The sequence below is a fragment of the Hippocampus guttulatus genome, chromosome 23, assembly GCF_054856545.1.
Source record: "Hippocampus guttulatus isolate MCC_2025c chromosome 23, RoL_Hgut_1.0, whole genome shotgun sequence".
NCBI lineage: Eukaryota > Metazoa > Chordata > Actinopteri > Syngnathiformes > Syngnathidae > Hippocampus > Hippocampus guttulatus.
Window position 1 is genome coordinate 3,888,008 of NC_141283.1, and position 254,759 is coordinate 4,142,766.

General features: G+C 43.2%; 11 protein-coding genes and 3 long non-coding RNA genes across 33 annotated transcripts; 7 read left to right on the forward strand and 7 right to left on the reverse strand.

Moving 5' to 3' along the window:
• Positions 1–225: 225 nt before the first annotated feature.
• LOC147185781 (uncharacterized) lies at positions 226–3,491 on the forward strand. The gene is made up of 3 exons (XR_015099466.1): positions 226–387; positions 1,159–1,340; positions 2,255–3,491. It is a non-coding gene; the product is annotated as an uncharacterized LOC147185781 (long non-coding RNA).
• Positions 2,407–40,397, reverse strand: LOC147185782 (protein 4.1-like). 12 transcript variants are annotated; one of them, XM_086104506.1, is made up of 24 exons: positions 33,831–34,096; positions 30,255–30,477; positions 29,994–30,170; positions 28,315–28,551; positions 26,151–26,255; positions 25,893–25,935; positions 25,143–25,218; positions 24,028–24,124; positions 23,120–23,244; positions 22,958–23,045; positions 21,414–21,566; positions 20,976–21,073; positions 20,716–20,888; positions 18,952–19,031; positions 14,536–14,586; positions 13,820–13,879; positions 10,875–11,042; positions 9,499–9,570; positions 8,738–9,214; positions 6,173–6,301; positions 5,887–5,985; positions 5,583–5,663; positions 4,510–4,624; positions 2,407–4,346 (listed from the first exon to the last, which is right to left on the reverse strand). In XM_086104506.1, the coding sequence occupies exons 2-23, from the start codon at positions 30,459–30,461 to the stop codon at positions 4,520–4,522; spliced, it is 2,901 nt and encodes a 966-aa protein (XP_085960632.1). In that variant the 5' UTR covers positions 30,462–30,477; positions 33,831–34,096; the 3' UTR covers positions 2,407–4,346; positions 4,510–4,519. The 12 variants fall into 12 exon arrangements, 11 of the variants coding, with proteins under 11 accessions (XP_085960632.1, XP_085960621.1, XP_085960623.1 ...); XR_015099465.1 differs by lacking the exons at positions 14,536–14,586; positions 33,831–34,096 and adding an exon at positions 40,221–40,392 and having other exon boundaries at positions 4,510–5,522; XM_086104495.1 differs by lacking the exons at positions 14,536–14,586; positions 33,831–34,096 and adding an exon at positions 40,221–40,390.
• A 6,702-nt stretch (positions 40,398–47,099) lies between these two features.
• On the forward strand, positions 47,100–66,924 carry LOC147185783 (inositol-trisphosphate 3-kinase A-like). The gene is made up of 12 exons (XM_086104419.1): positions 47,100–47,450; positions 50,600–50,755; positions 51,233–51,383; positions 51,465–51,722; positions 52,986–53,855; positions 61,303–61,402; positions 61,966–62,003; positions 62,075–62,250; positions 63,340–63,544; positions 64,807–64,908; positions 65,064–65,135; positions 65,206–66,924. Exons 2-12 carry the CDS (start codon positions 50,709–50,711, stop codon positions 65,413–65,415), a joined length of 2,229 nt encoding a protein of 742 aa, XP_085960545.1. The 5' UTR covers positions 47,100–47,450; positions 50,600–50,708; the 3' UTR covers positions 65,416–66,924.
• Positions 66,925–67,775: 851 nt separating this feature from the next.
• Positions 67,776–81,121, forward strand: LOC147185784 (atypical kinase COQ8A, mitochondrial-like). Its single transcript, XM_086104473.1, has 16 exons — positions 67,776–68,036; positions 71,294–71,397; positions 72,475–72,560; positions 72,634–73,020; positions 73,418–73,484; positions 75,024–75,098; positions 75,678–75,806; positions 77,762–77,847; positions 77,946–78,086; positions 78,298–78,379; positions 78,474–78,567; positions 78,780–78,921; positions 79,023–79,130; positions 79,213–79,278; positions 79,347–79,433; positions 80,239–81,121. The coding sequence occupies exons 2-16, from the start codon at positions 71,304–71,306 to the stop codon at positions 80,524–80,526; spliced, it is 1,932 nt and encodes a 643-aa protein (XP_085960599.1). The 5' UTR covers positions 67,776–68,036; positions 71,294–71,303; the 3' UTR covers positions 80,527–81,121.
• Positions 81,122–81,986: 865 nt separating this feature from the next.
• On the reverse strand, positions 81,987–88,660 carry LOC147185785 (protein stum homolog). Of its 2 annotated transcripts, XM_086104266.1 has the most exons (3): positions 88,247–88,660; positions 84,310–84,492; positions 81,987–82,952 (listed from the first exon to the last, which is right to left on the reverse strand). In XM_086104266.1, the coding sequence occupies exons 1-3, from the start codon at positions 88,446–88,448 to the stop codon at positions 82,918–82,920; spliced, it is 420 nt and encodes a 139-aa protein (XP_085960392.1). In that variant the 5' UTR covers positions 88,449–88,660; the 3' UTR covers positions 81,987–82,917. The 2 variants fall into 2 exon arrangements, with proteins under 2 accessions (XP_085960392.1, XP_085960391.1); XM_086104265.1 differs by lacking the exon at positions 81,987–82,952 and having other exon boundaries at positions 83,226–84,492.
• A 3,232-nt stretch (positions 88,661–91,892) lies between these two features.
• On the reverse strand, positions 91,893–101,767 carry LOC147185786 (EH domain-containing protein 3-like). Its single transcript, XM_086104264.1, has 8 exons — positions 101,541–101,767; positions 98,599–98,775; positions 97,419–97,516; positions 96,097–96,238; positions 95,925–96,024; positions 95,685–95,855; positions 94,628–94,792; positions 91,893–94,046 (listed from the first exon to the last, which is right to left on the reverse strand). Exons 1-8 carry the CDS (start codon positions 101,765–101,767, stop codon positions 93,513–93,515), a joined length of 1,614 nt encoding a protein of 537 aa, XP_085960390.1. The 3' UTR covers positions 91,893–93,512.
• Positions 94,737–101,692, forward strand: LOC147185787 (uncharacterized). The gene is made up of 3 exons (XR_015099451.1): positions 94,737–94,862; positions 97,450–97,491; positions 101,550–101,692. It is a non-coding gene; the product is annotated as an uncharacterized LOC147185787 (long non-coding RNA).
• Positions 101,768–104,055: 2,288 nt separating the features above from the next.
• Positions 104,056–108,943, reverse strand: LOC147185788 (uncharacterized). The gene is made up of 7 exons (XM_086104549.1): positions 108,792–108,943; positions 107,942–108,065; positions 107,665–107,864; positions 106,733–106,908; positions 106,158–106,302; positions 105,918–106,054; positions 104,056–105,303 (listed from the first exon to the last, which is right to left on the reverse strand). The coding sequence occupies exons 1-7, from the start codon at positions 108,850–108,852 to the stop codon at positions 104,545–104,547; spliced, it is 1,602 nt and encodes a 533-aa protein (XP_085960675.1). The 5' UTR covers positions 108,853–108,943; the 3' UTR covers positions 104,056–104,544.
• Positions 108,944–109,313: 370 nt separating this feature from the next.
• Positions 109,314–121,121, forward strand: LOC147185789 (mediator of RNA polymerase II transcription subunit 23-like). Of its 4 annotated transcripts, none has more exons than XM_086104333.1 (31): positions 109,314–109,566; positions 110,028–110,059; positions 110,324–110,411; positions 110,491–110,615; positions 110,769–110,889; positions 111,229–111,327; positions 111,431–111,532; positions 111,606–111,675; positions 111,796–111,908; positions 111,995–112,090; positions 113,175–113,192; positions 113,347–113,553; positions 113,637–113,780; positions 113,858–114,000; positions 114,134–114,379; positions 114,462–114,604; positions 114,767–114,941; positions 115,241–115,404; positions 115,481–115,605; positions 115,697–115,902; positions 116,750–116,930; positions 117,019–117,189; positions 117,935–118,151; positions 118,239–118,348; positions 118,509–118,635; positions 118,725–118,890; positions 119,140–119,212; positions 119,300–119,514; positions 119,607–119,727; positions 119,836–119,967; positions 120,687–121,121. In XM_086104333.1, exons 1-31 carry the CDS (start codon positions 109,516–109,518, stop codon positions 120,927–120,929), a joined length of 4,224 nt encoding a protein of 1,407 aa, XP_085960459.1. In that variant the 5' UTR covers positions 109,314–109,515; the 3' UTR covers positions 120,930–121,121. The 4 variants fall into 4 exon arrangements, with proteins under 4 accessions (XP_085960459.1, XP_085960460.1, XP_085960461.1 ...); XM_086104334.1 differs by having other exon boundaries at positions 110,769–110,880; XM_086104335.1 differs by lacking the exon at positions 113,175–113,192.
• Positions 121,122–134,637: 13,516 nt separating this feature from the next.
• Positions 134,638–160,539, reverse strand: LOC147185790 (A-kinase anchor protein 7-like). Of its 2 annotated transcripts, XM_086104376.1 has the most exons (10): positions 158,115–160,539; positions 157,520–157,733; positions 157,217–157,359; positions 156,480–156,616; positions 154,937–155,097; positions 152,892–153,004; positions 152,600–152,646; positions 152,074–152,174; positions 138,191–138,226; positions 134,638–137,010 (listed from the first exon to the last, which is right to left on the reverse strand). In XM_086104376.1, exons 1-10 carry the CDS (start codon positions 158,220–158,222, stop codon positions 136,796–136,798), a joined length of 1,275 nt encoding a protein of 424 aa, XP_085960502.1. In that variant the 5' UTR covers positions 158,223–160,539; the 3' UTR covers positions 134,638–136,795. The 2 variants fall into 2 exon arrangements, with proteins under 2 accessions (XP_085960502.1, XP_085960503.1); XM_086104377.1 differs by lacking the exon at positions 138,191–138,226 and having other exon boundaries at positions 158,115–160,538.
• A 3,745-nt stretch (positions 160,540–164,284) lies between these two features.
• On the reverse strand, positions 164,285–176,171 carry LOC147185791 (triadin-like). The gene is made up of 7 exons (XM_086104378.1): positions 175,865–176,171; positions 175,661–175,727; positions 171,633–171,834; positions 169,213–169,254; positions 167,602–167,652; positions 166,793–166,963; positions 164,285–165,798 (listed from the first exon to the last, which is right to left on the reverse strand). Exons 2-7 carry the CDS (start codon positions 175,697–175,699, stop codon positions 165,776–165,778), a joined length of 528 nt encoding a protein of 175 aa, XP_085960504.1. The 5' UTR covers positions 175,700–175,727; positions 175,865–176,171; the 3' UTR covers positions 164,285–165,775.
• Positions 176,172–187,562: 11,391 nt separating this feature from the next.
• LOC147185792 (uncharacterized) lies at positions 187,563–190,126 on the reverse strand. Its single transcript, XR_015099445.1, has 3 exons — positions 190,005–190,126; positions 189,776–189,921; positions 187,563–187,607 (listed from the first exon to the last, which is right to left on the reverse strand). It is a non-coding gene; the product is annotated as an uncharacterized LOC147185792 (long non-coding RNA).
• Positions 190,127–190,569: 443 nt separating this feature from the next.
• LOC147185793 (sodium/potassium-transporting ATPase subunit beta-1-interacting protein 2-like) lies at positions 190,570–243,885 on the forward strand. Of its 2 annotated transcripts, XM_086104186.1 has the most exons (7): positions 190,570–190,795; positions 215,130–215,267; positions 215,692–215,772; positions 225,951–226,151; positions 235,165–235,225; positions 239,686–239,767; positions 241,164–243,885. In XM_086104186.1, the coding sequence occupies exons 1-7, from the start codon at positions 190,742–190,744 to the stop codon at positions 241,171–241,173; spliced, it is 627 nt and encodes a 208-aa protein (XP_085960312.1). In that variant the 5' UTR covers positions 190,570–190,741; the 3' UTR covers positions 241,174–243,885. The 2 variants fall into 2 exon arrangements, with proteins under 2 accessions (XP_085960312.1, XP_085960313.1); XM_086104187.1 differs by lacking the exon at positions 241,164–243,885 and having other exon boundaries at positions 239,686–239,771.
• A 1,000-nt stretch (positions 243,886–244,885) lies between these two features.
• Positions 244,886–254,057, forward strand: LOC147185794 (E3 ubiquitin-protein ligase RNF217-like). 3 transcript variants are annotated; one of them, XM_086104184.1, is made up of 8 exons: positions 244,886–245,672; positions 245,739–245,900; positions 247,357–247,578; positions 248,569–248,733; positions 249,772–249,869; positions 250,638–250,741; positions 250,902–250,973; positions 251,678–254,057. In XM_086104184.1, the coding sequence occupies exons 1-8, from the start codon at positions 244,977–244,979 to the stop codon at positions 251,752–251,754; spliced, it is 1,596 nt and encodes a 531-aa protein (XP_085960310.1). In that variant the 5' UTR covers positions 244,886–244,976; the 3' UTR covers positions 251,755–254,057. The 3 variants fall into 3 exon arrangements, 2 of the variants coding, with proteins under 2 accessions (XP_085960310.1, XP_085960309.1); XR_015099444.1 differs by having other exon boundaries at positions 244,886–245,900; positions 250,633–250,741; positions 251,678–251,753; XM_086104183.1 differs by having other exon boundaries at positions 244,886–245,900.
• The last annotated feature ends 702 nt before the right edge of the window (positions 254,058–254,759 follow it).

The window sequence follows — 254,759 nt, forward strand, 5'->3', positions numbered from 1 at the left end:
TAGATTTACATGACTTATTTCTACTTTATAGAAAGTCAATCTGGGCAAAAGTGTGTTTGTCCTATGGGTTCAATGATTAAAGTACGGGGGGGGGGGGAGTTTTGTTTTTCACATTGTGACGATAAATGACCTTTGGATGGTTGGTTCAACAACACGCACGCACGCACACGAGCACGGGCCTGTGCAGCTAATCTGCTTAGCAATCACAAGGGTGCAAAAGAACAAAGTTCACATCATCATCATCAGTGGCGACAGAGAGGGAGAGAGAAAGAGTGTGAGCACTGTGAACTGGATTAAAAAGCACAAGCAAAAAGTGCCGCTCAAATGACACCTTGTCGAGTTTGTAAGACCGTCATCGGAACATTGTGACAGCGGCCGGTACTTTACGTGAGTATTTGAGGCTTCTTGCTAACTTTTTATACTTCAATGAAAATTCAGCTCTTAGTTCGAAGTGCCTGTGGTGAAAGACCGTCCTTCTTACTAACCGGTCGTTCACTGGCTCGTTAGTGGCCGCTCTTGCTGTGGAAGGAGACAATTTGTGTGTGTCTGCCGCGGGGGGGCTGGGGGGGGGCAAAGAGGTCAAGGCATTGATAAAGGCAGATGATAGGTGATCCTGCAAACCTTGGAATGTGTTGAGATCGATGGATTCGACATCTTTCAAACCAGCCGTCCTCCCCGTGCAGTATTGTTGTCCTCAAAGCAAGGCACCTTCTTTTTGAGATGCAAATGAACTGCTGACTGTGGACCCGGACAAACTGCTCTCTGATGTTGTGCCATGTGTGTGTGGAGGGGTTGCTTGACCTCGACAATGTCGAGGTCATCGCTCTCCTCTACACAGCACTGAATTGACAATGCTGAGTTTGCTCATTTATAAGTGAAGAAACCTCGTGGATTAAAGGTGGAAAGTCTTCGAATCGATTTTTGCGGAACACGAGTCACTTTTGCTTTGTTCTTGTCATGTTTTTTTTTAAAACATTTTCAGTGCTGTCCTAACACTCCTTTGTAAGAATCAAAGCATCATAAGTTATCAAATATATTTCTTCCAGCTCTGAAACTCGCCATGTTTCAAGGATGGTAACCAATGATGACAAATATCCAATTATAAATGCCATAAAAAGTGATTTACCATATCAGTCCATGTGTCTTGGTGTCTTTCAGGAGTGGGATGGAGGTCCTGAGCGGGCCCTGGGCCGATCTGGCTCTGTTCCTGAGACAGACAGTCACACGGACAGACAGGGAGACGGACAGCTTCCTACAGCTGTGCCTGTTCTGCCTCTTCGTGTCTGTTTGCATACTCTTGTTGCAAGTCGTGGTCTATCTCCATTGGAAGCTCAGCCAGGGTAAGCGCAGAATAATGTCCCAATATTTTAGTCCATAATGTGCTGCCTTACTTTCGCTGACATTAATAAGACAAAATGAAATTTGGCGGACAATGATGTAACAACCAACTCATTATTTATATTGTAAATGATTATCAATTAATTGTGAGGTGTGTAAATATATACTTTTAAGAAGTTCAGAACGGGCCCCATGACCTCGAGCTTGAGAGTTTAAAGTTCAACCAATTAGGTTCATCACAATTCCGCATCGAAAGCGTTTATATTTGGTTCCAAGTCATCAATAAGGTCCTTTATACCCACGTATCGACACTCTTAGGTGGATTTATTAACTGTGCGAGCCAACGCAGGCAAACGTAAATGTAAATTACGTTAGAACTTAATCGCGACGCATAAGTGTACAATTCAGTACTTCGGTAAACTGACTTTGTGGTCAGAAATTCTATTTTTGAGGGCATATTGACCATGTTGGACAACTGGAAACCACAAAGCAATGTTTTTAAAAATGTACTTGCGTAGTTTGTTGACGAATTGACGGAGATGGAAATGAGTTAATGTCCCCAGTCGATGACGTAGGCAATTGAAACGGACGCCATCGTTACCATTTGAAAATGTTTGCAAATAAAAATCCACAAACTCGTGCGACAAAAAGTATTTTAATATACTATGTATTAGGGTCATGATTATAATGTAACTTCAAATAAATCAATTCAATTATAAGAAAGCAAATTGTTTGTATTTTAATTGCACTTCCGTTGTAGAACCGGTGAAACGTGCCGAGACCAACTTGCTATTCGGCGTTACCTTCAAATGACCTAAAAAGTCATACAAATGACCTAAAAAGTGAGATAAGAATAAATGTACGACATACGTACGCAATACTGTAATACCATTTTATATTGTTGCTCCGTCCGCAGTGGAGGCTGATCTGACGGGGTTTTCACAAGACAGGAGCGCCATCTTCAGGCTGGTCCAACCCAATGCACAGCAGGAGAAGAAGCATCGGCGCGCATGCGTACACCAGACAACCTTGGACTAAATACGGAGCAAGAAAGGAACACACCTAAAAGAGTATTACAATCCTTTATTTTAACTGTTATACAAGGACTTGATTTGTGTGTGTTTGCCGGGGTGATACAGGCCAATTAAGTTGCTGGATAGAAAGAATCTGGCTACTCAGGAGCAATGGGGCTGCCTGTTAACTTCACAAATCCTTTTTTTTTCTGTGTGTGAATTATTATTATTTTTTTTGGGGGGGGGGGCTGAGGGGCACAAAATAATGCTGCAGCTGGTCCGAATAAATGATGGCAAACCGAATACACCCCCACACACGTAACATACACACACACACATGTGTATTAAGGCAGCATCAAGTGACTTTGGGACACTGCATTGGTTTCAGGAATCTTGGTAGCTCAAATACAAAATTCCCAGGAATTGGATTTGCAGCCCCACTGCTCCATTTATACTGCAACCTGCAACTCAGAGTGAAACAACATGTCAATTGTTGTGGGGTTTAATCCCCAAAAAGAAAAAGAAAAATCCGCTCGGCAACATTACAAAAATGAAAAAAAAAAAAAGGACCACATAGTCAGAGAAAATCAAACGTGGGCAGAGTAAAGCTACAGATAGAGTTGTGACATCATATGCATCAAAAAAGACAGAAGTGAGAAATCAATATTTTCCGGCTTCTTCCTCCGGTGGAATGTCATGACAGTACATCGCAGTTAAGACCAGTGTTTTTTAAGAAAACTCCATTGTTTAAAAAATAAACATTGGATTAAAATATTTAACCATTTAGAAGATTTGGTGTGGAAAAGTGTATCAATTTGAACAAATCCAATTTTTAAAAAGTTTCCAGTCTAGACAGGTGGAATGTTGTTGTTTTTTTAAACATTTATCCGACACAATGCCGCTGCTGTTGAAAATGTCACATGGGGCATCTCAAATCATCCTATACTCTCAATCTCTGTTGCCTCCAAAAATCAGCGTGTTCCGAAGAACTGCACAACCTGTCCGTAGCCATCATTAATAATGAGCCTAACCTAAATAAACTCTACGTGGATGTCATCTCGATGCTTACAAACTCACGCTGCGATACCTTCATGTCCACAAGATGTGCTTTCACATTAAACCAACTTAAAGATCTCCCAATCAAGCCTGCACCCCCTTCACGGGTACAGGAAAAATTGTGTCTGCTATCACCTTATCTGTAGATCAGTCAGTTGTAGCCTAAACCCGTTCACATTAAGTATAAAAACAATAGATTGAAAGCTTTGTATCAAGTGTATGTTCTTTTTACGGCTTTTTTTTTTCTTCGAAAGTGAGGACTGAAAACCGGAAGAAACTTTGAGGAATGAAAACGAGTGGTTGGTATATGTCACCACTTGTTTGTACCATTAGTATGTGAGTGTTTTGGTTTGGGTTATGATTATGTTTCTTGATGTGAGGGAAGGCGCCGCACTATTCACATTAGAGCAGGGGTGGGAAGATATTGTGTTATGAACATTAAAAAAAAAGTGATAATAATATTTAAAAAAAAAAAGTGAGGGTTTTTTAAAAAAAAATATTATTTTAGATTATGTAGCTTTTTCCCCCCACCACTACAGGGGACAGGCTGATACCAAACTTTTCCCAAAATGTGAAACTTTAGTGTCTAGTTTAATAAATGATAATGATAATAATTTTTCATGACTTATAAAAGCACCCCGTCTTTGTATTATTGTCTCATTTATGTCCAAAAAAAATAAAAATAAAAATTATAATAATAAAATAAAAGCACTATGGAAAAACATCAAAAAAGAAGTAAAAACATGCTACGAATGTTAAGCTAACAATGTGGTTCTTTTGCTCCCTTGGAGTGTGTTATTATTTTCTTGATTGTTATTTTTTGGGGCGGGGGTTGAGTATTGGTTGTCTTCTTCTTGCGCCTCTTCTGTCACTCAAGGTCCAAGACAGTGGTTGCGGGAGGCGGAGAGGTTCTTGACATCTCCGACGGGCCTTTCAGCTCTGCATGAAAGGGGGGGGGGGGTCATGGGGGGTGTGATATTTTCTTGCTGTAGATTACTGCTTTCTGACTGTTTTGACCTATTTTACAACTGGTGCTAATTCACGACCCACTGGACACTGTTTATTATCCTCGAACAAAAAAAACTATTATAACAACTAATACCTGAGTTGCATCAATCGTCCTCTTCAGCCAGTTCGGTCTCTTTATGAACAACCACTCGGGTGACAGACATGTCAGGATGTTGCTCTTTGGCCTCCTTAATGGCCTGCGCCAGAGCCTGCAGTAGCGTATCACGGCCACAAAGAGGCGGCGGCGAGCACGAAGCAGCCGATGTAACAAACCGAGGGAAGGTGAAACAAAATGGGAGAAAGAAAAAAAAAAGACAACACAAAAACAAAAGAAAATGACAACGGAAGCCAAATGTGCCATCGCTATTACGTGCGCCATTTCACGTTTGAAAATGGCCAGCGTGGACATCGGCTGGGAACATTTCAAAATAAAGCACATTCCAAATAAAAAAAATGAAATAAAAAAATGCTGAATATGTTATATGTAGAAATGTAAGATGCCTGAATGCGCTTACATTTGCTCAAGGAATAACAAAGCAATGGCGGGGCAGATGCATGCAGATCTCAGCATACCGTATTCAATCAAATGGTGGCAATTATTTGTTCAACTCCAGACTTTGCAGGGCATAATTAGCATTTTTGGAATACAATAATATAGGGAACATACATTGTACAGCAGAATGACCTACAATAGGCAAAAAGTGACCTTATGAAAACGTTTTTTTTAAAATAAAAATTGTGATGATTCTCAATATTTTATAAATCATCGAGTTCAAATGGGCTGAGTGGTTGCAAACGATAGCGTCTCGTCAAATGAGGTGACTAAACATTTGTTACTGATGGGAGCATGGCAGCCTAGTGGTGAGCATGCCTGCCTCACAGTTACGAGGTTCCGGGTTTGAATGGAGGAATAGCCACTTTCAGAGCAAATACGGTATTTTCTTTCGTGCGCAGCCCACATGAATATGAAGTAGGCTTCAAAGGTAACGGGCAATCAATGTGAATCTTTGTTCAGCAAGAGCAACATGCTCCACATGTCGCCGGCGGCGTTTCGTCCATGAACCGCTCAGACGACAAACCTTTTTTCCGTAGTTTTGTTTCAGAGGACTTTGAACGCAGAACGGTATTAAATAAGGTCATTCGAGAAAAAAAACACTGCACACTGACCTCGTCGTGGTCGATGTCGCAGTCGCCGGTGATGACGATGCGCTTCTCGATCCTCGTCTCCGACAGGCCGCCCTTTAACGTCTGCAATGGCACGTTGCAGTTACATTAAACCCTTTTCACGCACCCTTGATAACGTGGCAAACTGTCCACTGGAGTAACCGCTGTGTACCTGAAAGGGGTTAATATCCAGTTTTCGAATTCACGGTCACTTAAAATGTGTGTTAGAGAAGCGATTTATGCCACCACAGTGCAAAAGTACAATCGCGTGTATGTGCTGTATGTGCGTGTGTGTGTGTTTTCACACCTTGGTGATGTGCGTGGTGGTGGTGGTGCATAAAGATTCCGAGGTGATTGTCTGAGCCGTCATCAGAACTCCGGGCTCTCCGTCGCCACTTCCGTCCAGCTGGAAAAGAATATATCAGTGTGAGGAAAAAAAAAAAAAAAAACCAAAAACATGATTTCTATTCTTCCTTAACAAACTCTTTTCCTGCGGGGGAGAAAAAGGAATGAATCTGTCATTTGCATTGTCCAGGGATGAATCAAGCCTTCAAACATGCACACGGGATGACAATCTGCCTTCGGACATGCACCTGTGCGGCCTCGTATGTGATGGTCTTGGTTTCCGTGTGCACGATGGGCACTTCCTTGGTCGCGATCTCGGTCTTCTGCGCCGCAAACGTGTCCGATATTGTCACCATTTCTGTCTTAACCACGGGGGGCTGGTTAGGGGGAACGACAGAGAGATGGAAGGAGGGTTAAGACATTAAAAGAAAAATTAGCTTGTTAGGAAGGACAAACATTGTTTGGGAGTGGGCGCATGGGGGGGGGGGTACTTCCTATTCAATGTATTAAACACGGCCTACTTAACAAAAGCGCTGACCTACATTTACAGCTAAAAATTGGTTCCATTAAATTCTATACATTCACGGAAAATTATTACTATTTTTTTTTTTATCCAATTAGATTTCAGCCCCTTTGTGTTGCCGAGTTAACTTAATCTGCCCAAAGCCTTCAGAATCATTGGAAGTGCTGGCCGAAGGGACAGTGGCTACTACCATGGACGGTTGATCATGTTATCAGGTTATTCATTATTGGTGCATGAAAAGGGTTAAACTTTATTAGCAATGGGTCTTCTTTTAGTACAGTGGTACCTCTTCTCACGAAAGTCTCTTTATATGAAATTTTCAAGTTACGAAACGTCTCAACAGGAATGAAAACGAAAAACGAAAACGAAACTCTTGTTACGAAAGAAATTTCAAGATACGAAAGGTAAAAATACAGTATGGGCTGCTACTCGCAGCTCCGAGTATCTTGAACGCAACATACTCTGCCATTAGCTATTACCTAGCATCTTCATTAGACATTTATGTCTGAGTTTTTGGGGGGTCTTGGAACGAATTAGGTTATTTACATGGAAAACGCGTCTCGACTTACAGAATTTTCTAGTTAAGAAATTTCTTCCAGAACCAATTAATTGCGTAAGGAGAGGTACCACTGTATTACTTATTTAAATTGTGTTACTTTCTGAGAGCGCCATTGATCCTATTGAATGGGAAGCTTTCCCTCACAACAAACCACCATACAAACATTCACACACGTCACAATTGTGACAAAGCAGAGCCGACCCAAGCCAACCTCGCATAAGCTTAAAATCTATTTTCAAATTCAACAATGCATGATCAATAACGTGGCAGAAATAGAGGTCCTTAAAAAAAATTTTTTTTTGAGGGGGCAGACTCTGCTGATAGACAACATCATGAAACACAACAACGCAGGATTGAGAGCAACAAAAAGAAGCAGCAAAATCTTTGGTGTCGACATGCAGGGAGGCAAAAAAACCCCCCGCACCAACCAAGTGTACACACAACATGCAAAGATGACATTCAGCCGAGTGGGCGACAGTTGGCTGGTTGTCGCCGATGCGTTGCTATAGCGACAAGCCAGTTGACCACCGGGCGCCACTGGCCTAATGTGGGAAGAACATGCGACACATGCACAGGTACGCCACCACATGATCAAACGCCGCACAAAGACTGGCCTAGAAACAAGCGTCACACACTCAAAATACCCCGTATGACGTCACGACACACACGTGCACGGCGGCAAGCGATGCGGTGAACGCAGCGGATACATAAGCCCCTTTTACACCCTCCACAAAAGCCAGGGGAGGACGGCGGAAAGTATCAGCGCCGTGACTGACGCGGGTGACCTGTTGGTATGCGTTCAAGCAGCAGTTGTTTGAAAGTTGAAATTCAAGTCAAATCTATGCTAAGTTGCATTAGCCAGTCGATCGTGTTTCACATTATGTTAGCATGAAGCAAGCAGACTTTCGTTCGATGAAATTATACTAATAATTCATCGAGCTAATAATTCTAATTAATAATTCTGTTTGCATAGAAAATGTTCAATTAATTTTGTTGAAAGTGTGAATTTTACAGGAAACTAAAACCACTGATTTTGAATAGGTTTGGATGTTTAAATATGTTGTGAGGGGTTAAAACAAAATTATTTTCAAAAACGTTTTTTTAATCTGTTCTATTTCGGGGATTTGTACAGGTATATGTTGCTGACGTGTGTGTGTGTGTGATAAAGTAGAGGTTGTTTGAAGGCCTCTAATTACCATAACATCAATGCTAATCTCCATTTTGAGTCCATGTTAGCATTAAGCTAACTGCCTTATATGGTTTATGTAAACATTTTGGTGCTCGCCTTTGTTTTATATGTCAGTTTTAAAATAAACCACAATTGGAAGTGACAAACAGCTTGAAGCAAGCACGCAGGGCTCTATGTGCGAGTGAGAAGTCTCGTTCGAGTCGTCATCGAATCCTTCAAAAAGTGTGCTTTAATAAGTTTCTGTGTGTTTTAATGAGTTTAAATGCCGGGGCCATCTGTTAAGTCTCTGACAAGGCAATTTTGCTGGAACCGTGTGTTATAAGGGTTATTGTCACAATAACATAACTAACTGAAAGGACACTTCCTTTTTTTCTTCTTTTTCCTCAAGATTTGAAAGAATGCACACGGTGCCTGAATGTTGACGCCAAAGCAGGAAGGAGAGCGACACGGTTGGGAAGCGGGAAGGAAAAAGCGTGTTTCGGCGGGGTGTGGGGGTTTTGATGAGCCCGGAAGCTCCGCAGGTGGTAGCCCCCTGACTTTACCTGAGAGCAACAAATAACCTGTGGACGCGCGTCCACCACCGTGGCCTCGCCGTTCACTTTGGGCACTTCCTCTTCGTGTACGGGAGCCACTGGCCGGGCGTCGGCCTCCGCGTGCTGGGTTGGACCATTGGGAGCTTCGCCGGGTGTCACCGTGGCTTCTTCTACCTCTTCATTCTCTTCCTCTGCTTTTCCAGATTGGACGGTCTGGCTAACCTCCGTCAACTTCTCCTGCTCCTCTTCTTCCTCCTCCTCCTCTCTCTCCTCTGGAATTTGAGTGTGGGAGATGGACACGGACACGTTGGGGTGATATTCCGCCTCGTCCTCGCTTTCGCTCTCCGACGAAACGCTCTCGCGCTGCTGCTTCATCTTCTTCTTCTGCGCGGCCTCTTCCGCTCCCTGCGCGTGCTCGTCCGGGACGATGGGCTTGGTGGAAATCTCTCGCACCACAACAGTTTCTTCAATTTCAACTTCCGTCGTCTAAAGACACACGCACGCATGTGCAGGCGCGTGTACACGTCATGCACACACACAAAATGAGGTGCGCGCACACACACACACACGCACGCACACACACAGCATGGGAGACAAAAACAAAAACAAAATATGATCATTGGACATAAAAGTGGAGGTGGGGGGAGGAGATGCAGAAAAGATGTTATGAAAACAAACAAAAAAAAAAACAGGACATATCGCTGGACGTCGTGCGGATGGGAAGCTGCACTGGATGGAAAAAGAAACGGAGTGAAGGTTAGATAGAGCACCTTGATGGGTTCTTTGGTGTCGCTGTTATCCGCTGCAAAAGCTGCGGTTGATGCTGCATCTGTTACAGGCACCTGCGTCTCTCACACACACACACACACGCACGCACACACACACACACGCACAGGCAGCCGGCGCACACGTCAATCACACGGCCAACTTTCACACGGCATAACGCGGTCGCGCTGGCATGTTGTGTAACGCGTCATCGCAAAAAAACGCTGCTCGAAATCTTTTCAAAACATACCCCAGACACTCGGAAAATGTACTGTGGATGAATTTAGAAAGCACATATGTGGCCTTGGCTCGATAAATTGCTACGTGTGTCCTATATAGCATGTTGTAATAATTCATTCATTCAGTTTCTGAACCGCTTTATCCTCACAAGGGTCGCGGGGGGTGCTGGAGCCTATCCCAGCTGTCTTCGGGCGGTGGGTGGGGGACACCCTGAACCGGTTGCCAGCCAATCGCAGGGCACACAGAGACGAACAACCATCCGCGCTCAAACTCGCACCGAGGGACAATTTGGTAGTGTTCAATCAGCCTGCCAGGCATGTTTTTGGAATGTCGGAGGAAACCGGACCACAGGTAGACAACCCACACAGGCCCAGGAAGAACATGCAAACTCCACACAAAATTATAAGCGCTCATGAAAATGTCATTGTTACACTTTGAATTAAATTCCACACCGAGAAGCAGAAAATGTCTTCTGGTCCGACTAAAGAAGGAAGGAATAAAAATGTCCACTAAATACCGTATTGGCCCGAATATAAGACGGCCCTGATTATAAGACGACCTCCTGTTTTTCAAGACTCAAGTTTGAAAAAAGACTTTTTGAACACCAAATTAATTTTTATACAGAAAATAATTTCAGTACATCTGAAACAAACTATTATAACAATATATTTGAGAGAAAAAGCATCTTGAAGTTTACACCATAACTTCTCCTCAGCTGGCGGTTAACCTGGCCGATCTTCGACCCACTTTTCTCCAGATTGTCGCTACGTTTCTCCATTTTCTGTTATCTCTTCTATGATTTTCTTCTCTTTTCTTTCTTACCGCTATTTTTTATTTTTCTTCTTCGTGCTACCGCTATTTTTATTTTTATTCTTCATGACAGGGGTTCACTTTGGCCTGGGGAGTCAAGTTTAGCATTCGCTTCAATGATATCTGGCGCCATCTAGCGTCGTGAATGGGTATAATGCCTAGACCCCGAATATAAGACGACCCCCACTTTTACAGTCTTATTTCAATGCAAAAAACACTATCTTATATTTGGGCCAATACGGTACTAAACGTGGAAAGTGGTGCATTTCAGAGCAGATTTCGACATTATGTTGTATACGAAACCGGAAGGGCCGGTCCGGACGGGACATACCGTTGCGGGCTGCTGAACGCGCGGGGTGGTGGCAGGAGAGGAGGTGATGCGCTTCTCCCACAAGTTGTGCTGCGGAGGGGAGGGAGGCGGCGCCTCCATAAAAGAGCGCTTGAGCTCGCTAACGCTAGCCTGGTGTTTCAGTACTTCCTCTTGGGTCTTATTGTGGTCCTGATGTGAGGGGAAGGAGGGGAAGGAAGAGGGTGGATGGGGGTTATGTATGTAGGGATGTGGGTAGCGAGGGGGGAGAGCAATAAGATGGGAACAAGGAAGGAAGAAAGAGGGATGATGGGATATTTGGTCACAGGAACGTTAGGCTGTCAAGACAGACGCCAGATTTCACTGTGGCCTTGCAGTGACTTTTCAAATGAACGTGATGCTTGGCTTGCCACAGTGGTAGCGGTGATCATGTGCGCTGGCCAGAGTGGAAACAGGGCGTCGGCCATTTTCTTACATGGAATTTTCTTTCTTTGCATTGGAGGTGATCCTATGAAGGATTGCCCAAAACATCTGGATTGGTTGAGCTCCATTTCTGATGCTGTTACTTTATTACGATTTTTTTTTAAATCATCAAATTTAAGTGTTTATTTTGTCATCTTTAAAAAAAAATTCTAATTTAATGTTTCATAAAAATTCCTGTTATAAACACTCGGACACACGCAGAGTATTATTTGTGTATAAATAAATGTTGTGACTCACATTTCCTTGCCTTACATGTTTTTTTTATTCCATTTTTTGCATAACATTTTCAGTATTTTGTATAAAATTGATATAATAACCAACTGAAGTACTCTTCTTTTACATTTTCAAGCTAATATGTTTATATGATCTTATGCATTACAAAAATAAGGAACTTGGTACTCCCCCCCAAAAAATGATTATTTTTTGGGGGGGAGTACTTGGTGTTATATATATATATATATATATATGTGTTATATATATATATATATAACACCAAGTTCCTTATTTTTGTAATCTAGCTAACATTTTGATGTACTTTTTTTATTTAAAAAAAAATCTTTGCACGACAAATGATTGACACCTCATTTGTCTCGGCTTCGGTCTCCGACTTTTTGGTCAGATGGGATTGACACACAAATTGGGGCTGGAGATGGCTGACTTTTGAACAGGTTATATTTTTCAAGTTTGAACAAATATGAAAAAAAAAATGTTTATTTATTCCTAAATATGTCCCAAATACAGGGATCAACAGCAGCAAAATTGTGTTTTTCTAAACGTAGCCACATTATTATTTGATTATGCAACAACTACTGAACCAATTTCCATCATACTTTGAGGCTAATCCTAATTTTTTTTTTTTTCTCATCGGAAAAGATGGTTGGTATTTATGTCGGTCCAGTATATGAACCAATTCAGGATTGCAATCAAGCACTTCTACTTTTCTATAATGTGTTGGCCTTCACGATCACCTCCATGTTGCAATTCTGGTTGCATTAGTTTGGTTAGCAAACCGCATATCACTTGATAATCATCAGACAACAAGAGGAGGGAGGTTTCCCCCTGCGGGCGGGTTACTGAGGCAGGGTTAGTCGGGGTAGGCAGGCAGCAGTCATCAAAATCTTCAACTCAAAAAAAAAAACATTGCAGTCCACGGGGTCGGAACAGCATTCCTCATGCGCGGTTCGTGCGCAACGGTCCGTTCACAGTGCAGCCATTGCGAGGACTTAGCCTGCTTGGTGTGATGTATACATTCAAAGCAGAGGTGGCAAAAAAAAATTTTAAATAATAAAAAGTAGAAGTAGCTTTTTTTCCAGGACTTCTACCATGAGCAATCTTAACTCATTCAGTACCAGCCAATTCTAGACCAAGTCTGAAAAGACTTTTAAAAACGTCTTTGGGAGTGAATGAGTTGGGGGGGGGGAGAATATATCAGTACCTCTACGTGTGTACAAATTGCGAGTACCGTATTTTCCGCACTATAAGGGGCACCTAAAAGCATTCAATTTTTACAATGCGCCCTATAATCCGATGCACCTTATATATAGTCTCACAGTCTCTTTATATTCCCCATTGAGTTGTTTCCCTGTTAGTGTTCCCGTGCCACCTCGTGGTGATTATTAGCAGGAACCAATTGTAGCCTAAAAGCGTTCTGCATGACACTAATTGACATGTGCATTCGCCAACACAGAGACTCAAATTATTTTGTGAGCTGTGCGCAGCCATTATGAAACAAAGATCATACCAAAATCATCGTGAACTACTGACTAAACGGAGGAAGAAGGAGACAACCAAGACTTCTAAGTGGTTGTAAGCCCACAAGCTTTGTATGCCTTTTTTGTTAAATCAATTGTCTTCACAACTTTTGTCTTTCATTTATTGTTTTGGAATATCATTTGTATTTCTGTTTCATGTCCCTTTTTTGTGACCACTTCTCATGGTTACAGCTGCAGCGGTTGTGACGGCTGTATATAAATAAGGCTGTATTGTATTGTATTCCCTTTAGTGTAGAACCGTCTAGTGGATTCATAGCGCAACCGCAGCCACTATTGCAGCTTATGCACCTTATAATGCAGTGCGCCCTACAAATGAAAAAAAAAAATTAAATAGGCCATTCATTGAAGGAGAGCCTCATAATCCGAAGCGCCTTATAGTGCAGAAAATACGGTACTTTTGTCACCTCTGATTCTAAGCCGTAAACCACTTTGCCATTTGCACATCTCCAAGTGAAGCTGTCCAAAATGGCCACCTCGTGAATTGCAGACCATTGCACCCTGCGACGTGCTCGCAACGCTGACGTGTTTGACAACGGTCGCGGAGAGGGACGGCGAGCATGCAAACGAGAGCCTGCCGGTGCGGCTGAGAGAAAGGGAAAGCGGTGCGAGTCCGCTGCAATCGAGCGCCAGGCAAAGCCGCCGGTGGCAAGCACACAACAAAACACCGCACGCTCTGATTGTTGGCTCTCAATCGCATGACGCGGAAGTACCAACCTCTAACATCAAATTACTGTGCCTCACATAAATATTATCCACACGCACTCTCATTGGACTCTGGAAGGTGGACATACAGCACAAATAGAAACCAAACGTGATTAAACAAATGAATAGCAAGAAAAGGATTAAAAACCCCAATTGAGAGGAAGACATTTTTTGAAATAAATGTGGAAAAACAACCATCAATAAATAAGTGGGGAGGGGGGAAAATGTACATTTGAAGTAAATAAACATTTCATGTGAACAAAAGTAAAAACAAGCAAAAAAAAAAAAGCAACACCACCTCACGCTGCGGTTGAATGAACTTGAATGGAGCACTCGCGCTAAAACACGTCAATGGCAACAGACCACACAAAAAAAAAAAAACAGAATTTCACCCGCTCCAAGCACACGTGAAGGCGCAGCATGCAACCCAAACGGAAGGTCAAAGTGCCCACTTGCGACAATTTTGCCCATCGGGACCCATTTTGCAATTTTAACGAGTCACACATACACATTAAAAAAAGAAAAAGCCACAGATTTTAATCAAACATTAAACTTTTGCTTTCTAGATTGCAGGAGTGGGTCCGGAATGCAAAAAATGATGTCATCATGCCCCCCAAAACAACCTCAAATTCAAGCGTCAACACAAAGCGAGCAATCACACTTGAACGAACTCTCAAAACACACTCCGCAAAGCATGCTGGGATGAGAGAGCCCCTCCCACTACAGACCTGGGCGGGCGGGGCTTCCACACGGCCGAGGCTCAAATCCGCCTCCTCAACCTTGGGCATCGTTGCCATAGCGATAAGAGAATGGAGATTGGAGGGGCGCGGAGAAAGTCAAAAAATAAAATGAAATGGATGATGGGAAAATATGTTTTGAGTTCATGAAGTGCACGAGCTCGCTCGGCCGCGAAGGCGTAAATAAGGCGTCGCTAGCGCTTCACTACAGCACAAAAAGCAACATAAGTACATGACTCTACTTTGCTCATACCTTTACAGTGCAATTCCAATTTGTACTGGGAACAACGACATGACAAGTGCAATTAATCTCATTTGGGCTTTGATTTGTCGCGATGCACAGCAAAACACTCGGCGCTGGGCTCGGTCACCCAAAGGTCGTGAGGCAAAAAGGTTGTTACAATACAATAATTTCCTGTGTGTTGCCTTGTTAAAATACTTAAGTATACTAAATCTGTCACTATTAACTATTTGATTCTTTTTATACATGAATGTTTTAACATTAAAAGATAAATTTCCACGCGTTTAAAATGTGGCTTTTTTGGGAGTAATCGTATAAAAATGGCAAAATACTTGATTTAATATGAACATTTCCAAATTCTTCACTTATTTTGAATTCAATGAATGAATGCTTGCAATATTATAATAATATTTACCTATTTTTCAAAAATATTTTCCTACAAAATTAAAAATGATAATTCAAACAAGACCATATAATACGTTCGAGAATACAGTTAATGTTACATATTTAGAATATTACTCGAGAATAGGGGTGTCAAACTCATTTTTGTTGCGGGCCACATTCTAGTTACGGTTTCCCTGAGAGGGCCATTATGACTGTGAATTTTGTAAAACCGTATAAATGTTTAATCACCTCCACATATTACTTATTCAGTGCACAACAAATTGGTGGATAACTAGTTTTGAAATTAGAAGTCAACAATAATGGTTAGTCCAGCCATTGTTTACGTGAATTTAATAAGTACATAATGAGATAATACTTGCAATATCTCTATGTTATGATGGATTAACATATGACAATTTTACATTTTGGTTGAGACTTGAGCAAGCATCATGGAAAAGTTGACAAGCTTGATTTGCTCTCGCGGGCCACAAAAAATGATATGGCGGGCCAGATCTGGCCTCCGGACCTCAGGTTTGACACCTGTGCTCTAGAATGTATGACAGCCTCTGGGATGTATTGAAGCGTTAGTTTTTCATGGATATTTTGCTTGACATAATATGTCAGCTTTACAGATGCCGCCTTCGCCCTGCAGGAGGTGTCGCCGCGATTGGCCAATCATTTATTACATTTTTTTTGTTTAAATACATCAGTGATCCAAGTAATTTTTTTTTTTTTTTGAATAATTGGATGCGCTGCTTCCGAATCTGGCTTGCCATTGTTTTGTTTTGTTTTTTCTCTCGTACAGCAGGTTTTCATTTTTCCACTACTACTATTATTAATAATATAACATTAATATAATATGAAATATAGTCATATATTTTGTAAATATTTATGAATGAAGGGTTAGGTTCAGCGACGGGTGGATTTTCTTTCTGAAACGTCATCGTTGCGAATTACCACGGGTGGTCAAATCCGCATTGGGCAAAGTTGGGCAAAGGTCCAACTTAAGAACAAAAAAAAAAAAGAAAACTCGCATGGACCTGATGTGCTAGAAAAATGTCAAAACATTTTTTTTAAATCAACGTTGAGGCGACACATAAATCCACCCCAATCCAAATTTCGTATTTGTGCACGACTAACTAATGAGCGCCGCAAAGTTACAATCCTTTGCTTCGGCATCTACTGTTACTCTCCTTTAACTATTCTAGCCTACTGTAATCATCACCCTTATTATTTAAATCCCCTACATTTTCTATGGAGCATTATCAACTTCAAAGTGAGCTTGACGGTAAGAGAAAAAAAAGGGAAAAGCAGGAAAAAAATGATAGCTCAGCAGGTGCAAAAGAATAGAACGAAACAAAATGGGTATGCCAATGGGTATGCGAGCGTCTACGCGGCGGGATCGCACATCTCCTGCGTCCTCGTGTGGCGCCTGACGCACGGGGGGGTGTCCGAGGGGAAGAGGGCGCCCCGCTTGTGGGGACGCTCCTGGCCCGGGACCCTCTGGTGGCTGGAGACCAGCCTCTCCAGGTAGCACAGCGTCAGGCCGAGAGGAGCGGCCAAAATCAAGGCCAGGACGAGGGAGCGGCTGGCCGTGAACATAACGGCCAGAAGGAAGGCCACCAAGAGGCAAGGCAGCAAGAGCGGGGAGGGTTTGGAGAGGCAACTGCGGAGCGATCGGCCGACGGGGCGGGAGGCGAGCGCTGCGGGTGGAGGTGGAAGGTTGCTACAGGTCGTGAGCGAAGGGGGTGGAAGGTGAGGGAAGGAAACGAGAGGCAAACAAGGCTGCATGCTGGAAAATCTCGCCTGTAGCTGAATCAACTTGGAGGTTATCGTGTGTTTAAATTGACGAAGTCTTGACACAGCGGCCACACTTCGGGCCCTTGTGATGATAAAAATCTTCACTCTGTGAGCCGACTTGCAAACTAACGCAACCAGCCTCCCCGTGGCAGCCCAAACGGCAAACGGCTTCCTCTTGGCGCTCTTTTCCAACACGGAACGGAAGCTAAGCACGAGAAAAACGTATCGCGCTACGTCTCTCAGCGAGCGCCACCTGCCGCGTCCCTCAGCGCCGCCGCTTTCGCCCTCCGAGTCCGCAATGTCCGAGGCCCGCGCCTGAGGGCGTGTCGCGGTTGGCGACGAGGGAGGCGTCTGTTTGTACGCGAGCGCTTCCGCGTCGGGGGCGGCGCTTAAGGCGGCCGCCTCGTGGTGCCCGTCGTCGGCGAGGTCGCCGTCCTCGGAGATGTCGGACAGGCCGCGCTCCAGCTCGGAGATGGAGTCGAGAGACGGCGGGATGGAGGAGAGGGAAGATAACGAAGAGAAAGAAAGAGGGAACATGAAGATGGACTGATGGAGGAGAGGCGCATGTGACGCGTGGGAGTAAAAAGTCAAGATGTGTCCAAAATAAGCATGCAAGAGTGACGAAAGAGTGAGTGGAGGGGAAAAGAAACCAGACAGGGGGGGGGGGGAAGAGACAACATTAGTGAACAACAACAGCACAAAAAGAAGGTTAAACATGAGCACAGCAGGGTAGATCAGTGCACAGTGCAGCAGTGGCCGGGCTTCCTTCCCAATATGCAAATGAGGGAGCACCCACCACATGAATATGCAAGCGGGCATAGTATGGTGCGACTTTGAAATTGCTTCGATACAAACAGTTGCGTCTCTAGAGTGCCTGCCCGCTCGTCTTGTGTGAAATTCCACAATCAATTCGACATTTTGACAGCTGCCCGTTTCTGAAAATGTGTCTGTGAATTTCATGATTTGCCAAAGTGGCAATTTTTGGGAGCAGAGCCAGAGTCTGCTATAAAATTAATTCATCGAATATAATTTCTTTATTGGTCTACTTTTCAATGCCAGTGTTTAATATTCTTGAGAGGATACTCAATTTAAGATTAACTCATTCACTCCTAAAGACGTTTTTAAACGTCTTTTCAGACTTGGTCCAGAATTGGCTGGTACTGAATGAGGTAATATCAGCCGCATAAAAATAACAATTTTTTACTTTATGATGACGGGATTTTAGTTTCACATCTACTGGTGAACATTGCTTAAAAAGACGGGGTGCAATTTTGTTTTTAAAAAAGAAATAAATAAATAAAGGAAATACTGAACCTATAAAACTGCGCCGTTGCAGTGAAAAATTTGGGTGGACCTAATTTTGTGCTGGTGCACCAAAAAAAAAAACCCCAACAAAAAAACAAAACAAAACAGTTGGGTGCACCAGAGGAACTGGTGCAAAACGTTAGTCTCCCCTTCTTTAAACGCTTACGAGGCTTACTTTGTGGGCAACTGGAGCTAAAAGTTTGGAATCAAAAGGTGCATCTCAGTCCATGGATGGAAACCCGACCTCTGTCAAAAGGAGGCAACCACTGAAGGAAACCTGAAGTTAGACGTCAACTGCTGGAAAGAGTGCTGAGTGTGAGGGTTTGGAGGGGGGAGGGAACCGTAAAAGTGAAAAGGGGGGAAGTGGGTGGTTAAATAGGAGACATGCACAACCAATATGGACCACGGATTTACTGTGAACTACAAATGCCCCCCCCCCAAAAAAAACCCGTCCATTACTAATACGGACAATGTATGGCAACCATTGGGTTATTAGGCCTTATTTGTCTCACTCAAAAGCTCACATACACACAGTCCACCTAATAGAGAATACAACCAAGCAGCAAAATAAAAGAATCGAACTGTGTGGCAAAGTAGACGCCGGCGACAACAATAACGCACATCCCATTGCGTTTCTTCCCAATGAACCTGCTGCGAAAAAAGAAGGGCAAACACACCTTGGAGTCAGAGTGGAGCTCCAGGTGGGGTTCGTGTCCGTTCTCAGTGGTGGAGGCCTCTGTGATGCTGATCATTGGGGCTGAGGAGAGTCATACAAATGGGGGCGCGTAAGCATCTTTGCGGGCGGGAACCGCGGAGACATACAACACAGTCAGCTTTCTTAACCGTCTGGATTGATCGTAAGTAAAACGGGTGTTCGTAGGCACTTTGTTATGTTCTCTGACTGTACAGTAGGTGGCCGCCTTGCTATAAAAATACTGTGCAGATGATAAAGAATACACTCCAATACCACATATTTAACCCAGTTAGGAACGGACGAAAACCCATTTCTATCATTTTAAAAAATAAAATAAAATAAAATCTCGTCCTCCATCATTCGTCCCAAAAATGGCCAGCCGGATCGTTCCGTCCCAGGGACAGAATGCCCATCTCTCTGCTATTTGCCCCCATGTTTTTTGTTAATATTAGACATTATTAACCAATTTCAAGTGTTGAAAATAGCTTGAGAAGAAAGCTCTCTTTGACACTTGAGCCGTCCGAGAAATGTTGTTAAACTCCGCCGCTATGCCACCATTATATAGCCTAAAAATTGAAAGTCCGGATGTTTTTTTTCGACAGTACCAAGTGAAAGCAGTGAGGTTTGATACATTTGCACAAGCATGTTTTGCTCCAAATATATGACTGTCATGCTTCGGTGCAGAAGGAAGTGTGTAACCCACAAAAGGTAGGTGCATTCATTTACATTCCCGGACACAATAACAAAAGGACCAACCCGGTGGCCCAGTGGTTCGCGCGTCAAACACACAGTGCAGAGGTCGTGGGTTCAATTCCAGCTCTGGCCTCCCTGTGTGGAGTTTGCATGTTCTTCCCGGGCCTGCGTGGGTTTTCTCTGGGTACTCTGGTTTCCTCCCACATGGCAGACTAATTGAACACTCTAAATTGTCCCTAGGTGTGAGTGTGAGCGTGGATGGTTGTTCGTCTCTGTGTGCCCTGTGATTCGCTGGCAACCGGTTCAGGGTGTCCCCCGCCAACTGCCGGCTGGGATGGGCTCCAGCACCCCCCGCGACCATTGTGAGGATAAAGCGGATCGGAAAATGAATGAATGTATGAATAACACTCCGCTAGCCCTTTGGCTAACTATTGTGAAAATAACCATACAAGTAACCTACTGAGATGCACTAGTAACACTAACAGGCCTATCCAATAGCCATGTGTCAATGTCCTACCTATCTACATTAATGGCCATACACCATTGGGGAGAAAAGGTGTGACTGAACAGCATACTAGTACAAAGTCCATGTACTTGGAAGTTGGCACTCAAATGCACAATTTGCTTTCCACGCAGTTGTCATGACCCTCAGTTGTTGATGTGAGTGTAGTGGATAAGCTCGTCCAGCTGAGGGCGATGTCACATGTGGCTTGGAAGAGCGACAAGTGTGCCCAAACTGTCAAGCCACACATTAGAAAAAAAAAAAAACAGGTGTGTGATACTTTCCTAAGATAACTGTAACATTGTGGTGAGGTTTTTCCGACCAAATAATGCCTTGGCTGTGCAACCTTTGAATCAAAGAGGAATTTGGTATGGTACACTCGACGCTACATTCATTTCCCCGTCGGGGCCCTCAGAACATTCTGCCTTTTCATCTCCGTCTCTGCATGGCAGGAAGCAGCTGCAGCTATTTCCCGTATCTGGTCAGACGGTGAAAAATGTACTCCTGAACACAACCCAGCCTGGATGTCTGCTGTCGGTGTGGGAGTGTTACCTCCATCTAAACTGCGGCTGATGCGTTTCGACGAGGTGCGCTCGAAAGCGGGAGCGGGCCGATCTATGAGGGTGCTGGCCAGGCGGGTTTGGGTCTGCGTGCGTCCGCTGTAACGGAACTTGGAGCCCAGAGTCAAGAAGCGCGGAGTGGAGGGCGGCTCTGGGGCGTTCAGCCTGGAAAATAAAAGGGAGGATCATGGAATTGTCGCTCTTGACATTTGCAGATAGGGTTTTATTGTTGGTTTTTTTTTCCCTCCCTACCTGAAGAAGCTGTGGTTCTCGACACAGACTTTCCACAGCCGTTTGGCGGAGCGATGATTTTGGAGTTTGAATCCCACGGTGCTCTCAAATTGCTCCGTCTTTCGGAAATAACAAAACACGTGAAAAATGGGGTCAACAAGTGCACAGCGTAATTGCGTTACTCTATTAGAGTGAACGCGGGTGCCGTAGCATCGCTTTTGTTTTGAGCTCAGCACAGCTTCTGAGTGGATGATAAAGATTAGGGGCTGAATCTTGGCTTGTCACATCGATGATGAGAGAGAGAAATGCCAACTCGTCAGAAGTTGCACCTCACGTATAAATGGAGTACTTATATGTGTTGAATAAACACATATGTGTCGCAAGACCGCGAAAAGCAGTTCAGGGACTTTAAACTCGACCCATGCGGTGAATCAGCGCTGCTCGCAGCACCTCACGTACCTCTCCAGGTCTGATCTTGATGTAGAAGTTGTTCCTCTTGTAGGAAATCTTGAGGATCTTGGGCCAAGCAAAGCGATTTATCCGCAGCCGGTCCTTGAAGACCAAGAGTCCGTTGGCACACACTCCCAGCATGATGTCCACGCCCTCAGAATCCTGCAATGGGACACATTCAAATCACTGTAGACATAATGACACCCCGAGTGCATGCACTTGCGGCGAACAACAAGGTGCTCGTGTCACAATTGCACCATATACCGTATTGGCCCGAATATAAGACAGTGTTTTTTGCATTGAAATAAGACTGAAAAAGTGGGGGTCGTTTTATATTCGGGGTCTAGACATTATACCCATTCGCGACGCTAGATGGCGCCAGATATCATTGAAGTGAATGCTGAATTGACTCCGCAGGCCAAAGCGAACCCCTGTCACGAAGAAGAAAAATAAAAAATAGCGGTAAGAAAGAAAAGAGAAGAAAATAATTGAAGAGATAACAGAATATGGAGAAACGTAGCGACAATCTGGAGAAAAGTGGGTCGAAGATCGGCCAGGTTAACTGCCAGCTGAGGAGAAGTTATGGTGTAAACTTCAAGATGCTTTTTCTCTCAAATATATTGTTTCAATCATTTGTTTCAGATGTACTGTAATTATTTTCTGTATAAAAAATAATTTGGTGTTCAAAAGGTATTTTTTCAAACTTGAGTTTTGAAAAAGAGGGGGTCGTCTTAGAATCAGGGCGGACATATATTCAGGCCAATACGGTAATTGCTAATATGAACAAATGTGCTCAAGTTCTGACATTTAAAAAAAATTAAACAAAAGTCAATGTACAGGTCCCGGTGTATGTACGCTAAACGTAATTTTATTTGCAGCTGTCTCAACACAAACTTAATTAGTCAATGGCAACGTGGTTGGCTGGCAGGCGAACTCGGTGCAAAGCTTTTAAGTCCGAGTCCATCTGGCAATGGTCAGTGGGGTATTGACTTAACACGGGGGGGGGGGGGGGGGGGTAACCTGTTGCTAATGGGGGTTGCAATAAGTAGATAATGGACACACACACGGGTCACACAAACTTGCCAAAGCTCATCGATCCCTCGCTTTGACTCCAGAGTCATTTTTCTATCTGTGACCATAGCAACACAATGTCTGCTGCTTTCAAATATTGACAGTGCAATGCCGCAAAAAAATGAAAAATGAAATGCCCCAATCCATGCTGCTCATGGGAGCATGCCCTTTTTATTCAAAGAACCACCGCCTCTTTCGCTTGTTCAAGGGTTCATCCGAGCGACTTGCCCTCCATCTCACATCCTCTCCTTTTCTATGTTTAAGCCTGCCATCTCCCTCTCTCACGAATACTTTCCTCCTCGGTTTTCCGGCACGGACAAATATCATCGCGACACACATGGGAATGTGCCGTCTGATGCCCCCGCTAGCTCAGCGAGGGAGGTGGGCTTTTCCCATGGCCTTCTCGTAAGTGTTTGCACAGCTGAGACACGCACATCAATGAAGAAAACTGCAGGGGTGTGTGTGTGGGAGGGTCTTTTTACCTTAGCATGGTGCAAGTCCACCCCGTACATGGACAACTTCTTGGCGTTTTCTAGAAACTGTGTGTCGGCCTGTGCTGGTGTCATTCCCCTGAAGGTCAGAGAAATTTAGCAGTCCGTAACCGCGCCTGTGTATCAAACTTGCTTTTCATCAATGGCTCTTACTTGTGGGACTTGTGTAACTCCAAAATCTTCTCTTCCATCTCTTTGCTCTGATTGGGGGCAAAACTCAGCTGGCTGATGTAATCCAGAGGCCGAGGCTGCTCGGGTTCGTAGTCGCCAAATTCCGCCTGTGGAATCAAACACAAAGACCGCAGACCGGTTGACCAGCTGGTTGCTCACACCAACAACAACACTTAAGGCTGCATTTACACTGCAGGAGCGATTGCCCAATTTTCATTTCATGCTAATATTCTTTTTTTTTTGTCTCCAATGAACTGATTCTATATCATAGTTCATCGTTTTAATGGCTTTGACTGTAGTTATATTTTATCTATATCCATCCATTTTCTGATCTGCTTCATCCTCACAAGGGTCACGGGGCGTGGTGGAGCCTATGCCAGCTGTCTTCGGGCAGTTGGTGGGGGGCACCCTGAACTGGTTGCCAGCCAATCACAGGGCACACAGAGATCAACAACCACCCGCGCTCACGACTAGGGACAATTTAGAGTGCTCCAGAAACCTGCTACGCGTGTTTTTGGAATGTGGGAGGAAACTGGAGTACCCGGAAAAAACCTACGCAGGCACAGGGAGAACACGCAAACTCCACACAGGAAGGCCGGAACAAGACCCTGCACCGTGAAGCCGACATGGTAAGCACTTGACCACCAGGCCGCTTATTATATATATGTGTGTACTCATTCAGTACCAGCCAATTCTGGAAGAGACGTTTATAAACGTCTTTGGGAGTGAATGAGTTAATATCTATTTACAGTGAAGGTTTTTTTTTTAAATATATGTATTTATTAGTAAAATTTATGCTGCTCTGATGCAGGTCCCACTTGCGCCATTTGAGAAAAAAAACATTGGAAATGTGTCACTCCATCCGCACCATACGTCTACTTCGACTTTACCTGCAGTGTGTATGAGCCCAGGAGAGCGTGAGTGACAAACGAGCAAGGCAGGCGACCGGATGCCACGTCTTCGCGGAGCTGCAGACATAACAGGTACCTTGACAAGAGAAACACAGTGAGTTAGTGGAGGGGGTGAGGGGGCCCGTGTCCGCCGGAAGGAGGATTAAATGCCGGTTTGCTTTGTTTGCCGTATGATTTTCGGAGTATGACAATTGGTCGGGGTAACCTCGCTGCTAATCCTCCACGCGGCAGTGGCGAAAAGTCAGTTGCGTAACGTTCGCTAAACTTGCGGACAGTGAATTGTTGTTGTGGATGCTGGCTAGCCTTAAGCGGAGGAATTCATTATCCAAATGGAGGTTTGCGAGTGAGTGACAGAATTCAAACACCACAGGAGGAGTCATCGGCGGGAAGCCGGTCCTGGATCCTGGTTACGAGGGGAAAGTCTTTCAAAAAAGGCAATAAAGCGGCATGGCTGACATGGACGCTTAAGTGGCAGTCATCCACTCGCTCGAGTTCTCTTCAGTGGGCAAACACAGCGCTGGCTTTAAACTGCTTTAAGGCCTGGAAAAATGCAGTGTAAAGTTCCTGTTAAGTGAATTCAGAGATTTGTTTCGAAATGCATCAGACGTGTTTGAAGATCATTGCTATAAACGGAATGATTTGCAAACTATGAAGAACTCAGCTGTGGAGATATCGTGTAAAGCTGTTGTTCACGATTTATGTTTTCCAGAATTTTGAGGCGTGGCTAAAACAGGCTAGGGACACACCTCAGCCCTCCCTCACGATAAAACAATTTGAGCAAACTTAGCTATGCCCACACCCCGAAAACACTTTTCAGATAGTCCAATGGCATAGCCTCATTAGAACGCCTCATTGTTGCCTGTGAGTGTGCGCACATCACAGAGAGAGAAACGTGACCAAGCGAAAATTGGGCGGGGCGGGGCGGGGCGTGACGGGTGGTGTCCACCCTGACAGCCAGCTTGTGGACTTGAGCTTTAGAGCGCCTCAACGTGGGCTGTGAGTGTGCACTGGTCAGTGTAAACCCCGGACTGTTTTGTTTACAGGAATGCGGACGTCCGATCCATTTTCACGCAGCGTTCATGTTGAGTCTTCACCTTGTGATGTCTTCGGTGAGCAGCGAGGGATCAGGTGGGTAGAACTTGACGTTGAATGCAAACTGCCAGTTGTTACCTAAAGGACAGATGTGAAAGAGTTGAACAGAGGAAAAAAAACAGGGGGACTATTTGTGGAAATGTGAGATTTCGATGTGATCGGGGTCATCTGCGGCTCCATCCATCTCGCCTCCTACCATCTGTGTGGGTGTGTGACTCGGACACGGGAGAGCGAGGCGAGTTTCGAGCGAGGGGCAAAGAGCAGCTTTTAGATGGGGCTAAGCCGCCGGCATCTCTCACGCAAGCATCAACACAAACAGAGAACGCTCTGCTGGCTTCATCCAATACCAACGTGTAATCGTCAACAAAGGCACAATTGCTGAAAAACATTTGCTTTCATTCTGTGTTTATGAACTATTTTCCCAATACGGACGAAGTTTCAGGTCAATAAAGCCCGTTTTGACATTTACTCGGTCACTATGCAAATTTTTCGATGCGCTTGGAAAAAAAACCCCTGCAGTTTCCAAAATAATTCAAGGACATTTAAAACCTCCGGATTTCGACGGCAGAGTATTAACTGACTGTAATTAAGCGCGCGACTGTGTCAAACCTTCCATTTTTGCACCGCTGAGTTTTACACACGGACGCACATGGCAACATCTGAAACTGCACTCGGTGAACCAAAATGGCATGTTTTCTTTTTATTTTAAGTCTGTAAAGTATATTCTCTTCAAATAAAAAGTGAGAACTTACTGCGGATTTGTCTCTTGATTTCCTTGGTGGGGTCCAACCAGCACTGCGGGCAGAGACAAAAATGTGTGAGACACTTGGAAGTTACACACTGGGCCTAATTGACAAAAATGTGCGCCAAAACGGACGCAAAGTTGCTTGCTCGCGCAAACTGCTGCGACGGTTTTCGTTACTTCTACACGAATTGAGATTTTAATCAATCGGGCCCACCGCGTGGACACTTTTGCGCGTATTTGTGTGTGCAGGCAAGAGGGAAAGCACCTTCTGTTCGTGGTGGTCCATGTACGTCAGACCAAAGTAGTCCTTCTCCAGCAGATTTAGGTGCTCGCACACCCTAAAGAACAGGAATAGACCCTTGGCTCGTTTCTGTAGTAAGAGAGAAGGCAAAAGATAGAGTAAAGACTGAAAAAAAAAACACCTATTCACAAATTTAAAAAATAGTGGGTGACTATGGACTAATTTAATCGCACCCCAAAAGAAGAAATCAAAACCAAATGCACGTCCACACAAGTCACACTACCGTAGACCCTTTCAGTTGATATTTTGTGTATTTCTTTTTTTGTGAATACAGTCATACCGCATTTTTCGACCATAATCCGTTCCAGAAGGCTGTTTGAAAACCGATTTGTTCGAAAACCGAAACCACGCTCTTTTAAAAAAAAAATCTTGATTGAACACGTCTGTTCACCATGGAACGCTAAACGAGGAAGCGTCACTTCCCCGTCTACCCGAGGAAGCGTCACTTCCTCGTGTAAGGAAGGCGAGAGGAGTCAAGTGACGCATTCAAGTGCGCTCAGTTTGTTCGAGAATCGAAATTCGGTCGTCATCCGAGGCATAAAAAACTTGAAATTTTTGGTCGAAAACCGTTTTGGTCAAGAACAGAGACGTTCGAAAACCGAGGTTTGACTGTATCTGGAAATCTGTTCTACCCCCCCCCCAAAAAAAAAATCAATATAAGGAAAAAAATGACGATAGATTTACCCTCATTATATCGACAACATTTAAGACAGGGGTGTTACACTCATTTTTGTCGCGGGCCACATGATAATTACCGTTTCCCTTGGAGGGCCGTGATGACTGAAACTCTATAAAGAAGTAAAGAATAACGTTTTATTCAATTATTGTTAAATAACTGTAATGATGGATTTAGTGAGAAGAAAATGCTTCCAATATGTCGCTGATTTATTACATCTGAAAATGTGAAATTTTGGTCCAGATTTTAGCAACCTCATGGAAGTTGTCATCTTTGATTTGCTTTCGTAGGGCCACTTTAAATGATGTGGCGGGCCACATCTGGCCCCCTGGGCCTTGAGTTTGACACATTTTAGAAGATGGGACACGTTTTGGTATGTGGCGCTTCACTTCCTGTCCGAGCGTCTGCATCAATGCAGCTCTGTCTCCTCAATATGCGCTCCGGGTCGCATTCCATCCAGTGGATCATAAAATCCTCCACACTGAGTAATGACAATGACATTTAGTCACACATCCACAAAAAATTCACTCACACACACACGCATGCGCACACGCAATGGGCTACAGTGACCTTTACACAGGCAGAAGGTCAGACAGAAAGCAAGCGGGTGGAAAAACATTCAAGACGGGCAGCGCGGCGTGCGGAAAGTGGAAGCAATCAGGAATTAAAGTTGCCATTTCTCTTTTGCTTCCAACAAGAAAACATATTCGGTACGTTCTTCCATTCGGTGGAGCAAACGCATCGTATCTTCAGGTAGGACGACTGACGGCTTCCCAAACAACGATGTGAGGCCGCTGCTGTACAACATTTGTCGTTTCCTCTCTGGAATGCATCTTTCTGCCTCTGCCAGCCTGGCCATGCCATTGGGTATGTGCGTGCGTGTGTGTGTGTGTGTTTAGGACAATAGCAGTTGTTGCAGTCTCAGCGTTATCTGTTGCAGGACAAACCCCCTTGTGTTCAAACGACAGTGGCGCACTGGAAAGCATTTTTTTGGATATTATTCAAATCTTTGTCTGTCTTATTTCATTGGGGCTATTTGGCTCCTGTTTGTGATTAGCATTACAAAGCGCATGTCCACCCTGACGTCATAAGAATGTACCGTCTGTGCTTCGTAGTAAGCCGCAGATGTAGGTAACTAATCTAGCGGGGGGGGGGGTCCCCCCTTGCGTCCCCTCACATAATCTGCTAAATGTGTGTGTTTGTGTCTGCGTGCATGAGTGTGTAAGCGGGTGCTTCGCACAGCCCACGCGGCAGCATCAAACTCCAGCTTTAGTCTGGATTTATCTCGCCGACCCCACCCAAACAACGAGAGTGGCTCAAAGAAGCGAGGCAGAAGATTTTCGAGCCCCTTCACATGCACTTGTGCACCCACACACGCACCGGATCCTATTCACGATTGCATCATTGGCGGAGAAACACTCACGTATGACCGACAGAAGAAAACAATCTCACCTCCACCTCGCAGGTGAAGTCCGAGCCGTCCAGGAGGGTGACGTGACACACCACCAGCTTCATCCTGCTCTTCCTCACCAAGCGAAGCGGCGACTGGAAAATGGAAGTCTGGCCTTCGGTTCCCTCCGCTCGCTCCTTCACCTCCGCCTCCTCCAGCTGCTCCTCTTGGGCTCCGCCCTCACCTGCGACTTTGACTCCCTCGACGCTTTTCTCCTTGACTTTCGTTTCCAAGGCAGGCTGGAAAACAGAAAGATGGTTGAAAGACCCTCTCCGGCTCTTTCTTCCTGAGTGCGCTTCTGGAAAAGTGCAGGGCGGGCGGCTCTTTTTGGCTCGCCGACTGAGGAGCTGATGTCACAGGGTGGGCCTGGGTGGCTCATTGTGACGACTGGACGGAACACTGAGCAAGAGGGTGGGCTGAGCGGCAAATATGCGCGGAGGAGTTCCAAGACTGATTTGACATCTGTGACAAAAAAAAAAAAAAAGGTTCCCCATGCCTGGTTTGTGGTCAAAAAACCTCTGCAAAACAAAATTGCTGGCTGACTGTTATGACACCTTCCCCTCTTGTTTGCTCGCCAGCGGTTTAGCTTGTGGTTTTTTACAGCGTGGGATGCTGCAAACTGCAGGCCTCGCGCGGCAATAATTACCAGCACTTAAACCAACAGACATGCTTTTTTTTCTTTTTTTTTTTACATTCTAAAGATCATCGGCATTAATCGCCAACCCGTTAAATCGACTTTAAACCTTTCAACATGGCCCATCAGTCAAACTGAACCGCCAACAAACGTTCTCCAATGGGCAGACATTGCATGAAACGGTTTATCACCTTTTCACTTTTCCTGACTATGTTGGAGGAACGCCATTTTAGGCAAGAGAGCGGAAGCGGAACAGACTTGCATCCAAACCACGCACTCTGTAAACAAACCCGATCGTGGCACAGCCCCTGCGTCGCGGCCATCGAGACTCGTGACAGGCTTCAGGCAGTACGTCTCCACCCCAAAAGAGTATTTAAATGATTTATTTGACCTCTAGAAGTAGACATACAAGATATCATTATTGCAAAAAGCCCATTTAATATGTCAGAAAAGCGACTTTACTTGCATTTTAGGGACTATAAATCGCACTTATTTTGATAATTTGGTTGGTCAGGCACCTTATACAAAAATCTCTACCTCATCGTTTTGACTTTCTTTTGGTAGTTGGCAGCTTTTGGTTTATTACCAGCGGTGGCCAGAAGGTGGTGGTATTTGTCAAATGGCAAAAAGAAGAAATATGAGGAGAAGAAGAAAAAAAAGTAGCGGTAGTGGACTTTCGATCTTCAGGCGGCATAACGCAGCATGGTTCCCACAGAGTTAGAAAACGGTTGTTCGCACACAGACGAACAACCATCCACGCTCACACTCACACCTAGGGACAATTTTGAGTGTTCAGTGAGCCTGCCACACATGTTTTTGGAATGTGGGAGGAAACCGGATTACCCGGAGAAAACCCACGCAGGCCCCGGGAGAACATGCAAACTCCACACAGGAAGGCCGGAGCCGGGATCGAATCCACGACCTCTGCACTGTGAGGTCGACGCGCTAACCACTGGACTACCGGGCCGCCCAGCAACAGTATTGATTTTGAAAAAATATGAACGTGTCCATATTTGGACATAAGCGCCATGCATGCCATCAAGTTACCTCTGTGTCTGCGCTGGCGTTGGAATGGGACTCTGCTTCCTTTTCTTCTACTTGCTCCTGGACCGGACTACTTAGCGCCTCGTTCTCTTCCACTTCCTCTGGGTGCCCATTCACTTCTGGTACCTCCTCCTGGTTGCTTGCCTCCTCTGGTGACGGCACCTCCTTGGTCGGGGAGGTCTGGACAAACCATGGTGTTTATTTGGAAGCTCCAAACAGCAGGGCTGGGTAATCGTATGACGGGAGCAATCCGTGTGGATGTACCTGGCTTTGAGATTTCTGCTTCTTAAACCATGTGGGAAGGTAGCGCGATATCCCCTTGCCCTCTTTCTCCTTCTGCCTCTCCGCCTCTCCCTCGGTGGCGGCCACTTCCTGACTCTCGCTGGTGTCCTTCTCCGATTGGCTGAGCCGGGCGGCTGATTTCTCCGCCTTCTCCTTCACCTCTGTCTCCGAGCCTGCCTCTGTTGTCATGGCGACACGTCACGACCTGCCCGGCGCACAAACGGGTGATGAGGATAGATGATGTAATAATGTTGAACATAAAGTCATCATGCTGATAATTAAATAGATCTAATGAATTTGTAGACGCAGCATATATGTGGTATGTGTATCCCTTTTATTGACAGTACGCTTTCGCGACTAGACGATAAATATATTCGTCAATACAATACAGCTGTATTGAAATTTGAAAATGAAATTTTTGAATGAAATTCAAAAAAATATACTTATAAGTATGCAGTTCATTCCACCATATTGTCAAGAAGAAAAAAAACCCCATCTCAGTAATGTAGTTAGTAGTCCACAGCACTGAGAGTAGTTTTAAGGTATCAGCATGCATTTTTTACCGCGCCCCATCTCAGATTTGAATTAGCAGAAAATCATCTTTTATAAATGAGGCCGTTGCAGCCGAATGCTTTTAGGCCCGTTTGTCTCTTTTCACTGAGTCACGAAGGCAGTCAAGTAACATGGGGAGAAAATACAGTCAGAAACATTTGGCTTTGGAAAGAACTCAACCTTTGGCTCACGTCACAACCACTTCCACGTTAAATGGGAATTGTTGCGTAAGCATAACACAGCAAATTCCTGAAAATGCAACTTGCCGTTTTTTTTTCTTCCCCTTAACCACGCTGCTGTGGCTCACACACCCACACTTATCAACCGAAATATCTCTGGCGGCGCTGTCGACAATCGACACATTTGGACAGTCCGTCCAACAAGCTCGCTGTTCTTAAAAGCTGTGTAAGAGGGCACAGAAGGGCTAAATGTGAAGATAAGCAGACAGCGGCCGGCAGTGAATGAGTGCGCCTGGAGAGTAGGTAACACTATTAATGATGGCCACAGATTGAACCAGGAGCAGATTATTTCTATTTCCATTATTTCTCATCGCGAGGCGGGGGCAGGGAGGAAGGGGAGGGGGGTCATCGAACGTCACGGAACGGATTGTGTTTGACTTGCATTGCATGATTATGCGTGTGCGTGACCATGTGTACAAACAAACGGCTTCGGGCCGAGGATTAAAACGTGATTCATTTCCGATTAAGGCATTGTCATCGCCCAGTGTCCTTTCAAAGTGTTCGAAATCTTCAGTACTCTCCTTTGTCACCTTCCTGCCATCTTGACCATCTTTTTTTTCCCCCTGTCAGTACAGCGTCAATGTGAAGCAGTGGGGAGGACACGGTAATAAAAATAGAACAGGTCTCCTTACGCACGGTCAGCTCATGAAGGGAGGGGAAGATGGATGGATGGATGGAGGGAGGCACGTGTACAATAAATGCCTGCATGTGCAAGCTTGCTGCAGATAAGGAGGGCAGAAGATAAATAATGTAGATGCGCCCAAGGAGACAGTTAATAGTTTCACTTCAACAAGGCCTGAACCATTTTGAAGCAGAATCGAGATTGCTACCCCCCCCCCCACTCAATATTACGATTGATTTTTTTTCCCCAACATCTGCCCATCTATTATTTTTAACAAACGTGAGCAAGAAATGAATCTGGGTAGCCCGATGGTTGACTGGTGGAATTTGTATCTTCTCCCCATGCCTGTGTGGATTTTCTCCGGGTATTCCAGTTTCCTCCCACATTCCCAAAAACATGCATGGCAGGTTATTGGAACACTCTAAATTGTCCCTAGGTATGAGTGTGAGCGCGGGTGTTTGTTTGTCTATGTGTGCCCTGTGATTGGCTGCCAACCGGTTCAGGGTCTCCCCCGCCTACTGCCCGGAGACGGCAGGGATAGGCTCCAGCACCCTCCGCGACCCTTGTGACGATGAGCAGCTCAGAAAATGAACGGATGGATTAATGATAGAACGATATGTCTTGGTTTTTATTTTCAGGGCCAATGCTATTAACGACATGGACTATTCGGAATCGTGTAGGCCAGGGGTGTCAAACTCATTTTTTGTCGCGGGCCACTTTGGAGTTACGTCTGCCCTCGAAGGGCCAGTGCAAAATCTCAATGTTATTTATTACCCATTCCAATTTAACATTTTGGTACAGATTTCAGCAAGAATCATGATAGTTGACACACATGATTTGCTCCCACGGGCCACATAAAATGATGTGTGTGGGGGGGGGGGGATCTGGCCCCCGGGCCTTGACTTTGATACCCGTGTTGTTGGCCGATAACCAATGTTTGGAGCCGATATGAATTTACGACTCCCGCATACTCGCAGTTCAGCATCGGTGTGCGTCTTTGTTTTTGCAAGATGTCGTCGTTCGCGGCCATTTTACTGCTGGACTAATTTTAAAAGAGCGGGGACCTTGTTCCACCCTCTTGTAACTTTGTTGCTCTCTCTCTCTCTTTCTCTTTGGGTGCCTCTTTCTCTTTTTTTCCCCCAGCTGCACTCACCTCCCTGTGCTCACAATCCCTCTCTTCCGGGCTCTCTTTTCAGTCCCCATCCAATGGGTCCCTCGCATTATCTCGCCCCCCGTTCCGGGTTCACTCATCTTCCCACAGTCTGCATAAACAATGGCGGTGACACTATTACGGCCTCTCGGCATACACGCAACGCATGGACATGCGGAGTGTTTTATGGCGGGAGATTGTGATCTGAGCAGGGCGAGCAGACCGCAAAGTTTGTCCGCGGATGGTGACGGCATCTGTTTGAGTGTTAACGAGCTGGCAATTTCACAGCCAATTCGCACTGTTAATGGAGGTTAAATGTGCAAAGTGAGAAAAAAAAACATGGTGTCGCAAATCTCGTAAGACCTCGCAAGGTGTTGACAAGAGGTCAGCTATCATAAGATCATTTTATAGTTTTTCTTAAGTACGTTTTAAAATATTTATTTTGCTTGATCCTTTCACTGCCAGCCGTTTCCAAGGCAGAGGTCCACATATTCTCAGCCGTTTTTGAGCATTTTCAATGAGCTTTTAAAATTCACGGAATATTGCGTGCTCTGACAAAGTAAGAAATCAAAGAGTAGACTCTATTCTTTCGTCGGCAAACAGAAAAGCTTGTTGCTATCTTTTTTCGTTCTTAAGTGAGAAGCATTAACACCGGTTTCCGACCCAAAAGCGGAAAAAACAAGTTTGTGTTTGTGACTGAGACACCTCAAAACTATAAAACAATAAAACAAAAGTGCCGTCAATGGCTTTTTTTTTTTTACATGAAGATTGTCATTTACATTCTAAAAAATGTGCATGAGCTGAGGCGCGCGTTAAGGTACGCTTCTTCTTACACTTGCATGCCAGTGAAGAATTTCGAAACATTGGACATCATTGAACCCCAAATTAACGATGGTTCCGGATACCACAGCTTCAATGTAGCAGCTTGACTAAATCACCACCGTGTAACGACAAAACATTCTTCAAAAAGAGCTACGGCCCTCACGCATGCTTACCTACTGTTGCTTTTCTTTCCCCTTGCAAGCAAGCTCCTGTCCTCCTTTTAGCCTCTTGCCTTTCCCGCCCCTGCGCCCCACTTCTTTTTTTGTTTTGCTCGCTTTCTAAAAGCGCTTCTTATTCCTCCCTGCAGTCTTCTCTACTTTGGTCTCCCACCTACAAAGCTGTCAGTGCCATTTTCCTCTCCCTCATCCCGTCGGCTCTCCCGCGGAGCTGAGCGCCTGCCTCCCGCGGGACTTGCACCCGTGGAAACGAGGGCAGAAAATGACGAGAGAGAGAGAGAGAGAGAGAGAGGAGGGGAGTCAGAGAGAGGCGAAAAGGGGGGAGGGAGAGAGAGAGCAAGAAAGTGAGCGTGTCTTCTAATAGACTGTCACTTCAGCTCCAATGCGCCTATTCCAGTTTGCAGTTCAGTTAAGGGAGTGTTTTCCCCAATTTAGCTTTTTCACTTGTTTACTAATCAGCATTCGTAGACAGGCACCGGTTTTTGACCAAAAAGCGGAAAATATATTTTTTTTTGTGGAGAAAAAAAATAACAATATGTCAAGCAAAATACAGTAGCGATTAATGCTTTTTTTGTTGCTTTTGTAACATATCAAAGATTAAAGCAACAAAACATGCCTGAGGACGGAAGAACTTTTGATGACACAATAATTGATTTTTATTTACTAAGAAATGCGCCTTCAGCAACGCTGACTCACCTCCTGGCTTGACGAAATGTACAAACACCAACAGTTTGATATTCAAAAGTTCGAACTCAGATCACCTTTAAAGTGCATTTTGGTTGAGCAAGGGATGGATTTTTTTTAGGCTGATGTGGATATTCTAATATTTGGCAGATAAACCTTCAATTAAGTTAAAAAAATATATAGGATAAAATGACTTCCTTTCTGGTCCCTGAAAGATATGAACTACAGGCAGAACAGTTGACAGTTTCACAATACTTTGTCCTTTAGCATTTTTTTTTCATTTTGCAACAGAAAGAAAAATCGACAAAAATTGGCACTTTTTTGCCAATTCCTTTTTGAGGGGAATGTTTGAATGTCACTCTCGTTGTCTTGTGTTGTAGTGCGTTAATGTGTTAAAAATAATAATAATAAGAAGAAGAAGAATGAATCGGCCGTCTAATTTTAGGTGCATCGTGAAATCTCACCCAAATATTCTTAACTTTTTTTGGTTTTGTGGTTTACGTACAAATATTACGTACATTTCCACCACGATACATACGCTTGCAAAAACTGCTGAGTTTTCAAAATGGTATTTCATTTTGTCACCACGCCAGTGGACTCTGTTGCCACCTCCTGCAGCTTCTTGTTCCCTGTGTGGACATTTCCTTGTGGACTCCTCGTGCTTCCCCCTGAGTGACTTTGCGAATACTCTTCAATAAACTACGCCAAGTAGTACGCCAACGATACCTGCCTGTTGTCGTGCTTTTGGGGTCACATCCAAACCCTAACAGAGCCATTCTTACCACTGATGTCTCTCAAACAAGCCCCCCCAAATGTGCTTACAGACCCACCCACTCACGTACTCAGAACTTTTTGGCTGTCTGTCTGGATTTAAGGGGTCGTCGGCATGGCGATGACTGCCTGAACCCTCAGATGTACAATTTTATGGGAAACGTAAACTAGAGCGGGGCCGTGACAAAGACGTCAAGACTGCTTTCATTTGTGCTCCCCCCCGCCCCAGTTATTTGGCTCCGCGTGTGTGACAAAATCCAATAAAGACAGGTATAGAAAAAGCCGGCCTGTCCCTTTGCGTCCATGCATGCGGCAGTGTCGGGGCAAAAAGGGAGCACGGGTCACCACGGCAACAGCATTCATGGACACTAAGCATAAATCCCCATGGAGACAAGAGATTACTGCAGAAAAAATAAAGATTATTGAGCAGGCGTACAAGTGACAAAAGAGATTATGGTCATGCCTAAACCTCCTTTTCAGAGCAGATTTTACAGCCGGCTGATGTTACACGCCGGAACCTACAGGAAGTGCTCCTTCCCTTTCTTTATGCCCTTTTTTTTTTTTTTTTATGATCCAAAACTGAGGTCTGCCAACACTCAAATCCTCAACTGCAGATAAAACAACCTGGAAGGATCATATTCAAAACCATCACTCATTAAATCCATGAACAATTTGTCTTACATTGAATGTATTTACTCTGTAAAAAAGTTGATCAGCTCACACACACGCTGGCCGCTGTGAAAACACGGCTGGTCCTGCCACACTGCGCACTGATTCTCAAATTGAGGATTACACAAGGGGATAATCTGCGAGTGTATGTTTCCGTCTGTTGGCTTCTCCTGTCCGTCAGTCCCTTCGGGCCTGTATCTCTTTCTGTCGCATGCGCTGGTCACTCTGTTCGTCAACAACATTCATTCCGAACAAGATTTCAAAGATCAGATCTTGCCGTGAATTTGCAATCGGGTAATTAGATGTAGCGGCAACTCACTGAGAAATGTGTAAGTGTTGAAACGATGTCAGCCTCCACTCACGTTTGCCCAAATCTCTCTTTGGATGTGTGAGTGAGAAGAATGGCTGGGCTCATATGTGCCATTGTTGCCCGCTAAACTCTCCCATTCAGCGATTAGTGAGGTGAGGCGCGAGCAGCGTCTGTGAGAACGTGCGAGTGAGCCGGGGATGGGCGGAACCCGCGAGGGGGAGATGAAGGGAGTTTCGCTGTGCGCGCCAGAGGAACTGAAGAACAAATATTAGCTGCTAGGCAAAACTCGTGGTGAAACCGCAAACAGTAGACGACACACAAGAGTCTCCAGTCGGTAACTCGAGGGTGTGGCGTCGCTATGGAGACCTACATCCCATAGAAGGTGGTGGCAACAAGTGCCAAATAACGGACTTGGCTGGGGGACAGAGAAGGGAAACAAGATATAGGTGGAGAAGAAGACAATCCTCCATTTCAAGCTGAAACTGAAAGCTTGGAAATGACTACTAAATCTACTACACGACATGAAATATCAGTGGGAGTCAATGCTAGACCTGGGCGGTTAGCGGTTTCAAGTGTGAGGAAAGCGTGCTCGTATTAGCCATCATGCTGAGATAAATTCAAGCTAACGTTGCTAAATTACTTACGGAAATGAACTTTTACAACCGTCTACAAGAGTGTGCGTGTCCAAGATTGGTTACGTAAATATTATGGACCCGCTACCGAGGCTGATGACAAGCTAACGAGCTAACTAGCATGGCTAACGTCAGTCGGCTTCGACTCTGACGTGACTTCACAAAGCAGAGAAGTTAACTACTCATTCTCTTGAATTACGGTTGTGATATATTTTCATTTTGTTATAAATATTGACTTCTTTTCTTTTGGCTTTTACGAATCAATTTTTTTTTTTTAAAGTTGTTGTTACTTACACACACGTTTTCAAAAATACACACACAGGCGCAACACACCCTTGCTCACATTTTCCACACCTAATGCCCACATTAAAACACAACGAATAAAGCGTTAAGACAAATACGCTTATCCATCCGCGCGGTCAGTGTGCGTTCAAACCAGCGCACAATATTACCACTTGTCTAGCGTCCCTCCCCATCAAGTGGCCTTTCAAAGCACGACGAGGGCTGCATCTCGCTGTGACCTCTTGTTCAGTCCCTCTCTGTGAGAATGTGACCCGATGCTGATTAATCTGTTTTTAACCATGTTTGGACCTCTGCCAAAGCCACAGGCCCACTCTCTCTTTTTTTTTCTTTTTCTGGTATTTATTCCATCGTTGCCTCCAGTCAGACACTCGCTGGAGGAAGTCAGTTTGCTCTCTTCTAAAGTGGTCTGTTGTTGGGTTTAATAGAGCTATTCAACGAGCAAACAATTACACCCTACTAATCCTTGTGGTTTAAAAAGAAAAAAACCACTTAAAAGGGTGTAGGCCACAGTCAGTCCCACATATCGGTTTTGTTGACTCTGCTTTTGCCATCAATCTGAACCTCTTCCCTTTGCCACACGTAGGAATTCCTTCCCACGTGTTTTTTATAGCTCCATCGCTTGACGCCCCCTCTACTGTCTCCGCGGAGGTGGAAACGAAATGAACATTGCATTACGGCGTCCTTTCATCCGCACCTCTCTGATCTTGCCTTGTCCGATTTTGATTCCCGCAGTGCCCATCGGCGCGGAAGGCTTTGAAAGGGCCGCCGAGTGGTCACAGCCCACCGCTTAACCTCACAATATGTCCACTTCGCCGGAGATGACAAGAGTTTACTTGCGATTTCGAAGTACAAAAGCAACAAGGTATAAAAACATGCCTTTTAAAGTTTTCGCGTGGGCTAGATATTCACGAGGTAAATTTGCAATTGCTCTGGCTCTTTTGTGACGACCATGGAACCACAACCAGAAAGTCAGCCATTTTGGGCATATTGCAGGACTTTTTTTTTTTTTTTTTTTTTGTATTTTGATGAAATCTCAGGATGGAATTAATCAAAATGAGCCACAATCAGAAAGAGACATCCAAGGGTACGAGGGTCCAATTGTTACCGCTTGCAAATGTAATGCCTGGAATTGCTTACGAAATGCCACGAAACGACAGTCAGGAATGTCACACCAAGCTTTGTGTGACTCAATGTGTTCCCGTTGAACCCATGGGGTCAACACACACACACACACTCGCCAAGGATGTTCCCATAGCCTTTTCCGAATGGTTGAGCAATATCTGTCACTCTCTCCTTCCATATAACAGCTACCATCTCACTTCCTGCCTCCCTGACATCCCTTTGCACTTCCTCGCCTTCGCTATTTTCGTCTTCCTCGTTTCTCCTAAACTCGCCCCCTCCTGATGGTGGAGGCTAGTACTAGACAAACGCAAAACTTAATGAACACCAGGGTACCACTTACCGGTCATTATTACCGATAGTATCCCTGGAATATTGTTAAAAAAAAAAACGCAAACACTTGTTTCAAGCGGAAGCTCCTTTTAATGAGCAGAGGAATCTCTCGGCAGAGCTAGCAATTAAGGACTCTCATTAGCGAGTGGGACAGAGCCGCCACTGTTCCGTGAACATGACAGTTATAGATGAACTATACACACACACACACAGGATGAGGCTGTGAGATGAGTCATCCTGATCGCTTTTTCTGCATGTGACCGACACACACGTAAACAACACAACAGGTGAAACGGTACATTTTTGACATTGTCACCATTTTTTTGTAAATGTGAAAGAATCCACACAACGAAGAAAACAAATCCCCACGAAAGATTGTTTAGAAATGTTTTTAAACAGGAGACTTCTGAATATTCGCAGGTGGCAGAAAAATGCCGCTTGCCTGAACTGAAATGAAAATCTTGCTCTTGCCCTTCAAAAAGGACAGAGCGGCACAGCCACAAATGCTTGACTTGTTTCATGTCTCCTCCTCCTCAATGACAAAGCCACACTGCCGACCTGCAGCCTCCTTCATGTTCAAACCAGTAGGAAAAGGCACCAGGCTACTTTGTGTTGCGTTGCTTAGCAACCAACGCTGTGTCACCATCATCCCTACCTCGCAGGTGGTGCCTCAAAAACCAAGTACAGTGTCTAAGTGACTTTCGTGTGAGGCATTAAACTCAAAATGTGTTTGGTTATGAATGAGAGAAGGGTTAGGATTAGCGATCATGACAAAAGTTAAATAATTTCAAAAAAACTAGAATGTGGGAGTCTTGAAGCAGGGTTTTATAAAATGCTTTATATATTTTTAAACTATTTTTTGTCTTAACACCTGTTTTGTCTTTTTGATGTTTTTACCCGTTCAAGAGGACAACGCACACAAGTTAGGGAATTCAGAACTTCATTTCCCACATGCCCTTGCGATCATACACGTTCAGCACGGCGAGGAACCTTAAAACAGCTTCGGGCCACAAGTCTACAGCTATTCCATAAACAGGAAAGACTCCACACACATGCTTAGAAGTGAAAAAGTATTTTTAAAATTATTAGTTTTAAAATGAAAAATCTCCAAGAACGACAGACTTATCTAGGGCTTGTCCAGAAAGCGGGACGGATGAATGGTCCCTGCAGAGACTGGGGGAGTTACAGAGGCGGATGTTTGACGACACGAGCGAGCGGCCGACAGCCAGCGGTAACGCAACCGACATGTACAAGCGTAACGCAACAGGGGAAACATAGTTGAAAAATAGCCATTTTAACCAATGTTACGGCGACATGGGCACGAAATATTACCGTCGATGCTAGCAAGCACGTTTCAGCGTGGGTAGTTGAGGTGAGCACGATAGAAAGCCCACCCCCCCTAAAAAAAACACTAAATCATAAATAATTCTAAATGACGAGGAACGTTTGAAGTTTGCTAAAGCATGTAGCGTGCTTACAGATGCTGCATAAACAACCAAGACCGTTTCATTGAGTCGACGGTGACTCATCACGTGATTTAAATGGGAGCCCAAAAACAAACAATACCTTTTTTTAAATCCCAGTTGAAATATATGTAGACCGTCCAAATGAGTCCTGGCCTCTCGGCGTGTCTCCCCCCTCAATAATTAATTCCAGTATTGCGAGCCTCCTGCAAACAAAAATCTCCAGCGGACGAGTCCTCACAGAAAAAATCTGGCTCAGGCGCAGAGGCAAGGCGTGTCAATCATTCTCAAGTCCCGCCTCGTTGTGAAAGAAATGGCCCGTTTCTCTTCGCCATTTGTCGACGTGGATTACTGTTTTGGGTTCTACGACGTGATTGGTTAATCACATTGGAGGGAGCGTTGAACGCGGATGTGGAGTTGCGAATGTGGCGCTCTAGCACCCTCCAACGGGAGTGATTAGTCACTACAACGTGTTGACGAATATTGCACAACATAGCCGACTGATCCTCGGTTTACGACGACGACGTGCAGCAAGACGATTTTTGCAAGACGATTTTTTTTAAAGTCAGAAGGCGTCGCTGTCTGTCACAAACGTCCCAGTAATAAATAATTGCACTTTTTAGGAAAAAATACACACACAATTACAACCGAGCAAGGAAGTCAACCATACTGTTACAGATGAATGGTAGTTAATTTTGTGACTTAATCTGTTGCAACCCCACGAAAAAAACATTTGGTTTGAAATGTCTAACATTATATTACGATTGAAACAAATATAATGAAAGAGAACGTTAAGAAATAAACTGGATTTTACATTGTAATGACTGTATAAACACTGTATGTTTCTTTTGTCTGTGGTGTGTCTTTAAGGGGCGTGGTCTAGTAAGCAGTGGCGTCCAAGGTGGGTGCGGGACAGGGCGGCATCCACCTCAGGGGGTGCATCCACAGCCCCACCATCCCGGAAAAAAATTCAAAAGCCAACAAAATGTCTCACTGGGCAACACAAACGCAAGTTGGCAAATCTTGGTAATTGTATCATCAAAAGGCCGAGCATCACTGTTTTTTTTTTGTTTGTTAGTTTGTTTGTGTCTGTCTGTGTGTGTGTGTGTGTGTGTCTGTCCCTTCTTCCTCTCTCACTCACGTACCTCACATGTACCTACATCCAGATTACAGGAGCTCATGTAATTGGCTTATAGTGGAAGGCAAGTTTACATCCACGAAAGATGAGAAAACAAACAAGTAAAAAGACTATGTCACTATTACCAGTATAAGAAAATCCATTTGATCAGCCGCAATGAAGAACTGCAATTATTTTCCACATTTATCGTATTAGACATATAAAATAACAATTTCTATTTTTATTTTCTTGGAGTGAACTCACCATTTTGTCGAGCAGCATGGATCCAATAAGCGTACGCATGCAAGCATAAGGGAGAGAAAGGGACAGAAAATCAGACATCAGTAGGTTGAAATGTAAAAAAAAAAAAAAATTGACTCGGGCCCAATGTTTGGTGTGAAATGTAGGTTTAGCAATTACGTTTTGGGCCAAGAGTTAAGTGTTTAGGAGTTGGTAAGCGATTGGAGTTGCTAGGATCTCTGGTGAAGCACAAAAAGCTTCACTTGTTTACCAATGCTTCACTTGCTGCACATTTGAGTTCTCAAATAGACACACTGTGCTGAGTCCTAAAATATATAGACGTCAGCAAATTATACCCCCGGGGCTTTTTTACTATTTCTCGACAAAACATACCTGCTTGTCAGAGATCCCACATAGCAAAAATAGTTCCCACACAGAGATTAAGACCCAGCACCTTAGAAACTTGACTTGATCTGAGAGCAGACCAACCCACCTCTTGTCCTTTTTGATCGGCCCGTACGACAACACCCAGGGCATTCGGTAAAATGACAAGGTTTCTACTGCAATCGACACCCAAACTTCTCCCTCCGAGCCAGGGAAGCTCCCTCCAGTCATGCATGCATGCACCAGATCAAGACGGCGCATTTTCTCTCGAAGGGGGATTAACGTCGTGTTCTCCTGCGGGGCATTACCCGGACGCTGCCATCTGGACAGCCAAACATCGGCCAGTCTCGTCCGAGTACAGCCATCTCTAGAGGAACGGGCGTTTGCTGCTTGGCCCTCCTCTGAGGAATTTGGTTCTTTTGGAAGGCTTTAAAAGGCCGTAAATGTGACGGCAAACAGAATGGATTGGCTTAAGATGGATGATGCGCTGATGATGCTGAGACATTCTGGTGCCTTGAGCTGCCAGTTTGCACGAAAGAGGTTGTTCGGTGGGGATTTTACTCGACTCACTCCACAATAAGTGACAATTTGGCAGATAGTGAACAATTCTTCAAAAATGAGGGTCAAACTAAACATAAAACAAAGAGAATTACATGTTGTCTTTTAAAAACATCCAAACAGCTTTGACACTGTTAGTTTAACATCTGATAGAAAATGCCATTGTTGGCCTCACCATTGGCATCTATAGTTGTAGTATTATAACCCTTTAAGCAACTTCTGCTTGAACACAAATTGTGGAGCAACACATATAGACAGATAATACTCCGCAACAATCACTCTTTATCCTAGAAAATAGGGGGACAACGTCAACCAAATTGAGCATCGGAAGTCATGACAAGGACACGACAGATATGGATTTTTTTAAAGATGATGCCTAGTTCGTTACGTGGCAGAATTAATTGACCGATTAGTTAAGAAAATGGGGGGAAATTGAGCTACTCGTCTTAAAATGAATGTCATTCTCAAATCACTAATGCCATCGTTTTGTGTAATCCCTTAAATTAAATCTGAAAATCTACACTTCAATCACACATTCATTGTTGAAATTTTTTTCCCCAGATCTCAATGTGATGGATTTAAAAATGCAAAAATCTTAAATCATTGTTTTACCTGCCGACAGGTGCACCAGCGATGACTGTGGAGTACCATGCAATGTGTTTTCTCTGTGTGTGTGTGTGTGTGTGTTGGTGTGTGTGGAACAAGATGCTGCACAAATACAATAACACGGCTGTTTTCCGCAGCGCGCACCTGTTTGCTCAAGGTCAAGTTGAGTACCGTCTCACGCCTTTTTTGTGTGTGCAGGTAACTCTAGACGTGAGTATCGGGTGACGCGTAAGACTGAAGAAGGCAAGAAATGCAAAGAAAAGAAAAACACCCATGGGGATGAGCATTAATGTAAAGACAGACAAATACAGCGTAGTAAAAATCTTGAAAGTCTAGTTTTATATAACTGGTGATTTTTTTTTAAATTAATTCAAATTTGACAGGGTTGTGACGAACACTCTTCTGTGTGGTGTGTCAAATTCAGACATTTATTTTCACTTTACGGGGATTTTAATACAGAAATTATGAAGAAATTCCGAGAAAATCCAAAAAAATGGAAAATGATGAATTAATTTTGATGAGTTAAATTTTTTTAAATGAAATTATTCATTTAATTTTTTCAAGAATTGTGGTTTTCGGCATGTGCGAAAATAATATCGACACTGTTATAGTATTTAGACATTTACAAACTGGCCACTAGATAGCAGCAGTGACTAATTGCAGATCGAGCTCCTCCAGGCGCCCAGGTAGAACTTTAGTCATATCTTGTAGCTTTACTTCTAATATATTAAATTGCCTCCATACAAGCCTTTGGTTTGCATGTTTTTTCCCCCCTTTACCTCCAAGGAATTTGCGATCATTTATAATGTGAGCACTTGGAAGACAACATCGACCCAAATTGGACCTTAAAAATATTTGATTTAGGACATTTTTGAAAATTTTGTCTGGGGAAAAGTCATTTTAAACATTGCACGCTTGTAATATTTCAACACTTGTCACATAATTTGAGACGAAAAGTCTCCATTTGGACATCTGTGTAGGCGCAAAACTAGTTTAAAAAGGAAGGATTTGCTTTTACCACAATGTCAAGAGCGGAGTTGGAGATGACGACATAAAAACTGTTACGTGTTGAGTATTTTAGCAGTTCCCCCTTTTTTTTTTCTTCCCAAGTCTACTTTTCAGATCAGGTTTCAATATCGGAAACAGCGTAACACAGCCACTTCCTCCATTTGGAGTCTTAAAGTAAAAGTAAAATTCAAGTTACGTTACCCACAACAAAAACTGGTTGTCAAAAATATAACTCATAAGATCAACACATAACTGGTTTTCTTATCTTATCTTATCTTAACTTAAATAACTTAAAAATATGAATGACTGACATTTAAGGGAACAATGATAGCGCAACAAAAAAAAGCAAGTTTGCTCCAAAATAAATTGCGTTTCCTTAAACATTGACCTGAACTGCCCGCCATCAAATTTTAATCCAAATTTGTTGCCAACGGGGGTTTTTTCTACAGTCGACAATCACTTAATGACAAAGACCAAAACAATGCTACCTTTCTTAGTTGGTAATTATTTGTTGGTTTGCTAGTTAGTGGTTTTATAACCATACAATTATGTGGTTGCGCGACTGCCATCTGCTCGTTGAAGTTTCGATGTTCATGTTCATAGCGTGGGATCAACCGGTTGCCGCCTCTGGCCAGGCCATGGGGATGCACTCGGCTTCTGCTCTCAAGCCGAGTGCATCCATTCATCCATTTTAATTATCACAAGGAAGTTGGAGCCTGCCTTGAGGCCTAAAAGGTGTGGTACATCCTGGGCTTGACTTGTCTGTCAATCACAGAACTCTTCAAAATGGCAGATAGGATTCACACCCACTTGCACGCACCAACAGGCATGTCTTCAATGAAGCCATGATCCATATTTTTGTAAAAAATCAATATGAATTTAGAGTCTACAATGAAGCTAATGTAGACATTTTTGGTGGATTGTCCATGTCTGTAAATATTGAAGTAGATATTGAACCATGCTGTAACTTTTGTTTCCTCCTTGTACAAAACCAAACAAAAAAATGGAAACATGTATGTTAGGTTTATTAATTCATAACTAAAAAAATCATCTTTGACTCTTACAACAGGTACATATGGTGACTAAAGACTATTTTCTTCTTGTAAATATTGAAGTTACTTTAGACTTGTCAATGGATTCCTGTGACTTGTCGTGAATACAACTCAAAAGTCACTTTTGTCTTCAGTGTGGTTCTTTTGCAAATATCAAAGACAATTTGGAGCCCACAACCAACCTAACTTTGGCGTTGCAATAATCAACCATGACATAAATAGACATCTACGTGTCTGGCAAAAGCATCCTTTTTTTGTTTTACACCATTAATTTTTCAGGACAAAAACATTTTTCGCTGATTCACTCTTTACAGATTTCCCCCATAACCTTTGGGCAACCTGTGCAAATGTGGTGGGAACACCGACAGCTCTTAGTCCCGTTTCAAACTTCCATTACTCTTGATTTCTCACACACTGATAAATCTACTTCGACGCAGTAAAGTCCTGTAAAATTAATCATTTAAGTAGAAAGGATAAAGAATATCTAGGTGTGAGTGTTGCGATATTGTCTGTCTGCATGTGTTGCTCCATCTTTTACGCTCAAATATGAATTGCTTCAAGGATTATTTCAAGGGGCATTTAGCCCACTTTAGGAAAAATAATCAAATTTCGAGGTTGGAAAAAAAGTAATTTAGTATACAGCGGACCCTGCAGATTTGCGGTTCGGCATTCGCAGATTCACCCATTCGTGAATTTGTTTGGGGGAATCCCTTTACATGCAGAAAGAAACTTACAATACAAGAGCAATCAGTGTGTAGTATATGATGACAGTCATATGCGGGTTTTTGCTATTCATGGTCGGGGCGGGTATCAATTGTATTTTTAATGGCGTCAAATCTCAAACCGGGTTGAATGTGACGCCAAGAGAATGAGGGTGAACATACTGTACATTTTTTGTGTGCTTCATGCCAAACGTTCTACCCCTTTGTTCTCCGGGTGATTTGAGTATTTGTTGTTCACAAGGCAATTAAAGTTGATTGTGTAACAATAACTTTACCACATTAACTAATTGTGCCAGTGGGCGTGGCCATCATTTGATCAAACCCTGTCACGTTCTGCTTGATGGTAGTTGTAGGACCCCAAAAAGCAGGGAGGCAGGGAGGAGCAGGGTGGATTGACCAAAATGTATTTAACAAAAAATACACACAGCAGTACAATGGGAAAAAAACCACTAAGTCGAAGTACTCAAAAAAATGCCTGGAAATCACAAGTATAAACCAAACTACAACAGGAAACAAAACATGACAGGAGCACACGTATGCTCACATACACACAGCTCACAATGACCCAACAAAGACTGACAGAAACTCAGGGAACTAAATACAAGCTAAGTGACGAGACAACGAGAAACACCTGGACAACACACAAAGGGTTGAGGGAGCTAATTGGTTCCACACAAGGAACACTGATAACGAAAACAGGTGGCGAAAAAAGGGCACATGAGGAATCAAAACCAAATGTAACCAGATCGAAACATAACAAACCCGTCCCCCGTCAATCTCGCAGTGCAATTCCAGCTCAGGCTTCCCTGTGTGGAGTTTGTATGTTCTTCCCGTGCCTGAGTGGGTTTTCTCCGGGTACTCCGGTTTCCTCACACTTTCCAAAAACATGCATGGCAGGCTGATTGAACACTCCAAATTGTCCCTCGGTGTGAATGTGAGCGCCGATGGTTAGTGGTCTCTATGTGCCCTGCGATTGGCTGGCAACCGGGTCAGGGTGTCCCCCGCCTAATGCCAGAAGACGGCTGGGATAGGCTCCAGCACCCCCCGCGAACCTTGTGAGGATAAATAGGATCTGAAAATGGATGGATGTATGGACGTTCCAATTACTGACGGGAACGTCCGCGCGCAGGAGCTCGAATGATTGTGTGTGGGAGCGTGTGCGTGTGTGTGCGCGTGCAAGCGTCTCTTGCCGGTCTTGCGTGTTGTTTGTGTGTGCGTGCGCGCGCGCACGTGCTTGTGTTGTTTGTGTGCGCGCGCAGGCGTCTCTTTCCCGATCACTTCCGGCTTGGCGGGGCGGATGGAGGTCGTCCACACAGCGGGCGGCTGACTTTCTTGTTGATGGAGTTGGCGAGCCACTCACATGGCTCCGGAAACCTCCCGCGGGCCGGGCGTCACCTCGGCCGGCCTGTAGCGAGAACGAGCGTGGGGGACACCAGGCGAGGAAAAAAAAGGGACGCTTCTTGTAGTTTGCGTGGCAGTTTTTCGCGTTGCGAGCGTGACCAAGTTAGACCGCCTATTCCACGCTCCTTCTTTAATACAGGGTAATAGTCACTGTATTGACATCGATAATAAGTATTTATTCCACGTTGAGTCGAGTTAACTCAATAAATTCCTGCCGGAGGCGTCTGTGAAAGACTACTCGTAAGGTAAGACATTTGAATGTAATAATAACCTCTTGTAAGCCAAAATGTTGCTTTCTTCAAGATGTAACAGCAGCATCCTCCAATGCATAAGTCGTTGTTATTTTCAGTCAAGTGTCATTTAGAATCCTTTCAACTCGTCGTTCTCCAGCTCAAACAATGCTCAGTTCTCCACACCACCATCATGACCCAAGATTAAACTACAGTACAGCCATGTTAAATGTTGATCAAAAAAATTAAGGCAGCGGTTTTATTCTGAAAAAGTGTATCTGTTTATTTTTGTAAGACACTGTACTATTATGCACACTTTGAACATTAAAACTATTGGAAAAGAGAAAAAAACTTCGTTCTGGAATACCGATTGAATATACTGTATGTTTGAAAAATAAACAGTTCTGATAACGATACTGATTGAAAAGTTAAATACCACTGAACCGTACTTTAAAAAAAATGACTGTACTGGATCAGAATACACTTAAGCAGACTTTATCCAGGGCCGCAGGCTACATTTAAAAATGTTTAATAGCTGTTTTAATAGGGTTGTCCCGATTCAATCAAATGATCAGAAAACCAGGGCTCATAACATGATTTTCAGTTGATCGGTATCATCTGGAAAAAAAAAAAGATTCTAAACTGTCTTCATTTTTGAAGGTCACAAAGCGATAAAATGAACCTGGGGTATCAATATAGCCAAAAGGAAAAGGAATATTTATGGTTTATGTTCCAAGATGTCATGTTCTGAGTTCGTACGGTGGCGTTAAAAAAGGCGAGAAGCAGTGTCCCCCCCCCCCCACACACACACACACCTTTTTCCGAATGCAGTTTCTACTTATTGATGAGGAATTGGATCAGGACTCTAGCAGATACTCAGAAGTGGTTTGGGACCCGGACTCAGGTGCAAGAAAATGTGATGGGGATATCTTTAGTTTGCAATGTTGTAAATATGTTGCGATTGACTCATTCATTTTTTTTTTCACCATTTTGTCTTTAACCCTTTCATGCAGCCTGTCACCTGAAAACCTGACAAGCTGCCCACTGTCGTAACCGCTGTCCCTGAAAAGGTTAAATGATGTCTTTCTCCCACTGGCATTATTATTAATGTAACGATGACGTCTTCCAATGCGCAAGTGTATTCTCATTGTACTCTCCAACAAGGACATATTTTCAATCTCGCTAGTTTGACTCGAAAGAATGTCTTTTTTTTTTTTTTGACCTTTCAAAATTCATGATTACACTGTTCGACAAGTTTCCAACAAAACTGAGCGATTTCGATAGTTTTTCCCTCTCACTAGTCTAAAGATGGCAACTGCAAATATAGACATCTAATATTTGGTTTTCATATGATTAAAACTTAAGTCAACGGAAAGCCTTTGGTGAAATTGCAGTCAATATTTGGATATGGAATATTAGTCTGCCTTCAAGGCATCTGAATGGCACTGACAGTAGGGCCTCCCCCAAGGCAGAATATTTATTTCGTGATAAATTGCAAGATACCGTGTTTGGGTCTATTCAGTTTATTGCTTGTAAATGTTCCAGGATCTGGCAAAGTGACAAATTTTATGTTTGAGACTGAAGGCAAGTAAAAAAAACAAACAAAACAAGCAGGACTGTGCGATTCTGAAATGCTCGCAGCCAAGAAGGACTTGTAAACACTCCGCATTCCACATATTTCTCTCTCTCAGTCGCTATCTCCGTTCTCCCGATTCCAGACTCTCCAATTTGAGGTTTTTGAGAATCCTTGCGATGAATCATTGCGATATTTCCTTGAAACTGTCTTACCCCACCCTCCCATTCTTTCCAGGAGGAAAGCCGGGTGTTTATTCCCCCTCTCGAAGCGGAAGAACATCCCGAGGGCGCTTTTTTGGCCGATGATGAGAATACCAGCGGGATTTTGAAAGGCTTCTTCACATATGTGATGGCCGCCCAATGATAAGTTGCTGTGTGTGTGTGGGGTGGGGGGTGGGGGGGGGGGGGGGGGGAGAAAAATGTGTTTCTGACACATTTGGACCTTCAGAGTAGCAAAAGATAAATTCCAGGTGGAACCTTTGATCAGAATTCCTTAACATATTTGACAGACTGCGATATTTCATTTACCACATAACTAACAGTACTTAGTCAATCACCCTGAGGCTCGCCACACATGGGGCCATGCAGTGGCATATGACTGAAGTGAATAAATACCGGTATATTATGTTTTACAAACATCATTAAGTGAAATGTGGAGACTCTCTGTCTCAGAACTGCACCGGAGCTTTTACAACCCAAATTGCGTACGTACTGTAGCAATACAGAATATAACGTAGAGGTAGGACCCACATGACGGAAACGCTTTTTTAAAAATGAAAATTGATAGCTACTTAAGTCTCGCGTTTAAAAAACATACTAAAACTCGCTGTAATTATAGTCAAAATGGTCTTTGTAATCGTACTTTTTAAAAAATCTTGCACTTGACAAACTCCATATATTTAAAACACGAATCCTAAATCTAATTAAAAAATAAACGACAAGGAAGGATTGAAAAAAAAACACGAACAAGCCTCCTCTGAAAATAAAAAGTGAAATGAACCGAATGAAAAAAACAAAACAAAACAAAAAACAAAAGTCAAAATGAAATCGAAACCATCTACAATGAAAAATCCAGGTCTCCATGATTCCGGACATGCCCTTTTGTCTGAGTAAAAGTTTCCATTCAGCTTTAGCCTCCAAAAAGCCTCACGACATTACGATAGGTCGGAAAATGATTGCTAGCTAATTCTGCGCAGGGGGTGGGAGGGTGGGGGGCGGGCTGTCATGTTTCCAAAGAGAGTCCTACGAATCTCATCTTTTTTAAAAACATTGTGAAACCTGTTTCCTCGCCTTCCTTCTCGCCGTCATCCTTGTCTCTTGTTATCCCCCCCCCCCCCCCCCAAGTCAGAACAATGGTATCTTTTATTTTAGGGCTCATGACTCCAGGAATGATCTCCGTCTCTGACGTACTTAGCAATGGACGGAAAAGTCTCAGCCGTCTCTGCTGTTTAGGGAACATTTGAATTTGTTTCCAGTTCCAGTAAACTCATTCAGTACCAGCCAATTGTGAACCAAGTCTGAAAAGACGTTTAAAAACGTCTTTGGGAGTTAAAGAGTTGACTTTTTTTTCTTTTTTTTCTTGTCAACAGGGATGATTTCTACCTCGACTGACCCTCGAAGCCGTTCACCTCCCTCCATTTTAAGGGGAACTAGTCTGATGTTCACTCGGCCTTCAGGGCCCTTGGCCTTGCCGCAGGGATGGCAGCATTTGCCCTAAACCGGAACGCCCTCCCAATCATGAACGGGTAAGTGGACCTCTCCCAGTTGGAATCGAAACTTCAATGAGACATAATAAGCATATTTTTCAGCTTCCAGTTATTTTAACCCTTTGAGGGGCAGCGGTTACTACAGTGGACAGCTGATTATGTTATCAGGTTGTAGGGTGCATGAAAGGGTTAATCGCTTGTCTGGGACAAAATATTCCAAGGTTGAAGAATTGGAACATGTTTTAAAGTACGCACAGAATATTTAATACATGACATAGCATCAACCACAAATATCTCCCCCACCCCTCCTGTCCCCCCATTTTCCATTTATTGAATGTTTATCAGCATTTTAGGGCGAAATCCCTGATCGGTGATGGGCTCCAAGATCCCGATCATGTAAAGCCGAGCTTTACAAAATGTTTTGCACATGGAAGTTCACTTTATAAGCAACGAGAGTAGAAATACTGTTTTAAACATAGTGCCCATCACTCGACAACATGTTCCCTCTTCCAACAGCGGTAATCAGTTTCACGTCCGGCAAGGTACCACTGGTACCAGCTCCCGAGATAGTAGCAGCATGACTGGCAGACCGGTGCCGCAAGTTCCAAATCAGGGCCCCTACTGCCAACTGCTGGGTGGATCGCCCTACAGCCCAGCCAGCGCTCAGGTACCGCTGGTTCGAACACAGACTACTAGGAACAAGAGTGGAGGTGTACTTAATAAAATGGCCCATGTTTCAACTTCCCAGACGAGCCTCACTAGGACGCCGGGTCGCCCTTTTGTCTTCCCGCTTTCCCCCGGCCCCACCTCCCGCGTTCGCTCTCCGTCGCCTCGGTCCCGTGAGCTCCTCGGGGTTAACGTGGGCCAACGGGTTCGAAGACTCAGCTCACCCGGTGCCGACGAGGAAGAGAAGGAGTTGTCGGGAGGCGGCGCAGGAGACAGGCAAGAGGAGCGGAGACGCCAAGCGCAGCTGCTGCAGATTCATAAAGAGCTGCAGAACGTGGAGGTGAGCCTTCCACCCATTTCACTCAGGCTCTACCGATTCATCCAGTTTCGATACCACTTGCCCTTATTCGGGTTGCGGGTGTGCTGAAGCCTATCCCAGCTGACTTTGTACTAGAGTCTGTGAATGCTTGACTAGAGTCAAGCATTCACAATCACTTTTATAAGTGGTACCTCTACTTACGAACGTCTCTTCATACGAAATTTTCAAGTTACGAAACGTCTCAACAGGAAAATATCGCCTCTTGTTCCGAAAGAAATTTCAAGATACGAAAGGTAAAAATACAGTATGGGCTGCTTATCCAAGCTCAGAGTTTCCTGAACGCAACATACTTATAGCTCGTCATTCGCCCAGGAGGTGTTCCGATGGTTTTACGTAAATGTGAATCACCCAGAAAAATATTCACCAGTCGGGCGATCGCTCACTATGCTAATATTTGCCTCGGACATTTTCGAAGGATTGTTAAAAGCCGACAAAAGCAAACGCCCTTGGATCATTTCTTGACAAAACGCCAGACAAAACCCATTTCTGAGAGAGACCATGAACTAAAGAGGGCGAAAAAAATGATGAGTGTGGAGTTAAAAGTTAAATGACCCTAATTTTTATTCTTTATTCTTTGTTTTTTACACTATGCACGCACAACTCTTATTTATTGTGCAATAATCTAATTGTAACATGTATTTGTTACATATTTTTGATGCCTTTTTATGCTTTAGGAAACATTTATGTCTGAATTTTGGGGGGCTTGGAACGGATTAGGGCATTTACATGGAAAACGCGTCTCTACTTACCAAATGTTCTAGTTAAGAAATTTCTTCCAGAACCAATTAATTTCGTAAGTAGAGCTGCCACTGTATAGCTAATCTAGATTCATGCTAATGTGAACACATGATGGAAAAAGAGCATTGCTCCCGATTCCAGTCTACGTGGCCGCGTTTTAAGCAACGGATATTAGAGCGCACAGGTTGCACCAACACCTGTAGATAGACAATACAACAATACTCACAGGCATGTTTTCTTTATCCTCTGCTAAAAACGGCTTCCATGAAAGGAGTTTGCTGAGTCACTTCCAGGATTTGTGAAAGTCTGTTTCGATTGTGTTGTCATGACTGTATGACTGTCATCACCTGCTGGCCAAGTCTCCTGGAATAGATGACTAAACTGTACAGAGCTAATCTGTCGGCCCCGAGTTATGTCTTCCAGTGTGGAAAAAGCGCTCGAATAAAGGTCACTGAACGCCTTCTTTCCTCTGTGTGTGAGTTGCAGGTCAAGGGGAAAGTGGGCATTTTCGAAGCGCACATTTCTGGGATTCGTGCAAAGGTGCTCACCAGCGAGCTCCAGTGCAGCCCTCGGTCTCCGAGACGAGCAGCGGGCCAAGTCCCGCCTCCTCCCAGCCGTGGCAGGGCAGCCCTCGAATGCTCAATGACCCAGGCCCACCAGAGTCAAGTTCCTCCCGCTCTCCAAAATGGGAGAGAGGGCGAGCATGAAGCAGTGCACGGAGAGAGCAAGCGGGAAGAAAGTTGCGTGATTAAAAGAAGCAACGACGCGGCGACGTTGTTTGTTGAAAACGGTTGCCGTTCAAAAACAATAGAAGCTCCCCGGTCAGATGGACCACTCCTTGTCCAGGGTCCCCCGGAGACATTGGAGGCGCCTTCAGCCAAAGATGGAGGGATAAAAGAGGACAGCGGGGTGAAGGAAAACAAACAAACACCGGGAGATGACGGAGATTCAAAGGAGAGAGAGGTGAGCGCCAGACAGCAGTCGGGTCCTGAGGTGCTGCTGCGCACGGAGACCGACATGTTGGGCGCCCAGCCAGACGCATCTGCATCAAAGCCTGAGGGTCCCCCTCGTCTGACCAACACGCCTCCCACCGTCCTTCCCTCCATCCCCGCCGTCATCATCACCGACCACGGCCTAGAGAGCCACCTTCAAACCCCCGTCGGCACCCCGAGTCCCACTTCGAGCCCCGTGCCCCCGTCCAACGCCTCGGTGCGCTCCCTCAGGAAGCTGTCTTCCTCCTCAGCCTCCTCGGCCGGCTTCTCCTCCTCTTGGGAAGAGTCGGAAGAGGATATTTCCGACACAGAGAGAGGGGGGCACCTTCTCACGCCGGCGCAGCTGAGCTCGCGACAGAAAGCAGTAAGTATGACAGAGTACAAATACCACATGTTGTCGTAGCGATGTATAAAATGCTAACAATTACAAATAAGAATCAAAAACTTGCGCATCATTTTGCGACCGTACTGTTGGCGACTCAAATACTAAGTTTGAGAAAAGGACTCGCTTAGAATTGTTAAATCGTAATTTCAAAGTTTTTGCCTCCTTTGTAGTGTGTGCGCATCATGTGAGGTGATCCTGGGGCTTGACTCACAGGAACAAAGCTAGCACTGTGCCTGACCTGCGTGTGTCCGTGTGCGTGTGTGTGTGTGTCTGAGTGCATGTGCGTGCCAGGTTTCTTAAAGGAAAGGGTTCAAGCAAAAAAAATAAAAATAAATAAATAAATTTAAAATACAACTCGACACATCACACACACTCAGGACTTTTCCTGCCCTTTGAAGCACTACAAAGAAGAGGTGCTGGCTTCTTGTTTGTTATTTTAATTGATCGTAAAAGCGCGACCTTGACTTTCAAGTTGAATTTCTTCCATGACCACAGTCTATCCGTCCATCCATTTTCTAATCCGCTTATCCTCGCGAGGGTCGCGGGCGTGCTGGAGCTTATTCCAGCTGTCCTCGGGCAGTAGGCGGGACTACACAACCTGAACTGGTTGCTCGCCAATCGCAGGGCGCACACAGACAACCAACCATTGGGGCTCACAAACACAATCAATCCTTGGGACAATTTTAGAGTGTTAACATTTACCTGTCATGCATGTTTTTGGAATGTGGGAGGAAACCCGAATACCCAGAAAAAAACCCACACAGACGCGGGGAGAACATGCAAACTCCACACAGGAAGGCCAGAGAAGCGGATTCGAACCCTGCATCTTTGCAGTGTGAGCCCGACGTGCTAAACAGTCGACCACCGTGCTGCCCTGACCAAGGTCTAATCTCAAATAAACCTTCGTCCTTGCAAAGCCGGAAAATTATTCCAGCCCCGCCCCTGAAACCGCTTAAAACAGACACTTTAAAGTGGAAGTCAACCCAAAATTTTTTCTTGACAATATTGTGTTCGATGCATCCCCACACGACAGTCTGATTAATAGCACGTTTGTAGAAATGAGTTAAGTGGCAAAATCCACTTGTTTATTTGTTCATCTCAGGGGGCGGCCATTTTGTCACTTGCTGTCGACTGGAAATGACATCACAGCTTCATAAAACAGCTGACTGGTTGTACCCTGAGCAACTGTGATGTCATTTTCAATCGACAGCAAGTGGCAAAATGGCCGCCGTGCAAGACGGATAAAAACGGGTGGATTTTACTGCTTAACTCATATTTTTATTATTGTCGAGAAAATTGTGGTATAATATTCAGTGAAGAAAAGGACCAAATTTGAAGTTACTTTATTCATGATATCTATTTTTAATTAATCGAACGATTAATCGGTTATCTGAGTTTTATTCCGCCAAATATCGGATTTGGCGTCGGCCTCCAAAAATCAAATCACACACATAATGCAAAGCAACAGGCGAAAAAATGTCATGGTCACTCTAAACTACTTCCTTTACACAAGAAGCAGCGACAAACAAACAAAGCATTTAACAATAGTCCCGAGTAGACAGCGCTCCCGGCGTGGCCCAGTTATGACAATTTGCCGGAAAAGGCAGTGTGAGTAATGCTAAAACAAATTGATTAGTAATTCATGCCTGATTATTTCCTTGTCGCTTAGCAGCTGGCAAAACACACGACCCGGTTGTAAGATTTTGACCTGTTGCTTAATTGTGTTCCTCTCTGGTCCTGTCGGCGGCGATAATGTGGATTACAAAGTAGTTGACGCCAAAGCAACAGATAGTTTGTGGTCTCTCGCGTTTCGTTTGATTCGAGTAGACGGAAATCAGGACACCTTGCTAAACATCGACTTAAATCGTTTTTTTGCAACTTTCTCGAGTGTTAATGTGCCGACTGCACGATAGCGTGACACCGAGTTAATGTGGGTGTCGAATAACGTGTCCCTTAAACGGATGTCCCGACGGTCACAGGTGTCTTGGGTTGCAATTTGTTTATTTTGGCTGATGGATTTGAATGAAGGCTTAGGATTTCTCTTTGCATATTTCCACTGCAAAGTGAAAAAAAAAAGACCACGACTTCTGCTGATGGTTCTGCGTAAATCATTTTCAAACTCAATTTTACATTTGGATCCCCCAAAGGCCACCACCGCCGGCACCGAGATTCCGATCGTTGCGTACCCACCTGTAGCTCGTCAGCTTTTGTCTGATGAAACCTTGAAACCGTACCGACATGCACCGACATATTAGGCATGCTTGATTGTGCAAGCGGTATGCGGCGCGAGGCCAAGGAGCCAGAGCGCCCGATGAAGAGACAAGCGTGACGCTCGAAACACGCTGCTTACGTTTATGACTTGACGGAAGAAACAATTGCCCCCCCCCCAAAAAAAACCTCCTACTTTGACGAACGACCCCTCTCGCTTAAAGCGCGCTCAACGTTCCTTTGGCTTTTTCACATGACGGCCCGCTTTCAGGCCTGACTGGTCTAGGCTGAAATGTAGAACAGAGCCTTATTTAGACACAGCCTGGCTCATCTTTTGACTCCTCCGGGCAAGACTCCAAAATGGGAAAGGCACACGTGTGCTGCAAATGTTATTGTAGTTGGAGCACAATTGGCAGCTGACGAAGCAACCTGAACGAGTTCATCATCAGGCGTCAGCATGGGCCCAGATTACATCAGCAGGGATTTTTTTTGTTTTGCTTCAGATGCGCCCGAAGCCATGGCGGTCCAACGGAATGTTTGTACACAGCTGCCTCGTAACAATGAAGGAAGTTTCCATGCACGCAGCATGACGAGTAAAAATCCCAGTTCACACGTGTTTGCTTAAATGAGCGGATAAAAATGTAATTTGCATGCCGGGCCACTAGTTGGCAATGTCATTTCGATCTGATCCGAAACTGTCTTTTGAATACACATTGGCTGGCTAGTCGTGATTTTAGAATTGAAGATACGCAAAACAGAAGTCGTTATTTGTTGTTTGGTTGTCGTTTTTAGCGTTTTGAAACTTTTTCAGTTTGAAGTTGAAAACATTTGACATAGAATACAAACTAAATGGGAAGCCATTCAGGCGATAAAACAGCTATAGCATATATATATTTTTAAATCGTTTAAGTGGTGCTGGGGCAACTTGAACTGTCCTCATTTGTCATAGTTCAACACATTAATAATCCGTAACAATAAATAGTGAAAGAAAATGGGCTATAATTTAGCTTTGGATGGAAATGATCACAACATCGAGATCAGTTTTCAAATTTTCAAAACATACACAACTTTTTCTTGCAAAATGACACTTAGTTAAAAGCAGTGTTCTTTAAACAGCTCAAACTGTTCATTATTTTATTCATTTGAAATACTTTTTAAAATAATCGGCCGATCAATTTGCTGTCAGTTTTATTCTGTCAAATGTGAAGATCGGCATCGGCCCTTGTAACGATGCAACTTTTTTTCATGCCAATTACGTTCGTCATAAAGGCTGCACCCAAAGATTCTACCCTGTAAAACAAACACGCACACACACACACACACACACACACACCCTGACACACCATCTTGCAGACGCTACAACTGTCAAAAAGTGGGACACACACACACACAAAGCAAAACAAAACACATGCTGCACTGTGTGCGCCGCAGTGGAAAATGTTCACTACCACAACGGCCTGTTGCTTGGCAACCCCGTGACGTCAAACTGAGTTTCCCTCTTACAGCTGTGTGCGCGCGCGCCCATGAGTGTGTAACTCTTAACCGTGACTGCGCCGCAGAGGGAGACACCAGTCAAATAACAGTTAACAGATCATAAATAACGCTGCCCGTGTGAGATGTTTCGCAATGTGGGTGTCAAAATGCTCACACGCCCGGCAGGGGAACGACCATTTTCACAATTTGTTTTTTTACTCACTTTTTTTTCTTCTGCAGGCTGGACCACACACACACACACACACACGAACACACACGCGTTCTAATTTTAAGCGCGTGTGTGAGAAGTAGTCGGAGTGTGTGCGTTCCTCCCCACTCTAAAACTTTGCAGACATTGTTTGGTGCCTTGCAAGAAGAGCTGGTGGCGTGCGATAGTGGCGTTGTTGTTTCCTCCCGCGCGAAAGCATCACCGTGCATAAATCGCACTGCCGTTGAGTTTTCAAATTGCATACTCGTTGTGCCGCCATCAAGGGGGTGCTTTTAAAAATATCTGAATCCATATCATGAAAATAATAATGAATTCAGTGATTCAAAGTGTTCGATGGATAAGACTGGGATGACATCTCAGTGGAGCGTAGAATCTAACTGCCTGCGCGTTACACCACCTGCGCCACAACTTAGACCTGCTTTTAACTGGTCTAATGTCGAGTCGACTTTTACACAGCGCCAAATGCGGGAAGCTAACAAAAACTAATCTGCCAGTTTTTACGCACATCATTGACACCGATTGAAATGCATTGGGAATTTTTTTTTTTTTTTTCAAATCTGTGAAAAATGTGAGGAGGAGAAGGGGGACCCCCCCCCCCCCCCCCCCCACACACACACACACCTCCTCTCTCAATTTCAAAAGTGCTCCACTGCAAAGTGGATTTGAATTGGATTAATTGTTCAGCCCGAGTCCTACGTGATTATCACCTCATCTCTACGTGGTAATATTGTGAAAATGCCCGGTCAGCACATTTTTAGATGAAAGGATCTTGATAAATGAATGCCAGGAGACATCATACAAATGATGTACACGGTCCTGCCTTGGCTTTTCTCCCTACTTCACTTTTGCTCTTTGTGTTGTTTACAAAGGGCAAGGCCTCTCTCGCTTCTTTTGTTTGTAGACACCGGCGGATGTGGAAAATACTGTGGCTGAGGCAAAGTGGCATCCCCTCCACTCCCCCCCACCCCCCTTCACTTCCTGTCGGCAAGAAGTTCCTCTGCTTACCATTTCCTCTCTCTCTCTCTCTCTCTCTCTCTCTCTCTCGGTGCAAAGGTTGTTCTCTTTTCTGGTTTGTCACCCAGCCGTTCTGGTGATGCCGATAGGAGCAACCACATGGTCGATTGGCCAGAGGCTTGAGCCCTCACTCGCCCCTGAGTCTTAATTTCTCATCTTAGCGAGACATTTTGGACAATTCTATCCATCCAATTTTAGGAAAGGTCCACAAAAGCATGCTTGGAATTTCGGTGTGGAAGGACGCCATTCATCATCCTCCCGATGAGCTAGAATGCAGATGCTGACCTTGCAAATGGACTAAACATCAATTCCTGTCGGTGGCCACATGTCCGAGTATTTTCAGACTCATTGTCTCTCATTATGGAAGAATGATTATTATGATGAACTCATTCAGGACCAGATGTTGACTATATTACCAGCTGTTTGAGAGCATTTTGGCTGAACTTTCAAGACAAGATACAGCTCAAAGAAACAGTAGAGTCTTCACTCTTCACCCCCCTCAAAAATTGTTTCAAAATTTCTTCATTCTTTAGTATTCAGCAGTAGAACATGAGTCGGTTTCTGACCAAAAAGCGGAGAAAACAAACCTTTTTTTTTTTGAGGGGGGGTGAATGAAACATCTCACAGAGCGGGAGTTTTGCCACTATTATTTTTTGCTTATGTAACTGTAAAACACCAAAAAGAAGATTGCGGAGAGGCTTGGATTGTAAAATAATCATTTATTCACACATCAGAATCAAAATAACTTTATTGTCAACGTACCACTGGGTGAGGTGAAATGTAACAGACACAACATAGACATAGAAAAACAAAGACCAATGGTGGGGGGGGGGTCGCAGAACAAGAGTCCACCGAGTCACCTTTTACAGTGCCCCATTTTCGCAGACACATTTTTTCACCACGTTGGATCAAGGACATGAAGGTGAATGTCCCTTCCCTGGGGTTTCCATCATTGTTGTGACTGACCTGTGTGCAGATTTGCATGTCCAGATTGTCAGTGGTTAGTTTTGCCAATCAAATGACACGCGGTTGTCTATCGGCCCCGCATGCGTTACTAGCCAGTAAGGAGTTTCGGGTGCTGGACGGATGATTAGGGCCGGCAGAGAAGCTTAAAGATGACCGGTCGCCACGATGGGTCACTTGTCGCCGTTCTGTCGCCAGAACGCAAATGAACCATTTGGAAAATAATCCAATTTGCTGATTTTTTTTTTCTTGCCCTCAGTATTGCTCTTCCGATTTGATATGCGATTGTGTTTTTAAAGTCCCAGTTTGTAAACTGCCATGCTGCTCATTGCCATCGTGTGATGTGTTCATCAATCTTTAGTTGTGCAGAGAACCAGTCGTGTGACTCCTTACTGCTTTACACAGTCAATGAGTTTGCGCGCGTGTGTGTGTGTATACAGTCCATAGGTAGTCATGTTTCATCCAATAAATTTCCATCAAGTCCACATGGGCTGACGTCACGCGTTGTCCTTCTTTGGTCCTCGTGTCCTCGACCTAACGTGAAGTCACGGCTTCTCAGTGACTGTAAAATTCAAGAGGCATCACCCGACATACAGTAAATCACAGTGTTTATAAGATGGCTGTGCGCGGGGAAGGGGAGAGCCCTCCGAGAGACGTCAGAAGTGGGGTTTTTTCAATTTTTGGTGGTTGCCAAGAGAAACCTCGGGACCCTCTGGAGGCGGGGGTCACAGTGTTCTGGAAACACAAAGTGGGGGTGTGGGAGACGCGGTGGTCAGGGACACCCAGCTCTGTGTATGTGTGTGTTTGGCCAGTCATTCCATAAAGATTAAAGTCAGAAAAAAGTACTAAAGCCCAAGAGGTTTGTTTCCCTGGAGATCCACTAAAGCTGTGGTTTAACTGGCCGTTGGACTCTTCAGACTGGACGAATAAACATAACACGCCGTTTTATTTTCAGAATGTTCTCTTCAAGTTGGTGAGCAGAAGAAAAAAAATTTGGTAAACAAAATTATACACATTATTATACACATTAAAATGCCCCCACTTCTGGTCTAGTCTTGTGGGTCCTTTACAGGTGATAAAATGCTAGCATTCCTACAGTTGGTTTGCTAACGACACCTTGAGCGGATAAATCAATCAGGCAAATTATTAGTCCTGTACAAAACAAAAACATTGACAAAATTGTTGGTTTAGAGTTGTTGAAAATAACATCTGCAGCCCCTTTGGGTTTATCTGAGACTACAGTCAAAACCTGCGCATACTCGCGTTTTGCTAGCTGTGGATTCGCTTATCCGCAGAGTTCTTGTCTTTTTTTAAAATACTTTTTCATTTATTTTGGTAGGTTTTCCCCAATATTGAATGTTTACCTCCCATCATTTTTAAAAAAATAATCTTTTGGGGTTGTTTATTTATTTATTTATTTTCATGATGCATTTCAGTGGGCATCAAATCGACTCAGATTTTCGCTATTCGCGGGTTACCCCAGTGCTTCTCCCCCTTTGCTTATCAATGGCTTTCTCTAACTGTGCCCTATCTTGACAGCACAAATCATGGAAGAAAATCAAGAACATGGTCCACTGGTCACCATTTGTCATGTCCTTCAAGAAGAAATATCCCTGGATACAACTGGCAGGACATGCTGGTATGTGCACACACACACAAACACACGCACACAAATTCATTTTTATAGGGACGTTTATCTGGATTAGAATCATTTGTGGAATCAACCAACGTCGTTTATTTGTACTAGATACAACCGGTGAAATGATTGAAGCACTTGCAGCCAAATTAACCCTTTTAGGGTCAGTGGTCACCCCAGTGGACAGCTAATCATGTCATCAGCTTATGGGTTGTTATTATTGGTGCATGAAAGGGTTCAAATGGATCTTGAATGGCTATGAATGAGTTAAAATGACTCCATGTGATGTCATGTAGTTCCGTATGGCAGTGGAAACTAGTAAGTGGATACAAATCCCGATTCAAGATGGGCCTTTTATAGCATTCCCCCCAGGAGGCCGTGTTGACGGTGGTTCCTGACGGGTGGCTGTCGTACGCGTCAGGGCCCTAAAAGGAAGTGTGGCCTTGGGGCAAAAAAAAAAAAGCCCAAGCGAGACGGACATCCCCGGCGTCTGTTGGGATCGGCTCGACCTGGCTGGACTGTCCTAAGATTCGTCTTGCGGTCTAACGCTGTGTCTCTGTTAACAGGGAGCTTCAAGGCCGGAGCCAACGGTCACATCTTAAAAGTAAGTCCAACACATTGTCACCGTATCGTAAGAGGCGGCACCAGCGTGTTGATCTCGGGTTCTCCGTTTAGAAACACTGCGAGTGCGAGCAGCGCTGTCTGTCCCTCCTGATGCGGGACGTGCTGTGTCCGTATGTACCCGGTTACCACGGCGACGTAGAGAAGGATGGCCAGAAGTATAATCAGATGGAGGACCTCCTGGCTGAGTTTGACTGCCCGTGTGTGATGGACTGCAAGATGGGCGTGAGGTAAGAGGACGTGGCCTCATCGCTCTCTGAAAATGGTCGCCTCCATCAAGAGGGAAGGTCCAAAGCTGGATGACCTCCATCGTTGTTTACTGCGTGGCCCTTCCGTTTTCCCGTTCCTCTTCCTCTTTGGTATTTCTCCGCTATGATGTCATGCTATTCATGAAGCTAATTCGCTTCTTGCAGTGGAACCTAGCGCTGAGCCATTATGAAAAATTATCGAATTGCTTCTTTTTTTTCCACTCTTAGTATTGCGATTACGATTTATTCTGTGATTCTTTTTTTCTCATTTATTTCCTTTAGGCTTACACTCAAATAAAAGCAAATAAACCAATTAGTTTTAATGAAAGACAGTTTGGTTATCTTCAATTAGTTATTAACTTACTAAACACGTTGAAGTGCACCCACCCCAAAAAAACAACTTTTCTTTTTAAACTTTGCTCAGGAACTTTCATGTGTGTGTGTGTGCATGCTTGTGGGCGTGTGTGTACCCATTTTAATGACGGCAGTGAAAAAGAGACTCATTGATATAGAGACTCATGATGAATTCGAAGAAATGGTTTAACGGTTACGAAGAACGCTTTGCACGCGAGTGTCCTCGGGCTAACATGCTACATTGCCAAGTTTGAAGACAAACACGTTATTATTTAATCACACGCAGCGGTATGTTAGTGTAAATATGCGTTTCACTGAATATTCATGATGGACCTGTCCTGTCTAGTTGTGAAGTATTTATTTTCTGATCATATATTTGAGGATATACGTTAGAAGAAATCACATGGCTTTACGTGTGTATGTGCCCTTTCAAAGGCTACATGAACACTTAATATTGCTGATCTGATCATACCTAGGCTTTTGCTGTATTTTTTTTCATTTTCCGAAACCACAGTTACAGTAAACGAAATAAAACACATGAATTACATTTCCCTCGTGGTTTCCTAATCAACCCTTTCATGCACCCTGCAACCTGATAACATGATAAGCCATACACTGTAGTAACCGCTGTCCCTCACAGGGTTAAACTGCAGTAGTAAAATGCCAATTTCACACATTTTCATTCATCCGTTGCCCTATTTTCCCCTCATCCATCAGGACATATCTGGAGGAGGAGCTGACCAAGGCCCGCAAGAAGCCCACCCCGCGGCCGGACATGTATCAGAAGATGGTGGAGGTAGACCCCGAGGCGCCCTCGGCTGAAGAGAATGAACAGAAGGCGGTCACCAAGCCCCGGTACATGCAGTGGCGGGAGACCATCAGTTCCACCGCCACGCTGGGCTTCCGGATAGAAGGAGTCAAGGTTAGCGTTCACAAAGCCGAGGATGTGTATGTGTTTTTTCGGAGTATGTGTGGGAGGGGGTGGGGGGGGGGGGGTGTATGTCCTTCAGGGCGATGATCTAACTTCCTGTTTTTTTGCACAGAGCCTTCTAGTCGAGTGTAAATCATTATGTCTTTCTTTGTCGTGTGAGGGGTCTGTCGGTGGCAGCTTGGTTGGCCTTTAGCATCTGGCCCTGACACACACACGCACATACACAGGCGGTTTCGGCTATATAAGGACATTCATGGCTTCCCGGTGGTCCGTTGCCATGACTCTGAGGGTTATCCCCAGAAACAGAGGTGTGTGTTTGTGTGTGCGCGTGTGTTCCCAGACCTGAACCTTAAAGGCGGGGGTGATGTTGTCCCTCCAAATAGTACCTTGTTGCTTGGCAGCCACGGAACACAACGAATTCTACGAATCTGTAGCGCTTCTGTGCTGCCGACGTGTATCAGAGCTAGTCACGTGACATCAAATGTCAGATCTTCAAAATAACCTCCACCGCCTTCCTCAACTAATGTCCATTTGTTCTTGGGCTCCTACTCTGTCCTCCCTTTCCTTCCTCTCCAGTGTGAACACGTACACCATCCTCTTCCGCAAAACAAGCCGGGAAATTGTGGCTCCTCGTGTGTCGCAAACAAAGTGGATCGTTTCACAAGTGGCCTCGATAAGTGGTGACAAAGTTCTCAGGAGTCAGACAGAATAGTTGGCAGTCCAGGAGTTCCACAGGGAACCATCCTAGAGCTCTTTCTTTGAATCCTTTCTCAACTGTTTCAGCTAAAGAAAGAATTTTTTTGTAAATTCAAGTTTATTTATATAGCCCTCAATCACAGAAGAGTCTCAAAGGGCTTCACATTTTAGCTACATCCCGCCCAAAAGGACAAAGACAAAAGAACAAAACCTTAAGTAGTTGTGATTGAAATGCGTTCAGCCGCAATACTCACACAACAGTCTGAAGACCGTCTGTCATATCCTCTCTGCAGTGATCCTCATTGAAGAGACATTGACATTGGTAGCCTAAAGTGCTAACATGCCAACAGCTGGTATGCTAACATAGCATAACAGCCTGAGTATTGAAAGAGCAAAGGCAAATTTGTAAGGATTTTACATTGTGTCCTGTGGTCATATACTATTTAGAGCGAGAATCGATAAATATGCTAATTTGCTAACTGTTTGTACATTATCGGCTCTTTGAGACTGGACTCTTTCAAGAGTTGTGATGCAGAGTGTGTCCTGTGGCCCCACAGAAGGAGGACGGGACAGTCAACAGAGATTTTAAGAGGACAAAGACGCGTGAGCAAGTCATGGCGGCCTTCCGCGATTTTGTCAAAGGCGACAAGGACATACTGGTAAGTGGGCTTGGGAACCGAAAACCCCAAAGCGAAAGCAACTCGGCAGAAACTGACTGACCTGTGGCATATGAGGGTGAGGGGCTGGGGGGGGGGGGGGTACGGCAGCTAGCTTTCATGATGTTAATGCATGTACAACACGCATGTGTTTTCAGAATATCTACCTAGCCAGGCTGAAGGAAATCAGAAGCACTCTGGAGACGTCGCCTTTCTTTAAAACTCACGAGGTAAGCCTATTTCCTCAACATGTAAGCTTCTTCAGCTTTCTTGTGAAAAATTGTCCGTGTTGTCGCGCAGGTGATCGGCAGCTCCCTGCTGTTTGTCCACGACAGCAAAGGCAGAGCTAAAGTGTGGATGATCGACTTTGGAAAGACGATGGCCCTCCCCGAGGGCCAGGAGCTCGACCACCGAGCGTCCTGGCAAGAGGGCAACCGGGAGGACGGCTACCTTTTCGGACTGGACTGTCTGGTGGATATCATTTCTGCCTTGTTGGACTCTGAAATATGAGCGCTTTTACTATTATTATTATTATTGTTATTATTATTATTATTATTTAATCCGCAGCGGAAACATTTGGAAACGCACGCACGCTCTCGTCTTCGGATGTCAGTTTTGCAGATGTTCCTTCCCTAAAGGGGAAAAAAAAACACTCAAACCTACTCTTTCATGCATCTTTAAAAGATACACCGACACACCCTTTTATTTCAAGTAACAGCAACAGAATTACAACAGTTGGAGATTTGGATAATCTGTCATGGAGTATTAGGCAAAGGCTGAAAAGAAGACAAAAATGACACTAAATTAATATTCGTTATCTTGCGCAAATAAAGTTGTTTATTTTTGAGAAAAAAAGTTAGAAGACTGAAAATTTGTTGTATTTAAAGCGGCTCCACTGATATTCTTCCTTTTCCCTGTAAAAGTTTTAGTCTGGTTATATGACTTTAATTTTGAAAATAATTGAGTTGTAAAAAAAAAAGGGACTTTATTCTCATAAAATTATGTCTGTTTTTATCATTGCGAAAATATACCACTTTTTATCTAAAAAATACACAACTTTATTTTCGAAAAATAACATTTTTGTTTAAAAAAAATAAAAAAATACACGACTTCTCGCCACAAAATTATACAATTCATGTGATTTAATTTAGGTTAGCACTTACTGTAAATCTCAAAATTATCCAATTTTATTATTATTTTTAATTGTCTTCAATCAAAAATAATGAAAACATACATTTTATTAGAAAAATATATAATTCGTTTTTTAAAGAATTATGCCAAAAACACAGCTTTTCATCTCGAAATTAGAAAACCTTTTAGTTGTTTACCATTTGTAAAAGTAGATCTAAATTCTCGTAAAATTACAACTTCAATTATAATTTCACGGGGAATATAGAACGTTAACGCCCTCCAGTGGAAGTACGAGGAAAGACATGGAATTCAAAAAGAAGAATGCACAAAGTGCCTTAAAAACACACAATGAAGCCTCAAAATGTTTTGGGATTAAGTTAAATTTCCAGTGAGGACGGGAGAGTTTTTGCTGTTATACTTTTACCATATTTGTTACTTAACATGTCGGCACGATAATTTCCACGTTTGAAGATTTTTGTTAAGTGTGTTTGGCTTGGATCTGATGTCTAAAACTTATGGGTTAAATGAGCAAACTTATTAAATGCTCTACTTTCCTATCCTGTTCATTGTGTGGATGACACCATTTTAGCGCCTGCTGAACACTCTTGATGTGCAACCTAATTTCAACTATGGTGCCTTACTGCCTTTACTGTCTCCACCATCTGCCTTCACTCCATGTCTTATTTCCCTCTGTAACTCTTCAACGAGTGCATGTTTATTAGCGTCTTAAATCTTGTTCATCTCTATTTATAATACAGCATATTTCTTTTAGCTGATGGCTTGGCCCTGTGGGATGCTTTTGTTGGACTTTTTTTTTTTGGTCTCATTTGAACCTGCGCTTCAGTATTGCAGCATGTGCTTGAATGAAAATACACTGTCATGATAAAAGTAGAGTGTCTGGGTGATTTTTAAGAGGCGAACTACAATTAAGATCGTCTCTGTGTTAAACAGAAAATAGAAAATTTCCCCCAAAATGCATTTAAAGCTATTTATTAGAACTGGGTTTACTGGCTCTAGTTTTGCTGGTTTCCAAATGTATTATTACTGCCATTATAATTTGGATGATTTATTTAAATAAATTAATAAATCAGGGAGGACTAGTTTCCTTACATTTCCTGTCAATATGTCATGCTATGTTTTAATAATGATAATACATTTAATATTTTAAGGTGCTGCCCTTTTTATTAATAAGAATAATACATAAAGTTATATTGTAATTTAATGCTCTATACTGCAACTTAGATGCATTCTGACACGATTTATTTTTAAAATGCATCTTACACAATGTAATATATTACAAATATTTAATTTTATGACAATTTGTTGTTTAAAATTAAAAATATCTTATTACTTCTGGTTTTATATTCATTATATAATAAAAATAGGTAAATATTTATTATCCAATTTGAAAAAGAAATGCCAATTATGTGCTCTCCTTTTGATTAGTGTAATACAGTGAATACTCTATTTAATGCTATTATTGTAATGTATTCGTAATATTACATATCAAGATGTACAATGCGTCGCATATAATGCCACGATTTTGATAATTAGGTCAGAAAGATTAAAAACCCGTAAACAAAACTACTTCCGCATTTCTTTCCTTGACACGCCAATGAAAAACCTCGTTAGGTCCTCCACCCCCTGACAACTTCCAATGGGAAACGATCAGGGGCGGGGCCACGGTGCCAATGAACGATGAAACTAAAAAAAGAGTTCACGCGGATTTGGATGGGACCTTCCATGTGCACCGGGGGCCAGTGGGGGGCGTTCGTGTCCGCGTATACGTCAAGTGGTTTTGCACTCCTGCTGTCTGCGTGGAGTTTGGTAAATAAGGAGGTTTGACCTCATGGCGCAGAGACGCGCGCCGACTGGATCCGAATGACTACCCAAGCGCTCTCCAATATGAACGTGTATCCTTCATTTTTCTAATATACTGTTTCTTCATCGGTTGGAGTCGCTTTGACCTCGTGGGAGTCGAAAGCGAACCACGCCTGCTGGTGAGTGAGCACAGATTATCACGCATTATCGGACGTGTTTAATCCCTGTGATTTAGCCGCGCTGCAACCCTCATTAATTTGCACAAGTTTGTTTCAAAGTGCACATTTTGCCACACTGGTCTGTGCTAGCTAGTTTACAGCCACAACAACGTGGCGCAGCTTGTTTATAGCGAGCGTCAGTGACCCCTCTGAACACTTAAATTGGACACATTTTGCCGAAATATGCCAGTAGGATTAACGTGCAAAGAGTGAGAGTGTGAAAGTGACGTCAGGTTGTTTGCTAACGAACCTTGTTTTTGAACATGTTGTCAATAAAGTTGCAGTTTGATGTTGGTTTGATTTGCTTTTTTTTTTTTTTTTTTGACATGGCAGAACCCGAAAATGAAAGATAAATAGATCCAGTTAACACATTTATTTGCTACCCGTGGCGTAATAAATTCAAATTTTTATGCACTCAAAGTGCCAGGATTTTTGAAAGGGTAACTTTGTCGTCAGTGTCTTGATAATAAAGTTGTGGGGTTTATTGTCTTATGTCAGCACACAAGTTTAATTTCATAGACCAATTTAACACTTTGATGTTGCCAAGTGTGTCATAATAAATTCCTAAATATGATTTATATGCACTTGGATTATTCTGAATTTTGTCATCAGCCTAGCAGAGGCAAAAAAACATAAAGCTTCTGGACTGAATTTTAACTGGAAAAAGAAGTACTTCACGTTCTAATACAACTACAAATAGTCAAGTATAACATTTTGAACATTTAACAGAGCTTTAAAGAAAGATTACAGTATTATTGACACATTGTTAGAATGATAACAAAAATGAATGCCACGCAAATACAAAATTAATACAAATAGTAAAATACATGTTCTTATTGTTCACTCAGGTATAATTCTGCCTGCCCTTAATTTAGAATGTGACTGTAACACTTCCCATCCAATATGTTCACACATGTAGACTCTGTCCTATTTTTATTACTGTGACCGAACTGTGTGTGCATGCAAGTTTGTGTGTGTGTCTGTGTGTGACACACACAGACACACACACACGTGTGAGTATATAGGAGTTGCAGTGCAGAAGTGTCCACACCAGCCAACAGCTGAGGCTCACCCGTGTGGTTTTCTATGTTGTTGTTTTGTGTGCAAGCATACACGTGCAGTAGTAGTACAGTTAAGCCAGCTCAGTCAGTGCTTGTTTTGGATCCTCACATTTCATTTCTCCAATTATTGTTCTCTATTTTTTTTGGTGTGTTTTGTTTAGTGGTGGAAGTGACACACGGGAAGATCGTTTACATTTTGCAACAGTAGTTCCTCATTCATGGTGGGGGTTTTTTTGGTGTGTGTGTGTGTGGTGGGTGGGGGGTTGTTTTCATGGTACAACCCAAATTTAGGGAGAACCAGGAAGCAAAAAAAAAAAATAAAAATTACACCAAAAAATCCCAACAATTACTCTGACTGAAGACTATTTTTTACAACCATGAATTAAAAATTAATATTTTGGTTAAACGTTGTTATATGCATGCCAGGCCAGTAGGGGGTGATCACATCATAAACGCGCATAAACACAAATATTTAGGGGTGCACCTGATTGCATACATAATTTGATTTTTAAAATTCAATGATGTTTTATAATTGATTAAAAAAATAGTACTACTATAACTTACTGTTTGCCAAATTCTGACCTAAAACAAATGATCTGCAGTCTTTTATGGCGACTATGTTTTGTTTAAAAAATAATTTAATACGGTGTCAACAAGTTTAAATATATAAAACATTCTATATTGTATAATCATACTTTCAGCCAGAATCGGACCCTGAATTGTCCAAAAAAAAAAAATCTGTATTTACAACTCATGGTATAATATTACTTTATAAGATCAAACTACTTCCTGTTTCGCCTCCTTGACGGCTCAATGGGAAGCCATTTTTCTACCGCCTCCTGACATGTGACAATGGGAGATGAGAAGGGCTACTTTTCCTTAGCCTTGACCCAAACAAACCTCCATGTTACAAATGTAAACAACGAAGCGTTGCGGTCCTCCATTATTGTTTTGCTCATGAGGTGCCAATGCATGACTACGCTCCATTGTGGCACACCGCCGTTGTATTTAGCGCATATGTTTAAATTGAGCCGCCATGTTAACACAAGGTCAAAACAACATCAGTGGGACGAGTTAGCTTGAGAGTTGAGGAATTGTTTTGTTGTTGCCGTTGTGGGTTTGGCTCATTTCGCAATGTTTTTGCTGTTGTGCAATAGCAAGTTCGTCCCGATTCATTTAGTCAGTATTAAAAAAAAAAAAAGTGTCTGTGTACAGTCTAGCAGCGGAATGTAGGTGTTGCTCAGGTGTTGAGGTGTGTCCACGAGAGAGAGAAAAAATCTCCATCAATCCAGCTGAATATTGAACAATTGGATCATAAATATGAAATAATATAAAGCAGGCTGTAACGAATTAATGTAATTTTCATTTATTTCAATTGGAAAATATCATTTGAGATTTGGAGTTAAGAGCATGGCAACGGAACAAATGAAAATCGTGTCTTAAAGCACCACCGTATTTTTTTTAACATGACAAAAAACGTAGACAAAATACGTCATGCTCACCAGGAGGCATACAAACTTCAAATGTATCAATGTGTGTAGATCTCTCCTGACAGGTTTTGCAAGTCAATTTCGTCATGTGACATTTTTGCTCCGAACAACCGATGAGACGATGGAAAAAAAAAGGGTGAGATTTGTGTGGGTCAACGAGATAAATCTGGTTAAAGTGTTATAATTTAATTTACATCAACCAGACCTACTGATTTTGAAGGCCATTGGCAGATTGACATGGCAACATGAAGAAGCTGAAATCTGATTGGACCCCCCAAAAAATCTAACTACCCCATACATACAATTGGCAACAAATGAATACAACTTTAGGGAACCTATATTGTAGGTCAATGCTAATGGTGGTTTTCAGGCCAGCAGAGAAGGCCCTGACCGCTAAGCACTGCTATTTAGTTTTTATAGAACATCAACACAGGGGGGGGACCGTGCTCTAAGTTTAGCGGTCAAGCCTCGATCGGGAAAACAATGCGGCCGTCCGACTTTCAACAGCATTCCTTCCACCTCTTGTCAAATGTGTGGGTGAGGATTCGGTCAGGGTGTATTTTAAGCAGTGCACTGGTCGCCCGGAGAGGCAGAAAGAAGAGCACATTCGTGCCACGGTTTCTTCCTCGTAACATCTCTTTATAACACGCTTTTTCTTGTTTTGTAGTGGGTCTGTCATGGCGGGCGACATGATGATGCTAATGCGAGGCCTGGCTAAACTGAGTCAGGCCGTCGTGGAGACGCAGGGCACTGCCCTGCGTGGAGGGACAGGTGAGTGGAGCCTCTGGACACAAAATGGAGCTCCATGCAGCTGCCAGTGCTGCTAACATGAGCTTTTATTGTTGATGACTACATTTGCCAAGACACGGTGGTTGACTCTTTAGCACGTCTGCCTCATATTGCAGAGGTGCAGGGTTCGATTCCAGCTCCGGCCTTCATGTGTGGAGTTTGCATGTTCTCCCTGTGCCTGTGCGGGTTTTCTCTGGGTACTTCGGTTGGATGGATGGAAATGAATTGAAATATACCTTTAATCATTGGTAATGCACCACAAGCCAAATATCATACAAAATGGAGCTCCATGTAGCTGCTAACTGTGCTGACATTAGCATTTAATTGTTGCCAAGTACAACACATTAACTCAAGTTTATACAGCACAGGGATCAAGTTAACACTTTAGTGACAGGCCTGTTAAATTACGCTTCTTTTTAGATGTTATTTATTTATTTAACCTGTATTTAACCAGGTAATGCGATTGAGAACTGATTCTCTCTTGCAATGCTATCTGGCTGCAGACAGCGGAGTAATATCAAAGTGAAATAAGAGCAAGGACAAATAAATACCTGTATGTCTAATTAGCTAAAAATGCTAAATTAGCCAAAGGCTAAAAGGAGCGTCATTTAACAGCTTTTGTAAAAAGATTGCGAACGATAGCTTGGGTTTAATGGTTTTTGCGAAACAAACTCTACATAGTTGCTAATTGTGCTACCATTTGCATTTAATTGTTGATATGAATGCTATATTAGCCAAAGTTTATACATGTTTTCGACTGGATTGCTAAAAACTGCTTAGCTTCATGCGAAGCTAGCTAAATACTCTGTTCGTCAAAAGTTATACAATGTTGAACAACCGTTCACAATTTTTGTGCCGGGATGCCAACATTAGCGTGGTAACAACAATGATGCTAAAATGACCTTTGTTTCAGAGAATGCTACATTAAACACCCCTGGTGATGGTCACATGTAGTGAACAGGATGGTTTAAATGGTTTAAAAGTCTGTAATAAATATTTACAACATATTTTAGTGTGCAGTAATTTTATAATCAAATACAAAATTTTTGCGCTAAATAGGAAGCCTTCCTGCTGTCGGTGCTGCTGTACAAAGCTTCCAGTCGGCCGCCGAGCAAGGAATCGCCATGGTGGTGACGAAAGCACAGGTAAGCGCTTTGTCAATGTTCCAAAATGAAATCTTGCTGTGATTCTTAGCATGCCCTAATGTTTCAAATTAAGGAGCTGAGTCAACAGCAAGCCTCCTCCTCCTCCTCCGAGTTTCCTCAGGACGACTTCTCCTCGTCTGAGTTCAGCGAGTACGACGAATTCGCGGCCGATCACCCTGCTGGCGCTAACAAGGGAGCATCTGATCCGAGCCCAGCGAGTGGGACGAAGAGCTCGCCGTTCGCTGGCTACAAGGATCCTTCCCGAGAGTTCGGCAACAGGTGGTACCACAGTGATGTACGCCATCAGCACCTGCTGACAAGAAGAGGCGCGTGGCTCCAGGCATGCGGGCGGCGGGGTTACCACCAGGAGCCGTCGTCGTCGGTGAGCGGGCTGACGGCCGAAGACCTGGAGAAGGCTCGGCAGAGCAAGCAGGTCGACGTAAAGCCGCACAAGCAGATGGTGACGTTCGCTTATTAATTTCTCAAAATGTTCTGTATCACGATTATAATTTATTCGTAATTTAGTCATAGTAGTATTTTATTGTGTTCAGTGTTGTTTTTTTACCGAAAGGTCTTTGTTCACACACATCTGTCACTTTATGTATCATAAGTACAATTGGTATCGGTACTTGGTATCGGTAGTGGTAATACACAAGTCGAAGAGTGGTATCGAACATCCGTTATTACATGTAATTATTTGGGGGATTTTGTTTATTTATTTATGGAAACATATCATTTATTAGTTAGTATTTAGTGTCCTTTTTGTTTTGATCATTTATCTATCCTATTTTGTATTTTGCAATTTTTCCCCCCTAATTTTTATTTATCTCTGTTGACATATTTTGTCTTACTTTTAGTTGAGCGAAAGAGCCCGTGAGAGGAAGGTGCCCGTAACCCGCCTGAGCAGGCTCGCCAACTTTGGAGGTAACGCTTCTGTTTCATGACCCCGCACACCTCCACCCCCTCTTTTTTTTATGTCAAATATTCTGTCCTTGCTTAGTCCGTCCTTTATTTAAAAAACAAAACAAAAATTGTTGTCCTTCGTCCCAAAAATGGGCGTCCGTCCGGGACAGACAGATGCCCATTTTCTGTCAGTTTCCAACTCCTCAGATGAAAATCTGTCTCCTTTCCAAGTATAACCACTAATAATGGCCTAGCTTGAATAGTAGCTAGCTAGAGTTTGCAGTTTAGTGCAGTGACTGGCCTTCTTTCGAATCAGGGCTCGGGTTTCTGGATTGATTAATCACATTTATTAACATTTGGAAGCTAACTCGGTAAAAACAAAAACAGCGTGCCTTTGCTAGCATGCTAACGTCACCCCGATTCGAACGTGACGATTTCTGATTGATGTCAGAATTTGATATTGGTTGACGGCGTCGTGGTGAAGTCAACAAGATTGGACAATGTGAACATTATGGCACATAAATTGGGTTTTTGCAGCGACTAAGGCGTCCTTGTGGGTCTTTCATCTTCTTGCTCCTCCTGCTGTTTGTTGCCTTGCGGATTTTTGTGCTGTGATGATGTAACCATGCTGTTATGTAACCCAGAGAGCAACCTTGGATGAGTCGTACAGCCCCTTAGTCCTCTCTTGAATCGAGGTTATCACAGCTCACCACAACAAATATTGCAGGGCTAAAAAAACAAATACAACCCCAGTAGGAACTTTTATTAAAAAGGAAATACTTTTTTTTTTTTGATAAATCACTCTCCCCCATACATTTCAAATCACCTACTTTTGGAATAAGTCATTGTTGTTGAACAAGGTTAAGCTCATGTCCATTTAAAATCTGATTTTGTTTTCTTATTTTTGCCTTTTCTTTTTTCAAAAGAAAAATGTGCTTTTCGGTTAAAATGTTCAGGTGTGTAAGCCCTTATAAAATAAAAAAAAAGGTGTTTTAAATTGTTTTTTATCGTTCACTATTATTCAATAGTAGCACCAACTGAACAAAATTCTCAGTCCCCCGATTGGCTCAACGTGTTATTTATATTGGATTACTTTTGTAGGAAAACGTATTTTATTTATTTTATTTCATAAAATGCTTTCATTCACTCCTTTTAGAAACTTTGAAATATTGATTGTTGTTTACAATTGTTTTGGAAGTTTCTATCATATTTTTGGGGGATTAAAAAAAATCAAACGCTATTTCTTTCATTATTTATATTGAAATAGTTTTTCAAAAATACTATTTAAAATTTTTTGGGATTGTATTTTCTTTGTTTTACATTTTTTGAAAAAAGTAATGAATTATTAACTTATTTTGTATTGTAATTATTTTGGTGTGTCTCATTTAATTTCCTAAATATAATTTTCTTTTATTTTGTCATTTATTTATGTGATTACTTTCATGAAAACGATTTCTTTTATTGAAACGATTGCGGCAATCCTCATGTACTGAACTCACACCTTGTTGCAGGAACCCCACGAATGCGAAAAAAAATTATTATTATTTTTTTTTTCACTAGGTTTAGCTGTGGGTCTGGGAATCGGGGCCTTGGCGGAGGTCGCCAAGAAGACCATGCGACATAACGACGCGGCAGGTAACAAACACGCATGCTTTCTTTTAAAATGTTCATTCCAAGTGCAAAATGTATAATGTGTATTTATTTACGTCTCCTGAATGAGTGAAAGTTATCTTTGTTGATGCAGCAGAAGAAGAAGCATACCGGACATTCTTTCATGGCTGTTATTGTTTGCAGACAGGCAGGCACACGCTGCTAGTACACTCCCCAAATAAACAGCCGCTCACTCTCAGCACAGTGATCCGCTTAATCGCGCACACACACACACAAATACACACGCACACGCACACACACACACACGTCTTTCTTGGAAATCCAGTCAGGCTACTTGCGTTAAAACCCTGTGATGTGACACTACACACCCTGTTGACCCACTGACACGTTCATAAGATAAGATAAGAAAACCTTTATTAGTCTCGCAATGGAGAAATTCCCAATTCACAGCAGCAAAGTTATGAAAGGAAGAAGTAGAACAACACACGTTATTATTATTATTATTATTTTTATTTTAAAATCCTTTTTAGACATGTATTAGATTTATCGGATGCATTTTATTGTATTTATTTATTTTGGGTGTGTCTGCGTGTGTGTTTGCAGGAGAGAATAAAAAGGCCGTGCTGGACTCGAGTCCCTTCTTGTCCGAGGCCAATGCCGAACGCATCGTCAGGACTTTGTGCAAAGTGCGAGGGGCCGCGCTCAAGCTTGGCCAGATGCTCAGTATTCAAGGTGGGCGTGCAAAAATGCAAACGTAGGCGGGGGGCAAATAAAATGACTTGCACATTGCCAAGTTGGTTAGGAAACACTTTGCTCCTGAGCTCCACCTACAGGCATGGGATGTCATTACTTCAAGAGAAGAACTAATGCTTCCAAAATAGGGTTTCAAGCCACTGTTAGGGTTTCAAACAAGAATTAGTCTTTCAAAGTTGGCCTGAAAGACAATGTTATGATTTCAAGGTAGGGTTTTTTACCCAGTGCTTTTTAAAGTTTTCATCGAGCATCTTTCTTATGCCTACGCACGCATAAGAAAATGTGTGAGCCACGAAAATATATCTGCTCAAAGCCTCTGCTGGCTGGAATATATCCCACCACTTGATTGTGGGACTTGCACGATGCTCTAAAGCGTTTTTTTTTTTTTTTTCAATTTTCTCATTTACACACAGTCGGTGCTAACAATGAGGCACTCTAATGAGGCCACACCAGCCCAAAATCCCTGTCCACACAGTCACCGTCAAGTCAAATTAAAATTAAAAAACACCCTTTCTTAGCTTGACATGCGTGCGGGCTCAGGGTGATGAGGCGCTCTAAAATTCGGAAACAAATCTCCGAATCCACTTTACTGGGTCTTGAAAGCTGTCCACATGTCAACCACACGTTGATGTTTTAAATTCCAAACCAATGTTTTGCTATTTGAATTCCCAAATCCGAGCCAAGTCCGAGTGTGTACGTCCTGAGTCATTGCTGTCGAGTTCTGCTGGCGCTGCGACACGTGCGCTGTGTCATGTTACACAACAGGTGGAGGTAGGACGTGCGGGCTGTAAACAAGCCGCCAGAGAGATCCAGTTGCACTTCTCAGAGCGTCGTTCTTTTTTATTTATGTTGCTTGAAAACCGCCGACCGTGAAATCGGCCCCGCCCGCCCGTCCTTCTTTCCGTCTTCCCCGCAAACATAGAAGGTCGTAAAAGTTTATTGGACAAGAGGGAAACGTTCGATCGGGTGTCGGCACAATGCTGGTCATATGTCCCTTTAAAATGACCGCTCGTCATAAATCAATGCAAATACGTTGCAAAGGCCTCGCACAAAGACAACACAAGTCACTTCAATGTCATGGGGGGCAAAAAAAATGCTGAAAGGGCGTGAGTCTATTTCCAAAGTGACAGTATGTGCCGCTTGGCTACTTTTAGGCGCTCTTGATGTTTGCTCTTCAAGGCCACACCTGCCGTCTCATCTTGATAGTGATTTGTGTTAATCTCAGGGTGCAATTAGCACGAAATAGAACAGCTTTTATGATGTAATTTAGAAATAGCACAAAACCCGCAATGACTTAAGTGGGGTTGCTGTTTTCTTCACGAGTGAGTTTTTTTTTCCCCGTATTTACATGAATTCAACTAGCTTTTTAGTCCTGTATTAGAGTTTTGTTCATTTTTATGTTAGATTGTTTATTGTATTGCTTGTAATTATATTTACATAAATATATTTGTTTCCCATTTATATATTTTTAATTAACGTTTCTAAATGTATTTGTACTTTTAACTAACTTCAAAAATAATTTAATAAATGTATTAGTATTTTATATTAGTCTGATATACTGTATATATAATTTTTTTATTGTATTGCTTGTAATTATATTTACATACATTTATTTGTTTACATTTTATGTATTTTTAATCAACATTTCTAAATGTATTTGTATTTTTTAAATAATTAAAAAAATAATTTAATAAATGTATTAGTATTTTATATTACAGTCTGAGATATATATATCAAAGTATTACGGTATTAAGATTTTCTCGGTGAATACACCATTTTATTGGCTTGGTCACGAGCAATTGAATGCCTCATTTCATAATGTCAGTGACCTGCTGCTTGCCAAATAGTGAGCCCGCATTTGACTTCTACCGGCATGTTAGCAAGAAATGCTACTTATGATAAAATGCTCCCCCCCCAAAAAAATCTAATTTCAGATGATGCCTTCATCAACCCGCAGCTCGCCAAGATATTCGAGCGCGTGCGGCAGAGCGCCGACTTCATGCCCATCAAGCAGATGACGGTAACAACCGCACTTTATATGCGTTGCATTGCTTTATTGGAAACCATTGAAAGATGCCAGTTGCGTCCGTAAGCAAGAACGCATCTGCTTGTGTTCAGAAAGCGCTAAACAGCGACCTGGGTCCAAACTGGAGAGATAAGCTGGAGTCCTTCGAGGAGCGTCCGTTTGCCGCCGCCTCCATTGGGCAAGTCCACTTGGCCAGGCTCAAGGACGGCAGAGAGGTGGCCATGAAAATACAGGTGTGTGTGTGCATAAAAATTCTTCTCCCAAACACAAATGTACTTTTTTCAATGCCTTTTTTTTAAGAGATTTTTGTTTCGCCACAAATAAATAATGATACTTATTAGTAGCTAAGGTGACCCTGAGACGGGACACCATTGTTGATAAATTGTCAGCTGCTATAAATAGTGCTCCTTTTTGTGTTATAATTATGATTCCTGTCCTGCTTAGTATCCCGGTGTGGCGCAAAGTATCAACAGTGACGTCAACAATCTGATGACTGTGCTGAGTATGAGCAACGCGCTACCCGACGGTACGCACGCACCACACACACAGACCTACAAAGCATTTGTGCGATGCATTTTTAAGTGCCGTGTGTCTGTGTGTGTTTTGTTACGTTTCCCCAGGTCTGTTTCCAGAGCACATGATCGATGTGATGAGGAGAGAGTTGGCGCTGGAGTGCGACTACTTAAGAGAGGCTCAGTGTGCCAAGAAGTTTAGGTCAGCCTTTGGATTTCTTTGAAAAAAAATAAGACTCAGTGAAAAAACAATTCGGACCTACCTAAGTGTTAGAATTTTGTTTTCTCTTTAATTAATTATTCACGAGACTAATGTTAATAAGCAACATTTTAAAAGTGACACAGCGTGTTAACAGTGTGTTTTAATCGTTGTTGTTGTGCGTGTTTGTGTGTCTGCGTGTGTTCATGGCATAGGGAGCTGCTGAAAGAACACCCGTTCTTCTACGTCCCGGAGGTTATAGAGGAGCTGAGTAGCAGCCACGTGCTCACCACGGAGCTGGTCCCAGGCTTCCCCCTAGACCAGGCCGAAGGTCTCCCACAGGAACTCAAGAACACGGTAGGGAGGAAGGATACGTCGCCCTCTGGTGGGAAAATGAGGAACTGCTTCTTTTCCGTTGCTCACGTAAATCATACCTGGTTGTGTTTTTGTTTTTTCAGATCTGTGAGAACATCCTGAAGCTGTGCCTTAGAGAGTTGTTTGAGTTCCGCTTCATGCAGACCGACCCAAACTGGTCCAACTTCCTGTACGATCCGCAGACACACAAGGTGAGTCCGTCTTGAAAGAAAAAAAAAAATCCCACCACTTTCCTGACTGCGCTGAATAAAAATATCCCGTGTATGTCCACAGGTAGCGCTGCTGGACTTCGGGGCCACCAGGGGATTTGATCAACGTTTCACAGATGTCTACATTGAAGTAAGTCGAGTCTGACGCGTGATGTATAAAAATGACGTCATAGGTGACGTCTTCATTCGTGATGGCAGGTGATCCGCTCCGCCGCTGAGGGGGACCGAGAAGGAGTTCTGAAGAAGTCCATCGAGATGAAGTTCCTCACTGGTTACGAGTCCAAGGTAAGCGCGCACACATGCACACGTTGTTTTTATTTTTTACTTTTTATTTATGTATATATTTAATCTGACATACATAATGGAATAAATGCGTTTTTAATTTGCAACATTTTTACACAAACACTGCAAATTTTACATTTTAAAAATAATAAATAAGTGTATTTTAATTTCCCATAATAAAACAAATTTAACCATAAAGGAAAATTAAATCATGAGAGCATGACAAATTAAATAGGCACTTTATTTGATTTATATTCGTTTTAGTAATCAAATTGTAATTTTTGATATTTTTAATTAACACATTTTTAACTGAATTAAAAATTAAACGCACGCTGTTTTTACCTTTTCAAATTACATTTGTTTTTTAATCTAGTAATTTAATTAATAATTCAGTTAAAATATAATACATTATCTCTTATCTATAATTTAAAAAAAAGAGTTGTATGTTTGACATGCAATGACCACATAATTGCAGCGCAGTTATGTAAAAGCATTTAAAACTCAATTTAGAACCGCATAGTTAAGTGTTGATGTTGGTGGAGCGGTGTAAGTGGCAATAAAACAGGCCAGAATCCAGCTTGTAGTAGTTTCTTAGTAGGTGTGATTGATTTAACCAAATGCTGCAGATTAAAAAAAAACAAAAACATCTATCATATCACGGGACTGAGACCAGCGAATCCGCCTGATTTTCAAATGAAAACATCTTTCAGACTCTGACGACCATTCAAGTATTTAATTTTTTTTGTCAGCCTCTTTGGGTTGCCCGGTAAGGGTCTGCTGGTTTTTGTCCATCTGTCTGCGCATCCAGGCCATGGAGAACGCCCACGTGGATGCGGTGATGATACTGGGCGAGGCCTTCGCGTCCCAGGACACGTTTGACTTTGGCGCGCAGTCGACCACGGAACGCATCCACAACCTGATCCCCGTTATGCTGCGGCACCGCCTGACGCCGCCGCCCGAGGAGACGTATTCGTTGCACCGCAAAATGGGCGGCTCCTTCCTCATTTGCTCGCGCCTCAACGCCAAGCTGCAATGCAACGACATGTTCCAGGAGGGCTATAGGCGCTACTGGGAGGGCCGCAAGCCGCCGGTTTGATGCGCGGGTCCTGGGACCAATCAGAAAAGAACGAACGGGTGAGGTTTGAACGCGCACCGGTGTCGTGTTGGAGGCCAAAGTGGGGGACAAAATGCACTGAAAGCAAATGTAACACGGTTGTTGTTTTCATGAATTTTTTTTTCTGTTTTGTTGGACTTTTACAAGATTATCAGGGTTAAAGGATTATGAGGAGGAGGATGATGTTGTCGTGTAAGGTCAGTCGGTGTGGACCAGGACCGTAAGTGTCTTCTTCAAGGCCCTCCATGTTTCTGCTTCAGTTTGAGACTAGCTTGCAATACAAAAAAAAGAAAGGAAAAGGGAAAAAAAAAAGCGGCTTTAAAGTGATTAAAAACTGGAATAATTCACGTTCTCATGTTTATTCCCTTATGTTTGTCCTTGCTGCTTTTGATTGCAACGTGGTTTAGTCGGGGAGACGTTTCTTTGTTTTTGGCGGTCAGTTTTAATGAAGCTCAGGGTGATTTTACCGCATTACCATAAACAAGAAATCTACCAAAATCTCCTTTTTGTGTCTTGCTTTATTTGTGTCCATGTATGTGGATTCCACTTGATTAAAAGAAAAATGTGTTTGCTGTGAGGCTTGTCCTTTCTTTTTATTCGCAAACAAGTCATCGTAATGATCAGACTAAGTGCGTGTCCTCAGCTGTGGGTGAGCTTAGTCACATACTGCCACCAAAAATTTGCACAGATTGTGCTGTTATAGACGCTATCGACCGGCAGGTAGCCCTGAAGTCTTTCCAAACAGCCTTTGTTGACTACTCATCATGAGTAAATCATTTAAGTTCAATCAATTCACTTCAACACGTGTAAATAAACAATAGGACGTATTACTAAAACATACGCTGTATTACTATTTCAGCAGCTATAGGTCAATTTACCCTATTCTCTGCTATTTATTTACTTGTCATCCAAATATAAGTTCAGAAATTATAAAAAAAAAAAGGGGTCTTGTCATTTGACTGCTTTGGAGGTCATCTCAATCTATTTGTGATGTTTTTTTATTTGCATTTTTTTCATGGGGATCAAGATGGTGGGAAAGGATTTCGAGGCAGTCACAATTAGCTGTGGTAAATGTTTTGGCATCTCAGGGCTCAGCTCTCCTATGTTTAGTTTTGGACTTGCAGCAAATGCAGGACAATGTCCTTATTTGGTCACGAGACGAAAATCGGCAGCGTGGCCAACAAACTTCATCGTGGACAGCGGGACCACCTTTTTGGCCCTCCCTGCTTGGCCTTTGCACCTGAGCTACATTTTGGATAAACAAGTGGACCAGATGCGTTTTCATTTTTCACATTTGCATTTCATTTTCAGTTTGTCTTGTTTTTGTGTTTTTTAAAGTTATTTTTCAAAATGTTTTTTTTAAACTTATTTTATCTTTTGACGTGGAAACTACAAAAATAAAATAAGGGCAAATCCACAAAAGTGTTGAGTGTGTCATTTAATAAGCAGAATGCACCATTTACAGAAATATTGTCATAAGCCACTGTTCCTTTTTTATTTAGATTTTACTAACCCCCAAAAAACAACACAAAAGCAAGAATTGGTAAGAAACCCTTGATGAGCAGTGAGTCCCAACCCAAATAATCAAATTTCACTTCATTCTTTTGCAAATTAGTGATTTACTCCAAACAATCTACCTTTTTTTTCTTCTATCTTTGCCAGCGATGTATAGTGACAGGTGTGACAATTAAATGATCGTCCACTAGATGACAGAAAGTACAATTAATCTGCACGTTTTGGCTCTAGCTACAAAAAAATCACAAAACGTAATTTAGACGCAAATTAAGACGAGATCAACATTATTTACAAGTTTAATACATTCCACGACCATGCTCATTACTGAAAACATTATTTCTCATTATCCTTGATAAGAACGTAAAACAAACCAAAAAAATCACTTAATTAAATTGCCGCTTCTTCTGGTGTGCACCACTTGGCCACCAGAAGACAGTATAATACAATCATGCGAACACAAACGAAGTAGAATATTTTCACAACTCTTTTAAGAAACACATAAAGGTATGTCAAGGCACTACATTTTACTTTTTTGTAACATTTGTGTTTGGTAGTGGTTGGGAATTTTTGATGTAGATTATATGGTTTAAACACGAGAAAAAAACACTGACAGTTATTTCCGGAAGTACACGCGTGTTTGTCACTACTTGTTCCCGCCTAGCCTCGCGGCTAGCCTGTCGCGGTTAGCTCGTAGGCTTGCTAACATTTCGGCAGAGAATTCATGCCCTCTGTTTTACTCCGACTAGTAAACGCCTCCCGATGTCTTCTGCTTTGTGTAAAGGAGGAAAGTTTGCCGGCGTGTTTCGGGGTAGGGGTGTCCAGGTGCCCCCCCACTTGAGTTCACACTGTTGAGTCCTATTAGACGTCCTGAGGAACGCCCTGATCTCTGTAGCCTGGATTGGGACGAAGAAAAGACGGGTTGAAACAGTCATCAGGATGAAACTAAAACGATGAATGTGTGAGTATGTGTTTTTCATTGTACTCGATGTCATTTGTTCAAGTGATTGCGTGAAATTAAATAAACCCGAATCCAGATACTATATGTTAGAAGTAGACTATTATTCTATTTAAAAAAAAATGTATTTGGATCCAGATGCTTTTATTTTGTGCAAGAACTCGAAATAAAATGGAGTAAATTCAACCCCCCCCCCCCCAATGTCGCCTGTTGTGAGTTAAAACACCTGTTGCTTTGGCATACACATAACTGTATTTCTTTCAGAAAGACAATCATGGCGTAACGTTGGCTTCTAGCTTTGATTTGTGTGTTACAAATTCCTATGGGAAGCCTTGTTGAAGAAGGGAAATATAAGAAGGGGGGGGTTAATAACCTACCATCAGAAACTTCGGGAAGAAGATGTGGGAGAGAGAAAAAAAGACAAGTTAGTTCTTGAAATTCACCAACATGTCATCCTGAAACATCACCTGACTGACGCGCACAACCTGCACTCGTCGGATCACGACCGGTGAAAAAGCCTGGATGAAAAAGGGACGTGGGCGGAATTAATGCGAGGGGAAAAGATACGGCAATCAAGATGCGGGAGAGACGGCAGGCGACCGTGTGGGAGGAGGCGAATGGGGCTCATTAGGCGGATGGGTGGAGGGGGAGGAAAAGAAGAATGGATTGATCACATGCAGGAAGATCATTAGGGAGGAAAGGAGGGAGATCTTCTTATTATGGCAGAAAAGTGGGAATTTGTGCATTCTGCGCCTTTTGACGACATGAACCGGCATTGGAACACATTAGCTCCCAGCCTCTCTGCATAAATAATCAAGAGCCAGGAGTTACACGTGCACAAAAACACACGCACACACACTTTACGCACTGCATTGAAGTCAACTCATCAGTTTGTCTGATAGAGAACAAAACACTTCAAAAAGTCTAATGGCACTCCCGTCTTAGATTTCCGATCAAACTTAACATACAACCAGGATAATTACACATTGTGTTTTTAAAATAACTACATAATTGCCTTAAAGTGTAATTTGGAATTAACGAATAAAATGTGTTACTATATGTTGTGGCTTTTTCTGGTGTGATGCTGAACCGATGAATGATGATTAACTGTTTGATTTGTTTTCATTTTATTTGCTAGATGTTTTATTTTATTTTTTTATGAAGCACTATTCTAGTATGATGTTTATTCTAGAGTGATGTTTCTTGTTGGAAAAAAAAAAGACTTTTCATCTTGTGTATGATTTCATGTCCAAATAAAGCTGAGCGGCACGGCGGAGGAGTGCGATGAGACTGACTTGCCAGGATGACCATGTCCATGCCCCAGAAGATGCTCATGATCCAGCCCACCATGATGACGGCCGTCGCAATCTGGATGAGAGCGGCTGCCACGTTGAGCCAAAAGACGCAGCACGCGCCGCGCTCGGCCACCAGCTCGCTGCGAGCGCCGCACAGCACCGTGAAGGCTGAGATGAAGGTACCTGTAATACAAAAGCGGTTGTCATTTATTGCTCACAATATTGCCAAGCTGAAAAGCCAACGTAGGGGTCGGGGGGGGGGGGGGGGAGTATTGAGGGTATCGGCAAATATCATGGCAGCCATTAAGAATTTTGGCCGGGAAAGTCATGGCACACAACACACTGCAAAAAAGAAAAAGTACCGTAGTGAGTTGGAATCTGTTCATAAAGGGTTGTCATATGTAAACATCTTTTGTTGGCAAGTACAACTTTAGTAGTTGAGATGAAAATATTTGGAAAATGGGTCACTTAAGACAAAACCTTTTAAAGAGAACGTTCCATCAGACTAGCAGTGACATCGCAAACAGGCATGGACGTAAACAGCGCGCCTCAGACGGCACTTTATACAGCTTAGCTGCCTCCGTTTTAAGACCCTGCAACGATCAAGAAAGCCATGACTCATATACTGTATGTCACAATAATTTACGAAACCCTTTTTGTACACTTTGTTAAGTGCTTCAATCAAATGGATTAAATGACACTGCTTGCAAGCTTACTCAAAAACTGCTTCGGCTAACTTGACGTGTTGTCTGCCGAGCCAAACAACTACAGACAGTTTCCTACTAATTTTATTGTTTAACAATAAAAAAATAAAATAAAAATAATAATGAAAAGAGTTTCCCCCCCACTCTGTAATATGAAATCCTGTCAGGCTGACAAGCCTCAAGGCTTGGGGGCCTGATCTGGCCCACCATGTCATTTTATGTGGCCTGCGAAAGCAAATCAAACATGTCAACTTCCACGATGCTTGCTAAAATCTCTATCAAAATTTAAAATTCTCCCATGTAATAATCAAGAGACATATTGTAAGCATTTTCTTGGAACCAAACCCCTCATTACAGTAACTTGAACAATAGTTGAATAAACCATTATTATTGTCTTTTTTAAATTTGGTTTCAGTTACAACGGCCCTCCAAGGGAAACGCTAACTAAAATATGGACCACGACAAAAAATGAGTTTGACACCCCTGCAGTGTAAGCAGTAGTGTGGATTTTGGAAGGTGACAAAAAGTAAGAGTGCCAGCGTGAGGAATGCATGGTGGGCGTTTTTCTTGTCACACTGATGGAACCCAACAGTCGGAGCAGGTGGGACGTGCGTGCGTATGCATGTGTGCATAGCCACGCGCAGGAGATACACTCATCTCACGCTTAAATCTCGACAAATTGTTTCCTTGGTTTTACAAACCATTTTTATACAGCAATAATAATAATAACAAAAATAACACAAAATGTTATCGTGGTATAAAGCCAGTGAGGCAGAAATGCTCCTTTCAAGTGCCTTGTTGGTGTCCAAGGAAAAAGCAAACACGCAAGGAAAACTAACAATATATGGACCAGGAATTCGCGTTAGCATGGCCACTTTAGAGCGCCTTGTTGTCTGCTGTGAGTGCATGCATGACACAGAGAGAGAGAAAAAAAAAGGCTGCCGTGATCGCCAGCATGTAGACCGTGACTTGGCCTTTGTGTGGCCAGTTTGGAGCACCTCGTTGTCTGCTGTGAGTGCTCGCATGTAGGCTTTAAATGGATATATTTTGGCTGATCAAATGAGCTTGTAAACATCATTTTTGCTCATGTTCCTCAAGTGAATGAAACACAATGATTAGAAATAACGTGAGCTCAAGAGGGGCTGCCGTAGTGCGTGAAGGAATATGAACATCAGCGTGAGCTGTGCAATTAGAGAGCGTAGCACCCCCCCCAAAAAAAACCCGGAAGCACTCTCAAATTGTAATAATAATCTTCCCTGTGTAAAAGACTGAAGGAGCGTGTGGGAGATCTGGCGCACGTGTGTGCGCGAGCGCGCGTGTGTGTGTGTGTGTGTGTGTGTGTGTGTGTGTGTGTGTGTCCCCGCTTGTCCAGATATTAACCAGACTAATGACTATAATTACACAAAGAAGTCTCCAAAGCGCCCACCGCTCGTGTGGGACGTTAATGACTGAGTGTGAAAAAGACAGAAAGAGACGAGCGGGAGAAGTAAAGCCAGACAATAGAGTGAGAGAGGCTTTGAAAGAGTCGAGTGTGATCACTTTGGGAACGACTACCCACAATGCATTGTGTGCTTTTCCTTTTTGGAAAATGATGGTCTTCTTCCCAAACGTACAATTTGGTGGAACTGTAAAATCGGCTGAACTGAGAAAGCTTTGATTTCAGACCGTTGCGGGTTAGAGATGGCGACACGACATGCATAGACAGACAATAGAACAATACTCTTATGTATATATTCTTTATGCTCTGCGATGACCGTCCAATTTTACTGGGGAGTCAATTGGGACTCTCTATGGACATAAATTTGTATATCTGTATTGTACTGCACCCCCAGGTTGGCCAAGGTGCCCAAATTAGAAGGAGCGGCACAATGGCCATTGACAAAAAAAAAAAAAAAAAATATATATATATATATATATACATTTTTTAACGCACATCCTAAACATTTATTGTGTATTTTTTTTATCGGATGGAAGACAGTAATGACATTTCCAAGGCACCATGTATTGGGCACAATTCGGTATGATGCACAAATGTCCCGTGTATTACGTTTTGTTATTTTAATAACGGTGGCTCCTTTTGTGTGTCCTGACACAACACAACGCATACGCGCACACACTCAAAAAGACAGGAGATGATGCAGGGCTCCAAATGGAATTACACACAATAAAATCGGATTATTTTATTTTGGCCTCCAGGTAGTATTGAGCAAAACATACTCCGTTCGCTCACTCGCGTGCGCGCAAACATAGAGTTGTGTTCATTTTCAAACTGCGTTGTCATAACTAGTCGCGGCCATTCAGTGAAATGTCAAGGCATTCAGGCAAACCCACATGCATTGCACAGTGCGCAGGTGCTGGGGACAATTTAGTCGAGACGACATATCAAGTCAACACGGTTGCCAGAAGGAAGGGAAGTGTCTGTGGGGGGTTTGATCGAAGCGTTGGCGGACGCCTTTCATTGAATTTGGAGCCAGATGTCTGTGGGTGACATTTTCAAGCGGTTGCTCCAGCAAAGGGGAAAAGAAGTTGAACATATTTTGGTTTGCTTTGGTTTTTCACTTATAGGCTGTGATTTCATGACAGTCAGCCGTAATTGAAGTTGATGCAAATAAACTTGACTTGACTCTTCCATTAGACGTCACTTACATATCCACCAATAATGGACATCTGTCATTGACTCGTGGCTATCTCCAAGTGAATTGGAAATATTTGTCATGAGAAATGCATGAATGATTGGAAAAAGCCATGTCGTTTGTCCTCGGTGAAATGACGTCGCACATATCCTTAATTCACTTTTGACTCAGCAAAACCAAGCTACGGTTATCTTCATCTCCCCAGGTCTCTTTTATAAAACGGATATCAAGGAGAGTACCCGGTCACAAAGACGAAATAAATCATCTGCCGTTTTTGTCACGTCCCAATTGCGTTACGGGAACCGCGCCCCACTCAATTGTCAATCAAATACTACCGCACCCGGCATCTTTCTTACCAGCTAGCTCGCAAGCTCATTCTTCTTAGCTGGCGTTGGCTGGCGGGTTCTATATCTATACATCTCTCTCTCTCTCTCTCTCTCTCTCTCTCTCTCTCTCTCTCTCTCTCTCTCTCTCTCTCTCTCTCTCTCTCTCTCTCTCTCTCTCTCTCTCTCTCGGTCACACGAATCTCTAAATTCACTTGACATGGTTTTAAAATATAGGATACAAACAATGTACAGACAAAATGTATGTAAAACTCACCTAGTCCAGGTATGAAGGTGTTGAGGAAGAGGCATATGACCGCCAGAGGGAAAGGCATCGTGGGTATGGCGGCCCTCAGGGGTCCCTTCTTCTCGCGTACCTCCACCACCACGCCGCCCCCGCCGCCCCCCGGCGTGGGGCCCATCGGGACAGCTTTGACCCCCAAACTGTCCCCCACCATACTCCCATCCTTCTGTGCCATCGTATTTGCTTCGAGAGCACTTGAACAATTAGAAGCCGACACGATCCGAAAATACTACAGTCCGAAAAAGTCTCTCATCGGTGGTGTTGCTCATTGGGCTCAGATGCTCATTAAAAAAAATATTAATAGTAGTAATAATAATAATAATAATAGAAATTCCTGGAAGGACGACTGTAGTTTCCGGGGTGTTTCTTTCTTTTGGTCAAATGTGCTCTAAGCATTCACAGACTGAGAGAAAGCGCTCACTATAAATCTCCCCCCCCCCTGGCCCCCAACCCCCACTTTTCGACTCCCGCTCCCTACTCCTTGGTGACTTGATACCATTTAAAGGCACAGCACACTCGTCAAAGCGCTCATCCTCATTTAGGAATGCTGAGAGTCCAAGCCTTCACTTTCATGCCATTGTGGATTACGAATGATTTTTGTTCGTTGTCTGTGCATGAAAAATGCCCAAATACTAAAAGTCACCTTTATTTATATATATATGTATATATATATATATATATATTTTTTTTTTAATAATACCCCCAAAATACATTTTAGTATCAATCCTGAGACAAACATTCTCTCTAATGCTGAAAAAAAAATAATTGTGATGCTCTGTAATAAACGTTGCTATTGTGCAAAACAGTTTGAGAAACAAGTGAGATTCTTTTTCAAAATTCTTGACCGCTACTCATATCCCAAGGCGTGTCCCACTGTTCATTTTGGTTTATAGTTTGAAACGGATCGTGACGAAAAAAGAGCGCAGTTTATATTCCTCGCTAACTATTCCATGATTGTAAATGGTCGTCTCGCCTCTGCCGCTGTCTCCCACCTTGGCCGTCATCTCCTAGCAACCCGAGAAGCTGTGTGTAATTACTCGGGCCTGATATTGACCTCCTGCTTTTTGGCTCTGTCTCCAATTTTAATTTCCTCTTAAGTCCTCTCAAAAAAAGAAAAACAAAACAAGGATTTCAGTGTGATTTTGTCATGCGACTCAAAGCAACGCAAAGGCGGGTTACGTCTCAAGGAGGCATCGTGAACTCATGATAAACTGGTGCCGATTGCCATGGCAACATGAGAGGGACAAGGGAGGTCAATGAGGCGAGTTTAAAGTTAACTTTTTAGTTCAGCGATTCCGGAAACTTTTTTTAAATTTAAATTAGCAGCATTAGCATGAGGATTTGCTGCTAACGATAAGGTAAGGACTCATAATTAGTGTGTGTCTGTGTGTTTGTGTATGGCTGAAAGAAACCTTTCAAAATGTTCATTAAAACGCTGAACCTCCAAAGCCATTTTCACTAAGTAAAATAATCGTGAGTAGACCAATCACAAAGTCTTAAGAACCTATGTCTGAAAACGTACTCCGGAAGCGGATTAGGGCCAATGACACACAGCCATTTTAGTGTAATTTTGCCACTTTTTCTACGTTATAATTCAGTCCCAAAAAGCCAGTTTTTCTTGGCCACATGATATTTGGTTGATACTGTATGTCTATCATGAGTCGAGCCACAAAAAAGTGTCAAGACCCAGTGGCTGAAAAGATATGGGAAGTCTGCATTTTTGGTTCCAAATAACCATTTTAGTGTTTGGGTTTTTTACGTCACAAATTCAGCCCCAAAAAACAGTTTTAGCTAGTTGGTTGATACTGTATGTCTATCATGAGTAGACCCACAAAAATGTCTCTAAAACCAATACCTGAAAAGACGCAGCATGTCAGCCATTTTATTTTGAAAAGATCATGTTAATGTCATTTTTAAAACCTTTTTTTCTGTGTCACAATGTGGACATTTTCACTTCGAAGTGTACTCCTTTTTGTTGCTAGCAGTTCCGATAATGGTTGTATTTTACCGGAATCAGTAAATTTACAATGGAATAAACATTGTATAAGGACAGTGCATAGAGTGTAACGTTGGGCCATTTTTTTCAGTGTTGTACGATGAAAATATATTAATTTGATAAAAATGTGAAGGATATGCTATAATCTATATTTGTGGGTGAGTAAACTAAAAGAATCGGGTTTGGAAACTACAGAGAGTCTGGAATGAAAGAAAGAGCGCCGTCTGCTGGTCATGCAGCAAACATACTGGTAATTATGGATAAATTGTTCAAAGTGAAGCGGCGGTTCAAAATGAGTTCTTTTGTCATTTAGAGCCGTGCTGGGTTGTACATTTTCTTGTCTATACGATGAAATGGACACTATTTCAAATTCAATTACATGAGAAGAGAGAAAATAAAGCCCTCGTGGTTCTCCATCGTCTTATAAAAATACTGAGTCAATTTGTTTTCATGATTAAAAATATGAATCTTGAAGAGTATGTGAGCAGCCTCTAGGTGGCAGCAGAGCCTCATGGCACGAAGTTCTCACTCAACTGTGAAGCAATAAAAATTGAGCATTATCTTTTTTTTTTCTTTCCCTGGTGGCCTATTTCATGTTGTAGTCTGACTCTTGAAGTGACCGTCACAATATGAACAGTTAACAATTAACCCTTCAAGAAGTACCTTTGTCAATTTTTCCATGACGTCGGCCATTAATTAACATCTTTGTGTCGCCGCTCCCTTCTTGTGACTTGTGACTCCACACCCTTGTCCAACCCTGTTTCACTTAACATCATGAAGTTTAGTAGAAATGTCGCCTGGGACACAGGAAGTCAGACGTTTTTGCTTGGAATGGCTATTTTGACCCTGGAACAATTTATTTCAGTTTCCATGATTTCTCATGGGAGGGGGGGAAAATGTGTTGACATGTTTAACAGTGATGTATAGCTTCCTCATACACGCAAACGCACACATTGATCACATGGCTGTGCGTCACTGTCATATTACACCACTGACAAAGCAGTTACTTGTTATATTGTACAGTATATATATATTTTTTCCTCATGGGACAGATAAGATATCATTTTGGGCGACTCTGTCTCACTGTCTCCTTTTTCCGGGAAATACATGCGTCCTCAAAATAACCACACCACACACCCCATTGAGTTACAGTGTGTGTGTGTGGGGGGGGGCGGGGATGTCAGAGTCAAGGTGAGATTGGAAGTGCATGTTAGAGGAGAACTTTCCCTGCAAGAGGACAGTGTTGCATGTTTTGAGGGAGGAGTACAAAAAACAATGGCTGTTCGGAATTTTTCAAAATTCTGATAAGATTTCATGAAGAAGTAAATTAGTGACCAATTCTTAAAATTGATATTGATATTTTGTGTTTTTTTAAATTTTTTTATTAAAATGCCGTAACATTTAGAAATGTAATGGCACAATTTACACACTGAAACATTTTCCACTATTTTTCTATTTGCAATTGTTTTATACTGTATATTTTACATTTCATATATATTGTATGTCTGTATAAATTGTTCCTGGTTAATTTACGCAAAGGGAGTATAAATTGCTTAAGCAGTTGGATTATTTTTTTTTTTTAAACAGACAAATGTGTAAAAACATGACAATTACAGACATGGGTCTTTTTCATGAAGTTTATTGTGCTGATCGGAAGCGAGACATCCAGCATAAACGTGTGCGCTTTGGAATGCAAGCAGTTTTCTTGAAGGACACCACATTCACATGATAAGAGACGGACACGCTCAGACTGTTAATGTGTCGCAAGAAAATTTTGAGTATTTTCGGAGTCGAATCAAGTGGAGTGAAGAATAATAATACTGGCATATTGCGCGACAGTCAGGTAACGTCAGTGGTAATGAGTACAGCTATACCAAAGTGTCAATTCATGTTAATGATCTTCAAAAAAAAAGGTGTGTTGCCACTGAGGAGTTAGAAGAGAGTTAGCTTAATACATAATGGTCTCATACAATAATATAACAAACGCAATAGAAGTACACATATTAAGTCACAGTATAAACATCGGAACATTGGCACACCATCATATCCCCGCGATCCTCGTTTTGAACACTAAGGGTTTTTTGGGAGGTGTGGGGGGATTTGATCTAGTCTACTTTTTTGTTTTTTGTCAACCCTTTGGACTCATTTCCCAAAAATGAGGCAGAACACTCCAAAAACAGTTGTTACCAGGCGAAACTACGTTATTTCTATTATTTTTAGCCAATCCTTCACCCCCCCAAAAGAATTCCTGTGCATCAACATTTCTGTCATTATTCACATTGTTGAGTGACTCCCATTGTGTCCCAGTGTTTCTTAAGATCCTGTAAAGTGAATTCAGAGATTTGACAGTAGCTTGATTGTTCACAATTTTGAAGCTTTGTTTTCTGTACTTGATTTTTTTTTTTTTTTAATGATTGAATTTTTTTTTTTTAATGATGAAATTTGTCAGGTTGTTAACAAAACTCTACTCGGTTTTCACTTTACAGGGACTTTACATTCTTAATCCTTGGTTCAGCTACATCAGTATGTGATTGTTTTAAAAAAAAAAATTGTATATACACTATTTTTTTTCAATTCAATTTCACTAAAATATCTTTGTTATTGGTCTTTTCTCTTTTACGATACACTGAACGTTCGGTTGATCATTTGCGCCATTTGCATAAGTTTTACACCGTTGTTCCCATTAAAATCGATATAATGAATCAAATAACTTTTTTTTGGTTCACTTTACAACAAAGATATGAATTACAGGCAAAACATTTGACTGTTTTACAACACTTTGTTGCCCATCAGTATTTGTACCTCTACAACAAAGAGGAAAATGTAAAAGTTGGCCAATTTTTGGGGGGTGGGCTTATAAAAGAGCTAATTTTGGCCAATTAAATTGGCTGTCCGATGAATTAATTGGTCGGGCCCTAATTTAAATATTGTTTCACAAGTTTAATTGTGTCTGGATGGGGGGGGGGACTATTTATCAACAGTTTATTTTTTATAAAGTCCATAGCGCAGATTTTAACTATCGCGGGTGGGTCTGGAATGGATCTTCTACGATAAACTGAGGTTCACTGTATCATGCATTGATCCGAAGAGTTGTTCCTTAATATCAACTTGCTCCAGTTGACATCAAATTTGCCTCCATTGCTCCAAGATATGATTAATCGATTCAATCAATGACTGGATTATGAAGTCCATTCCTAGTGGAAAAGTGTTTACCGTTTCTGTTTTTTAAATCATTTGTGACATTTACATTGACTCTGGTATTTTCCTCTTCGAAGGAGGCAGCAGATGCGCCGGCAGCTCGGTGGGCAGCTCGTGTCCCTCCAGCTTCACTTTAATGAGGTGGTTGGCCAGTGCAAACTCCTCGTCGTCCAGCATGCCGTCCTTGTCAATGTCGGCCAGCTTCCAGATCTTCCCGAGCACCGTGTTGGGCAGCTTGGATTTAACCATCTCTCGTTTGGCATTAGCGCCCGTCACCTTGCCGTTGACTGGCGACAACGTGTAGAAGATCTCGTCGTAGGCCGGCTTATCGCGCGCCACCACCCACTCGGCCTCATCGATACCCTCGCCGGCACCCTCTCCGTAGCCGTGGCCGAAGGGGCCGTTGAGCGTGCCGTCGAAGGCGCCGCCCTTGACCACGGGGTTGGGTCGCCGTGTCTCCTCCTGGCGTACTAGCACCATCAGGCCGGCAATGTCGTGGGCAAGCATATCATCCACAGCCTCCAGGAGCTTGGACTTGAGGGGCTGGAACTTGGTGAGGTCCTGAGCTTGGAGTTGGTCCTGGAAAGGAGGCACAGATGGCAAAAGTACTAAAACTCTGTCCTTAAAGTCCCTGTAAAGTGAAAGGTTTTCTAAATTTGACACACCGCAGACAAGACCAAATTTAATTTGATTTATTAAAATCACCAAGCACATAAAATTTGTCTTCAAAATAATGAAAATGCCTGGGTGCACATGCTATCTCTCAAATTGGACTTCAAAAAAATTCTACTCATTCATTTTCCTCCCCTTGTTGTGCGTGCACTCATGGCCAACAACGAGGCGCTCTAAAGCAGCCACACCAGCGCAGATCCCAGATCCTCACTTCGCCTTCTTTTCTGTCCTTCTCACATTCTTGGGGGAAAAAAAGTGCTTAGCCTATTTTGACTAAGTAAGGAGTTGAAGGTACTACAAATATCTGTTTTAAAAAGTTGGAAGTAAAAGTAAAACCGTCAGAAAAAAAATACTCAGTTAAAGAGCATATACCTGAAAAATCAACTGAAGCTCATAGAGTATTTTGACTTCACTACTTCCCAAAAAAAAAAAAAAAAAAGCACATCATTGTGAACTATTGGTGAACAGATCATCTTCCTCATCCTTACCTGCATCCTCTTGAGATTTGGAAAATCTCCAGGTGATATCTGATGTTCCCTCTCGATGCGCTTGTAAATGTCTCCCAGGCTGGCGATAAGCTCCTTCTTCTTGTTCTCTCTGCCAAACACTGCCGGCATCTCCTTCTTCAGAGAGCTGATGATGTATGCATGGACCTGCGTGACGGGATTCAAAGATGCATCAGGACAAGGAGGAAAGTGACAACATCAAGCACAGCTGCACACGGTAATCCAAGATCCAATTGAAAACGGAATTATAAACATAGCAAACATGTCCTTTGTTTCCATCTTTTTCAATTAATATGAACTTTGGGGGCGTTTGACAAACAAACAGCCATTTGACAATTGCGGTTTACTTGGTGACCTTTTTATTTTTGTCAATCATCCACCTCATAAATATTCCATATCATCGCTGTCATGTGAAAAAAACACTTGTCCATTCTTGTCATTAAAAAAAATTAAGTTAATAGGATGTCCGAAATGCTGACATGCCATTAATGTTAAAAAATAAAAATTAAAAATGGGCATCTGATGTTCACAGGAGAGCAACGATATTTTTTCAAAGTAAAAATAATAATACTGAAACTCATAACTACACAAGATAACTAGCATCCTCTAAAAGCTATTTCAATCCAACTGAAGGAACAAAAAATGAATTAAAAATGAAATGAAAATCTCAAACTATTAGCCCTGTTTAGGAATTGGGCTAGCCAAATTAGCCCTCAGATTAAGAAGTCAATCAAGGAAATTCGGCATCCTTAGCAACATAAGTCGCCCCCCCCCACCCCCCAAAGTCTGTCTCATGACCTCAAAGCATAACACACATCAGCTGTCAAACAGGAAAAATGCATTGGAGTGTTTCCGACAAGTGGTTGAGTATCTGTCTTCAGGCAGGAAAAGAGGAAATCATTCACATGTGATCCCAATTGTTCTAAACAGCCGGATGACGGCAGGAAACACTTTTCTCCCGAAAACACGCAAAATGTACATATGGGAGAGAGGTCCTTTCATACCATCCTGACACGAGTCTCGGAAGAGCGAGCGTTACCTTCGCTAACCTCGCCCGCTTGATCAGATCGTTGAGCTTCCGCAGCGCGGCATTGCGCGGCAACGACTGGATGTCCTTGAACAAATCCTGTTCCTCGGCCTCGAACAGCTTCCTGTTGTCGGGAATCAGCAGCGGGTGCGACCAAAAGGAGCCGATGTACACGCGAATAACCTGCCGGAGACAAAAGAGGGACGCACAGATCGCTTTGCTTCTCTGGTAGAACTTAAAAAAGATGTTTACCTCAGGTGTGTTGACTATTTTTCCCAGCGACCACATGAGCGCGCCATACACTCGCATCAACTGCTGAGTCTCGATCTGGTCGGCCTTGTTCAACACCACCCTGATGATAAAACCAAGCAAAACAGCAATTGTGATTTCATATGATTCGCAAGGTCCCCCGTCCTCGAAGTACCTTATCTTGTCCTCGTGGTTCTTCAGCGCCTTGATCACGTCGGAAAACTCGTCAGAGATGTCCAGTTTGTGAGCGTCGAAGAGCAGGATGATCCGGTCCACGCGCTCGGCAAACCACTCCAGGACGGCTGCAAAGTCGTACCCTGTAAAAATAATAAGAATAATTAAAAAAAAAAAACACGTCGGTTATGAACCATGACTGTTTTGTCACCATAGAAGCAATGAGATCATTTTGTGACATGGTGACGTGCAAAAATTGGCAAACCATGCAAAGTCACTCTCATTAAAGTGTTGACTGCAACCAAGTGTCAGCTGCGCAGTAGTCGTAGTAGCAGTAACGCTTTAAAAAAAAAAATTGTGTTAAGGTGCGGCTTGCGCAGAACCAACAAGCGACGCCTTGATGGTTTGCTCAAGAACGCGAATTTGGTGGAGCAAATCTGTAAATGGTATTGCAATTGTAGTTTTTTTTTTTTAAATTGTGCGTGTATTTTTTGCAACCCATGTTACAAGATTAAAAAAAAAAAAAAAAGAGCAAGAAAGGAGTCCACAAATTCCTCCAAGCCTTAAAGTAGCACACTGCTAACTGCTCATTTAGTAGCACGTCGACATCTAACAGACAATACCTCCATAAGGACATCTACGGAGGCAGCTATAGCCCGATAGCTCCTCTTCTGGACACACATAAAGAGTGTTCACACACACACAACAACAGGGGTGCGTAGAGACCAAAGAAATAGTCAGACAAGAGAGACAGGAGTGTAAAATCAAATGTGGACATTGTGCCGTTTTGGGTTATCCAGCTTCTTTTGTCCGTGTCGGCCGTTGGTATGGCGATGCCAACCGTGTAGTGTTGGGAATGCAACCGCTCTGTGACACCACAGCAGACCGAAAAGGATTCTCGGACTTGCCTTTTGCCTTTATGTCTCTGCAATGTGGTATGTGTAATGTTTGCTCGTTCATTCAAACTTTTTTTTTTTTTTTTTTACACCAATGCAATTGGAACAAAAGAAGACATCCAGACACAAACCAGGTCTCCTACATGTACAGTATGTCTCATGAGTTAATTGTCTTTAGCTTCGCACTGCATGCCGGAATGCAAGCACGCGACCGATCAAAGCTCATTTTGGACGCTATCAACTCCTCTTTGAAACCAAAGGGACATAATCTCCCCCCTGCCCCCCCCGCTCCGAAATGCTGACATTGTAGGATTCAATGGGACTGGTCGGGTGTTGGGTAGACGAACGGGGGTCTGGTGAATGAACGCGCACGATGCACACACACGCAGGCAGAAACAGCCTTTGTGTCACGATAGTGTTGTTTTACCTCGACTGATTCTTTGTTTCTCTCCTGACAGGATCCCTGGGGTGTCAATCACGCTGATGCTCTCCAACACTGGGTTAGTCAGCTGGGCGCACACAAACCTACACACACGCAGATGACCAAGACTGTGTAAACGTGTCAAAACAAACTCGGCGGCCAGCTGTAGAAATGCACAGTAAATGCGTGACCTGCATGCATCAAATGCATAATACAACGCAAGTCTTTCTCTAGTGATTATTCTGAAACAAATTGAAAAAGGGGGGGATGCACTTTTTGTCCGGTAAGGCGAGCCCAAGTAAATACAAAACATGCTTCAAAGAAAACTAACATCTGTTCTCTGCACACAAAAACGCTGAACTTTCTACCGTAACCATTTAAATCACTGCTTGCTTGTCTTTTTATTCCACTAAACTCTCACAGCCGAACCCGCTCACTCAGTCAAAATGTCGGCAATGTTTAGTGTGTTTCATTAAAGACTCAAAATGAAGCGTCATGAGGCAACTTAGTGCCTGGCCAGTGCCAGGAAGGAGCGCTGATGAATTTCTTCAGGGCAGGATCTTCATCAGCAACAAGTTATGAAGTGTTTTGTGGAATGACCAAAACTCAAACATTTAGCAATTTAGTGCCGCCTTGTCTCGTAAATCAACTTTGGTAGCAAGTCAACAATATCTTTAGTAATGTATGTCTTTGGGTTTTGGGGGACTTTTTTTGGGGGGGGGGGGTTCCCCCCAAATCAAAAGTGGCAGACTTAGTTTATTTTCTAGCGTGACTGAACAAACCTTTTTGCAGGTCTAGTTATGACAGACATGCCTACCAAATTTTAGGTTGCATGACGAAAGGCATGATGAAACAAATGTTTCCAAAACAACCCTAAAATGGCTACAGACCAAAATGGCTGACTTTAGGCATAGGTTCCAAAATACAGTTTTCTTGGTCAGTTTTTATTTCATCTTAGCCTGGATGTGATGAGAATTTTGCAGTTTAGTGTCACTGTGGCATGACCTACATACATAGGCAACACACATGACCGCCAGCGGGTAGAGCAAAAGCCCGATTGGTGAGGGCAAGGAAATTCAATCACAAAGGAATGTAGCGCCCCACTGCGGATTCTCACTTTGGCTCGCTGCTACCTCGCACTTCGCATACTTGGCGCGAGAGCGTCACAACATGGCGAAGCGCAAACCTGTTGAGGAAGGCGTTCCCGAAAGCATTCAGCTTCCTGAAGGGCTTCTTGGGGTCCACCACAAGGGCATTGCCGGGGATCACGCCCTCCGTGTCGCCGTGCATCACCGCGATGAAGGAATCCGTGGTGGGCTCGGGGCCGATGCGCATCCCGGGAAAATCCTGCTCCAACAGGTAACTGTGGGGGCAAGTGAGGCGTTCCGTGATGAGATGCTTTTGATAAGATGAGAGCAGAGTTAAAAAGCACTCTGTGGGACTCCGGTGAAAGTTCTCCAACTTTGATCTCCAGGCAAAATATATGAAAACAAAAGGTTAAAAAAATATATGTGAGGTATGCACGTAGTCAAGTCGGCGAAACATTGCAAGTGTCGTACTTCTATAAGCTATACTGAAGCGAAAGGAGAGAATTTCGGCTATAATGATAGTCAAGGCAGCAGGGATATCAAACTCATTGTAGTCGCGGGCCAATTTGGAGTTACAGTACGTCTTCCCTCAGATTGTTCAAATGAGTGTAAACTGGGTAACAAAGTTATCGCAAAATCTCAACGATATTTATTACACATGACAATTTGACATTTCGGTACAGATTTTAGCAAGTTGCCACACATGATTCGCTTTCGCGGGCCACATAAAATGATCTGGCGGGCTGAGATTGCCCCCCGGGCCTTGAGTTTGACACCTGTGGTCAATGGTGTTGTAAGTCAAGCTTGCTGTATTTACATCAACGGTGTTTGGTTTTTGCGGGAGACAGATGATGCCTCTACTAGTTTTCCAAGTCACGTGAAACCTTTGCAACTTGTTGCTAGGCAGAAATGGTCATCTGTAATTGTTTTTTCTGACTGATAATACAGTTATCGTATTTTCTGACAAGTAACAACTGATAAGAATTCCCCTTTTAATTTAAAATATGGACGCAACGTTATATAGGTCAACCGACCATATTTCTCATACTTTTTTTCCCAATCAACTTGGGGCAGATGGCTCGACACGGCTTTCGTGGCTACATCGGCTTAATTCCCTGCCGATCCTCCCAACGTGAGCTAATGCTCTTTAGGGCGACAATATGGTGATCTTTAAGGAAATCGTTTTCCTTGGTGGTACCTGACAACTCACTTCGGTCCTTTTGGGGGAAAAAAAAATTCTCATCCACCGTCCTCTGTCCCAAAAATGACTGATGGATGGACTGTTCCATCCCAGGGACGGAATGCCCATCTCTGGAATTTAGCCAACTTTCTCATGTACAAAACGTCTCGAGCAGAAATCGGAATCAATTGTCAAGATTTGAAATGACTCTCGAGCCATTTGTTGGCAACACAAATGACTCTTTCAACCCCTGTATTGGTCCAACATTGCAAGACGCTTATCACTAAAACAGATTATTTTTTTCATCAGTAATGGCATTTTCTATGATTTATAGTGAGTATCGCGCTTTTTTTTCTCAAAGTTACCAAAAGTGACTCCTGACCCAACGAGTGCTCCGGTTTTGAATCCCCCATCTTACATGTTACAAGCAGTGCAAACGATCTTACTATGTCGTGTCTTGTAAACGCAGGCCGATTTACGGTGCGACTATTAATTTTCTTGTCAGTGTTTTAAGCGTTAACAGATGTAAGGATGACTCCCACCCCCACTTTTTTTAAAAACATCTTTACAATGAACACACATAGATATATAAACACACACACACACACACACACACACCTTGCCTGAGGAGCAAGCAGCGCCTGGTGGAGCCATCTCCGCCGACAGGTTGTGCAATACACGCGTACGACTGTGTACCAGTGTTTGATAGCACGTCATGCAACATACGTATCATCCTTTTGGGGTTTGCCTTATATTTATATGTTTAAAATAAACATTTTAATCTGTAACTGTAACGGTACGGTAATAAAAAAAAAATATTCTGGTTTAAATATTGAAATGGATCATTCATGAAGTGTGACTGCAGGCGAGCGTGACCAAAGGTTACCAAGCGTTTTGGACATTCCTCGTTGTCGTGTTAAAATGTGGGTGGAGGATGGGGGGGGGGGGGGGTGTGCTGCAAAGTTGGCATCAGTAAACGAATGATGAAGAGACAAAAGTGAGGAAGGAGGAGATGCAGGAAGTTGCTAAAGACCATCCTCGCTGGCTTGAAAGGACTAATTCAATGACATTTAAAAATGGCCGACGGTTCAAACAACGGAGAGCCTTGGCTAATCTAAACATGACGCCACACCGATATGTTTCCCGAGGCTTCCTTGAGCCTCGGGGACCGTCAACTCGGCATGAGCTCAGACATCCGGCTCCCATCGCATCCATGGAGCAGTCGTCTTCCCACTTTGCACTCCGTGAAATAAACAACACATTCCAAGATAGTAATTCTTAAAAGAGAAAGCCACCAAAAGTGGAGTCGTAATTTTGGGCTCAACCAAAGTTTTGGCATGTATTTTAACTTGATGGAAAATTCAGGCCACACTGACAACAAATGTCACAAAAAGGATATAAAGTAAAATAGGACGGGGGGGGGGGTAATCAAATGTGGCTCTTGTTAGTTAATATTTGTTTTTATTAGGCATTGGTTAACTTGTCGTCAAACAACAGAACGTTCCTCAAACACTCTTTGAACAATTTAATCTTCAGTGAAACTAACATGCATGTTTTGGCAATGTAGCAGGAAGTTGGAGTACCCGGAGGGAATCTCTGCAGAAACAACTTAACTCCACAAAGGAAAGCCTGCGCTGAAATTCAAACCACTAACCAGGTCCTAGTTTACATTAATATAATTAAAAACATGCAACTTCATGAGACAACCAAAATGTTATCTCTGGCTCTATTTACTATTTCTATTTATGTGGCATGTTCGATGGCTGCAGCAGAGGGAAAACAGTCAGTTGGGCGTGTCTTCATCGAATGAACTTTTAATATCTCCGTTTGATCCCAATTGTGTCTGTTTTGTGTTCTCACCGTATGAAGCTGGTCTTGCCTGTGGAGTACTGGCCCACCAGAAGGACCATGGGCTTGTTGTCAAAGTCGGCATCCTCCAGCGCCGGCGAGTGGAACTCGTGGAACTTGTAGCTCTCTTCCAGCGGCAACAGCTTGGTCTTGTAAAGCTTCTTCAGACCATCGCTGACCGTCTGGAAGACCTCGGGCTCCTTCTTCCTGCGGTCATCGCCTCCCAGCCAGCTGAACATGATGGCTGCGCTTCTTTTTGCTGCTGCCGCTTCTTCAGCTGATTGATTCTTGTGGTCTGCTGGTTGGTGAGTCCTAGATCTTTAAGGGCGCACAAAGTGGATGGCCTCTTCAAATATGAGCCATCATGAAAATGTCAAAAATAAATTAAGCACAACGGTGCCCAACTGGGGCTACTAAGCACAATATGCCAACCAATGTCTTCTGTTTTACTTTGCAAATATATATACCTGTATATATATATAATAATAATTTCAATAATTCGTGGTATAGAATTAAAAGTAAGGGAATATATGCTCTAAATAAATGTTGCGTGTGGTTCTAAGCAGATAATACGATGCTATTAGAAGAGAGGAAAAAGTCAATACCCAAGCTGTCAAGATGGTTTTGTGTTGTGCCAATTACAGACGACACTCTAATTGCATTCTCTTCATCCGGGTTCTTCCAGCTCCCTCCAAGCCCGTGATATTCCGAATGGGACAAAAACACACCTTTGTATATTCGATTTAATACAATATATTGTAATGTCCAAAAAAATATTAGCGTCCCAATGCCGCTACGGGGCCGTGGGCGAGCACAGGAATCCCATCAATGATGCACTGAGCTGCCGCGACGCTGTCAACCGCCGTTGTCCTTCCTTCCACCACCAACCGTTTGCAGTCAAAACACGCTCATAAAAGTGGATTTGTGTCGTTTGGAATTAAAAATGAAAGTCAACGAGCGACAAAGAGTTGAGCTTTGGTGTTTCGGAGCGTTATGGGGCGGCAGCCGGTCACTCTCTCTCCCCTCCTACGGAGCTCGTATTTAAATACCGACTCGCTGGGAAACCCGAGCCTACCGGAAGTTACACGACAGCGGCCTTTTGGCCCCGCCCAGTGATGCGGCAACCCAAACCGGACCCGTGCGTAGCCGAGAAATGGTGCGCCTCCTACAGGCGAAGAGCGGGATGCAAGGAGAGAATGCTGTTGGAGTCGTCGAGTCGTGAGGCGATAAAGGCATGAATCAGTGTTTGTGGCGGTCATAATTAAGGAAAACCTTTATTAGTCTCGCAATGGAGAAATTCCCGATTCACAGCAGCAAAGTTATGAAAGGAAGAAGTAGAACAACAAAATATAGGAGCTGCTGGAAAGGCAGCCACTCACGCGGCGCCATTTTGAAGTCAAAATAACAAAAATAACACAGGACACAGACAGTCGTGCAATCTTCACCACTTTTCTGCATACACTTTGTTGTCTGAAGCAGTTATAGGGGTTGATCAAAGGAGAACTGGGTGAATGACTGATCGGTTAGTGGAGGAGTGACAGGTTGAGGGTGTAGGACTAGGGAGGGGCCAGCTGGTTGTAGATGGTGTCAGAGAGCTTGATGTTGTCGGAAAAGTGATGGTGCGCTTGAGTTTGGGTTTAGGGGTGGGAATGTTGATATGCAAGATGATGGCTAGGTGGTTGGAGCTGGAGAGGATGTTGATGGTGATTCCAGTAGAGCACACCAGGTCCTGGATTTGTCCATGATTGTGGGTAGGGAAGTTGATGTGTTTTGAGACAACCTTACATAATATAAATGCTACGTGGTTTCGACACTTTGAATCTTCTGGGTGGAGTGAGGTTACTGCCAAAATACCTTAGTGACTTCCTTCTCACAATGTTCTTAATGGTTTTGGATTGTAAAAAAAAAAAAAAGAAAGAAAAAGGAAATAATCTTTGTGAACACAATGAGCCCATCATTCATGACAGCAGATACGAGTTTTTCCTGTCCTTCATGCAATCACATATTGAATTTGATGCAGCGGAAAAGAAAAAAAAAGTCATCTGGGGACTGTAACAAGAATAAGAATAAGAAAACCTTTATTCGTCTCACAATGGAGTAATTCCCAATTTACATCAGCAAAGTTATGCAAGTTATAATTCGTGCTGTGGTGGCACGCCACACGCTCTGTTAGGGAACCGTTAGACCAAATTGACCGCATAGTATAAAGTGCTCCTTTATCTGAGTGAGAATGAGCAGGCTGATGCAACAAAAACAAGCAAGGTTTGATTAAACTGGGTGCAGCTCTTGATAAAGAGGGAATGTCATAAAACCAGAACAGAGGTGTCAAATATAACTTCTGAGACTCAATTATGCCACCATCTTGTGTCCACAACTACTTTATACACCACAAAGAGCTGCAGCAATTATTCAAATTAGGTAACATGCCTTAAATTAGGGGGAAAAAAAGCTTCACAGGAATAATTTTTGTGAGCGAATTTAATATTAGCTGCCATAACGAGTGGTCAAACACAGACACAGCCACCCATCCACTTCCAATCGCTTTATTGAACAAACATTCATTCACCACCACGCAGAGTTTTTTCAATACACAGACTAGCTAATTGATGAGGCAGATCTCAAGCAGCCTACTCTACGAGCTCATTCGCTAACGCCCGTGTCACGCACCAGGCCAGGCCCTGCCTTATCCAGCCATAAAATTCCAGCTAATGTAGTAGAATGCGAAGATGCCGCCAAAAATAAGAAGTGACTTGCGGCTTCATCGATCAAAAACATTGTTATCCACATGATGCGATAATCGGTAGAAAACTCTCTTATAAAAATATTCAGTGGCTGCAACCCTAGCGCCACTCATCTAATTATCTGCTTACCGGAAGCCAATGTGGTGACTTCTTCATTCCTAACTAAAAGGCTTCTGTTACAGCTGTAATGCTCCAGTAATGATTTTTTTTTTAAATCCATCTGAAACAAGCACTTCAAAGAGGAACATGCAATACGTCCTTGTGTGAGGGCAGTGCTACTCATTCATAGAGATGACCAAATCCCATTTTCTGACAATGTCATCCACTTCCCAGCCTGTAGTGGCCCCCTGTGTTGGTGCCGCCTCTTCCTGTGACGCTTGCCTGACAAACACCTTTTCCAAACCCAGATCGCCCATTGCTACCTTCTTGCCGCCTCCTTCTCCCTCCCCCCGGCTCATTGTCATCTCCAGCCCTGGCAGCACCTGCTGCCTCTTTTCACGGTCCCATTCAACGCAGAGCGGTCCTCCCTCCTCGTCTCGCAGCGCTCCTGTCAGCGTGAGGACACTGTAGTTTTCAGCGTCTTCTCCACGCCTCCGATATGGGCTCCCATTCAGTTCCTTCCCCTCCGTCATGGGCATTCTTAGGCCATGTGGAGCTGTATTTGCCAAATACATTGTTGGAAAGTCCGCCTGACTTTGGGTCGCATTTTCCAGGGGACATCTGCTTCCTGCTTGCGGTAAGGAGCACTGAGAGGCGGGATAGGTGGCGTCCTTAACGGGCAACTCTTTAGGGTGGGCGTCGCACTTTCCACCGGCATCCGTCGTGGCCACCCCAACCACGCCGTAGCTCAAAGAGTCAGCGCAGGGTTCTTCGGGCTCTGGTGACGGCTGTGGATGCTGGGCAGCACTGTAAATTACGCAGTCTGATGCGTTGCAGTCCTTGTCGTCATCGTCCGAAGGACAGTGGCTCTTCAACGGGGTGATGGGATCCGGGAGTAAGCTTGCGTTGGGTTGAAGGCGTAAAGAAGCCACGTCCTTCAAGGCAAAAAGACGGAAGGGTGAGAATATAGCACCACGGCTTTTTAAAAGTGTTTTATAGTGGTCAGTGGCAAGGCTTGTATAACTTTGAGACAGTGTCGCGGATAAACAAATGGCCAAGGCTGAAGAATTTACACAAGTTGTCGGTAGCGATGTTGCTTTTATACAAGTACAAAACAATTCCAGGAGGCCCACTCTAATTCTTGGAACCATGAGAACATTGAGAGGAGATTCCTTTCACTCATTCAGTACCAGCCAATTCTGGACCAAGTCTGAAAAGACGTTTAAAAACGTCTTTGGGAGTGAATGAGTTAAGTATGTTCACTAGTGTCACCATTGACAGAACACAGTTCAAAACGACCACTTTTGATACTGTGTCTCCCGTCTAAAATAGTAGACGTTATTCCTCGCTTTTGGGGCCACTGACCCCAAACCAAACAAAGAGAATGAATTTCGTTGACAGCAATAAAAATTTTGACGGTGTTATTATCACCTTCAAAGATACTGTCGTGGTCATAAGAAAAGTGTGTAAAAATACAGTGCGTAGCTGAGTTATGATAACAAAGTACGCCTTTGAGAGCAACTACAGGTAGCCTTGCTATTAGCATTACCAGGGTATTGGGCCTTTTCTGTCCATTCCCCATCAGGTAGTGATAGAGAATGTAGCCGACCACCAGAACAATGCAGATGCACAGCGACGGACACACAATGCCAACAACCGCCATCTGCACTTGGCCGATGACAGGATCTATGGAAATAATGTGCAGATCACGTCGTTAAAAAGTATTCGAGACATGGTTTTCAAATTTAGTATTTGGGTGACCCAAGAAACAAACACAGTGAGGTTGTACCTTTTCCCGTGGTGATGCAGAGCCTCTCGGACTGGTGGCAGTTGAAGCGCAAGGAGAGGAATCTGGCCTGAGCCGAGAAGCAGTATTCCGTCTCAAAATCCATCAGTCCGTATTTGTACGGGCTGGAGGTGACTGGAAAATGGTGCTGTCAAGTTGCAATGTGAGTTCTTGTTGTTGATAAAAGAGGCTTTTCAAAGCAGTGTAAGGTGTGTCAGAAAAATAAAAATCCCAAGACTTGTGTCATAAAAGATATTTCCAATCCAAACGATGAGTCGTCCCGATCAATGTTTTCACCCTGAAGTATGAACTGTAATTGCGATCGCAGTTCTCTGCAGCGATCAAAACTCCCCCCCCCCCCACATGCTTTTATATACAGTATTTATATCCTCCGTGTCTTGTCGTCAAGCAACGAACAGAGAAATGATGGAAGCAATCGATGCTAAGTCTTGAGTCTTCAAGGATTCCGCGGAGACCAAATGTCAGAGAAGAGTCACCGAAATTGAAAGAAATCTTTTTGTGACTCCGGCCCTTGAACTTTTTTGACGCACCTTGTAATCATTTCAACTGTAGCTTACCACTCTCCCTTGGCGGCTGTTGTAAACTGACAGGTTGTAGGTCATCTGCGGATAGAGCCATGTCATGGAAATGGGCGGGGCGTGATCGTCTGGCTGATATCTGATTGGACCCGACAGGTAGATGATGACGTTGTTGTCCTTCACTTCCACCGAGATCTGAGGTTGCCCAAAGGTTGCTGTAGGAGGTTAAGACACAAGCGACTCGACATGTTAATTAGTTATCACACGCCCGCTTGGCGTTCACTGGCTGCAGATGATCACATGACATCGCTTGTCCAATCAGTGCTGCGGGAAATTTAGTTTGCTTAGTAGTCAACGTGTGACTGTCGTGATAGTACGTCGTAAAAAAAAAAGAAGAAAAAAGTATACTTATCTCTTGAAATTTTACTTACTTTTTTCTGTTTTTAATAAATGCGTTTTTTTTAAATATCTTGGATTTGTATAAAAAATAGATATATATTTGTCACTCATGAAGGGTTCGGTGAATGTGCATATTAACTGGTTGGGTTGCGTATCTCTAAAAAGGTTAAGAACCACTGTATTAGATTTGCTGTATTTGTTTAATCAAATTTTTAGGACCGAAACTTATTTTAATTAATTAATTAATGTATTTATTTGTAATTAAAAAACTTTTATTTCGGCGCTCAAAGCGTGCACTGCTTACACTACACTTGGCGCCGAAGACATGGGCTAATTTCCAAACTCCGAAACTAAAATCTAAAATCATGCATGTTCCCAAAGTTTGCAATTTAGTAACAGCGGTACTGCCAGCTATTTATAATACCTGGCACACTGCCTAAGCAAATAAACAAGTTATTCATGATACCCAGCATGTTGCACAATAGAAATGAATAAAATGACCAAATACTGTAATAACAACAACAACAGAAACCTTTGTGTGTTTACATCTCTATTGATGTCGCTCAACTTACTGTCAGCCTTTGGAACGAAGCGCATCTGCGTCACGACCCACTTTGAAAGGCCGGCGCCCACGGCGCGCACCCGCCCGTAGTAGCCCTGCTCCGCATCCCACGTCTCGCGGCTCAGATCGCACCACGTCCTCTCTGTTTCCTTGCACCACGGCACCGGTCTCCAGTTCACCCGCTTGCTTCCCGCCACGCTGTCGCCGTAGCTGCGGAGGAGAGGCCAACTCTGAAGGCAAACTGGTCGGTATAACTACAGAGTAGGGAAAGGCTTAACGCTGCTCACAGGGCGAACTGCACGGTGTAGCGGGTGCCATCCGGAGTTTCCTTTCCTGGGATCCATTCAAGTACGTTCTTCAGGTTCAGCGAGGTGAACGTGACATTAACAGGGCTCGGAGGAACGGATGAGCCTGCGGTGGTGGAAACAATGTTTAAATGGGCATTGGATTAAACTAAGAGCTGTTTTTTTTTCAGTATTTCCCTTACTATTTTGGGGTTTAAAAAAAGAATTGAGATAGGGCTGGCCGATATACCCTTCAAATAAATTGCACTGTTTGCAAAAATCAGATTTGAATCAATTTTACCTGCCTGCCCCCCACCCCCTTTTTTTTAAAGTCTGGGGCCCCCACCACATTGGTCCCACACTCTGTACGCCCCTCCTTCGCTGCCATGCCATCATTGTAACCAGTGCAAAAGCCTGGACGTGTTTTAAACTAGATTTCTTTTACTCCAATCATCAGAATGAAAAAAAGGCCTTACCTGAAAATTCGGATTAATCGATTATGTTATTACTTCATGTTACTAATTACTTCCCATTGCCCTCAGAAACAAGTAATACAAAATGTATTTGGGAAGTCCAGATCAATTTACAGTCAACCGGAAAAATAAACCACCATCACACACCCTGATTTACATTCCAAACATCAATTTGCATAATAACAATACGCCGTAACCATGACACTCAAGTCTAAACCTTAAAAGTTGTCCTCCTCTGAAATCGAATTCAATTCAATTCAATACAGCAGCGTGTTGAGTTGAATAACTGTTATCATTTATTGTAAATCAGCGTGTTACTAAGCGCATTTAAGGTTACATTAAAGTTATCAAGGCGAGACACACTAAGCCCACACAGATACCTGAAGAGAAGTCCACACCCCCGAGGATGAAAAGAAATAAAACAGCCCTCATGACTTTCATGTGGGAAAAAGAGCGCTCCTTTCCATCAAGGGACCCGTCGATGCTTCACCTGCAGCCGAATTCGGCCACATTGGAAAACATGCAGTGAAGTCCCAACAAAAGCGAATGATGACAAGTACAGATGATGACGTTTAAAAAAAAAAAAACGTCCCCTGAAGAATGTGATCTCACTGGTTTGCGCTCATGCGCGAAAGAAAGACGTCTGATTGCGACAGTACTGTACCGTGTTATAAAAAAACAGCCGTATGTTTATTGCCAGTTTATCAGAGAAATTTATTCAATAAATCTAAATTATTGCGTTGGGTAAATATGGTGGCCAAATAGATTCAACATAAAAGAAAAAAACCCCAAAATGACGTTTGGTGCGCAACAAAGCCCGGAAAACTGTAAACAGACTAAAATAATCATTCCTTTGTACTGACAAATAAACACAATAAGTGTTATTATGGACTTAAACAATATACAAATATTAATAGCTTTCTTCAAAGGAGGCCGGAACGTTTTACGTACGCGTACTTTGTTTGTCCCTGGACCGTTTCGACTGTTGCGCTCGCTTGGCTCTTCGGCGTTTTTTGTTAGCATACGAGCTATCCTTATGAGAAGCGACACCTTGCCCATCAATGTGACTTTTTGCAACAAAAGGAGGCGCTTTCTGCTGCACACATGGTGCTAACTATGGAAACGCAGCTCCAGAGCATCTTTGAGGATGTTGTGGTAATAATTCCTCGTTTTGGCATCTTTACGTGTGTTTGTGCTTAGGGACCAGTGATGCTCTCAGGCGCACAGACACACAGGCACACATTCATTCTCATGTTGTTCGACCTGTTTTAACTCTGTTACAATTTCTCACGTAACTGTTCAATTTCAATAGCATCCCTTTTTTTTGAAGGACAATATGCATGTAGTTCACATTAGCATAGCACTACCACTAACAGTTACACCCTTTTATTTTGAAGTCCCTTTCTGTGATTTAGCAGTGTTTTATTGTTGTTGTTACAGCACTGCGTCATACGAGCAGGTGACTCCGATTTGTTGTTAGCCACCAAACATGAGTAAACAAGTTACATTGCCATAATGCCTCAAAAGCTGAGCATTATTACACGCTTTGTGTAATATTTATGAGTTCTGTCTGTCCGTGTTTGACTTTAATGCCATTTTTGGGTCCCTTTTCTCAGAAAACGGAGATGGTGGAGGAGGCCTTTGCTGGGTAATGACGCGCTTTCACGCACACATCGCAAGGATGGGCGACTACAATGATAGAAGGGGACACAATTTTTCATCAGTACTACTGAGTTGCCACATCGGACCATGCATTTCCGAACCAGTTGTATGACAAAAATGCCATTTTAAAGCTAAATACAGAGTGTAGTCGCCAGTTGCACATCCCAAACGTATAGTATGAGTACACTGAGTATCCACTTTTGAGTATCCTCAAAATAAAAAAACCTTTCGTGACACGCTGTGTTTTCAGGATGTGCATGGACAGTCCAGAGGATGAGAGGACAAAGTTGGTCAGTTGTCTTGGAGCCTTCCGGCAATACTGGGGAACTCTGCCTCAGGTTTGCACGCACACACACACGCACACATCCAGAACACATACGTCTTGACAGAATCAATCACCTTCTTGTCTTCCTGCAGGCGTCTCATGAGCAGTGTGTACAGTGGATTGTGCGATTCACACACAGCCAGCACAGTCCCAAAAGAATCTCCTTCCTCTACGACTGTCTGGCCATGGCTGTCGAGACTAATCTCTTGCCACCAAGGTGTATGCACGCGCACACACACAGACAGACAAATTTGTGTGGTAAAAATAACAGGCAAAACAAAAAAAATAATTCTGGCTTTCTGAAAAGTAATGCTCACCTTTGTAATGACACTCTCAGGTGTTCATTCAACTCTTTGCATTTGTGTGTCAGGATGGTTTGCGCTGCTCTGATCAGTTCGGACAACTTGGAGTGGGAAAGGACTCAACTGTGGGCCCTGACCTTTGGACTCATCCGGAAGATCATCGGAGGGGTGGACTACAAGGTTTCGAATGTGCATGCTTGTTTTTATCTTTGGGTGGAATTAAAAAAAAAAAAAATTTAAATGTGTGTTTTTTTTTAAAAATAGTGTATAACCATTGCAGTATGAAACATGATAAATAGTGTCACTCTTTTTACTATTATTGTTATGATAACATTTCCAAGTCTTTCCAAGAGTTTTAAATAAAATAAATAAATACAACTATCCTTCCTTGCTTTTATATTTGGCGGCCTTTCTTCCTTTTACGGAGGTTTTCGTTCCAGCCCACAATGGGGCATCTAGGTGCGATTGCTCAGCATCCCTTCTCTTTTCTTCTTCTTCTAGTTATGATTGTTCTCGTTCGCATTTCAGGGCGTTCGAGACCTGCTGAAGGCCGTGCTGGATAAAATCCAGACCATTCCCATCACTGTCAGCTCGGCCATTGTGCGGCAGCTGCTGACAGCCAGAGAGGTGTGTCCCCCCCACCTATCGTTTTCTTTCAAGTAAGAATGCATTTCCTCGGTTAAAAAATAAAAAATAATAATGAATGGAAATTATGTATGTTGTATTCCAGGTGGTGGAGTACATCTTGGACAGGAACGCCTGCCTCCTGCCTGCCTACTTTGCCATCACAGAGATCCGAAAACTATATCCAGAGGGGCAACTGTCGCACTGGGTAACTGAAGTACCTTTTAGGTTCTGTTCATTTCTGCCAAGTGTCTTTCTAAATGCGCGTCTTGTGCGTGTAGCTCCTCGGCAGCTTGATATCAGACTTTGTGGACAGTTTTCGATCCACTGCCAGAATCAACTCCATCTGCGGTAAGAAAATGATCACTTTAAATCGATAGAAAGAGGGAGATAACGAGGACCGGGCGCATTAGAAAATGGCTTTGTATGATTAGACTGCGCCACTGTCCCTAATGTTGTGGCCCACTACAGGTCGCTGTAGCCTGTTGCCGGTGGTGAACAACAGTGGCGCCATTTGCAACTCCTGGAAGCTGGACCCCACCACGCTCCGCTTCCCACTCAAAGGCATGCTGCCCTTCGATAAGGTACAACCACACGCACACACACACACACACACACACACACACACAGCCGCAGGACTGTACGAATGGACGTTGATATGCATCCACAGGACCTGTTTGAGCCGCAGACAGGTCTGCTGCGCTACGTGCTGGAGCAGCCCTACTCAAGAGAAATGGTGTGCAACATGTTGGGACTCAGCAAGCAGGTAGAGTTGTCGACGGTTAGCCTCGTCGTCCTCTCAGTGTCCCCACTTCGGCTTAATGAACCCCGAATGCAGTAGGATCCTTTTTTTCATCAACGTAGCCTTTTATTGTGATGGGTTTGTTTTTCTTTTTTGGTCTTCTTTCCTTGCTTTTTCTGTTTGCCGCCTCAGTGTTTCTTACAGATGAAAAATGTACTCTCATGTACTACCGCGAAGATGCGCAAACAAACAATTATCCTTGAATGTTGTTATAGGATATTATTGCCAGAATGTAAAGAAAAAAAAAGTCATACTACTAAACAAGAGTGGTAACATTTTAAGAATTGATTTGGAATTCCAAATTAACATAAAAAAAAATTCTCACTCTAATATTCTGACTTTAGTCTTGTAAAATTACTCTTTTCTTTCCCCCTAAAATGATTATTTTGTTGTTGTGACTTTCAGATGCTCTTTAATCTTGTATTACGTTTCCCCCCGCCCCCCAACCTTGAATTTATGAGGTTACCGTCATAAGATATATTTTAATACAGATTTTTTTTTGTCAAATAAGAACACCCCCCCCCATGTATGACTTTACTTTCATAAAATTCCAACTTTTATTTATTACTATAATGTGGGTAAAAACTGACAGTCAGGATGCCACCGTTGCAATTGCTATAATGCTAATTTTAGGTGGTCGCACCCAAAAAAAAAAAAAAGATCCAAAACGTGAGTCTTCATCTGGGGAAACACTGATCTTCACTTGTCTTTGTCTTTTCTTTCCTTCGGCAAGCCTTTTGCAACCCCTCTGCATACGTACTTGCCTAACAAGCCTGTTTTGCCCCCCCCCCTCCCCCCCACCCCCCTATTGCACTAGTGGTTGCTTGACCTGTCAAAACACAAGATGACCAAATGTCTAAATATGAACCGTTAGCCCCCCCCACTCCCCTTTTCCTTCTCCCACCCGCATGCTTTTTTTTTCTTCTAATTGGGGTCCAGTGACCTCCTCGCTCGCGAGTCACCACTCTTCTCTTTCTCTGTGTGTCTTCCTCTTTTCTTTTGTTTCCTCCCTCTTTCTGTTTTTCTCTCCTGCGCTCGTCTCGGTAAGACTCTGAACATTGCTCAGGTATGTCCTCCTTGCGCCTCCTTCCTCCTAATCGCTGGTGAATGCAGCCCGTCGGGCTTTTTTCTTTTCTTTGCGGACACTGGGCTCACGCGGCCTACGTTCTCCTCTCGGTCTCGGTCCTTTTTGATGGCTCTCTCTGTCTCCCGCTCGGCAGCAAAAGCAACGCTGTCCCGTGTTGGAGGAGCAGCTGGTGGACCTGGTGGTGTACGCCATGGAGCGCTCGGAGACCGAGGAGCACTTTGACGCCGACGTGGGCGGCACCAGCCAGCTGCTGTGGCAGCACCTCTCGTCGCAGCTCATCTTCTTCGTCCTGTTCCAGTTCGCCAGCTTCCCGCACATGGTGCTCTCGCTGCACCAGAAGGTGAGCGAGCACTCAAGCTCCTTTTTGCCACCGCTTTCATGCATCGGGGGGCCGGTACCCAAAGCGTTTGCCGTGTCCTCCAGCTCGCAGGAAGGGGTCTGATCAAAGGGAGGGACCACCTGATGTGGGTCCTGCTGCAGTTCATATCGGGCAGCATCCAGAAGAACGCCTTGGGCGACTTCCTTCCTGTCATGAAGCTCTTTGACCTGCTGTATCCCGAAAAAGAGGTGTGTTGCTTTTTTGCGACGGACATGATCCATCGTTTGCCTTATCGTCGTGGAATGTTCTCCTGTGCGTTTCCCAGTGCATTCCTGTTCCAGACATTAACAAGCCACAGTCCACCCACGCCTTCGCCATGACCTGCATCTGGATCCACCTCAACCGCAAGGCTCAAGGCGACTCCAACCTGCAAATTCCGATCCCGCACTCTCTCAAACTGCACCACGAGTAAGCGAAATGTGAATTTTTGGCCTGGCTGGAATCGGTGCAGTGCAAGTCAAACACCACCGAGGTCTCACTGCGACGCAATGTAAATTCCAAGCTTGCCCTCACCAATTTCTGCCACTTTGCGTCCGTCAAGGTTCCTGCAGCAGTCATTGCGCAACAAATCTCTGGGCATGTCCGACTACAAGATCGCCCTGCTGTGCAACGCCTACAGCACCAACTCGGACTGCTTCGGCGTGCCGATGGGCGTCCTGGTCGAGACCATTTACGGCACGCAGTCCATGAGGATCAACCTGCCGGGCACCAACTGCATGGCGCTGGGCTCCTTCACGCCGCTGCCCATGAACCTGCTGGACTCGGTCACAGTGCACGCCAAGATGAGGTGCGTTGCGCCTTTTCAAAAGCAAAAAACAAAAAAACTTTCATCATGCTCAGGTGGTTCCCTCTCGCCGGTCCACGTGCAGTCTCATCCACAGCATCGCCACGCGTGTCATCAAGCTGGCGCACGCCAAATCCAGCCTTGCCTTGGCGCCCGCCTTGGTGGAGACGTACAGCAGACTCTTGGTCTACATGGAGATTGAGTCGTTGGGCATCAAAGGCTTCATCAGTGAGTTTCACAGACCGGTCCCCCCCCCCCCCCCCCCCCCCCCCCCCAAAACATTATTATTACAAATTTGCAATCATGCGTATTTGCATATCAGTCCTGTCAATCATTTCCATCATTTGTCCAGCGGTCTTTGCGTTGAACTCGTACTTTGTGTGCGTTCAGGCCAGCTGCTGCCCAACGTGTTCAAGTCTCACGCGTGGGGAATCCTCCACACTCTGCTGGAGATGTTCAGCTACCGCATGCACCACATCCAGCCACACTACCGCGTCCAGTTGCTCAGCCACCTGCACAGTCTGGCCGCCGTGCCGCAGACCAACCAGAACCAGCTGCATCTCTGGTAACCTAAGATGTACATGGAGAGACCGTGGAACTTCGTAAAAAAAAAAAAAAAATCAATTGAACGGACAGTCAATGTGTTTTACCGGATGACCTCCTCCCCACTACGAGTTGGTTAAATCGAGGTTCCACTTCCTGAATGTCATTAAATTTGTGTTGTGTCGTAATTTTAGTTTTTTCAAACGAGCGAAGAAATTGGCAGATTTTTCCGATTAGCTAAGCTCGGCTAGGGGCGGGGGGTTAATCGGTGGTGCGCCCCTGCTGTCTATATCCCACCTGGTGTTCCTCCTTCCCCCGTAGTGTGGAGAGCACAGCCTTGCGCTTAATCACGGCGCTGGGCAGCTCGGAGGTGCAGCCGCAGTTCACCCGCTTCCTCAACGACCCCAAGACGGTTCTGTCGGTGGAATCGGAGGAGTTGAATCGAGCGCTGATCCTCACCCTGGCCAGAGCCACGCACGTCACCGGTATTGCTCCCAGTCCCACACCCGAACGCCGCGTCCCTCCCTGGCATTTTAAGCAGGCCCGTGTCCGCGTATGCAGATTTTTTCACAGGCTCGGACTCCATCCACGGCACGTGGTGTAAAGACATCCTCCAGACCATCATGAACTTCACCCCTCACAACTGGGCCGCGCACACCCTGTCCTGCTTCCCAGCGCCACTGCAGGTGCGGGCTCGACTCCGGGCTGGATCGCACGCTGCTGGGCTTTCCCGGCCGGCTTTGACACCCACCCCGCTTTGTCCATCTCTGCTGCTAGGCCTTCTTCAAACAGAACAACGTCCCTCAGGAGCCGCGCTTCAACCTGAAGAAGAACGTGGAGGAGGAATACCGCAAATGGAAGTCCATGACCAACGAGGAGGACATCATCACGCACTTCTCCATGCAGGGCTCGCCGCCGTTCTTCCTTTGCCTGTTGTGGAAAATGTTACTGGAGACCGACCACATCAACCAGATCGGCTACAAGTCAGTACAACGGCGCGTCCGGCGGATAGGGAAAGTCTACACACACCTGTTCAAATGCCAGGTTTTTCCATCCATCCATTTTCCGATCCGCTTTATCCTCACAAAAGTCGCGGGGCGTGCTGGAGCCTATGCGATCTTCGGGCATTAGGCGGGGGACACCCTGAACCGGTTGCCAGCCAATCGCAGGGCACATATAGACAAACAACCACCCGTGCTCACACTCACACCCAGGGACAATTTGGAGTGTCCAATCAGCCTGTCATGCATGTTTTTGGAATGTGGGAGGAAGTCGGAGTACCCGGAGAAAACCCACGCAGGCCCGGGGAGAACATGTAAACTCCACACAAGGAGGCCGAAACTGGGAGGTCGACGCGCTAACCACTGGACCACCGGGCCGCCCCTGCCGGGTTTTTGTGATATCAAAAACAAAAATAGAGCTCAAGATCAATCATTTTGAAAGTTTTTCCACCATTAATGTGACCTACCATAATTTCGTGTGAATTTTTTTTACACACACACACAATATATATATATATATAAATCCGTGGAGAGTATTGTATGTGGGTCCAGTGGGAAAAAAAAAGTACATTTAGTTTGGGGGGGCGGAGCCTTTGGCTGGCATGTTTCCACCTTGTCTTTGAGTTTTTGGGGCGCATCTACATAAGCCATTAAAAAAAAAAAAACAAGAGTTGAAGACATTTCAAAGCAAAGAAGTAAAATTATGACATTTCCATCCGTGTCCACTGCGGTGGTCAAAAAGGATTTGAGTTTGCGTACGGTCAGGAAACAAATTGCATTGCATGAGAAACCATCAGTATGATTTCTGATCCAAATGACATTTCCACAGCGTGCTGGAGCGTATCGGGGCTCGCGCGCTGGTGGCCCACATGCGCACGTTCGCCGACTTCTTGGTCTACGAGTTCTCCACGTCGCCCGGTGGCCCGCAGCTCAACAAGTGCATCGAGATCCTCAACGACATGGTGTGGAAATACAACATCGTCACGTTGGATCGAGTCATCCTGTGTCTGGTGAGCGCCCGCCGTTAGAAACCCCGCCCCCGTTGTCTCGGCGCCCGCCTCTCACGCTCCGACCCTTTCCCGGGCGCGGTCCCGCCAGGCGATGCGTAGCCACGAGCGCAACGAGGCCCAGGTGTGCTACTTCATCATCCAACTGCTGCTGCTCAAGTCGGACGACTTCCGCAACAGGGTCAACGACTTTGTCAAGGAGAACGCGCCCGAGCACTGGCTGCAAAGCGACTGGCACAACAAGCACATGAGCTATCACAAGGTAGGGCACACGCGGCACGTCACGCTTGTTGCATTTGGAAAATCTTGCCTGACTTTGAAACCCTACCAAAGCTCTAACTTGAGTTTCAAACACAAACCTGACTTTAAAACCTCTCAATTTGCAACCCTATTCTTACTTGGAAACCCCTTTCCCTGGTATAAAAACCTTCCTTTGAAACCATCACACTCGTTTGAAACCCTAACCTGAGTTTGAAGCCCTAATTTGAAACTCGAACCCAAATTTTACTCTCAATTTGGAACCCTACCGCTAATTTGAAACCGGACTGGGCAACCCTATCCTTTGTATAAACCTTACTTTGAAACCGTAACCCGAATTTGAAGCCCTAATTTGAAACACTACGTACATGGTTACTATACATGTTGTTTTTTTTCCCCAAACAACCATCTATAGTAAGGCTTTTTTGACTGACCATGTACAGTTAGTCGTTTTTTTTTCTCTCTAAAAGACCAGGCATTTTTGAAACCCTAACCCACATTTTCCTCGTAATTTGGAACCCTCTCCCTAAATTGAAACCCTACTTACAAACCCTTATCCTTACTCTAAATCCTTACGTTGAAACCCGAACACTAGTTCGAAGCCCTCATTTCAAACACCAAACCTAAATTAGATACCCTAACTCTCGTTCAAAACCTTACTTTGAAGCCCTTTTCTTTCTGTTCTCACGAGCGTGTGCGATCTGTGGAACGTGAAACGTTTTGCCGCGTTTATTGTGCTGCCGCATCAGAAATACCCGGAGAAGCTTTACTTCGAGGGCGTGGCCGAGCAGCTCAACCCGCCCATGCAGGTGCAGCACCAGTACATGCCCATCTACTTTGGCAACGTGTGCCTGCGCTTCCTGCCCGTCTTCGACATCGTCATCCACCGCTTCCTGGAGCTCATCCCCGTCTCCAAGTCGCTGGAGACCCTGCTGGACCACCTGGGCGGCCTCTACAAGTTCCACGGTCTCTAACATGAACATGTCCATGTTTTTTTTTTTGGGGTTTATTTTTTGCCGTTCTCATGCGGCCGTTGTTTATTTGTATGTGCAGACCGGCCGGTGACTTACCTGTACAACACCTTGCACTACTACGAGCGGCACCTGAGGGACAGAACCAGCCTGAAGAGGAAGCTGGTCCACGCCATCATGTTGTCACTCAAGGTAGGCCGAGGAAGCACCGACAGTCATTCCGGAAACACGACAAGAACTTTGAATTCATTCCCAGATTTCCACCAAGCTCCGTAGCGATTGCTAAGGGCACAGTTTAGAACTTTTCAACCATGTTCTGGCAGAAGTAACTCACCATTTGTTGATGTTCCAGGACAACCGGACTCCTGGCTGGTGCCTGAGTGAGACCTACCTGAAGTTCGGCATGAACCAAAGAGACGATAACATTTGGACGCCCGACGACACCTACTACTGCAAGCTGATTGGACGCCTGGTGGACAATATCCTTCGATGCGCCTCAGTGCCTCCTGAAACGTCTTTTTTAAAAAACTGAGCACCTTGTGTTGCGCGTCCTTAACCCGGAGCCCACCCATGGCGGGAAAGTCGCCCGGTCCGTTCCCCAATTGCGACTGGAGGTTCAACGAGTTCCCCAACCCGGCGGCTCACGCCCTGCACGTCACCTGCGTGGAGCTGATGGCTCTTGCCGTGCCCGGCAAGGATGTGGGCAATGCTCTCCTCAATGTCGTCCTCAAGAGGTCAGAGCGCTAGTTTCACACTCACTCGTTTATTTTTTTTGCAGTGGCGCTCAAACTTTTTATACGATGTACCACCTTAAAAAAAAACACCTGAATGACCAACATTGAAAGACTGTCCTCGGCCAAAGTGTTGATGCATCTTAATTAATAAGTGAAGCCATTTGAGCAAGATGCACCCTTTGTAGATTGAATTCAATGATTTCTTGGCACACCACTAGAGGGAGCCTCAGTGCATTGTCGTGTTTTCAGTCAACCTCTGGTCCCCCGCGAGAACATCACAGCCTGGATGAACGCCATCGGCCTCGTCATCACCGCATTGCCTGTAAGTTCCAGCGCATTCCGCTCACTCCACGACCCACTTCGTCAAACGTCAAGTCGAGTGGAGTTCTGGCCATCCCTCCCCCATTAGGAACCGTACTGGATTGTGCTGCACGATCGCATCGTGACGGTGATGGGCTCGCCGGCGCTGACGTCGGAAACGGCGTGGCCTCGGGACCCCTTCGCGCTGCTCGACTTCACCGCGTGCCACCAGAGCTACAGCGAGATCAGCTGTAGCTACGTGCTGGCGCTGGCGCATGCTGTCTGGCACCACTCGTCCATCGGACAACTTTCGCTCATTCCCAAGTGAGCCAACTGGGACGCCTCTTGGCACCGTACTGGGCCCCCCACGAACTCCTCATTTGTTCTTTTGTGTGTGTGTGTGTGTGTGTGTGTAGGTTCCTCTCAGAGACGTTGAAGCCGGTGGTTCAGACAGAGTTCCAGCTGCTGTATGTTTATCACCTGGTTGGACCTTTCTTGCAACGCTTCCAACAGGAGAGGACAAGATGCATGTTGGAGGTTTGACTTTTGGATGAAGACACATTTGGATGAAATTGCATCCCCCCCCCAAAAAACCTCACTAAGGTTGGTCCAGTTATCCTATTGCCATGTTTGCATGTGTTACAGATCGGCGTGGCCTTCTATGAGATGCTGCAGGTGGTGGACCAACATTGCCAGCATCTCAACTACATGGACCCGATCTGCGACTTCCTCTATCACATCAAGTACATGTACACGGGTGACAGTGTCAAGGAGCAGGCAAGTGCACATACATTCATGAAACCCTTTCAAAAACGACCATGTATAGGAAGGCGTTTTTAGCCCGAAAAAAACGACCAGGTATATGAGCCGTTTTTAGCTGAAAAAATGACCATGGATAGTGTCAGGTTCATTTGTTGACATTAGTAAAATAAAACACCACTCAATGAAGGAAGCAAAGACACCAAGTTCATTTTGCTGAAACTGCTCTCCTGCGCCTCAATGTGTGCGTCCAAAGTCGCCTCCACCCAAACCTCTTCACTGCAAACAGCCTTTAATATGTTCAACAAATGTATCACATCTCACTGAAAACGGCTCCAACAGAAAAATAAGCAAACGTATGCTCGATATATGTCTAAAATGACATTCTGATTCATGTTGCGTTTGTGGAATATGCGTTACGCAGCTTCATCCATCTCAGGGGATCAGCCATTTTGTCACTTGCCGTCCACTCAAAATGACATCACAGTTGCTCAGGTAACGACCAATCACAGCTCAGCTTGTGAATGGTCATTACCTGAGCAGCTGTGATGTCATTTTCCATCGAAAACAAGTGGCAAAATGTCTGTCTTGACCTCTCCTCAAAGTGATCTGTTTCTGTGCACTTACAAAAATGAGCAAAGGCCGTCGAAACTTTTGAACAAATACATGAAACATAGCAAATAAAGCTTGGCAGAGAGGCAATAACTTGCTTCTCACTGATCCGTGTTGATGCGCAGGTGGAGAAAATCATCGTCACCCTTCGGCCGGCCATGAAGCTCCGTCTTCGCTTCATCACTCACAGCAGCAAGGCCGACACGTCGTCTTCGGCCTCGTCCTCATCCTCGTCGGCGGCAGCCGTCCCCGTCGTGCCCGCAGCCATCACCTCCACGCCTCAGCCTTTATCCTCCTCCACCTCCTCGATGGTGTCCACCGGCGCCGCGGCCTCGCCCTCCTCGCAGCACGCACCCCCCCCCATGTAGCCCCTTCACTCATCATGTGCGGACTTGACGGGGGGGGAAAAAAATGGAAAATAGACACACGGTAAAAGACAAATACAGACTCTTCCAATCCATCAAACAAATCAAGTAAGTGCTGTTTATTTTTTTAGCATCACGATAGATCATATTTTGTATTTGCTTTTTATATCGATACAATAAAATGGGTTCCTGCTGTGTCACGATGTTTTGTTTTCAACAGTACTTTGATACCCTAACCCGAGTTTGAAACCGTACTTTGAAAGCCTTGCCCTATTTTAAAAGCAACCAAAAGCAGTGTTTGTTGAACTAGCCTTATAAAGGCCAGTTTACCTGTAGAATGCACCTCGAATGCCAATTCTTCATTGTGGTCTGGTGTCGTCGTCAGTCACAAGTCAACACCTGCGCTCAACCAATCAGAGGGCTGAAGCATATCTCGACCAATGAGAGGGCGGAGAAACTACGTCGTCATCAGAGGAAAGCATTCCAGAAGTGAATCGACTTTCTGGTTAGCTCAGAGACCACTTACGGACCTCTGTCGAACCAAAATTCCCTCACCCGGAATAAATCCTACCCATTAAAATTTTGACTACGATACAGTAGAAATATCGTTGCGGCTTGTTCTAAGGGCGACGTGTGTTTCTTCTGCAGCAGAGGGCGACCGCGTGATCTCACTGTGTCCAATAACGCAACCTTTGTACTTGTGCGTGTCACAAGGGGGGAAATCACATGCTCAAGCAGTAAAGCTGAAACAAAGAAGAGTGACAAGATCAGACAACAAGGGAGGCTACTTAAGGGCAGCGGCAGTTCCATGTTGGACTTTAACGTAAAACATGCTCAATGTTGCAACAAAGTGCACTTCATGGAAAGTAAAACCTCCCCCCCAAAATAATAAATGAACGTAGTGATGTTTCCAATCTAGAACTGCAATATGGCTCAGTTTTTTTTTTCTTTCTAGAAATATAATTGTGGTAGGAAAGCAATGCAAGGACATTTGAGAACATGCAAACTTCACGCGAGAAAGCCAAATTCAAACTTCCAACCTTCAAAACGCAAGCAGACGTGCTAACCACTGTTTCACTGTGCCTCTGTGAGAATATTTTTAAAAATGTATATGAAGCACACCATGTATAGTGAGGCGTTTTTTTGGATCGGCCATGTATAGTAAAGCGTTTTTGAACTACCATGTCTAGTAAGGCTGTTTTTTTTCCCAGAACGACCGTAGTAAGGCGGGTTTTTTTCCATACGACCATGTATAGCAAGGCATTTTTGAATGACCATGTATAGTAAGGCATTTTTTCCCCCAAACGACCATGTACAGTAAGGCGTTTTTGACACCCTAATTTTACGCCCTAACCCAAATTTTACTCTCAATTTGGAACACTATCCCTAATTTGAAACCCTACTTGGAAACCCTAATCCTTAATACAAAACGTTACTTTGAAACCCTAACACTAGTTTGTAACCCTAGCACTGGTTTGAAGCCCTAATTTGAAACACCTAACCGAGATCCAAACCTAAATTTGATACCCTAACTCTCTAAAAATACAAAACACACACAAGCTGGTCTGTAAAAAGTCAAGTGTCCTTTACTCGCATTCAATCACATCCAAATGGGTACAAAGTTGTGGACACATGCACACACACACACACACACACACACACAAACAAAACAACATGGGACATGCTGGCTTCACCCCAAGTGCATTTCATCGTCATGGTAACGACAGATAAGGAAAGCATGTTTTGTGTGACGCACTGTGTCAACCCTTTCCTAACTGGATGACACCCACATGATCTTATTTCTCAAAGCGCCATAAGAGCAGAGGATGGGAAGAGTGCACGAGGCACTGGAAAGAAGGCAGAGGGCAAGAAATGGAGGGATGGAGGAGAGAGAGAAAGAGGGGTGGAGGAAGGACGCAAGACAAAAGAACAGACTGCCGCCAAGGGGCGGAAGAGGAAAGAATGAGGAGATGGATGAGAAGATACGCCGGAAGGGCAGAAAAGATGGAGCGAGGGAGTGAAGAAGGGATCACGGGAGGAAAAGAAGAGATGGAAGGCAAAAAGGGGTAAGAAGAGACGCAGGGGGTAATACAGGGCAGCGCGTAAAAGGGGAGTAGCGGCGGACAAAGGAAGAGATGATGCAAAGAGGAGGATGAGGGGGAATGAAGCGATGGGGCGGTTAAGAATGGGCGTGGGGGGTAAACAAAGGCATATACATGTATAGTCAGGCGTTTTAGCCGAAAAAAATTACCATGTATAGTAAGGCGTTTTTAGCCCCAAAAAACGACCATGGATAGTGATAGGTTGATTAGATTGAGTCACCTGTCTCCTCCTTGTGTTTTATTCCTGAGTGTCAAATTGGACCAACCTGACAGTAAGGCGCTTTGAGCAGAAAAAAACAACCATGTATAGTAAGGCGTTTTTAGCCTCAAAAAAACGACCATGGATAGTAAGGCGCTTTTGCCCCCCCCCCCCCAAAAAAACGACAATGTATAGTGAGGCGTTTTTAGCCCCAAAAAAACGACCATGTATAGTAAGGTGTTTTTAACTAAAAAAAACCCCACCATGTATAGTAAGGTGCGTTGAGCGAAAAAAAAAAAAACGACCATGTATACAAAGGCGTTTTTGGCCGAAAAAAACGACCGTGTAAAGTCATGTATAGTAAGGCGTTTTTAGCCCCCAAAAAACGACCATGTATAGTCAGGCGTTTTCAGCCGAAAAAAACAACCATGTGTAGTAAGGCGCGTTGAGCGAAAAAAAACGACCATGTACAGTAAGGCGTTTTTAGCCGAAAAAAACCAACCGTGTGTAGTAAGGCATTTTCGGCCGAAAAAAGCGACCATCTATAGTAAGGTGTTTTCAGACCCAAAAAAATGACCATGTATAATAAGCCGTTTTTAGACCCCCAAAAAACGACCATGTATAGCAAGGCGTTTTTAGCCCCCAAAAAACGACCATGTATAGTAGGGCGTTTTTAGACCCCCAAAAAACGACCATGTATAGCAAGGCGTTTTTTTGCCCCCAAAACAGTGACCATGTATATAGTTTTCAGACCCAAAAAAATGACCATGTATAGTATGGCGTTTTTAGTCGAAAAAAACGACATAGTATAGTAAGGTGTTTTTAGCAGGAAAAAACGACATAGTATAGTAAGGCGTCTTTAGCCCGAAAAAAACGACATAGTATAGTAAGGCGTTTTTAGCCCGAAAAAAACGACATAGTATAGTAAGGCGTTTGTAGCCCGAAAAAAACGACATAGTATAGTAAGGCGTTTTTAGCCGAATAAAACGACATAGTATAGTAAGGCGTTTTTAGCCGAAAAAAACGACATAGTATAGTAAGGCGTTTTTAGCAGGAAAAAACGACATAGTATAGTAAGGCGTCTTTAGCCCGAAAAAAACGACATGGTATAGTAAGGCGTCTTTAGCCCGAAAAAAACGACATAGTATAGTAAGGCGTTTTTAGCCCGAAAAAAACGACATAGTATAGTAAGGCGTTTGTAGCCCGAAAAAAACGACACAGTATAGTAAGGCGTTTTTAGCCGAAAAAAACGACAGTATAGTAAGGCGTTTGTAGCCCGAAAAAAACGACATAGTATAGTAAGGCGTTTTTAGCCCGAAAAAAACGACATAGTATAGTAAGCCGTTTTTAGCCCGAAAAAAACAACATAGTATAGTAAGGCGTTTATAGCCCGAAAAAAACAACATAGTATAGTAAGGCGTTTTTAGCCGAAAAAAACAACATAGTATAGTAAGGCGTTTTTAGCCGAAAAAAACAACATAGTAGAGTAAGTCGTTTTTAGCCTGAAAAAAACGACATAGTATAGTAAGGCGTTTTTAGCCGAAAAAAACGACATAGTATAGTAAGGCGTTTTTAGCCCGAAAAAAACGACATAGTATATAGTAAGGCGTTTGTAGCCCGAAAAAAACGACATAGTATAGTAAGGCGTTTTTAGCCGAAAAAAATGACATAGTATAGTAAGGCGTTTTTAGCAGGAAAAAAACGACATGGTATAGTAAGGCCTTTTTTGCCGAAAAAAACGACATATTATAGTAAGGCGTTTTTAGCAGGAAAAAACGACATAGTATAGTAAGGCGTTTGTAGCCCGAAAAAAACGACATAGTATAGTAAGGCATTTTTAGGCCGAAAAAAACTACATAGTATAGTAAGGCGTTTTTAGCCCGAAAAAAACTACATAGTATAGTAAGCCGTTTTTAGCCCGAAAAAAACGACAGTATAGTAAGGCGTTTATAGCCCGAAAAAAACGACAGTATAGTAAGGCATTTTTAGCCGAAAAAAACGACATAGTAGCGTAAGGCGTTTTTAGCCCGAAAAAAACGACATAGTATATAGTAAGGCGTTTTTAGCAGGAAAAAACGACATAGTATAGTAAGGCGTTTTTAGCCGAAAAAAACGACAGTATATATCGTAAGGCGTTTTTAGCCGAAAAAAACGACATAGTATAGTAAGGCGTTTTTAGCCGAAAAAAACCGACATAGTATAGTAAGGCGTTTTTAGCCGAAAAAAACCGACATAGTATAGTAAGGCGTTTTTAGCCCGAAAAAAACCGACATAGTATAGTAAGGCGTTTTTAGCCGAAAAAAATGACATAGTATAGTAAGGCGTTTTTGGCCGAAAAAAATGACAGTATAGTAAGGCGTTTTTAGCAGGAAAAAACGACATAGTATAGTAAGGCGTTTTTAGCCCAAAAAAACGACATAGTATATATAGTAAGGCCTTTTTTGCCGAAAAAAACGACATAGTATAGTAAGGCGTTTTTAGCAGGAAAAAACGACATAGTATAGTAAGGCGTTTTTAGCCGAAAAAAAACATAGTATAGTAAGGCGTTTTTAGCCCGAAAAAAACGACATAGTATAGTAAGGCGTTTTTAGCCGGAAAAAAACGACATAGTATAGTAAGGCGTTTTTAGCCCGAAAAAAACGACAGTATAGTAAGGCGTTTTTAGCCGGAAAAAAACGACATCGTATAGTAAGGCGTTTATGGCCCGAAAAAAACGACATAGTATAGTAAGCCGTTTTTAGCCCGAAAAAAACGACATAATATAGTAAGGCGTTTATAGCCCGAAAAAAACAACATAGTATAGTAAGGCGTTTTTAGCCGAAAAAAACAACATAGTATAGTAAGGCCTTTTTTGCCCGAAAAAAACGACAGTACAGTAAGGCGTTTTTAGCAAAAAAACCCCCACATAGTATAGTAAGGTGTTTTTAGCCGAAAAAAACGACATAGTATAGTAAGGCGTTTTTAGCCGAAAAAAACGACATAGAGTAAGGCGTTTTTAGCCCGAAAAAAACGACATAGTATAGTAAGGCGTTTTTAGCCCGAAAAAAACGACATAGTATATAGTAAGGCGTTTGTAGCCCGAAAAAAACGACATAGTATAGTAAGGCGTTTTTAGCCGAAAAAAATGACATAGTATAGTAAGGCGTTTATAGCCCGAAAAAAACGACATATTATAGTAAGGCGCTTTTAGCCGAAAAAAACGACATAGTATAGTAAGGCGTTTTTAGCCGAAAAAAACAACAGTAGAGTAAGGCGTTTTTAGCCCGAAAAAAACGACATAGTATATAGTAAGGCGTTTGTAGCCCGAAAAAAACGACATAGTATAGTAAGGCGTTTTTAGCAGGAAAAAACGACATGGTATAGTAAGGCGTTTTTAGCCCGAAAAAAATGACATAGTATAGTAAGGCGTTTATAGCCCGAAAAAAACGACATAGTATAGTAAGGCGTTTTTAGCCGGAAAAAACGACAGTATATATCGTAAGGCGTTTTTAGCAAAAAAAACCCCACATAGTATAGTAAGGCGTTTTTAGCCGAAAAAAACGACATCGTATAGTAAGGCGTTTATAGCCCGAAAAAAACGACATAGTATAGTAAGCCGTTTTTAGCCCGAAAAAAATGACATAGTATAGTAAGGCGTTTATAGCCCGAAAAAAACGACATAGTATAGTAAGGCCTGTTTTGCCGAAAAAAACGACATAGTATAGTAAGGCGTTTTTAGCCGAAAAAAACGACATAGAGTAAGGCGTTTTTAGCCCGAAAAAAACGACATAGTATATAGTAAGGCGTTTGTAGCCCGAAAAAAATGACATAGTATAGTAAGGCGTTTATAGCCCGAAAAAAACGACATAGTATAGTAAGGCCTGTTTTGCCGAAAAAAACGACATAGTATAGTAAGGCGTTTTTAGCCGAAAAAAACGACATAGAGTAAGGCGTTTTTAGCCCGAAAAAAACGACATAGTATATAGTAAGGCGTTTGTAGCCCGAAAAAAACGACATAGTATAGTAAGGCGTTTTTAGCCGAAAAAAATGACATAGTATAGTAAGGCGTTTTTAGCAGGAAAAAACGACATAGTATAGTAAGGCGTTTATAGCCCGAAAAAAACGACATAGTATAGTAAGGCGTTTTTAGCCGAAAAAAACGACATAGTATAGTAAGGCGTTTTTAGCCGAAAAAAACAACATAGTAGAGTAAGGCGTTTTTAGCCCGAAAAAAACGACATACTATATAGTAAGGCGTTTGTAGCCCGAAAAAAACGACATAGTATAGTAAGGCGTTTTTAGCAGGAAAAAACAACATAGTATAGTAAGGCGTTTTTAGCCGAAAAAAACGACATAGTATAGTAAGGCATTTTTAGGCCGAAAAAAACTACATAGTATAGTAAGGCGTTTTTAGCCGAAAAAAACGACAGTATATATCGTAAGGTGTTTTTAGCCGAAAAAAACGACATAGTATAGTAAGGCGTTTTTAGCCGAAAAAAACCGACATAGTATAGTAAGGCGTTTTTAGCCGAAAAAAACAACATAGTATAGTAAGGCGTTTTTGGCCGAAAAAAACGACATAGTATAGTAAGGCGTTTTTAGCCGAAAAAAACAACATAGTATAGTAAGGCCTTTTTTGCCGAAAAAAACGACATAGTATAGTAAGGCGTTTTTAGCCCGAAAAAAACGACATAGTATAGTAAGGCGTTTTTAGCCCGAAAAAAACGACATAGTATAGTAAGGCGTTTTAAGCCGAAAAAAACGACATAGTATAGTAAGGCCCTTTTTGCCGAAAAAAACGACATAGTATAGTAAGGCGTCTTTAGCCCGAAAAAAACGACATAGTATAGTAAGGCGTTTATAGCCCGAAAAAAACGACATAGTATAGTAAGGCGTTTTTAGCCAAAAAAAAACGACATAGTATAGTAAGGCGTCTTTAGCCCGAAAAAAACGACATAGTATAGTAAGGCGTTTTTAGCCCGAAAAAAACGACATAGTATAGTAAGGCGTTTTTAGCCGAAAAAAACGACATAGTATAGTAAGGCGTTTATAGCCCGAAAAAAACGACATAGTATAGTAAGGCGTTTTTAGCCGAAAAAAACGACATAGTATATAGTAAGGCGTTTTTAGCCGAAAATACGACATAGTATAGTAAGGCCTTTTTTGCCGAAAAAAAACGACATAGGCGTTTTTAGCCCGAAAAAAACGACATAGTATAGTAAGGCGTTTTTTAGTAGGAAAAAAAGATATAGTATAGTAAGGCCTTTGTTGCCGAAAAAAACGACATAGTATAGTAAGGCGTTTTTAGCCCGAAAAAAACGACATAGTATAGTAAGGCGTTTTTAGCCGAAAAAAACGACATAGTATATAGTAAGGCGTTTTTAGCCGAAAATACGACATAGTATAGTAAGGCCTTTTTTGCCGAAAAAAAACGACATAGGCGTTTTTAGCCCGAAAAAAACGACATAGTATAGTAAGGCGTTTTTTAGTAGGAAAAAAAGATATAGTATAGTAAGGCCTTTGTTGCCGAAAAAAACGACATAGTATAGTAAGGCGTTTTTAGCCCGAAAAAAACCCAAGAAAAAGTAACAAAGTGTTGTATTTTCACACATTACTGATGCAGGGTTTGAACTGGGGTTGCCTGGACCAAACGCAGGTATGTATACCTCTACACTACAAGTGAGTGTGACTTGTCCTGCACTGTAGGCGTATTTGGCATTCACTTTAGAGGGTTTCCAGAAAAAAAGTAAGTGTTGTATTTTCACATAAGACTGATGCAGGGTTTGAACTGGAGTTGCCTGGACCAAACGCAGGTATGTATACCGCTACACTACAAGTGACTGTGACTTGTCCTGCACTGTAGGCGTATTTGGCATTCACTTTAGAGGGTTTCCAGAAAAAAGTGTTGTATTTTCACACATGACTGATGCAGGGTTTGAACCAGGGTTGCCTCGACCAAACGTAGGCATGTATACCTCTACACTACAAGTGAGTGTGACTTGTCCTGCACTGTAGGCGTATTTGGCATTCACTTTAGAGGGTTTCCAGAAAAAAGTGTTGTATTTTCACACATGACTGATGCAGGGTTTGAACCAGGGTTGCCTCGACCAAACGTAGGCATGTATACCTCTACACTACAAGTGAGTGTGACTTGTCCTGCACTGTAGGCGTATTTGGCATTCACTTTAGAGGGTTTCCAGAAAAAAGTGTCGTATTTTCACACATGACTGAGGCAGGGTTTGAACCAGGGTTGCCTCGACCAAACGTAGGCATGTATACCTCTACACTACAAGTGAGTGTGACTTGTCCTGCACTGTAGGCGTATTTGGCATTCACTTTAGAGGGTTTCCAGAAAAAAGTAAGTGTTGTATTTTCACATATGACTGATGGAGGGTTTGAACTGGGGTTGCCTGGACCAAACGCAGGTATGTATACCGCTACACTACAAGTGAGTGTGACTTGTCCTGCACTGTAGGCGTATTTGACATTCACTTTCGAGGGTTTTGAGGAAAAAGTAACTCGGTGTTGTATTTTCGCACATACCTGAGCAGGGTTTGAACTGGGGTTGCCTGTACTGGACACAGGGATGTATACCTCTACACTACCAGTGACTATGACTTGTCCTGCACCATAGGCGTATTTGGACAGCACTTTCAAGGTTACTCCTTACTATACATTGACGTTTTTTTCAGTAGGTTTTTCGCCCTAAAAACGCCTTACTATACATGGTAGGGTTTTTTTTGGCTAAAAACGCCTTACTATACTATGCCGTTTTTTTCGGCTAGAAAACGCCTTACTATACTGTCGTTTTTTTCGGGCTAAAAACGCCTTACTATACTATGCCGTTTTTTTCGGGCTAAAAACGCCTTACTATATTATGTCGTTTTTTTAGGCCTAAAAACGCCTTACTATACTATGTCGTTTTTTTCGGCTAAAATCGCCTTACTATACTATGCCGTTTTTTTCGGCTAAAAACGCCTTACTATACTATGTCGTTTTTTTCGGGCTAAAAACGCCTTACTATACTATGTCGTTTTTTTCGGGCTAAAAACGCCTTACAATACTATGCCGTTTTTTTTCGGCTAAAAACGCCTTACTATACTATGTCGTTTTTTTGGGCTAAAAACGCCTTACTATACTATGTCGTTTTTTTCAGCCTAAAAACGCCTTACTATACAATGTCGTTTTTTTTCGGGCTAAAAACGCCTTACTATACTATGTCGTTTTTTTCGGGCTAAAAACGCCTTACTATATATACTATGTCATTTTTTTCGGCTAGAAAACACCTTACTATACTGTCGTTTTTTTCGGGCTAAAAACGCCTTACTATACTATGTCGTTTTTTTCGGCTAAAATCGCCTTACTATACTATGTCATTTTTTTCGGGCTACAAACGCCTTACTATATATACTATGCCGTTTTTTTCGGCTAAAAACGCCTTACTATACTATGTCGTTTTTTTCGGGCTAAAAACGCCTTACTATACAATGTCGTTTTTTTCGGGCTAAAAACGCCTTACTATACTATGTCGTTTTTTTGGGCTAAAATCGCCTTACTATACTATGTCATTTTTTTGGGCTAAAATCGCCTTACTATACTATGCCGTTTTTTTCCGGCTAAAAACGCCTTACTATACTATGTCGTTTTTTTTGGCTAAAAACGCCTTACTATACTGTCGTTTTTTTCGGGCTAAAAACGCCTTACTATACTATGTCGTTTTTTTCGGCCTAAAAACGCCTTACTATACTATGTCATTTTTTTCGGGCTAAAAACGCCTTACTATATATACTATGTCGTTTTTTTCGGCGGAAAACGCCTTACTATATATACTGTCGTTTTTTTTCGGCTAATAACGCCTTACTATACTATGTCGTTTTTTTCGGGCTAAAAACGCCATATTATACTATGTTCTTTTTTTTGGGGCTAAAAACGCCTTACTATACAATGTCGTTTTTTTTTGCTAAAAACGCCTTACTATACTATGTCGTTTTTTTCGGGCTAAAAACGCCTTACTATACTATGCCGTTTTTTTCGGCTAAAATCGCCTTACTATACTATGTCGTTTTTTTCGGGCTACAAACGCCTTACTATACTATGTCGTTTTTTCCGGCCTAAAAACGCCTTACTATATATACTATGTCGTTTTTTTTCGGGCTAAAAACTCCTTCGTATACTATGTCGTTTTTTTTCGGGCTAAAAACGCCTTACTATACTATGTCGTTTTTTTGGGCTAAAATCGCCCTACTATACTATGCCGTTTTTTTTTGCTAAAAACGCCTTACTATACTATGTCGTTTTTTTCGGGCTAAAAACGCCTTACTATACTATGTCGTTTTTTTCGGCTAAAATCGCCTTACTATACTATGTCGTTTTTTCGGGCTACAAACGCCTTACTATACTATGTCGTTTTTTTCGGGCTAAAAACGCCTTACTATACTATGTCGTTTTTTTGGGCTAAAATCGCCTTACTATACTATGTATTTTTTTGGGCTAAAATCGCCTTACTATACTATGCCGTTTTTTTCGGCTAAAAACGCCTTACTATACTGTCGTTTTTTTTCGGACTAAAAACGCCTTACTATACTATGTCGTTTTTTTCGGGCTAAAAACGCCTTACTATATATACTATGTCATTTTTTTCGGCGAAAAACGTCTTACTATATATACTATGTCGTTTTTTTCGGCTAAAAACGCCTTACTATACTATGTCGTTTTTTTTGGGCTGAAATCGCCTTACTATACTATGCCGTTTTTTTCGGCTAAAATCGCCTTACTATACTATGTCGTTTTTTTCGGGCTACAAACGCCTTACTATACTATGTCGTTTTTTTCGGGCTAAAAACACCTTACTATACTATGTCGTTTTTTTGGGCTAAAATCGCCTTACTATACTATGTATTTTTTTGGGCTAAAATCGCCTTACTATACTATGCCGTTTTTTTCGGCTAAAAACGCCTTACTATACTGTCGTTTTTTTTCGGACTAAAAACGCCTTACTATACTATGTCGTTTTTTTCGGGCTAAAAACGCCTTACTATATATACTATGTCATTTTTTTCGGCGAAAAACGTCTTACTATATATACTATGTCGTTTTTTTCGGCTAAAAACGCCTTACTATACTATGTCGTTTTTTTCGGCTAATAACGCCTTACTATACTATGTCGTTTTTTTCACCTAAAAACGCCTTATTATACTATGTTCTTTTTTTTGGGCTAAAAACGCCTTACTATACAATGTCGTTTTTTTTCGGGCTAAAAACGCCTTACTATACTATGTCGTTTTTTTCGGCTAAAATCGCCTTACTATACTATGTCGTTTTTTTCGGGCTAAAAACGCCTTACTATACTATGTCGTTTTTTTGGGCTAAAATCGCCTTACTATACTATGTCGTTTTTTTGGGCTGAAATCGCCTTACTATACTATGCCGTTTTTTTCGGCTAAAAACGCCTTACTATACTATGTCGTTTTTTTTGGCTAAAAACGCCTTACTATACTATGTCGTTTTTTTCGGGCTAAAAACACCTTACTATACTATGTCGTTTTTTTCGGGCTAAAAACACCTTACTATACTATGTCGTTTTTTTCGGGCTAAAAACGCCTTACTATACTATGTCGTTTTTTTCGGCTAAAATCGCCTTACTATACTATGCCGTTTTTTTCGGGCTACAAACTCCTTACTATACTATGTGGTTTTTTTTCGGCTAAAAACGCCTTACTATACTATGTGTTTTTTTTCGGCTAAAAACGCCTTACTATACTGTCGTTTTTTTCGGGCTAAAAGCACCTTACTATACATGGTCGGTTTTTTGAGTGAAAAACGCCTTTCTATACATGGTCGTTTTTTTCGGCTAAAAACGCCTTCCTATACATGATCTTTTTTTTGGGCTAAAAACGCCTTAGTATACATGATCATTTTTTTGAGTTAAAAACGCCTTTCTATAGATGGTCGTTTTTTTCGGCTAAAAACGCCTTCCTATATATGGTCGTTTTTTTTGGGCTAAAAACGCCTTACTATACATGGTCGTTTTTTTGAGTTAAAAACGCCTTACTATACATGGTCGTTTTTTTCGGCTAAAAACGCCTTACTATATATGGTCGTTATTTTCCGCTTAAAACACCTGACTACACATGATCGTTTTTTTCGGCTTTAAACATCTGACTATACATGGTCGTTTTTTTGAGTTAAAAACGCCTTTCTATACATGGTCGTTTTTTTTGGACTTAAAACGCCTTACTATACATGGTCGTTTTTTTCGGCTAAATATGCCTTACTATACATGGTCGTTTTTTTGAGTGAAAAACGCCTTATACCATCAGGGGAGTCAAACTCATTTTTGTCGCGGGCCAATTTGTAGTTACGGTTTACCTTGGAGGGCCGTTATTAATTTTGGGAAACCATATAAACGTTTAATCACCTCCACATATTACATATACAACACACAACAAATTGATGGATAATTAGTTTTAAAATCAGAAGTCAAGAATAATGACTGTTGTTGTGAATTACATATGACAATTTGAAATTTTGGTTCAGACTTTAGTAAGCATCATAGAACTTGACTAGCTTGATTTGCTTTCATGGGGCCACATAAAATGATGTGGTGGGCCAGATCTGGCCCCCGGGTCTTAACTTTGACACCTGTGCTATACATGGTCGTTTTTTTTCGGCTATAACGCCTCACTATATACTGTATACATGGTCGTTTTTTTTTCGGCTAAAAACGTCTGCCTATACATGGTTTTTTTTGGGGGCTAAAAACGCCTTACAATCCAGCATATGTCAAGGGTGTAAAAGGGATGGCGGAGGAAAAGGCTTTCCGCCCTTCCTAATATCCATCCATCCATCCATTTTCCGAACCGCTTGATCCTCACTAGGGTCACGGGGGGTGCTGGAGCCTATCCCAGCCGTCTCCGGGCAGTAGGCGGGGGACACCCTGAATCAGTTGCCAGCCAATCGCAGGGCACACAGAGACGAACAACCATCCACGCCCACACTCACACCTAGGGACAATTTAGAGCGTCCAATCAGCCTGACATGCATGTTTTTGGAATGTGGGAGGAAACCGGAGCACCCGGAGAAAACCCACGCAGGCCCGGGGAGAACATGCAAACTCCACACAGGGAGGCCGGAGCTGGAATTGAACCCGGTACCTCTGCACTGTGAAGCCGACGTGCTAACCACTGGACTACCGGGCCGCCCTCCTTCCTAATATTAAGACTTTAAAAACAATAGCTATCTTTAGTTTTCTTGGACTTTATTTTTTAAACAAGCAACACTCACTTCCAAATGGTGAAACGTACATTGCATCAAATCCTAGTTTTAAGTATTCGAACTTTTCCATTTTTGCCCGGCATACCAAGGTTCTAAACAGAACCGCCTCATTTTGACACATTGCGTGCGCGCCGAAGTCAGCAGTCAGACAAGGATATTGGTTGGAAATTCATATCCTGTTTTATTCTTCACGTGTGACACAACAAAGCACACACACACGCACACACACATACCGCCTTGTTGTAATAATGTAACAAGACAAGGTACCTGGGGACGCACTGATCAAATAATTGTATCACACCTACACACGCTCATCAGAGGATTGAAAGAATATGGGCCAAGAGGACAAGGAGTGTTATTAAAGGGGATTTGACGGCGCTTTAAGGATCCGGTGACGACGACGAAACGACGTTCTGTGTAAAGGTGTTCATTTTAATCGCGGCAGCATCAGAGCACAATGAGACAAAGGCGGAATTGTGTCAAGTTGAGCACGAGTGAAGCTTTGATGCTAGCGGGGTAGCACGAGCATGGAATCTTAAAAAAAAATAAATAAAAAATTGGACTGAAGGCCACTTTTAACAGTAAACCAGCATCTGTGATCTTCAAAACCCACCTAAAAAAATTTGGGTCAGTCCCATTAAAATCGGCCGACATTTTGATTTTTTTAAGCACACATTAGCAAAAATAACGACATTCAAACATACTCTTTCTTAAAAAAAATTGCCAATTTTTCTCTATTTCGTAGTTATTTTCCTCACTACTTATTTTTACATAGTATGGTAAATCAGCCAATTATTTTATTCTCGGTTAAAAAAAAAAAAAAGAATCCATATTGGTCGGGCCCCCCAAAAATCGTCAAGTTGCTGTCATTTTTTGAAGAAAAAAAAAAAGCAAATAAAATGGTCATCCAGCACATCCAGATGTTCAATGTTTAAACTACAGTGGACTTACGAGTAATTCGGATTTGTCCACTTCTTTCTTCTGAAGTGCGCTCACAATGACCCAACTTGCAAAACTTGAAAGCTGCAGCACTCGGAAGTCAAATTACCGCGACGAGCAATGTCGTAATTTCGGCTCTTCATGAGGTTTTGTTGGGTTCTCAAAAAAAAAAAAAGAGAAACGATCCTGTTAGGGAAAAAAAAAATTACAAAAAAATATTTCTGGAAGAAATCTAAGTGGAAGCTCTTTGTGTGAATTTTGCGAAGGAGAAAACAAAACGATGTTAAAATATGTTATAGAACAGAACATCAAAGTGAAATACTGTGTGAAAAAAGTTGTAATGCTACATATTCTCGAATTACAAATGTTAGTGTTCTTTAAGAAAAAATAGAAATTTTTCCTAAGAACCACCCGCCCGCTGCCCCGCACAAAAAAATCACATTACTTATTTTCCCTCTTCAAATTACAATTTTTTCCCCACAGTATTTCACCTTCTCAGAATTTTCATCTCACCTATCCAAATTTGGACATATGGTTAGCATCGTTCTTTCATCACTTCATTTCATCTCCCCCACATGTCCTGTTTAGCGTTCACCATTGTTTAACGTCCATCCTTGGTCTCCGGGCCACTAGAGGGCGATGGTTTTTCAGTTAACAAATCTTATGATCTGAAATCATAATTAGAAATAAGCTTGGAGATCATATCGTGACCCCCTCGGCTAGGTTGCCATTCATGGTTGATTTTTAAGGTTACGGTTTTACACCCCCCTAAAATTCAAATGTGTTTAAAATAGTGGTTCACTGTTTCATTAGCTAAAAATAAAATAAACTAAAAATGAACAAGCATTAAAACAAGGCAAACTGTAGTAGTGTTGCAGAACTTTCACGTCTATGCTAGCATGATTAGTGTTTTCTGACATTTTTGTTTTATAGTGTGGATCGATTTGTGTGATTGGCTCACTGCTGCCTCCTCAGGACACCAGTGGAACACGTCTAATGCTGTCGCTCGCCGGCAGACGTCCAAATTAGAACGGAACAAATCCAAAAGACGTTGTGCTTTTAAATCTGATCAAGTGGTCAGTTTCGATGAGTCGGCGCTCAACAATGCTGATCCAACTCAAAAGTAGCACATTAGCAATTAGCCAATCCAAGGGAACCTCGCGTTGTGGAGCGCACAGATAACAGCGAGCAACCTGAGTCAAGCTTGGCGAAGTGAGCGGGCCAGCTAGCTAGCACGATTGCCTAGCTAATCTTCGAGATTCGCCAATTTCCCGTCAGGCTCGCCGGTAAATTTAGCCGCTTTACGGCAAAGCAGACGTTTTGGCGATTAGCGTCCTCCCTCAGAGCGCTTCCGGTTAGCTACGGGTCCGATCACGTCACTTCCTGGTGTCTGTGGCGGCATTCACATCCGTGGTCTTCGTCTCTGCGGTTGCGTCTGCGTTTCCGGGCGGCTGCCCTGCGTTGGGCGCACCCCCGTTCTGAAAGGTTTCCTTTTTGTATTGCTGCACGGCGCGACTGACGGCATCTTCCACCAATCGCTTGCTGATCCGCAGAAGCTCCGCCTCGTCGGGTTCAGACCGGCGACGACTACCTGAAAAAGAAGAAGAAAGAATTCAGGCAGCAGCATTCAGTCATTCCGAAAACAACAAGAGAATCATTCAAGATGAGAGTCCCAATTAGGATTTTTGCACATGCTGGAAAGCAAAGTAAGAGATTATCTCAATAAATTTTTTTTTAAAAAACCCCAAAACAAACAAAAAAAGATTTTCTTCCAAGAACATTTTCTTCTTTTTTTCCACTGTTATAAAAACCTTTTTCATAGTACACTATAACGATTTTTGTAAACGTTTTTTTTCTTGTAGTTTTGCTTTTCAACTTTTAAAAAAAATACTTTTTGTCCTTGGGGGGGGGGGGGGCAACAAAAACTGAAAACTCAGACTCTTTCTTCATTGGTCTTTATTCTCAGAAATTTGATGACACTTCTCTCAAGACCTTATACACACTACTCTCGCAACTTAATTTTCTCAATATTCCGAACTAATTCTGGAAACAGTTTTGGGGGTTTTTTTGTTTTTTTTTAACTACAGTGTTGCCCCACTTATCCGTGGATTTCTTTTAGGAACCCATCCCTCCTCAGTTCTTTATCGTTTTTTTAGGCTCTTTCTAAAATGACACCACAAGACGGCGCCAACGCCCTGTCACACAAAAGTATTGCTTTCACGCTGTCTTCAACATTTTTGGGGAGACTCAATTACTCCCGAATCTTTTTTTATTTGTTTTTCTTTTTATTTTACAACTTTACAAAAAAACGAACAAAAAAAAGGCATCCAATCTGTTCCACAGTAAAAAGCTTCTGCCTCCTGTAAAAACAAGCGTATCGATTTGTATCCCAAAAATATTTTATTGATCGTCGCAGGCAGGGATGCTACTTTTGTGCTGGGGCTGAGGTGAGACAATAAAATTGCATCGCACTCTACTTTTATTCTTTTTCTTTTTTTTTTTAATTGGCACTGTGCGGACCAACAAAAGCAGAGCTGACAGGCTCTTTCATCACTTGTCACCGGGCAGCACCACAGCAAGCCCTTTTGGCTCAACTCACCGACATGACAAGGCAATTGACAGCCAATCGATTCAATCGAGCAAAATGAAGGAAAATGAGCTCATGGGGTCATCATCATCATGTCGCTCAACCCTCTTGATTCATCAATGATTGGGATTTTTGATTGGTTGTGATTATATTTTATCTGGCGATCGTATTTTGCAACGCGTACTTGAGCGTTTGCGATGGAGTGGACGCGGAGTCAAATCTGCAACACAAGCACAAACATTAGTCACGGAAGGTGCTCAAGGTGGTGAGACGGCGACGCAAAAACGGTCTGGTGCCTTTCCTTGTTGTGAGCGAGCGCACAAAAGGAGGCGCTGCAGTCAGAGGTCGATAAAAGACAGTCAGGAAAGAAAAGGTCAGCTCTATTTCGTGCTCATGTGAAGCGGTTGTTCCTAATTCAAAATACAACTTCAAACATTTCCTGGATAAACATTTTATGACGGCGGCGGTCAAGGAAAGCAAACCCTGACTGGGTACTAACCTTGATATGATTCTGTAATTTATTTATTTTTGTTACAAAAGCGACGCAAAGTGACTGTGTTCCTTGGCGGTTCTCGACATTGAGGGAAAATTCTTATCTGCGTCAGTCTGCAGCGAAGCTTTTACTGCGGCTCTACAAAAAAAAAGCGCTCTGTACCAATAGGAAGCGTCAGAAGAGTATTATTATGACAGCAACTGGGGCAGAAACACATAAAAGCGTAACGCTGGCAACGATGCTGTCTGGAGAAGCCAATTTAAACATCCCCTGATGGTACGACGCCCGTGAGCAAAAATATTGCAAAGTCGCGCTATTGTACTTTGTTAAAACAGTAAGTTTCACAGAAAATGAGTAACAACTTATTGGCTTTTCACCACTTTGTGAAGTAACAGAGCAGAAATGAACTGATATTAGCCATGTTAGCTAGCTAGCTAGTTATCCAGCTCGGTAGTAAGCTTTTTTTTTTGTCTTCTGTGCCAAGTTATTAAGAAAGTTCTTGTATAGAAATGACAGTTCATTTTAAGTACAGTTCAGATTTCAAAAGCCTGCCCATCGGGACTTGTGATGTCATCTTCAGTCGACAGCAAGTGACAAAATGGCCGCTCCCTGAGCTGGATTAAAATTGAGTGGACTTTTCTGTTTGATTCATGTTCCACAAACGTAATGTGACCATCAGACTGCTGCGTTTAGACTACTCGGGCCACATGGAGCACATTATTGTGAAGAAAATGTTTGATTTGATTTTGTCCTTCAAGTAGAGTGTCAATATTTCGCCTTTTCTCACACCTTCAAATCAGTTTCACACTCTTCCCGCTGGTTTTCCTCAGTTGTGTCTTGCCCACTAATAAAGAGGAATCGTTTTAATCTATCCCGATTATCGTGTTAGTTCTTAAAGACTCTTTTAATCTTGATTTGTCCGCGAAACCTGCAGTGGAACTGGAAACATTGCCTTTTCGCCTCAAGGCCGTTGAGTCATTTGTCAGGTTTATATGTTTGTGTTTGCCGCACCACAAACATCCAGTGAAAAGCATTGGAAGAGTAGATTTTAATCAAGCATGAACACCGTTGCACCACGTCAATTTGATAGGAAAACCCAGCAAAGGGAACCAAAAGTCACAACTAGCAAGGACCTGGAGGGCATTTGGCAGCTAGCTTAAGTATAGCCTCATTGTTTCTGTGACAAAGCGTCAAGCTTGTTTACATACCATTGAATTATTTAAGACTCTTAAGAGCAGACAGTCTACACAATTGTCAGGAAATGACGAGCGAGTGTCTGCTTTGGGTTTAATTCTGGGCATTGATTTAGTCTGTGTGAGGAAAAACCTTTAACGGCGCAATTACTTCGCATACCAGTATGACACACACACACTTCAGTGGTGCTCAAACATCCGCCAGTTTGGTTTGGTGCTTCAGGTTTTCCTGACGAATTCCAGCCGGGCTTTTCAAATGTTCCACGTGGGAGTGAGCTTTTTATAAAGTCGTCTTCAAAACTGACGGGAGCTACTACACTCAACCTCTCATTAATTACACGCAGGCACAGTAGAGGAGCTGTAATAATCTCTCAAAGGAAATTGACTTAGTTTGCATTCGCAGCCCAATAATGTGTCGGAGTGACTAATTTCCTCCAAGACAAAGAAAAAAAAAGGCTAGCTTATTTGGGATCTAAGCGTGCAATTAGCATGTTCTAACCCTACATCTCTACCTTAAGACATGTAGGGATGAAGGTTGTTTAAAAGTGAAAGGTGTCGAAGCGTCCTTGGAGGAGGTGGGGGCAAAAAAAAAAAAAAGACATTGGACAGAAGTCCTGGAGCAATTTCCTGAGGAAATGCCTTTGACAGCAGATACCCACGACAGCGTTCACACTTGCCCTAAAGATGCTCATGCAGAGCTGCTAGGATTCGCAGCATATTTTGACCACATCTCAAGCGAGCTAACACAACCAGACACTAAACTCATTCACTCCCAAAGACGTTTTTAAACGTCTTTTCAGACTTGGTCCAGAATTGGCTGGTACTGAATGAATTAAAAACTACCATGCCGCAGGCTAACAAGAAAAGAGAAATAATAATAAAGAATAAAAAAATGATGCAATGCTCCACCAGCATTGGACAAGAAATATACACAATATATATATATATATATTTTTTTTTTAAACAGTGAAAAGAGTGGATCAAGCTTCCTGTATATTGATTCGGTTATGTTTCGGAGCCGCCAACAAGGCCTGCCAAAGAAATTGAGGGGGAAAAAAAAAAGAACAACAAGTTAACGGGAAGAGAGCAAACATTTTCGATTAGAGCTCCCTTAAGTGTGAGCTGATTTTATTCAGGTTACGTTGTGTGGGCACAAAGTCAGAAGCAACAAAGGCTGCAACAGAAATTGGGTTGAATACCTACAGGCAACCCATTAAAAAAAAAAGAAAAAAAGAAGTCATTTGGTGCAAGAGCATTTTAAGAAAAAGAGAAAAAAAAGTCATTTAAATCATGATATTAACCCTTTCAGGGACAGCGGTTACTACAGTGGACGGCTTATCATGTTATTGGGTTACAGGTTATCATTATTGGTGCATGAAGGGGTTAAATAGAGAAAAGCTGCGGACTGTTGGAACGTGAAAGAAGTGATGCCCCCGCTCCCCCTTTAGGCCCAATGAGTTGGCTGCCAAGACAGGCGCGTGAACGGGCAGGATGAATACATTTATTGTTGTACATGTGAATGGTTGGTTTTCTTTTCAGACTGCACACATTCAATCCCAGGTACTTGAGATTTTTTTATTTATTTGCAAGAGTAAGCAAAGGGTCTGAAAACGGCTGGCACCGAATGAGACTGGTACGATAAAGACCTTAAAAAAACGGACCCCAACAAATCAGCTTCATAGACGGCCTGCCAAAGAAACAAAAACTGGAAAACAACCATTTTATAGTCGGGATGGGCGACTGTCGCTACCAGGAATCGCAATTGGGCCGATAGGAATCTTATTTTAGGTACCGAGTACTTCTGAAGGCTGTTGATACCAGCCACCGATACTTAAGGCAAAAAAAATAAATAAATCTGACATTAGGTAAGTAAGTCATGGTTTTGACTCGGTTATGTTGTGCATCAAAGTATGAAGCAATAAAAGTCCATGAAACTAAATGTACATGCATCAAACAAACTGGTAGAAAGTGAATGGCCCGACAAGGTGGCTGCCTAGATGGGCTGCGAAAAGAAATTGAAAAACAAGGTCATTTAAAGCATCGGTCGACTGACTAAAAGAAAGATGTCATTGTAGGTGGGATCGAGTGTATTCAGATTTTTGGATGAATGACGGAGAAGTGATTTATTCGAGTTTGCCTGATCGTGAATGGCCACTTGTAGGCTCGGGAAAACCTGCCAGACAAGGCATGAAATCGCGAGACGATTGGTAGACACTCAGATGAGTAACGCCATGCTCGCAGCCTCATGTTTATTCAAGGCCGGCACATTAAACGGGTGCAGCTGTGCAATGAACTGACCAAATCGGCGCCATTTCCAAGAGGATATATCCCCCTCCACCCCCTCCCGGAAAAAAAAACAAAAAAGGGATTCGAGCCCAAACGTCTGTTTCGATCCAGCGTTAAACAAAACAAACCAGAGCCTCGGTTCATCTCCCCTAAGTGACTCAATGAGGAAAAATGGCGAAGCGGTAGCGGAGCGCCGAGGCCTGCCGGCCAAGCGCCATCTCTTCAACAGGACGACAATTAGGCTTGGTGGACCAAGTTTTAGCCTCCGTACGCAGGCTTCCCTTACTCGATCTGCAGCGCTTAAACCGCCGTTTGTTTTGCATGTGAGAAAGATCGTGCTGTGAGGAGTAGGAAGACGAGACGCTGACTCCATTCATTCTTTTTACAACCTGTCCCTGCCAACTTTTCTTCTCTTCGCCCCCCCCCCCCCCCCCCCCCCAGCCGTCTCTGCATTAACTCTTTCCTCTCTTTCTTTTCCAAAGCCAAGAAATGTAAAGGCGTCAAATCAAATAACAAACGGCACAGATGGGCGCCGGGCACCCATCTCATTCGGTTGTGCCCAGAACGACACATGTTGCCAATCGGAGCGTTTGAACCAAATCAAAGCAAACGTTTTGACCGCCTCCAACCTTTGAAGCTTTCAGTCTGAGGAAAATCGAATTGGTCTCCAGCTCTCTGTCTATCTCCCCGTTTCTTTAATAAAAGCGGCGATGATGGGAGATTTGGGTCCGCCGGCGAGATCGCAACCTCCCGAAGTGAACGTTAAAGTCAAATGTAAATAAATTGGCGGGGGTTGTTTATGTCACTGTGGCGCGGTGCCGGTGGGGCAGCCCCAACGTATTGAGCCAATTCATCCGTGGCTCACAATACAACGGCCCTCATGTATTTTTAGAGAGCACTCTTTTTTTTCTTCTTTTTTTTCTTTTCCCTGCTGGCGAGTGCATTTTGCTGCGTGACACGTTATGAACACGGACACAATGAATAACACAGATCCGCATGACGCTAATCAAAAGACAGCGACATGAAAAGGTGCTTTTGCAATAGCCGGGAAAAATGCAGGAAGTAGCTGGTAATACAAAATATATATTTTTTTTAGATTATTAGAACCTCCGACTAAATTCTCATTGGCTGCATGCTGAATAGTTGTTGTTGTTTTTTTAAATATTCGACTGAATCATTTTGGTTGAAGGTTTTGCAGTGTTTGCGATCAAGTCCCTTTTTATTAGTCATTGAATGTTCACTTTCTGTCCTATGAGCTTCGAAATTAATGTGACTTCAACTTTATTTGGCGACCCGCGTTCACGTTTTGTACTGTTCCCAACCAATTTCTCATGGCTGCAGCTTGAAAGGCATTTCCGAACTATTTCGCGCAGCTTTCGAGCCAAAGCAATTATTCACATGAAATGTTTGAGCTTTTTTTTTTTGTATATTGTACATTTTTGTATATTTTGTATATTTCCCTTTAAAATCTCCTTGACTACATATAGATTTTTTTTGGGGGGGTGACTACAAATCAAATGGAGCAGAATCTTTCCTTTGCATTTTTACTATGAAAAGTTTTGGAATATTCATTGTACTATTACTACCGTCTTCTCGAGACTATTTATTGCGCGTAGATTTTTTTTTTGAAGACTAAAATCTAAAAAAAATCACGAAAATCAAAAAAAAAAAAAGAAAGAAAGAAAAAATAAAAACGCCTTTTCCAACAAATTTTAACCCAAAAATATATTTTAAAAAATTTGACATTTTGAATTTTTTTTCAGATACATTTTTTCCCTTTTCACAGCAGACTTTGGGTGAGACGGTCTGTTATGTACTTCCATTCAAACTCACACCGACAGACAATTTTCCAGTCTTCAATTAACATAACAAACATTTTTTTTCCTTTCCAACACAACAGTCTCTTCGTGTCACATTTTGCCACATTTCCAACCGAACACTTGAGAGCGGTCGTCGTGCTCTTTTCCGGGCATTCTCGGAAACTACGCGAGGACATCACGCGGAACTAACACAAAGACGACATCCATCTCACTCTTGCGCGTATTAACGCGACATCCCGTTGGCCGTCGTCGCATCGGGTGTTGGCATGCAAACACGTGTGCGTGTTGCTGAGCTCGCCAGTGCGACTGTCACCGACACAACAAACACACGCGTTGGTTTTCTCGACCAGCGGACCCCCCCCCCCCCCTCTCCCTCATTAATCTTGGCTCTCAGCATCCATCTCCTTTTTGCCCCTTTCTCCCTCCACCTCGCAGAAGTAGGCCACAGTGGCTCGACTGTTTATAGCGATGCGGCTGCGAGGGAGCGGCGGTGAAAGGGGGAACCTTATATGCCATCACAGTCATGCAATGTGACATCGTTTTAAAAATGGACGCGCCCACATGTGCCTTGGCAAAGTCGCCGTTTATGGCGCACAATAAGACACGATATGGCCTCGCGGTTCAATCATCAACCTGACTACAGTAGTAGCTGTGCAGCAGCGATAATCCCAGCACGAAGGTGAGCGGGGAAGTCAAATCCTGTTTATATGGTGCACTGACAGCGATATGGGGGCGAGGGGGATTAAAGGGCTGGGTTTTTACAAGGGGTTTGATATGACTGACATCGTCTTGTCAGGAAATCAAAATAATGAAAAAAAGAATTCAGAATAGCTATCCCAGTGCTGCATGCTGTAAACGCAAACTTTGAAAGTCTTCCTTCCCGCCTGTTCTCACTCTCTCGCTGTCAAGAAACGGGGAAAGACTATCAGGCAACATCTTGTGAAAATAAAGTCTAAAGTCTACGAGATTGGCTGACACCTCTCTCATGATGTGCGAGGTGTGCGGCTTGCCACTGTATGATTTGGGCTCAACAGGGTACTGATTAGTTGAGTCACTTTGCACATAAAACACTCCATTTACAAGCTGCGCCTTGTGCTAGCAGGTCACGTGCTAAACAGACAGACACACGCGCGCAATCCTGATGACCTTTCGTGTCACACTCCCAATTGTTCGGCACACACACAAAAACCACTCATTGTTGTCCGCCTGCAGGACGCGCCGTCACGAAGGTGGCACAGGCACACGCAAGGACAACCCCCCCCCCCACACACACACACAGAGCACACTTACTGATCTTCTCCTCCGTTTGGGAGAAAGGAAAGCAGCACAGCTGACCCATGGCGCATTTCCTCCCTGTCTCGTTCTTACGGAAAGAAAAAAAAAACGGAATTGTACGCTTCACCGCCCCTCAGTTACTGTATCAATACTGTTGTCAACCCCCCATCCCACTCTTTCCAACAAGAAAAAAAAATGGATAGAAAGGGGGGTGGAGGGGCAGCGCAGCTAGCCCCTTTTGTCTTAGTCAGAAAAATTAAGGCTGCATAGACGACAGGAAATGAACGAGTGGCTCCTCACTTGCCTGCTCTCGCTCCACTTTGCACTGACACACTGAGGAGGTGGACGAGGAAGATGAGGAGGAAGAGGAGGAGAGAAGACCAAGAGAGGGAGGGGGATAGCTGGTGTGTGTGTGAAAACTGTTATTTTTATGATTGTATGCATACGTGTGTGTGTGGGGGGGAAGGGGGGAGCAGTCACTTGCATGCATATGATGCAAAAGGATTGTTGCTCATTTTTCCAAAAGTGAAGAGGGCAAGGAGTTGGGGAGGGGGTGCGGGAGTGCTCGACTGCGTGTGTGTGTGTGTGTGTGAGTGAGTGAGTGAGGATGGAGGGTTCAGGGGGGATTTGGAGGGTTTACAGGCGCCGCCCCCTTTTCATCACTGAAGCTTGCAGAATGGTTACTGAATGGCCGGCAGCTGAATGCGAAACTGTATTATTTAGAGGATTGCATGGCTTTTTTTATAGTGTGTGTGTGTGTGTGTGTTTAAAGGCCAAGTACATTCATTCATTACGTCTCCAACTTGGCCAGCAGGCAGCAGTATATCACAGTCAGGCAAGCAAACGAAGGATTTTTACCATACTTGGTTTAATCTACGTTAATATTAGTTGGTTTTTGGCAGAGGATAAAGAATAGATGCCTGTGAGTATTGCTGCATTGTCCGTCAAGGTTTTCGCTGCATCGTTGCCGTTGCTGAAAGCATTGTGACATCGCCACTTCGATGCTATTTGTTAGCTCGTCGATAGCTTTTACCATTTACGTGTTAGCATTAAGCTAGCAGGCTCGGATAGAAATTGTATGTGGACTTTCGCGGATCCACTGGAGAAGTAGGTCAAGGTAAAGAAATGGTCACAAACTTTGATTGCAAGGCGAGGCGGCATAGTTAAGACTCACCTGCCGTTCAAAATGAAAAATATTCATGGCGATGCAAGAAATGTTAGAGTACGTCCAGAAAATAATGAATTATAAATAATAGGTGGTACCGCGACTGCTGGCCACAATGGCAAATCACTATTTGACAGAAATCTCATCGTTAACTTTCAGTCATCTTGCATTGCGGCACAATATGAGAGCAGCTGAGTCAGGTGATCGGATCATCGCGCGAAGGTCATGAAATCGGCAAGATTGTTCTTGCAATTTTTCAGATAAGCTTTCGTGGTTGATGCAAGCTCTATTCCCGCCAATGAATTGTTTATGCAAAAGAAGAACAAGCATGGCGGCGAAGCCGAAGGTCACCACGCCAGCCCTGCGCGTTGGCGTTTCCACATTCGCCCGGGGGGGAGATGTTTGTCGCTGCTGCCGCCGCCGCCTTGTTGAGTCACATGTGTGACAAGACTCACTGGGAATTATTGTCCCAGTACCAACTAAACTGTAAAGAGAACACGGATGGTGGCATTAAGACGTTCACAAGAGCCATTGAATTGGGAAAAAAAAAATTGGACCTGAAGATGACGATTGTCAAAATTATTGCACAACTACTTTTTCTTCTTTGTATTTAATGACAGTTTAGATGCACTGTGGGACTGGGACGCCTCTTTGGTACCATGACAGATGTCTGCTTTGCGGTGGGGAGACTTGCGCACATGTCTGGCACGGTTTTAAGATCGGTTAAAATCAGTGTAGTTGCGCTTTAGCTATAAAAAGGTCTTCTGCGTCTTGTGGGCTGGTACTACAATGACTGCTAAAAAAAAAAAGACATCTGCAATTCATTCCACACAGCATATTCCAATACGTTGTGAAATCCTTTTTTCTTCTTTTTTTTAACAAACTCTGTAATACGCATGCTGGGCCAGCACACGTTTTTTAAAAATGCTTTTTTGGTTCTAAATCGATAACCAACAATCAGTCAAGGTTGGTTTAAGTGTTCCAGCGAAAGGGCACACCAAAATAAACTCCCTTGGCTCTGCGGGATTAATTGGGGATTACAAACAAGGTGCAAGGTGATGGGAGTGTGTGGAGTGAAGTGGAACCTGTCTACAAAGCACTCTCACACACACACACACACACACACACACACACACACACACACACACACACACACACACACACACACACACACACACACACACACACACACACACACACACCGTATTTCCCGCACTATAAGGAGTACCTTCAATGAACGGAATATTTTAAAACTGTTTTCATATGGCGCAGCGCATTATAAGGCTCATAGAATGGAAGCTACAACAGTGGCGGAGGTTGCATTACGCATCCACTAGATCACAGGTGTCAAAGTCAAGACCCGGGGGCCAGATCTGGGCCGCCACATCATTTTATGTGGCCCGCGAAAGCAAATCATGCATGTCAAGTTCCATGATGCTTGCTAAAGTCTGAACCAAATTTTCAAATTGTCATATGTAATCCACAATAACAGTCATTATTCTTCACTAAATACGGTGTGTACACGTATACACACACACACACACATACACACGCACACACACATACATTGGGTTGCTATTTATGGAGTTTAAATGTTTTATTGACTCAACCATCAGTGACGCTACGTGAAACCTCTGTACATACACGTTAGAATCCATTAAGCCACAAAGTGATTTCATGAACAATCTGTGGCTAAAAGTGTGCGTGGGTCCTAAAGTACTGCGCACGTCACTGCAGGGCGCAGATAACAGCCGCTATATCACTTCTTGCGTGCTGCGCTGGTTTGATCACACAGCCCTTTCAATAATTAACCGTTGTTGCACACTGCCGAAGTAAAAAAAAAAAAAAAAAAAAGGGATTTCGACGCATGGTGTATGGTGGCTAATTGTAGCCCTTTTAGAACATTGCGGCCATGTTTGTGGAGTGTTGCAAGATGGGATTGTTATTTGCAGACCAACATTCGGAAACTATAATGGCCTCGTCCTATGTAAGCCCTAAAACTACCTTAAAATGACGGCATCATGTTACATTTTGGTGGCAAATGCTTTGAATATAATGTGCCCGCCAAAAATAATTCACCTTCCCCACTTAAAAGAAGCTTACACTTAAATTGTGTTCATTTAAAAGTTTGGCAGAGTTTTGTGCTTCAAAACAACATTTTTAGCACAGAGTGTCACTAACATTTGTACGGCTGCACGATTTACAACTTGGAAAATACTTTTAAAGCTTTTAAAAGTAATACCACTTGACTTTAGGTCTCTTTTGAAGTCCAGGTACCGGTGTACATTTCAAACGGAATACCGAATATGATCGTTTTACCTTCCTAGTAAACACTGATGGGAACATGCTTCCTCTTCTACATGATACGAAACAAGTATGACAGTCAAAGCCACATTACAAGAGTGTAACGAATGTATCTTGGCAGAGGATGTAAGTAAGTTCATGGTGGGAGGAAGAAGAATGCTAGCAAAAAAAAAAAAAGTAAAGGCGTTGAAGGATGTACTGGTGCTAAGTCCTTGTATGCTTAAAGCAGACAGTGTGTTCAAGTGCACGTCGGCGCACTGGTTTGCTTTTTCAACGGCTATTTGTCAGGCACAAGCAAACGGTCGCCCGTTGCCTGGAGAAGGCGCCTTCCATTTGGCCAGAGCTGCCGCTGCACAGATTCAAGTGCACTTCATCCAAGAGATATTTATGGAAAAAAAACTGGCTATTTATATTCATCACACATTTCAGGAGAGGGGACTGGGGGGGGGGGGGGGGGGGGTTCATTTTTCTTTTTCCCAGCCGCTAGGTACACAACAGAAAAACTGGAAGTAAAAATGTTCAGGCAACCAAGGGACGACTTCAGAGTTGAAGTGAAAAAAAAAAAAGCCACACCTTCCAATTAGCTATAATGACCCTCCGTTCCCTTTTGGTAAAATATACTCCTCGCCATAAGTGAATCTTCACTTTTGGTGAGCTGGCCTAGTCCCCATCCTCTACTGCAGGGGTGTCAAATTAGTTTTTGTCACGGGCCACATTGTAGTTACAGTTTCCCTTGGAGGCCCGTTATAAATTTTGGGAAACCTTAATCCTATCCACATATTAAATACACAGCGCACAACAAATTGATCAATAACTAATTTTACAATCAGAAGTCAAGAATAATGACTGTTATTGTGGATTACATATGACACTTTGAAATTTTGGTTCAGACTTTAGCAAGCATCATGGAACTTGACATGATTGACTTGCTTTCGCGGGCCACATAAAATGGTGTGGCGGGCCAGATCTGGCCCCCGGGCCTTGACTTTGACACCTGTGCTCTACTGCATTGTCAGTTCTGAATTCACACCAGTGCAAGTGTGATTGAAAATGAAATAGCACAGTGACAAGTAAGACACGGCTCACTAGTTAGTAGCAATATTATTATTATTTTTTTTTTCAGAATAGCAACACACAAACGCACACACAAATAAATTAATGTTCAACCCATCTGACTGGTGAGCTATTTTGACAACAAGCCCGCGGACTACCTCGTGTGGTTCTCGGAAGCTACGTTGGTGACCCCTGACCCACGCGTATTCTCCCCTCCGTATTTCCGACACACCCGCTGTGCCGAGGAGAGCAAAAATATCTGAGCGACCCTACTGAGACGTTGGACTTTTGTTCCTGTTGTCGGTATGTTGATTGCTGACTGGGTCCCATTGATCGACTTGCAGAAAAGCCTCACTGATTGTATTGTTTGCGGTCAGCGCACCACGTGGACTGAGTCCTCACGTCAATATAATTGTAGGCGACGTTGTTGTTAGCCATCAATAAGATGCTTCTTTTGTCCGGCCGTTGGCTATGCCCTCCTCGCTTTACGCATTTGACTTTGCGGCGCAAACAGCCTCGTATCACCTCACTGTCTCTCAGCTCGGCAGAACAGGCGAGCGCTTCCACAGATCGTCGGCGCAAAATGTCACCTGCGTTGATTGACCCGCGACATGGGAATCGATGAATAGCCGTGTTCGTGGCAGCATATGTGCACCTGTGCGAGCAGACGCTCATTTGCAGAGACGGGGGAAATGATACATCGATTTTCTGCGGAAATAATTTTGTTCATCAGGTGGGATTTTACTGATGGGATGTTCAGACACATTTCTGAACTAATGTTCAAAAGAAAATGAGGCGTAACCGGCATTGGATGCATTTAACTCATTCACTCCCAAAGACGAACGTCTTTTCAGACTTGGGTCTAGAATTGGCTGGTACTGAATGAGTATTAATTGAGACCGGACTTACGCCCAAAGTTTTAGCCAGAGAGTGGATTGAATGGCAGTACTATTCCGTCAACACTTCTAACCTGTCTCGTTTTCATGAGTGCAAGTAGTTGAACAACACAAGCGCTTTTATGCTCCGTCCTTCACTGACTTAGCATCATCCGCCTCCACCGATATGTTTTTCTTGACAGCTCAGTGGTCTGCAAATTATTGTGACACATGATTGGCAGCATGCGCAAACAACACAAGGCCTTGATAGTCTGGGGAGGCAAATGTGGTTTTCTTTTTTTTTTTAAGCCTCTGTGCACTGACCACAATTTGGTCCGCGGTATATCCGACAACTTCCGTGCTAATACTGGCCCTTTTAACAGGGCTATTATACCCCCACAAAAATATGATTAGAGCAGAGCTTTTTTGTCTAAAACACTGGTGTCAAAGTCAAGGCCCGGGGGCCAGATCTGGCCCGCCACACCATTTTATGTGGCCCGCGAAAGCAAGTCAATCATGTCAAGTTCCATGATCCTTTCTTAAATCTATACCGAAATCTTAAATTGTCATACGTAATAAATAACGGTGACATTGTGCAATTATTTCGTTACCCTGTTCATACTCACTTGAGCAATAATTGAACAAATACTTGACGGATTTCAACACTAGTGAGCCATAATTTTTTTTTTGTGTACAAGTAATAATACGATGTGATGAATAAACATTCCTTCGGTTTCACGGTCTTAACGGCCCTCCGAGGGAAGATGTAACTCCAAAGTGGCCCCCGAAAAAATGAGTTGGACACCCCTGGTCTAAAATCAGAAATTAAAACAATCTTAAGTTTCACGTGAGGTCGGTTCACATACATACTGCCAAAGATCCAGAACCACCTTCAAGTGCCGAACAGAGTCCAGGGGAACGGATGATGCCGTTTGAACTACTAACATGAAGAAAGACCCACATCCCCTGTAGGTGCATCGCCCCTGGTATAATGTCAAAGCCAAAAGGTAAGCAGAGCTGCAGTGAGTGTTGTTGGACACACGGGCTAATTGTTAGTTGACAAGAAGCAACTATTGGAAAATATGAATAAAAATGCATGATGTCTCCTTTAGGGAAATTCCCTATTTTAGACCATTACCCAAATCTTCACCAGAAAGAAATGGTCCACGCTCTACCAAATTATTATTTTTCTTACATTCGACTCGCTAAATGAGAGTTTGAGTACCTTGAAATGCGCTATATAAATCTCCGATTTTTTTTTTTTTTTAATGACTGATAAAGCAAACAAATGCCACCACAATGATTCCAGGTGGTGCCTATCAATTCCCTGTCGTTATTCAAATAAGAAAGCATGTGGCAGTAAGAGCCAAAAGCAGTTAAATTAGACCAAACTCAAATCTTAATACTCCACAAGTACTTTCGGGGGGAAACTGACAGAAGAAATGACGTGTAATACAAATGTGCACTGCCACGTTGGAGGACTCAACTTGTGTCCAAGCAGACAGTTCCCCCTAGTGGCCGTATGTTGCATTGCACCTTTAGTGCTGGACGTTTCACCTCCCACTTTCCTGATGTGCGTGCGCGTGTGCGATTGCCTTCTGACCTAGTTGCAGTGACGTCTCCGTGTGGTAGTAGCCGTCCTGCTGCTTCCTTTTCAGCATGGAGCAAAGATCCAGACGCTCCAGTGTCTGGTCGCCGAAAAACCTGCACAACCGGAATGCAATGCACTTTTGGTCATGTTTTTCAAAAAAATAAAACTAGATTTAATTCGTTATTGCGACAATACTTCTTGAAACCCGAGGCAAGAGCACTATTAGCGTCGTAGCTGAGCTTTTATAAGGCAATGAAACCCATTTGGTATCTTAGGTGTGATTCCCGAGAGTATCAGAATCATGAAAAAAAAGAAAGAAATGCATCAATCTAAATGAAATGAAATATAAAAATGTATTGAAGGCATTATTGACACTGTAAGAGAGGCGGTGGCGACTGGACAAAATGATACTGCCAGCTGTTACTATTTTCATTTTCAAGTCACTTCAAGATTTGTTTTGTTTTTTTAGTACTGGCTCTCATTATGTTACATGTGCAAGTTCCAACCAATGCCGCGTCCTGAAGTGACGGGTTCCTACCTGTCGTTGTAGTTGGAGTAGAGAGACGGGTCCACACGCTTGATACCCTTCAGAAACAAGACAAAATAATGGTCATGATCCGGTCCGACAGTTAACTGACTAACAGCTTGAAGCAAGCACGCTCGACTTCTTCTTTGGAAAAATGTGCATGTGAGCAAGTGAGAAATGGGCGCTTTGAAATATTTTTAAGATGTTTAAAGCCTGCGGGAAGAGGGGAAGTTATCACCAAATATTTCGACAACTGTCGAGATTGCAGATTTTCATGCATTGTGGGTAGGAACACATTTCGTACCTGCAATCTGAGCTTTGGAGCTCTGGACAGCTTCATAATGGTGAGGTGAGGTTCGAAGCCTTGAGCGTCGCCTTCCAGAAGGCCTCGCTCCTTGAAACGGCCACGCAGCAACTCTACGACATTGGCAGACATTCACGAATCATGTCAGCGTTTGGACACTGATAGTGGTTTTGCTTTTTCTTTGGCTTTTCTTGAAGCAGCAGCCTCGATGGGTGGTGGCTAATTACCCTTCGAAGCAGTGACAATTAACTTGGTGATCTCGGGTTCTGGACAAGCGGACAGCTGCTCACATCTGCACATGGAATTGTGTGTGTGCACGCTCAGTCCGACACGTGAAAACATAACGGGAACATTGGTCTTGATGACATGAGGATGTGGCCGGAACGTGGAACGAGGCGCGTCACAGGATGCCCGAGTCAGATAAGGACGCAGTCAAGAAAAACAAAAAGTGGCGTTGCACAAAGATACGCGGTGTTATTTTAAGGAGAGCAGCTCGCGGAGGGGAGCGCAAGGTTAGAACGCAATCAATAACAGCGATGGAGGCGGCAGACAGCGTGGCGAGAGATTGAACTTCCTGCCCTGCGGTGTTTATAAAAAAAAAAACAACGGTTGACTTTTAGATACACCCCCTCGCACGTCCACCGGGTTGGCGGGGCTTTCTCGTTGAATCTTTTGGAATGACTCGTCCTTCAGTCAGTATAGACGCCACAGGGAGGACGTTTAAGTACCTGTGCATTGTTGAGTGATCGCTCGAACTGCCCTTGGGGATTTATTACGCTCCTGAGCCCATCGACAATAGAGGCTTAGACTCAAAGCAGCATCCGGCGGTTATGCCACGGTGGCTGTAAATTAATTCTGTAATTTAAAAAACATTTTTTTTGGACATCACAATAACCAAATGTAACAATATGTACAGGGGAGTATATACAATGTATATACTCCTGTGCTTCTACATATGCTTTTTACAAATTACTGTTGACAAAAACAAATAAATAGATCGAAAACATCCCTGTTCAAATTTAACTTGCATACATGCGCCTGTTTTTTTAAAAAACTTTTTGGGTAAATCCTCGACAGGAAATTGTCTTCCCTACCCAGACTGACCAATAACCGACTTTATTTACGGTCCAGCTTTCGTAGTTCAAAAACAAGTTTCAAGAAAGCTCCTTACTTCCTGTTGCCATCGTGTGTGCCTCTGCAACATACTTGCATTCCAGCCACAAACGGGTGTCAAATAAGGTGGGCCGGAGTACTTGGCATGCGAGCTTTGATGCTTGGGGCCAATGGAGGAGGATTAAACCTCTTAAAAAAAAAAAAAATCCTGCTTAATATCATGAGCCAAAGGCACAACAGAGGGAAAAAAAACATGCAAAGGCCTTGTAATATGAACACACGGTAAAAAAAAGGAGATACACTTTTAAATAAAAATAATACATGGAATATATATTTCATAAATAGCACATTGATAAATTCTTAAAAATTTAAAATATTAAAAATCACAAAATCTCATTTAATATTTGTTCATTGGCTGCAACTAATGATTATTTAAATAATCAATCAAGTGTCGATGATGTGGTCAATTAATCAGATGAAAAAAAAATTAACATGATTTTACTCAAAAATACGACACTACTTCAAATTCACAGTGCAAAAAAAATGCTGATGAATGATCATTCATCAATCATTGCTGTCTTGAATAAAAGCGGATGTTTTATTTTGATTGGGCAAAAACACAATCAGGCTGCCATCATGGAAGACGATAGGAATGAGATCATATCTCCAGTTGACAAACTGAACATTTGGAAAATTATCAGTTCAAGAAAAGGCATCTAAACGATTAGTTGATCACCAAAAATAATTTACAATTTGACTGGCAATTAATTAGCTGTCAATTGAAAATGGATTAGCTGTCGATCAATCAAATTACGATACTGAATACAATGCCCACAAACCGCAAGTCGGCAGACAACGGCTCTCGGTATGACGCGGCGCACATCCACAACAAGAGTAATCGAGATCTTGTTAAGCGTGTGCGTGTGACTGACCTGCCAGGTTACACAGCACGCGTCTGTGCGGTCCCGGTCCGAGGGCGACAAACACCACGTCGTTTCTGAAGTGAGCGACGCCCCTGAAGGGCAGCACCAGCTCCGCCCCGTCCAGCAGCTCGGCCAATGACGGCTCCACCTGGGCCAGCGCTGCCGCCGCCCTGACGGGAAAAACAAAATGTGCACGCGCACGCGCAGAAAAATAAATAAATCACACACAAATCCTCACTCTGCCTCCCTCTCATGTAACATCATGGCAGAATATAGTGATTACTCATGTCACCATCTTCTACTTAGTGTAGATTAAGCATGGCATAACATGGCTTTTATCTGACAACAACGTATGAGAACATCGGATTTATTATCCATTCGGATTTTTTCATGCATCTGACCTCTGAGAGACACTCTTTGCCATTCTTCTTCTTAAAATGTAAGCTACTTTTCAACATAAATTGTGAGATATTTATGATGATTTTTAATCGCTACTATTTTCATTCAAAGCCACCAAATAACGTTTTGTTACATTAATGAAGCAAATGATGAACAATACATTCGTACATGCACTCACTACATTGCGGAGATGTGACTCAAATATATGCAATTGCTATTAGAAGTGTCAATCTTACTTGATTAATCGAAAAGCAATAGATGATCAAATTAATCCACAACTGTTAATAATCTAGTAATCGTTGAGAGCCATCGTGGAATTTAAAATTGCCCAAAACTTCTGATTTCAACTGCTCCACAGTCATTATTGCATGGAATGACTTCCATGGAACAATTTGTGATCAGCATTTGTTGTTCGATGCCTTTTATTGATTTGTGTATCAGTGTGCACGTTATTAATATTATATAATGCACCCTAGGCGCACTTTCGCACACGCACACACAAAAAATTCCAAAAATAAAAGAAAACAAAAAAAAGGAGGTCACCTTTAATTTACGGTGGTGCCGTGTCCTGCTTCACCAGAAGATGTTAGCGGTCAGCAGTCTGCAACTTGCGATCAGAGCTGTTGCGACATGTTTTTTATTTATGTTTTTTTATTATTATTCTCATTCCAGGTGTGTTTGATCTGCAATTCACTGATGGCACTGGCAAAGAATGGGAATCCGGAGCACCAGGAGAAGCATTTTAAAACGGAACACGTGAGCTACGAGAGTCATGTTTGTGCACTTAGCACTCTGCATAAGTGCATCCTATGCCTCTGCATCAGGTCTCAACTAAGGGAGGCAGTGATTACCTTTTCACAAACCTTTGATATCAAATTTTATTTTTCTGTTTCGTTCATGTTAGGGGCCGTGGCCGTCGCTCACCATCTCAAAAGTTGTCCACCCCTGCTCTAAATCGTCCTGAGGTGTTATTGTGAGCGTGAATGGTTGTTTGTGGTTGTGCACTGCAATTGGCTGGCAACCAGTTCAGGGTGGACACCCGGCCTATTGCCCGAAAGCAACTGGGTTTGGTTCCTGGTTGCCATGGAAACAACACAAGGACAACAACAACTGCCGATTCGAATTTCCTCAAGACAAATCATGCTCATCTTACAGGTCCACTTGCTCTTGGTCGGCCAGATGGGTGACGAGGAGCGTGATGTGGAGCGTCGGGACTGGGATCATGGCTTTGGCCAAGCGAGGCTCCCGTTCCAGAACCGCCTCTTGGACCTCCGTCACCGCTGTACTGATCTGTATAACAGGACATTTTCAACAAAAGAATCTAGGGAGGTTGTCTAAATAGGACATTTAATCATGTTTGTATGTGACATATTTGGCACAGGGATACTTCTGCTGACTTCAACTAAAACGATGACAAAAAAACGTGTGGGGTTGCGCCATCAGAATTTAACCATAAAAGTTATTTTATAAATTCTCTTAAAGTCGAATTCTTCTAATTTTGACAGAGCGTTGTTAACAAAGCTGCCAAATCTGTAAAATAAAATAATTCAGGAAAGCAAGTGGATAAAACGACCCTTCAAAATTGCACAAAATTAAACTGTTCTGTCTGCGCTAAAACCAGCGCCTTGCTCGGTTGTTAACTGTCAATCAAATAACACTTCTACCTCCTGGAAAAATGAATGCACTCACGGGTGACAACGAGGCGCTCTAAAGTGGCCACGCCACAACGCCCCGGCTCACCTGCTAGCTGTCAGAAAGGAATCCCTGTGCCTTGGTGAAATGATTTGTTTACAAGTGGTGCTATCGGAAAATAAGGCAAAGGCACTTGATGTCAACGTGAAATGTCCTAGGCTTTGTTGAAAAATATAAATTTCACGATTTCAAGTGTACCTGTGCGCTGGTGATCGGGATGGAGACAAAGTAGTTGGGTCGCAGGATCTGCTTCTTCTTTTTTTTGGTCTTCTCTGCATCTTGCTCACTGTCCACTCGTCGTCCCCTCTTCCTGTTCTTCTTGCCCGACTCTTGCTTGGCGACTTAACACAGAAAAATACATCTCACATTCAAGTATAATGACGGCAGTAAATTTAATCCCAGATTAGGGAACATTTGAAGAACGATTGAACGTTGGGACGACGGAAGTATGAGGATGATGCGAAGTTCCTCGCTCTGGGCTGAAGTTTGAAAATGACTGACCTGACTTTTTGGACGCTCCACTCTCCTTCAAGTTCTTTGGTTCAGAAGCCCCCTCGAGACCAAGCTCATCTCCCAAAGCACCATCCTCTTTTTCTCCATTATTAGTACTATTATGAAAACACTCATCAAGGGAAGCATCATCTGAGGTCTCCTTGCTCTGAAAGATGCTATCAGGCTCAATCTTGCTCATGGTGACCTGACACAGACCTGAGGTCTGGAAACAAAGAAAACTAAATAGTGGCAAAGTACTAAACAGCAACAGTGGGGGTTTAAAAACACTGAAATGAACGAATTACACAAGATTGAAGTCGTAAACCAACGAGGAAGAATATGCATTTGGGAGATTTGGATAATGGTCTTAATCAGAGATTAACCCGTTTCTGATTCCAAGGTACACTTATCAGACAGTTGTCGTGTGATTGTGTACTTTAATCTTATAAATACTGGACTTTTTTAAATCTCAAAAGTACTGGACTGTTTTTTCTCGAAAACAACGTTTTCTTGATTTTGAACAAACTAACTTGAATCGAAAAAACAGACAACTTCATTTCTTTTCAAACTTTACAACTTTAATCTCGTATTTTTTTTCTTTTACCTGGCGTGTTTTTATCGTCGTTTGTGCATTTCGAACCAAACACTGGTGTGCCAAAAGACTTCTTGAACAAGTCGAAGTGAAGCCCACCAGAAGACGACTCAGGTGCATGACGCGGGCGCATACGCACTTTATCTTTCACACACACACACGCTCAAAGTTTAGCTCATGTCAGCAAGCGTTTAATAGCCGACCAACAACGGGATTAAAGATACAAATTCGACAAATATACACACACACAAAAATGATTAACGTCACACACTTGACCCAGATACAGTATCGCACACCTGTCAGTATCAATCAATCAATCAATCCGCCATGTTAGCTAACATTGTGACGGGCTGGCAGCCTGCACCGCGATTTTAGCACAAAGAAACGCAAAATAGACAAACTCAACATCTATTCTCGATAAATGTATCTTGTCGCTAGCGGGTGTAGTTAAGTAAAAGAAGCTACAACTGTAACAAAAAGGCCGTTTTCGAAGCGTTCTCACGCTAGCCGGAAGCTACGTTATGTTTATATTAAACGTAGCTTCCGGTGTAGATCTGACTTCAAAATAAAAGCATAATGACGTGGAGAATGAAAGCGTGATTTACTTTGTTAACACGACTGTTTCGCGTTCGCGAACGCTACAATATCGGGTTTCATTTGATGGATTTTCTTCATCGCCGGGAAGATTTCTTCAAATTATTATTTGGGTCTTTGCACTGTTACATTTTCTGCCATGCCCTTTAAATTCTAAATAACCCATTCACGAAAAACAAACACACACATTTGTTGTTGTTATAATTCTCCAGATGCAAAATGTAACTGTTGGTGTCGCAAAATTCATGTCCCTTGATAACAAACTTACAGACAGATATTACAGTTAAAATGGGTTTTGAACAAGTTTTTAGGTGTCATTGGTCTTATTTTTTGTAAATGTACATGTTGTTTGATCACAGACACGTTTTTAATCGTAATTATGCTCCTATGTTGTGTTTCTCAAGATAGACGTCACCCTGTTCCGAAAAACCTTTGTAGCCATCTAGAGGAGTGATTCTCAGTGTTCAATCATCAGCTTCCAGGTGCAGTTTAAACGTTTTGCCAGCAGATGGTATTCAGGCCTCAAGAGAGCATTTTCAGAGTTAGATTCAGCAAACTTTAAGAGGAAATGGCTCATGCTTTTCAAGGGCAGCGAGAAAAAAAAACGTCTCACATCACATGTGCGTCTCAAAGGTCAGAAAAATAAAACGCAGTCAGACCAGGATGATGATCACTGACATTAAAAAGCGGCGAGCAAGAAGGAGGAGTGTGCAACTCCTGTCGGATAAAAAATGAAAACACTTCAATGGAACTTCCGAAGCAGAACACAACCTGCAATGAGGGTGCTTTATACAATGTAATACATCTTAATCTACGTTTTTCTGTTGAAAATATATTTTTAAGTCAATAAAAAAAAATCTGCCCCTGACACCAGTTTTACTGATCGATACAAAATTTGGTGGACATGTCTATCGTAACAGGACGCACAAAAAGTCACCTAAAGCAACTATTGCCGATCACTTGGCGATTGTCAGAAAAAAAACAAAAACAAAAATCCATCCTGGACACTAATGTCTTCAATTACATGAAATTAGTTGAAAACAAGAGGATGTTAAAAATCTCATGAATCAATGCCGGACATAAACAGGAAGACAGACATTTTAAAATAGCCTTTTTTTTTTTTTGGTGGGGGGCGGGGGTGAAGTCCAGTGCTCACCTTTTTGTTATTTATACAAGGGAATTATAAAATACAAGACATCTTTATTTATATCTTTTCCCAATTGAGACAAAATCAGAAGTGTTCTGTGTTTTATCTGAAACCAGCCGAGACTAAATCCAAGCTCCTGAAAGAAATTTTTACCGCACAAATATTTGTCAGCCTGTGCTTTGTTATCTCGAACACTCGACGACTGTATGTACACTCAAGCCCGCATGTCAAGACCTGCAGTAATATTTGCAAACGCCGCTGTTGCTTACGCCTCAACTCCACTGCACTCGCCGCACATACGATAATCCTCTATCCGCATCATCATATCAGATAGGTATGATTGTACAACTCGTCGGCAAACTCCTCTCTTCAATGTCAGTTTGCCTTGTGTAGTTCACTGGAGGGAAATTCATCTCTTTTATTTGATGTGCTTTATATGCTCACATACAGCACCGAAGTCAGGGTTGAATTTGAGTTCTTATGGGTGAAACCACCAAACCTCCTATGAGGCTCTCTGCATTGCTTTATCGTGTATGCGTGTGTGTGTGTTTGTGTGTGTGTGTGTGAGTGGGTGGGTGTGTACAGATAGATAGATAGATAGTTGCTGATGGTGTCGTGGTACACTTGCCTGACTTATGTGCGGGTTGCATGGGATCGGGTGTGAATGGTTGTTTGTCTCTTAATATCTGCCCTGCGACCAGTTCAGGGTGTTGTCTGCCTTCCGCCTGAAGTCAGCTGGGGATAGGCTCCAGCAAGTCCCCCGTGATCCTGTTCAGGATAAGGAGTGTTGAAAATGGATGGATGCATTATTTATTTCGGGTGAAATTGGATCTTCTGTGTTGAAAAGAAAAAAATAGTTTTAAAAAAAATGAAAGTTATATAAGAGATAATACAATATTTATACAATATATCAGTAAATGTTAGGAAAATACATTTAAAAATGACCAATAATAACGATGATAATGTAAAATCACAAAAGCCCCCCCTTACATTATTAAGCAACCATAAGTGAGAACGCTTGGGACAGGAATAAATATGGCCACTGTAAACCCGACAGCTTTATTAGGGGAACACGATTGCAGGAATTTGTCTGAATTAATGCGACACATTACTTTGGTGAAAAAAAAAATGGTATAATCGTGCAGGCGGCTGGCTCACTCTTTTTCTCCTGTTGTTGTTGTTGTTGCTGCCTTTAATGTAATCCCGCTGAAGTAAAGTAGCAGCTCTTAATTAGACCGGTTTATGAGCAAAGATTCGCTTTGTTTGAAGTGAAAGCAGGAATGAGCGTTTCATCTATTCATGCGAGAAACATTCTCCAAGAATAATAGTCATTTCTACTGTTAAAGTAACTGAATAGTTTTGTTTTGGGGGGGGGGGGGGTTGCTTTGCTGGTTTAACCAGGTGGCACGGTGATAACTGTTTAGCACGTCTGCCTCACAGTGCAGAGGTACAGGGTTCGATTCCGGCTCCGGAATTCCGTGTGGGTTTTCTCCGGGTTTTCTCCCACATTCCAAAAAAATGCATGGCAGGTTGATTTGGCACTGCAAAGTGTCCGTAGGTGCGAATTTTAGCGCGAAGGGTTCTTTGTCTATGCATGCGATTGGCTGGCAACCAGTTCAGGGTGTCCCCTCGCCTACTGCCCTAAAACAGCTGGGATTGGTTCCAGCACCCCCCGCGATCCTAGTGAGAATAAGCGGATTGGAAAATGGATGGATGGATGGATGGATGGTTGAACCAACAAAATAAGTCCCACAAAATGCAAGTCTTTGTTCTCATTACGCCTCACAAAAGTGACTCGCATATTCATTTAGACTAGCCGTTTAATATACTATATGTGGTTCAAATTTTGTAAAAATTTGACAAATCATTGTGAGGGATGTCTGATGGTTAAAATAACTCGAAAACGGAGGCTTTGAACCAAAATGAAAGCCTTTGTGTTTTCCAGCATGGATTCTTGAGGTTTTTTTGCACTTCATGTCATGATAAACAAATTAGGTGAACATTACTGAACACATTTTTCAGACATGGAGATACCCAAAACGAGTCAAAAATGGCTACTCAAAGCCAAAATGGCCAATTTCCTTCTTTCGTTCTGGAGACATTTCTATGCATCTTGTTGTGATAAACATGTCCACCAAAATGTGTGTGGCGCAGACATACCTATGGCAGATCCCAAAATACAGTAGCGTGATTAAAACTGCGTTCAAAAAAATAAGAATCTGTGCCTCTCGTTTTTCTGTTCTTATGTAAAACAGGGAGTGACAGCACGCTCGTGTGACTGGATATGCTATTCCACCTTTAGAGAGGAGCGAAGGAGGAGGAGAAAGAGGAGAGATAAGCAGTCTGCCGCAGGGTGGGAGGATGGGAAATAAGTGGCTCGTAACGAGAGAATGCAGATCACACACCACCCTGCACACGAGACCGCGTCCAGCAGCTGCAGGCCTGAGCTGGACTTGGGTATACTACACTATGGGTACTATACAGACAGACTTCCCTGTGTGTGTGTGTGTGTGTGTGTGTGTGTGTCTCAGCCCAGTTTACTTCGTAAATACAGTTTAGTGACCTAAATGGGAACTATAAATGACATATTTGACTACTGCTATGTGAAAATTCCACTTTACTCATTCAGTACCAGCCAATTCTAGACCAAGTCTGAAAAGACGTTTAAAAACGTCTTTGGGAGTGAATGAGTTAAGAGCGGTAAACAAAGTATTTGTACTCAGTTATTTGACAAAACTGGCCACAAACAGCAAAAACTGGTTCGGAATTTCCAATAGATGCCACAAGATGGCAGCAAAAAACAGTTTTTTTTATTAGACAGGTTAGGCGCTCCTTCTTCACTTCAACACAGTTCCTTGGCACCGAGATGCTACGGGATTGTGCCAAAGCACTACTTTTTAATTCATGTAAAGACTTAAGATTGCAAGTGATTTTCCCGCAACCATGTGTCGTAGATAATTTTTAAGAAGGGAATAAAACCAATATGATACGGCACAAGCATCCTCATGAAAATATGAATAAAAAGTACTTTAGGGCAGATTTCTTTTGGCAGCATGTAAATGTCTTGCATTAGGCTGAGCGCAGTGCAAATAATCTGCAATGCCTCAATGTGTGAAAGCCCCTAATCTCCAATGGATGGAGCTAGCGAACGATTTTGTGTGCGTGTGTTTGTGTGTGCAGGAGTCAAGCCTCTTAAAGAGTCAAATTTTGTGTTCGTTTGTCTGATTCTTTCCTTCCTTTCATACCATGTGACTTCCTTGTTCGATCTCTTTAGTACTTCCTCACTCTTTCCTTCCTTTCACACTTCCTTGACTCCTTGCTCAATTTTTCCCTCGCTTCTTTTGACACAATCTTGAAATTATTCTTTTCTGCTTTCCTGTCTTTGACACCTCCCTCTTTCCTTTCTTTCCTTCTTCACATCCATTCTTCCTCATTTCCTTCATTTCTACCGCCAGTCCTGCCTTCCCTCCTTCCTCTAATTCAGCACACCAGACAGTACGACATTCAATGACGTCATCTCCGTCTGGATCCTTCGAGGCCAGTGTGATACTGTAACTCCCCTTGATCGAGTCGTGAGCTTCGCGTGAATACTCCCGCTCGCTGCAAGTAGCAAATTAGCAAGTTTGCAAAATGTCAAACTGTGCCTCTAATGGCGGAAACAGATGGCGGTAGCTTTGAATAACCGCTGACCTTTCACTCAAAAAGCTTGGCCGGTGCCAATTAGCTTTTTCAGGTCATCAAACAGCAGTAGTTCAGAGCTCGCCTCACTGCGGACCTCTACCAAGGACACAACAATCCGATGACCGGCATACGGAATTTGCAAGTACACCGGTGCCTTGAGATATGAGTGACCTGACCTACGAATACTTCAAGATATGAGCTGCTTTGACTTACATGCAAAAATTGGAGAAGTCTATATTGTGTGTGTGTGTGTGTGTGTGTCTGTGTGTTTGACTGCGAATGCGCCTCGCCAAAAGGCAGATTTGGCCAGGTTGTATAAATAAACGTAGTAACAAAAAAGCAACAAATTATGATGAAAAGCCGCCCCTTCAGGCCAGAGAGAGCTCAGAGCCATTATTCATGGTGTTTAGCGTCGTCAACCGAAAGGAAAGGTGCATGTGTGTGTGTGTGTGTGTGTCAGCATTCGTGCTCCATTATTCGGGGGGCTTAACATTCCTTGCATAAGAGCGCTAAAATGAAAAGAAAAAAGAATAACGCCATTTAATTTTGGAGAAGAGTGATAACGTCAAACTATATGCTGAAAAGGATTCATATTGGATGGATGCGCGCTTTTCAATGGACATGTCGGGTGTTTGGAAGGATCCCGGACAGAATCTGACCCTCCAAATGTAGACTCAGGAAAGTTAATCTACCAAAAATGTTTATTTACAAAGCACAAATAATAATGCTGGACAACAAGCCAGGAATAATGTGGAGAAAACAAAAAGCGTCCTTAAATACTCTGAAGAAATGTGATGCCAGACAGGTGCGCAGGAAAAGCAAGAACGCCTTGTGGGCAGTGTAATAAAGACCTCAGCATAGACAGTCCATATTGACGTCACAATTAAGGTCACTGAGCCGCAGGACTGTTCGTCGTTCTTCGTAGAGGATAAAGAATATGTCTGAGTATTGTTATATCATCTGTCTACATGCATTGCTCAATGTTTGCATTGATTTAGAATTTTGGAGGGAAATGATTTCGTTGTGATTCTGTGATATTAAATCAACAGCTACAGTGTATTGCTGCTGCCATGCTAACGCATATGTTATCTTGATGGTGGATTTCTACATTTTGGATGACAAAAAAACAAAACCAAAAAAAACGGAAATTGTTTTTGAATACAGTCTCGCTTATTTTGAAGGCAACGACCATTTTGTGAAAAAAAAAAAAACCCACATCACCAACAATATAATGCATGCACAATGAATGATCAAATTCATTTACCGGTAAATGTAGTATGTATTTTATTGTATTTAATTTTTTTGTCTAAATGTTTTATTTGAGAGAATCTTGAATTATTAAATTGTAATTGTAATTTTAGGTTAATTTCTGCCAATACGGCACAGTCCCAATAGTAATAAATGTGGCTGTGATGTAATTTCATCTTCATAATAGCATTATGACACTGCAAACATATTCCCAACAGTGCCAAAGATTAATTTTAATTAAACATTAGCTCTTTTATTTATTTATTTTTAACCTCGCAACATTCTGGGGAATTATTTAAACACGGATTCCTCCTAATGATGTCATCCATTGAAATGAGCTGTTTTAATTCTTACGGGTTTACGATGAAAGCCTCTAATGCTGCTCTCCCACATAGTGACTTCTCATGCAAAGTCAGAGAGAGGTGGCATTTTAATGTGGTGCGCGACGGCAGCAATTCCAGAAAACAACATACATCCGTATTCTATACGCACAATATGACAATAATGAAATCCAAACATCATGGAAAATGTAATTCATCAAACTGCGGCCGTCATAAAACCTTTAGTAACTGTACATGTAGTCTTTTAAGTTACACTTCAACACTGTCATAAAGTTGTAAAAAGTAGGCCACCCCGTAAAGTAATGGGAACATCACATTTGACAATCAAAATATTGTAAAAACAACAAGTTGTGTACTCATCCTTAATTGAGTGGAACAATGTGAGACCACGGCATATATTATAATATAGTTGTTGTTAGCAGTATCATTGCTATAAATTACTGAGGCGCCAGGATGGGATACGTGGATATTTTCTAGATGGTCAAATAGAAACCAAACTAAGCAATGATAAGGACTTTAGACTCTGCATTTTTAATCAGTTACGTCTTTCTAACAAAAAAGAAAAAAAAAAGAAGAAACATTGCTACGATTTGTACTCTCCTTCCCTCTGCGTCATAGTTCAAAGTTGTCTCTTGACCTCTCTCGTTTCGAGGTTCTGCTTTTCAGAACTCCTCTGAGTGCAAAGCTGAAGGGCAGAAAATAAACAGCCGCTCAATTTCGACCTTCAATCAATGGCCGCGAATGTTAGTGAATGTAAAATGGTGCTCATGCAAAGTGGTCAATGTTGTGCTTTTTAAATGAACGTGTGAGACAAATAAAGGGTTTCTTATCTTATCTTATCTTATGCTCAAGGTAGCTCGCTACCTAGCAAGACAGCAAGATTGTTAGCAACATAGCTAGCGAACATACCGTATACGTAAGACGACCCCCTCTTTTTCAAGACTCAAGTTTGAAAAAAGACTTTTTGAACACCAAATTAATTTTTATACAGAAAATATAAAAAACAATATATTTGAGAGAAAAAGCATGTTATTTTGCCTCATTCAAATCTTAATATCTGAACATTTAAATATGTAAACTAAAGTGCAATCACATTCGTAAATGAATGGCTTCCGGTTTTTGAAATGTAAATTACATCATAACTTCTCCTCAGCTGCCGGTTAACCTGGCCGATCTTCGACCCACTTTTCTTCAGATTGTCGCTACCTTTCTCCGTTTTCTGTTATCTCTTCTATTATTTTCTTCTCTTTTCTTTCTTACCGCTATTTTTTATTTTTCTTCTTCGTGCTACCGCTATTTTTATTTTTATTCTTTGTGACGGGGGTTCGCTTTGGCCTGGGGAGTCAAGTTCAGCATTCGCTTCAATGGTATCTGGCACCATCTAGCGTCGTGAATGGGTATAATGTCTAGACCCCGAATATAGGAGGACCCCCACTTTTTTCAGTTTTATTTCAATGCAAAAAACACCGTCTTATATTCGGGCCAATACGGTATTACAGCAAGATTGTTGGTAACAAAGCCGGCTAACAAATTAGATACAGCAGATGGGTTTGTGTTCAATTCACCGTCAACTAGGTTATACTGCATTGATGTGGTTTGAAAATATTTTCAAAATGTGACACAATGCTGCTCTGCGTTAGATGACTGACGTTAGCGTGATGGGTGACGTTGGCTCTTACATGTGAAGGTTTCAGTTAGCTGGTGAATACCTTCCGCCTCCTCTTCCTCGTCGGGTGCCACCAGGCTGGCAGCAAACGTCCACATTATCTCCATCCAGTCGGTGCTCTCCTGCGGCAGTGGTGGGGGGTGAGCGACCTCAGAAGGTCTGCACCTGGTTGGGCGGATGCCTCCTGAATCCACGGAGATACAGAGAAGTCAAGGACGTATTCCAAAAAACCCGAATATCTATATTTCCTCATATATTGCTTTTTTCCTCCATTAAATGTGCCCTGATGAGTCACAGGGTCCAATATTTACAAGAAAAAGAAATACCTCTCCCAAATCGACAGCTCCACCTCTGATTCTGGCTAGGAAATAAAATTACAGCTCAGCATTGAAACAAGTAAAATTACTCCGAAAAATAAATGCCTGCCTTTTTACCATCAGTATAAAAAACAGGCAGCAACTGTACTTAGCCATCTGCATAGACACAGACTATTGTTCACCAAAAAGTCACGTAACATGAATGCAGTTTCTGAAAATGGTGGTAGTCACAGGACGCCTCATTTACATAAAAGAAAATAAATGCCTCCCCTTTTGCCCAACAAAAATGAACCGGTAACAACTGTACTTACCGGTACTTCTGTTCATGCCACACAAAATTAACATGACTTTTCTCAAATACTGGGCCGAATTGGGTGCGATGTTCACTTAAGAAAAATAAACGCCTACCTCAAAAAAACGCCTCCAGTTTTCCCTTCAGAAAAAAAAAAAAAAAAAACGAAATGGAAAATTGAAGACAAAAGAAGGATTGCATTTGTGCACTTGCCTCTGTTGGCTTTCAAACCTCGCCTGGCGATGGCGGGAGGAGGCGGGAGACCTGAGGGCGGGAGAAACAAACGGAAATTATGAAAAAGGGAGGCTTGATGTCACATATTCAAGACAGATGAACCAAGAGAGGTGGAAAAAAAAAAGCAATCATGAACGTGCCTTTAATTCACTGCACACTTCAAAAACCTTTAAATGCGTGTCATGGACAAAAGGGATTTTAAAACACTGCATAGTGAGAACCCCTGCAATGCATGCTGGGAGCGTGGGGTACAGTCAGAGGAGAGTTTGAAACAGTACGAGAGTACTGTAAATTCAACAAATTAAACTCAGAAGTCGAGACACAAGTGCACTTGAAAGTATCAGCGGATGAATGAAGGCGAGGAGGAAGCGAGTGTGACATGACAACATCTTCTTTTGTGTGCCAGCCAGAAAGATGTCAGCGCATTAATTAGCTGTTTACAGGTGGCCATTAGGCGCCCTCCGATCTTGACAGACAGCGGCGGCATTTTCTACCTGGGAGAGTGGCGTGTGTGGGTGGGTGGGGCAGGGGGTTGGGGGGGGATTATTCAGATTCATGGTAGCTGCAAATGTGCATATTCAGGCATCCGCCCCGCTGGGGGTTGAATGGCAAAACGGCGGCATCGGCGATGCGGATGCGGGTTAGCTAACAAACGCTAATGCCCTGAGACGAGGCGATTCATGAAGCTTCTAAATCCACAGACTCTTAGGAATCCGTCCTTGCAATTAATCCATCGTTCTAGCATTTACAATCTATCGTCTAATATTTGATCGATGAAATTGGATTCCTTTGGAGGGCCGTTATGAATTTTGGGAAACCATGTCAATGTTGAATCACCTCCACATATTACATACACAGCACACAACAAATTGATGGATAACTAGTTTTAAAATCAGAAGTCAAGAATAATGACTGTTGTTGTGTATTGTTATATGACAATTTGAAATTTTGGATCAGAGTTTAGCAAGCATCATGGAACTTGACATGCTTGATTTGCTTTTGCGGGCCACATAAAATGATGTGGCGGGCCAGATCTGGCCCCCGGGCCTTGACTTTGACACCAGTGGGTGAAAAGTGTAAAGCGAAAAAAGGGATAGCATTAAACTAGTTTTTGAATTTCATCCGTTCTGATTCTTTTTAGTTTTTGGTGTGATGACAGCGCCTAGTGACACACTTCGGGTTGGCCTTCATTCTCATCAGCGGTTTCTAGCGCGATTGCAACACGACGCGTAGTTCGACTTTTTTTTTCTCCCATAAAGTTTAAAAAACAAACAAACCATGCGCTCCTGACAGCAGTTTCGTTAATCAACACAAAATCGAGTGGACATGTTCATCATAACACGACGCACGTAAGGGCCCCAAGGACGCCTGCTTGGAATTCAACACAAATTCGGCCATTTTGTTTTGAAGCAGCCGTTTTCATTGAATTCCAAGGCTTGTGCATTTGACGGTTGCTTCAGCCACCACATTCAATTGTTCTGGTGAAAAATTGAGGCAAGATGTGATTTGGAAGGAAGGCCACCATTTAAAACATTTTCTTCACCATCAACATGCGAGCAAGCAAAGCAGTCAAAGTGCAAATGTTTTTACCGGCAGATAAACATACGGGGTCGTCACAGTATGATGTGTACTCTTTGGGGGTGGATGGCAGGTGATGGACGGCGTGAGGATGTGTGGAGGAGGCATGAAAGGAGGGGGGTCAGGAAGGGGGGGGGGTCAAGGAAGAGGAGGAGAGGAGTTAAGAGTGAAATATGTGGAGGAGTCACAATGGTGAGAGATAAAAGAGCAACTGATGGAAAAAGGAGCTCAGTCATCCGACTACGTTAATCGTGCTCCAGTGCGCCACTTTTATGACAAATTCAAAGGTATTGATTGACCTTTGGGGCGTGCGCGTGTGGTTAAAAAGTTGGTTGACCTTTGACCGCTACGTGTCAATTCCGTTTAGAGCGTTTATAGAAGATGCTTTTGCTTTGTTGCGACGGCTTTTAATTGTCAACAATGACGACGTGGAATTGTTTAAAAACAACACAATTTGGTCTCTTTGATGATCGATAAATGAATCAATTAAGATTAAATAGATGTTTGAAACTTCCTTAATTGGGTACTTTCAACATAGTCTTTGACCTGAAAAATATAATTTGTGTCCAAATAAGAAAAGATGTTGAGCCATAGAGTAAAAAAATGGCAATCCTAATATTTTTGCTGTTCTTTTTTTATAATAACCCCGTGTAATCTTTTGTTTTTGTGCAGATATAACGGAAGTTGACCTTGGCCTGGATCTCACTGATTTTGTGTTATCTATCTCCTTGCTGTGACACAAAGGAAGAGGTCGGTGATTGTGGTGGTGGTGGGGGGTGGGGGGGGGGGGGCACCGGTTGCCTGTGTGTGTATATATTTTAGAAATGTTTATAGATTTTCATATTGCCAGGGAAGCATTCAGGCTCGTACATGGGAATATTTTTTGTAAGCAACATGTCATGGCTTATTACAAAAGCGCGTGATGATTTGTTAATATTATTTGTTTGCAGCCAGCTGGTTGTTCAAACTTGATGAATGGAGCGTGGCGGCGGCAGCGGCAGGCGGCTGCAGCGGAGGTTTTATTGTCACTGACAACATCATCGAATGGTCTTGGAAGAGGAGCTTCCTTGATTTTGTCATCTCAGCCCCCAAAAAAGTGCCGTCTCATGACCACGCTCCACACCAACTGCCAACTGCCACACCTCTGAGCGTCTTGGATAAAAGATACAAATAACATTTTGATGGCTTTATCGGAAACAAATGAGAGCGAGCGGCCTTTCCATCAGTTGTCATTCAGAGACTGTATGTTAGCATCCAACATGGAGGGGAGTCATGTGTCCATGTCACAGCATGAAATTAACCCCCGCCTCTGAAACTGTCATTTTGTGTACATCGGGCCAAAAGTGGGAGACACACTATATGCTGTTTTAAATGTGTGACTTAAAAAAGGAAATGCACAAAATTGGACAAAATTAACCCTTTCATGCACCCTTTAAACCAGATAACCTGTCCACTGTAGTAACCGCTGTCCACGAAAGGGTTAAAGTATCGGGGTTTTTTGTTTTTTTTTGCGAAAAAACTCTGTGTAGCCAGATTTTTTTTCAAAATAACTGTTAAAAAAAAGAATGTTTCCACCAATAAAAGCTACATTTTTTTTTTTTTTTTTTTTTGCTTTTAGTAAAACAACAGACTACGATGACTATTGAACTAAAAATAAAAACCTGGTGCCAAAAATGGTTCTTTGGCAAGTTAGCTAGTACCGTTAGCAGGGGTGTCAAACTCTTTTTAGTCACGGGCCAATTTGGAGTGACGTCTTCCCTCAGAGGGCCGTTATGAGAGTGAAACCACAAAATTATTACTTGTACACAACAAATTAATAGATTACTAGTTAGGAAATCAGTTGAGTCAATTATAATAGTTTGTTCAATTATTGTTCAAGTAAGTGTAAGCAGGGTAACAAAATCATTGCCGAATTTCAACGTTACTTATTGCTCATGACAATTTAACATTTCGGTACAGATTTTAGCAAGTTGACACACATGGTTTGCTTTCGAGGGCCACATAAAATGACCTGGCGGGCCGGATCTGGCCCCCCGGGCCTTGAGTTTGACACCTGCGCCTTACAGTGTCATTAGTTAAAATTGGTTTCCCCACTGCCTTCCCTGCTTGCATTTGGCGTCTTCTCACCACAAAATTGAAAAGTCATCAGAACCAACATACGGTGGGCGGAACTTCAGTTCTATCTCAACTTCATTTGTGTGTGATTCTTCAAATGAAACACATGATGTTAAAAAATGATGATGTCCACTTTTGAAGTCTGCTTCAAAAGTGTTTAAGAGGAAGCTGGCAATGAAAAGGTTATTAAATATGAGCACTGGGGTGACATTTTAACATATCAATGAGAGGAGACTGGAAGATTCACATTGTAAACATATTTGGATGGGATTATTATGGGATGGGGAATGCGAGGATGTGAAGGAGAATTTCGCTACCTGCCAGCGTCTTGTAGTCCAGCAGGTCAAAGAGAACGACGGCAACAGCCGCCCAGGTGATGATCAGCGCCACCATCAGCAACCACGACATGGGCGAGCTGAAGGTCAGGATCACGTCGTCCAAAATTGTCTTCTGATTAGCTCGCGGTGGAGGGACCGCCTCCCCGCTGCTCGTCTGGCTGCTCATCGGTGGAGGAGGCAGCTGAGTCAAAAGACAGATGGTTTGATTGTATTTTTTTTTTTTAACAACTCTGGGTCTCATCTGTTAATACATGAGGGGAAGCGCTATAGATAACGAACAGTATCTCTATTGCTATGTCTATATCGGTGTTATAACACTCAGAACGGATATTTGGAGGCAAAGCATTTTCATGGTTGGGCATTCGTGAATTCACTTATTTCCAGATTTTGGGGAGAAAATATACCCCTGTTTTTCGCAGAACCCCCCCCCCCCCCCCCCCATGTAATCTATTTACTCAATCCACCACCTATTCACGTTAAATATTCCTGGTTCACAGTATTCATAGGCATTCTTTATCCTCTGCGAAGAACAACGAATGTTACTGCAATTACTGGGTCACTTGCACTCGTGAAACTCTTTTTTTGTGTCTTTAAGACTGTATTGTACTGCCCCTGGTGGCCAAGTCGCACACACCAGAAGGAAACGCAATGACTTAATCATGATGGACCAACTGTTGAATTCTTTACCTTCTGTTCAATTCTGTTTTTATAAAGTACAATATTGTAGGGCGCTATTTTTTGGATTAAAAAACACATTACAAAATATTGCTTGTTTTGGGGGAGGCTAGAATGGATAAAGGTCATTTCCATTCATATTCATGGTGAAAGATGATTTATTTACAAATGTGCTTATTGACAATAAATTATCAACAGAGATGTAACGGGAAATGAATAAATCCATGCCATACTTTGCTCTCCGCTGGTCTATGATCTTCTCCCTAGGCGGGCACGCTTGTCGTGTCATGCCATGAATGCATTGTGTCGGCATTAGCTTTGGCATTAGCCTTGATTAAACCACATGGCAGCTGTTTGCTCGCCAGGGCTCCGGCGAAGCATTGGAGCGTGTTCTTTTGTGTGCGGACGACAAAATCATAATCCAGAGCAGCACGAGGCAGAAAGATGAGCTGCCATGGAAGAGCGGGATGTGCTGACCCAGATCACCCGAAGATTGAATTCAGTTTCATAGCCATATTTGGGTTCTTGTCTTAACGCTCAATTCGCATTCCCTTACTATGGCTCTGTGACAAATATCACCCCACTATTTTATTCACTCCCAAAGACGTTTTCAAACGTCTTTTCAGACTTGGTCTAGAATTGGCTGGTACTGAATGAGTTAACGATCCCCAAAAAACTAAAGGCGAAAAATGAACACACATATATATATATATATATATATACATATATTAAAAAAATCTGAACCAAAATGTGCAAATATGCAAATCTGCTGGTGCTGAACTGCAAGTATGCGGTGGGTGACTTCAGCTGAGTAAAACTTCTTTGTTCTGCATTACACTGCCCCCGGTGGCCAAGTCACCCAACAAAAATGCAAGGAGCTGCAGTGAATTAATCACGAGGCTCAAACTGTTCAATTCTTTACATTCTCGTCAATGATGTTATCACTATATGTACATGACAGGTTACCGCTCTGAGTACAATAGCTGCCTTGTCATATTGTTCTCGTTTTGTCATCTTTTTAAGACTGTGGACCTTTGGGAATTCAACTTTAATCCTATGTATGTTTCGTTTGACAATGAAAAGCATACCATACCGCATAAGCTTAGGTCTCAGGGTGAGCATTGAAAGAAAAAAAAAGTCTATTTATCCATCAAGTTGACCTTATTCATTGCTGCATTGATAACAAACCACTATGTAATTCAACATGTTTGCACAGCGGTGACGCTTGCGTGCATGCGTGCGTGTTTGCTATAAAAGCTCCACATTGATTTAACGGCACTGCGACAGGCCAACGTTATCGACCCACCGCAGGTGAGAGAGTCTTGCCGTCATGACGGATCAGGAGAAAAAGGCCATCCACCGTTTTAACATTGGTGCAACGCAACCAACTTGACCGCTGACACGAATGTCAACACCCCTCATATGCAGTGTTGATGGTTCGGTAATCACAGAGCTACAGATTCCTGTCTGTGTCTTTCAAATTTGTTGTTGGGTTTAATTTATTAACTCATTCAATCCCAGCCATTTTCACGAGAGCAACCCCCTCAATCCCAGCGTTTTACTGGATTTTGACTGATCTGCAAGGCCCACAGGATATTTGGTTCTAATGCTGTATAAACATGGAAATAAAGGTTGGATGCTCTTCTTTCAGCAGAGAAAACCATCTTTTTCCATTCTTCAGCAATCGGCATTATAAAATGGCTAAGTTTCATGGAAATGGCGATTCCTGGGCAAAAAACGGCGAATAAGAGCTTTTTGTAAAAGCATGCATTTCAATCACGTTAGGAACTACTGCCACCTACTGGTCACCTTTTTTTACATGATTTACAACGCAAACGGCTTATTCTCATTCAGATTGCATCAGACCCTCCTCCTATGACGCAAAAAAAAAAGACTTAGACGCTCCTTGGTAGGCGGGGCCTAATTTTAAAAAAAGACGTACAAATACGTCTTGTGGAATGAAAGTGTTAATCACTTTTTTTTTTTTTTTTGGAGTTGTGTTTTCTTGGGTGTCCATCAACACACCTCAAAGTGAAACTGAAAGTATATTTCTGGTTCTCTCCTGATGCGGCTACACACGTTGCCGTTTTAAATTGCCACAGAGGTTTAGTTCAACAATTTAATATCATTTGTGTAACGGGCTAGTGAGCATATTTGTTTGCCAATGTGTGATGCTAGTTTTTGCTAGCGCGTTATGGGGGCTAATATACTAGCTAGCAAGCTCACGTCAAGATAGTGTGTGGTGAATAATTTGACTGCAGAATACGGTTACACATTTATGTAGCTTGGTTGTGTACATGTTAGATGCATGGCGTTGGTGCTTTATGGGTCTCTCTGTTGACATCTTTAATGACAGCTATCCACAATTACAAACACCTTTTTTTAAATGGGGGGGAGTGGCGTCAATGATGTGTGGATTTTTGCTCTTCGCCGCAAGTCCATTCCCCCGCGAATATGACGTCTTTACATGAGCAGATGCAGCCTGCCGAGCGCTGGCCCAGCAACTGCTGACCTCCAGCCATTTGTTAGGACGAGCTATTTCTAACTATGACCAGAATGGTTACTCAGTGTGTTTGCTTTCACGTTTGAAGAGAATTCTCTGTTTATCTCAAAGAATAATATTGTTGTTACTCAGGTCACCAAGTTATCAAAGCTATGGCAACATATTGTTTAGTCAGTGACTTTTGTCCAAAAGTATTTTTCCGAGCCAATACTTTTGTTTCCTTTTAATGATGCAGTTGAACCTTTTTTTTTTTTTCAACTTTGATGTCCACGTGAATAAAATAAATATAAAATCTGTGGATTAAATTATTTAAATGAGAAGAAATTCTTATTTAGCATGATATGATGCTGATGCTGGAGGTCTTCCTGTTTTTCTTGGTTGGCATCGTGAACTTAGTCACTGTGAAGACCACGACGTTACCAACATGCAGTCCATGTTGTCAAATCGTATGATGTAAAATTAGATAAAGATATTTGGTCCAGTTTGATCGAATGGCAATTACGACAGCACTCCTATTAAAATTGAAGTCACCCTGATAAGTGTTCTGTTCATTACTTTTGCTGTAATATCGATGAAAAAAACCACACCCACAGCTAATTGAATTTCCCAGAACATCATTCAGCTGCAGTTTTCCACCTGATAAATTTCAGCGTCATAATCACCCGCCCTCCCCCACCCGACCCAACACAACCCCGACTTCTATCAGCTAAATTCTAACGACTTTTTTAAAGACACTGCAAATTAGTTCTTGCGCAGGGGGAATAAGGTTTGGAACACCAGAAGCAGATTGTTATTGCCAAAGTTTTTTTTCCCCCCTCTTCAACAGTACCTTGGACTTGGAGCTTGTTTGGCGTTCTGTGATAACCATCAGTCAGTTGAAAGGCTTGGCCGGCGCGCTGTTACCATAGAAACCAGCATGTAAGTCATTCATTAAATCCTGAAAAAAAAAAAGATATCCCAGCAGCAAAAAAAAGAAAAAAAGAAAATCGTTTCAAGCTGGGTTGCAGCTGTTTCTAAAAATACACAACACAACCTTCGTTCGTCCTTTGATTCCTCTGGATAGTTTGGATGGTGTTGGCTCAACTTTTCACTCCGTGTCCACGAAAGTCTCCAGGTTGGTTAGCTTCACTTTGTAGCAGGACGCAGAGCGAGACGAGATGAGGGGTCACCCTTTCAGGCATCTCCCCACCCCCCTGAGGTCCAAAATAGAGATAAGGCAGTAGAGGCAGAAGGGGAGGCAAGGCACACCAAAAAGAGGGCAAAGAATAACAACAAAGCAATGATGAGAAAGCGATCACTTCGTTATCTTACAACTAGAATCGCAACGACTTGTGCCAAGGTTGAACTGTTAAACTCCCAAGCCCTTGCAGCCGCTTTTATTTCCTGACAAAACCACAGAGCTGGATAATATTCAGCAACGAAAAGCCACACGTCAGTCAGATCCACTTATCTAGCCAGCTAATGGCAGACACGCCAACTCGCTAAAAAAATCGTTCTCAACAGTTAGCGGCATTAGCAGCTAGTGGCTAAAAGCTAGCTAGCTAGCTTTGGCGTTCGGTACAAAGTCAAAGTGAAGTGGAAATGAGCTTGTTTTCGGAGAGCTACTTTCGAACTTTGGGTCTGCGTGTGTACGCAGCATGTGTGAGAACCAGAGCGGTAACCTGACCTCCACTTTTGCCCTGGGAGTCTGCACCGCATGGGCTATAATTAGAGGCCGGGGCAGCTGCTGGGTTTAGCGCTGGAGTGGACTAGGAATACAGAGTCCACAAAAAGGCGTTGGGGGTATATGTAATGTATCAGACTTTTTATATACTGTCTATGCACAAGATGTGTCAGAAAAGTTCCAGGACTTGAATCACATCAAGTATTCCCAATCCAGGCGACTTCAAAGTAATCCCCCCTGGAGTCAATACACTTTCCTAACTTTCTCCGTCACGCTTTCATGCATTCCCCGGTAGGGAACCTACACAACTCAGTCGTCACGGCATCTTGATGTCGTCCACAACTTCAAAACGCTTCCCCTTGAGCTTCAGAAATGCCACAGGATCATTTTGAAGATGTGCCGGTTGATCGTCTCACTCGCACCGAAGGGGAAAATTTGTACTTTGGGAATGACATGCATCTTCTATTCTATCGATCTCTCGATTCCAATCGTATAACACAGAGCATTCCAATCTCTATAGCAGCCCTCGATTGTGTGTGTGGGGGTGGGGGGGGGGGGGGGGTGTCCCTCGGGGAGAATTATCTCCTATTCAGCTACATTGAAATCAATTGAACTTTCCAGCTTTATGTCTCTTTTGTGCACGGTGGGCGACTGGTTAGCACGTCCGCCTCACAGTGTAGAGGTGCAGGGTTTGTCGAGTTTGCATGTTCAGCCCGTGCCTATGTGGGTTTTCTCCGGGTACTCCGGTTTCCTCCCACATTCCAACAACAAAATTGTCCCAAGGTGCGAGTGTGAGCGTTCGCCTGTGTGTGCCCAGCGATTAGCCGGCAACCGGTTGAGGGCGTCCCCCGCCTACTGCCCGAAGTTCACTGGGATAGGCTCTAGCACGCCCGTGACTCTCATGAGGATAAGCGGATTAGAAAATGGATGGATGGATGCACGGAAGTCTCTTTTGTGTCTGCTGGCACATTAAAAGCTGTAAAAAAAAATAAAATATATATATATATATATATATATATATATATTTAAATATACAGTATATATATATATATATATATATATATATATCTTTAGTATGACCCCAACAAGCATTTTAAAGTCCCCTTCAAACCAATCCACACCATTGAGAACCCAACTCAGCTCCAGGTGAGTGCTGACCTTCAAAAAGTGCAACAATTACATTTTTGCGATGGGTAAATTTGGCCGTATCGTGCACCTTGCCATCGTTCTTCAGGCTTGACGTGGATCGGGAAGGAACCAAATGATGTTGGGATCCCACCGACCTAAACAAGCATAAAGTGTGAAACAAAAATATGTAATTTACAGAAAAACGAAGAACCGACAAAGTACAAAGACAAACAATAAAGACAAACTACAAAGAAAATCCAGTAAAAAATTGGTTTTTTATATGCTTCCCTCCAAAAAATTGTTTTACACACTTTAGGAATATATAATCAGATTACACCCAGAGGGACAGCCGAAGTGGACTCCTACAGTTGTCCTGATTTTTCTTGGCAGTCGTCTTCAACACTGGCACCCGCGTGAATGTTTCCCTAGAAGGCAGGTTTTAACACCAAGGGCTCTATCACTCCCCTAAAAGCTTTAAAAAAAACCCCAACAAGATTCAGACAGCTCCCAGTGCAGCACGCTTGCACGACTGTTTTTGCTTCGCTATCGATCGTTTTGATGACCGTCTTCTGTCGTCACGTCGCCGCGGAAGGTGTGCACAATAGTTGCCTGCTTTGGGGAGACGTCTCCTGATGAAAGCGAGCTGATGAAACGAACAGCAATCGTGACAGTCGCCGTGTTTTTGACAAAAAGCGGCATGAGCGAACGCTTAGATCAGCGATTCTCAGACCGTTAACGCCAAGTGCCACCTCAAAAAACAAACAAACAAAAAAAAAAACATAGCAAGCCCACCTTTAAGACCATTAATAAAACCGGCATGCGTAGTTATTGTCAGTCTTGGAATTTGTTTTCTTTGCACACGAGGCGAAGAACGTTCTCGCCGAGGTTCAGCACCTTGGACAGCGGCTAAAAAAAAAAAAAAGCTTCCATCCAACACCAAGCACGTGAGGATGCAACAGCGGGAGGAGGATGAGGAGGGCCAAAGTGAAGATCACGCCCTCGCACGTGGGAGAGCCACAATCCGAATGCACTTTTCAGACGTTTATGAAACAGCAAAACATTACCGACTTCAAAGGCAGCCTGAGTAAAGTTGAATAAGTCATCTAAAAGGCAGATTGGATGCATGATGGCAAGTGTGTGTGCGCCTGTTTGTGTCGGCTGTTAAGCATCAGAGGACAAGCAGGGCAAGTGGGGGGGGGGGTGGAGATGTGATCTGAAAGCAAACCAGGAATAAACACGCACGCACTCAAAATCTTTTTGACACGCCCCCCACCCCACTCTCCCAATGCACGTCATGCATCCTCCTTCGCCCCCACCCAAACAAATCCTCCTCTATCCCCGTGAACCACTTCCTACATGTTACACAGTGGATCGGCCTCACTTGACTCTTTCACTGTAAAAATAAATAACTATATAAATCAATCGATCAATCAATAAATATAAAGGTCAAACTTTCAAGGCAACAAAGAAAATTTTACCTCGGACGATTCAACAAAATATTTTAAGTTTGGCTGCTGTTATGGTATTTCATCGCAAAACCAGAGAAGTCCCAGGAAATATGCGAGGTCAAAAACAAGTCTGCAATTTGCACGCCACTAAAACAATTCATTTCAACTCTTTGTGTTTGAATGAGCTTACAGGCATTTAGTCCATGCAGGAGGGGTAAAAAAAAATTTTTAAGAATTTTTTAAATATATGATCTCACTATATTGCAGATTTGCACCTACCTCAGGTCAAATATATTCACCACCTTTCCCACACTTCCTGCCATTTGGTACGTGCAACTTTGCATCAAGGCATACCCACGCACGAATATAAAAATGGACATGCCCCGCCCTCCCGGCAGTCTTAATTAACCATCCATCCATTTTCTGAACCGCTTTATCCTCACAGGGGTCGCGGAGGGTGCTGGAGCCTATCGCAGCTGTCTTCGGGCAGTAGGCGGCACCCCCCTGAACCGGTTGCCAGCCAATCGCAGGGAATTTGGGAATTGGGGCATTGGGAATGTGGGAGGAAACCGCAGTACCCGGAGAAAACCCACGCAGGCACGGGGAGAACATACAAACTCCAGACAGGGAGGCCGTTGCTGGAATCGAACCCGGTACCTCTGCACTGTGAGGTCGAAGCGCAAACCACTCGCCCACCAGGCCGCCATCAATGCAGACCTACGCACAAATATAAACATGGACATGCTACACGCCGTTGCAGGAGTCGTTCTTGTCTTAATTATCTATGTAAATGTGCTGGCCAAAAGCTACACACACACACACACACACACACACACGAAAGCATACTATTTGCAGGCCAAACACACCGGCCAGGAATTATGCATCGCTGTTTTTGATAATGATGTATTTATTAGCATGGAATCAATCCAATTAATCCAATAAGCCTGCATCCTTTGATGTCCATCTTAAAAAAAGTCTTGCTCGAGTGTCAATGTGACCTAACGCTGTCCTTTTTTCTTTCCACTGGGAAGAAAAAAACCCCCAGAAAAACAGTCGGGGTCTATTTTCGCAAAATCCTTTTCTTGAAGAGAGTCCAGTGAGCAAGAAATCGGGGGTTTCGGGGTGGCTTGCGGGCCTCTAATCCTTATTTTGTTGGAAGGCTGACAATGTGTTTGAGCCAGAAAGTGACGGTGGTGTGCTGCCCGGTTGCCAAAGCATGCTGCGTGCTGATGCAAGCTCCCAGACCTGCAAGCAGCACACACACATCTATTAAAAATCGCCTCGACAGAAGCGGGCCGGGGCAGATGGAAGGACAGCAGAGAAAACAGCATGCAAGTGGAAATTAACCCTGATCGACTGGTTAGCCTTAACGGTGACCTGCCACGCTTTTGTCCAGCCGCTCGGTCACTCATGTTGATTTTTGGTGAACACCTTTGCACCCGTGGCCGACACGGAGGTTGACATTTTTATGCAAAGCATACTAAAAGGGACATACCGTATTGGCCCGAATATAAGACTGTGTTTTTTGCATTGAAATTAGACTGAAAAAGTGGGGGTCGTCTTATATTCGGGGTCTAGACATTATTCCCATTCACGACGCTAGATGGGGCCAGATATCATTGAAGCGAATGCTGAATTTGACTCCCCAGGCCAAAGTGAACCCGTGTCACGAAGAAGAAAAATAAAAATAGCAGTAGCACAACGAAGAAAATAATAGAAGAAATAACAGAGAGACGTAGTGACAAGCTGGAGAAAGGTGGGTCGAAGATCGGCCAAGGTTAACCGGCAGCTGAGGAGAAGTTATGATGCAGTTTACATTTCAAAAACCAGAAGCCGTTCATTTATGAATATGATTGCACTTTAAGTTTACATATTTAAATGTTCAGATATTAAGATTTGAATGAGGCAAAATAACATGCTTTTTCTCTCAAATATATTGTTATAATCATTTGTTTCACATGTACTGTAATTATTTTCTGTATAAAAATTAATTTGGTGTTCAAAAAGTCTTTTTTCAGTCTTGAGTCTTGAAAAAGAGGGGTTCGTCTTATAATCAGGGCCGTCTTATATTCGGGCCAATACGGTACTTCCCGTATTGTGTTTTAAAAGGTGTTACCGAAAGGTGTCCGTATACTTCCGGGTATCCGTTATGTTGTTGAGCAATAAATTAATTCGCTGTTGAATGCAGGGTGTTTTGTCTTGATAATTCGCGGCAGTTCTCGATCGTTCACGAGGGGATTCCTGAAAATAAAATCAGACCGTGCCAGCCGCGAGTCAGGCAAAGCTAAAGTGTTTCATGTAGTGACAGGCCAATCGAATGTTCCTCGGCTAGATGGAAAGTGAAATACATCTCCACTTTAGGCCGTTTCCACATGCGGCGCCGTTTATTTCCACTTGAAAGTTTCGCCGTTGGTTGCGCACAAGCCCGCTTAAAAGTCTGAGCGACTTCAGACGCAAATTTGTTTGGAGGCCGCCGAATGATTCATGCACGCTATTCCGCGAAGTGAATGTATGACTCACTGACTGAGCGTCGGGATCACTCGCTCGTGACTAAGCGAAGCGCAACGGACTATAAGCGCTTTTAAATGCAGCGCGTGAGGAGGTGATGCTTCAGCTCGCCCCATTAGAATGAGCGACATGCGCGCCAGACACCTCCTGCATTTTGACGCGATCGATATCCTCCTCTTCTAGTTCCCATTTCTCCATCGCACCCCCACACCCGACCCCCCCTTTACACCTCTTTTCTCCTCGTCCTTTGGCTCCTCGGTGCCACCGTGCCGCACCCATCTGTTGTGTAATTGTTTTTCCCGTCACCTTTCCTCCTCAAACAGATGCCCGACTGATTATTTTCTCCCTCGCCGAAACCTCACTCAATCCATCTCCTGCTTTAATGTCTTTTCCCCTCCGCAGTCTGACCGCCGAGCTCTCCCCCAGCGCATCCGTTTCATTGCCGTGAGGACTCCCGTTGTTTAAAATGTAACGTTTTTACTGTAGAGAGGCTGTTGTCATTGACAGCTCGCGCTATGCAAGTGTTTACTGAGCCATATACTGTATTGGACATTTGAGTCTCACGGCACACCGAACAAAAATTTCACAAAACGATGTTGTGGGGCGGAGAAAAAAAACTATTCTGACGGAGACGATCGTTCGCTAATTCGTTAAACTGCCGCAGTATAGCGCCACCTACTGGTGAGGATGACTCAATTTCCGTTTTTCTTGAACTTACCGGTAAGTATCAGTGGCTGGTATCGGCAGGCACTACCAACACACGATACCGCAAAGTAAGTCCAGTATCAACCCATTAATCGGGACTTGCTCATCCCTAAAAAAGTACTACAATATGCAAATCTACTTAATCAGTGTGACAACAGGACCTGTCAACATGAATATGACGCTATTTTTTGCCGATCACCGTATGTTGATGGCATAGATCAGGGGTGTCAAACTCACTTTTGTCGCGGGTCACATTGTAGTTACGGTTTCCCTTGGAGGGCCGTTGTGAATTTTGGGAAACCATATAAATGTTTAATCCCTTCCACATATTTCATACACAGTGCACAACGAATTGATGAATAACTCGTGTTAAAATCAGAAGTCAAGAATAATGACTGTTATTGTGGATTATATATGACAACTTGAAAATTTGGTTCAGACTTTAGCAAGCATCATGGAACTTGACATGCTTAGTTTGCTTTCGCGGACCACATAAAATGATGTGGCGGGCCAGATCTGGCCCCCGGGCCTTGACCTTGTGGCGTAGATAGATGAACAAAGATTGATTGATTATTTATTGTCGATTTGAAGTGATATAAACTTTCTTTCACCGCACAATAATGTGCTGCAGCACTGAATAATGATGAATCACATTTCAGTACATAACTTGGCTGGTCACAGTTCAGTTCATTTTCGAGATAGGAGACGATCATAATGCCAAATATAAAACTGCTGCTTTTCTTTTAGCAAATGGGAACACAGTTAAGTCAGTCACTACGAAATGTTTTCAAAGCATTGTTTCTCATACTGCCGGCCGTTTTAGAGCATTATGACTGATATTTCATGAACCACAGAATATTGTGGCTTACAACAACATATGCATACTTTGTTCGAGCGTGAAGCGCCTAAACTCGTCTGTCTTCAAACCTTCTTGCCATTTCGCTCCCAAACAATCAATGCGACAGTCCAAGATTCGCCACCTAATCTTGATCTTCTACTCAACAGCTGTTCTGATCTCAAATGCAAAGTGATCTAACTCTGCCATCCGCAGAGACGTAAGTCATGAAAGTGGTTAATACACCTGATGTTCGCAGGCCAAGCCGAGTGTGACGCACTTGATGAAATATCCGTGTCGGTTGCAGTCAACGGTTGGATTTCAGTTGACGCACATAATCATCCGCTACACTGAATGAGTTAATATGGTCTCTCTGTATTGCGAATTTTCACCTTTCGAACGTGGGCCTGCAGCGCATAACCCATGATGAATGCGAGATCACTGTACAAAACTGCGCACTACGTCATGCACGGAAATGTTCATGGTGGGGACAGACAAAGGACAATAAACCAAATATATCCCAGTGGAATACCCCCAAAATAACAACATCTGAGTCCCGCTTGGCCGACTACAACGTCATTGATGTCGATAATCAGTTTAGCAAGGCACATAAGAACGCAGGTCATTGAGGAAGAGCCGTGTCATTTATTCATCCGACTGCACAAAACAAGACGTCCACTGAATTTGCCCAAACCCCCCGTGTAGTCTTTTCGACTGCGCCTTGGCTGGCGTTCCTAATGAGATTCCCAGCATGCTTCTAATAACGGGAATTGTCACTTAAGGGTTGATGCACGGTCTCCCAAGATTTGTGGAGCCCGGAGCGTTGACTAGGAATGAAAGCCCCATCTCATTTTGCCTTTTAGAAGTCAGTGTGCCACCTTGATGAGTTTATAGTTGGAGGGTAAAATTGTTCCATCATGACATTTGACTAAAAAAAAAAAAAAAAAAGACGCAAAGGATTAATGTCGAAAAGATAAATGAAAATTCCGTTTCGGCTTATTTCTTGAATACAATAGTAGAATTAGGCGTCGGGGCGTACCTGTTAGAAGTTGACCTCGGGGCGGCTTGTGAAACTGGCTCTTGATGCGATTTACATTTTAGCTCGCCTCTTGATAAAAATGACAAATGGACGGAATTGTATCGAGCCGCCGCGAGCTACTGCGGCAATATCCTGGTCTAATAGCACTTGCAACTCTGCCTGCGGGCACGAACACACATGACGGAATACATGCACCCGCACACTCGCCGGCAATTTATTAGCGAGGGAAAAAGGTTTTGTCAGATAAAGACCATCAATAAAAGTGAATTAGGGTTTGATGCATGACGTGTCAAGATGCGGAGCACATTGAAAGAGACATTGTTTTTGCATAGCAGAGGAGAGAAAGGATAAAAGCAGTTTTTTTGAAACAGCACATCAATGTTCCTTTGAGTGGTGTTGTCTACGCTGGGTGGCATTAAAGGCCAACATACATCCTTTACCCCAAGACCAAGCGTTCCGACACTGAGCAGTACGTCTTACTCCAGGAACCATTGATCACCTTTGAACTGTCATTTTACCCTACAAAGACTTTGAAGAATCCATCAAGTGAATTCAGAGATTTGCTTCTAAATAATTTCAACACGCTTGAAGATATTTGCTGAAAACATGCAAAAACTGAGAACTCTGTAGTACTCATTTGTGGACCGATAATGTTAATCTGTTTCTGACCATTTCAGTTTTTCTATTTTTTTTTTGTGACTAACACGACGGGGTCTAGTGACACATTTGCTCCTCCCCCACTATAAAATAATTTGAGCACATTTGTCCGACACAATTTTGACATGCAGTTAGCTAGCTACCAAGCTATGCTTTACCATCGCGTCACTTTTGGCCGTGAGTACACGCACATCACCTCACCTGGTGAAAGGCTGGGGGGGGGGGGGGGGGGGGCAAAACAAAACAAAAAAATGTTGGGGAAAATTTTCAAAAAGTCTGACCGGACAGCTATTGTGTGAATCATAAATTTGACCTGCCGTGGCTGATTTAGAGTGCCTCATTGTCGAGCATGAGTGTAAGCACCGCACTGAGGAAACGTTGAGAAGATTCCATGAAATGGTTGCAAATGTTCAATTCATTGATTAAATTGATGATAGAAGTACAAGAGCCCTGGCTGGCTACTTAACATTGTTGATGAATGTGTTTTCAATTCTGGCTTAAACACACACACACACACACACATCTCTCCCCTCCGCTGTCCATTACACTCCCTTGCAGCCTTCTATTGCTCTCCTTGCCTTATCTAAATTCCGTCCTCAATTTCACCAGGTGTAAACACTCGATCTTCCACTTCACTGCCTCACGCGCACATTGCACATTCATGCCAGGCTATTTCCTCTAGCTGGGGCTGTGCAGCTGGATCGCTGTCAAGATAGGACAACAAGGTGTTGCCGGCATGTGAGAGTGGCAGAGGGTCTGCGTGCTTCCCAGTATGTGTGTTGGAATAGGCTGCCAGCAGCATGCATCTGGCGACATCTGCTTGAGACAGATAAAGTAATAAAGATGCACCTGCTATCTGGAAGATGTAGATGTAGCCCTGCTTCTTTGTCACTTTCTGTCTCAGTCAACATCATGTGCCGCGATGTTTTGCAGGTGCGTTGTTTGGTAACCCGACGGCAGCCTTAACCCAAGCCCATAAAGTACCCGCAGTTTATCAGCAAGCTACACCAACACAGCAGTAAAGTCATGATTACAGAAAATATTTCTATGAAAAACACTCCACGGCCAGAGATATAAATCAATTCAATCAAAAACAGTGTGACCTCGTATTCTAATACCGCTACACTATTTCTTTACACGCCATTGGTAACTGACAGTTCTACACAGCTGTCGTCAAATCAGCCACAATAAAGGACAAAATCCGACTGCAACGGACAGTTCGGACTGGGGGGGGAAAAAAAAAAAATCAATGGCACCGCCCTACTCGCAAGAACCAAGACAGGGGTATGGAAAATCCTACTGGACCCTCAATACCCTGCCCACCACCTTTTCCAGCTGCTCCCTTCAGGCAAGCGCTACCGAACCATGCGCACCAAACCCAACAGACATTCAAACAGCTTCTTCACTATCGCCATTAATTTCCTAAACAGTAACTCAAATCTATAATCTATACTCTATCATCTATACATTTTCGCACCCCCCCAGTGGAACAGTATTACCGCAACGATCGCTGTCGCTCCAGCTCTCTACACACTTGAACAATTGTCGGTGATCAATATTCCACAGCACCAGACACTTTAAAGCGCTCAAGGACTTTCTGTTTAATTGTACACCTGAAGTTGTCTGACAATTACTGCTGCTGGTCACTTAAAAAATGGTGCAACGATTATCTGCACCAACTGCACAAGCGTCATAGTATTGTATTGCAACACTGGTCACTATCTCTGCTCGATGACTCCGCATATTGTCGCAAAGCTGTCATTGGGTGGTATGACTGCACAATGGGACCCTTACATTATAGAAAGCCTTTCGATACCTATATGTCATGTCTTTGCTTGTCGTAGTTGCTTGTTATTGCAATGTGTGTGTAGCCTACCGGAAACAAATTCCATGTGTGTTTTACATACTTGGCCAGCAAAAATCGCTACGGCTCAGCGGAGCGTAGTTTTAAAAGTGTGTTCTATTTTTCTCATGGATTTCAATGGCATTCACATGTCTCTGAAAAACGCCATACTTTGATTGACAGCCAGCCTCTGAATTGATTGATTCCTACCTGTTTGTTGTTTGCATAGTAAGTGTGTCAGAGGTCTGGATGAGAGAATAGACGTGGATGAAAAGTGCGCAAAATGACTATGCGCCATTTATATCTATTTCAGTCTCACTGACAATCACTGACTGTCAAATTAACCCCTTCCCCCAATCATCATCACCGTCGGAGTGCCTCCCCCTCAGGTTCCAGGTCGCTAGGCGTTTCCCCCTCCCATTGATGACCATCTTAAGTGTGACCAAGGAGGCTGAATTACTCATCGTGGGATGAATAAGAGAGGAAGGAAGAGCGAGAAGCAGCGGCGGGATAGCATAGATGGGGGGGGGGGGGGGGGGGAGTGTGGCGGGGGCGGGGGAAATATGGAAGGATGACTAAATAGGTCCGCATGACTGGGCGGTCGCTTTGACACATAGCTCGCGGGAATCTGCCTTTCTGTACGCCGCTGTCAATCAAGATTAGTAGTATAATTAAACTCCCCTTGCAGCCTGTGTGGTGAGCGCGTTTCTTTGTGTGTATGCGGGAGGGGCGGACGCCGACAAAGATTGATGGCGACGGAGGGGAGCAGAGATAGGCTCAACAAATGAGCCATTCATTCACTGCATGTGCCATTTTTGAAGTCATAACACTCATCATCCAAGCATGACTATAAATTGAAAAAAAAAAAAAAAGCTCAATGAGACGAAAAGAAGGTTAACTCACTCACTGTGGAAACATGTTTGTCCTCATTTGCAATCGCCGGTCTTCATCTGCGGTGACATGATAAAGAGGAGGAAACAAAAAGCAAAAGAATTTTAGGGTTAAGACCTGTGGAGTTTGCGGGCATCTCACATGACATCACGCTCGATGTTTGCATTTAGTTTGACTTTTGAAACATATTTTTCCAAGGAAGTGTTGGGCGAACCCCTCGTTAGTTATCGTCACACTTTCTGTCTCTGCCGTCTGCTTCGGTCTCATATAAAGACTCGAAAAAACAAATAAATGTGTTAACCATTTGATGCCAAGGTGTCACATGATGTCATGCATGGCCATGGGGTTTTGTTTAACTTTTTTTTTTTTTTTTTTTTTTTTAAATCCAAAAATGTTGGTTAAACCCTCAGATTTGATCATGTCTGTCTGTCAGCTCCAAATGGAGTGATGGGCGGTTCCCTCCAGCATGTATTTAAGGACTGCCAAATTGCTGAGTCTCTCGTCGGATTATTGACTTTGCTCACGGTTGTGCTTCAATTGTTGTATTCCGGACCTCTCCATAGCATTCATGGTCGCTCCCATTTTGTCATGGAACTTTGTATTTTCATTTTCCCTTTTTATCGATCTTGATTTTTGGTTTTGTGTTGTTGGACTTGTGATATTTCATTTGTGTATTCTCTTGTACGTCGCCTTTGCAACCGCTTTTTGTTTTATGCATTGTTTTTTTTTCCCGGCTCCTTGTGACCAGCGATTTCAGTTTCTACTTCTACGTCGTCGCGCTTTTCTGTGATAAATATTTTTGTTATCGCACTTTGTCTGATCCTGCATTTCTGAAATCCAAAACAGTATTCGGTTCGGTTCAGATTTGACCACATTAGGGATGTTCTACTCTTGTTAGCCGAGGCAGCGAGGACGATACTTAGCTAAATGAAGTGTCTGTAATGAGATAACCACTCTCCGCAGAGTAAACTCTCTCGCTTGCTGGCATAATTGATGGCTAGTTGTTGAGCAATTTGAATATAGGATATGAAATTCATTAAGCATCCTCTATTAAGTATTCAATATCAATAGCTGGTTAGCAGAAAAGCGACGTTAATGAAGCCGAATGAGGAATTAGGACAAATTGATGAGGGTGAAACCTCAAAGAGAGGGCTCCCCGCTGATAGGGGGAAGGGCCAGAAGGGGAGAGGGTATGGTATGTTTGATTGGTTGAAGGCTGTATCTTGGAGCAGCTGCGCACCGAGTACGGCCAAAAATCTCATCGCAGGGAATGAAAAGAGCCCTGCTGAGCGGAACATCAACCACTTGAAGCCAGATGCAAACAGGAAAAGGATCGGGCGTGTTAGCCTTCAAAATAAAACTAAGGACCAAAGTAATTGATCACTTGAAAGGTCAAGAACTTTGTTATTGCCGATGGCGCCTCAGTTATGACTCTATATTACAACCGTCATGGCCTTAAACAGACACTTATGGGCATAATTTTGCATTCGAGCGGATATGCGTAACGGAAAATTCACTTTTTAGTTAATTCGTCCATATTCAAACTAAATTCCATCGGAAGTAGTCTCAAAATCTTAATTTGAGCAAGTCTGTCCAGATTTGAGTCATTTCGAGGTCTTGGTGATGTTAGGATGAGCCGAGAAGCAAAATCCAGAATCTTGCTCTTCGAGAGGAGAAACAAAAATATGACCCCCAATGCCACCATATCAACAACTTCACAATCAATTAATGAACTTTTTGCAGTTACAAAAATGGATTTTTCAGCATCTGAGTGCCTTCTTGCTAGTGAAAACTTAAATCACATTTCCCCACATTTTCAAATCCAGGATAAATGATTGAACTCATGATTGTTTAATTTGACACGTGGTGGGTGAACAGGTACAATGGAGACCCAAGTATTCCTCTTGCAACAATAAAAGTTCCATTTTAACCAAACGTTTAATTTTGTGGCTTTAGCTTGTGGTGGAAGAAACTACAATTCGAATGCAAAATGTTCCTCACTCCCCTTGCTAAAGGCATATATTTTAACTATATAGCTCTCATATCTATTTGATACGTCTATTTAATGTTTTGATGGATTTTATGTAATTAATTGAAAGGAGCACTGTTCTCGTGAATGCGTAGTTTCATGCAAAGTCCGCGCAGAGATAAGACAATTCAACGACAGCTTTCAAAATAAGACTGCGTTTAAGCAACCTAATAGCGTCAAAGCATAATGCAGCCTTACCAATGTTTTATTTTGAAAGATCCCGTCAGAAGTGGCATGTCCCTGCGCGGTGCTGGTCTTGACAGATGGCGGGCGAGAGACGCTCCTCACGGTTGTGGTTTCTCGCTCGGCTGGTCCATCTTGATCCCCATTGTCCGCCCGGTCCACTGTGTCAAGGCGAGTCCACAAATAAGGACGTTATTCCAGACATTTTTTTTTGGGTTAAAATCTCATCTCAATGGAGACTTACTGAAGAGTCACCACCACCCGGACGTGTCTTTTATAATAAACGCTCCGGTCCGGTCGGACGTAGCTGCTGTGACGGCCCATTTGGAGGATCACCTGTGCGACGGAGGCGGCGGAAGCGGAGCGGCTGAGGGCGATATGACCCCGGCGAGGAGACGCGGCACCCGGGGGAGGAGGACGAGAAGTGGCCGCTGACTCCTCGGAGAGCCGCATTTCGGGTTCAGTGTGGTCGCATTTTTGGGGGACTCTTGAGGACGGCATTGTCTCCTCGCGTCCGCACTTTCTCTAAGGGACACGTTTAGCACCTTTTTTTTTTTTTTTACATATTAGACACTTCCAGGATTGAACTAAATGGGATTATCAACCAAATTATAATTGTGAATTGATCTGGAGCAAAGAGTTTTTGACTTTTCATTAGATACATTTTTTTTCAAGATGACACCTTGCTTTATTGTCTCTGGGACCAAACTTTTCTTCATGCTTTCCTCCCATTTTACAAATGATGTGAATTAATGATCAAAATGACACACTCCTAAAAGTGCTTTCCCAGACGAGACACTACCATTTTCAAACCAGAGCGCAAGGGTCCCACGTCTCCCGGGAACCCCTCAAGGCCAAGCAGTGAGCGCCTCGACTTGGCCCCGACAGCTCCAAGGAGGAACTGCAAAATCAACAAACCTAGCCGGAGAGCCGGGGACGTTCCCCACGCGACTGGCGGGCAGGCAGGGTGCAGAGGACGCCATGGGGTGCTGCAGCGGCAGGTGTACCTTGGCCTTTATCTGTGGCATGCAGCTGGTAAGTGTTATGATTACTATCGATCCCTCAAAGGGGCCCTTGATGACTTGGATCAATGCGGAGACATAAACGTTTTTTTTCTGAAATCTTGTCAAGAGGTAAGCAGACAGTAATTTGTCACCGCGAAAAATGGAGAGTGGATGGATATGTGACTGGGAGGTCACATCCCAGAGGTTAATAGGTGTGGAAACAAGCGGCAAATAAGGTGGGGGGGGGGCGGGGGGTGATTCAATACATGTGATTCAGTGATCAACACACGACTTACGTTCGAGGAAGATTAGATGCGACGTTTCGTCACGGAAACCAACTGCTGCCGTTGCCTGCTTTGCGTCTGTCTCCCGTCACCATCTGTGGTGAGAGTGGGAAGCGGTGCCAGGCGAGACAGCAGGGAGGGACGCGCAGCGGGAGGGAGGAAGGCTGGGAGGGGGCGAGCCGAGTTTGTGTGCAAACATGAGGGGATGTTTGAGAACACCGGTGATCTCATCCCCTTATAGGAAAGAAGAAACCGCACCTGCTGCAGCGCTTCGTTGATTCAAAACCTGCCGCAAAAAAAAAAAAAAATGTCAGGTTGTCGTGGATTTTGAGAGGTTCGCTTTGGGGGTTTTCTTATAATTTTGAGCTATCGTCTCTACTTTTGCTCCATTGTGGCATTTGTGAAATACCACTGTGTGATAAATTGCCCACTTTTAACTCATTCAGTACCAGCCAATTCTGGACCAAGTCTGAAAAGACGTTTAAAAACGTCTTTGGGATTGAATGAGTTAACATGGGTGTATGCCGTACGATTATGAGTACAAGTCAGAGCTAATGATTGACATGAATCACATTTGGGACGTAGCTGTTCCAACTAATGCAGGGAACATATACAGATTATTCATTTATTTCAAGTATCAAGTACAACTTTGTCAAATATGCTAACATACAACACAGATGAAATTTCCTTCCTTTTAAACAGACAACAAGAGGAGCCGCTGCGGGTGCCCGCGCCGCCATCAAAAGAACACTTCACATAAAATGACAAAATAATACAACGCAACACATAAAACAGACAGTCGTGCCATCTTCACCACTTTTCCTCCATTCACTTTGTTGTTTGAAACAGTTAAAGATGAAATTAATTCATTAATTTGATGGAACTGATGATGTTTACAACGTTAAACACATTTACCGAATCGTCTTTTGTGGAGAAATTCACACCACGAGCAGCAATTGTTTATATTTTTTTGGGATCAGCAAAATGCTAACATCAACGTGTGACTGATCAAGATTTTATCCGGCTAGTTGTTCACTTTGCGCATTGACCATGACCAGTGGCCTCAGTTTTTTTTTTGTCGTCGCAGCCGACCACACTTTGAAGTCATCCTTGAAACTGACTTAATTTGCCGCGTGTGTCTGGCTTTTATAATGCAGTATCTCAACGTTTTGAAGTATCACATCAGAGCAGGCACAGGTGCCTTTGAAGTGATGCTTTAGGGCAGATTGGGGGAAAAAAACCTCAAGCTCAAGGCGAAGCCTAAGCGTAAGGTTGTAATTCCAGATTTCGTCTGATATGAGACGGGATCTCCCGAGTGTGGGAACTGGAGGTTTAATTTTGCGTCGGAAAAGGGACATTGTATGCTATTTGGAAAAGAAGCGTGGGCGTGGTAACGTTCTTAGCTCACAAGTGTCATTGAGTGGCTAACAAAAATGCCATTCTCTTGCGAATGTAGTAGAATTTTGTACACAGTGCAGTGCACCTCATAAAATGCTAACATACAATACATACATAAAGTTTGGCGGTTGTCAAAGACGCACGATGAACCAGGAAGAACACGGATCACAAGTTTTAATGAAGTTGATCATTTTATATTTATGTCTTTATATTACTGCTTTTGAACCGCTTACACGCCGTCTTGCCGTAAACGGGCATGCTGCGTGTTACTGTTGGTGAAGTCGCGAGAGGGCTGCACGCTTATTTGTGTCTAATGCCGTGGAACTAATGCCATGTCGCCGTTGACAACACGTTTTGCTCCGTTGACTGTTGTAATAGCAAAGCCTGCTGATAAGTCCATTAGCGTTTTCTGCGCGTTTAAAAACACTCGCGCGCTGTGTGCGCCGCCGTTAGAGAGCGTTTAAGACGGCGGAATCCCGCTGGCTTCACAAAAAAAAAAAAGGAAAAAAAATCACCCTAAACGCCTCTTGGCGGTGAAGACTCCCCCGTTGTCCAAGATCTTCTTGAACTAATTGACCACAAATGTATATAAAGAAAAGCTCTCTTCTCAGCTTGAGATCCTCTTGGGGGAATTTCTCTATGAGAGCTTCCACTATGGAGTGAACGATACAAACCAACAGCGGGATGTACGTACTCTAAGTGATTCACCGCCTCTCTCTTCGCAGTCCCTGTTTCATTTGTGAAGGTACCGTATTTTCCGCATTATAAGGCGCTTCGCATTATAAGGCGCACCTTCAATGAATGGCATATTTTAAAACAGTTTTCATGGCATTTTCAGGCGCACAGAATAGACGCTACAATAGTGGATGAGGTTGTGTTATGCATCCACTAGATGGAGCTGCGCTAAAGAGAATACACTACAATGCAATTGTATCTATATGGCGCTTACCCAACCGCTGCAGCTGTAGCAAAGCACATTTAAAAACAGAACATTTAAAATACTCCGTCCAAGAAATCTGAATTGTGATGGCTTTTGAGAAAATTGAATGCTTTTAGGTGTGCCTTATCGTGCGGAAAATACGGTAATTGCTAAGCTATCTGATGTAGCCGAACAGGTATAACTGATGCTGCGCTCAGAAGCGTCAAAGCTGACAAAAACAGTGAGTCGGGGTCATCCGTTGATGAAGCATAAATCCTTTTTACAATCTTCCTTTAAACCACTGGTGTCCAACTCAAGGCCCGGGGGCCGGATCTGGCCCGCCACGTCATTTTATGTGGCCCGCAAAAGCAAATCAAACATGTCAACTTCCATGACCTCATGACAGTAATTTAAACAACAATTGACTAAACCGTTATTCTTGACTTCTTGATATGGTTTCAGTCATAACGGTCCTCCAAGGGAAACTAAAATGTGGCCCACGACAAAAATGGGTTTGACCCCGCTGCTTTAAACCAAACGCAGGACAGTTAGCCCGGGTAAAAGTGAAATTTGCAACTTTAACATCTATAACTGCTGACATTTACTTGGAGCAGAGAGCAGTAGCATAACCACAGGCAATGAGCCAAATGCTGCTTCATCGACCAATTCCGCAAGTGTCATTAAGTTTCTAACCATAGTTCTTCCTTTTGATGAAACCAGTGATCTATATATATTTCTTGGTGAGAGCGCAACAGATGTCGACATGACAAAGGAACCACCAGCAGATGATGCACGCAGGGACGTGCACAAGCACACACACAAACTTGCACGCGCGGGCTATTATTCCACTCAAGGTGTCAGTGGCAATGGTCCTCGCCGCTGTAATGGCACCGCACAACACCCGCCAGCTGATGTCAGAAAGACAGTGAGCACCCAGCGGTGAGGGAGTTCACAAGATATGTGCTTTCTGCCGGGTGGCTGTTGTTTCTGGCTTCGGTCGGCTGATTAAAAGGGGAGGGTTGGAGAATGGAACGTCAAGACTTGTCCGAAATGCACGCGCATGAAACGGCGCAAGAGTGTTTGTGCATCGGAAACATCTCCACCACCGAGGGACCAAATGAATTATTTACCACTCGCAAGGCACCGCTATGAAAATGCATAGGGTAAATCATCGCGTGTGCCCGCTGAGTGCAAGATATTACAGGAAGGAGCATCAGTCTACAGAAACACATTTAACGTTGCTGATGACGACTTATTTTCCAGTGCGGCGAGTACAAGGGGGTCGTTGGTTTATGACGGTCACGACATGGAAGTTTTTAAGGTTCGGAATAGCTGGTCATGAACTTACTTGCAGTTTTTTATTTGATTGTTTCAAAGTTGTTTTTTTCACTCAAGTATTTACTGTGATTATGACTTCACTTCTGCATTAGTGTAGATTAGTGGCAAACTACACCATTGGGACATGCATGCAAAATCCTTTTTACAGGAATGCAAGCGAGGATCCCCCCGTGTTTTATTTGGCGCACACCCGTCGATTGGAAAGGCTTCCTTCATTTGTTTGTGCGCGCGTTTGTTGATTGGCGTGGAGAGAATCCTTACCTCAGCGTACTGCTTGGCATAAGCGGTTTCTATTTTTGCCTCACTTTAGTCTCGGTTGTCATCAATAATGCAGTTTATTGAGAAGTGGAGCTAATTGTTCCCTTCTTGGCTTTCCTCGCAGTTATTGTAGACCAGTGGTGGGCAATCTACGGCCCGCGGGCCGAATCCGGCCCGCCGAAGGTTGGTCCACAATTAAGGTTCGATGTGAATGATTGCATTCATTTCAATTGGACTTGTAATGACAGGCATTTCACCGCCAGGTGGCGCATTGACTTGAAGTTGTAGAACACGGGGGGGGGGGGCGGGGCAATCTTTTCGACCACCTAGTACCTCTGTATCGCTCTACTTAGCACAGGCTAAAATAGGTCATCAACAACACTTTTGTCATTTAAAAAAAGTATATTAATACCGTACTTTCATGCTTTTGTTCTGTTGATGTTTGATATGGACTGTCAACAAATGCAGTTTTTTTTAATGTACCATAGCTCGTGCTGACCTGGCCCTTCTGTCAAATTTTAAAAGTCAATGCGGCCCCCGAGCCAAAAAGTTTGCCCACCCCTGTTGTAGACACACCTGCCTTAACAAGTTAGCCAAAGCAATGCTTGAAAAACCAAATCCAAGTGGAAAAAAAAAAGTACCAGTTGGATGCAAGGCATTTGTTGTTCAAGGATAAGGTAAACCTTCTTGGTGGATGAACTACACCACAGGTGTCAAACTCAAGGCCCGGGGGCCAGATCCGGCCCGTCAGATCATTTTATGTGGCCCGCGAAAGCAATGTGTGTCAACTTGCTAAAAATCTGTATCGAAATGTCAAATTGTCACGTGTAAAAAATAACGTTGGGATTTTGCAATCATTTTGTTCCCCTGTTTACACTCACTTGAACAATAAATGAACAAACTATTATAATTGACTTGACTGATTTCCAAACTAGTGATCTATTCATTTGTTGGGATTTTGCAATCATTTTGTTCCCCTGTTTACACTCACTTGAACAATAAATGAACAAACTATTATAATTGACTTGACTGATTTCCAAACTAGTGATCTATTCATTTGTTGGGTACAAGTAATAATTTTGTGGTTTCAGTGTCACAACGGCCCTCCGAGGGAAGACATAACTCCAAATTGACCCGCGACTAAAATTTATTTGACACCGAGTTCATCTTGAGATTTACTCTAACCCTTTCAGGCACAGCGGTTACTACAGTGGGCAGCTTATCATGTTTTCTGGCTACAGGGTCCATGAAACGGTTCGGCAAAATTTGAGTTGAAAGTCAACAACATGCTGCTCTTTGCTAACAAACAATCTTTAGACCGTTGCGCTCGTTGTGATAAAAAAGGCTTTTCAAATTTTTATGTCCAAACAGCTTTTCGACAAGAGCCACTCACAATCCCAGCTCTCGGCCGAAAGATTTTCTGTCCCGCTGTCTTTTTTTGCCAAGTCCAATTTGTCACTCTGTCTTCCCCTCAGCTAGCGAGACATTTTATAAATGTCCACTCTGTCTCTCGGTGTCTGTCTGACCCTTTTATGCCTTCATGCCCTCGGCCGCTTTGGGCATTGTGTTGTGGGTTGTTTGTCCATACATCCCGTTTTTCGGGCACGCATTTTTCCAGGATGGCCTATAGCGACGTTTTTCAATTTGGGTTGGCTTGGACTTGGTTGGGCTTTTATGGTTAAAGGTAAAGGTCACGTTGAAGTCCCTTTTGTGTGTTCCCGATTTTGCCTCCAATTGGACTCAACAGGGGAACCTTTAAGGTTCCCCGAAACTCTTGTTTCAAGAAAATGAAATTGTCCTTTGCCATATCACATTTCACTTTGGGGTCTAACAGATTATATTGAAATCGTCCATATCTAATTTTATATCCCAGATGTTGTCGCTATATTGTGGTTATCATTTTTCTATAGCCACCCAAGTGGATAAAAAAATAATATACTTACATCTCACGTGCATATTTTGTATTTGTATTATGCATAAAACACAATGAATATATGGTGGCAGATGTTCGTCTACCGCGGGAATGTTTCTGGAACATAACTCCAGCGTTAAAAAGTATCAAGTATCTATTTTGCATGCACCAGGGTAATGTGTAAAGATCCATTTTACCATCCAGTCTTTAAATTCAGCCACCTTTTGGAAGACACCCTAAAATTGTCAATAACCACAAAAGGGTGACTTCATGGAGACCATTAGCTGACTTTTAATGGCCCCCGCAACCTTTTAGCCGCCAACGATTGTCGGAAAGGAACACAACAAGCCAATCAAACCCGCTCTGGGAAGCGCGGGCTGAATTGGAAACACTTTCTAGTGCATCCATCATGTCTGCCCAGACTCAGGTCTCCCAAAACAATTCTGCTCAACTTCAGTACGTTCTGTTGTTGTGCAGTCAATGTTCTTCTCTCCTTCTTAGTTCTGATCTTTGGGAGGCGTTCCAAATTCACAAGTGATGGATTATTGTTCATGTTGAACGTAGGGATGAACTACTTTGTTTGTTTGTTTGTTGTTTTGGTGTACTGGACCTGTGTACCATTCGCTACTGGTATTTGGCATTTTGGAGGTGGGGGGGAGCGGGGCGGGGGGGGATACAGTGATTTATAAACCATGTTAAAACTGTGTTTTACAATGGGAACTAATGGACAGGAAAAATCACTGTCTTGTTCATAAAAGGGTTATCATATACAGTATACGGTACACTAGAGAACGCCACATGCCCACCTCCAGTCTATCTGAAACCCAAACAGATCGTGATTCTTTCATTACAACTTCCAGGCAATACATTAAGATTTGGAAGTAGGCCAAAATGGGGGAAATGGAAAACGTGTTCCAAAGTGTATCTTATCCTGGAATGCGTCCAAGGCCCGAGCGGAAAACCTTTCAGAGCTGACTGATGTTTCCCTATGACGGGGTGTGGAGCTGAACATGGAGGAGGTGATGGGATGGTGTCTGCCCTAGCATGTACCGTCACGTATCGATCTCAGACTACTTACAAAGGCTAACTTGGAGCGTGCAGTCGGCGGGATACTTCGGCCCTTACAATTGCCTCCAGATATGTTCAGTTTTGGCTCTACCCCAGAGTTTGAAGAATTAAAACAGATGACGTGTTAGTACCTTGCTCAAGAGTTTGGGAAGCAAACCGGCTCCTCTCCAGCAACCAATCACAGTAGATCTTAAACCTTGGAACTCTGCATTCGGTACAAAGCCAAGACCTATCAGCTACGCATATGGAAAGAAAGAAGACAAAAGGTAAAATACATTTTGGTGTACCCCAGGGGTTCTTTCTTTGCCCGGTGTTGTTTTTTTAACAACAGGCTTTTCCTTGATCAGTGAATTTAATGAAAACAGATGTTTGGTTGGGCATAGAAAAGCTGATTTATTTATATTCTTGGATGCATTCAACTATTTAAGATATTTTTGTTGCAAAAAATTGAAACCCTTATTCTGTGAACCTAAAAATAAGGTCTTTCCACAGTACCTAACCGTCTTTATCAGTAACTTTTGAGGACTGCTGCAGCTGCGAAGAATTAGACGGCTTGTCTCTTCAGAGCACGCCGGTGGCCAATTTTAATCTCACGGCATGACATTCCCAAGTCCCGACCCTGTCTTTCAAAATGGATGCCGCGTGGTGGGGAGCGGTGGGTGGGGAAAGTAAAGCCAAGGTGCGGCAAAGGTCCTGTCCTGAATTTGAGTGATAAGACGGGCTCAACCAAAGATAGGAAAGTCGGACAGACATGCAGTTGCAAAAAAAAAAAAAAAAAAAAAAAGCTTACATATTACTATCAACTGGTTCTCCGACATTATTTACCCCTCCAGGTGAAATCCATCTTTTTGTTTTCAGAACTCATGCTGGTTGTTTTATTGCCATCGGGGTTGCCGTGCCGGTGATGACATCAGAAGCTGACTTGGCGTCCCACACTGGATAGAAAAATGGGTGTTGGACCAGTATTGAGTGTCATGGATTTTGGGATGTCACAAATGGTGTCTCTCAGGCCCGTTAGAGTTGCTCAGGGAGCTGTGAAAATGATGTCTGTGTTCCCCGCCCCTCATCCACCTTCATCCTGTAGGGAATGCTTTGGTGCGCGAGTGTGTTATAACGTACGGTTACTGTGGAGGTAGCGGAGCGTGTTAAGCATTGCGGTTGAGATCCCTTCACCTGGGATTCGGAATGGTGGGATAGGACGGAAAGGGCTGGTTTGACGTCGATACGATCACTGATTAATTCCATCGGTACAGCGGCAGGAAACAAGTGGTACTTATGCGGTGACAAAAATGTTGGTGTTTAACTGCAGTGGCGTACGCCAAATTTGTTCGTACTTACGAAATTAATTGGTTCTGGAAGAAATTTATTAACTAGAAAAATTTGTAAGTAGAGACGCGTTTTCCATGTAAATGCCCTAATCCGTTCCAAGCCCCCCGCAAATTCAGACATAAATGTTTTCTAAAGCATAAAAATGCATTAAAATATGTAAAAAAAATACAAATACATGTTTCAATTAGATTATTGCACAATAAATGGGAGTCGTGCATAATGTAAAAAACAAAGAATAAAGAATAAAAATGATGGTCATTTAACGTTTAACTGCGCCCTCATCGTTTTTTACCCTCTTTTTCTCTCTCAGAAGTGGTTTTTGCCCGGCGTGTTGCAGAGAATAAATAGCCAATGGCAGAGCAGCTATAAGTATGTTGCGTTTAGAAAACTCGGAGCTGCGTGGAGTAGCCCAAACTCTATTTTTACCTTTCGTATCTTGAAATTTCTTTCATAACAAGAGACAATATTTTCCTGTTGCGGCGTTTTGTAACTTGAACATTTCATATGAAGAGACGTTCATAAGTACCATTGTATTGACGATAAATTGGTTCTGAATCTGTTCAGTAAGGATAATGACTAGTCAGGGCATGAAGAACAAGCAAAAATAATTTGGAACCCAATTTGGAACCCAATTTGTTTGACGGCGTATTCAACTGAATTCAAAACCTCATTTTGGGGGAAAATACGTTCCCAAATTTTTATAAGATGACCTTATTAGGTGATGTCTCTCGTCATTAACATATCCGCTCCGTTTTGGCGCTCAAGTGATAAAAGTTTTGTCCACCCTTTTGAAAATATTTACTCTTGCGTCAGTTTGTCCAATCAATGCAATTTTGGATAACGTAACCCAACTTCGTACATAAATTAGAACGGATTGTAATCTATCCATATGGTATGCGAAAACAGTAGTTGAGTCATGATTACAGTAAATATTTGTACGGGAAAGAAAAAAACCCCCCTTCAAGACCACAGTTACAAAACAATCAAATGAACAACGGTAAATACGGAAGCGAGTGACTGTGGCTACCCGTGTCATGTGACCACATATTCTTACAAGTAGCTTATTTTGCAGCGTTTGTCATCTCGAAACATCCTTTGTTTTTGTTTTTTTTTAATACGTATATTCACTCGAAGATTTACCATCAGCTCCTTGCAGACTGCAGTCCCCCCTCAGATGCTGATTTACACAGTGACCAAAGAGCTGGAAGAAGAAGGAAAGGGAGACCTCAGTATGAGTAATTGCTCTGTTCAGTTCTCGAACAACTAAGAATTTAGCATTTCATTAACTCAAGATCATCCAACTAAGTAAAGGATTTGCACAGCGGGATGATAAGAAAGTGGTTGCTGCAGGCGACAGGAGGAGGCGCTTGTCAAGTAATGGCGGGTCACGTTGCCATTGTCGTGCTTTTTTTGGTTGGTTTTTTGGTTGGAGTTCTTCACTTGACAATCTGTTGGATTTCAAAGCGTCCGCTGTACTAATTCTTGCTACCCTACATTTACATTAAAAAAAATATACGTTTTTTTTTTTTTGACTACTGGTGACCCCGGCCGAATCTTTTAACGTGACACGGATGCTTCGGCTCAATTTCACTTGATGTTGTGGTCAAAACGACACGACTAATGCAATCTATTCAAAAGCCGCACATCTCGTATCCACTGCGGTAGATGAGACCGCATCTCAGCCAAATTAAAATGAATAAATCAAATCACATTTAGGCAATATAAACGACAGCTATTAAACTTCAGTAACTTTGTGCGTCCACTGCCTGTAATGGAACTCGGCCAAAAACCACAAAATCCCCCCCCCCCCCCCCCCCCCCACTATGGAATAAATCATAAAATGCCAAGGCCAGATAGTTTCCTATGTCTTTGGCTTTTATTGCTCAGAAGAGAATTGTCCAAAAGAATAATATGTTGCTCTTTTACTGTATCATAAACAGGAAGTCTTCTTGGAAAAACAATGTCTTTTTTTTTTTTTTTTAACGCTACAAGTTTTATGAAGGACAAAAATCCAATTTCTCCTTCGTCCCAGCGTGGACATCATCCTCTTACTTTAATATCTGTTTCTCTGCTGTCATTCCCGTCGACTGAAAATCTTTTTTCCGGGATAACGGCCTTCAAGTCGATCGGCAGAAGAAATGCGGCCTCGAGCGCCAACTTCATATGCTAAATCATACGGCAAAGGATGATTTGCCGAAAAAGTCGACCGTCTCTTAAGTCGTACAGTTTGATTGAAAATGTCGCACGGTATCTGTTTAGCAAAACATCAAATTATACATTTTTGGTGTAACCCCTCCCACGCACACATTATTTTCACTTAAAATTTGGATCTGTAAAACTACCCAAAGTTTCCACTTTGCCCATCCTTGAAGGGCCCCCACTGCCGCCGAATATATAGGTGGAGTCCCTCGAAGCCCACGACAAGATGAGAAGATATTCGTCTTGCGTTTGGGCGCGGGGGAAAAAAAATCCTCACACACCCACATCACACTTTCATCTTTACCTGCAATCATTACCCCCCCCCCCCTCCCCCCCGAGCCTCCGTCTCCCTTCCAGTACGAATTGATTTAGTGTCATTGCTTCACACACCTGCCCTCTGGTTAGGCTGCACTCTTATCTGGCTTTCACATACCAAAAAAAAAAAAAAAAAAAAAAAAATGGTTTCAATTTTTTTTCGGTCTTCAAACAAACATACAGACTCTGTAATCACGTGCGCCGATCTCTTGTATGTGTGAATATAGCAGCTACCGTGAGATATGGATAAAGTCACAGCTTTCAGCTTGTGCATCTTTGTACAATACATACATAATATGTACTCTATTTTTCGAATCAGGAAAAAAACCAAAAAAATCTAATTGCTCTTAATTTTTTTTCTGTTCTTCAGTAATCAGCAGTAGAAAATGGGTTGGTTTTATCAAAAAAAACACCCGTTTTATGACGAGTAAGCCGAGATAACAGGCGTTTTGTGAAAAGAAACATTCCAAGCAGAGCGGTGAGACTTTGATGCTGAAAGTTTTTGCTTTTGTGACACCTCAAAATATAGAGCAGCAAAAACAAGTCGGACCTTTGACAAAATCTGTCGACAACTAGCGACAGTGACTCATTCCAAGGCTTGAGATGAACATCGGTGGCTATTTTACATGGTGATCAGCTTTCATTCCAGGAACTGTATCTCCATCATTTCTTCTGATTGCAACACATATTTTTTCTGCCAAGCACGACACATATTGTTTATACTCCACATATACATAATGTGTTTGGGGTGTGAGGTACCTAAACATGTCCAATTTCCAACCTGTTGGCATTTCTTCCCGTTAATCGACGTGACAAGCTGATAATCACCACCTAATCTTGATCTTTTACTCAAAAGCTGTGCTGATGTCAAATTCAAAGTGATGCTACTCTGCCATCTACAGTGATCTGTTGGTCATTACAGTGGTTTACAATTCTGAATCTAAAAGATAATCTTCCATGCCTACCCACTGAAAAACGTTATTTGAGCAACAGAACGGTCAGTGGCAATGAACGGTCGGATTCCAGTTGACAAATAGAAACACTCACGTCTGTCTGTTGAGTTACCTTCTTTTTACACTTTTAAGATGTTTAAAAATTGAAACACATGAGGTGTGTGTTGACTGTTTATGCCTTCTCCTTTAACTTTTAATCATGTTTGACCATCGCAAAGGTTTCGGAAAAAAAAAAATCACACGTTCCACCTGGATCATGACCACTAACAAGATTGCAGCTCTTGCATTATTCTCCCTTTAAAATCGCACAGAACCCCAATACAAGTGGCAGCACATTTTTTAAAAAACACACTGCAAACTTGCTACCTGAGCAAGCACGTCTCCCTTCTCTTGAATAATGACCATCGGCGAGTATGTCTTCGGAAAGGTTGTCAATATCATTTGGCGATTTGCAGCGCGTAAGGGATTGATTGAAATATAAGGAGATGATGCTTAATGCCCGCACTGTCAGTCGTCCAATCAGCCAAAAAGGATTTTATGATTAAGGGCCGCCGGTTACATTCCAAAGTGGCGCACCTCTGCTCTGCACTTTCAGCACTCCCAATGATTACATCCCTGCTGTGTGTGTGTGTGTGTCAATAGGAGTTGTGTTAGTGTGTGAGTATGCATGTGCGGGGTTGATTACGGTGTCGATCGCCCGCGTCCACCCGTGGTGTGATCAGCGAAAAAGGTGATAGTGTGATCTGTGTGTGTGTGTGTTGCTGTGGAAACCTGAGTGCTCGTGGCGATACCGCAGTGTTGGAGGAGCACTGAGGCATTTGAAGAAAGGCGGTAGGATGAAGGAATGAAGGTAGGAAGGAGAATCATAGGAAAGAGGAAGTTGAGTCAACAGAGTGGCGATGACACAATGGTTGATGCTAGGTCATTTCAAGTAAAAAAGAAAAGAAAAGAAAAAAAGAAAAAATAAATCTACATATGGAAATAGATGCATCCATCCATTTTCCGATCCGCTTTATCCCCCGAGGGCTTGGGGATGCAGGAGCCTATCGCAGCCGTCTTCGGGCAGTAGGCGGGGGACACCCTCAACCGGTTGCCAGCCAATCGCAGGACACAGAGACTAAGAACCATCCGCACTCACACTCACATCTAGGGACAATTTGGAGTGTTCAATCAGTCCGCCATGCATGTCATTGGAATGTGGGAGGAAACCGGAGTACCCGGAGAAAACCCACGCAGGCCCGGGGAGAACATGCAAACTCCACACAGGGAGGCCAGAACCGGGATCAAATAAACGACCTCTGCACTGTGGGGTCGACGCACTCACCCCTTGACCACCCATCTCTCTCTCTCTCTCTCTCTCTCTCTCTCTCTCTCTCTCTCTCTCTCAAAAATAGAAATATGACGTACGACAACGACACTCCACCGCACGGCCCCAACGATTTGGCACCCGCATTTCACCTGAATGGAAATGCAGTTTTCATCCTTCATAACAGTGAGCAGCGGAAATCAAGAGCTCAGCGCGTCCGTTAAGGAGATGAGCCCCGCGAGCACAATGAAGCTCATTTTTACAAGGCGACAAAGTCGGTCGGCTGCCACACCACTGGGCCAGTGATTTTGAAGTTTTTTTTTGTTTTGTTTTTTAGGCTTCCATTAAGCTGGGAACATTCTGGACACAATGAACTGCACTGATGCTTTTGTCGCACCTTTGACTAAGAAAAGCAGTGGTGCACTCGTATTTTTTTTTCTGTTTTGTGACATTTGTTCCATCCCTGACTTCCAATTGAGCAGCACCGTAAAGACGATCAATGGAGTTGTCAGCCAAGCTATCTGCAAAAGTCGCTGTAATGTCTTTTTTTTTTTTTTTTAAACAAGGAAAACAGAGTTAATTGTTAGCCCACCTATGGCCTCTCGCCTGTATTGTAAGGCGAAGTCCTGTGGTGGTTTTAAATACACAAAGTGTAATTCTCTTTGTTGTGGGTTCAGCGGGAGAAGCCTCGTCACTTTTTATGTCATTTAACTTTTTTTTGCAATGAAATACAGTATTTTGTCATTTTGAAAGTAACTAAATTAAAATACAACCATCAATCAGGTTGTGTTGATTTTTTTCTATAATTGTATTACATTTTATTTTTTAGTCTGGAATATAATATTCCATCTTTTGTTGAATTGTTAAAATAAAAAATAAAAAAATCTTTTTTTTCTTTTTAGATCATTGGACAGTAATTCACATTTTCTATGATTCCAACCCAGTTCTTGTGCCGAGACTTTGAAGCACGATATTGGATTTCAATTAGTTGATCATCCATCATCTCGACAACATTTTTTTTTAATGGCCTAAAAACTATTTATTTAAAAAAACAAAAAACAAAACTTGGCTATTTGATTTTATTGAAATGAACTACCCTAAGACCACAAGCATTTGCTCTGCATTTTATTTGGCTGCCATGATCATGCCCAGGAGCAAATACTCCACTTACAACTCTGTGTGTGTGTGTGTGTGTGTGCCCGCGCGCGTGTGTGTGTGTGTGTGTGTGTGTGTGTGTGTGTATGTGCGTGCGCGGCGATGCATTGGTGCACTCTTAATGTTTCTTAGTCTGCTGGGCTTCCATCTGTGGGCTCTGTCTGGTGTCATTAACACTCTAAATAACACGCAGCCGCTTTCGAATAGCACGAAATAACATGCGCTGCCCTCATGTTGCTGATGCACACTTAGATCCACACAGCTGGCCACTGTAATGTGCACTATGCGGACCAAAGTAAGCCCCCCGGCTCTGGTGGGTGGTATTTTCCTAATATTTGCCATCTATCACCAAGTAGTTAACCCTCCTCTTCGCAGCGTGACGCACACAAAACAGTCATAAAAACATCCACTGCATAGATCGTCCATAAAGATATCTAAGAGTCAATGAAGGGGGAAAAAAAAGCCATCAGCGAGGCTGATAATTCATTTACCGGCTTGCTTGTTGGCGTAGTTGCGTATTCAATATGCATGCGGGGTTTTTTGGGGGGGCGGGGGGGGGGGGTTCCGCTCGCTGCCGCATAGTGGCACATAAACCGATTAGGAGAGAGAAAGAGAGTGAGAGGGAGGGATGGACGAGAGTTGAGGTGGTCGAGATAATGGAAGCAAGCAGAAGAGAGAAATGAGATATAAAAAGAAAGTGGAAAAGACAAAATGAAAGGATGGATAGGGGAAGAAGAAAAGGAAAAGAGAAAAGACGGCGAGATGATCAAAAAAAAGGGAGGGTTGGGAAAACAAGCAAAAGCAGAAATGAGAGCCCTTTTGACATCGCATGGAAATCACTGCTGGCTACTGACTCGGCTGGAAAACGCAGACTTGATTGTCGAAGCAGCGGGGGCATCATAAGCTTCTACGGCTACGGAACCAAAAATCAGATACTCTTCTACAAATTTTAACGATATGAATTGGGATGTGAAGAAGGTCCCTGGTTGAATCGCTTTCAAACTTAGCTTGTAGCAGACGTGTGCACATTTTCAGCATGACGTCTCTGATCCAGGATACTTTTCACTCGCTCCTCTTTCGTCTCGAACTGCTTCAAACAACGAAGCGTATGCGGGAAAAGTGGTTCCGATTGCATGACTGTCTGTGTCTTATGTGTGGTTATGTTATTTTGTTATTTTATGTTAACTGTTCTGTGAAGTGCTTTGTTACAGCTGAAGCGGTTGTGAAAGCTCGATATAAATAAATATGGATTGTATATCAGTCGAGTCGAAACACAGAACTAGGATATTAAAAAAAAAAAAAGAATAAACAAAATTGGAGCAATTGCTGTTTTGGGGTGGCAAAACTCTGATTTTAGGTTGTGTTCAAACTTTGGTGGATTTTGGTGGGTGGAATTTTGAATGGAAAAATAAATTCTCGAGCTGAGTGATTGTCTGAGTCATCGTTAATGTGCAGGAATGTTCTCGTTACTGTAAAAGCGGGCGTCACACCGGCATCCCGAGGGAAGAAGTTCATTTGTGTTCAGATATCATACCAAAAATTCAATTGAATAATTGAATATTCGGATCAAATGAATACAAATATATACGGTCATACTTCGGTTTTCGACCATAATCCGTTCCAGAAGGCTGTTCGAAAACCGACCGGAAAAAATTGTCTGTTCACAATGGAACGCTACACGAGGACACGTCACTTGCTCGTGTAAGGAAGGCGAGTAGAGTCAAGTGACGCATTCAAGTGCGCTCAGTTTGTTCAAGAACCGAAATTCGGTCGTCATCCGAGGCATAAAAAACTCAAAATATATGGTCGAGAACAGAGACGTTCGAAAACCGAGGTTTGACTGGACTGTATGTGAGGGAAGTCTGGGCTTCCCTGCTAAAGCTGTTGCCCCCGCGACCCGGCCCCGGATAAGCGGTAGAAGATGGATGGATGGATGGATGTATGTGACTAGCTCTGGCTAAATGGCCTTCACGCATCGAAAAAAAAATGCAAGTCCAGTCCAGTGTGTACCCAGCCTCAACGGAATGAAACAAAAAGCACCGCTTGAAGATCAACCAAAAAATACATTTAAAAAAAAATGGAGGTCTGGAATGTATCGCAAAGCCATTATTTTTGCCCGTTCCAGCATCCAGCAGACTTTAAAAACCAACAGGCAAAATAGGAAGAGAAGAGTGGTGGGCAGTCAGAGTTGCGGGAGATCTTTTGAAATACCAAGCTGATTATCCAGGCAGTTCTGACATTTAAATGTCACGTTTAGATAAAGAAATGCTTCTGGGGGGGGGGATATTAATCACTCTGGTTAATTCGCAGGAAGATATGAAATTGATCCGTGGTGAGAGAAAGACAAGTGTTGATGGGGGGGTGGGGGGGGGGGGGTGGTTCACATTCAGAGCGCCAAGAAGTGCAGTGGTTTAAGGTTTGCCATTGTTCGTCGTTCTCCGCAAAACCGCCAGACTTGATTCTATTTTTAATTTGACAACCTAAGGACGTGATCTATTGTCACTCCGTAACATCCCAAAGTCCAAACTGGTTATGAGTGTGTCGCGCTCCCCAAGTGGGCCGCAAATGTGACGAGAGTCGACGCTCACGGCGGCCCGTAAATGCTCTGCAAACCGGCGTCGCTTTCTCAAACAATCTCGATCCCTCTTTGTTCTTCCATCTTGACGCGCGCGGATACTCGCGGCGCGTTTCGAGCGGCTCGATTCCATCTTCTCCGACAGCCCTCGCGGAAACAAATGTCACGGAATCCAAACCGTCAAATTGCCGTCCTGACGGGCCAAAGCGCAAAGCCGATGAAACAAATTCCGACGATTTGCGCCTGGATATTCTTGACATCGAATGTCCGACGGCAGTTGTTGACTCAACGGTTTCCGCTTTGAAGCCTTTTCGCGCAGAATTTTAATCCGCCCGCCCACATTTGCTCTGAATGAATTTCACCAAAATACAGTGCTGTGAATTATTTGATGCGTAGTAACGCTCCCAAAGAAAATCACCTCATGTTGAAAAAATAATAATAAATAACGATACGACGATAAATACGGCAGTGGACAGCTGATCATGTGATCAGGTTTAAAGGGTGCGTTGAAAGGGTTAAACATTTTCCGATTGTGGCGCTCTTGCGTTCTCCTCTTCATTCCGTCATTGCTCCCTTTGCCACGCTCAATATCAGCCGCAAATGCGTCGCGTCTTACAAACACGATCAAGGATGCCGTGCGACTGAAATACAAACCACGCGGCTTGTTTGTTCGGGGATTTTCATCCGGTGGAACGCATGGCTGCACGCGTGGATCCATCGACCCTCCTCCCCCCACCGCGTTCCCTGCGTCATGAAACATTCTGTTTGGAAAATACTTTTGATCATCCCCGTAGGAACATGTCACCCCGCTGCAGCTACCCAGAGCTTCTCTGATCAGGCCGAGTTCCTCGCTACAGGCCGCGAATTAAAGACGCCGCCTTTAAAGCTACAACTCGCAACTCTTCCCCCCGTTGGACTCGCGATTTGTGGATATTTTTAACCAGTCGCTTGAGACCTACCTTTCACTCTACATTCGGCTTTCGGCAATCTTATCCGAATAAGGGCCAAATATGTTAACTCATTCACTCCCAAAGACGTTTTTAAACGTCTTTTCAGACTTGGTCCAGAATTGGCTGGTACTGAATGAGTTAAATACTGGGAGCATGGAAAGGAGATTTTAAGAGTTTGAGCTGAGAAACACCTGTCTGTTTTTTTTTTGTTTTGTTTTTTTAAATACCCTGTAGTCTTTTGTCATCCTCATTTCCGGCATGTTAACCAACTGATAAAATAGCACTTAGGATTGTCATTTGAGGCAGTACGATTGAAGTTGAAGATCGAACATGATCCACTCAAGTCGACTATCGATTTGCTGAGACTTGGAAGCAATGATGTCATTGCAATTGTCGCTAAGGTCCAACTGCTGACATCATAAAACTTTAACTACGGGGGCAAGGACACATTTTGGAGTCGCGTGTTAATATTCAGAGCGATTGTAAAAGACTCCTTGTGATTGGCTCGTTACGCGCCAAAATTGCGGATGATGATTTCCATCCAGCCATCCATTTTCTGATCCGCTTTATCCTCACAAGGGTTGCGGGGCGTGTTGGAGCCTATGCCAGCTGTCTTCGGGCAGTAGGCGGGGGACACCCTGAACCGGTTGCCAGCCAATCGCAGGGCACACAGAGACGAAGAACTATTCGCGCTCACACTCACACCTCGGGACAATTTGCGTCCAATCAGCTTGCCGTGCATGTTTTTGGAATGTGGGAGGAAACCGGAGTACCCGGAGAAAACCCACTGCACTGTCGCACCTCTGCACTTTGAGGTCGACGCGCAAACCACTGGACCACCGCATCAAAATCATTTGAGTTTCTAGCATTTCAAAAAAAAGTAGACTTTTCCTGGTGTACGGTGGCCGATCTGGAAAATTCATACGTTTTACCGAAATTCCCGATGGCCATCAGGCTAGCACCGGAAAAGTGTTCATGCCGCTTTTCTAAAAGTGGTGCACAGGAGCAGGAACTGTCAGGTGCATGTTAAGTCATTACCCGGCACTTCCTTCTCCAAAAGCGTTGGCTTATCAGACGTACGTCTCAGCCCAAAGGTTGTCCGCTTATGTAAATGTAAATGGGACACTCGGTCGGAGTCGCGTGCAGTCCATCCATAGCTGGAGTGACTCAGCGTATTACAGCTACTACAGATATGATCCAATAGCTGTGGTGACAGCGAAGCCCGAACGGGGGAATTAGCTCGTTAATGGAGATGTTCACCTACAATCACTGCTGTCTTTTCCCATCCAGCCACATCTTCTGTCTCTCTCTTTTTTATTTATTTTTTTATCCCCACCTTTCATACTTCCACCTCTCCCCCCCTTCCTCTCTTTCCGCTCCCTCTCTTGCAACCTTAACTCGCCTCAAATGGTTCCTAATAGCTACCAATGGAGATGAATCGATTGTTGCGCCAACCCCGATCGATCGGAAATTGCCTTTGCCATACAGCAGCGGGAGACGGCAAGCAGGCGCGCGAGCCTTAATTAAGTTCACAGTAAACGTCGGCGGCCCGCGTTTTATGAAGCAGGGCAAAAGTTGACGACGCTCAAATGACGGTTTCGGGACGATAGTCACCAGGGGAAGAAAATGAGACCGTGTGTGGACATTCTTCCGTTTTTGTTCCCCTTCCGCATCTCGCCATCGTCGCAATTTTCACCTCGCCTTCTCTCTGTCAAGCATTAACGGGACGAGCGGCGGAATTGGATCGGCATTTCTTTTTAAAGGTCACAGAACGCGGTGCGAAACTGGGGTGAAAGCAGGATGAGCTGGAATAAAAGGAGTTGTGGGGAGGGAGGCCTTAATGGATATCTCTCACAATACGCAAATCATTTCAATTTTTCTTTTCTTTATACTACACCGTGTTTATGGGCTGCGGTTGTCAAATATTTTTCAAATCCAGTCAAGTGTCTCATCGATAATCCCGTCGATTGTTCGAGTAAAATTGAAGAGCACTTACAGGAAAGGTGCGGGTATTATTCTTGCCCGCTTGGCGTCAATCATCCTTGTTTTCTGCTGTAGCATCTGCGACGTCTGAGTGCATGCGGCTTGAAAAGGCGGCACCGGGCTGGATGACAGCGAAGAATGAAAGCGACAGCCTGTGAATGAAAGTGTGTTTGTTTTCTTGTTATTTGTTCAAAAAATTTAAACTGCGCTGACAGCTGCGTCGACAACTTATGTCCCGATGTGGTCAGTTTAATATTTTTTCACAAAAAAAATACTTTTGGTCTGTCTCGATGTCTGCAGGCAAATTAATTCGGACTTTCAGAGATACATACAGTACATGAAAAAAAAATAATTTTTAAATTTTAAAAAAATTGTAAAATTGTAAATTTTTTAAATTAAAATTAGTTCATACAAACGAAACATGTGATTTAAATTTTGCGCCCATATGCCACCACACGCAAAAATGGATCGAAAGCGCTTTCAGCATGTCTTACATTTGGCCCGCAGATCCCCGTCCATGTGGCCCAACATTTTCATATCGCACGTGACCCCCGCAAATTAGCTCGCAGCTGAGGTGGCGTGTCTGTAAGAAGGAAGGTGGCGGCAGCTGATGAGGTCACGGCTTGAGAACAAAAGGAATCCGGCGAAAGATGGCTGCTTCTGAAATACGGAAGAGTGGGAGAAGAGAGCAAATGAGAACAAGGAAGGACGGACGCAAGTTCCGGCGACGAAAGACAAAAATGTCCACGCTCTCTCGTCTTGCCACGCTTTTTGTGTTTGAGATGAAAGACACCTTGGTGTCCCCTAATAGTTGCGCGACGCGTTGCAGCTGCCTCGCCGTCTGGACCAATAATAATTATTCTTTGAGGTCGCTTCGTTTCTTGCCGTCACTGAAATAGACTCGGAAAGCCACAGAAGGATCTCCTCGTTGCCTCCCCCTAACTTCCCCTTTCATCACCTTCATCTTTTACACTGTCAATCTCTCATCCAAGCATTTGTAGCGCGGGTGCGTTTGCTGTAAAAACACATTTTCGCACCAGCGGGAGGGCATTAAAAAAATATATATATATATGATCCAAGAGGATTACATTTTTCTCTCGACAACTCTGAGTATTTGGAAGCTTTTGCATTTTAACTCATTCGTTACCAGCCAATTCTGGACCGAGTCTGAAAAGACGTTTAAAAACGTCTTTGGGAGTGAATGAGTTAAGCACACATCGTCTCTTGTTCGTTAGAACACAGGACAAATGGCACCTTTTGGTCTGCGGTTTAACTTCACTCTCGTAATCAAGCATTGTCTCTCAAGTGAGCATTTTGAAGAGATGTCGATTTGGGGTTTACGTTCAAGACGGCATTTGCGTATGATGAATAGTCATAGCGGTACGATCGGATTTCAAAAGCAGCTGTGTGATAATCAAGGTTAGTCGCGCCCACTGAAGTTTATTCTTCAGAGTGTCTCCCCCCCCAGGGTGTCTTTCGTCACTTTATTGCATAAAACATGGTGAGCAACTCGATAGTCCCTTGATCTCAAGCCACTACACTTGACTTCATAAAAAGGTTGAGATGGCGCTCCGCGGCAGCGCTCATCATAAATGGCTGACGGCGTGCATTTGTTTCTCATGCTTGATCAGCTCGTGACATGAACATCCTTCTTGAATATTATTGGGTGAACAAGTGAATCGTCTCTGTGCTCCGACTGTAATTAATAAAAACATCAACGTTGAAGTCACGCTTGATGAAAACCTCGTTGCTTTCCTCTCGTCGCCTCCTCTTTCCTGGTCAACTGTATGAGGGAATCTTCGCTTCATGCTAAAAACAACGCCAACGAATGAAGTTGTCTTCCTGAATCAACTGTGCAGTACGCTAGAGTGGTTACTTGCCTGAAAACGGAAATGGAGACCATTGAAGCAGCCACTATTGAGAATTTTTTTGAAAGAGATTGTATGAAAAAAAATGATTCTTTCAGTTTTCGTGGGATGTTTGGGGCACCCTGGAAATCTCAATTGCCGACATTTGCCTTATGTTAAGTTCTGCCACATTGTCATCTCACCAATTTGGGGGAGTCACGCTTTGGAGAGGACGAGCGGCCGAATAGCAGGAGCTCTTAATCCCCGAGGGGTTTCTGTGCCGACATGAGGCAGATTTGGCAGACATATGCAGATCGACAACTGATGAGTTAGACTCACATCTGGATCTTTTTACTTCACGAGATATGCATGCATGGATGCACTTTAACTGCTTGAGATTTTTAGTCAAGACTTGATACATGAAGTACATACACTGCCATACTTACTGTTTTTCCCCACTATAAAGGCACACCTCAAAGCATTCAATTTTTCTCAAAAGCCGGCAATGCGCCTTATAATCCGATGCGCCTTATATATGGATCAATATTCAGATTTCTTGGATGTCGTATTTTAAATGTTCTGTAAAGCGCTTTGTTACAACTGCGGCGGTTGTGAAAGCTCTATAATAATAAATAAAGCTGTATTGTATTGTATTCCCTTTAGCGAAGCTGCACCTAGTGGATGCATAACGCAACCGCAGCCACTAATGTAGCTTCTATTCTACGCGATTTATAATGCGGTGCGCCCTATATATGAAAGCAGTTTTAAAATAGGCCATTCATTGCAGGTGCGCCTTATCCTCACCTTATCCTCCGAAGCGCCTTGAGTGCGGAAAATACGGTCCTCAAATTTTGACTTCATGCAAAGCTCGTTGACGACATTCTAAAAAGCCTGATATCACATAATGATCGGTGTTTTACAGCTGAGCCCAGTGTTTGCCAATAGTAAATGAGCCAAGAACCAGATGGTCGCCTTTTCCATATTTACTCGTGATAATAAACACGAGCAATAAAACTTTCCCCTCCGACAAATTAGCGCCCAAAAAAATACAAATAAATCCACTTTGTCGACTGCATGTGCGACTGATTGATTACATCTGTATTGTGTATTGGGTGCGCTCCTGCCTCCCAGCTGGACCCTTTATTATCAGAGCTGAAGGGGGGGCGGGAAGGTTGGGGGGGGGTTGCCCCAGGGGCTTCCGTAATGGGCTGGGTGGCCCCTGACTTCTTGTAATGCGCATGTGTTGGTGAGAGAAAATGAACAATTGCGCCACTAAATAATTGTCAATGGGAGGACTTACTTTATGCATAATGACATGGAGCTGATACACAAAGAAACACAAAGCCAGCTGAGCCCCCCCCCCCCCGTGTGTGTGTGTGTGTGTGTGTGTGTGTGCAATAACAGCAGGCGCTGTCGTGCACAAGCAACACAGACCAGCCCTGACGTGTGCACTCAGTGCACGTGTGGGCGTGCGTGAAATGTTATGTTGTACATTAAAGTCATTTGTGCGCCTCGCTGCTTTTGTGCCTCTCAAATGCAATAAACTGTTTTGTTGGCCCCCCCCCCCTTCCCAAAGAAGTGACTGCTTAGTATGTGTGCTTGTGCAATGTGGCTGTGAATGGCTGTAGTGTTGCCATATGTTCTCACATTCGGATGTGCTAAACTCAGCCATGCATAATTGTGTGTATGCATGTGCGTGTGTGTGTGTGTGTGTGCGCGCACTTCATTTTCCAAAATATGCTAGCAATGGAGTGGAAAGCGTTGACGCTTTTCCATCTTTCCCGTCACGTCACCTCGTCTTTGTCCTCGTCTGATCATGCATGTTTGTATATATTTAGCGCCGTCGCATCACACACTGCACTGAGTTTGTGAACAAGCACAGCGGGGGGGCTAAGAGTGGGTTGGGGCTCCGAGCGCAAACGCAGTAGCACCGTAAGATTACTGATTACACTTCAAATTCGTAATAATGATAAAAGCGGTAACTGTAAACACAGTCCTCCTAATCTCGCCGCCACCGATTGCCGCAAGTCCATTATTGTCCTGGCCACCGGGGGCAGTAAAATCCAGTCATACAGACACAATAAGAGGCATGACTACTCTTCGTAACTTTGTAAGCCACAGTTCACGGAGGAAAAAGAATGTATGCAAGTAAGTCTTGTGATGATACATCCCATCAACAGTATTTTCCGAAATCTGTTAGCATGAAGCTAACGGGGCCATTCGTCAGGCAAAGCGGTTTGGTAGTTTTAAGTACACCACATAGAAACGTCTTTGCTTTTTGTTTAGTCTGACAGTAAACGTCATTAAACAGCTTGAAGCCTACTTTCTGAAACAAATGTTCTCTCTCTGCCAAACAGCTGCTTGCTTTGAAGTGAGTTGGAGTTCACTGTCACCAGCGAACCGCAAAATTCTATTTGTCAATTAGTGCGTGGATCCGTGCAAACTATTGAACGAGATAACAGTTCGTACAAGACCCTTGAGTTCTGCTGCTTCTGTCTGCCTCAGGCTAACATGTGTTGAGTGAGAAAGAGGGGCAACGATTCAACTCGGCTTTACGTGCTCTTGTCATCTGCCAGGTCAGCGTCTTAGAGCGCCAGATCATTGACTTCCTGGGCTACCAGTGGGCTCCCATCCTGACGAACTTTCTCCACATCATCGTGGTCATCCTGGGCTTGTTTGGCACCATCCAGTTCAGACCGCGCTACATCACTGGGGTAGGTTTTATACGACACTTGAACAAGCCTTGAAGCGCATTTCTCCCACACAGGAAGGAGTATTAGCATATGTACAGCATGGAGTGTAGCATAATTATTGTGTTTTTCCATTTTCCGCTGACGCCGTCAGTAGTTAAAATGTAGTACAACATTAAAACGTACTGCGCTAAAAGGATGTTGGCCATGCTAGCTAGCTGCTTCACTAGCGACGATCGTATTTATCTCAACAATAGGACACGCTAACTCGTAGCGGGACGCAAATGTTTGTTTTAAATGCGCGCCATTGTAACACATTAGTGTTCCTGTTCCTGAAGTTGCGCATTGGCTGAACACGAAAGGCTATTTTCAGCGTTTTAATGGAAACCTGAAACGGTTCTTCGAGTGCTGCCGTAATGTCAGTCTTAATCCGTTTTCCTCTCCCCAGTACGCAGCCTGGCTGGTCGTCTGGATGACCTGGAATGTTTTCATCATCTGTTTTTACCTGGAGGTCGGCGAGCTGTCCAAGGTAACGTTTCCCGTCCTTTCTCGATTTTTGCTTTGCTGCTTCGCTTTTATGCAACGAATGTGCACTTGGCATACTTGATGAGGCGCTACCGTCCATTTTTCTTTTAATCATTGTCCAGATTGACGACGTTTCGAACCACTATCTCATGCCAGCCCAGCCTCTGCGTCCTTGTTTATGTGCCAGATGCCTAATGAGCAACACTAGTTGTCTTTAGTACTTTTTGCAAATGTGATTCTTTAATAGGAGTTATTTTGAGAACGCCGACAATATAATACAATAGAGAAGATGCCGATATGAATCCGCTTACTTCCGACCTTCTGGCCTTTTTTTTTTTTTTAGTTCGCAATATTTACAATTCCCTGTCAGTAAAATGAGTTGATTGGAATTAGAGATGATCTACTCGGGCAATTAATTAGGGCCAATCAGTTCTTTCGTAAACAGAAGAAATCAGTGCTGATTGTGCTTGATTGCGGGTCTGCGGTGGTGGGGAATGAATGGAAGGGGCTGGGGTGGGGGGCGTTTTTCAGTGTGAATAACTTTTATTGAGCCGTGGGGGGAAATGTTTTTGCAATCAGGCATCTTATGCTCCGCTTATCAATGTGTTGATATTTGGGTTGTATTAGTTACAGGAAGGGGGGGAAAAAAAGTGTAATTCATGCTTAATTTTCTTCAGTCAGTTTATTTTTCCCTCTGGTATTTTATCTCTTCCACAACACACAGGCCTTGATGTTGACATTCAAACTGTGCCAGAAAGTTATTCTTAACAATTTAATAAAATCTCCCGGTAGGTTGTGCAAGGGGGGGGGGGGGGGGGGGGAACAGCTTCATTGATTTTGTTTTTAATTTTATTTCTCCAAGACTCACAGCTTCTGAGGGCCTATTTGAACAGCTCCAACAAGCTTTATGGATTTTTTTTTTTTTTTTTTTTTTTTTTTGCCGTCATAAAAGAAACCTAGATTGTTTGGAATTAGCTTTGAAAAAGCTGGTAATCCACCCTAGCATGTTGTCATATTGGCCTCGGTTGGAATCAACGGCATACCCTCAAATGCTCCCCACTTGACCTTTTACCGAGTTGGAGTTGAGTAAACGAATGCCACCGCTCAGTAAACAAAACCAGCACTGTCAAAGTCTATGAAGCTGACTTTTGTGATTATTCCAGTATGGGAAAAACAGGCCTCCCGTGTGATCTCGACACATCTGTTTTCAAATGAGCCCCTTTGCTAATTAGTAGCGCCTTCATCGATTAAACGCTGTCCAATCAGAGCGAGGCGCAGTGAAAGCACACGCAGCATAGCTTGTTTTATGACCAGAGCAGGATGTGTGTGTGGACACGAGTAAAGCTCAAGGGCATATTAACCTTGACCGAGATATTATAGAGGGTGTTGCACCCCCAGATCAAACCAGCTTCACCAGCTGTTTGACGAATCTATCAGCACCGGTCCCCCTGGCTTGTTTACTGACTCATTACGTCGGACGGCGTATAAAACAACGCCAAAATCTCACCGTCAAACAAATAAAGCGGCAATAAAAAAAAAAAAAGTGTTCGTCTCACATTAAAAAAAGGGCCGACTTGAAGGAATTGCTTCACAATGAATCCGAGAAGAAAACGGGCCTCCTGTTTAAAGGCTCATTAGCGTTTGCACTCGCAGGCTATTAGCGGTAACGAGTGTTGGCTTAACATGGGCGCTCACCTCGCTTTAATGTTGCCTTATCGGCTCTTCTCAGGGCGAAACCCGGCGGTGCGCCGCGTGTCAGCGAGCTTAACCTCCCGCCATCGCCGGGTCGCCACGGCAGCAGTTAAAAATAAATAAATAAATAAATTAAAGTAAGTAAGTAAGAAAGTAAGCACCCACCCGAAATTAAAGATGCAAGGTTAAAGACAAAAGTGTGGCTTCAAGGGATGCGTTAAGATAATTTAAGCGCCGAAAAATTAACAGCGAGCCGTCGCAGGAGTCGGATAAGAGATGAAAGCTATGCATAGATGAGATGTATCGAACATTGGAGATATGAATAATACATTCAATATAATCTGCCTTGGGCGGCCCGGTAGTCCAGTGGTTAGCACGTCGGCTTCACAGTGCAGAGGTACCGGGTTCGATTCCAGCTCCGGCCTCCCTGTGTGGAGTTTGCATGTTCTCCCCGGGCCTGCGTGGGTTTTCTCCGGGTGCTCCGGTTTCCTCCCACATTCCAAAAACATGCATGTCAGGCTGATTGGACGCTCTGACTTGTCCCTAGGTGTGAGTGTGGGCGTGGATGGTTGTTCGTCTCTGTGTGCCCTGCGATTGGCTGGCAACTGATTCAGGGTGTCCCCCGCCTACTGCCCGGAGATGGCTGGGATAGGCTCCAGCACCCCCCGCGACCCTAGTGAGGATCAAGCGGTTCGGAAAATGGATGGATGGATGGATAATCTGCCTTTTTATTTCTTGAGATGAAGAAGGGAGGAGCGGGTCGATTTTGGGGCAAGGCCTTGAATTGAACAAATGCATTTTGGAATGACAACTCATTTGACTGATCTTTCAAGACCCACAGAATATTGCATGACTGACGTCGATTCCCCAATTGCCAAGGTTGGGGTGCTACCAACCAGGTCACGGTCTGGTGGTTGGGAAGCTCTGGTTCATACAACGCTTAGACTCTTCGAGTGTGATCTGCCTAAATGTGTCCAATCTCTCTCCCTCAATGTGCCAAACTAAGACTCACCACCCTAATCTTTCCTTTCAACAGAAAATCGGTGCTGTTCTGAAATCCAAAGCAATGGGGGGCCAAATTTTCACACCAAAAATAAAGGCCGCAATCGCGTTAAAACGACCGCTTCAAAACAAATTGGCTGACTTTGTTTTGTCTTTTCCGGCAGATGTTCTGAAGACTTGTTTTGTTGTTCTACTCGTGAAAGACATGCCTACCAAATTTCATGTTGATCAGTGAAACTGGCTTGGTGGGCTGAATTTTAGACAGTGTAAAGGTCCAAATGACAACATCATGGCCATTTCAAACCAAAATGGCTGACTTCTTGTGTCATTTTTGTGGGTCTACTCATGATAGACGTGCCTCCCGAATACAAGATCATCTTGAATACTGTGCAGGAAAGTCTTTTACGACATGCGTTAAGACTCTACACTTTTCTACCTACTGTCAGATTCTTCTCATATGCTTCGTCACTTAACGTCGTAAGTGTGTAAACAGGAGCGTCTATGAGCTGCGATCATTCCAGTTGCGACCGGTAATTGACGGTCTATATGAGAGGGGCGTTTAATCAAAGTTTGAAATGACACACCAAGCGACATCCCATTTAATCGCCCTTCCTTTTTGCACCTACAAAGTCAAAACTTGAAAACGTGTGTCTCGAAGTTGTCGCTATTCGAGGCCAATTGCAATTCAAACGATGACGCTCTGTGCACTGGCCAGTTTATTACATGACTCTTACTTTGAGGTGGCTCGATGAAAGTCGGCTCCATTTTTCTCCATTAAGAGATCTGACATGCTTCTGTGTTTGAAAGCGCCTCCCAATCAGAGACGTAAAATTGCACTATAACGTCCTTGTTCATTTTTATTTGCCCCGAGTCCTCGTGTCCGGGTGATACATCCCTACATTGCCCGCAGCTCTCTACATTTATTAGTGTTGCCATCAGACTCTCGGCTATACGAATAAATACTCAGAGGCCGGGCACAGCACGACACATTCAGCTCTTCACATTTACATAATGCCACATACTGACGGATGTGAGATATCGCAGTCAAATCCGTTGAATTTCCTTGCGTGATGTCAAATATTTGTTTGATGCATAAAATTACCGCTGGCGAGAAGTCATACCGGGCTGTTTGATGCCCAGTCGGTAAGTTGCAAAGTCAGCTGTGATTCACTTACACACATACAAATTGGTCGTCACGAGTCATCGAGAGAGTCTCGACTCACCATTCAGGCACTTGAAACCCTCCAAAGTCTATTGGAAGAGTGGAAACGGTCGCGGCTCGCAAGGAGTAACAGTCATTAAGACCCAACGCGATCTTTGCTCTCTGCTCACCTTGCATACCACCACCCACACCCAACCTTTTCAAACCCAAAGTCTGCAGTACTTCTAGTATTTTGAACTTGGAAGTCAAGGTAGCACTGCACATTAGAAATATTATGAAAGACTCAGGTTGCTGAAATACAGTATATCTATCCCGTTAGGTTGTCACGGGGCTTTCCCGTCGCACAATAACAAGGCACTCTTACGCAGCCTCGCCAGTGTGAAGCCCCTGGTCAAAAACTGGCTGTCAAGTCGGTCTTTGGAAGAATAAAAAAATAAAATAAAATCACCCCCGCCCCCTCGCTCTTTCATCTTTCCCTCTGTGACATGAATTTGCTCATGGCTGACAACAAGGCACTCTCTAAAGCGTCCATACACCAGGCCGAAGCCCCAGTCCACATGGTGGCTATCAAGTTGTTGTTTTTAAAATAAAATAAAATAAAATAAAATACCCCCCACCCCACTCTTGTCATTCTTCCAGCTTTCCTTGGGTGTCTGACGTGTGTGGACTCACGGTTTACAATGAGGCGCTCTAAAGCAGCCACACTATCTTCAAGGAATACGTATTCTCAGGGTGTAAGCATCGCGAGCTAGCTACAGTAACTGTCGCTTTTAGCCAAGCTTAAATAAATTTTTAAAAAATCAAGAAAACTGAAAATGTGCTAAACGGATCTCCTCAACTGAGGACGACATAGTTCTCAGTCTACACGTTTCCAGTAATTATCTTCAAGCCAGTAGAATGAAATAACTTTGCAGGGTCTTTAAGGCAGAGGCCATTTTGTGTTGCTATCCATCCATTTTCTAATCCGCTTATCCTCACACGGCTTCCATTGACCTGCCACGTATGTTTTTGGAATGTGGGAGGAAACCGGAGTACCCAGAGAAAACCCACGCAGGCATTGGGGAGAACATGCAAACCCTGAACTTCTTTCTGTACTGTGAGGCCGGTGTGCTAATCAGTCGACCACCGTGCCGCCATTTTGTGGAGCTTACCATGAAAAAGTATCAAGTTAAGTTTACTGTGTTGACAGAAAGTTGAATTTTATCAGGTTGAAAATGCTTCGTTTTAAGAGAGGAGCTTGCGGGGCGAGTAGCATATTTGCGTTATCATGCACGCACACAAACACACACGCAGGAAACCGTCAGCAGTCCGTGGGGTGGTATAATAGATGCAGCCACCCCCTCGGTGACAGAGGCACACACATTGACACATATCGCACTCAGCTGTCAATCATTTGCGGGGGGGTAGGCAGGCTAGGCGTGGTGTTGCATCCCTGCGTGGTCTCCTTAGCATACTGCATGCGTTAAAATGTGCACCCGGCTGTAGGTGTTGCATGTACAATGTGTTGTTTGTCACGAGTCAGAAGAAAGCAAGCCGCACGCACACACACGATGTGGGAGAGGGAGTGAAGACGGTGGGATGAGGCGTGAAGACAAAGATGAAGGATGAAAGGCAAGAGATGGCGGGCTGGGGGAAAATCGCTGTCTGCGATAATGCAGCATCGAGATTCACTCGTGTAATCTGCAGATCAGCCCCCATAACCGCACCGCTAACCTTATGCAAGCGCCCGAGATCATTTCGGCAAAAGAAGCACCAATAAACACCGACTTAAAGTGTCACTCCCATTCCTTTTCTCCTTCGCGTTTTTTTTTTTTAATAGTTTGATCCGAGCAATTCGGCCGACGACTCACAGTTGCTGTATGATTTTTACGCACTGCTGTGAATTAGCGTTTGGCTTGTTAAAAACGCGGGCGGCTGATTAAACAGATTGACTGTAACAATGGCATAACATTAGAATCACTCTTCCGACCCATAAAAAAAACTAAAGCAGACGACTCCTCTGTAAAACGTCTGTCTGTTGCAGTAACGGAGATCGAAGGGGCGTTCATGAACTGTTGGATCCCCTTTATTTTTGTTAGATTTGACCTCAAAAGTCAAATACCAAGAAGACATCGTTGTCCTATAACTGCTCAAATGCCTTCCCATGCTCCCCATGCTTGTGTGACTTTTCTCCGGGTACTCCTGCTTCCACCGACTTTCCCAAAACATGCAATTCAGGTCGACGAAGTCTCTAAATTGTCCCACGCGAGCGTGAAAGGGCGTTCGTATATACGCAAGCCCTTCAGTTGACCGGCGACCAGTCCTGGGTTGACCCCTCCTTTCACCCACAGTGAGCATCTGTTGGCGTCACGGAAGTCAAGCACTGTAGAAAATTGATAGAAAGCGGAGCTCTCCGACTACAATTACAAGAAGTGATTTATGACGAGAGGCGCGGCCAACAGGCTTTGAAGAAACCGATCAACGTACTGAGAAACCGAATTAAGTCTGTCCCAAGCCCACCTGGGATATTGTACACTGGCGACAATTTATAGCGTGACGGCCACGTTGCTATATTGACTTCGTCTCTGTTTCGAGCGCCCAGCTGCCACATTCGGCGCGCACACGCACACTCAAATAAATAAATAATTGCCCAGAAACCCCCCCCCCCCCCCCAACCAATTTGATAGAAGAGAGGTGCTTGAGGCATTACGGGTTAAAGTCCCATCCAGCACCCGTGGGAAATCACAGGCAAACAATGTAGGGGAGATGCAGCATGACTGATGACATTTGGTGCAAAACAGGCACAAACCGAGAGACAAACGCAGATGGAGACGGTTTGTTAAATAGAGTGAAAAATTGACTGCAGTTGAGAATCAAGCTTATTTTTTTGACCTCACTTGCTGCTCAGCCTCAGCGTGTCTTTTGTGTCACGACGCCCAAACCGCGGGCGTTTATTTACCGCCTGACTGATTCTCGCTACACGACCGCCGGAGCCTGTGTTGTATATTTAGACGAGGCAAAAACGAGGTCAAATGCGACGCGGGGATCTGCATGTGTGCTACAAGCTACGGTGGGTCGGATGCCGCTGATCTCAAACAAATACCTGTCAGGCATGGCTTTTTGTCTTTTTTTTTGTAACCTCCGGATGCACCGCCCTTTTGTATTGTCTTTTTCCAGGCATCTTTCAAAAACAAACTCCTCCAAGAGAGATTTTTTTTTTTCCAATTGTCAGACATTTGAACCTTGTAAATCGGTCAGGTGCCAATCGTATCAGTTTTTTATTACATATGTGTATGACGAACATGCTGGCCGAGTTAGACGATGTGAGAGCAAACTAGACTACCCGGAGAAAACCCACGCAGGAATGCAAACTCCACACAGGAAGGCCGGAGGCAGGATCAAACCCGCGACCTCTGCACCGTGAGGTCGACGCGCTAACCACTCGTGCACCGAGCCGCCCGATTTTAACTAAAGATATAATAAAGCTCTATGTTTGTTTGTTTATCCTTCCACAGTATAAAATCAAACAGCATACTTAACATTTGACATTTTCTCGGCTTTATATCTTGTTCAAGCCCACTACTTATGGAAGGATTAAAACTAAAAAAGTGTGCGTAGCGGTCATACGATCATTGATGATTGATCAATTTAACCCTGTAAACCTGATAACATGATCAGCTGTCCACTGTAGTAGCCGCTGTCCCTGAAAGGGTTAAGTGGATCAAACTTAAAAATAAATAAATACATTTTAAAAAAGGTTGGTGTTAAAGGCGCAAGAACGTGCTGAAATGTGTGCTTCCGAAATTTCCGACCAGTGTCAGAGAACTCCGAGTAGCCCGATGCAGTCACGTAGTGGCCCTTGGGCTGCCCTCAACCCATATGCTGCAGTCGATGTAAATAAGTTTATATAATGCAACATACAATTTTACGAAAATTGTAAAAGTATTATTCCTGAATATTTATTTTACTTCCAACCACTCGACATGTTCAGTGGCATCAGCGCTATACATACACATATAGTTCTCATTTTTTCTTTGTATTTTTGCCCTCTATGGACAATAAAAGCGGTACTGTGCTATGACCAAAACATATATATACATCTATATATATAAAACATGAATTGGAATATTTCATATCACACAATTTTTATGCTTTGTCTTTGATTTAACTCATTCAGTACCAGCCAATTCTAGACCAAGTCTGAAAAGACGTTTAAAAACGTTTTTGGGAGTGAATGAGTTAAAGATGACAATACGCAAAAATCTACAAAAATTGTAGAAATTGTAACATATGGGTTTTAATGAAGAACACTGATCTTACTCAATGAGATTAAAAAATATATATATGAATATGTATAAGTATTCAGATCTACATCGCCACAGCTAGAAGGTGACGAAAAATCCTGAAAGTTCTTTCAGTGTCTGGCATTGACCTCGGGAGAAGTGCATGAACCCTTGCCTCTATCCGTCCATCCATCCATCTATCCTCCCCACCTTAATATGTCCCTCGTTCACAATCTGGCCATGAGACAGAAGACCGTTTTGAAAGGCCCCCCGTTTCCTCCTCCATTCCTGACTCCCAAGGGGCTCGCAGACAAAAGGAGAGAAATAGGAAACGGAGGGGAAATTGAGCGAGAGCGAGGAAGGGAGAGAGACGTAACCACAGAGAAAGAGGGGGTGGGGGGGACAAGACGTGGTTCATTGAAGCGGCAGCACCAGTGCATAGTCGTGGACAAAGACCTGAGAGCACCAGGCATTTGTGCTCTCAACCTCAAATTATTTTCCATATACTTGAACGCCTTTGTCGTATGCATAGTCGGTGAGTTTTCATTCAAGGTTTGTCATGTACACTCGTTACCATCAAATGAGTAAAAAAACAAACAAAAAAAGGTTATAAAAGACGTTCAAGTCGACTGCACGCTTCATATCCGATTGTGTAACCTCAATGGTTCTCAGTGACTGTAATCGCCCCCCCCCCCCCCAAAAAGTGAAGTACACATCATGTTTCCACTGGTATTTGCTCTTTATCGATTGTTGTGGATGATCGCGGCTCATTTAAAGCCAAGGCGGTAGATAAAATAACAGGAGCGGGCATCAAGGGGCGAGACGGAAATGAAGATAAAAGGAAGATGGATGCAGGTCGGGGGGTGGGGGGGGGGGGGGGCGCACGCGGGATATCAGAGGCAAGCGCGGTGACAATGGGAGGCCGATGAAGAGCGATGACAGAGCCCAGTCGGCGCGCGAGAAATTTCGCGAGATTTTTACTCATTACAAAAGACGAGCACAACAAGGGGAGACGGTATTAATCAGAGCTCAGCACTAATGAGGCATTAAGTCATTACACGAGAAGAGAAAGAGACCCAAAAAAGGAAAAAAAAAGGAGGGAGACAAAGGAACGCGCCATATAAATTAATTAGGTGGGAACATTAGTGGGGAAAATGAACATTTTGGACGGATGAGGCGGCACAGTCGAGTGAAGATGTGACAGCGGGATGAATAGAACAGAGCGGCGTGCTCGCTTCTGTTGTTAATGGAGTCACCCGACCTTTATCCTCAACAACTGTGCACCGAACAAACATTTACGATACACGTGGCCGCCAAGGACGTGTTGATCAGCAGTTGATCAAGGCACAACTAGGACGGTTCAATACCGTTGTGCACAGGTGTCAAACTCAAGGCCCGGGGGGACAGATCCGGCCCGCCACGTCATTTTATGTGGCTCGCGAAAGCAAATCATACGTGTCAGCTTCCATGATCATTGCTCAAATCTGGACCGAAATGTCAAATTGTCATGTGTGATAAATGTAATTTTTTTTAAACCTTGTTTACACTCGGGCAATAATTGAAGAAACAAAAAACAGTTGACTGATTTCAAAACTAGTAATCTATCAATTTGATCAATTATTCGGTTTCACTGTCGTAATGGTCCTCCAATCGAAGACGTAACTTCAAAGTGCCCTGTGACAAAAATGAGTTTGACACCCCCTGTCGTCGTGCCTTCTCAATAATATTAAGATGGCTTGCAGCGGCAGTACATACTTCACGCCTCGGCTATTTAAAACCATCATTAGAGCTTTTTATACGTTTTGTAGCCGAATCTTTTTGTGATCCTAACATCCCTCTCTTGCCGCCTCAATGGAGCTTCTACATCTTATGATTTATTTTTAGCCACCAACATCCCTTCGCTTTCTTTATATCTCTTCATCTCGCCACCCCGGAGATGACAAACAGTTTGACTTTAATTAAAATGCGTTTAAAAGGCGGCTTGACATTTGGCCTCCGCCGCCGCCCATCCTTCCTCCGCTACGCTAGTTTCACCTCTGGCTCGCTTTCTCTCCATCTCCCCAGGACTCTGACCTTGTCCTCACCTTCAACCTGTCCATGCATCGCTCCTGGTGGATGGAGAACGGCCCCGGGTGCAGGGTGACCCCCATCAACCCACCTCCTTCTTGGGCCCCCGAGGACCACCGATACATATCGCTATCCGGGTGCCTGATGGACTTTCAGTTTGTGGAAGTGGCTCATTCCTCGCTGCAGATACTCCTGGCTGTAAGTACAATCGCAATCCAATTCTGGCGCTGCCTCGTCAATTCGAGAGAGCATTTCGAGTAAACGGTCCTAACTTGATGGGTCGTCTCTTCATCCCGTCTTTTACATCTTATCATAATACGTTTGGAATGGCGTGATTAGGGCTGCAACGATTTATTTGTATAACTCGAAGCAAAATCTTTATCCCACAGCTCTGCGGTGACCATTTTTATGTTACTGCTGACGCGAGATAAGTTGATGTGGGGAGGAAAAAAAAAAAATCGCATAAGAGACTCTCCGAGGTTTGGGGATCATTTCACGCTGAAAAAAAGGAGATAAAGTGCATAGCGGAACTGGCTTACACAACAGCATGCCGACAATCGTCGAAACAACTTGGGATAACATACACATCGGCCAATTAGCTTAACGCCGCCGGTTATAGACGACCGAGTCTTCGGTGAACCTGACATGCATGTAGGTACAAGTAGAAAGCATCATTAATTTAAATGAATTTTAACGTGATTACATTTTTTCTTGCGAGATTAACGCGCCGCACGTCACAGCGGATTTTACATTGCTCGATAAATAAACCAGAAACAAAACAACAAGCGCGCTGCAGAATTCCACGCCCATGTCTGTTTTGCCAGCCACGGCAGCGCAAGACACCGAAAACGGATACTTAAAGAGTTTATGAATGGAAAGTTTATTTTTAAAAAGTTGCCAGATTGTTCCACTGACAAGACCAAAGTTACCTGGATGTTTTGCAGTCGTAAACTGAGCTATCATCATAGCACATCGAGTCTGAAATACCACTTAATGGCCAAGCACACAGCTGACGTGAGTACTCCGCCCCCTCGTCTCAGACAGACAGCTATGGATCATTTCAAAGCGAAGAAAATGGATGGCACGACGAAGCACAAATTTGCTGAAGCCAGAGCTAAATGTATGGCTACTGCATGCAAGCCTGTCAACATTGTCCACAGCTCGACTCAAGCTGAAATCATTCGCATTGCGTCGAACGACTCCACTACGGATTGCCAGCGAGAGCCTCCATTACAAGCTGTGTACAGAGATTGTACGTAGCGGAGAAGGCTAAGGTACACCAAGCAAGAGAAGACACTGGTTTGGGAGAGAAATAAGAGACGAGGTTGATGAGCCTCTGGTGAATAAAGAGCAAAAAAAATATCAAAGGAAATTCAGAAACGATAAAAGAAATGTGTGAGTAATCACGATTAATTTTGAGTTAATTAGGGTTAATGACATTCGGGTTTTTAATTCGATTAAATATTTTGATCGTTTGACAGCTCTAAAAAAAAAAAAAAAAAGTAAAACATGCATTAGCTTCTTGTAACCAAATAAATACAACACAAATCGTCCAGTGCCAAACAACAGACATAAACGCAGCTCTAAGTGTGACAATGATAAACAAAGCATTTTCGCGATCCTTTCGCCTGCTAATTAGCTCATTAGCACTAACTTAGCAGCATCGCTACATTCGTACACTGTGCTCTGCACTAGCAAGTTTCAGGGACAACACGAAAATGATCTCCGAAACAGATTTCTAAATACCTCTAAACAGTAACACAATCCAATTTACAGACATTGCTTTCGAAGGTGGACAGAAAAGGAATGTAACACAGGAGGGCCAATTTGAATGACCACAGTCAGACAAGGTCTGACAAAACACGACATTTACTACCCACAATACACTGCGATTGCAAACGTTTTCGGAATAAAATACAAGTAAATAACGCTGACTAGATGGAAATTATTTTAAACACAATTACCCTTTTGCATGGAATAACATGAATTATGACGTTTCAAATAAAAAAATGTTTTGAACCCCCCTTTTTTTTTCCTTTTTACTGTATGAAATGCCTTTGAAACTTTTACTGTTGGGCAGAACAATACATACAATTAGTCTTTGATATCGCGTCTCATGACAACTCCAAATATTTTCCAGAAAAATGTTTCAAATTGTCAGTTAGAATTTCAAGCTAGCGCAGCACGGAGTAAACACAGAGTCTACACTTTGCTCAGTTAGACATGCAGCCTCTTCAGAGATACTGCCTTCTTTTCGTTTCATCTCTGCCAAAAGGATTTCCCGCTGCCCGTCGCTCCACCCCGACCCCTCTCATGGCTTGGCCCTCCGGAACCTTTCCTCTGCGGCAAAACCGAGATCATTAGCAGGATCAGAGAAAACAACAGGGAGCGAAATAAAGAGCGGGATTGACGGAGGCCTGTCACCTCTCATCACAGTCTCGAGCCCGCTTGTCCACTCGCACATGCCAATACGGATGCGCTTGCGTCGAATACAGCGCCGCATATACAATATCTGCGCGAGGGCATTCATTATTAAATCAGCAGGAATGAAGAAACGCTTCAGGTGAAGCAGGTGCCTCTGCACTCTCGTCTCTTTGGATGACAGCCCCGCACCGCCGTGGCAGTTGACAGTGATACTTATAGCGTGGCGGAGTGCCAGGCCGCCACGCAGCTGGACCACCATCTCACCGTAATTGGTGCGCGGAAAGGCTGTCATGCCTCCTGAGCGCGCACACATCGCGCACCCTGACCGCCTCGTCGACAGGCCCGGCCCGGGCGGCTTAAATTTGTAGAAACGCTGTCAAAGTTCTGAAAGGCATTCATTCTGCGCCTCCGCTCGCTGTTCAAGTCCGGCGGTTATGTTGTAATTAATCTGTAGCTTGCTATGCAGGCTTGCTTGTCGAGTCTGTTAAATCAAGGTTGGGGTGTACAAAAATGTGATGTGAAAGCCTGCTGCTACAGGAATTTTCGAAAGTAATGCTCCGTACTGTCGGGGTGGGACAAAATATCGTAACTGTCGCAAGTATGCAGACTTGATACGACATCATGTGAATGTCAGTCAGTGAATGACCCTTGTGAGGATAAAGCCGATCGGAAAATGAATGGATGGTAATGTTTTAGTACAGGCTAACTTATGTTATTACTGTAATGCAGGGGTGTCAAACTCGTTTTTGTCGCGAGCCACATTGTGGTTACGGTTTCCCTCAGAGGGCCGTTATGAATTTTGGGAAACCATATAAATGTTGAATCCCCTCCACATACATGTATTACATACACAGCGCACCAAAAAAATGGATGAATACCTAGTTTTACAATCAGAAGTCACGAATAGTGACTGTTATTGGGGATTACATATGACAATTTTAAATTTTGGTTCAGACTTTAGCAAGCATCATGGAACTTGACATGCTTGATTTGCTTTCAAAGGCCACATAAAATGGTGTGGCGGGCCACATCTGGCCCCCGGGCCTTGACTTTGACACATGTGCTGTAATGGATGGACAAAGGTCAGCTGATGCCGAGTGACAATTTTAAATTTTGGTTCAGACTTTAGCAAGCATCATGGAACTTGACATGCTTGATTTGCTTTCAAAGGCCACATAAAATGGTGTGGCGGGCCACATCTGGCCCCCGGGCCTTGACTTTGACACATGTGCTGTAATGGATGGACAAAGGTCAGCTGATGCCGAGTACATTTCTTTCAATTTGGTTCTGATTCCTTGGAGGTTTAAGTCCAAGTTGAGGGTCCATTTTGCAAGACTCAACCGGTCCAGGTCCAATACTAATGGTGCCAAATTCTCGTGAGATCACACGACGTCGAGAGAAGAGTTTTGCCGTCGTCGCTTGCCGCCGTGCGCTACCTGACGACTCATTAGCAAGACAAAGAAGGGACGATAAAAGATTTTCCTCTCTGCAGCTAAAGACTAGATGAAAAATTCCCGACACTGCTTTGCCTCCAGATGACAATTGAATACCTTACTTCTTAATGGAAGGAATCATCAAACGCAGAGGAGCTGGCGTTATCATTTCGACATGAAGATCTGATCTGAAAGCAAGCAGGAGGAGCGTTTCGGTGTTGTGGAGGCGTTGCGGCGCCACGTTTTCAGCTCGGTGGCGGGGAAGAAAAAATTCTTTTGCTTCTTCTCCTGCACGATGAGAGCGGTAATTGAGACGAGAGGCATTTTTAAGACCGGGCTTCCAGTCGGTTGGGTCTTGAGTGTAATTTCTGTGAGTGGTAGGAAAAAAAAAACCCGAACAGAAAGGGGGATTATTTCATCAGCCAAAAATCATCTTTTCTTGTTTTTGGTTGGCCGATGCCTGCACTCAAATCAACCTATTTTTCGTCGTCAGAAAATCACAACTTCTCATCCACTGTAATTTTCTCGAAAGCCAAATGCAGTCATCATGTGATGTGATTTTCTTTGGGGGGGTTGGGGGGGGGGGGGGGGTTCTATATTTAACTCATTCAATCCCGAAGACGTTTTTACACGTCTTTTCAGACTTGGTCTAGAATTGGCTGAATGAATTAAACATAGTGGGTATTTTTTCAGAGCACACCTGATGACCTCTGACGGCACACCGGGTTATGAATCACCGCTTCCCTTCCCATACAGATGGCTGCCAAAAAGCTGTCCCTGACTTTACTGGCCTTTATAGCTTTTGACAAGTGCAATGCTTGGTGGCGACAGGGCTGATAATAACGCCTCAAGTGACCACAGTCAGAGGGACGAAGCGTGGGCGGTAAATCCGCACCAGCGTTCCGGCATGCAGTCTGTATGTTTTCATTTCATGCACACGACGTTGACGTCCTTTGCGCCCCCGATGCCATCGTTAGGGTCAAAACATCCCCGGGAGCAGGTTTTCCTCAGGGCGGATTAGTGCTTGCGGCGGCCGCTTATTATTCAAAGATCATGGAAGGAGAAAGAACAATGCCACGGCGTGTCACTCAGCCACTGTGCTCTGCTGCGCTAATCCCATATTTGATGAATAAGTAATAACCTGCGCGGGTCTTGTTTGGTTTGTCCGAGAAGGACATTTTGTCCCCGATTCAGTTCAACAAGACGTTTTCAGTCAGTGCAGTGCTTCAAACTGCTTTGAACCCTTTCAGGGTCAGCGGTTTCTCCAGTGGACAGTTGATCAAGTTGTCATTATTTGCGCAAGAAAGGCTTCATGAGTTACGCCGGACTTTTCCGCTTCAATTGTTGAATCATGCTAGTGAAATGAAGCTCTTATGCCTATTAGGGTAAAATCTCGATGATAGAACGTTCATCACGGATACGCTAACAGATTTATTCCTGTCAAATGAGACACCTTGATGACGGCGCAATTTATCAGCGGCGAGAGCACAGGAGGGATTAATAATCAGGCGGAATGTTTGTGCTAGGGGAAAGAAAAAAAAAAGATTATCAGACGTAGACAGGCCACATCGGGGCGATTATGCGCACTCCTCATCTACGCGAGAAGCAGGAAAAACGGGACAGAATCAATTTGGAATTTCAGTCAAGGCGCCATCTTCACAAGTGACGATTCACTTTCGGCATCGTTACAAAGCTCGGACGCTTTTTATTTATTTTATTTTTTTTAATGCGGCGTCAGCACATTGCAGCAGTCGTAGGTTTGGATTAAGACAAGCTCACCGTGCACACTTGCTTCGTCAGGGAGGCGTCAGAGCCCGGGTCTCTTCAGGTCAGCAACATATGGATGGCCTCGATGAGCTCCACTGTCTTTTGTGAAAACTCCTCTCAACGTCTGGGGTACTAATTCATCACACTGAAAGTAAGAGTCAACATTTAACAGGGGAGTGCGTGGATCGCCGTCGCGTTGTGGTGATACGATGTAACAAATGTGTTCGTCGGTCGGGAAGTACATAAGATGTAGCGTATTTTCCGCACGAGAAGGCGCTTGGGAGTATAAGGCACACCACCTTCCATGAATTTTAAAACTGTTTTCATATATAGGGCGCGCCGCATTATAAGGCGCATAGAATATAAACTCCAAGAGTGGCCGCGGTGGCGTTATCCATCCACTAGATGGAGCTACTCTAAAGGGACTACAATACAATACAATGCAGCAGAGGCATTTTGAATGTCAAATCCACTTCGGTCCTGCTTTTTATGGCAACAGAAAGCGATAGCTGCAGGTTTATTTTATAATGCACATCTTTGGGCATGATTATGAATGCATATTGTCCGATGGTAAGTTAAGTTTGTTTCGCAAAGCCTCTCCATAAACCCCACTTACAACCCAGTCTCGACTTAGCACCTGCGCTAAGCTCGTCTCTCAGTTGAGATGCATCAACAATACTTGTTTGATACCAATTATTACTTTCCTATTATCCAGGGCTTTGGCGCCATCTTTGGTTGCAGAAAGAACACAATTGTGATAGGCGGAGCCCTGGCATGCAAAAATCTGTGGGTTGGGTTAGGTCCGGAAATGCCACCTACTGTGAATATTTTGTCGAGAACATTTTGTAACACTCTGAAAGGAAATATTTGTCGTCACCTTCAGCAGCATGGCAATAACATTCATTGCTCATATCGTTCTCTTCGAAGCGTTTCAAGTGACGAAGACATTTTGCTGTGAGAACCAACACCTGCTGAGCATGACGTTCTCTCGGACGAGCGCGTGTCCCCTTAACGTTTCCGCCCTGATTTACACGTGTGCCTGTTGCGAGTCAAAGTTGGAACGATTATTTCTCGATAGGCTAAACTGATCCCGCTGTCACACCGAACAACCTTCCTCCCCCCCTCCCCCTTCTTTAGTTAATAGGTAACCATAATTCGGAAAACGGATAATGGTTGATGCCACCATCGTCAGTGCAGTCGTTTCACAAGAGCCGCAGCCTTCCCCTTAATAGCTACGACGTTCGTAATCTAATTCATGGAATGTAAAGAAATGAAGAAAGCTTGGTTATGGTCTGGAGTTGCTTTTCTGCATCATCCGTTTCTTTTGTAAAACTATCTGTAAATGCGAAGTTGCATAGCAACAAATCTTAGGACAAACCTGATAAAAAAAATAACCTCCCTTGACAGAGGGAAAGCAGCATGTATTCAAAAGAAAAATGTTCTTATTTTCCACCAAATTTACGAGTGTTTTTTTTTTTATGAGGTGCAAAAAACAAAAAAAGTATCAACACCAGCAAAGGTAAGATAAGAAATGCACTACTATTGGTGTGACTTTGTATCTGACTGGGCTTTCTTCATCAGGAGACAATATAACCAGGCAACCTTTTTTTTTTTTTTGTCAACAGGATATTGTGTTTACATGCATCAACACGGAGATGAAATACTTGAGTGGCTCGGAATATTAACAGGATATTAATGTGCATCGCAGCAGGGGTGGGGGGTGCTCGCGCTTCCCTGCAGCCGGCCACACAAAAGTGGTCAGCCATTTTCAGAGGCGATGAGCCTGCCGATGGTAGAACAGACGCTGCTTCAGCATCCGCTCGAGAGCAACAAACGCTGTGATGTCGTACGGCTGGCATCGATTGAAAAATGTACAGATTGCCAGGTTAGCCGTTTTTTGGGCGACATCACCAGCTACTGGCCTGGCAGGCATATCACAGCGTTTTCTGTTAGCCGGGAACATTTCGAAAACAAACAGAGCCAAGAAGCCTCATTTGGTTCCGGCCCGAAAGAAAGAATAAATACCTTACATTACTTCCGTTTTATTTATTTCGGAATCTGAAACATGCTTTATTTGGAAAAATTACCGATTCTCTGTTACACCCGTCGACAGTATGTCACTTACGACGCAGATCAAGGCGCGCTTCTTAGTCACGTGATGGGTTACCGCTAAAATGAAACCGGGAGCTAGCAAAACAAGTTAAAAACAAAGGTTTTGGAAAGTTCCTTTGGGAAGTGGAAAAGGCCCAGCTCAGAAACAGAAGAGGAGCCTGCGACTTTCAAGAAAGAGAAGGCTGCATTTAATAGACAGTATTAGGAGTATTTCTTAAAAGACGGATTTATCTCGACGGGAGATTCCCACCCCACTCTGCATAATATGCGGCGATGGTGACTCGTATTTTTCATACGCTTTGTATTTACGGCGTATGTGGAACTGGGAGTCGCGGCTTGGAATTGAAGCGGATTTACATGGGACAGGAGAAGAGAGCCAATCTCTTTTTCGTTAATGGATGCTACAGCTTCTTGTTGCTTTCAAGCTTAACTTGTAGCGATCTGAATTTGAAGGCACGTTTAAACATTACCATAGCGACCAGAGAGTGTTGCGACCAGATCGGATGTTCCTCGTGTCGTGATTCGTGTTTATTGTTATGTTTCGAAAATACCGCCGTTTTCATGCATATCATTTTATTTTGTCCTATTTATCCGTCACGACTTCAAGCCCGGTGCCTGAAAATATTGTCTGACATCAAACGGTTGTCTGAAAAAAAGGTTGGGGATCACTGCACTAGAGTACTGCTGTCCCTGAATGCGTTAAACAAACTGTATTCTTCTACTTTGTGCCACTCAACTGCTTGGCAACGCCGCAAAGCGCTTTATTTCTTCTCACTAATTGACTTGTCAGTCATTGCGAGGACGTGGGCGACGGAAGGCGAGGCGAGCATAAAGGCAAGCCGGCCGCTTTGGGATGTGAACATTATTTACACTAAATGAGGTCGAGACCTTGAGACAAAAGCGGACCGCCGAATCGAGCTGTTTTGCGCACGCCGCTTTGGCGAATAGCGAAGCGGGTCAACGTTGTCTCGAAATGCCAGCATTAAGCGGGGGTCACTCGCTAACTCATTCATTCATTCGTCCGCCGGTTTCTGCACGTCGGCTTTGTTTTTGATGAGGCCAGCCTTTGACCGCCGCTTCCCGCGCATCTGCCCCAATCGGAACCCTCCTCCTGGTTGCCATGGATACAAGCCGCCAATGAGAAGGCAGATCAGAGCGCAAAAGAGCTCCAATCTTAGGTCGGATTCTTGCATCCGTGTCCTCCCGGGCTTTGCTACCTATAGAACGATCGAAGCTTTCTCTGTGTCATTTGGTTTGTCGGTGAAAATGCCAAGGCTCTTTTCTGTATGTGTGTGTATGTCTATGTGTGTGTCTGTGCGCATTTGTCCAAGCGGTCGGAGATAACGCGGCGTTCTGATCCACTTACACGGGCCGTTCTTTTTCTTTAACTGAACTGGCGGTGCTTCGAGGACTTTGCTGCCTGTGCCGAGGTCACCTCCCTCAACGCTTTCAATGTCTTTTTGTGTTTCCTCCAGTTGGCGGGCTTCATCTACGCCTGCTACGTGGTCAAGCTCATCTCGGAGGAGGAGGACAGCTGTGAGTGCACACGCACACTCACACACACACACACACATACATGTCTGTGGTATATATTGGGTGCCCCGACTGACATGTTTTGGTGTCATCCACATTGAAGTCTGCGTTTACACTGACGACCCATAGCGGACAAAATGGCTTTAGCACTTGACAAAAGAAAATGACTGGAGTAACATTATCATGCAGAAGTCGTTCTCAAAAGCCAAGAGTGATGCAATCAATAAAAGAAAGCGCTGACTAAAGAGTTTAATACTGTAGGCCAATATGAACCACTCCCAATCAACTTCAGGGCTGACCAGTTCCTTCTGCGCCACAGCATGACAGTCATCCAGTCTTTACAAAGCAGGTTTACTCAAATGCGTCTAACCCACAGGTGTCAAATTCAAGGCCCCGTGGGCCAAATCTGGCCCACCACGCAATTTTATGTGGCCCGCGAAAGCCAATCAAGCATGTCAACTTCCATGATGCTTCCTAAAATCTGTACCCCAATTTAAAATGATCATATGTAATAAAAGAGCTGTTGTCAACATTTTATTGTTACCAAATGCCCTCATTACAGTCACTTAAATAGTGGAAGAAACGCTATTATATGGTTTGACAGTCATAATGGCCCTCCAAGGTGAAGGGCAACTACACTGTGGCCCGGGACAAAAATGAATTTGACACCCCTGGTCTAACCTGACTCTGTTCCCCTCATTATTGTCGAAGAAAACATTCAAACTTTCAATCTTGAGGCAACAGAATACCCACACAACTCCTACAGAGTGAGGGGAAATCTGAAGTTCATCTTTGCAAAATGAAAATGGACTCTCCCTACCAAAATGGCAGAAAACATTGCGTAAAATAAAAATGCAACCAAAAATATACTGTATATAGAAAGTTCTTGAATTTGTATTTCTTGTGTATGTACAGTCTTTCACGCAGTTGCCACGCAACTACCCTTGAATGAGACACCAAAGATATTATCAGTGTCATCTTTTCAAACATCTCGAGGGTGTACTGAAGCACACTCAAGTGTAAAACCACGTTAGGAAAAAAAAATTAATTACATTCGTTCGCGATGACAACATTTTAAACACCTTGCATGCTGGTAAATCTCGCCGTGTATTAAATACGCCCGAGGCCGTCAGTGGAGCTAAATCGCAGCAGAAGTTCTGATGGTGGATCGATGAGCCGCCATGTTTTATTCAATAATATATGCGAAATGACCGACAGCGCTGACCGGCAAGGAATGAGACAATGGATATTCCTTGGCAAGCGCAAAGTGAGGCAAAAGTTTGATTTCATGGGTCTGGTTGTATTTTTCGAGGTTATTGAGACATGACCAAACTTTTACAATCCACCGAGGAAATAGCGCTTAGTTCAGAGTCTGAATAATTGATATCCTGCAGGGATGCCCTTTGCTTAAATGCGGCACTTCGGCCACTGGCATCGCCAAGCGCCGAGAGAGCTGAACGAGCTCTTTGGAAGAGTAAAACAGGCTTTTTTTTATCCCCGCATCTTCAGTTTAAAATCGTTAGCAATTAATTTTGTGTTCGCGGGCCATAAAACTCATCTTGGGTCACACGTGACAAAGATCGAGAGTATCTTGGTAATCCTGCAGTTGGAATGAAATGCTCCATTCATTTTCTTTTCATTGTTTTCCATATACAAAAAAAAAAATAAGTTGAACTGTGTCAACTCGCACGACATCGCTGCTCGGCTAACTTGGCCACCGTTCTCCTGAAAATAAATAAATAAAGGCATTAAAAATGATTTCCGCGTCGAAAACGGTGTTCGTAAAAGTCGTTTTTCATTACGTTACAGTAATTCGCTCTCTGATAAGCCTTCGAGCTAATGGGTCTGTCAGTCAAACCCTGCCTCGGCGGATTACGTTCCGCGCGCCTCGCTCGTGTCTGAAACACGACGTGTCCCTACTAATGCGGCCTTCCTGCATTCTACCACAAATGCTCTGAATTTGAAGGCTCAAATCACGGGGCGTCGAGTTATATTGTTCACATTTGGTAACCGTCTGACAGTTCTTCAACCTCATTTTGGGGTCTGAATTTTTGCAGATTTTTCTGCTCAATGCTCTGAAATGGCTACCTGACATAAAAATGGCCACCTTTTTTTGTGGCGCCTCCTTATGATAGACAGTCCATGTTGCTGAATTATCCATCCATCCATTTTCTGATCCGCTTTATCCTCACAAGGGTTGCAGGGGGTGCTGGAGCCTATCCCAGCCATCTTCGGGCAGTAGGCGGGGGACACCCTGAACCGGTTGCCAGCCAATCACAGGGCACACACAGAGACGAATAACAATCCGCGCTCACACTCACACCGAGGGGCAATTTCGAGTGTTCAATCAGCCTGTCACGCATGTTTTTGGAATGTGGGAGGAAAACGGAATACCCGGAGAAAACCCACGCAGGCACAGGATAAATTTTGGGGTGCTGAATTTTAAAAAAAAATCCTTGGGGCCACTACTGAAGCCCATTTTTGTTTCAAACCCAGCGCCACCACTGTATGTTAAACGTTTAATGCAGTACGAGGTAAAAACACTCTTAAAACCAACACAAAGCTCACACAGAAACGAGGAGGGCGTACCGATTGGTCTCAACTGAGCATTGCCACATTTTAACCCTTTCAGGGACAGCGGTTAGCTACAGTGGACAGCGTATCATTTTATCAGGTTACAGGGTGCATGAAATAAGTGACTCTTTTTCAGGAACTCCCGATATCTACATATCGGCCATTATTTAAAACCATTGACAATTATTCTCCCGGAATTTTTTTTTTGGGGGGGGGGGGTTGGTGAATCAATCGGAATCGCCTCTGCGCTCTTGAACGCAGCGAGGGGAAGAAAATGTCGGCTCGATAACGTGCGGGCTGAACAATAATCGCGGCCAATTCAGGGAGGCGGGGTGGGGGGGGGTTGAATGGGCCTTGGGTGAGGAAGCTAATGCTCACCGAGGGCCCTCGTGAACATTCGGAGCTGCTGAGAAAGCTAATTAGTCTGATAATTATTCCGTGTGTGCCTGCTTCAGTCGGCCACATTCTAATCAAACCCTTGCATGTCGGCAACACACACACACAGGTTGTGTGTCAAGACGGCGTCAGGGACTGCCGGACTGCAGCATGAGTCAGCGGGAAAAACTCTGGCCGCGTCAAAATACGGAATTCCGGCGGTGGCGCTGATTGCCGGTATAACGATCCGAGCGGTGTCAAGTTGTGGCGGGCGCCCGTGATCCAATGACACCGTCGGCAGACAAAAGATTAGCGGTTGTCCTGTTGAGTTTTATAATCGGTCTCGCTCATGAATACATGAAAAGGATTATTGGACTATTTGTGACAACGCCAGGAATAAAGTAAAGAAAGTTTCGTGTATATATCTACTCTGATTAAATGTCAAATGTCTTTTTTTGAGAAACGTCATCATGTCTTTTTTTTTTTTTTTGCTTTGACTTGACCAAACATCTGACTGATATTTACACGATGGTGCGAGTGAATCCACTTTTTAAAAAGCAGCCGTTTGGAAGATCACAAACGACTGGTCAAAGTAAACATCAAACAAAGAGAATTACATGTGTACGGCATTTAAAAACCAACAGACAACGCAAAACACCACTGACACGCTAACGCTGCCGTTGATATGTTGTGCATTTTAAACACCCGCAGAATTTTACTTGTCGTACCCTAGCTTCATGCTAACACGAACAATGAGAAACACCATAAATCAGCAATATAAGGAGCATCCGTGTGGTGTAGTCCTTTGCGAAAAAATGGTAAGATTTCAGCAGTTTTACTGAGTCACTTACAGTAGTCGTGAAAGTCTTTGTTTGTGTCTGCATGACTGGATTGCACTGCCTCAAATAAAATATAGAGTTCCATTTCCCACAAAATGAAAGGCACTGCTATGCAGACCACGGGAAATAAAACAGTTGAGTTTCCCTGGGTGGTGAAGTGATCTTGTCAACACTCGTATTTTGCACTGGACTGCTTTCAAATGCTGATTGTTGTTGGTAAAATCTTATTTTCTGCCATCAACACTAAACACACCTTCAATTTCCCGACGTTTCATTCAATTCAGTGATATTTCCTCTGAAACCTGTAACACCTGCTACCTTACAACTGGTTTCGATATGACGGCTCCATCCCGCATGGGCGTCTGCAAATTCCGCGGGAATAAATCCTGTGCGGCGCGGGTGGAAGTGACTTTTCAGGAGCTCTCTGAGATCAAAGTGAAAAAGCATCCGACTCTGATGCAAGCAACCACCTGCCGGCTGCCTCTCGGCTGCTCCATCCGAGATAATTTAGGGCCTGCGTGTACGTGCGTTCCCAAGGCGTCGTAAATAAATGGCTACGCGCTCACATGCGCGCGTCTTGATGCCGAAATAGGTTTGCAACACACAGCGAGAGACCTTCCAAAGGCCATAAGTTACCATGGGATAATTAATGGACGCTCTTCCTTCCCTGTACAGTTGATTTTATAGGCGGATTCGACTCGTACGGCTACCAGGGGCCTCAGAAGACCTCCCACCTTCAACTACAGCCCATGTACATGTAAGTAGCGCATGTGTAATTACAAAGCATTTCATGAAAGATCACAACGTTCCAGACCACCCACACCATGTTTTTATAGCATTTATGGCTCTTCGTTTTTTTTTTCCCCTCAAGGTCTTCAAACACATCATGTCTCAATATACATATCAGTAATCCTTGCCAGATGTACACTATAAAATGAATTTACAGTCGCTACTTTCTGTAGGCATAAAAAGCAGGATTAAAGGGGATTGGCTTTCAAGAATCTTCAGCAAAAACTCGCCTGAGCTGAAATAACTGTTTCCTGTTTTCATTCGTCCTTTTTTATAAACAATGTTTCGCCATCTAGTGGTCGACGATGGAATTACAGCCACAATAAACCGGAGGCAGAGCAACATAGAATTATGAACTGTTCTAAATAAACCTGTGAAACAGCGAGAGCGTGGACCTAAAACCCCACAATGAAGGGATGCTTGCTGCATATAATAAAAAATTTGAGGCGCTCTGACCGCTCGGCCCATGATCGTAATCGGCCCAGTTCCCGAAGAAAAGTACATGATCGGCATATCTCGAGCGATGCCTTTCATTGTCAATCACACACACAAAAAAAAAAAAAAGATCACCTGCAGCTCGTACCTTGCAACATTAGCTTTGGAAGGGCACAAACAAACGTAATTAAGAATCATGAACTTAAACCTGGAGCCAGAGCTTTTACAAACCTCATTTTACGCAGATGTCCACTTATGCGTTTGAACGCTTTCATTAAGATCAGGATGGTGAAAGGAAGAACAGACGAAACCAAGACGAAAAGGAAATAAAGGCCCAGGATGTAGTTTGATGTCGCCTAGGTGGAGGCGATAACACCTATCGTAAATCATCAGCCCGCTCTCACGCAACGACTGTCACACTTATAACACTTGTAGTGACACACACACACACACGCACACACATCATCAATATGCTCTCATTGTTCCCACAGCTGTTGTTCTTTCACTTTGGTTTTTATTGGCTTTAGCCAGAGGGACCAATAAATTGTTGTGTCCCGGAGGAAATATATCTCGCCGTTTTCACACATAGCCCCCCCCCCTGGCACACACACACAAAATCAATCAGTAATTTTATCTGCTTAAAAAAAACAACAAAAAACGATCGGCAACACTAATTTATTCCATTTATTTCAGAAAAAATGACACTGGAACAGCTTTTTACGTTTTTTTTTGTTTTGTTTTTTTAATCTGAGAGGCAAATTAACTGACGACGATTACAAGTCTACTCTGGGGTTTTTTTCTCCACCACATCAAATTTTCATCATCATCATCATAACGGGAATCAACCCAATAATATATTGCTGTCCCTGAACGCACAAGCAGGGTTTTTGTGTATCATAATCTAAATGTCTCCACTTGTATCTTTCCAGGTCAAAATAAGACGAGGAGCTGCCTTACCACTTCTTGGTTTGTTTATAATGATGGCAAACAAACACACAGAAGATTGAGACTGCCCGCTCCTGCATCACCTTCCCTGACTTCCTTGCAGTGTCGCGTCTATTGCTGAAGTACAACACTGACGTCTGGCGGTGGGAGGCAGGAACTACAATGTACGGGAATAGCCTGCTTCCATTGGCTGATGGATTTTTAATCGTTTTGTTGTGTTTGTGCATTAGTGGATCATCAAAACTCGGTTGACTTTTTGGGAAACTCTTTTTTTAGTGCCTGACAGACTTACTGACACCAAGTGTGTGACCAACTAAGGAATGTCAGATAAAACGTACTCCTGGTCCACGTCCAGAATTGTTTGGATTCTGAATGTGACTGAAGACAATGTAAAAAACAAAAGTGAATCTTAATGTTTACAGTCCAAGGCAATGCAACGAGGAGACAGGCAAATTGGTTTTTGTGTGTGTAGTCGGGCCTCTGCTGTGTAATTCGTCTTCCGCCAACACGCAACAAGCAGAGTGCCAAAGAACACAAGAAGCATCCATCCATAACCATGAAAGCTTCCAAAGGCCCAAAAAATTAATGACAATCACGAACCCCTTTCACACCGTCTGAGAAAGCCGACAATGTTCGGAATGCGTGGATGGCCTGACAACTTTCCAGCTTCAAAGGTAGTATCAGAGTCATAACGGAGTCGGGACTACAGCTGTGTGAAAGTGCGGGAAATTTGAAGCCTCTGTAACATGAACATAATGTCTCTGAAATTTTGCGCAATACTGCAATGAATGATCAAAAACTTACCAAGTATAAAAAAATGACGCTTCAAATTCATGACAAAAATAGACATACTGTGGGCATAATAGAATATTTTAAAACTCTTTAGGTAATATTTGCATTCAATTGTGCGTAATACATTTTGAAAAAAAATCCTTAAAATAGTTTTTCAAATGCTCCTCCATTCAAGCTTACAATCATGCTAATGCAATTATGGTACTGTATTTGGAAGTTGGTCATGTACTTGGAGAGCTATGTATTTTTTATTAGGCGGTACTTAGTTAAAAAAAAAACAAAAAAACTCTTAGACCCACTGGGCGAGCCCATATACCTGATTTGAAAAAAAATCCAAATTTAGCTCTTGAGGTCAAACGTATGCCAACTCTTTCCCGTTCATCCTGCAGACACGCTACATAACAGTGCACTTGTGCCTGTAAATGTGTCATCATGACACTAGACTGCCACACTTGAATTTTGATGCAGCCTCTGGAGCGTACCGATGCGCACCACAACGTATGTAAGGAAAGCAAAACGTGATCGCCTGCTAGTTGGACATTTTGGACTCTCTGGACCAAACATTGGAGGCCTTCCTTGTTTACCATGCAACTCTTGTACATGGAGGCTTTAAAAACATTTTCCTGAAAGGATCCAGTCCTCTCTGGAGGTCACTGGTGAGGACTTCAGAACAGTGTGTGTGTGTGTGTGTGTGTGTGTGTTTGCATGAGGTGTCACCAAGCTGTTTGCATATTTACTACCCTCATGCCGCTCATGCGTGACTTATGACTAGCTACTACGCTAACCGTCTTCAATGTGAACTTTGTTGGTTTTCTATTTCACTGGGAAATGCCCACAGAAGTAAATAGTTTGAAAACAAAGAGAGGGAAAAAAACTGAATTGTTAACTTGAACTTGTAGATAGTTTTTTTTTTTTAAATAATGTGTGCGAGTTTTTCTAGCTGACTAATAATGTATGATGTCGTGGACAAGTGGCCCTGTGTTTCATGTGACTGTATGAAGTTAGAAAGTGCTGCGTTGAAATACAACTTTGATTTGTTCTTTGACAGCGTTTGCAACTCAAAACTCTTGTATCTCAAACTGTGGATGTAAGATTTTTGTGGTTGAAATACTGTAGGTCTTGCCATTGGCGCAGCAATAGACGTTTTGCTACATTTATTAAATCACAGGCAAGTAGCGCTGAAATATTGAGGGGAAATAATGGTTGGAAATGCATTTTGGCTTTTATCCCCCCGCATCCCTAAAAAAATCTAATCTGATTTTTATGATGAATTATTTTAAATTGTTTTAAAATTCTGAATTCGGTGTGTGACATTTCAACCTCCCAAATTTAAGGAAACAAAAATATATACCTGTATATATTTTCTTTTTGTTATTATGGAAACATTCATAAATGTTGAGTATTTAGAACAGAGCCCTGTGGCACTCTTCAGTTATTATGCCATTCAGTAAGCAGATGGGGACTATGATGTCAAATCAAATATATATGATTAAAGCTAGGAAAAATGTTCCAACCAAGCTGTTGGTTTAGCAATTTCGACTGGATGTATCATATAAAAAGAATATTTGACAAAATTAATACTAGAAGTTGACCTTTAATTGATGATTACTTGAGAAAAAGAACTTTGAAAGAGCCTAAACTGCCCCCCTACCTCCTTGAGGTTATTACATCAATACATAGTAATGCTCTAAAATCTTTTGTGTATTTGAAGACTTTTAAACCCTCAAGTTTCTGACTAAAGCAATTTTCATTAGCCAAATTATCCACCACTGGTGGCCTACTTTTGTGCTGTGATGTGCACTTTGCCAGTTTTATGCCCTATAAGACTCTTGTTAAGGCTTTTTAACATTGTCGTCATTTTCAGAACAAAGCGATGCGATTAAAGTTTGGTCCTTAACCCGCATACAAACCGCACCGGAGAGCCTTCTTCAAAGTTCACGCGTTTGAAGAGGTCATTGGATCATAAAATGAGAAGTCACATAAAAATGTTTTTTTTTATTTTATTCTTACATTTCATCGATAAGGTTTCGACATCTAGGACTCTTGTTTCATGTATCACATTTGAAGTGATGGTGTTTGGTCCTAGTGGCCCTTGTACATCCCATCCAGCTGACTTGGGCCCCCTGGCTCCTTATCTTGAGCCAACAGTCTCGAACATGGTTCATAAACTAGACAGTGATTTGAAATTGGACCGGCAAATTGGTACTGTTGTTAAATCCAGTTTCTTTCATCACAGGTAGCTTGCAAAAGTAAAGCCTCTCCTTTCTCAAGAGCACTTTGAAACAATAATCCATGCCTCCACCGAGCATCTCCAGCTGGCCTAGAATGCCGCTGCTCGCCTCTTGACTGGTACTCAAAAGAGGGAGCACATAACTCCTACGCTTCACTGGCTCCCAATACGTTTTAGAGTTCTTTTTAAGATCATGTTTATTTGTTTTCTATTAGAGGTGCCGAGAACTAAGTGGAGGCTCAGAGGGCATCGAGCCTTTTCTGTTGCTGGACCCTCTCTTTGGAATGACCTCCCGCTGATCGTTAAAAAAGGCCCCTCGCTGTCCATCTTTAAAACCAGTCTTAAAACTCATTTTTATTCTTTGGCTTTTGACGAAGCATGAGACTTGCTTTTTAGTTTGACTGTTTTTGTGCTTTGTTCTGTCTTCGTTATTAATTTATTGTTTTATTGTATAAATTATATTTGTTCCAGGTAACGCACTTTGTATACAGCGGTGGTTGTTTTAAAGTGCTCTATAAATACAGTTGAGTTTAATTGAATTATTTTCGAGAACATCCACCCATTAAATCCATGCTCGGTCACGCGACAAAGGGGATGACTTCTACGCCCTCTTGTAGGCCGTTTGCGGTACTACACGTACGTATTCAAAGCGTGACGTCCGCCGTGCTGACGTCTACCCGGAAGCGCCGGGAGCAGTTGTTTTGTTTTGGTGCAGAAGTTGGTTGACCACCTAGGAGGCTTTGACAATGCTACGGACCGACGCTGCACTCTATAAATGGGTCAAGAGCGCCCGGTGATGGAAGATGACGGTCATGCGTCTCACACATGTAAAACGCCGACGCTCATCGGTGCTTTGGAAGCGGAAGAGAAGGTGAAATCGTCACTGGGAACTAATCAGGTGGAGGCGTCGCTTCGAAATTATTTGGACCGACGGATCAGCAGAGGGAAGTTCATGCGGGACGACGACAAAGAACGACGCGTAGAACAACCAGGAGTACTCGAAGAACAAGTTGAGGAAGAGGGGTATGCCGAGGACAACAACAACAATAACTGCAACGGAGGAGGGGCGGGGGACATCGGAGGAGAGCAGACTCTCGACTTCCTGAGTGCCAGTTGGCTGGCTTCGGGGTCTTCCTCTGACCGCGCCGGTCCAGACGCTCGTATGCAGGGCGGTGCCGAGGCTGTCCACGGTGACAACGCCGCCGTTGTCGACGTCACAAGAGACTCGCGACGCGACCAGAGCGGACAACCGGGACACGCCGGAGTTCAAAATAAGCCTCTCTTTGCCGAATTAACCTCTTCGGACTTTGGGGGATTTGAAATATTTTCTCTTTTCGAAACAAAACATGAAAAATGTGACACCGGTGTTACTAGTCTACGTTCGGACCCGACTTCGAGCGCGAAAGAACACATTTACTGTGATGTCTACTGCATCGCCAACGAGCGCCATCATGACACTGCTACAAGCGAGGTGATTTCCGCGTCGGGCGAGGGGCTCGTTTTATACACCGCGGAAGACTTGGTAAACCCTCTGCAGAGGTCTTCCCTCAGCCGTCGTTCATCGCAGCAGGGGGGCTCGGATGGCGCAGCCGAAGCGCAGCCGTGCCGGGTGTGCCTTGACAGGAAAACGATGGCACCCTTGCCATGCTGCCGGAAGCTGGTGTGTGACGAATGCCTGACACTGTACGTCACCTCCCAGGTGGGTACCAAGTGGGCTTGACTTACATTTTATAATACAATAGTTCTTTGGCTGATTTTATCTTGATATAAGAGCAAAAATTTGAGATACAAGTGCACTTCAAACCTCCACCCTCTAGATATTTATTTTTAAGGGTTTACAAGCGATGCTTATAGAAGCCCAAAATTGCTTGTAATCAAACACTTGTTGCATTTTGAACCTATTCCAACTTGCTTAACGGATCAAAGATTACACATTATTTTAAAAACAACAACGGCCCTGAACGAATTCACAGGCTGAGTCTTCTGAAAGTTGCATTTTCAGCCAAATGTCACTTCAAGCGTAACTCCACCGCATGTGGTTTCCAAATTCGAGGAAGACGATTCGCAGGCCTCCATTGACTGCATAACTCGTGGCGGATTTGGGCCTCACGTGCGGTCGAGTCGAACCAGAAGTGACGTCCTGAGTCTGAAAATGCGGCCTACAGGAGGACTAAGCCCGTGAATTTGGAAACACCCACAGTCTTCGTACATAAGTCTTTTTTCCTTGAAAACAAGTCCAGAATTGATAAGAATGTTAACACAGTCATAGTTTGACATCATTTTAATAAATCGATTAATATGTCAGTTATTTTTCGAATAATTGGTGAAGCATATTCGTAAAGCCTTTTTTTTTTTTTCAAAGTGACTGCAGAAAATGCACACATTCTGAAATTGGCAAAATTGTTGATAATCGTCAATTGATTAATTGTTGGACCTCTTACAGCATTTTCGATACACTTTATGCCGATTGTCACCGATCTGTGACACATCCCCCCCCCCCCCCCCCAAACCCCCACTGTGATCAACGCACTTTTGCTCCAAACTTTCAACCTGGCAACACATGTGTTCGAAACATGTGGCGCACAGATGAACCAACCTGACCAGTTCGGTGGCGGTTTTTTTAAATTATTTTCTTGTTATGCCCAAAATACCATGGCATCACATCAGCGCGTCTGACCTGTAATAGACTTCCACTCCTGAATATGCCCCACTTTACGGTTATGTAAAAAAAAAAAAAAAAAAATTAAAAACAAACCCACTTATGTGTGCCTTGTTGAATCAGCACCATAGCTCCATGTGAGAAAATGCAGCATTTTAAGAGGCTTGTAATACTTCACGGCTTTCATAATCTGTTGGGGCACAGTTATTACAAAACGGCTCCCATGAATGATGAGGTTCTTCGCATTTGTATTCTCACATGCTTCAAGTCACTTTGAACCGGGATCTAGTGCGTCTGCATGCATTTCGTAGATGGAGGTTTGCTACACTGACCGACATTTGCTTGTGGACTTTTTAAGCCGCCTCCTCCAGCCTTCCATTTATGTAACACTTAATCGCATCGTGCATTATGAACCGTTTCCCGTCGGAACTACTCCCCAAGCCTAATTGCATCAAATCCAGAAACGCACTAAATGATTGTGGCTTTCATTATCCAGGTCCAAGTGGGCAAGGTGCACATCCGCTGTCCCATCTCGGAGTGCAACGGGATGCTGGAGAACACTGTGGTGGTCTCGCACCTGGCCGGTGAGGACGTGCTCAGGTACCGTTACTTCCTGGAGCTGAGTCAGCTGGACTCCAGCACCAAGCCCTGCCCCCGCTGCAGACACTTCACTTCCCTCGGCCGATCCAGCCCCGCGCGCGTGGAGAACAAGTACAAGGTGAACGGTTTTATTGGCCATTTTGGGTCGAGACCGTGCAGGTCCCACTCATTTTGATGTTATAGCCAGCTTACAAAATGGAGTAAGAGTACAGTTTGTCCTTCAAATTCTAGACACGATGCCGAAAACCCCCCCCACAATACATTGGGAATTTCTTAACAATAAAAAGATTCACAAAAACAATCACACAGCTCAATTGTGAGTATGAAACAAGTCATGAATCAGGAAAGGTTTCCCAAAACAGGTTTCTTCATTTGAATTTTGGATCGCAACCATAAAACGTATCACATGTCTAGTGGTGAAAGTCTAAAGCGCACTTGTATCTCACATTTGTTTGCTCTCATCTCAAGATAAATAAAATCAGCCAAATAACGGCTTGTATTAAAAAAATTAAATAAAAAAAATCAAGGCATTTATATCTCAGGGCACCACTGCAGTTGTGTGCACATTTTATTTTAAGAAAACCTTTGTCTCACAATGGAGAAATTCCCAATTTACAGCAGCAAAATTATGAAAGGGAGAAGTAGAAGAACAAAAAAGTATATAAATATAAATTATAAAATATAATTAAGCATATTAAAATGTTATTCAATTTATTTATTTTAATTGGGAATTTTAAGGGAGTTTTTTTAATCAGTTTTGTATTCTAAGCTAAAATATACAATATAGGAATTGCCAAAAAAAGTGGATGATTAAGAATAGGAAGGTTTTTTTTTTAATGCTATAAATGAACAAAAAAGTTCATTACAGCTTTACCAGGAAGAAAATGTGAGGGAAAAGTGGTGACAAATGGTTACGCAAATATTTTTGTATCATTACATTTGCCAAAAAAAAAAAAAAAGAAATCAGTTTTTACATTGCAAGGGGCATAAAATAAAAATATTCCTCTTTTGGAATGACATACAGTCCACACGATGATGCAACTCGATACGATTGTGCTAACCGGCATGGAAAACGGGGGAGTTGAGAACTTGCGGCGTTGTGGCGCAGGTGCAGTGCGGCAGCTGCCAGTTTGTGTGGTGCTTCAAGTGCCACGCGCCCTGGCACCAGGGCATCAAGTGCCGCGACTACCGCAAGGGCGACAAGCAGCTGAGGAGCTGGGCCTGCGTCATCGAGCGCGGACAACGCAACGCTCAAAAGTGCCCCAAGTGCAAGGTACTCACCCCGCTTCGCTTTTCAAAAAAACGCTCAAGAATTCCGCCATATGCAAAGTCTGAACATATGAACCGACACGTACAACAAAAGAGAATTCAGCATTCTGTATCTTTCATGGGCAACGCGTTCAGCCAAACCACATGAATCCATTCAACGGCTGTGCTAGCTCAATGCGAAGATATCACGCAAAACACCATAGACGGGCTACGGGAAATTAGCATTGATGTTATGTAATCATAAAGCATCGGGGGGACTCATAAAAACAGGTATACGGTGATATGAAAAGTATACACACCCGTGTTGAAATGCCAGATTTTGTGATTTAAAAAAAAAAAAAAGACCGAGATAAAGAATATCAAAATGTTTTCTATCATGAATGTGACCTCTGACCTGTACAAGTCAATTAGGGAGGAAGGGGGGGGGGGGGATATTTTTAAGGGGAAGTAAAATTAAGCACCTAAGATAAATGAGACTGTTTGCAATTAACTCGGCACGTAACTGGCACCATTTAGATTAACCTCAAATAAAGTTCAGCTGTTCTTCTAGGAATATAAATCATTGTTACATTATTTTAGTTATTTAACTGAGTATCTAAAAATATATAATTAACTTAGTTTGACTATATTTTTTGTGCTTGACTGGGCTTTATTTTATTGCGCTTTATTTTGTACTTTGAGGGGTTTTTTTCCACAGCACCATATTTTTACTTTTTTCGCACTTCTTTTTTTCATATTGCATGTTAATTATTGCACTTTGTAGTCAAATATGTACCCAAAAAGTTTTGAATTTTTTTTTTTTTAAATAATGTTATGAATGCCTAAAAGCAGAAACTAGCCGACGCTGGCCCAGAGTGAACTTAAGCCGCTCTCTGTTTGACTGCAAAGTCCAGTAAGCTGATGTCAGCCCGCACTTAGCTGGGCTTAGTGCCCATTTACTACCAAAGTGGCGCGGAGGCCATTAATGGTGCACTTGTGCATACTGGATGCGTTGGACTTTGGTGATTGACAGCTGTCCGTCTTTGTGTGCGTGCGTGTGTAGATCCACATCCAGCGCACGGAAGGATGCGATCACATGGTTTGCACGCAGTGCAACACCAACTTTTGTTACCGCTGTGGCGATCGATACCGTCAACTCAGGTAACATTTGTTTGCAAAGACGAACATCATTCAGTTCAAAACATTCATTGGTTCCGAAGAAAAATACAATTATGAATCACATTTATTGTCAAACGGTTCCATCGATGAGAAACCATTGCAAATGAACTCAGATTAACCTCATCTGCGTGCACACGCACGAATAAGGTATATTTGAAAACTGTCGAAAAAGAATTGTAATAATTCAACTCGGTAATAATGCGATTTATTCATAAGTCAAATTTTTATGATTAGTTATTCAAGCTGTGGTAAAATTTAAAAAAATACATAAAATGGAATTCAATTTATTCATTAAAAAAAGTAATTCGATTAAGTACTGCAAGGATGTGATGTTTTATTGAATTCATCATTTAATGCGATATTTGGAATTTACTCATTAAAACTCAGGTAACCAAAAAAAAAAATTTTTTAATAATAATAGATTTTTTTTTACTTAACCAAGTTATTTAAATACTATCATAATTATTTTTTTTAATTACCAAATCTGAATCTCTTTTTTTTTTGTTTTTACTGAACCAAGCTGTTACTTAAACCCTATCATTTAAAAAATAAAATTAAAAAATAACCAAAAACCGAATTTGTTTTTTTTTGTTTGTTTTTACTAAACCAATTTATTTAAATCCTGTCATTTAAAAAAAATATTTAAATCCTATTATTCAAAGAGAAAAAAAAACATTTTGGGGGAGGGTGGGAGGGGGTCATATTTTTCACATCAATTTCATCCCTTCAACCCCTTGCTTTTGAGGTCAGGTATTTCGGGGACCACACGTCGAACCTCAGCGTGTTTGGCTGCAAGTATCGCTATCTGCCAGAGAAGCCGCATCTAAGACGCTGTATCAGAGGTTCCATCTGCGGTGAGTTCCCCCCCCCCCCCCCCCCGAGCCGGCGGAATCTCTTTGTCAAACGGTCGGGGGGAGGTTGTGCCATTTCCCATTTGTTGGTCAGGAAACAATTGGGATGAGGGATGTCACGAGTTGTAAATGTGCTGTGGTGGTTTGTTGTGTTGTGCGTCAGGCGTGAAGTTGCTGTTGGCGCCGCTGGTCCTGTTACTGGTGTTGGTCTTGGGAGGCGTGGCGCTCGTCATAGGTAACGGCTTGCCGTTTGAGCCGCATTGGAAAATGCATTCTCAGAAGATTTTAGTTTGGAAAATAGGATTGTATTCATTTTATTTATTGATTTTATCTTGAAAAGTGGACAATTTTATTTTCAAAATATTGCCATTTTTAAATCTTAGCAATACTGGCTTTTTTTTTGATCATTAATATTTATATTCGGAATTAAATTTTGGCAACATGACTCATCTTAAACTTAAAAGAAAATCTACATAATATGGTTTATTTATCCTAAATATTGGAAACTAATCTGAATTGTAGTCGTAGGTTGTTTTTTTTTGAATTTTTCATAAAATATAATTTGTGTCTCAAACTTTTTTTCTCAAAAACTACTTTTGGACTATGAGAACTTTAATCCCATTTTTTTTTTCATGACAACTTTTTATTGTTGTGAATGCAACTACAGTCTTGTAAATATTCACAGTAACCTAAAAAAATCTCACTTTTGTACGATCACAGCCATAATCTCGAAATGTTAACTTTTTTTTCTGTCAAGGAAACGTCATTCATTCTTGTAAATAAGATCTTCAAAATAGACAACAGTGTGAATTTTTTTTTTTAGCTTTGTCTTTGCTACATTACACACACTGAGCTTTATATTTTCGCCTTGTGCATTTCCCTTTTCAAAATGAAACTACGACTTTGTCGCGCGCGCGCGCTAACGGCGTCTGTGTGCAGGCGTGATCGCCTACCCCGTCTACTACGTGTGCAAAAGGAGGACGAAACGGCGCTCTCTGGGCTCCTGGCGCTCTTGACGTCGGCGTGCAAGAACAAGAAGAGAGACGGAACTCGGGGACTACGGAAGCTGCGGAGCATCTTCATGCACGGTCGTCCTTTTTCGCTGGGAAGTTTTTGCACGCAAGGCTTAAAAGCGCTCCCGACATGACACGAGTGAGGAGGTGGGGTCAGGTTGATGGTTGATTGACCGCCATCCAGCACACGGGTACGACTATCGACGTTGGAGAAAAGATGGTAATGTCGCATTTGGGACACAAAAAAAGTGGATATGTGTTCATGCAACAGCCTTGGAAATCAGAATTGTCTTTTTTTTTTCTTTATGGGAAAGACTTGTTATATAATTGCTCCCATGCGGAGCTTTAATAACACTGGTCAAGATTTTTTTTTTTGTGCCGATTCCAAATCAACTCTCATTTTTCCTTGAGCACATCAGGTTTCGCAAAACGCTTTGGGCACCATTATCATGTACATTAAGCATTATTCAGTACACACCATCATAATAAATATAAGAAAGTAGAATTATTAGTAATATTTATGGATGGAGGGCACAACGGATTAATTGCATTCTCTCGTCTCATGGCACTTTTTGGCCCCAGTTTTACGGATCAACACAAAAATGAATGGAAATGTCTCGAGAGTAGCGTACTCCCATAACAAGTCGGCCATTTTGATTCGAAACGGACGTTTTTGGACACGTTAGGCCGACTCCAAATTGGAGTTCAGCCGGCCCTCCTGCCTCGTGTGCGCCCACACGCCAGGATGTGCCTCATCATCACAAAAAAAAAAAAAAAAAGCGAAACCGCCAAGTCGGCAGGCCGCTTGTATTGTGCCAAAACAAACACGCCAAGCGCGCCGGGATTGGAAACCTCGCGGGATCAAGTCCGCTGGATTGCCGTGTGGTTGGAAGGTCACGCGGGACTTTTTGCCACATTTTGCACCCGTTTGCCAAAACGGCGGCGATGATGTTAATCCTCGTCGAGACACATTACTGCCACAGTAGCTATCGCGTGTCCACTGGGTTATATTTAGAAATACAGGCGTGCGAGCGGAGAAGTCATGCCAACAGGAACTACACGCATAACATACATCATCTGTAATTAAGCTCGACACAAAGGACTGCATTAGAAGGCCGCTACCCAACCAAGCATAAATTGTGAGAAAAAGCTAGCAATGCGACAGAAAAAAAAATAATTAAAAAGCCAAAACGTTCCGGAAAAAAATTGGGATGTTGCACAACATCCTGAGGACAAAGTTGCAATGTCAAAGCAAAAAGGTGTCGGAGGAAAGAAATCGGAAGCAAAATTGTTTGGTTGCAGGAAACAAATTGGAATGTCAAGGGAAATAAGACGTAATGTTGCTTGAAATGCGTCGTAGTGGTGAGAAAATTTGTAAAGTCATCCAAAAAAAAAAGTCCTAATGTTATGAGAAAAAAAAAGTTGTTTCGGTTAAAAAACAAAAACACGAACTAAGCTGTAATGTTACTTGAAAAACATCATCATGTCAGGAAAAATGAAGTATGACAATCAAAAGATTGTAACATTTTCAATAAAAATTGAACAATGGAATAAACGTTGACGTTCTAAAGCAAAAAAAAAAAAAAAGTCCAAATGTTACGAGAAAAGTCTTCATGTTACAAGAAAATAACATTGTGATGTTACAAAGGCGGGAAAAATGGTAAACCTACAAAAAGGTCAAAATATTTGACAAAAAATTTTAAGGCTATGATTTTTTTTTTTGGGCGGGGGCGGATGGAGAAAGTTATTCGATGAAAAAGTTGCTAAGCTCCATTTCAAAAAAATTGTTTAGTTTTAATAGGAAAATGTTCAGAAACAAAATGCAGCTTAACATTCCGATAAAAATTCCAAACAATGACAATTTCCTTTGTTAGAGTTCTTTTGAAACATGCCAACTTTATTCTGGTTGAAATCACAATTTTGGATGCTGGTCATATTTGTCACTGTTTTTTTTTTAAATGTTGCCTATCGTCACATATGCAAATGGCCGTTTGTATGGATGCCGTGATAAAAAAAAAAATAAATAGAATACAGAATTTTCCATAGACGGATTTAAAGTGACCCAATCCAGGTTCTGCGCTGCATCCCCAAATACGACACCCTTGTACTTTTGCACATATTCAACAAGTTAAAGGCCTGCTTATTTACAACTCAATGGCTGTACATAGAATACGATGGACAAATATGAATATTAACGTTGCACTACAACAGACATCTTGAAGTCGATTTTGCGGGCATGTGACCAATAATGGTAGCTTTCAATGAAAATGTGGATGAAGGTCAATAAAGTCAACTAAGTCACCCTAGTGGGACATTTGCTGGACTGTTTGTTCCAAATGCAATTGCAGTTTGTGGTCAACAGAGGGCAGCAGCGCACCGCGGCAGGTGCGAGCCAACGCATTCATCCTCCGATTTATGACAACGGACGGCGGGCGCCCCCTGTCGGCGGGGATAGGGACGGACCGGCCCGCCAAAAGCAAAAATCCGTCCATTTGGAATGCTCTGCCATCTTGCAAATGCTATTTTGAAGTGGTTCGAAACTCTGAGCCAAGTTTGAAACCCTAATACTACTTTAAATATCTAATTTGAGACCCAAACTGAGTTTTAACCTTTAACACGAGTTCAAAACCCTGAGGTGGGCAATATTTGCTGCATATCATGAAAACAAATGCAATCGATGATTGGCAAGATGTGAGAATTCTCGGAATGGGCTTAGGGAGAGAGGAGGCGGGGCCTAGGAAATTGCGGTTGGGGGTAGCACCTTATACTGTATTGCAGAGAAATGGGTGACATGTCGACAGTGAAAAATAAATAGCTATTTGCTATGAATAATTAACTTCTCAATCTCCATGTATAACAACAGTAGCTTATTCAAATCAAGAAACATAAATGTAAGAAATAAGCAAGTGTCCTAACTAAGTTAGAGTCCTTAGTCCCTTGTCGTGGGGAGTGTGTGTTAGGTCCGGCTACGAGAGCCTCCTACCAGTGGCCAGCACAGATGGAGCACG

Bases quoted from the DNA above. Each gene is read 5' to 3' on its own strand.
- LOC147185793 (XM_086104186.1), top strand. From the start codon at position 190,742: ATGGGGTGCTGCAGCGGCAGGTGTACCTTGGCCTTTATCTGTGGCATG. The intron at 190,796-215,129 runs GTAAGTGTTATG...GTCATCTGCCAG, and splicing joins TTATCTGTGGCATGCAGCTG to GTCAGCGTCTTAGAGCGCCA. The intron at 235,226-239,685 runs GTGAGTGCACAC...TTCCCTGTACAG, and splicing joins CTCGGAGGAGGAGGACAGCT to TTGATTTTATAGGCGGATTC.
- LOC147185783 (XM_086104419.1), top strand. From the start codon at position 50,709: ATGGCAGCATTTGCCCTAAACCGGAACGCCCTCCCAATCATGAACGG. The intron at 50,756-51,232 runs GTAAGTGGACCT...CTCTTCCAACAG, and splicing joins GCCCTCCCAATCATGAACGG to CGGTAATCAGTTTCACGTCC. The intron at 51,384-51,464 runs GTACCGCTGGTT...TCAACTTCCCAG, and splicing joins ACAGCCCAGCCAGCGCTCAG to ACGAGCCTCACTAGGACGCC.
- LOC147185794 (XM_086104183.1), top strand. From the start codon at position 244,977: ATGGGTCAAGAGCGCCCGGTGATGGAAGATGACGGTCATGCGTCTCAC. The intron at 249,870-250,637 runs GTAACATTTGTT...TTTTGAGGTCAG, and splicing joins GATCGATACCGTCAACTCAG to GTATTTCGGGGACCACACGT. The intron at 250,742-250,901 runs GTGAGTTCCCCC...GTTGTGCGTCAG, and splicing joins TATCAGAGGTTCCATCTGCG to GCGTGAAGTTGCTGTTGGCG.
- LOC147185785 (XM_086104265.1), bottom strand. From the start codon at position 88,448: ATGGCACAGAAGGATGGGAGTATGGTGGGGGACAGTTTGGGGGTCAAA. The intron at 84,493-88,246 runs GTGAGTTTTACA...TTTGTATTACAG, and splicing joins CACCTTCATACCTGGACTAG to GTACCTTCATCTCAGCCTTC.
- LOC147185789 (XM_086104333.1), top strand. From the start codon at position 109,516: ATGGTGCTAACTATGGAAACGCAGCTCCAGAGCATCTTTGAGGATGTT. The intron at 110,412-110,490 runs GTTTGCACGCAC...GTCTTCCTGCAG, and splicing joins ACTGGGGAACTCTGCCTCAG to GCGTCTCATGAGCAGTGTGT. The intron at 114,605-114,766 runs GTGAGTTTCACA...GTGTGCGTTCAG, and splicing joins GGGCATCAAAGGCTTCATCA to GCCAGCTGCTGCCCAACGTG.
- LOC147185784 (XM_086104473.1), top strand. From the start codon at position 71,304: ATGGCGGGCGACATGATGATGCTAATGCGAGGCCTGGCTAAACTGAGT. The intron at 78,380-78,473 runs GTACGCACGCAC...ACGTTTCCCCAG, and splicing joins GAGCAACGCGCTACCCGACG to GTCTGTTTCCAGAGCACATG. The intron at 78,568-78,779 runs GTCAGCCTTTGG...TTCATGGCATAG, and splicing joins CAGTGTGCCAAGAAGTTTAG to GGAGCTGCTGAAAGAACACC.
- LOC147185791 (XM_086104378.1), bottom strand. From the start codon at position 175,699: ATGGTTATCACAGAACGCCAAACAAGCTCCAAGTCCAAG. The intron at 169,255-171,632 runs GTAGCGAAATTC...CCACCCCCAAAG, and splicing joins GGACTACAAGACGCTGGCAG to AGTACACATCATACTGTGAC. The intron at 167,653-169,212 runs GTAAAAACATTT...TCCCGCCCTCAG, and splicing joins CCCCGTATGTTTATCTGCCG to GTCTCCCGCCTCCTCCCGCC.
- LOC147185790 (XM_086104376.1), bottom strand. From the start codon at position 158,222: ATGCACCTGAGTCGTCTTCTGGTGGGCTTCACTTCGACTTGTTCAAGA. The intron at 157,360-157,519 runs GTCAGTCATTTT...TTCTGTGTTAAG, and splicing joins TGGAGCGTCCAAAAAGTCAG to TCGCCAAGCAAGAGTCGGGC. The intron at 152,647-152,891 runs GTACGAAATGTG...TTGTTTCTGAAG, and splicing joins CTCCAAAGCTCAGATTGCAG to GGTATCAAGCGTGTGGACCC.
- LOC147185782 (XM_086104506.1), bottom strand. From the start codon at position 30,461: ATGACAACAGAGGCAGGCTCGGAGACAGAGGTGAAGGAGAAGGCGGAG. The intron at 26,256-28,314 runs GTGAGATTGTTT...CTCTTACTACAG, and splicing joins ACTTCACCTGCGAGGTGGAG to AAACGAGCCAAGGGTCTATT. The intron at 5,664-5,886 runs GTGTGAAAACAC...GTGCCATTGCAG, and splicing joins CCACCACGCACATCACCAAG to ACGTTAAAGGGCGGCCTGTC.
- LOC147185786 (XM_086104264.1), bottom strand. From the start codon at position 101,767: ATGTTCAGCTGGCTGGGAGGCGATGACCGCAGGAAGAAGGAGCCCGAG. The intron at 97,517-98,598 runs GTTTGCGCTTCG...GCGTGTGTGTAG, and splicing joins GGGAACGCCTTCCTCAACAG to GTTTGTGTGCGCCCAGCTGA. The intron at 96,239-97,418 runs GTAAAACAACAC...TTATTTTTACAG, and splicing joins GAAACAAAGAATCAGTCGAG to GGTACGACTTTGCAGCCGTC.
- LOC147185788 (XM_086104549.1), bottom strand. From the start codon at position 108,852: ATGAAAGTCATGAGGGCTGTTTTATTTCTTTTCATCCTCGGGGGTGTG. The intron at 106,909-107,664 runs GTAAGTTGAGCG...AACCTCCTACAG, and splicing joins CTTCGTTCCAAAGGCTGACA to CAACCTTTGGGCAACCTCAG. The intron at 106,303-106,732 runs GTAAGCTACAGT...GCAACTTGACAG, and splicing joins ACAGCCGCCAAGGGAGAGTG to CACCATTTTCCAGTCACCTC.